Source organism: Lepidochelys kempii, chromosome 2 (genome assembly GCF_965140285.1).
Source record: "Lepidochelys kempii isolate rLepKem1 chromosome 2, rLepKem1.hap1, whole genome shotgun sequence".
In the NCBI taxonomy this organism is placed as follows: domain Eukaryota; kingdom Metazoa; phylum Chordata; order Testudines; family Cheloniidae; genus Lepidochelys; species Lepidochelys kempii.
This window is the reverse complement of record NC_136381.1, coordinates 175,675,566-175,963,923: the sequence shown is the minus strand read 5'-3', so window position 1 is coordinate 175,963,923 and position 288,358 is coordinate 175,675,566. Positions and strand designations below refer to the sequence as shown.

Sequence of the window (288,358 nt, the reverse complement as noted above, 5' to 3'; positions counted from 1 at the left end):
AGGTTTGAGCCTAAAGGCCCTGGTATACTTAAGCATGTGACTAAATCAGTATCTATTCAGGCAAGCACTTAAGTACATGCTTAAAATTAAGAGGTGTAAATGAATAAACAATAAAAAAAATTGAGTGTATCACAAAATGTACTCTATATTTATTTTGACATTGTTGATTTTATAACACTTCATAATATACAAATATTATTTATGTTGTGATAGTCCCAAGGGATCCCAGTCATGGATCAGGGGCCCCATTCTGGTTGGCACTGAACAAACACATTACAGAAAGACAGTCTTTGCCCTACGGCGCTTACGCTCTATGTAAAGGTACTGTAGAATATCTTGTAAAAATCTGGACATCTAGATCTCATTACAGCAGTCTCCTGTTAAATATTTACTAATAAGTGGATAAACCAGCAGTTTTGGTAGTAAATATGAAGTATGCAGTTTATCAAGGTTCTAGTCCATGACCCCAGTCCTGTATAGATTTACTGCCTTCAGTGGGAATATTCAGAGTGCATAAAATTAAGAATGAATGTAAGTCTATGCAGGCTAGGGGTGCTAGTTTGTATGTATTTGTACACATGCATGTGTAACACCAATAGACCCTGTTCATCTGCGGGCAGGACTGCATCTAGACCTCTGAAGCTTAGTGTATGCGCCTCTACTGCATGAGCTAAAAAACTAGCTGGCTCTTAGGGTAAGCATAGATGCTGGAACTAGGGGTGATGTCGCACCCCCTGGGCTTGAAGTGGTTTTCATCATATACAGGCTCTCAGTGCCCCCACTATACAAATTGTTCCAGCACCCCTGTAGCTAAGGGTGTAGCAGATTCATTGATCTCTAGCTAAGCTAGGTGCCACTAGAGGGGAACAGAGCACCGCACCAAGAAGGCAGAGGTTACACATGCACATACCTATGTATATATAGGTATGTTTGTGCACATAGCCATTATCTTGTGGTATAATAATAGATTTTAGAAAACATTTTTCCCTTTATTTTTTAAAAGTTGAATTTATGACAAAGTGGAATTCCAAACGTATTGTGTGTGTCATAAGAAAATATCATCTGTTACCGCATATGATCTCTGGAAAATAAATTAGCCATCAAAATCTGTAAGTTATATAATTGAATATGGTTATCTATATTCAGAGAACAAAATCTGGACCAAAGAACTAGTCTTGTTTACAGAAAGGCCTGTTTTCTCATTTATTTTAGAAGTGTTATATAACAAAGGTCTAAAACTATTTCAAATCTTATCATAATATCTTCAGTAAGTTAAAACATCTTTGCACATGCACAGTGCCCTTGGAAATTTATTCAACACCCGCTAGTGTGGAAAACCATTTTTTAAAATACAAATCTTCTTTTCATAGAAAAAGTGATTTTTCTCACACACCTTCTCTTGCCGTTGCTGTTGTACCTATGCATTCTGGGACTTCTGAAGAACTTTTCCCATAATCCTCACCACTCTTGTTGGAAATAGGATTGGGGGTAATTCTTAAATCTGAGGCAGTACATTTGTACAGCTTTCATGCTTGCTACTTCCTGTCCACACTGGGGAGAAATCATTCTACAGTGCACCAGATCAGCCTCAGCTGAGCTAAAGATTTATTTTCTGCTATCAGCTGATATAACCAATGTTTGTAAAACACTTGGGACAACTGTTGAAAAGGTATTATGGACTCAAAAATGTTTCAAGCAGAAGGTTTTCTTTGCATTCCAGTGGTTTCTTGCAGCATTTTTCATGTAATGTTGACAGGGTCTGTGAGGAAATAGCAACTCTCTCCTTCCTCCTTTCTTTTGTACCCAAACAGCTGGATATACTTTGAAGGCTTTTAAAACATTCTTCAGTTGACAATTTTTCTTTTTACACTAACAGGAAAAGTGGACACAACACATACTTGAATATTCTCCCTTTGATGCCAGTGCACACAATTTCTGAAGCATTAATGGAAGTTACGGATAAAGGGGGCAGGGACAATATGTATCCCATTTTTTCCCTCATTGGACAGGGGAAGGGAGTTGTTCCCAAAACAAGCACCCAACTTAAATCACACTCCTGGGCTTTCCATGCATCTTGTCTCTTCTGTGTCTGTCTTTTAGATTGTAAGCTCTTCAGGGCAGGGATGTCTTTATGTTTTATATAATTCAGAACAAATAATAAATAGGGATAATGGGTCGTTTCATGTCATTTAAAAAAAACCAGAACTCCCCACTGTATTTTGCTTAGAAATTAGTTACCTAACATAACTCAATGAATGCATTTCCACTGAATGCATCCGATGAAGTGAGATGTAGCTCACAAAAGATAATGCTCAAATAAATTTGTTCATCTCTAAGGTGCCACAAGTACTCCTTTTCTTTTTGCAAATACAGACTGACACGGCTGCCACTCTGAAATAACTCAATGAGGAGTTCGGCTTAAGAAAAGAAAAATTGATGGGATGATATGGGCTGATCATCTTCTGATAATTTTTGCCAAATGATTAATACATAAAGTCTTCACATTTCCTTCCTCTAGCCTTGCACCTACTACTTTTGTTTTTGTCTTCCTTGCTGCATTGTCTGATCTAGCTTTTTAGGGAAAGTGCCATGTCCTTTCAAAATGTATAATAAAGTGTCTCATTTGTTTTGGATAATGTATAAATAAGAATAGTAAATTAATAAATCAGTAATGACACTACAGTTTCCCATATATTTTGCTTGTTGATCCCATTGTGTTTAACACATGATCATAACTGACAGGGATGGAAAGGGCCTTTTGCATCATACAGTTCACCCCCACGGGCTAGTACACAATTGTGGTCAGTACTAAACCCACGAGTGTTTCATTGTACTGAAATCCGATGTGATTTTTGTTATCAATATGAACAACCATCAAGAGCCTCCCAAAGAACTGGCAGCAATGTTTCTGTTTTTAATGATTCCTTCACTAGTAGTTTTCATTCTTGCTGCTCCATATTTTCTCCCAGTCTTTGTGTGACACCTTCTCACATATACAAGCAACAAACCTCTCTGTGTTTTCTTCAGCAGGGACAGGATGATGAGTATGTGGGCTTCAGCATCTAAAGTAAATTACTTTGCAAATTCTCGGAAACTAAAGATGAGATTAATGTCCGCTCCTGCATAACTCTAAATATAGCTTTGATGAGCTTCATCTGACAGCCGTTGGCAGTGGTCAGTAGGGTGGGGAGGAGTTAGACCCCATCAAACACCCTCCCCCTCAGTTTCAGAGTCACTGACTTTAATTATGTTGACCATCCCCTTCCCGACTCGTGAAGAGAAGTTTGCATTTTTATGATCTTTACCAGCTCAATGCAGTACTTCAAAGCAACGTGGTTGCAGGGACAAATAGCACTGCATGATTCAGGGATTATTCCTTCATGGATTGTATTCATTGAAGGACATGTGATTCATCTGTAGCTGGAATGGATGGGCAGCGGGTATAATAGGCCAGGGGAGGCTAAGCCTCCCCTAACCCAGGCCCTGACCCATCCTCTCCCCCAGGCTGGCAGGAGCTCAGCTCTAGCTGGAGACCAGCAGGCAACCTGGCACTGGGGGTGGCCAGCAATCCAGGGCGGTTTGGCTGGGGCTTCTCCAGCCGCAAGCTGGGGGGGAAGGTTCTAGGGGCTCTGGCGGATGGGAGCAGAGAGGAATTAGTGGGGCATGAGGTGGGGAGGGGGCAGGGAGGAGTGAGCAGCAGACAGGGCCTCAGGGGGAAGAGGCCAAGCAGGTAGAGGGGCCTCAGGGCAGAGTGCAGGTGGAAGGGCGGCGGAGGGGAGGGGCAGGGCCTCAGTCCAGGCACCAGGTCCCCTTCTGAGTGTGGGCTCAGTGTCATTGGTGCCATTGTGAACCTGATACTGTTGAAAAGTTAGAGTGAAATAATACAGGTTCCTTGACCAGCCATTTTTTTAGTACCTGGAAGGCCTTGCTGCAGGCCTCAGTCCACTGGATCTTCCTTAATGAGGCATCCTTTCCTAGATCTGTTAACAGTACAGCTATTGTGGCAAAGTCGGGTATGAACTGCCTGGAGAAACTTGCTAGCCCCAGGAAGCAGCATACTTGTTTCTTCAAAGAGGGGATTGGGCATGCTGACAAGGCCTTTACTTTTCCTACTAATAGGCGTAACTGTCCCCCACCCACAGTGTATCCCAGGTAAGTGAAATCGCGAAGGAACCGCTGAGGCAAATCACTTCCCAGTTGGCTAATTGACATTTAGCCAGGTTAGCTGTCAGCCAGCCTTTTGGACCGCCATTAGGACCACTGCGAGGTGTTTGATGTGTTTGTCCTAGATTCCACTGTAGATGATGATATTGTCAATATAAGTGGCCACATACTGACTTTGTGTGTGGAATACCTTATCCGTTAATCTCTGGAATGTAGCTGCAACCCCATGCAGACCAAATGACATGGTTCTAAACAGGAATAAGCCTAGGTGTATATAGAAGGCTGTCTTCCCCCTGGATTTGAGGGCAAGAGGGATCTGTCAGGACCCCCTAGTTAGGATGAGGGTTGATATATACCTGGCAGCCTCCCAGACTTCCAAGCAATTTGTTGACCTAAGGCTTGGGATAGGTGTCGAATTTGGATACCGTATTCACTTTGTGAAAGTCTGTGCAGAACTGTGTTGAGCTGTCCTGTTTGAACACGGGCATTATTGGACTTTGCCATTCACTGCATGACTCGTTGTCAACCCCCATGGTCAACATGTTCTGTAGTTCTTGTTGCACAGTTGCCCACATTTTTCTGGGTAATGGTTGAACACTTTCTTGCAGTTTCTGGCTATACAATGGAATACTAGGTGTCGCTAGGTACGATGGAACCCGATGGTGCCAAAAACAGGGAGGAAAATGTACTGATGAGCTTGTGTATCTACTGACAGGTTTCAGAGTAGCAGCCATGTTGGTCTGTATTTGCAAAAAGAAAAGGAGTACTTGTGGCACCTTTGAGACTAACCAATTTATTTGAGCATAAGCTTTCATGAGCTACAGCTCACTTCATTGGATACATATCTACTGTTCCTGTTTGGGTTTTAAGTCTTCCCTAACTGATAGGGACCCCAGCTGGGAAATGTCATGGCATGGGGGCTGAGTTTGGGCTCCAGAGGGAACAGAGTGATGAAGAGTCCCTCTTATTCTTTCCACATCTTCAGTAAGTTGACATGATATATTTGGGTGGCCTTCTTCTTTCTAGGCTGGCAAACTTCATAATCTACAGTCCTGACCCATCTCATTATATCAAAGACCACTTGTCACAAGGCCAACAGCTTGGATTCTGACACAAGTAGCACGTCCCCAGTTGGAATTCTTGGATATGAGTTCCCTTGTTAGAGTTCTTCTGGTCATATTGTGTCTTCAACAAGTTCTGCTTTGTGAACTCATCCAGGGATTTTAGCTTCTTTTTTAATTGTAATACATATTGTACTGAGTTGGTTGACCTTGACTTCTGTCCCTCCCTTGCTTCACAAATCAGATATAATAGTCCCCAGAGTTGTCTCCCATACGGTAACTGAAATGCGGAAAATCCTGCAGAATCTTGGGGAATTTCCCATATGGAGAACAGAAGGGAGGGTAGGAGCTGATCCAAGCAATGAAAATTGGAGGCCACAAACTTCTTTAGTATCCCTTTCAAAGTTTTATTAAACTCATCAGTTTGTGGTTGATAAATTGAAGTTCTTGGGACTTTCACTTTGCATAGTTCCTTCGTTAGCTGTGACATAAAATTAGTTCTCTGGCCAGTGATGATCTCTTAAGGAATCCCTACCTGGGCTAATAGTTTCATCAGATCAGTGGCAATGACTGCTGCCTTTGTGGAGAGGAGTAATGCCTCAGGGAGGTTAGCCTGCAGTGATCACAAAAATATTGCTGCCCTGTCATGCTTTCTTCAGCAGGCCTATTAAATCCATCCCCACTCTTTCAAATAGGGTCCCTACCATGGACAGGGGTACTAGAATGGCCTTAGGGGGCCTTCCTCAGGCTTGTCCACTGATATTTGGGCATGAAGCCCAATAGTCCCACACTTCCTTGTGGACATCAGGCCAACAGAATCTCTGGGTCACCCTTTCCAGTGTTTTTTCCCCGCCTGATATGTCCTCCAGAGGGTACTGCATGGGCCAGCTTTAACACTTCCTTTCAAAACTTTTTGAGAACAAGGAGTTGCATCCTGACTTCCCCAGTCTGTGGGTCTTTCACTGCCCAGTATATTTTTTCCCTTTGCAATCTGAAGTGTGGCCACTGTTTCAGTAGTCATGGTTCTTGTACTTCATCGTCGACCTGGGCCGAGCTGTTCATAGGGCCAGCTCAATGTCAAATCAATCCACTGCTCAGAGATGAAGTCTTCTTGGCAGGTCTGCATCAGGAGATGGAGTATGCTGGTCCTTAGCTCAAGCCCCCGTGGGACCTGGATTGGGCCATTAACTGTGGATGTGGAGGTCCCTTCCTGTGGTGGTTCCTTCCTGTGGTTGTTGGGTGGTCCCTTCCTGTGGTCCTGTGATGGGGTTGGGACCATTATCTGGGTATGTTGATGTTCCTTCCCCTGGGTCATTGTCTCCACCAAACCTGACCAACTCATGGGTGTCTTTTTTGTTGTGTTTTCCTCTTTTCCCACTAGGGACCCCCCTCATCCTAATCCTATTAGTTCCTGGAAGAACTTCCATCTCACCCAGTTATCATGAGGTAGGCTAAATTTGGGGCCACCCCATGTGGGAGGAGGTATTGTTTCATGGTCTCTGTGTATATAATGTCTTCTGCAGTTTCCACAGTATGCATCCGATGAAGTGAGCTGTAGCTCATGAAAGCTTATGCTCAAATAAATTGGTTAGTCTCTAATGTGCCACAAGTACTCCTTTTCTTTTTGCGAATACAGACAAACACGGCTGTTACTCTGAAACCTGTCATTATGCAAGGTGCTGCATTTAGCCGTATGGAGTGGAAATCTATCAACTGCATGAAAAAACTTGTACAGATACAGACAGACATCATCTTCCTTTCCAAATGCAAACAGATGGACATCGTACCAAAAGGACTGAAGGTAAAAAATCCATTACAATCTACATATCACACAGACTATGCTGACAGCTTGTGCCACACGCTCTCAAAGAAACTGCGGAATCACCTGATCAACATCCTCTACAGCAAACAGGGAAAGATTAAGAATGAGCTCTCAAAAATGGATACTCTCATAAAAAAACAACCTTCCACACAAACTTCCTCGTGGCTGGAATTTACTAAAACTAGACAAGCCATTTATAACGCACACTTTGCTTCTCTACAAAAGAAAAAGGACACTAAACTTTCTAAACTACTACATGCTACAAGGGGCCACAGCAATGGTTCCCTCAACCCACCCAGCAATATTGTTAACCTATCCAACTATACTCTCAGCCCAGCAGAAGCAGCTGTCCTATCTCGGGGCCTCTCCTTCTGCCCCTCCACCCCCACGAACATGATACAGTTCTGTGATGACCTAGAATCCTATTTTCGACGTCTCCGACTCAAGGAATATTTCCAAAATACCTCTGAACAACATACTAATCCACAGAGGCCTCCCTACCAACATTACAAAAAGAAGGATTCTAGGTGGACTCCTCCTGAAGGTAGAAACAGCAGATTGGACTTCTACATAGAGTGCTTCCGCCGACGTGCACGGGCTGAAATTGTGGAAAAGCAGCATCACTTGCCCCATAACCTCAGCCGTGCAGAACACAATGCCATCCACAGCCTCAGAAACAACTCTGACATCATAATCAAAAAGGCTGACAAAGGAGGTGCTGTTGTCATCATGAATAGGTCGGAATATGAACAAGAGGCTGCTCGGCAGCTCTCCAACACCACTTTCTACAAGCCATTACCCTATGATCCCACTGAGAGTTACCAAAAGCAACTACAGCATTTGCTCAAGAAACTTCCTGAAAAAGCACAAGATCAAATCCGCACAGACACACCCCTGGAATCCCGACCTGGGATATTCTATCTACTACACAAGATCCATAAACCTGGAAATCCTGGGCGCCCCATCATCTCAGGCATTGGCACCCTGACAGCAGGATTGTCTGGCTATGTAGACTCCCTCCTCAGGCCCTACGCTACCAGCACTCCCAGCTACCTTCGAGACACCACTGACTTCCTGAGGAAACTACAATCCATCGGTGATCTTCCTGATAACACCATCCTGACCACTATGGATGTAGAAGCCCTCTACACCAACATTCCATACAAAGATGGACTACAAGCCGTCAAGAACACTATCCCCGATAATGTCACGGCTAACCTGGTGGCTGAACTTTGTGACTTTGTCCTTACCCATAACTATTTTACATTTGGGGACAATGTAGACCTTCAGATCAGCGGCACTGCTATGGGTACCCGCATGGCCCCACAGTATGCCAACATTTTTATGACTGATTTAGAACAACGCTTCCTCAGCTCTCATCCCCTAACGCCCCTACTCTACTTGCGCTATATTGATGACATCTTCATCATCTGGACCCATGGAAAAGAAGCCCTTGAGGAATTCCACCATGATTTCAACAATTTCCATCCCACCATCAACCTCAGCCTGGTCCAGTCCACACAAGGGATCCACTTCCTGGACACTACAGTGCTAATAAACAATGGTCACATAAACACCACCCTAAACCGGAAACCTACTGACCGCTATTCCTACCTACATGCCTCCAGCTTTCACCCTGACCACACCACACGATCCATCATCTACAGCCAAGCTCTGAGATACAACCGCATTTGCTCCAACCCCTCAGACAGAGACAAACACCTACAAGATCTCTATCAAGCATTCTTACAACTACAATACCCACCTGCGGAAGTGAAGAAACAGATTGATAGAGCCAGAAGAGTTCCCAGAAGTCACCTACTACAGGACAGGCCTAACAAAGAAAATAACAGAACGCCACTAGCCGTCACCTTCAGCCCCCAACTAAAACCCCTCCAACGCATTATTAAGGATCTACAACCTATCCTGAAGGATGACCCAACACTCTCACAAATCTTGGGAGACAGGTCAGTCCTTGCCTACAGATAGCTCCCCAACCTGAAGCAAATACTCACCAACAACCACATACCACACAACAGAACCACTAACCCAGGAACCTATCCTTGCAACAAAGCCCGTTGCCAACATATCTATTCAGGGGACACCATCACAGGGCCTAATAACATCAGCCACACTATCAGAGGCTCGTTCACCTGCACATCCACCAATGTGATATATGCCATCATGTGCCAGCAATGCCCCTCTGCCATGTACATTGGTCAAACTGGACAGTCTCTACGTAAAAGAATAAATGGACACAAATCAGATGTCAAGAATTATAACATTCATAAACCAGTTGGAGAACACTTCAATCTCTCTGGTCACACAATTACAGACATGAAGGTCGCTATCTTAAAACAAAAAAACTTCAAATCCAGACTCCAGCGAGAAACTGCTGAATTGGAATTCATTTGCAAATTGGATACTATTAATTTAGGCTTAAATAGAGACTGGGAGTGGCTAAGTCATTATGCAAGGTAGCCTATTTCCCCTTGTTTTTTCCTACCCCCCCCAGACGTTCTGGTTAAACTTGAATTTATGCTGGAAATGGCCCACCTTGATTATCATACACATTGTAAGGAGAGTGGTCAGTTTGGATGAGCTATCACCAGCAGGAGAGTGAGTTTGTGTGTGTGTAGGGGGGGTGTGTGTGAGAAAACCTGGATTTGTGCTGGAAATGGCCCACCTTGATTATCATACACATTGTAAAGAGAGTGGTCACTTTGGATGGGCTATTACCAGCAGAAGAGTGAGTTTGTGTTGGGGGGCGGAGCGTGAGAAAACCTGGATTTGTGCTGGAAATGGCCCAACTTGATAATCATACACATTGTAAGGAGAGTGATCACTTTAGATAAGCTATTACCAGCAGGAGAGTGGGGTGGGAGGAGGTATTGTTTCATGGTCTCTGTGTATATAATGTCTTCTGCAGTTTCCACAGTATGCATCCGATGAAGTGAGCTGTAGCTCACGAAAGCTTATGCTCAAATAAATTGGTTAGTCTCTAAGGTGCCACAAGTACTCCTTTTCTTTTTGCGAATACAGACTAACACGGCTATTACTCTGAAACCCCATGTGACTAGTATCTGTGCAGTTCTGGAGTGTTAATCGGACTTGCTTCATGGGACTTGCATCTCTATCGATATGTAAACAGACCTCTCAGAGTAGGGTTATTGTGTTATAATTTGAAATGAATCTGAGGGTCACCCCATGCCAAAACCACTGACCAAGATTTAGCAATGTCCATCACAGTGGTGGTATAATTTACCTGGCAGGTGAGAGCTGGGAGAGTGGGGGTGTTACACCATGATAAAAGATTATCTAATGGTAGCCAAGATAATACAACTGGTTTTAAATATATATAAGATGGGGATTTTATTTAAACTGGAACAAACTGAACTGGATTCCACCTACCTACAATAACATCAAATAGATGAAGGATGTACATAATAAAACAATTTATAACGACTCATATATGTCTATACACACACACATATATATAATACACACACACTAACTTATTACTTACTTATTAAATACACTTAGTAACAAAATATAATGCTCTAAAGAAATATCTATCTCTGTATGCACAGGCTATTACCTTATAAGTTATTTATTAATTATTATTATTATTTTATTACAAAGTTCAAGTTTCCCCATTCCCCAAATATCTCACTGGGTACTGTCTAATGCCCAAGTCCATCTTTGAGCCTTAAGCACCTCTTTACCTTCTTTGAGCGATGCCTCAGTATGTAAAAACTCATACTGGCCATTGGCATTGTAAGATTCAGGAGGTTCCTGATCCTGGCATACACTCACTTGCTTAGCCAACTCTCCAGAAGAACACCACACATATACAAATTTAGGACCTACTTCACAGGCTTTTACAACTCCTTCCCATCATTCACAATTTGGATCCCCCAAAGATTTAGTGGGTGCCATATAGTACCTTGAATAAAAATTGACCGATTGAGATCATTTCTGACCTCCATCACACACTAGTTTGATCTCTAGTTCTGTACAAAAAGCAAACAGACAAAAAAAACAACCTAGGAACTTTTTGAAAGACAGTATTTTCAGTTAGTATTTTAACATTCCGCTACTAGACAAATCAGAGCTGCTGCTGCCTAAATAAGGCATGGAAAAACAACACGGACCAGATCTTCAGTTGGTGCAAGTCAGCACAGTTCTTTAATAGAGAGTTAGGACAATTTACAGCTGGGAATATGAGACCATATATTTTTTCATTATGCAGAAAACATGGTCTGCGAGACAGATCTTCTCTCTCTCAAATGCATTCCTGCTCGGCTAGCACTAATCTCGTCTCCATCCCTTCACACAATCTTGCCATCCTTTGTACAAAAGCCTACTCATCTGACACTACTTCTAGCTAGAATACCGATCTCATATTTCTCCCCCTCAGTGACTCTCCACCTGTACTGATACTTCAATTCATGTGAAAACATCTCTCTTTTCCCTTGTCTGATTTCATCTAATATTGGAAAGAAATGTAGGGATACAGTTTGTCTGAAAGCCATCATGCCAAAAAAGGGCCTGAAGACAATGGGACTACTCATGGTAGTAAGCATCTGTGCTCAATAGTAAGTATTTGCAGAATCAGGTCCTACATTTTCATTATATTGTACTTACAGACTTTGGACCAAATCCAGCCCTTTGTAAGTGGATTCAGCTTCAGCTGGTGTTGAGCCTACTTATGCAAGAGTTAATCTGGCCCATATAATATACTGTGTTGCGTTTTCATAAACAGCACATTCTTTGGCTTCTATGAGTAATTGGTTTTTATTATGGTTCGATCTTGCTACTTGAGAGCGTGTATGTCTCATTGTATGGCTTGTAAATCACTGTGATATTCAATCACTGTATAGATGCTTTTAATAACAATTCCATTTAGCGTGCTGTTGCTTGGGAACCCAGATATATTTTTTTTTGCACATCTTTGAACTTCTAAGACAGAGCAGTGTCATCAAATGCTGGTACTGTATTGCTTTGTTTTGATGAGTGTACACTAATATGAAATGATAAGACTGAGCAGCAGTTGTTGAACTTCAGTCTATTTTTAAAGAATAAATTTGTTATAGTCACCCATTTCATCTCCTTGTCATCTCACCCTTAATATGTCTTGATTTCACATTCAGAGGAATACAATTAATAATGTAGTCACCTGAAGATACCCTTACATATTCTCCTGGTGTCTTGTTAATTATAGCTATGTTGAAAATGAAACAATTATTCAATGGTTTCAGAGTAACAGCCGTGTTAGTCTGTATTCGCAAAAAGAAAAGGAGTACTTGTGACACCTTAGAGACTAACCAATTTATTTGAGCATGAGCCTTCATGAGCTACAGCTCACTTGTCCAATGAAGTGAGCTGTAGCTCATGAAAGCTTATGCTCAAATAAATTGGTTAGTCTCTAAGGTACCACAAGTACTCCTTTTCTTTTTGCAATTATTCAATGTTATTAAAAATGACCACTTGAATATCATTAGTTTAGCAATATATTTTTCAGGAGGGTTATTTCCAGCCACATCAAGTTTTGTAACGAGGTTGAAAGTACAAATCAACTATTAGAAAATAAATATCACATGCTCAATGCCATGTAGCTGGTGGAAAGGGCAGTCTTCTATATATTTATGCACATCTACTTACTGCACAATATCTAAAATAGGGGTTCTCAAACTTCATTGCCCCGTGATCCCTTTCTGACAACAAAAATTACTACCATGACCCCAAGAGGGGGGGACTGAAACCCTAGGCCGCCCGAGCCCCATAGCCCCAGGTGTGGTGGCCAAAGCCCGAGTGCGGGGGGGGCCAAAGCCAAAACCCAAGGCTTCAGGGCTTTCATTTCGTCCCTGGGCAGTGGGGCTTGGGCTTCAGCCCCAGACTCCAGTAAATCATCAGCCCCGGCGACCCCATTAAAATGGCCCACTTTGGGGTCCCGACCCATAGTTTGAGAACCGCTGATCTAAAACAAGCTCAGGATTACAGAGGCTTTACAGAAGTTCTCTTTGCGTCAAGAATCTACCTGTGAGTAGGGCTTTCAAACTTCTGGTGTTACCTCATGGGTTTCATTTTTTTGTTTTCTCTTCCATCTCTTGAATCTTCTTAGCATATGCATAATGCTCCTCAGGTGCCATGTGACCAGGATTCATCACCAAATTTGGTCTGCTGGTTGGATCATCAGCTTCCCCGGGCTGGGTACTGATGGGGAGTGCGACATGAATGCTGACCCACGCCTCCTATCCCGTGAGTGAAATAATATTAATGTGGCTTAAGAACCAACCTCAACCACTGCCTTGAGTTAGGGATAGAAATAAGACCTGGGCCTGACAGTCATCAGAAATAATGGTCTTGATCCTGGGAGGCACAGAACATTCTTAACTCCCATATACTCTGATGGGAGTTGAGTGTCCTCTGCATTTTGGAAGAGGTGCTTACCACTTTACAGAATTGTGCCCAATGTTCAGTCACTTTTTCTCACACAGGAACAGAGTGTGGGATGAGACAGAAGAGTTTTTAATATGATAAACAATCCAAATGTAAGCAGTCTTAAGCAAAGAAATTTAACATGATTTGCAAGTGAAGGAAGCAGTAGGGTGAGAGAGAGAGAGAGAGAGAGAGAACACATTGTGAAGGAAAATGGGGAGAATCTGTACTGGGAACAGTTGAGGTAGGATTAAAAGAGTGGCAGGGGGGGGCAGTACCAGTGGATATCAAAGGACCATCCTGTTCCTATTCAAGATGGTGAGAAAACTCTCACTGATTTCATTGATGCAAGATCAAGAAAGTTATGAAAGAAATGCTTACCTCTCTTGGTGAAGGTGAAAGTGCATAGCAGGGCTCTGCAGATAACAGGTTTGGCACTGAGGATGAAATAGACTGATAGGTCACATATTTAATTAGAAATCTGTATCAGGAAAGGGACAACTTATAGTCTGCAAGTGGCTAAGGTAAACCAAAAGCTAAACCTCCTTGTACATCTGAATTGATTACTGCTAATTGCATTGGGAGCCATGGGAATTGCATGTATTGTGACTGAAAACAATAAATAAATTTTCTAACATATGTTATGGATTTGTCTCTGCAACATGCTGAGTGTCTCTTTCCATGGGAATTGCAGTTTCATGAATCTTGATGAGAAATGAGGTTGCTGCAGACCTTGCTGAGACACTTGGCAGGATTACACACATAATGTTTACGCTGCTTTCCCCATTTTACCTGATATTTGTAAGTCACAATAGAACCTCATTCATTCCCATGAATAGAAATGCATTACACAGTAGCTTATTCTGAGAATTAACACAAGCACATTTCATTCCTCACTAGTGGTCTGATGCTGCAGTCTTTATTCACATGAAAAGAGGCTGCATGATCAGGCATTTAAAGCCAAATCTTCACAGAACCCAGCATGAGAAACTGATCTGCGCCCTGCAGAGAGGCACAGGGGGAAAGTGGTGAGAGGAAAGACATCTTCCCTCCCAATCCTGCCGGGAGCCACTCCACAGAATATTCTTCAGCCTTATGGATAAAGTATTCTTGCTTGTCCCTAACACAGCCCTGGTATAGGAGGACCACAGGATCCATAGACAAGACACCAGTCTCCTGGCCTAATTATGCAAAGCCCCCACCTGCCCTTGCTCTGTGGGAGCCATGCAGTGGGTGCATGCTCTACATCATCACCCCAAATCAGCCCTCTCCCTTCTTCATGGGTTCTGCTGCCTTAGGATGGGAGGATATTTATGACAGCAGAAGTTGGGGCGGGATTTTTCTCTTAATGATTGCAATTTATAGTGACATTCTTAACAGCGTGAAGGATTTTTCTGGATCTTCCCGAATCTTGTTTTTTTGATTGCTTCTTATAATCCTTCTTGTAATTACAAGTATATGTGCCAAGCTATCATTGGTGATAGCTAATGCAGTGTGAAGTAGAAAAAAGATGTATATAAAAACCTTTCATTTCATTTTATAACTTGGAGGGAGATTTTGGTTTGAAGTGAATTCCCTGTTCAGATAGTTTCCCGATTGGTGTTTTATTCCTCTACCTTTTTTCCTGGTATTTGACTTGTACAAATGCTTCAATCATTCTGAATTGAGCTTCCAGGTCTGAACAATGAAGGAGAAAACATACAACAGAAATTTAAAAGCAGTGCTCTGCTGGAAGCCATTTAAATTCTGTCAGTTTGACATAAAATAAAATATTAATAACAGATTTGAAACAGTTTTCCTAAACCATGTATGGTTAGACAATATCATTATGAACAGGGTAGCTATGCATTATACACCTGGTGCTGCTGAAGGCTTAATGCAGGCTCTGAGAACACATAATACAGTTCAAAAGTTTATACACTGGGACACTAACAACAAATATTCCTCATATGTTGAAGAATTTGGGCCAAATCACTGCTGAGGTAACTCCACTGATTTGGATTCCTTTATCTATGAAGTCAAGTTAATAACTCCCACAGTAAAAGGTTATTCATATTTGTGTCATAGTTTCCACTAGGGGAAACCAGGTTCACCCTCTACTATACATTAAAAACTTAAATATACTAATATAAAACTTCTGTCTTTAGCAAATCAAATTGTGTTTTACTTGTACCTGCAGCAGGCAAATAGATCAGAATAACTTCGCTGTGTGAACTGCAATTGAATCTCCTTGTTATATTAGTGCTAGCATCATGTCTGCAAATGTCAGAAATAATGTAAACCTTTATTAATGATAAGGGCCTACTCAATTTCTATGAAATTCTCCCATTGATTTCAATGGAAGTTGGATCAGGCCCTGAACTTGCAACTGAGCACTTCAGCTGTGTTGAAAAGTAAATAAAACTGTATCCAGTGTGACTCAGGTGTTCAACATTCATTCTTAATTTATTAACCAGGATACAGATTATAAAGTTTTCCAAAGCTGCAGTGTACTTAGGGTTGCCAACTTTCTATTTGCAGAAAACCGAATACCCTTTCCCCGCCCCGCCCCTTTCCCTAGGCCATGTCCCTGCTCACTGCATCCCTCTCCCTATGTCGCTCACTCTCCCGCACCCTCACTCACTTGTTCATTTTCACCAGGCTGGGGAAGGGGGTTGGGGTGTGGGGGAAGTGGCAGTGAGGGCTCCAGCTGTGCGTACAGGCTCTGGGGTAGGTCCATAGATGAGGGGCTTGGGGTGCAGGAGAGGACTCCAGGCTGGGGCAGGGCTGCGGGAGGGGTGAGGGACACCTGGCAACCCTAAGTGTACTCAATATTCTAGAATCATGGGGCCTAGAGAGACAGTTCTGGCACTGGATCACTAGTACACTGCTCCACTGACAAAAATAAGATCAGAGTATATTGAATGTACCTTCATTCTAATTCCTTGCACCATTTGTGAATGCTAATATATGAGAATACTCTAGCTCCTCCAGATGAAGGATCCATGTAAAAGCAGCTGTTCCTGTGTTTTAGTCTGTATGTATGCAAATTCCAGTAGGGGCTCCAGAAGAGCAGAGAAGGATTTTGTTGACTAGCCTGGCATCCACAGCAGAGTGTTGAGGGTTGCTCAATGAGCATACATGCAGCTACAGCAAATTTCAGCACCCCACCTGAAAGCTGCCAAGGATGGAGTCCAGTGCTGCCCTCTGCTGCACTGTGCATGGGGAAGCAATAAAGCAGAAATCCTTGCAGAAAGGAAGACTACATCATGAAAGAGGAAAGGAGTTGTATTGTGCTCTCTTTTTTCTGGGAGCCCAAAGATTCCCTTCTGTGTAAACACTATGCACCCGGGGTTCTGCAGATTTTAAGGGAGAGATGTAGGTGCCCAATAGGTGGACGGAGACTAGTGGTAGCTAATCACATGCACCTCTGTGCAATGTTCTGTCCTTAAGAACTAGTGGATTTCCCAGAAGACAGAAGTAATTCCGAGAAGGATTGATTTGACAGAAGGATGTGCTCCTCCAGGCAAGGAAATCTTTCCCCACAGTTCCTCCCATCTTCACCTTAATATTAACATTTGGGGGTATTTGTGAAAACTTGCAAATTTTTTTGTTAATTATAGTGATAATTTTACATATGCCATCACACTTTCCTTCTAGATAAGAACTATAATTGCAATGCAGTTTGTATTATGGGAGGTTACTGGGTAGCACATGCCAAAGAGGGCTAGGTCTTTGAAAAGATTATGGTAATGATATAGTCGTACCGAAGGTAGAAGCTATGGAAAAGGGGACTTCCAGAATGGTGTTCCTTTCACAGCAGCAAATGGCTGTGTTTGTGCACATGTGAATTTGGAAAGCAGCTATGGAGAATTATTTCACCAGGAAGAAATAGCTTTTGTAATGCATTTAATGGAAAGTCCTGTTTTGTTATGTAAGGAAACACAAGATTTAATGATATAGTTCTTCCTTTACATACATACTATGTCCATATTCATTATTTCAGTGGTTCTCATGCTTATAAATTGTAGTTACTATAAAGGTTGATTAATCATTATCATTAGAAGCCCTTGATTATAACTAGTCTTTAAAAAAGTACACTCCTAGCTACAATTTGGCACCATGTAGTCTCACACTACTGGGGAAAATAGCTAGAATTATCTTTTTAAAAATATAAAAATTACAGTCAAGGATAATTTTGGTTTTATTGTGCTCTCATGTACCTCTTAAATGATTTTATTAAAAAGAAACAATTCTGGATGAGAGATTACTGTCGAAAATGCTTTTAGTATTCTGAAAATAAGAAAAAACTGGTGTCTCAGCATGTATTATAAAATTTTCATTAGGATTTTGAATACCTTTAGCACATATCATTAATCCTGTACAAAGGCACATGACAGGCCAGCACAGCTGCAGGTCAAAGCTGTTCCAACTTCTCGCATAGTTCTTCAGATTGTTTTTAACATATTGCCACTGTTTTCAGTCAGTCAGAACATTCTGAAACTTTAGACTGCTAGGCTGAAATTTCCAAGTCTTCATCTTTGACCATTGGCACTTTTCTTTTTTAAAGGAAAGTATGCACAGAAACAGTTCAGCATTTTCTGAGTATGAGAAAGGTGGCAGAGAAAAATGTTTCCTATTTCCTATAAAAATTGTTTTTGCAACTTTTTTTTCCCAACAGCTCCATAGCCAGACTGGCAGTGGAAGCTATTTTAAAATGTTTAGTTGGAAATAGCCCTCAATAGCCTTGTTTACAATAGGATTTCCTAAAGCTTTGGGATCAGTCAGACTCATCACTGCTAGCAATGGTGGGAGTGCTTGCACAGATTGGCCATGGGCATTTTTATCTTCATGTTCTTCAAAGCTTAACTCTTCCCAAATGCTTGCCCAAAGACATAGGTTTCACAGTGTGCCTGAAAGATCAACAAATTTGGGTTATTTCAGCCTTTCTGTGGAAGTGAATCCTACAGTTAACAGGCCCTCATGTGGTTTGCCCTACCAATAATCACCTCTCTTTCAAACTAAGGGACTTCTACCTTGAGGGTCTCTGCTAACCACAGCTGCATCACATCGGAAGAAAAGCCAGCCGTTCAAGTTGTGAGGTCCCAAATCATTTCAGGCTTTATAGGTCAGAATCAACACATTAAACCACACCTTCAAATCAACAGGTGTTGGTGTTGTGTACTCACACTGAGATACATTGCTTAACAAACAGGCTTCTGAATTCTGCACAAACTTCAGTTTGTGAGTTGATTTAAGATGTGCAGCCTTAACAGTGTTACAGAGAATTAATCTTAGCAAGGAGAGGAATCAGAAAAGCCTGTAGAAGGGAGAGATTGCTAAGACTGGTGTTAGGGTGCAGAGTGGATCAGAAGCTGAGGTGACCATGTTTATTACTATGGGCATAGGCATATAGAATTCTGAGGGCAATAGCCAGTCAGAGCAGAACTTATACAAATTGGGCCAGATTCTTGGTCCTTTGTGTCCTATATGTCATGTGTATACCACTCCCAGCCCTTAGCACAGTTGGAAGACTTGCGTGGCCTCTACACTGGCACACTCTGGTTATCTCCAACTACTAAACTGTCCCTTGGGCCCATGGGACAATGAGGCTACCCTAAATTGCGTCAAGGGTCAAACCACTGTTTGTTCCTATCTCTGGTCCATTGCTGATAGGGTTGCCAACTTTCTAATCTCACAAAAACAAACACCCTAGCCCCGCCCCTTCCCCGAGGCCCTGACTCCCACTCACCACATTCCCCCCTCCCTCAGTGGCTTGCTCTCCCCCACCCTCGCTCCACTTTCACTGGACTGGGGCAGGGCCACTTCCAGTGTGGGAGGGCATAAGGGCTCTAACTGAGGGTGCAGGCTTTGGGGTGGAGCCAGGGATGAGGGGTTTGGGGTGAAGAAGGGGGCTCTAGGCTGGCAGGTGGGGCCGAGGGATTCGAAGTGCGGGAGGGAGCTGCGGGTTGAGGCAGGCAGTTGGGATGGAGGAAGGGGCTCTGGGTTGGGGTGCAGGCTTTCTTCAGGCAGCTCCCCGTCAGTGGCGCAGTGGGGCTAAGGCAGGCTCTCTCCCTGTCCTGGTGCTGGGCTGCACCCTGGAAGCGGCCAGCAGGTCCGGCTCCAAGATGTGGGGGCCAGGAGGCTCCGTGCACTGCTCCTATCCACAGGCACTGCCCCCCAACTCCCATTGGCCATGGTTCCCAGCCAGTGGGCGTGCAGAGCCGGTGCTTGGGGCAGGGGCAGCACGCGGAGCCCCGTGGCCCTCCCCCCCAGGAGCCAGACCTTCTGGCCACTTCCGGGGCACAGTCTGGGGCCAGGACAGGTAGGGACTAGCCTGCCTTCGACCCACAGCACCGCTGACCGACCAGGCTTTTAACGGCCAGGCATTCCAGTCGAAAATCGGAAGTCTGGCAACTCTAATTGCTGAGCACAGCTCAACCAGAACCATGAACTGGACCCTCAGTGCAGAACTGGATCCTGAGTGAGAGGGCTGAGAAAACAAATACATCTGAGTATAACAACAGCTGCAACTTGTTTCCTGTTAATTCAGTAGTAGCCATTTCCTGGGCTAACAAACTTTTTAACCTTCAGTCTCAGAGTTTACTTGCTATAAATACCTTGCCCTTTTACTTCAGTGTTTATTCAGAACAGGATATAGTTATAACTTCTTTGGATTTGTTGGATAAATATGACTCAGCACGCTCATTTTTCTGAGGAACACTAAAACTTTCAGCTTCCTGTAGGGACTTGTTATTAGTTCCATGCAGAATCTTGATGGTTGATGGCAAAGCCTTATAATGATAAGGTCTCTTGGCTTCAGCAAAACTCTTTCTGTTACTGAATAAAGCTGGGGTTTAACACTTGACAGGGGGAATCTACTCAAACATCTTGAAATTATGTTTTCCATCCAGACACGGTTATTTTAATGACTGTATTTCCTCTTGGATAACTTCAGATAACTACAATAAATTGTAGGAGTTTCTGATCAAATATATTGCATTAAGCTTAGAGGGATTATTATTTCTCAACAGTAGCCAAGAGATACCCATACCAACTAACCAGAGGTGGCTGATTGCTGCAGGTAGTTACAGTAAATGGCACAGTACCTCTCTTTCCTTCAAGCTCAGAGTCCTCTTCATCCTATTTTGATTTTACTAGCAAAAAGGAGCCTGTCAAAGAGGCAACGTTTCTGCATGTGATCTCCCAGTTTGTCAGTGTTGGTTTTTACTCGAGAGAGCATTAAGTTAGCATTGCTAAAATGACTTCGCTTTGTCCTTTGTTCTAGTTGAAAAATAAATGTTTCTCCCTTTTCTGGCAGATCAAGCCTTGGAAATCCATTGCCTCAGGTATTTTGAATCTTTTTTTTAATTCAACCTTGTTTGTCAGGATTTTTGCCAAGAGCCTAAGGGTGCAAAAGGATCTCAAGCACGTCAGCTGGGAATAGATTTTAAGTTCAAAACCAGACTGAACTGATTACGTAGGTATGAGGGAGTTACACAAATTAGTACATTTCACTTCCAGACAGGAGTTGACATCATTATAGGAGCAACCCTGACAGCTTACACTTAACACAATTGCTAGATATATGCTGTTTGCCAGTTTTATACATACAGAATTTGTGTGGATTCTGCCTAATGTTTTCTAATGCCAGCAAATGAATGCCAGTATAGGTTACTCAAGCTAATAGCAGGTACCTGATCAGAAAAACTAGCTTTTAGCGTAGCAGTGTGTCAGATACACACTGATCATTTCTTCTCAGAGAGATGATCATATTTTAGATCGAGTCCCTATTCATGCAGGGCTCAATTGTGTCATTCGGGCACAGCCCATAGTAAGGGGGGGCAAGGAGCCACATTATTCCCAGGGAGCACTGGGAAGCATTCTGCCTCCGGGAGGTTAAATGTCTTCTGTAGTTAATGGACATGCAGATGATGCACACCTGCTACCCTGGCCTTTTGTGAGGTGAAGCTGTACAGTTTTCCTTAACTCCCTTCGACACCCATTTTTCACATGCTCGAAGCTTGCCTGTCTATCTCACCTGTCATTGTGGTATTTGAGCTCGCTAGCCATAGTACCAGAATACCTGATTTTCTTATCATAAATACCACTATGTCACCACCCCTTGCACAACTTAAAAAGGTAAACTGCGTGTGTGTGTGTGGGGGGGAGCATTGAGAGGGGTGGAGGGTGGGAGAAACCAGGGAATTGGAATCTTGGGACAATTGTTAGGGAGAGCTTGTGCCTGAGGCACCAATGGTTTGGGCCATGGGTGAAACATCCTCTGGGGATGTCAGGACTGAAGTGTTGGTAGAGCAGGGGTTAAGGCATATGGTAGGAAAGTTTACAGAGTCAGAGCCACAGGTGGGTGGTATGGGGAGCTGGGGCCTGTCAGAGCATCAGGAAGTAGTTTTTGGGGGACCTGCACAACACATTTGGGATAACCTGATAATGCACTGACAGGCCAATAAAACCTTTATACTGTGGCAACCCACCATGGCTCCTCCCCATGTACCTGGTCTTTCAGAGGGGGGCACAGGGTCTGGGGAGATGAAATGCTCCTGTCACCCTTCCTCCCCTCCCTGGGGCACTCATGCAAGGGTGGTACAATCTAGTCTATAGAAATCCACTAAATAAGGACCCTTACATTCTCCCAGAAGACCATCCTGAATCTACCTTAGGAAGCTTTCCCAATTTAAAATGTTCAATAGCTTCTAATACTACTTTACCAGAAACATGCTGACCCACACTGTCACTTTGTATTTCAGGCAATTCTGAAAGCTGCCATCTGCTCTTGCATCACCTCAGACTTATACCACTTTATGAGTATGTAACTCATTAGGGTTAGGGTACCCAGGCTGCAAAGCACTTAAGCATGCAGTTAAGTGCTTAGCTGAATTGGGGCCTGCCATTCCTATTTCTGCTCTTAGTTACACCAGGGCCACCCCACTTGAAATTCATTCAATGCCTCTAGACTGCAACAAACAAAGTCATTTGTTCTGAGGGAGAAATTCGTCCCTGTGCAGAGAACTCACCTACAGCATCACTGAAGCTTTATTTTGGACTTTGCATTTGCAATGTACACTGGGGCCTTCCCTAAACCCCTGCACACCTTATGAAACACCAGGAGCCCTTCCTCAACTTTTAAGGCGTGGAGTTCTTTCCCCCGCCTGAGTGTCTCTACTGTAAAATATTCAACTAGACTTTGTGCCCCATACTGGTGCAGTGGATTCTTCCTTAGGTGCACAGTTTATTAGCTCAGTAAAAGTATCTACCATAATTGCTCAGTATGCTATTTCCAAAGGCTTAAAATTAAACTCAAAACCAATGTCCTTTGGAACAAAGGAAGACACTGCTCCTCAGAGAGGCCTATGTCCATGCTGAATTACCAACCTTAGTTTCAGGGCTGTTCACAAAAAGGGATGAGATTTTTTTATAACCAGAAGAGCACCATTGCAGCCCCATTTCTCACCAGGAAATCTTTGTGCTCCAAACAGACGAACCATTTTGGCTCAGACTTTCCAACATAATGCATTTTTGGCAGAGACCAAGAATGGAAAATTTAATCCAGAAAGGGGACGGTTCAGAAATGTACGAACAACAACTGGATGCAGAAGGTAATTATCAAGTAACCTTAACTATAAGTGTCACTGCGGCTCTTGCTCTAATTAGTGTTACTCATCGAGAGTTCAATATTTCAGACAAGAGTAACCAGTGCAGAATTAAACTATTCAGGAAGTAGAATAAATCACAGTCTTCAGGCTGCAGATTACCTCATTAAGGAAATAGACTAGCCGATTTCAATAAATGAAGTACAAAACCCTGTAGTGAGAACATAATTGTCAGAGTTACCAACAATTGCTGGAAGCAGGCCTAGGGTTTAGTTATATTACCCTCCCTGTTCACCAAGCCTCACAAGCACAGTGACTGCCTCTTTCCTTGTGAGATACTGCCACAACAGAGATCAGTGGAAATGTTTGAGCTAGAGCCCTGCTGGTATAAAAGGGCCTTCTCCCTTAAGGCTTCTTGCCTTTGAAATTGACTCCCCCTGGGCCTCCACACCATTGGTCTGACATAGACTGTTTGCTGACTTTCAGGGTTCACTGCAAGTCCCATCTTTTCTCCCTGGCCTTTAGGGAAGGGGAGCTTTGTCAGGGTCAGGATTGGGGGAAGATTGAATTTGGTGCTCATGGAAAGGTGTTGGATTGGCAGCTCCGAAGACTGAAATCCTTCATCTATAGTTACAGCTCACGCAGCAGCAGTAAAAGTTTCCCTGTGGTACACCGCCATGGAAAATCTCCTCAACCCTGGTGTAAAGGAACCACTTCCAAAGATGAAAGGATAGATCAGTCTCCATACCCATTAAATCCTTGGTCTCTCTGTTGAAACTTTCTGGGTCATCTCTGTCCATTGGGAACTGGAATGAAATGACTGACTAGTTTCACACAGGTCAAACATCAGTCTTCAGCCTTCAGCAACTACTGATTCAAGGAACACTTATACCAGTGATCTCGAGGTGAAATACTAATACAACATACAATGGAATACATGTAGCCTGTAGTTGCATCTAGAAATACATTTCAAAGATAGCTTGCTTATGAATCAAAGAATATTAGAAAAAAACAAGTCGTGCTAATTCTGAAAAATAAAGATTCACTTGTGGGAGACAAAGGTAGATAAGCCTCTTAAAAGCTTAGTTTTGTAATCCATTAAGGTCAGTTTACCATGGTAACACAGTTACCAACAGCATACAATCACATGGTATTCCTTTTAATTCCCAGCTGTTTACATTCACAAATCAAAATAAGAGAAATATATTGAGAGAGGGACTTTAAAATGCAACTGAAGGAATCTGGGTGACTCATAGGATTGGTAGCAGGATATGAAGCCTTCTGAGAACTAAAACTCATTTTCACAAAAATAAAACACTAAAAGAGGAAAGATTCAAAAATCAAGGAGTGATTTAAAAAAGGGATAAAGCTCAGTCCTGATTGTATGCATGACACAGGCAATGCAGGAAATGTATAATTCTTGTGCCCACATATGGCTGACTTTATAAAATGCTTGGCAATAAAAATCATCTTTTTAGGAAGCTGGACCTGAACTTTGCATAATTGAAATGTGGATCCAAATTTGGCAGTTCGAGTCCATCTCTATGGATGTGTAATGGAAATTAGTAGGCCATAACTTTTACTTACGAACAAGGGGAACATACAGGCAAGAGCTTGTCAAAAAATTTCTATTGAAACTGTTTATTGACAGAAAAGTAAGTTTTCAGGGTATACCACATGATGCTCCCCAGCGGCTCCATCAGTGGGGAGATAGTGGTGCATTATGAGAGATGTAGTCTACTCAGGAAGCTTAACCAATAGAGGCACCTGAACTGCAACTCCCATAAGGTGTATCACAAGAGAAAATTTGGGGTTCGGGTGAACATTTTCAGGTTTGATTTTTTGCTGAAAAATGGAAATTTTCCATGGAAATTTTTCTCCTGACTTGCTCTAATACAAACCTGTCAAGTCAGAAATATCTGTAATAAAAATTGAGGCTCATGTATGTGTCAACTCATACTGTGGAAATGAAAATTAACTTGACAACAATGGGTTGTCTTTCTTTCTTTTATTGTTGTTGCAATCATGCATTCATTATGGCCACTTAATGCAAGTTGGCTATAGACATTCTCCTCATGTTTTAACTTGGCTGGCAAAATGTGAAACCACAAGCAGCGTAAATTTTCAATTCCACCTAATATATCACAGACATATTATAGCAAGTGAAGGGAGGGGGAGTAAACAGGGCAAAGAGAAAGATTTTGGGAATATCATAATTCTAGGCAACATTTGTTGCAGGCACTTTCTGTTTGAGATGGGACAAATGAGATGATCTTAGTACCATACTCTGGGAGCTGTGTTAAATTAGAGTCATGTGTGACGCTGGACTTAAAAAAACATTTCTTTTTATACTTCAGCTGAGAATGTTGGATTTTTAATTGTATATCTTTTGTAGTTTTCTACTCTATTGTATGTAGAAATCTATGTAATCAACTGTGTTATATACACCGACTTTCTGTAATAATAGCCCTACAATTTTGAAAGGTCAATAAAAAAAATAATCTGTTGATCTACCAGTATATGGACTCAATCTTTCAAGACTATTGTGTGAAGTACATTTAGTATAGGAGTTAATATTTAGATAGTCACAGAACCCCATATGTAAACTGGTGATGCTCCATTGAGGATCTGTCTCACTCTATCTAATTATTAGCTCCTACACTGAACCTTCACATCGTACAAAAGAAAAGGAGGACTTGTGGCACCTTAGAGACTAACCAATTTATTTGAGCATAAGCTTTCGTGAGCTACAGCTCACTTCATCGGATGCATACTGTGGAAACTGCAGAAGACATTATATACACAGAGACCATGAAACACCCCACCCCACTCTCCTGCTGGTAATAGCTTATCTAAAGTGATCACTCTCCTTACAATGGAAAAGAAGCCCTTGAGGAATTCCACCATGATTTCAACAATTTCCATCCCACCATCAACCTCAGCCTGGTCCAGTACACACAAGAGATCCACTTCCTGGACACTACAGTGCTAATAAACAATGGTCACATAAACACCACCCTATACCGGAAACCTACTGACCGCTATTCCTACCTACATGCCTCCAGCTTTCACCCTGACCACACCCTACGATCCATCGTCTACAGCCAAGCTCTGAGATACAACCGCATTTGCTCCAACCCCTCAGACAGAGACAAACACCTACAAGATCTCTATCAAGCATTCTTACAACTACAATACCCACCTGCGGAAGTGAAGAAACAGATTGATAGAGCCAGAAGAGTTCCCAGAAGTCACCTACTACAGGACAGGCCTAACAAAGAAAATAACAGAACGCCACTAGCCGTCACCTTCAGCCCCCAACTAAAACCCCTCCAGTGCATTATTAAGGATCTACAACCTATCCTGAAGGATGACCCAACACTCTCACAAATCTTTGGAGACAGGCCAGTCCTTGCCTACAGACAGCCCCCCAACCTGAAGCAAATACTCACCAACAACCACATACCACACAACAGAACCACTAACCCAGGAACCTATCCTTGCAACAAAGCCCGTTGCCAACATATCTATTCAGGGGACACCATCACAGGGCCTAATAACATCAGCCACACTATCAGAGGCTCGTTCACCTGCACATCCACCAATGTGATATATGCCATCATGTGCCAGCAATGCCCCTCTGCCATGTACATTGGTCAAACTGGACAGTCTCTACGTAAAAGAATAAATGGACACAAATCAGATGTCAAGAATTATAACATTCATAAACCAGTTGGAGAACACTTCAATCTCTCTGGTCACACAATTACAGACATGAAGGTCGCTATCTTACAACAAAAAAACTTCAAATCCAGACTTCAGCGAGAAACTGCTGAATTGGAATTCATTTGCAAATTGGATACTATTAATTTAGGCTTAAATAGAGACTGGGAGTGGCTAAGTCATTATGCAAGGTAGCCTATTTCCCCTTGTTTTTTCCTACCCCCCCTCCCCCTGACGTTCTGGTTAAACTTGGATTTATGCTGGAAATGGCCCACCTTGATTATCATACACATTGTAAGGAGAGTGGTCAGTTTGGATGAGCTATTACCAGCAGGAGAGTGAGTTTGTGTGTGTATGGGGGTGGGGGGGGGTGAGAAAACCTGGATTTGTGCTGGAAATGGCCCACCTTGATTATCTTGCACATTGTAGGGAGAGTGGTCACCTTGGATAAGCTATTACCAGCAGGAGAGTGAGTGTGTGTGTTTGTTTTTTTTGGGGGGATTGGGGGGTGAGACGACCTGGATTTGTGCTGGAAATGGCCCACCTTGATTATCATACACATTGTAAAGAGAGTGGTCACTTTGGATGGGCTATTACCAGCAGGAGAGTGGGATGGGAGGAAGTATTGTTTCATGGTCTCTGTGTATATAATGTCTTCTGCAGTTTCCACAGTATGCATCTGATGAAGTGAGCTGTAGCTCACGAAAGCTTATGCTCAAATAAATTGGTTAGTCTCTAAGGTGCCACAAGTACTCCTTTTCTTTTTGTGAATACAGACTAACACGGCTGTTACTCTGAAATCGTACAAAAGGTTTCCTCATTGTTATGGAAAATCTCTAACACAAGAAGGTTGACACAGAGCATTTTGGATGGTCTAATGGAACTGTGCTGATTTACACCATCTGAGGATCTGGCCCCAAATGGCGGTTCTTGAACCTGGAAGAAACTGCCACAGTAAGAACGTCAGAAGGTGAGTGGGTGCTCTCATGCTCTGTTTAAATTTTCCCATGTTAAAAGTTTCCCTTAAAGATGAGGAAACCTTTTGTATGATTCAAAAAAGTGATAGTTACACTCACAGAGACAAACCATATGAATGCAGCACTGCTTGAATTTGAGATGGAAGGCTCAGTGGATTCTGCTTGGAGGTCAACGATAATGAGGACTGAGGTCCCTCCACAGGAACTTTCTCCTGTGCCAACACTTTCTTTCTTCTTGCAAGGGAAGGTGAGAGGTGAAAATTCCATTCATGATAACTGTCCTAGCACTTTATTTTCTTATCTTGTCTTGCAACAGGCCTCATCTCGGTTTCTTTTTTGCAGCAAATAAGAAAAGAAACATCATGGTGCATACTGATAACACTGCTTTGGTTCCAGCAACATCAGCAACCCATTATATTTGAACAGAAGTTGCTACCTATTTAAGGCTGTGTCTATACTACAGACCTTACCGCAGCACAGCTGAACCGCTGCAGCTGTGCCCATGTAAGGTCTCCCATACAGCTGCTCTATGCCGATTGGAGAGAGCTCTCCGGCAGCATAATTAAACCACCTCCAACAAGTGGCAGTAGCTATGTCGGCGGGAGAGCGTCTCCCACACCGGCACTTCTGTCGGTGAAACTTATGTCACTCAGGGGTGTGTTTTTTTCACATTCCTGGCCAACAAAAGTTTTACCTACAAAAGTGCTAGTGTATATATAGCCTAAGTCATCAAACAGGAAAGAAGCATTGATATATATAAAAAGCTGGCTTCCTAACGGAGGTGTTTGATCTGGTCCACGAAGAAGGCCCATTGAAACCAAATGAGCCATTGTGGAACATCAACGAACAAAGGCTTTGTTAATTGCATTCCTCCCCCCTGCAGTGGAGAGGAGATGTGGGCTCATCCCATCAGCTTGAACTCTGATGAGAAGGGAATAAAAATCCCAAACAGGAAGAAACTGTATCTCTGTGCTGCTTGGACTTTGGGAGAACAAGATTTCTGTGCAGAAGCAAGGGATCGCCAGCTGCCTAACCTGGGTTAGCCCTAAAGGACTTGAGAGTTTTTCTTATTGTAGACACTTCTATTACCTTTTGGAACCTAAGACTGTAACTCATTTGTCTGTGTATGTTTATCTGCTTTAACCTTGTATATAATTCTATTATTTCCTTATCCCAGTTAATAAATCTTTAGGTAGTTTATTATAGGACTGGCCACAAGCCTTGTCTTTGGTGTGAAATCTAAGGTGCAATTGACCTGGGGTAAGTGACCAGTTCTTTGGGATTGGGAATAACCTGAATATTGTTGTGATTCTTGTTGTAAATTATTATTGTTGTGATTCTGTTACAAAAGCAAGCTTGCCTAGGTGACAAGATACATCGGTGTACCCAAGGGGACTGCCTGTGCCTCCATGGTTTGGGTGTTATACTGCCTGAGGAGTTTACACTTGATACTTGGTTGATGAAGTCTAAGTATGGAGCTCACAGCCACTTTGGGGTTTGTGTCCTGATTTTAACAGTCTGCCCCAAGGTTGGTACTCATGCTCTTGAGCCACTACAGGGCAGCATGACACCAGGATTACTGAGAACATCCACAATTACATTAAATGAGATAATATGTTTATTTTAAAAAGTCACAAACCAACCATAACTAACATGGGCTAGGAAGAAACTTTCCCTATGGGCAGATTATTCCATGGGGACCACCATGGGGTTCCTTGCATGTCATTTTTGCCAGAGATAGGAAACTAGACTAAATGACCACTGGTCTGATCCAGTTTGACAGGTCCTATAAGATGATGGGTAGGCACTTTCAAAAGTGCCTAAGGGACAGATTTTTAAAGGGATTTAGGAACCTAAAGATGCAGATAGGCGCCTTGTGGGAAAACATTGAGACTAGACTTGGGGTGTGGGGAGAGAACTGGTATTTGGATGGGGAGTCCCAACAGTGAGGCTAGGACTGGCTAGGTAGCAAGACCGGGATGAGGAGCCAGGGTTGGTGAAGAGATGGAACTGGGCCCAGGATAGGTTTGAGGGGATGGGGCAGAAGGGATCATCCTTGAGGGGAACAGACAGAAAGACTTGTGCCCACTAAAGAACACTCCCCTCAAGAGCTGGGAATAGAACCCAAAGTTCTTCAGTTTCGACATTCCTCTGCTATCAGCAAATATCTGAGAAACCCACTGCCAAAGTGTGTGCCTCATCTCCCTCCAGTACTGGTTGTTGGGATTCCCTCTGAGACCTTTTCCAGTTGGCCTATCTGGAACACCTCGTCCAGTTCTGGGAGAACACTTCATCCAGTTCTCTGGGATCCAAAACACTCAGTTTGACTCCAGATTTCATCACTCAGGTTCCTTTATTTGGCATACAGCAAAGCTATTCTGAGTTGTTCAGACTCAAGCATGGGGGTGGGTACAGGGGGTGTGAACTGAAGTTCAATTAATGGAATTGTTTTACTATAAGTCTGTAATACTAAATTGTTCTTTGGATTTGTTTTGTTAGAATGTTATGGAAGCTAGATTAGTAATAGTAGGATTATTTTATTTAGCCTCATTTTGCTATAGTAGAGGCCTGCTTTTAATAGTGTTTTGCTGTTCTTTGTGTGAATGAGATATGTGTGGTATGTGAGCAAATAAGAGAAAAGACACCAGCAACAGATGGGCCTAACTGCAAAAAAGGGAGTAAAGAGATGGAGACGCCAGTTTCACCTTGTCCTGATGGCCGAAGAAGTGTAGATTAACAACCGTAATGTGCAAAGTCATCCGCTTTAAATCAAGAACAAAGGAGATGGAGAATGAACTGAAAACAACGAGTTTTGATCATAAATGATTACAGCATAATACAGCAGGATCCATAGACTAACATGAGAATCAACTCCTATAAAAGATGGGCAAGAGCCAGAAGGCTTTGGGTTTGTTCTGCAAAAACAATGGAGCATTGATACGCGTGTCCGACAGAGGCCCAACTCCCATTCATGTTCAGTCTAGCTGGCCACTAGACTGACTCAAGCAATGATTAGGACTGGTAACTATAACACCAGCTGCAGAACCTTTTGTGTGTGTGTGTGTATGCATATCCTTACTGATTTTAATACTTGTTCAGCATTTTAAATAAAGGCGGTGTATTGCCTTGTCCCCTGAAAAAGATTCCATGAGTTTTCATAAGCATAACAGGTGTACCACACTTCCAAAGCTATACAGAAAACCTCTTCCTTTAGGTACATTTACACACTACATTGCATCACGTGTTTTTGGCTTGGCTTGGTTACTTTGTACAAACCAATTCCTGTGTAGCATGCTCTGTCCATGCGTGACCTACTCTGTACCTCACCTCTACAGTTCTAACTTATATTGTTCGTAGTCAATGGTTCCCTGAGTGTTCTCTCTCTTATTTTAGCTGGCTCAGACATTCTGTCTGTTTAGCCTACTGACCTATTTACTTATTTAGCACAAACATTCTGTTTTCAGCCTAGTGGTCTGTTTACTTCCTTAATTCTACCCTCCACGAAATGAGGCATCCCTCCCATGTGTTAATTATGTCATGTCAGGCCAGGCCTCAGCTACACTGAGCCATGTAGTAGATGACAACCTACTACCGATATCAATTAGTCTCTTCGCTCCAGTGACAGAGGTCTGGGCACTAGATATGAAGGTTCCAACTCTGATGATGAAGCATGTGGGTGTCGGAATGAGACAATAGCCTTTTTCTCTAAACAGCCCTGATTCAACCCCAGAGCAGGTACATCTTGCACGCTGGCGTTCTGTGAGCAAAATAAGGTAATCAAGTAATTAAGGACTGTTTCATAAGACATACGCACAAGGGGGCTGAATTAAAGTTGCTCAGGCAGCCTTAATTCTGGCATTTCCTAACATAGGAGTGCTTGACTTTGAAGCCTTCATATTCTTTTAGCGTAGCTGTTCTGTGAGTAATATCTATAAAAGATAGAAGGAAGCTCTTTCAATGGCAAAGCTTGAACTGACCCCCTTGTCCTATCTGGTAAATATCGGATATATTATTCTGATCAGATTCTTAACTGTAAATCAGAAGTTCAGTATGGCCTTGATCCTGCATCATTGAAGTCAATGGGAGTTTTGCCATTGAATACAATGAGTATAAAATCAAGCCCTTTAACAGTGGGCTAGGGCTTAATGGCATATTGAAACACGCTAATAGTTTCTGTGTCAATAGGCCACATTGTGAGCTAGCTCCTTACTCAACTGGTGAGCACTTACTCATATGAGACACCCCCTTTAAATCAAGGGACAATTCATGTAATTGGACTACTTATGTGAGTAAGAGCTCACTAATGTGAGTGAGTGGTTCACAATCTTGCTCAGTGTGTTTTTTGGTGGTGATGTTTGGTTTGGTGGTGCAGTGGACCCAGACTCCTCCTGTACTGCCGTGTACTTGTGTCTGTGCAATTCCACTAGAGGGCACTTAGCCCACAAAACCACTTCACTGCACCACTGCACTGCACAGTGCAAAGAAACTGCCAAAAATTCGACCTTCCTATTACTAAAAATAATAATAATGATACGGGATGGAGCTTTCACCCTCAAAATCCTTTACAGACATTAACTAATTAACCTCTCATGTTTGAACATTCCTGCTATAGTTGGAAGATCCTGGGGGAATTCTGCAGTAAAGATTCTAACTCATCCCATTAAAATGTAGGGCAAACCATAGAATGCAGTCACCTTTATTCACCACTGAGTGTTAAAACATTGCTTTAAATACTTTAGATAGCACTTATTAACAAACAGGAGTGAAATTTACCTCTGTGCAGATGGCCAGCACAAGTCCTTTATATTATTTATGTCCTACTTAAGCCCCCAAAATAGGACTTAAGTGGTACATAGGCCTTTTACATAGGAGAGAATTTCATCATAAGGTCCTGATCCTGCAAAGACTTTTACATATGCTTAACTTTATGCAGTGTGAGTCCAATAGGAGCACTCACTGTGTGTAAAGTTAAGTCCATGCATAAATCTTTGCAGGATCAGCTTCTAAATAGATACATATTAACAAATGCTCAACTTCTATTCACTTCAATGGGAGCAGCGGGAGACCATTGCTGAGCACTTTTCAAAATCTCATCCCTAATTTTTTTTTTTAAATTTCTTCTTTGGTTATATTTTGATTAGATGTGATTTTTATTTGATTGAATATACCAGCTGTAACTAGCACAGCCATTCCTCTGAAGGATGGGTATAGTGAGTATGAAACAAACATTTTCGTAGTTGAGTTCTACTGATTAAGTTTATCCTCCTCAATTAGCAAAACTGTAACAAATCTATTTTTGTATTTTTTGTATTTTGTATTTTTGTATTTTTGTTATTGTATGTGTGCAATACTGGAAAATCCTAAGTCTCATAGAAAAAAGATTATATCAATACAAATACATTTTGTGTGTATGTATATCTGCATGTGTGTGTATATTTGTATATTTTAGGGGAGCTGCCTCAAGAAGGAAGACATGTCAATCACTGGTCCTGAGTTCTATTCTCATTCTGTCACTGATCTACTGTGCTCCCTGGAGCAAGTCACTTCATTTCTCTGCCTCAGTTTCCCCATCTGTAAAATGTGGATAATGATACTTCCTTGTAAAGCACTTTGAGATCTTAGACTGAAAATTGCTATAAGCAGTAGTATTATTGAAACACTTTGTATTGAGATGAGGCAATTCATCCTGTGCCAGAATAGAGTATTAACAAGCAGGCATTTATGTGATTTCTGAAGTATAGTGAAGTAAGATGACCTTTGCTCCATCTTAGTTATTGTTCTATTAATGTGCTCATTGATCTCGAGACTTTTTTTCCAGAGATTATATTTTAAAAATAATATTGTTTTGCTACAGGTACTGCTTTCCAGTATAGAAATGCTGCCCTAGGTATCCTTGTGTTTTTGCTATACTAGTATCCTGTTTCACAGCATTCACTCCTCCGTGAAAACAGAAAGTACGTGAGTTTGGGCTTTATTTATTCAACTGTTCGCTAGACCCAGGTCCATTTTATGTTGTGCTGCAGTGTTTCATACGCTTGCCTTTGGGGCAAGGTACAAACATCCTTCACAGCAAAGCAAGTTCACAGCTGAGACTCCTTTTTAAATCCAACCAGTGTTTAAATATTCATTGTAGAGTAATATAGGTTTGGAGGAAAAGTGTTTGTACCACATAAATAATTCTCACTGCTTCTTCTGAAGTATATTACAATATAGTACTGTATGTTGATTTCACGCTAGCTTCTCGCAGTCTGCGGGGCTCAACGTTTTTACATATTATTTATTCTTTCAATAGATAGTGTCCCTATCACATATCTCTACGTGAAGTTACACTAACCATTTAAAAACACGCTGTAACCTAGCCCAATTGACACAATGAGCCAGTTTTTCTGCTGCTGTATAAGTCAATGTGGCTCCAAAAGAACTACCCTGACTTATGCCAGCTGAGGATGTGATACACGATCAATACTAATAACTCTCCTGCTTGGTGCAAGGGGGTGAACTATCCTGAGGGTTTAAATGGAGGCCTAGCCCTAGTGCTAGCCCTCTGTACAGGGATGAATTTCATACAGTAAGATTAGTGTTTACAGTTTGCAATAAACCAATCTATTTATCTCCTGATGTCCTGATTTTTGTGGGGGGAAGAAAGTACTAATTTAATCCTGCAATTTAAAATTTGACACTTAGGTCTTAAGTACTGTAAAATACTCTAAATTGATATTAGCTGAACAACCTCCTTTCCAAAACCTCTTTTTGGAACAGGGCATTTTAAATTGTTATAACTCAACCCACACTAATGATAAACTCACCCTATGCAGGAATCCACTATAAAGGGTTGTACAGCAGTTAAGTCTCATTTAAGCATTAAATTAAGGTTTCAAATTGTACTCCTAAATTTCAGTGCAACTATTTAAAAAAGGAAAACAATGCAATCATTTCTAAATATACCTTAAAGTGGAATTAATTTACAACTTACCCTTTAAAGCAGAGACTGAAGTCTGATGTGAGTTACTTCAGAAGGCGACTAGCTGATGCTGGAGCGTATTCATGGAGGGGCCACATCGTGCTTCCCACAAACAGAAGGGCCCTTATATACACAGATCAGGGGTTCATCTGTCTCCATATTACCATCCCCCTTCCAAACGATTCTCCATATTTTAGTGGGAGGTTCATATTGGGGAAGTGGGTGGAGACTGGCCAGTGCGCGGTATAGAAGAGTGAGCTGGATCGGGGGCAGAAGGATGCACATCGTCCTCCTTCTAGCACCACAGAAAGTGAGTATAACATATAATACAGCTCCATCCTTTATTAGCTTTTCTGCTAGCCATCCCACTACCATTGCTGTCCTACCATTGCCCTGACTTCCCATGGATCTGAAGAGATCCACACCAATCCTGCGGGACCTACCCGGTTTAGAGATAGGCCTTTTCTGAGATGGAGCTTCCCTCTCTCACAGCTCCCACAGGTTTTTTTGATGGGTGGGGAAGCTCTGGGCTTACTTTACTGCAACTACTGATATTGTCTGGCTCCATAGCTAGAGTTTTCTAGAATATAAAACACTTGAAGAGTGAGGTAATGCTGTTGCATTGTCTAGTTTACAGTGTTTGCACAACAGGGGTTTTTGGTAGGGGAGATCTAACAATTCCCCTGTGACCATTGGAGATCTCCTGTTTTGGAAGAGGGGAGGTACGCTGTGGGAAAGCCACACTTTGCCATGAGGATAGCAAATTGTTATTATAGGTCCAAACATTCCCTGCTACTGCAAAATCCCACGGTGGTAGTGGGGGAAATAATCCAAAAACTGCATGAAGAGACACTTTCAGAGGCTCTGCCTGATGGTTTTCTTAAAGAGGAAGAGTTCATGGAACCCTATGGTGAGTGCATGTTACAGGTGCAGTTCTGTCCTGATCTACAGAGGATATGAATTGTTACAGCCTCCATCCAGAGAGGCTTCGCTCATAAACTCAAACTGTAGCAGCTCTAGAGTTCCTGGTCCAATTCCTATGTGTTGGCCAAGATCGTGGCTATCACATGGGAGGGGTACAATAAATCCCATGGATCCCAGTAAATCCTAGGTGATGGCCTCCCTCACTTTCTGGAAACTGTTCTTGGTTGCCCTTAGGAGCTATGCTGACACTGGCTACTTCCCTTGTGGTTATTCATTAGGTAGACCTACATTTAGCATCACAAACCATCATATGGGTTTCTGCTTGAAAATTTCCCCACAAGGGGCAACTGATTTCTGGCTTTGCCCCATCAGACTATTCCCAATGTTGCAGAGCCCTGATTGCATAAAGTAATTTAGAGGGGCTTTGGTATACTCCTGGGAAGGGTGGGGGCAGTATGCAGCAAATCTGCTGATCTGCTGCAGTGCTGTGACCCAATCTTCATCACATGTGTGTCTTTTCCTGTTTTCCGCCTTGTTAGAAGAGAGAGTATCCATCCCCCATTTTAACATCCACTGCAGTAATTGTCACAAATAATACTTTGGTAACAATCTCTAGTTCCTTAGGGTGTTTTGTTCCTCCGTGAGAAATTGTGGGTTGGAGTTGCATGTTGTTTTCTTATTGATCGATGTACCTCTAAAGTTCTGGTGTTTTAGTTCAGCTCAAGTTCCAGGTTTTTGGGCTTTTTTTTAAACTAATTGGTGCAGGTCAGAGAACTTTCACTTCCTTTCATCAATCACCAGAGGTCAGAAGTTCATTTTTCTGCCTTCAGGAACCAACTGTAATATATTATCCCCCAAATCAAAGACCCTCACACTTCTTTCTTCATACAGTTCCTAAGACCCAAGCTTTTCTTTCTGTCCCTAAAGATCTTGTTCACATGATATCCTGTTTTGGAAGAGGGGAGATATGCTTTAGGGAATTATGATACAAGATGAATGGATGACCTTGTAAATAGAAATGGGATGAAATTTAATAGTACAGAGTTCAAGGTCATGCATTTAGGGACTAATAACACATTTTTTTGCTATAAGATGGGATGTATCAGCTAGAAGTGACAGAGGAGGAGAAAGACCTGGGTGTATTGTTGATCATAGGATGACTATGAGTCAATGTGGACAATATTGTCCCACCTCACAGAGCTGTGGTTGGGATAAATCCATTCAAGATTATAGGGTGTTCAGATACATTAGTAATGGGGTCCATAGAAGTACCTAAGATATTGAATGTCTCCCCTCCACTTTTGAGTACTTCCCCGTGGTCCTTGTTTCCCCCACTGTAACAAATTGAATTGAAATTCAAGGTGAAAGCCTAGGGCTGAGCACAATCAATTAGCACACTTTAAAGGTCTAATACCCTCTACATTGGGTGCTACAAGGTGTTTTAAAACACATTTGCTAAAACTTTTAAACTCCCATCACCACATTTTTCCTAGTAGATAGGAATTAGGGTTATTGGTCTAATCTAGCCTCCACTGAAGTGAATGGGAATCTTCCCATTGATTCCAGTGGGCAGTAGATCAAACCCTAATATACCAGGAACAGTGGATTCTAATGCAGTTAGCATTCTGACAAAGATGTTATAAAGATGTGATTGGGATAATTGTTGCCTACAATGCCTATTTTATATTCAAGTTTTATTCAATTATGTGTGGATCCTGGTTTCTCTGAGCAAACTGGCTGGTTTCTTCTCCCTTCTCATGCTAATTTCTAATGCTCCTTTGAACTTAACTGGCAAATAACTGTCAAGATGTAAGTTCTCTTTGCTTACATCTTGAAGAAAATAATGTTCCTTTGCACAGTAAAGACCCTCTTCTGTTAGGGGTTTCTCAGCTGTCTTTCCCCTTGCAGTGTTAGAACAAAAATCTCTCTCCTCTTTTCAGTCAGTCTCAAATAAATGATGACCACATTTTCACCATAATTCCAGTATAGCAATATGTCAGTGAAAACACAATCCCAACTATACATATAAAATGATGGAGTCTAAATTAGCTGTTACCACTCAAGAAAGAGATCTTGGAGTCATTGTGGATAGTTCTCGGAAAATATCCACTCAATGTGCAGCAGCAGTCAAAAAAAGCGAACATGATGTTGAGAATCATTAAGAAAAAGACAGAAAATAAGACAGAAAATGTCATATTGCCTCTATATAAATCCATGGTATGCCCACATCTTCACTACTGTGTGCCAGTGTGGTCGCCCCACCTCAAAAAAGATATATTGGAATTGGAAAAGGTTCAGAAAAGGGCAACAAAAATTATTAGGGGTATGGAGCGGCTTCCATATGAGGGGAGATTAATAAGACTGGGATTTTTCATCTTGGAAAAGAGACGATTAAGGGGGGATATGATCAGAGGTCTATAAAATAATGTTGTGTTGAGAAAATAAATAAGGAAGTGTCATTTACTCCTTCTCATAACACAAGAACTAGGGATCACCAAATGAAATTAATAGGCAGCAGGTTTAAAACAAACAAAAGGAAGTATTCTTTCACACAATGCACAGCGGAACTCCTTGCCAGAGGATATTGTGAAGGCCAAGACTTAACAGGATTCAAAAAAAGAACTAGATATCCTCCATGAACCTAAGGCCATCGATGGCTATTAGCCAGGATGGGGAGGGATGGTTTCCCTAGCCTCTGTTTGCCAGAAGCTGGGAATGGGTGACAGGGGATGGGTCACTTGATGATTACCTGTTCTGCTCATTCCCTTTGGGGCACCTGGCATTGGCCACTGTCGGAAGACAGGATACTGGGCTAGATGGACCTTTGGTCTGACCCAGTATGGACGCTCTTATATTCCTATATATAATTTGATTTCTGGAGCGATGGTATTCCTTTATCACCGTGTGTGTGTGTGTTTCCGGGGGGGGTGTGAGAAAGCCTGGATTTGTGCTGGAAATGGCCCACCTTGATTACCATGCACATTTTAGGGAGAGTGGTCACTTTGGATGAGCTATTACCAGCAGGAGAGTGAGTTTGTGTGTGTGGTTTTTGGAGGGGGGAGTGAGAGAACCTGGATTTGTGCAGGAAATGGCCCACCTTGATTATCATACACATTGTGAAGAGAGTGGTCACTTTGGATGGGCTCTTACCAGCAGGAGAGTGAGTTTGTGTGGGGGGGGGCGGAGGGTGAGAAAACCTGGATTTGTGCTGGAAATGGCCCAACTTGATGATCAGTTTAGATAAGTTATTACCAGCAGGACAGTGGGGTGGGAGGAGGTATTGTTTCATGGTCTCTGTGTGTATATAATGTCTTCTGCAGTTTCCACGGTATGCATCCGATGAAGTGAGCTGTAGCTCACAAAAGCTCATGCTCAAATAAATTGGTTAGTCTCTAAGGTGCCACAAGTACTCCTTTTTTTTTTTGCGAAGACAGACTAACACGGCTGTTACTCTGAAACCATTTCAGTGTGTGCACAAATCATGAGTTAGGATTAAATCTATGTTCTAGCTCATACTGCAAAGACCTTGAACCACATTTCAAAAGATATTTCATGCTGTAACCAGGCGTAGTGCAGAGGGCCAGCACAAGACCTGTGTACTGCTTACATTTTCACCTGGTGGAGTGGCAGTCAACGGGCAACTAATCTGTCATCATTTTATGCTGCTATCTGATATTGGAGTACTACAACAGTCCTTCCATATGTCTGAATAAAAAGATGTGTCTTTCTCAAAGAATCTCTGTACATAAAGAGGTAGATGAATAAAAATTTTCAGGCCCCAATTCAACTGAGCATGTGTCTAATTTTAAGCCTGTGTGAGTAGTCCCACTGAAGTCAATAGGAAAAATGTCCAAGGTGCTTAAGTGACTTTCAGTTGAACTTAGGCTCCTCAATCACTTTTTATAGTATTATTATTTATATTATGGTAGTGTCCAGGAGCCCCAACCATGGACCGAGACCCTATTGTGCTAGGTGCTGTACAAACGCAGAACAAAAAGACAGTGTCTACCCCAAAGAATTTACAATCTAAGTACTTAAACATTTTGCAAAATGTGCCCAATGGAACTACTCACATGTGCTTAAAGTTAGGCATGTGCTTAAGTATGTTGCTGCAAAAATGCACCCACCACAAACACCCATCGACTTTTTTGTTGGTAACAAAACATGAAACACTCAAAATCTTAGCATATCTGTATCATAATAATTGCCAAACAGTTTTGAGGGGAAAAAATAATGTTTCATAGGCAAACCGTGGGGGAAACAAACTAACACACATTGTTTGCAATAGGAGACAACATGGGTCTTTTATACAAGCTGTCATTAATGAAAAATAACTTCTGTTTTTAGTGATACCATGATCCTGAGATGGATCTTTCTTCTATGAAAAAAGAAAAGACAGACCTGGTTATTTGCTAAAAAAAACCCCAAAAACCTAGAACATCCAGCAGGTTATGAATATAAAACAAAAATATATGTGTAGGTCAATGCAAACACTTTGAGGCTATTGAACTTTCATGAGATTTGATTGTGTTTGGGAGACAAAGTGGAAATCTACTGAAATTGTTTGGTTAGCTTTAACATTTTGCAACATAATCAGACATAGTACATATTGCTATATTTTAACATTTTTGCTACAACACTCAACTATATTTTAATATTTAATAAAGACACTAATAAGTTTATCCAATCCCCAAAAATTAATTTTATGACATTTTGTGAATATTACCTTTGCATTAATGTTGAGGTTTTCCCCCTCGAGTTTTTTTTCTTTGAACAAAAAGCCTTTTAAAAGAAAACCCCTTTTTTTGCAAGTGCATTATTTGTTGAGGCAGAAATATATGTTCAAATATTTATAACTGAGGCCTTTTTGAGCTTTGCAACATATTAATTGGCATTATGAGGCTATAACCCAACTACTGTAGAACATTAAAATAGTGTGATAGCCTTTATATCAGAAAAGTATTATATAGTTATGAATATCAAATTGGCTTTTGTGACAACAAAATAAAAAATTAGTCACGTGGCACACAACATAGGACAACATACATGACAAACTTACAAGTAAAGACAAATGGTACCAGAATTTGTACCAATAAGGCCATGCATTTTGGAAAATGAAAAGGTCAAGCACAGGGTTAAACATTTAGTTAAGCAAGATATTACTTTTTTGTTTAAAACTTTTAATAAGGCTTGATTAAAAATTCCTGTTAGGTTATTTGCCCACTTTGTTGTATTAATTTAGTTAAGTTAATGTAGTTTCCATTACTTTATGTTACCTTTACATTTAAGGATATTACTATAAGGGAACAAGGAAAACCCAAGTTTCACATATCAGTGGCTAGGATTAGAAGCAGAGTTAACATTTCCGTTGCTTGGCAACCATATCGTCAAGAAAGTTAAAAGTACCATTAGCTATTGCATCCCTGAAGGGTTAAAATAATTAATCAGATTTATTTAAAGTTACCACCTCAAGCATTTTGATGATTTCTATGTTTTTTTCCTGTTTCTCCATTTCTTCCTGTGACTGGGGTTTCTGGAACAACTGTAACGTCCAAGTTTTAAAACAAAGAGGGCGGAAGTGGGGAGAAAGCAAGGTAGGATGGGAGAGAGATCTGAGCCAAAGGAGATTCATTAACTCTAGGAGTGTTCATTCTAAAGTCCGAGCAGCAGCAGCAGCACGTTTAGCAAGCCGGCAGAGGACGTAAAGGGAAAACTTGGCCTGTGTGGAAAATATTTGTGAAAGAAGATTGTATTATTAGCTCTGAGAAGGAAGTGGGGTTCTGCGGGTTAGAGCAGGGGGTCTGGAAACTCACTCCTCTGGTTTCTATCCTAGATTCGGGAGGAGAGTGAGAGTTACTACCGCTCCCGCAAAACCTGACTTTGTTCCCCCAGTGTCTGCGCGCCCAATGGATTACAGGTGTACCCTTCCCTTCTGCAGTTAACTATTTATGGGCAACTCCACGTATTAATGGATCAAGTCTAGGTGTCAACCTGCTCACTCTCGGTTTAGTATTTCCATACCATCTTTCTTCCAACCCCCACGAACAAATCACAGCCTCTCTCAAGATGCTCTGTTAACCGTACCATTTCCTCATCCATCTTATCTACCAATCTAGTCAAATCATTGGATAATTCTTCTCCCTCTGTGCTTACTTCTCCCATTCTTACAGGCCTCACTCTAAGTTTCTGCTTACAGTTTGCCAGAACCTGGTTCTCATCTCATACGGCGGTGGTTGCCTCGCCCATGGACTGTCTGGTGACTGTTGCTTTGGGTCATTCCATTTTGCCAGAGCCACCTGTTTCCATTTCTGTCCCCATCCTTCAGGCACTATATAAGTATCCAAAGCCTGTTGTTGCCCATCAAGATTTATAGTGGGGACAACACTTCTCTTTTTTTGCAGATTCTCTACAGCTGTTTCCAATTTATATCCTGTTCCTGCTGTCACATATCATGCATCTGGCCTGCTTGCTGTCCTGCTAGCAGAACTTGCATTTTCCAGTGCTCTGTTGCTTCTTCTGATTCTTGTTTTGTTTCTGTTACTTGCCCCACCAATTTTGTGGTGTGTTGTCTTAGCTATACAACAACCATGGCTGTAGTTTGCAATAGTCTACATTTCTGACCCTTATTCTTCTTCAAGACTGCCTCTTCCATGCCCTCACAGATTCCAGTCCATGTTTTCCCACTTTCTTTTTTGACCTCATATGGACCGCGCATGCATCTATACCCTCTCAAATTCTGCAGGGATTTGTAGGGTGGAGGGATTTCCTAGCTCCACGTTTTCTGCCATCTACAGTTGTGACTGAAGAGCGGGCAGCTCGCCACTTACCAAATCAGCAGTCAGGGTCACCAGTGTTGCTAGTGCTGTCAGGGGTGTCTGTTCTTTGGTCCTCTGCTGTTCGTGGAGCTCTGGCGTTAGCTGCACCAGAATAGCTTGCAGCTCATTGATTCAGCAGGCCTCAATGTTAATCATGAAGGAAGACCACAGGTTTGGTTGCGAAGGCGCTTGTCCAGGTTTGTTGTTGACAAGGTACAATATCGGTGCCCCAGCTCAATGGTACACGCACACTATGTCCATGACAAGGTACCAGCTCAGTCAGCATGATGCTGTCCCCTAGGCCAATACAAAGATGCCCCTCTTCTACTCTTCTTTTATACATTGATACAAACAAGTACATTGATACAAACATTATACATTGATACATATAACATTTCAGATGCTTTTCTTTACCATCCTGTACCTTGCACCTTCTAGCTCGAACAAAACATCCTCATCCATTATCCTGTCATTCCATCCTTATTTTACAAAGGGTCGGGGTGTTGTTGTCCCCCCATCTCGGGAATGTGTTTACACAGTTTCTTAAGAGAGCTGTGTGCTTTTGTACCATCCCCTCTGGTCAGGAATGTGCTTACTTGGTTAGCCCACTTGGCTCACAGCCTACTTTGGTTCATACTGTTAGCCATGCCTAGGGCTCCAGCAAGGCCTACACTATGTAAAACCAGCTATCCTGACATTGGAAATGATAGTTGCATTTTTTAAATTTTAAATGCCTCACCACATTATATATAATTTTTTATGCTTTTCTTGAAAGGAATGAAGAAAACTAACAATGTTATTTTACAGTGAAGTATTTTAAAGCAATTTACAATATTTCTTACCAATGCAATCTAAATAGTTCTGAGTAGGCTGGAAATATAATCACCTCTACACACCATCCTTTTCTCCTGTGTACTCTGGGTGAAATCCTGGCCCCATTTAAGTCAATGCAAGTTTTTCCATGGCCTTCAATGGGAGCAGGATTTCCTCCTTTGTATCTATATTAATGTAGTCAAAGGTTCTATTTTGAACATACTAATTATATATGTATTCCTCCAAGAGAGGGCACTATTAGCCTTTCTATTAACGTTCTCCAAAAACTCTCCTACAAAAAATTATCTAAAATTTTTAAAGCTATGTTATCAATAAGTACTGTAATATATGTATTACACACATATTAGACCATATATAGAACTCTATAGGTTGCCCAGCTCTTTGTGATGAATCACTTGGCTGGACCTTACTAATTGCTACTCCCCTTCCATTCAGGTGCTGCCTGCAGGAGATCTGTTTGTCTGAAAGATGTTGTCAATCACACTGGTAAGAACTGTTTCCTAGTTACATCCTCTAGATTCAACTTGCTTGATTCCACTGGGTATTTTTGGTCTCCAAGATCAATGTGGGATGTCACATACCACAGTACTTGCTGTGCTATCGTCCACAGGGACATGAGAGAACTCGGAATTCCACGGCATTTGACAGTTAAATTATTAAGACACATAGGCCTAGATCACCACCTTTGGTGTAGCTCCAAAGAAGTCAATGGGACCAGGCCAGTTTGCAGCTTATTCAGTACGTTAAGTGTAGTTTATGCATTTACATGGTGGTATTTTACTTCGAGCATCATTATTTTTTAAATGTTAGCTGTGAAACAAGAATGAAAGTCACCCATATAATCATCAGCACTCATCTAAGTGTGCCAGAGACAAAGAAGTCCATTCTTACTGTTGTGGAACTTTAATGCACATATCACTGTCAAAATTACTCCAAAATTACAGTATAAAAATAATGTTATATGGTCTACTTACTATATTAAGCAAACGTAGGAGAACTGCAACTTATGAGACTGATTCATCACTGCATTGATCCAGCTTTACATTGATGTAACTCCATTGAAGTCAATGGCATTACACTTATTATTAGTGTTACCACAGCACCTGGGAGCGCTAGTCATAGACACTTGACTTATATAAGTACACCAGCATTAAACTAGAGTAACACAGTAGGGAATCAGGGCCTAAAGGCTAACAGGAATTACATGTTACTGTGTATATAGAAACAGTTTTTAAAGCCTTTATTTCACCTTTTGTGCAGAACATGAGCAAAGACCCTGCTCTGCATTATGGGCCATCAGTATGCAACGTTTTATATATTTTTTAAAATCATACCATGTTAAGATGTGCTAAAACCCTACAAGTTGCTTTCATTTTTTAAACTAGCTAAACTGCTTTGAGCAATCGATAATACTTTACGCTCCCATTTAAAAATTAGTTTTAAAGCACAGGGCTTTCTGCTTTGAGAGCATGTGTGCTAAGCGTCATGTAAGATGAATCTTTAAAGCTGGATTCTAGCCTCCTGAAGACTGGTCTAAACCAAAACCCAAGAGCCAATCTTCTCCCCTGCCCCAACATTGGGAAAGTTCAGATCCACAACTGGGGTGCAGTCGGTGGAAGGCGGGGTACCTCACTGCCTGGGTCCAGGGAGGGCCAGTCCACCTCATTCAGTCTCTGGACCTCGCTTGCTGTGGAAATCATTGATGAGATGTCAAAGTATGGCTCAAGCCTGCACTCAGGTGGAGCTGTAAATAGCCATTCAGCCTACACTCTGGTACAGAGCGGGGCAGTAAACAAAGTTTCTCAGCTCCAACCTGTATTCAGGTGGGGCTGCAAATAGTTAAGGAGCCCAGGCTCTGGTTCAGAGCTGGACTGGAAACAAAGTCATTCAGCCTGGACCTGCAACCAAAGTCTATTAACTCAGGCTTTCCTGAGGGAGCAGGAGACTTGGGTGGCAGGGGGGACACAGGCCCTCCCACTCCACTGCATCCAGCCCAGGGCCCTAAGGGTGGCGGAGGGATCTGCCACTGCGTCAGCAGGGATCCAAGCTGCAACACGCTGACTCACCCTCTGCCAGCATTGCAGCCAAACAGGGGTCTACTACCCCTGGGCCACTTCCACCCACCACCCTCCCTGGTCCGGTGAGGTAAGGTGATCGTCTGGAGCCGCAGTTGCCAGCAGAAGCTCTGCCGGGATTGGGCCAGCCAATGGTCCGGGCCAGCCATCTGTCTCCTGCAGGGCTGGATCATCCCCGAGTCCGGGTCAGTCATCTGCTTCCTGCGGGGCTGGGTCTTCCGGGAGTCCGGGTGGTCCAGGCCAGTTGTCTGCTTCCCCTGGGGTCTGGTCAGTCCAGGGTCCAGGCGGTCCAGGCCAGTTGTCTGCACGCTGCGGGCCTGCTGCCACCTCCCAGCGAGAAAGCTCAGGGGAAGCACCTGTCCTCTCTAGTGGCTAGGCCTCCACTGAGCTGCCGGGTCCTGTCTTTATACTTCTGGCCCTGCCCCTTGGCTTCTGGGGGCAGAGCTAGAGGGTAGGGCTCCACCCATGAGGGGGTGGAGCCACCCTCTTCCTCTGGGTTGGGGGTGGGGGGATGCGGGGAAGAGACAGTCCCCCTCACTACATGGGTTCTGTGGCATCAGTCCCAAAATTGCATGGAGGGCCGGTTAGGGGAGGCTGTGTCTCCCCAAACAGCCAGGTGTGGCCCGGCCCCTGCCTCCTATCCAACCTCCCGCCACCCACTTCTTGCCCCCTGATGGCTCCCCCGGGACCCCTGCCGCATCCAACCCCCCTGTTCCCTGCCTTCTGACTCCCCCCGACCCCTATCCACACCCCTGACCCATGACCACACCCCTGAACTCCCCTGCCCTCTATCCAACCCCCCCACCCCCTTACCATGCTGCCTGGAGCACCAGGTCAGGCCGCGGCTCTGCAACTGCGCTGCCCGGCTGCCCAGAGCATGGCATGGCACAATGAGGCTGCGGGGGAGGGGGAACAGCAGGGGAGAGGCTGAGGGTTAGCCTTCTGGGCCAGGAGCTCAGGGGCCGGGCAGGAGGGTCCTGTGGGCTGGATGTGGCCTGCGGGACATAGTTTGCCCACCTCTGCCCTAAATGGTATGTACTTTTGTATATTTTGTGGGAAAGATTTAAGGCCTTAGCACAAGCATGTACCTAACTGGCCACCATTACGTTAATGCGGTTGCTAACAGGGCTAATGTAATTGTACAGTTGGCTAAAAGGAGAGATGGTTCAGACCCAAATGCCTGACGTGAACACCCCCAAATTTTGGTACCATCAAGATCAGAAGAGCCAAATTTGATAGTGTAGTCAGTCAATAACAAAACTATACACGTGTACGATGTTTATAAATAATCATACATATGCTATTTATCAACTCATTGCAGGTTCTTGCCCAAAGTGGGCTACACAGAAGTTTCCCTGATGAATACTTCTCTTTCATTAGGGGGTTGGTGTGATTTGTGAGTGAGACAGATATATTCAATTATCCCCTTACATTAAAATAACCCCAATATAATGCTACGTCCAATAACAGAGCACCAAGATATAAATTCAGCTAGAGCTTTAAGCCAAGAAGGTCTCATCGCATACGTTCAACACTTAGAAGACAAAGCGAGGAATGCAATGTTAGGGGAGTGCCTCAGAAAGCCACAGACCCAGCTGAGACCTGAGAGCACACAAAAACTAGGAAACAGTGATGAGGATTTTATACCCCACTTTTATGTAACTTTTTGGATACCTAGCCATATTTGACCAGGTTCCATGACCAAAACAAGATTGCTACTTGTCTATCATCCATATGTGGCATTCCAGGTCTCCATAATCACACCTATACTTATTCATATTATTAACCTACATCACTTATGTCTTAATGCCTATATTTTATTGCAGTCTAACCGCCTAGTTACCAGCTTGCTAAAGCCATCCCCAGAGAATCCTGCAGTGCACTGTATCCTTTGTGATCCCTCGTTTGTGTCTCAGACTGAAAGTGCAGAATTTATGATCTTGAGTTAGCTTTTGGGGCCTGCAATCCTTTTAGCTAAAACCAGCCTTTAGCAGGACTATCTCCACAAGGCCTCACGCTAATACAATAGGCCTTTAATCATAGCAGAGCCTAATAACCCAATCATAGGAATTGCCTACTTGCCCTTTTGTGTTTCAGCTTAAGCAGCACTACACACCAATCAGTATTATATGCCAGTGGTGTCATTCGACTTATGGCAAGCTTAAAATAATACATAAGGCAAAGTCACAGCTCTACAATAGGTTGGGCCTAAAGTTGGAACAGGCTATTTCGATCATGTAGGGTGACCAAGTGCTGGATCAGCCTCTATACTATCGGCCAGTGTTTTATCAGGTCTGCTTTGAACTTTGTAGTGTGTTCTCTCAGTGGCCTCCCTTGGCAAATTCATATTTTCTAACAGAATAATTAACTTTCAGAAATATTTTCCTATAAGCTAACTTCAATTTTCCCTTGTTTCATTTCAGTCATTACTCTGGGATGCTGGGCACATACTCGGGGCAGCTAGTCCCACCCTCCGCTCACCCTCTTCCCTCCCCCCCCATGGTTATGCTCTATTTTTAGCACGCTAGCTTGATTAGAGCTAGCACAGGTATGACTTCTTGAGCTGGGGATTACACACCCCACTCAAAGTGTAGACATATCCTTCTGTGGCCATAAACAAACCCTCTCCTTTTATATTTTTATTCTCAAGTATTTGTAACTCAGTCACATACCCCTTTGCAACCTTTACATATTAACTTCCTTTGCCCTCTCTTCATAAATCAGACCCTCTGATCCCCTTACAATAAAGGGAGTGCTCATATCACTCTTTAGACTGTCATTGATGTTGCTATCACTGAGGTCAGTAGAAACCTATGGATGCTCAGAACATTTGAGTATCAGGCCTTTTACTTAGTTGCACTATTATGGATTGGAGCCTAACTTTAGGCTTCTGTGTTTGAAGATCTTGGCTGTGGGTTGTATTCCCAGCTTTCCTATAGTCTTTCTGTTGGATTTCGGGCAAATTATGAAACTTCTCTGTGCCTGGGTTTTCCCTCTTGGATAATAATGCTATTTTCTGCCTTATAGGGAAGTTGTGAGCCTAAATTAGTGTTTAGAGAGACAAGGTGGGTGAGGTAATATCTTTTGTTGGACCAACTTCTGTTGGTGAAAGAGAGAAGTTTTTGAGCTTACACAGAACACTTTATTGAAGTGAACTGAAGAAGAGCTCTGTGTCTTTCACCAAGAGAAGTTGGTCCAATAAAAGACATGTCCTCACCCACTTTGTCTCTCTGATACCCTAGGACAAACATGGCTATTACAGTACTGCAGATTAATGTTTGTAAATTGTGTGGTGATCCTTGTATGAAAGGTGCTATAGAAGTGCAAAGCATTATTATAACCTGGGAGGGAAACCTCCCCCAGGCTCGACTTACAAATTTTGTATCCATGCAGGGCTCTAGAGATGAGCATCTGCAGCCAATCCACAAACATGGTTTGCAGATATCTGCAGATTTGCAGGGCTCTACTAATCTCTAGAAAGAACAAAATACTACAAAATAGCAAAGTCATATTTCATTACTTTTATTAAAATAAAAAGATCATGCATTAATATACACTAGACATTTCTGAGAACCAGTTATATGAATTTTAAGACTACATAATTTTCTGCATAAAATAAGTCAAGGTGGTTCAGCATACAGCTTATGTAATGGAAGGGGCTGGGCGAAAGGTGCTGGAATGGCTTTTTCTCTGTGTACAAAGTTCATCTTTAAAGAAAAAATTACTAATTTACAAATAAGTATAATGGGGACTTATCCAGGCTGATCTTGTGCTTCATGTATCCAGTTCCAACTCCTCTGACCTTTTACCATCTCAGCTACACAATGTATTTTTCTCCTAGAGGAAGCCTAGGCTAACTTTTCTCTCCCTTCTACATACCCCATAGAAATCTCCATTACATTTAGGACTATGTGCTTCCCTTGACCCTTGTATGCAACTCCCTTTTAATTCAACGGGGAGTTCCACCATTTGGGTTAATACCCTACATCGGTATGACCCTCACTGATATGGTTTTCCCTTCTCTGCAACCCTACTCATTCATGCTCCCATGTTGTTCGTCTGAGAAACTCCTTCCTATAATGTATTAAAACTAGATTTCATTGTTTGCTTTTTTCATAGGATTATTTACTCTGTTGCCTTGAGTCGGGGGGTTATAAGTCTGATTTATTTATTTTTCCAGGCATTTTTGTGGTGTTATTTCCCCCCCTTACATACTGAAGTCTTTCGTGGGTTTTAGTTTAGTTTTATGTTATGTATCTATACCTACTTACCATGGATTCTTGCTCTGTTAATGCTGGTGGAGTGAGAAGCTTAAGAAGGGACTTTTTTTTTTTTAAATAGCATACAGTTTATAAATGGGCAATAGCATGGGCCTCAAAAGCAAAATATCCTGTGGATTTGAGCTTGAGGGTTTGCTTTGATTTTGCTTTAATTGCTATATTTGTGGTAAAAATTAAGGAGAGACATTGCTGTGCATTTCAAAGAGTGCATTCTCCTAGCACCTTGGTAAACAACAGCTGCAATGGCCAAAACTGTTTGTTGTATCATACTGCACTATGAAACTCAAAGAGTGAACACTGGGCATGAGGGTATCATAAATGTGCTAGAGAGAGGAAAGGTGCCTCATTATTAAGATCAGTAAGCTCTGGTTAAATCCCCATAGTGACACCTTTTCAAAATCTCTCAATAAAAGACTTTTAACATTAGCTCTTCCATGACTATTAACCCTACAAACCAGCCAACCTGACTTATTCCCCCCCAAACACGATACAGTATATTACAATAAATGTTCTCCAAAAATTAAAAACAAGAATAATATACACCTTATTTTTATCACTCAATATACAAACAATCTTTGATCAATAGTATAAATCATTAAACTGTATAAAAGACAGCATTTCTTATTTGTACAAATAGTGCTTTCATAGTTGATTAACTTTACAATGCTAAAAGGTACTTTTTATATGGATATATTGCTTGATAGTTTACTATAACCAAGACATTACTCCCAGTTGATTGCATCATTACAAAGCAGCCTAAAATGGGCACCAGATCCGTTGGATCCCTATGCATAATGAGAGGGATTTTCAAAAGCACTCAATATTAGCCTCACTCTGCTCCCACTGAAATCAATGATGAAACTCCCAGTGACCAGAGTAGGAGCAGAATTTGGCCAACAATGGCTTTTCAAAACCCCCAGCCTTCACGTAGATTCTAAGATATTAGAAGGATGTTTTGGAAAAAAGCTCCAGGACCACTGGGACGGCTAAGAACATGTACCGTATCACCTACGTATGGACAAATCCCTCATAAAGCTATTGGTTAGGTTCAGGGCTGGGGTTTTTGATTTTTCAGCTTGTTCGTAAGGAGGATGAATTACTCTGAGGTAACAATGAGGTGTGGGCCACATACATATATTTGTATATATACAGCAGAACATAAAGGACCAAAATCCTGGCTTCAGGCATTTTGCCACTGACTTTGTTGGGATCAGGGTTTGGCTCAATGCTTCATGTGGTTTCTGACAGCAATGTTCCAGATTGTTTCATTCACTCTCAAAGAATCCCTTTCTTTGACTTTGACACTACTGAATGTTTGCTATGCATTCACTCTTACCTGAATACCCTAAGAATATTACATCCTTCTCTCAAAGTCACCTTAATTCCCATTAACATTAATTGGAAATTAGAACCGTAATTCCCAGTCCATACGTTTAAGGACATACCGGTGCCCTGGAAATCTGTGCAAGTGTCCAAAGCAGGCAGAATGTATGGCAGGGAGACAAAAGTGTGTCATGAAAATTTCACGCTCTCAGTTCACACCCCATGTTGAAAGAAATAATGTAATCAGAAACGTGCTTGCTACAACCTTCCCCAGATGAAAAGCAGGGATCCAATCACTTCAGTATTTGCCACTCAATTTTTTTTTCCTGACACTGATCCAAAACTTGAAGTCCTTGTTCAGTTTTCAGTCAGTCCCTATTTGGCCCAAAGTCCCCTTAATTTAACAAGTGTTTTGACTGAGCAGACCATGAGTCATAATTGAATAAAGACATCAGATTTGGCCCACATGCTATGCATGGCTCCAGTTGAATCACTGTGCACAGCAGATGCTTGTTCTCAGGAAAAGCCCCATTGACGTCAGTGGGGCTCAGTGCAGATCCTTTTGCAGGATTGGGGGCGGCGATTCCCTCCCCAATAAAAAGCTATGGAAGTGATGATCAATTGGCATTTTGATTAATTACTTTAAAGCAAGAAAATAAGACACATTCTCTTTGGTCCTAATGCAACCCATTTAAAAAGCTACGTAAAGGGGTCTTGTTTTTCTTTTATATAAATACTTTTTTTCCTTTTTCCTTTTTTTTTAAAAAGACTTTTAAAAGGCATATGTTAGAGCAGAGAAGAAACAAAACTCACTGGGAAAGCAAAGCTAAAAAAATGGGATTTCAATATAAAAATCCGGTTTAGTGGTGGTTTAACAACAACATTATCAAAGCACTCTGGTGAAGGGTCCCGCTTGGCAGTATAACTATACAGAGTTTAAAATTTCATTACTATACATTTTCTTCAGGAAGGGGGATACAAACAGATACATTTTCTCACTTTGTCCTGACGAAAGTGTTTTCTCACAGAGAAATGTGTTTAAAAAAAAAAAAAAAAAGAGACTAGGGCAATTTTACCAGCGGACAGTGAAGAGGTAGTGGCTTGTGTGCTATAGGTGATGTTAAACTTCTAACCTGAAAAATGAATGCTTGTCAGGAAATGCAAAGTGTCTTATTGACATTCAGTTATTCATTACCAAACAGAGGGAGGACACCTCCCGCACTTCTATGTGAAGTGCTTGAATCATTTGGAGTCTTGTGGTCCTGTTAAATTGGATCCGGAATACACATACTTGATCTTCTATGCATAGGATAAAATTCACATTTGTAGCACAAAGCCTGAGTAAATGGGTTTTGCACCAACACAAAAAACCACAACCCGCTCCCCCTCCCCCGACTTACTTAAGTTGAGGGGATTTTCCTCCCAATCAGCAGGTAGGGCATTGGGCACCTGCTTAGCCACTCAATTGCTGCTATCATCCTGAGCTGAAGTAGTAAGCAATGACTGCTATGGCTTCCCCTGTAAGAAAATTTTGGGCCAGCGGATCTGTATTGTGTGTAGATTCCCTGGCTATGGTCCCTCTATATAATTCTGCCTATAGCCACCCCATCCCATGCAGGCCTGTTTCCTTTTCAGAGGAAATGCAACGCTATCTATCACTTCAGGGCCCTAAAGATCGGCTGAATGGAACAGGAAGGAGCAGCAAATCAACCTTAAAGATTGAAAAAACGTGAGGAGCGCCATGTAGTCCAAAGTACTCTGACCAAAGAAATTCATCAGGTTATTTCACTTCACTTGGAAGTGAGACAAGGGCATGGGACCCTGTAGAAAGTTTACTTCTTACGATATATTGAAACATTTTCAGACTTTCCCAAGCCAACTCCTTCCCAGTACAAAACAATTTACAGCCAAGTTTGCTATAGTACACTGCACTGTACACAGAACACTGAAAAACAGCAAATGAACTTGAAAATTCTGACTTAAACCTTGAATTTCCTGGTATTTTGCAGTTTACCTTTATGATGTTGAAATGTGGTGTTTAAAAATAGCAGTTTAACATTAGTTTCATATTAGTTGCCAAGCTAGTGATTGTGGTATGGTAAGTACACACGATGCTGTTCAGTGTCATTCCTCTTTATGCGAGAAATTAGAGGCAGTATTTTAAAACTCCCTCCCATGTGAGAGTCTATGAGCCTTTAAAAGCTGGTGTGGTCTGGTAGGTCTCTCTCTATCCAGGCATATTTTTTTAAAGAGACATTTTATGCCCACAACTCCTGATAGAGCACCCTTTAAAATGGTTCTGGTCTATCATGTATTAGTATTTAGGGAAACTCTTTTATAATGGACCTGACGACAGACTCTTAATCATAATGGCATAATTGATGCTGCCTTCTTATTAATCAGCTTGCAATTTTAATTTCCTTACAAACTGCTCAAAATTAGAATCTGTGTTTTGCTCAGATATTGCAAGAACATTCTCCTTCAGCTACTCTCCTAGTTTTAAACTGGAGGAGCTCTGATCACTTTATAATGGAGACCACTCTGAATGCCCAGGAAAAATGCAAAAAAAAAAAAAAAAAAGATACAGTCTACGTTATAATTAGGTTCTACTCTAATGTTGCAATAATTTATATAACAATACATCTGCAATCACACTTTAAATATAATTAAAAACCTTTTCTTGTTCTACAGACCTTCTCTATAATACAATAATCATGAAATCCCATTCCAACACAGCAACTAATACCCTCATTTGACAAAAACAAGTGAGCAACTTGGGTACCAGGGAAAGATTGCTCAATTATACCTACAGTCTATTTCATATCAGTTGGACTAGATTCATAAGTCTTCTAGCAAACTGGTTATGGACAAATAAAGCTATGTGGGCTTTGTGATACTTCACTGGCCACTTAGGTTTGTTTGATTGTTTTATTGTAGATCACTGAGTGGTGACACACTGCTGTTTGATAATCATATGAAACTGTACAATTTACTCTGAAATCTAGCACACTAGGGGAGCTGATCTGCAGGAGATCTTGAAGTATAGTTTATCATTGCCTTTATGACTGTGTACAAGCGCATATGCTCACTGTTGCCCTCTAGTGACTTTCCCACAGAAAGGATAAGGGACTTTAGACTGCTACCAGCTGAGATGGTTCACCTTCATCTCAGCTATAGAGAGGCCTGACTAAATGGCCTGAGATGCAGAAGAAGGGTTTTAGTCCTGAACTCAGTATAACAGCAGTTTATCGGGATTCCACAAGGTGAACGTGCCGCATAACTCCCATTGATTTGTTTAGATCTCTACAATACAAAGTGGAATCTTTGCTGCTGCACAATTCATGTGCCCCAGAAAAAAAAAAATCAGATAATTTAAACCACATATTTACTTATTTTAAATAGCACTGAAATGGTTTGCTACAATGAAGCTGAGCTGATATGCTAATATGCTCATTGCTCTTTATTTCTGCTGGTCTTTGAATAACTTAGGGCTGCATATTAGGAAATCATGACACATTTATCAGATTTAAAAATATTGTTAGTTCATAAACCTAGAGTCTGTACCACATAAATTAGGATAGGTCATAAATTACAGACAATCTTGCATCAGAAGCTGGCTCCTATATTCTCTCTGCTATGTTTTCCATTAAACAATAAATAAATTAAAAAAAAAGAGAACTCAACCTTAGATTTCTTAAACACTCTTAAAGTATATAGCTGCATGACTCTCATTGGCTTTCATGGTGGTCATGTTACAAAGTCCTCCAGGAACCATTTAAAAAATGTAGAGAGGTTAATCTGTATTAAATAGTTTCCATGCTACATAATGCTGGTAACTTAGCGCTACTGTTTTTTTTTTTTTTTAAAAACCATTTTTAAAGCTAAAAATGTTACTGAATCATTTTGGGAATGGCGTTGGAAAGGCTGTAGGAAAAGATGTAGTATTGTACCGTACTGTATTGCTTTGAGTAGTAAACTATCCATGATTTCTGTTAAAAAGTCGTTTGACAAACATACAATCCCCTTGTGAGTTTGTTAATGGGGGAAAAAAATAAAAAAAAGATTGTTAAAACGACAGTGTGTGTCAATGTGAGCGTGTGTGTGTCTGGCGCATTCTGAACATGGCATTGGGACAACATTTTGCTCTCAGGTACACCAGTGTAGATCTGGGGTAAACTGTACTTGAGAGCAGAATTTTTTTCAATGTTTTAACTACAAGGAAATAATACAAGTTGTTACCTATTCTCTGTAAGGCTGCGGCTGGGCTCCAATCATTGTGAGTGAGATGTGCCCAAAGAGGATGACAATAAATGTGTTTTGATCAAATTTGGTCTCCGGCTCTAGACTCTGTACTGTTCGCGACACATTATTATACGTGTCCTGGTTTTCAATGGCAGCCTGCATTGCATTGATCTAACATGAGATATTTTACACTGCCAGTCTTCATTTCCCCTCCTCAAACAAACCTGCCATGACAACATTTTAAGGGCTTTGGTCCTGATCCTGGATACAAATGCAATATTTCAGCTGGAATTTACATTGAGGTATTCCAAACATAGTGGAGGAGAAGTGAAATTTGACCATTCCCTGATGCTATAGGTTGCACTGATGTCTCAAGTATAAATGTTACATATTTTCTGTTACAGTTTTTATGTCATCTCAAGTAATTTTCCAATGATTAACTATTAATTATGGATCTTAGCATGCAAATTGCTTGATTCAAATCTGGCTTCAGATCCAACTATTTGGCTAAAATATTCTTTCCATCAAGGTAGTGGAGGGATGGCTCCATATTACTATTACTCTTTGAATCAATGCTTTAACTATTTTTTTCCTACTCCTTTCAAAGAAGACAGCAAAAATGTTATCAAAAGGTATTAAAAGAACTTCAGGAGTTTTAAAAACTACACACAACTTAAAGAGAACCAATCTCTAACTTTTTGTGCTACAATGGTTTTATATACAATAGATATATTGTATATTTATTATTAAACCAAATATTGATTTGGATTATTCCACAGTGACAATTAGACAACCAGGCTTGGACTTCAAAGAGGCCTGTGGCATTCCCAGCCCCCAATTTCAGAATAGCAAACTAAGCAATTGCATTCAAACACTTCAGACTATTCTTTTTCCTCTTTGATGCATTATTACTGTATTTTCTTTGTACCTAGCATAAAAGAAGACCACCCTAACACAGCAGCTGTAGTCATGTAAGAGACAACAGATTCCTGCACAGTGATACAGCAATTGGCAATATTCTGCCACAAGTTTAACAGAGTATAGTGGTGTATTTCCCCCCCTTTTCTTTGCAATTTTTATACAGGGAAAAATTTTTTTTTACTGAGCCACTTAAACAAAACAAAAACAAACAATCTCATTTCCTTTGGTTGCATTTTTTGCATTTTTGTCTGAGCCAAGTTTAATTTTGTGCAGTTGCATTCGGATCACCAGCTCTCACAAATAACCCAATTAACACCTTTTGCATTTCCTTGCCCTTTAGGGAAAGTTTGTCCCAATGCGATTGAGACAAAGGGAATTGACACTTCATTTTTCAGTCATAGCAACATCTTTAAAAATTTTGTTAAAAATGTAATTTGACAAATCTACAGCTAACCAATGGAATGGAAAAAAGAAAGGCTTGCATTCAACATACAGAAAACAGACTTGTGAGTACTTTATAAACATTTACAAACAACTCTTCTGTATGCTGTGTTCTTCCTGTTGGACTCCAAGAGTAGTGGTCAGTAAAGTAATGTGTGCTGCCATCCAGTCCTTGTGCTAAATACACTGTGGGTTATAAAATTTCACCAATTCACCAATAAAAACCACTTCATCAGCAGAATCTCCACACTTCTCTCTGACTCATTTTTTTCCTGTTTGTACCAGTACAGTAAATGAAGTCAATATTTAAGATCCAATCATTTGGAACAGCTATCCATCTTTCAAGAGTTTGAAAAGGATTTAATAATGTATTGCTTTTTTTTTCCCCTTGTGATCCGAGAGTCACACAACAGTACAACAAGCAAGTGTCTCATCTTGTAAAAGATCCAAAAATTCCATTAGAAATGTTTATAAAAATAGGCATTGTAGAAAGGAATTCTTACAGTTAATTCCAAATTGGTTTTTATAATGCTACCATTTGAAAACAGAAGGAATGCATCTGCAATTTCTTATCTGCAGGAAGTTCTTGCTCTAGTCCAACATGCGTGCATGTGTATGGTATGTGCCTAAGTTATGTATGTGAATGGCCAAGGAAAAGCCCAAAATATATAGTAAAATCAGCTTGGTGAATTCAGTCCACCAGCTTGAAAGGAAAAGCGTGTCTGTCAGTGAATTGTGATTACTCGTCTGTCAGTTCATAGCTTGATCCTGCAGCAGCCAGGTTGTTCATCTGGATTTTAGTTTGTATTACTGCAAGAAGAGAGAATTTTTCTGTGGTCATGCTGAGGCTTCAATGTATTCAGTTTTTGGTGCTGCTACCCTTAAGTATTCAGGATTTTCTGCTGCAGGAACTTTAAAGATGCCATTAGGCTTAGTTTCCTTAGGAAAGTAGTCCTGTTGGTAGTCAGGATTGTCCAGATTTATTTGGTGATTGGCTGTTTGGTCCCAGTAGGGGGAGCTTTCAAAAACCGTTTTGACAAAAGGAGACTGGTTTGTGTTGAGATACTCTGGGTTGTCCACTGCTGTGCTGTGGGAATTCTGATAGCTTGAAGCTGGAGCGGGATTTGGGTTTACTGGGAGGGAGACGTTGTTGTAGATTGGATTCTGTACTACAAATGCTGATGGTTTTTTGGGGATTGACTGATTGACATATTCTGAGATAAAAAAAAAAGAAAGAAAGAAATTAAGATATGTAACTAATGCAGTCCTTTAAATGATCTGATGTGTATTTTTAATATATGTGGAAACAATCTTTTCCCACATCAGCCCACAAGTCATTTGGATCTTTCTCAGGATTCCAAGACTTAACCAAAGGCAGGAAGTTCCATTGAACAAAGGTTCCAGGAGTCAGATTTTCAAAGCAGCCAAGGGAATTAAGCCACACATTTTCCATTGCTTTTAGTGAAGTGTGTTTCCCTAACTCCCCATGGAGTGTTTTGAAATCTTATCCAGGGAGTTTAGCTGAGGGCAACCATATATCTGGAGAAGTACTTAAAGATAATGGAAATGCCTTAAAAAAAAAAAAGACCAACAGTAACTGAGACCCCATGTCCCAATACAATGCTCAATGCTGGCTCTTTCCCTTACTCAGCTGCAGTACTAGTTGAGGACAAAGCATTGCGAGTGTATCATTTTATTAAAACATCCTTGTAACAGTCTTACTGATCTTTTAAGTCAATGAATTCTGGTTCTAGTGAACTACTATACAAGTACATGTCAGACTGTGGTTAGCAACACTGCATATTTCATTGTGCCATCCATTCTGCTTGAGTATATTTCTGTTTGGAAAGCAGTAAAAGACCAACAACAAGAAACAGAGTTTCTACAATAAAAACAATGAAGAGGTCTAAAGAGTTCTTAGAAGAGACTGTCTGATTAGTAGAAAAAAGAAAAAATCCTTGATAAGGCACCTACAACAAAAAGTAGAAATCGGACTGGTGGTGATGGTGGATGACATGTGGTCAAGAAGCTGTCAGAAAAGATCTAGGAAAAAAATGAAAAGAAAAATTCTGCACAATTTCTCCGCCCCCATTTATTGACCAGTGAAGAAAAATTGTGGGGATCTTAAGGGATGTGAAGGACTCCTCCTTTGCTGAGGGAGGGGAAGGAAAATGATTACCCAGAGATCACCAAGAAACCTCAAAGATCTAAGAGAGAAGCAAATGGCATTCCAAGTTGCTGATCAATGAATGAACTTGAGGATCAGATGATACCTAGCAGATGTACTCACCTGGAGCAGGCAGGAAGCCATCATCTATGCTGTCTTCCAAGAAGATGCCAGTTGGATCTGAACTGTAGCGCTGGACAAAGCTGTCGTCCCTCACGGGGTATCCCTGCTAGGTTAAAGGTACAGGTTAAGAAACAGAGTATAGAACAGACTATTTCATAGAAGCTGGTGTGTACAGGTAAATGTGTGTGCAGAAAAAAAGGGGTGGGGAGGAAGAGAAAGCCAACATCTGGTGATGAAATTGAGACACCATCTCTGCTAAATCAAGACTTGATTCTTTAATTCAGTTCACAACATTAACACAGTGATAAGATACTTTTAACGCTAGCTGATCACACTTACTTACCCCATTTCTATCAATGCAGGTTGTGGTTGAATTGTTGCTAGTAGCACTCTTCAAAAGAGAGAAAGAGAGAAAAAAGATATTTTAAAAAGAGAAAAATATTGTCTGACCTGGGAAATGACTAATTCCAAACTGTTAGGTCTGTGAACATGGATGAAATATCATACCAATGAACTCAAGAGGGGAGTCCGGGATGTGGAGGGGCTGTTGAAAAATCCCTGGTGTGGAATGAGGTACTCGTCTGCATCAACAATGTCTTCCATGTCCTCCTCTTCCATCAAGGTCCGATAAAACTTGGAGTCTGTAGGGCTTGGCAAATGCATTCTTTCATCTCCCTGTCAACCAAACCACAGTAAGAGCGGATTGCTGGACACCGTCCTGCCTGCACTACAGCAAAGCAGCTTTCTCTCTCGAGAAAAACAAATGTTCTGGAGATAGGCATACACTGCAAAATTTAGACTTGGATGTAAATTCAGGGGGGAACTGGACCTGGCGTTTGGTTAGGCCTATGTCTAGAGTATCTGCTTTTTAAAGTATTCAGAATCTAACCTCCTTTCTGGATTGAAACAGGAATGATGATAATCCTGAACCAGGACACATGCATGGAAAAATTTACTGGTCCTGAAAGTGTTTGTATGGGCCCAACTATGTGTTTCTAGCCCTGGCAGGTTGCAGTATATCAGACTTTAAATGGGAGCATGATCTAAATTCAATAAAATACATTTTTCAGTCTTGTTATGATGTTATTGAATGTTCCCTTTGTGAAATCTCTCAATAATTCCACAACGCACACTAACAGCTTTCCTGTGCTTTCTTTTTCCACCATAAACTGAGAGGCTATTTGAGATTTCTGCTGTTACTGCTGTTGTACTCCTAAGTAGCTCTTCTTTCCACATTAAATGTTAGCAAATGTTCTGAAGGGCACAATCCTGCCTTGGCAGAGAAATGGACTCAATGGTCTAACAGGTCTTTCCCATGAATTTCTTTGCTTCTATGAAAGACGAAGTAACCTGGCATTCTTAGTTACATTTCTGTTCCTCATATCCACATTTATTATTTGTTCTATTCTTTATTTTAAAGCAAATGGTAATATGCTAAAGTATTTACTGCAACAACGTGGAAATGGACTAGAACAATCAGCATTACAGTTTTCTTTAACTGAAAGTAGCAGCATGAGACTATATTGTCGATGTTCAAGTGGTCCGGTTTCTTTCGACATTTGGTCATGGAATCATTGAACTCCTTAGCTTGCTCATCTGTGAGCATACCGTGTGTATTATTTCGTATTTGCTGTAATTTCCCCCTTTCTAAGTGACCGTTTGAGATCTTGGTTTCCTGGTAAAACAAGCTCTGATCAATACCTGTATAACAAGATAGCGCTGAGGGTCTCGAGCCATTTTGGAGAATTCTGATATCAGCTCACGAAACTTGGGGCGACTGTCTGCATCTATCATCCAGCCTGAAGGGACAGTATGGAAAACAAAAGCACAAATCAAATGATCTTAGCCATTAAACCTGAAGAGAATTTTAAAATAAGATGTAAAGGATAGGAACTTGGTACATGTGAAGCTGTTGCATCAAACCATAACAATGAGAAATCCAGTCACATCAGCTTTTCGTCAGACTTTATTCTTTGTTTCTTTTTGACATTTAAGAACACCACTCTCTGCTCTTCTTGGAAGACCAAAAAAAAAAAAAATAAATAAAAAGATATAGTAGAAAGATTCTTGCTTAGCATCAACATGCAGGGAGTACCCTCCTTTAACTCCTTCTGGCATAGTCCTCCTAAAAGGTCGGGATCCCTGCTCCACACAAGCTCACTACATAGCAGCCCACAGGATGGGGAAGGGAGTGCTGGACCAGGAGATGGGCAGCGGATCCAATGCTATGCAAGCACTGACATACCCCCACTCCACCTGGCAGATCTGTGAAGGCTACTTCAGCTTCAGAGCCACTCCACAACGGTGTAGGGAGGATTTCTCTCCCCCATTTTCTTTATATCTGACCAGTACCTGGCCTGGTGATGGTATCTGGATTTGCCTCTAGTGCGCCAATTTTGTTCTCATTTACATGGGTGCACCTCTCATGGAAATCACCTGGGTAACCGAGACCAGAACAGGGCCCCACGAGTAATTGTTGATTTTTAATCATCTCCTATGCACAGCACCTTACAGATAGGCTAACAGAACTGGGCAGACTTTCTGGGTCAAAAAGTTGATTTGTTGAAAAATGAAGTTTCGGCTGACCTGACACTATCTGTGAATTTGACAAGATTCATTTTGGCCAGGAACCAGCTTTGGAGGTGGGGGGGGGGGGGGGAAGAGTGAGTGAGAGAGAGAGAAAGAGGGAGGGGGAGAAATATGCAAGTCGCCTTATAACCTTTAGCCTATGGGGTGGGTAGGGTACCTGCTTGAAAGGCGAGACACCCAGCTTTGAATCCCCACTCTGGAGTAGTGACAAACTCAGATCTTCCTCTCCCGGTGAGCATCCTAACCACTAGACGATTGACTATTCTAGGGTGGGTTGCGCTCAGTCTCTCCTGTTGAAGCTATTCCACTTTGTATAAATCCTTAAATATTCACTGAAGCAGAGAGTTACATGTACATCTCCCTGTAGTTTATTTAATTCCTTTTGCTGCAATAATGGCTTCCACTTTGTTCAGATACTCCAGCCTATGCAGGAAATTCATGTCACTGTTGGAGCAAATGGGGAATCTGAGATATGGTTGCTGTTGTAAAGTAACGTCAATTCATTTTTAAAACAGGTTGGTTAATTGAGCTGCGGGTTGAATATTGTCACGTACCTTTAAAACCAATAAACTTTGCATTATAACAACTTTGAAAGAAAACCCAATTTACAGTTGGCTCTAGTGGTGAGATGAGTTTCCTGTGCCCTAACTTCTGTACAGAGAGGCAGCATCGTTCTTCATTGCTAATTATTCTAAATGAAGTCAGCAGATCTATAGTGATTTACACTAGGGCAGAAACTGGCCCATTTAGATTGAAAACAGGTTTTAAAAAATAATATTAAGTTAATTTTATACATATTTTAATATTTAATTTTTATTGGTTTAGATTTTTATTTATAATTTGATGTAGTGATTATTTTGCACATTTTATTAGTTTTTTCTTTCTAAGTTGACGTGATGATTTTTTTATATATATATATATTTCAGTTAGGGTTTACTTTAAATGTTTCCATAGTCTTCATTTACTAAATACAATATTGGGCCTGATCCCATTAGAGTTGGTAAAACTCCCACTGGCTTCAATGAGAACAGAATCGGGCCCTTTGGTAGAAACTCAGGTTTAGATTTCTTTCCAGATTAGAAGTGTATGGCTTTATTTGGCTGATCGTTTACCAGTAAAATTGTATTTCAGTTCTCATAGAATCATCGGACTGGAAGGGACCTCGAGAGGTCATCTAGTCCAGTCCCCTCTAGTCCAGTCCCCTGCACTGATGGCATGACTAGGTATTATCTGGACCATCCCTGACAGGTGTTTGTCTAACCTGCTCTTTAAAATCTCCAATGATGGAGATTCCACAACCTCCCTAGGCAATTTATTCCAGTGCTTAACTACCCTGACAGTTAGGAAGTTTTTCCTAATGTCCAACATAAACCGCCCTTGCTGCAATTTAAGTCCATTGCTTCTTGTCTTATCCTCAGAGGTTAAGAAGAATAATTTTTCTCTATCCTCCTTGTAACAATCTTTTATGTACTTGAAAACTGTTATTTCCCCTCTCAATCTTCTCTTTTCCAGATTAAACAAACCTAATGTTTTTAATCTTCCCTCATTGGTCATGTTTCTAGACCTTTAATAATTTTTGTTGCTCTTCTCTAGAATTTCTCCAATTTGTCCACACAGAACTGGACACAATATTCCAGTTGAGGCCTAATCACCGAGGAGTAGAGCGAAGAATTACTTCTCATCTCTTGCTTACAATACTCCTGCTAGTACATCCCAGAATGTTGTTCACTTTTTTTGCAACAGCATTACACTGTTGACTCATATTTAGCTTATGGTCTACTATGTCCCCCAGATCCATTTCCACAGTACTCCTTCTTAGGCAGTTATTTCCCATTTTGTATGCGTGCACCTGATTGTTCCTTCCTAAATGGAGTACTTTGCATTTATTCTTATTGAATTTACTTACTTATTGAATCCTATTTACTTTAGTCCATTTCTCCAGTTTGTCCAGATCATTTTGAACTTTAATCCTATCCTCCACAGCATTTGCAACCCCTTCCAGTTTGGTATCATGCACAAACTTTATAGATGTACTCTCTATGCCATTATCTAAATCACTCATGAACATATCTAACTATCTTCTTACTAATCATTATTTGCAGTGTTGTTGTAGCCATGCTGGTCCCAGGTTTTGAAAGAGAGAAGCAGGGTGAGGTAATATCTTTTATTGAACCAACTTCTGTTGGAAGGGACAAGTTTTCAAGTTTACACAGTGCTCTTCTTTTAAATCATTGATGAAGATATTGAACAGAACCGGACCCAGAACTGATTCCTGTGGGACCCCACTTGTTATACCCTTCCAGTATGACTGTGAACCACTGATAACTACTCTCTGGGAATGGTTTTCTAACCAGTTTTGTACCCACCTTATGGTAACTCCATCCCTAGTTTGTTTATGAGAAGCTCATGCAAGATAGTATCAAAAGCTTTATTAAAGTCAAGATATACCACCTCTACCGCTTCCCCCCATCCACAAGGCTTGTTATCCTGTCAAAGAAAGATATCAGGTTGGTTTGACATGATTTGTTCTTGACAAATCCATGCTGACTGTTACTTATCACCTTATTATCTTCTAGATGTTTGCAAATTGATTGCTTAATTATTTGCTCCATTATCTTTCTGGGTACAGAAGTTAAGCAGGCTGATCTGTAATTCCCCAGGTTGTCCTTATTTCCCTTTTTATAGATGGGCAATATATTTGCCCTTTTCCAGTGGTCTGGAATCTCTCCTGTCTTCCATGACTTTTCAAAGATAATCGCTAATGGCTCAGATAGCTCCTTGAGTATTCTAGGATGCATTTCATCAGGTGCTGGTGACTTGAAGACATCTAACTTGTCAAAGTAATTTTTAAACTTATTCTTTTCCTTTTTTAGCCTCTGATCCTACCTCATTTTCACTGACATTCACTATGTTAGACGTTCAATCGCCGTCAACCTTCTTGGTGGAAACCGAAACAAAGAAGTCATTAAGCACTTCTGCTCTTTCCACATTTTCTGTTATTATTGCCTTCCTCTCTCCCCCCCCCATACTGAGTAGAATCTCTGTCAGTATTCAACCACAGACCTGTCTTAACTTGCTGCTTATTATTTCTAGAACTACACTAAATCAGGAAATATTGTGAATTCCAGTGAAGTATCATGGTCAGTGCTTTGTCTGCATGGCAGGTGTATAAATGCTTCATTGCCATACACGAAGGGAGGTTGTGAAATCAGCTAGCTATTTGTGAAATCAGCTGGTTTGTCCATTAGATCTGTCGATATCTCATTTTAGCAGGCGGACCCTTTTTGGATGAGTGATTTATTGTTATTATTAGTAGTACGAAGTATGTATTCAGAGACTCCTAAAACCATAGCATTAGTAGAAGTAAATTCTTTGAGTCAAAGAAAAGTTTAACCTCTTTGAGGACTTAGTACATTTTATCAAAGAAAGTGTTTAAATGCCACCTAGTGGGCTGCTTGTGAATGTCCTCTAATGTACTTACAGTAATAAGGACATGGAACCAATGCCACAGAAACTTGCTTTACCAAATCTGCTAGCTCCTGTTCATTTATTATAATGACTGTGTCTAAGTCAAAAAATTGGGGGTCAGACCAGTTATGAAGCTCAGGATCCTGGCTCAAAGTCTTCATGTGCAGCCACTAATACTGTGATTGCATTCTCAGACATTTTTTCCTATTGTGTATGTTTGTTATTTAATTAAAATGAAATGAAAACACAAGAAGAGAAGTCAGGACTGATGATTCAGTGTGCAAAATTGGAAACCTGGGGCTATATTCTGACCTCAGCAACACTGGAGTAATTCTGGAGTAACTCCATTGTTAGTCTGGATTTACATTGGTGTAATTTAGGTTTTTATACCATACTCACCGCCACAATGATGAGAAATGAGAATTTGGACTCTGAACTGTAGTTAAAGAAAAACCTGCTGTCTTGTCTGAAGCATGAGATGTCTGAACCATACCATAGTGATGTTACTCTTCTCATATAGCACATAGGCATGTTTTCCTGTGAATCTCAGGAATACAGCATAGCATACAAATGTTCCATAACTAGAACCATTTTCCTTCTTACTAATATGAACTACATGGACATGTACAAGAACTGAACTCACATTTGACCATGATCATATAGACATCAATAGTACAGATAGGAGGCTGAGGCAAACGCTCGCCCTTCTCCAAGACAGATGAAATCTCACTGGCTGGGATCCCATCATACGGTTTTGATCCAAATGTCATTAATTCCCAAACTGTGACACCTGAAGAGTAGGACAAAGGGACAATGTTAGAGTCTCATCAGGTCAGCAAGGATTCATGATGTTCCCAAAGCACAGCAAACCTGGTCTGTTTCGCTTAGGAACAGCATGTATAAGAGATAGAGTGGAGGCATTAACCTTTGTTTTAGAGCTGCTAAGGCTCACTAAAGGGGTCATCATTGTTTATTCACTTGCCAACTGTTCACGGAGGAAGAAAATGTTCCATCTTACAGATGTAGCTATTTTAATGAGGTCCGAGTTAACAAAACAAATTGAAATAATCAGGCCTCTTCCTAGGGTTTTACAGAAGGTAAAACCTCAATGTTCAACTCTACTTCATGACTTCACCTCCTCACAACAGAAAGGCATTAGGTTGCTAATTACGGATTCCAACCCACAAAGTGGGTTGTTGTTGTTTTTAATTAAAGTTTTGTTATCGTTTTAAATAATCTCTCTGGAGGTAAAATATTATCTCCTCTCTTTGAAGGCTTTCTAAATTAACTTCAGCACATCACCTATTCCAGGCTGTAGCTGTTAAATCATGCTGTCCATTTGCATGGGCCCTAAAATAGGATTTTGGAGGTGAAGAAAATGTATTTAAGTGGATTAATAGGAACATAGGAATTTTCCATACGTGATCAGACCCACGGTCTTTTTAGTCTATTTCCAGTAACTTCACAGAAAGGTGAAAGAAACAGTGCAAAAGCAATTATGAAATTACCTGCTCCCAAGGAAAATTTCTTCCTAACTCTCCTAAATTAGAGGTTGTCCTACTCTAGGAAGCGTGTATACAATGAATTCTCTGGTATGATCTCAGTAAAACAACAAATTAGTGTATATTCCTACATAAAGGAGATTGGTGTCCTAACAACTTGACTTTATGGAGTTTTAAATGACCATATTACACAATTTCCTTTTGAATCAAATGTTGATTCAAACACCTATGGGCCAATGTAATGGGCATTCAAGCCCAACCTTCAGCCTACCTTAAACTTGCTATTTTCCGGGAAATGAATCTTTTACCTATTCAATTGCAATTGTATATGTTTTAGTTCAAAGGCTATGAGTCTTTCTACCTTTTAAATGTATTCCCTATGGAATACTGTGAACTCTACTTAGGGCTTGTCTGCACTTACATTTTATAGCGCTCTAACTGGCTGGCTAAGGAGGTGAAAAATCACACCCCCTGAGCGCAGCAAGTCTGAGCGCTTTAAAGCGCTAGTGTGGACAGGCTCCCAGCGCTCGGAACTAATCCCCTGGTGGAGGTGGATTACCAGGAGCGCTGGGAGAGCTCTCTCCCAGCGCTTGCGCGCGACCACACTCCCATTCACCACTCAAGTCTATGGGAATTTTGCTTCATTAAGAAGCTCAAGATTTGGCCCATCATAAATATTTATTCTCCCCATCAGTTTGGTATTAAGAACCTGTTATAAGTATCACAAAAGGATGACTGAATTTCTGGAGAATAATTGGCTGTGTAGTGTCCGTAACAAATCTTACACTTGTTCTCACCCATCTAAAATCATTACGATCATATTTTTAGACTCACCATAACTCCAGACATCACTTTGATGGGTGTAGATTCGGTGTAAAATGGACTCCAAAGCCATCCATTTGATAGGAACCTGGGAAGATTCAGTTAAGCCATAAGACACCTACCTCAAATCTAGAAGCAATACTGTTAGAACAACAGTGTTGTTTATACCAATACTTTGACTGTAGGCAGAAAATCTGAGATGTACAGCAAGCAACTTGAGATTTGCTGGGATCAATTATCATTGTTTTGATTTGTCACTGAGTCTGGGAACTTGGATAATATTTTGTTTTTTAGTACAAATATCTCTGATAATTTGGTTTTACAAAATTCTTAAGAGTTGAACTTTTGAGATTTTTTGTTTAAACATCTCATATCAGACTGATTGGAAATCAGATGGTTTCCATTTATGCTCTCTGCAATATTCACAAGCAGCTTCTCTTGAATTTCTCATTAGAGCATAGTCCCTCAAACAGGAGGAGTGTTGAATGAGATCTGTAAATACATAATATTCCATTTCTTCATATGTAAATATATAGTATTCCCTTTCTGTTCATAAACTGTACATTATTTGGTGTTGTCTACATGACAATTCAGACTTGCCTTTTTTTTTTTTTTTTAAAGTTCATCTTGGCTTTTTCCAGACATTATGGGTGGAGATTTTCAAAAGGGCTCATCATCGGCCTACCTCTGTTCTCACTGAAGTTACACAGGGCTAACTCTGCTTGCATTAGAGTCAGTGGACTCCCACTGGCTACAATGGGAACAGAATTAAGCCAATGCCGAGTACTTTTGAAAATTCCACCCTATTTGTCTCATTTTTAAAATGAAGATTCATACGCAAGTGCAAATATCTACATCCAGTGAAACACATAAAGATGGTTCTCTGACACTTCTTACTTTGCCTCCTTCTGCATGGTACTCTTTTTCCTCAGCACCAAGCAGTTTTGCCAGTCCAAAGTCAGTGATCTTCACATGTTGAGGAGTCTTCACAAGGACATTCCGGGCAGCCAGATCACGGTGCACCAAGCGACGTTCTTCTAAGTAGCTCATTCCCTACAATAGATGTATGACATGCAATTGGCATACCTCTCTCTCTACCACCCACACTCACTCTATAAAGGAGAGGGGAAAATAAAGGGTCAGCTCTGCAGCTTGGGTAAATAGGCACAGCTTGACTGGGATCAAGCCCAAGAAATCTACATACAGGATGTTACTTTCTAACAGTGGGGCAAATGCTGCTCTGTGCAACCCGACTGACTTCAGTGTGACTTGGCGTAGAATTTGGCCACCATGTTAATACACATATGTCGATATACCTACAGGTTAACTTCACATACACTATAAATACATCATTAGACTCTTCTTACAATTCAATCAAAAACAAGTTATACCACTAAGCAGTTGATTCTCTGCCTCATTGTGGCAGACACTGTTTTGTAACTGGTAATACTCAGGCATACAGAGATGATGGAAAACAAACTAAACAAAAAAACCCCTATATTTTCATGGCTGAGTTCAATGACAGCTTTTTTTCAGGTTCCCCTTGAAACAGTTTCAGTAACCCCTGTGCTTAGATAACTCTTGACATACTATGTATGCTCTTTTTATATAATTTTGGGAAGAATAGGACATCTTTCTCCATGTTGATTGTACAGCTCTTTCAGGCAGATAAAAGGGTTAATTGGGCTGGTTTACTTTTGTTATGCCATGAACCTAACATCTATTTCTGACCATGGAGTTTCCCACCCCCCCACCCCTTTGTGTGTGAACTGCATTAAAAGAGAGAAACATTCAGGTTGTTAGGCTTCTTTCAAGATCCTTTTTAGGAACTACAATCATTCCCTGTTGTTCTGGTTTTTGTTTGAACAGCTAATACAGACAGCACTTTCAGGCTACACACACAGCATGAAAAGGATCATACTAATATGATGACAAAGCACCTGGGGAGTCATTCACTCCCCAGCTCCCACTCCCATTCTTGCTCTACCATTAAGCTGGACCACCCTCAAATCTTACGTGAAGCTTCTAAGCAAAACTTCCTCAATGTACTAAGGGCGGTTAATGTTGCCAAAATAAACCACCCCAGCAAACTGGCATAATGCCACTATGTAAGTTAATGTAATTGAATAAATTTCAATTTTAATGAACTGAGCATTTGAAACAAAAAGTCTTGAGCTATCAATAAAAAAAAAGCCTACATTGGAAAAATCATTTGATCTAGTCAGGAAGAAGAGAATTATCCTGCTAAATCAGTTTTGGTAAAGAGGTTCAAAACAGCTGAGAGGCAAGGAATCAGTCTTAAATTAATTTACTTAAGACCCTGATCCTTCAAATACTTATGCACAGAAGGCAATGGGCTGCTCATACAAACACATTCTTAACTTTGTGCCGGATCAGGATTTACAGAGTTTATTATAAACCAGGGGACTATAATACACTCTCAGGGCCACTCAACAACTTTTCTTCATACAGAATCATAAAAATGTGGGGCAGGAAGGGACCTTGAGAGGTCATCTAGTCCAGCCCCCTACACTGAGGCAGGGCCAAGTAAACCTAGACCATCCTTGAGAAGCTGTTTGTCTAACCCTGTTCTTAAAAACATCCAATGATGGGGATTCCACAACCTAGTTAGTGCAGTGCTTAACTATTCTTATAGTTAGAAGGTTTTCCTTAATATCTAACCTACATCTCCCTTGCTTCAGATTAAACCCATTACTTCTTGTCCTGCCTTCAGTGCACATGAAGAACAACTGATGATCGAACTCTTTATAACAGTCCTTAATATATCTGAAGACTATCATCAGGTCCCCCCCATCAGTCTTTCTCCTCAAGACTAAACATGCCCAGATTTTTTTTTTTTTAACCTTTTCTCATAGGTCATGTTTTCCAAACCTTTTATAATTTTTGTTGTTCTCCTCTGGACTCTTTCCAATTTATCCACATCTTTCCTAAAGTGCGGCATCCAGAACTGGACACAGTATTCAAGCTGAGGCCTCACCATGCCAAGTAGAGTCGGACAATTACCTCCTATATGACACTCCTATTAACACATCCCAGGAATGGTATTCATCTTTTTCACAGCTGCATCACATTGCTAACTAATATTCAATTTGTGAACCGCTGTAACCCCCTGATCCTTTTTCAGCATACCACCACCTACCCAGTTATTCCCCATTTTGTGTTTATTGAGTTTAAAAGGTGTCTTCAAAACCCTTTTATCTGAAAGCTAGTCATTCTGTACACTAATGAAATATATTAGCAGTAATGTATATTAAAAAATGATTTTAAAAGCACAGGAAGAGAAACAAAAATAAACCGTGAAAGGGTCCATAAGGGAGCTTGTTTCCTGCTTGTTAGTTAAGAGAGATGAATAGATTTGCTATGATTTACAGAAAAAACAACAGTGTGGGTTTTTAAAGAAGCAGATCATGTCCAAAAATTGGACAAGATTTGTGGATGTAGTAACGAAGAAAATGTTAATAGGAGAAATTAGCAGCATTATTTATGCGGATTTTAAGAAGAGCATTTAGTAAAGAACCACTCAAAAGACAATGGTAGATAGTCAGTTAGTAGCTGTGAAGATGGGAGTTGTTCTGAGTTGGAGGGTGAACTGGCATGAAAATCAAACAGAAGCTAACAATTATGAATGGTAACAGTTCAGATGCGCAGAAGAGTGTAACTAATGAGATGTCACAATTTTAGGACCAATTTTGTCCCCTGAGAAATTAATGATGGGGAAGATGGGAAATGTAGTCAGGAGATAAAATCTCCAAAAATAGCAAAATCAGGAAGGTGCTGTAATCAGTTTAAAATTAGACAGACTAGAAACAGGGGCGCTTTGCATGATACACTGAATAAAGTTTATTTACTGTATTGTGTGCAGTACACTACAAAACTCAGAAAGAAAAGGAGCTACGTAGTTTGTGGATTCATCTCTGAAGTCTTCAGTATGTTTATCAAAAGCAAACCATAGCAGGCGTACAAGGTCTCCAGGGATTAATAATAAGTGTGCCATGTGTGTTCAGGTTAATTTAAAAATAGGTATTACAGAAATGAATATAATGCAACCAGGGGGGTTACAGGGACCTGAGCATCTTAGAGATTGTTAGTCTCATTAAGAAAGATAATAAAAACTACATCTATCGTTCCCTCCCCTTAGCTCCCCCCCACCAACCTCTTCCTAATGACCCCTGTTGCAATGAGGTTTTTCATCCTCTTGCACCTTAAAATGGCGAAAGGGATTTTGCTCCAGCTTTCCAAAAAAGTCACCTTGGAACTGGCCCGAACATAGAAATAGTCAGTCCACAAGGGGGATGCTTCACATAGTGACTGAAAATGGGATGTTATAATAGGAACTATTCACCACCTTAACAATGGGCATATGTAGTAACTGCTGTAACACAAGGATTTAGAAAAAGAAGATGGAAAGGTTATGTGCTTCCCAAGCTTCCTATCTTTCTGCTCCCCTCTACCCCACTCTAGACATTCAACCACTATTTTCCTCCCAGGACAAATCCTTCTATAAAAAAAGGAAATGCTAACTTAGATTCCAACAAAATTACTCACAGCTAACTCAAGACAAGACCTGTTTTACCCCTCATTTTCTTCTTTTGCGTGAGCTACAGTAGCTTAGTTTTATTTACTTAGTTATTTAATCAGGTCTGTAAATCTGCATTACAAGAGACAGAATAATTTATGAAGATAACTCTACTTAAAGAACATCCCAGCACTGACTGTAAGATCATGACTTAGCATATGCCATCAATAAATGATAACATTGAGCCAATCACTGTTGTTGGCTAATGATTTTCCTTGTAAACAACATTACTTTAATTGCTAGTGATCCATTGCGTGCTCTGTGCAGTCCCAATTCATGCTTATACCACCCTGAAATATTTGAAACTCAAATATGAGTTGCTCTACTACGTACCGATTTTATATTAACTGTAACTGCAGCTATTTTCTCAACATTCTTTGGAATAACTGGGTTAACAATATACAAATGCACGATAAATGGGTATGTGAATATACAGTCGGTGCTGTAAATGACCCACTATGAAATATTAACACAGCAGATGCAAGCTTCTACTGGCTAGAGAGATATTACTCGTGCTGCTGGTATTCTCCTTTGTAAGCACAGGGAATCTCCAAGTAATTGTTTTTCCTTCTGCTAATTTGGGCAGCCCTTCCTGCTTTTATCCATAGACATCTCTCTTGTCCCTCCCGTGCTAATTACACTTTTCAAGGAGTACACCAAAGCTAGAGAGGCAGCATATTGACATCGTACACTTTAAATGAAAATGTCAGAGCACCAGGCTTTCAATCAAATTACAGAAATGTCAATAAAAGGAGTACTAGTGGCACCTTAGAGACTAACCAATTTATGTGAGCATAAGCTTTCGTGAGCTACAGCTCACTTCATCGGATGCATTCAGTGGAAAATAAATCCCCTCACTGTATTTTCCACTGAATGCATCCGATGAAGCTAGCTGTAGCTCATGAAAGCTTATGCTCAAATAAATTGGTTAGTCTCTAAGGTGCCACAAGTACTCCTTTTCTTTTTGCGAATACAGACTAACACGGCTGCTACTCGGAGAAATGTCAATGTAAACAAAGTTGAACAGGTTGTTCAAATGCGACACCTTGCAAATGGCTATGATCACTGAACATCAAAAAATTTTAAGCAACCTCATGCTTGTGAGAGGTGTAGGAAAGACCACGGACTGTGCAGGAAAAGGACCTCTGTTTATACAAAGAAAAGGGAGAGCATAGGTACGAGCCATGCAATATCTCCTACACTGCTCTGCCATGGTGGCACAGCCCTAATATGGAGGATTACTTCTAAGGACTAGAGAGTATCATTTAGTCTCCATTCTGCCTTTCCTCCTTTGTCTCTGTGCTGAATCTGACAACGTGTCAATTTGTGCCAGATGTGATAGTGATTTTGTTATATGGATATACATCCACTGAAACTGGGCTAAGTAGACCAACTTATTGCACACAAGCTACAGAAGAACCACCTAGTGGCACTGTCTTTCGGTCATAAACAACCAGCATCAGAATGCGCTGTTGTTTTAATAGCAAAAGGCTCTGCATTTGATCACTATTCCTGTGCCGTCAGCAAAATCAGGGCATTAATCCCCAACACAGAAGAGATTTTACCATCACATTTGCCCTTGTGACATAGCATGACAGAAATAGCGTTTTGGAATGGACCGTTTATGGATTATTGGCAGAGTAGCAGGGTATTGCATAGGACTGACAGTCAAAAACTGCCACGTTCTAATCCCTCCTGCTGCCACTGATTCACTGTATACCTTTGGGCAAGTCATTCAATCGCAATCTGTGCAAGTTTCATCTCTTGTCCAGTGGTGATAACCCTGCATTGTGCAGGAATGTTCTGAGGATCAGTTAATATTTGCACAGTGGTTTGAAAATCTAAAGCACTACACAAACAAAAAGTGTGGTTACCTTTAGTATCAAGTATAACAAGTCTTTCTATCCTTGGGTAAAATACAAAGACCTACCAGACAGCTAGATTACATACTTTCAGATCTCTTGGTTCTGGATATAATCAGAGTTTTGGATGGACTGTGCTGCCATTCATTTACCTTTGCAATCTGCACACACCAGTTGAGAAGGTACTGGGAGCCAATGTTGTCCTTGTGCTCTCGGATGTAGTCAAGGAGGCAGCCAAAAGGCATAAGCTGTGTGATAAGCTGGACAGTAGAAGTAAGGCAGATTCCCAGCAAGCGGCACACATGGGGATTGTCAACGCTAGCCATCACGTAAGCTTCCTGATCACAAAAAGAAAAGACATCCTGAAACAGTCCCTCATGTATGACAGAACTATTAGGATGCAAGAGGCAGTAGTAAAAAACAAAACAAAGAAACATCTGGCATTTTTCTGATTACTGAACCTTTTTGTAAAACGTTGGGTCTCTAATGCATATTTCCCATTGCACTGAGAGGTCCTGAATCTGAATGCTGAGACATCATTTAAAATGGCACCAGGGAACTCATTTTCCTGGTTCTTGTATACCAAGCAGTGAGTTCAGTGCAAACTTCCAGAGACAAAAACAGTACTTGATCATTTCAAATTTAATGCGAGCGGCTAGGTGCCTGGCATTTTTGAAGATCAGGAAACATATTTAGCAGCCTAAATGAGGATTTAGGAGCCTAATTTTAAGGCAACCATTTTTGAAAGTCTTGGCCCTGATTGGTAAAGCTTGTGTGTGTGTTATGGCAACATGAGCAATATATGAAGGTGTTTATAATGTATTTTTATACAGTTGGGAACCAGGATGAAATCAGCCTTCCATCAGCACAGCCTTGTAATGAGATTGAACTTTAGGGCCTGATTTTCGAAAATGTGTGAGCGATTGCTCACCTACCAGGTGCATTCATTAACACGACCATGCCAAAAATAAATATCTATCAAGGTTTTATGCATGCAGTAGCCAATTATAGCGTTCAATTATTAACTTCCAGTATAGGTTTCTCCCCCCTCTTCACTCCTGACTTTAGAGCATCTGTGGGCCTGTTTTTTAAACAGTGATTTCCATTTTTTGCAGGCTAGTTTTCACACCCAGTATGAACTGCGAGCATAAAGTTGTGCCCTCAAAAATGGAGGCCCTATGGAAAAATCAGGTTTAATGGTTCCCGATCATCTTTTTTCTTGTTTTCATTCCTGATCGACAGGATATTGCTTTTGGTTATTCTTTTTCTGACGCAAAGTTAATACAGAACTAAGTGGAAAATTTTCCACGCTAGTGAACTTTTAGGTCAGCATTTAAATCAGCATCTGGAATGACAGACACCAGCTAATCATCCCTTGACAGATAGCAGCCCAAAATAAGCAAGCAAGCAAAGTCAAGACACTTCTGTGGTGGAGGTAGAAAGAGTTCTGCTCTTTAGAAAGGTTTAAGAAATGCAGTATGATAGCAGTTTAATCATCATCTAACAGGCTTTTAACAGATGTCACCTAGTTGTGAGGCTGGCAGGGGGCTATTGTTAAAAGCACATTTAAGCAAAGACGTTAAAAAAATCTGAAATCCATGAGCAATATTTTCCTCTGCCACCGCACTGTTATTTCACATTGCCAGCCTAAGGATGATAAGTGTTACTGACACATGATATTTATTACATGATACTGAGGTGACAATGTTGAGAGGTCTGCTTTGAGGGATTTTGTTTGACATATAACCCACCCTCATGCTGCCCTTTACAAAGGGTTCCTGGACAGAAGGATCACAGAAGATTACTACAGAACTGGATAAAGAATGACCACCTTACTACAAAATGCTGAAACTAACCTATAGACTTCTAGATGGCTGCCAATTAAATTCTACCTGGTTTAAAAATTCTAGGAAAAGCATGTCATTCTCTACTAAATTATACAGGTTTTCAGATTAATTTATATAATACCTCTTGGTTCAATGCCTCACGCATTCTATAAGATGTTTCCACATGAATAGAGGCTCAATTATGTTCATCCCAATGGGCTTAAAAACCATGTAAACCCAGCAATAAAGAAAGTCTGTTTCTTGTACTGTTTCCTGTTTAGTCTCAGATCCATACTGAATTCATTTTAACTGAATGAAAAATCTGCAAACTCAGAGCTGTTCTCACTCCCCAGCTGCTTCACAGCCTACAAGGAGCAGACCAAGACTGGGAAATTGGGAATTGAATGTGTGGAGTGGGTGTATGGGCCACACGGAGTATGGCATTCTTCCAGGATTTGACACTGCCTATTAAATCTGATACTGCAAAGTAAAATAGGCCATAGCCTCTTTGAAGAACCATTGAACTTATAATGGAACCATTGTGCAGTTACAGGTCTCTTTAAATATTTTACTAAATTAAAGCAAGTCTTTGTTTCAATTATTTATCTTGGAAATCTCTGAGGTACGCTCTGACCCGCTCCAACTATGCTTGGTATTTCGTAACAAATCTCCTGAACTAGCCCTGCACTAATAAAGCCAATGGGAGTTGTGGCTGGAGAATAAACTGGATCATATGAACAAATGCTTTTTTACATGCTGAATACCTAGCCATTCTTCTTACGGAAAGTGGCTAATTAATTAGCCACCATCTCCAAGGGATCAGTGACCTTGGAGAGCTGTTCAGTAAAATCTTTTTGAAGTTCTGTTTATTTCTCTCTCTCTCTGCTTCCATCGCTTTGTATCTTTTCTTTTCTTGTGAAATGTGGAATGAATTCCATCAACTAAGTCATCTAAGAAGTAAACAGTGCTAAAAATGGCAAGAGCTGCTTGCTAAGAGGTCCTACTTCAATGGGAAAAAGAAAAAAAGATCATGTGGAGATATCTGAACTTTGTTTAAAAAACAGTACTTTGATATTTCAGAAGAGCACACATGCCACAATCTGTTACTGTCCTGTCATGGGAATAGCTTGATCTGCTGAATGCAGAAACTGTAATTTTGGCTTATTAATTAACCCTTCCTTCACTCTACATGAATTTAGTACAATTAGGTCCAAGTCAACTTTTGTCAAGTTTGTGTTATTTTCTCCATAATAGTTTCAATCAGCTTTTTAATGTCCTTTTAATTTCTGTTATTAAATAAGGCTAAAAATATTCCATGAGGGGGAATATCAGTGAGTTTTCCTTTTGCCATAGGTTTTCCTACAGCAGGGGGTGATAGTATGGTTGCATCCTTTGTTTGTGTCTGCCTGTCAGAGTGCAAATACATGGACGGTATTTGTGAATACATAGCCAGCTTTTAGTAAAGCAACTTAAATCAGCGGGCATTTTGTTGGACACATTGGTCCTGAAAGTAACCACCTTTTCTTTTGTATTTCAAAAGTAGATGTATAAAATGATGTGCCATATCTATACACTAAAATATATGTGAAATAGAAAGTTTTTCTAGGATGAAATGAGGATTCAAAAGTGCTTTATTGTAGGCCCATAGCTAAGGTTGCCCAATACCTCCCCATTGTGAGACCATGTTTTCAGTTGCTTATCATTTTGCCAAACTTTAACCATTTAGGCTGAAATTTTCCTGGCCGGGAGTCAGTCTCAGGCTGATTTTTTTTTGTTCTTGTTGTTGAAAGTTTCAGCTAAAATAGTTCAGTCACTTCTGAGACTAAGGGCTTTTACTATGTTATTAATCAATTAAGTTATCAACTTGCACTGAACTTATTTGCTGTGAGATATATAAACTAAATACTTCCCCGGTCTTTTGGGTAAAGTTGATTGCTAATTTGGCTCCTGAACCACTGAGGTTTGAGTATCACTGATGTAATTAAAGACGGTACCATAAACCAAGATCCAGGGATCCTCGAGCTGTTTGAGCCTAACTTGTGTTTATATATAAACACGTAACTTTTCTTGGATGAAATAAAGTGTGTGTGTATATATAGTTAGGCTCTAACAGCAAAGTTCAGATTTGCCTCCATACCAGATTGTTCCCTAAGCTAGAGGATCCCTGGATCTGGGTTTATGGTTCATCCGTTGTAAATATATGTATATTTTATCACTCACGGATTTTTACAGCATATATATACATATTTTTTTCTAAAATATATATGCCATGATCTCCAAGCAAGGGGCAGTACAGTGTTGTGCGGCCCTCGGAGCAGCCCTGGGAGGCAGACTGTGACTCAGAATCACACTCCATCCCCTGCTCAGTGCGGGAGGTACCCTGTACCAGATCTAAACCTTGTACAATGTACCTTCCCTTCCAGGCTGGCGTAGATAGCTCCTGGGGCTTTGGAGGGGGTCCAGACATAGACCAGCTCTACCTGTGAGTCACTGAGTGTGTCTGACCTGTCCAAGCACATTAGAAGTAGAATTCATATGAGTTTCCCCCCCCCACCCCCTTTCTAATTATGAGCTAGATCCAAGAAAGAAAATAAAATCCAACTGGTTTCTGTGGTACTTGGATTTGTCAAGAGGCCAGAGGATTTTTTACAGTTTCCGTGGCACATGAGCCAGCCAGACAGATTTTTTTAACATTTCATTTAGTCCCATGTAACTATGCATTTAACCCTATGATACTCTGAAATATCAGAGTTCAAAGAGTATTAGTGATAATTATTATTTTTATAGGTTTCAGAGTAACAGCCGTGTTAGTCTGTATTCGCAAAAAGAAAAGGAGTACTTGTGGCACCTTAGAGACTAACCAATTTATTTGAGCATGAGCTTTCGTGAGCTACAGCTCACTTCATCGGATGCATACTGTGGAAACTGCAGCAGACTTTATATATACACAGAGAATATGAAACAATACCTCCTCCCACCCCACTGTCCTGCTGGTAATAGCTTATCTAAAGTGATCATCAGGTGGGCCATTTCCAGCACAAATCCAGGTTTTCCCCCCACACAAATTCACTCTCCTGCTGGTGATAGCCCATCCAAAGTGACAACTCTTTACACAATGTGCATGATAATCAAGTTGGGCTATTTCCTGCACAAATCCTGTCACTTTGGATGGGCTATCACCAGCAGGAGAGTGAATTTGTGTGGGGGGAAAACCTGGATTTGTGCTGGAAATGGCCCACCTGATGATCACTTTAGATAAGCTATTACCAGCAGGACAGTGGGGTGGGAGGAGGTATTGTTTCATATTCTCTGTGTATATATAAAGTCTGCTGCAGTTTCCACAGTATGCATCCGATGAAGTGAGCTGTAGCTCACGAAAGCTCATGCTCAAATAAATTGGTTAGTCTCTAAGGTGCCACAAGTACTCCTTTTCTTATTATTTTTATAATTTGTATTACCATAGCACATAGGAGCCCCCGTCACATACCAGGACCCCATTGTGCTAGGTGCTGTACAAATACAGAACAAAGAGATGGTCTCTGCCTTAAGCTCACTGTTTAACATGCCCCTTAGCACCAAATCAAGGTACCTGTACACAGTGCTAGTGAATGACCTATGCACAAAGGGGTCCATGGGAGATAAAGGGAATGCAATGGTACCCACAGACCAACCCCACAGAGTGGCTGCAGGATAGAGGGTTTGGCTGGCCTGTTTAAGCATGCACCAGTTGTCAACAGATGTTGATCTTTTAATGATGACTGCAGTAACTCAAAACCACACTTTTCAGGGGATGCACAGAAGGCACAGAGTGGAATTATTAGCCTAAAATACGATCATCTTCATTCCATTTTAAAATATCATCAACTATTCTGCTGCTAGTAAAATAGCTTAACATTGCTTAGAGCTAGATCCTGTAATTTCTGTAAAGCCTTGAGGTGCTGGGAGAGCAATCGTAGAGATTGTGTCACACTATTATCTTTATCCAGTCTTACTTGAAACATCTCAAGTGATTGGGCTTCTACACTTTCTCTTGGCAGATTGTTCCATTGTCTAATAGATATCACTGTTAGAATGTTTTAATGGATAATCAATCAGTCTTAATTTGACGTTTTAAAATTTCATGCCTTTATTGCTTGTAAGGTAGGATTTTCAAAAAGCGCTCTGCTGTTGGTGTAACTCTGCCCCCATTAAAGTCAACGGTAAACACCCCACTGACTACAATGAGCGTTGATGGGTCTCCTATTGAGTTCAGTGGGAGCAGGGCCAGAGGGCTCTGCAACTTCTCACCATTTACCTACATGTATACACCCTTCAAGTATTTATATATAATTATCTTGGTCTTTTCTCCACCCCAGCTCACTATATCTGTCAATAGGAAACCCTGAATACGAAAAACCAGTCCTTCAAAGGCTAAAGATGCCTTGTGCACTTGATATAAATGCAAAGCAAACGTCATCAATGCTACAGGTATTTACGGGACACTCTCCCCCTCTCATTTTTCCTCCCATTAAGACTACCACCAGCAAAGATTTAATAGTACCAGACAAAGATGAAAACTCACATCAAGTATTTCCTTGTTGGCTTTTGGGGAGGTAGCCTCTCTCAATTCCTTAATAGCAACAGGAATTTTAACCTTCTCTCCTTCTGGAATCCAGAGACCCTATAAAATAAGAAGAAAGGTTACCTAGGTCCTTCGCCAATGATTCACTATCACTGAGGTAATTGCAAATGCATGTTTTTACATTTATGTATATGGTGTTTTCAGACCAGACTGAAACATTCTAAGCAATAATTAGTGGAGGCTAAGCAGGCCGCGAAGGAGGTATATAGCAGTCACTCTCTGGATAGTCTCTTGTTAATGGAGTGGCATCCATCTCAATCTCTTGGGCCTGATTTTCAAAAACATGCATGTGCAATTACCTTGAGTCATATGTGCAAAGAGCCCAGAAGATGCATAAATGGCAATATGTGTGCACCAATATCTAATTAGTACTAACAATCACGGCAGTTGTACATGCAAGTTGGACACAACTGGACATTACTAGTCTCTGCTGAACTCGTTTTTCACTATGTTGATTACTATGTCACTTCTAATTTATAGGCTGCTGAATGATGGGAATCAGGATTTTCTCACATGAAACTAAATTTCAGCCAGCCTGTTCCAAGGGTTATACAATAATCCAATCCTTAATATAATATTATAAGAAGTAAATTCATGTCAGAATGGTTTCTTGTTCACCGCCTATTGCATTAGTTAGTCATGTAGGCAGAGGAGTATATGAGGTCAAAAGGGGAAATCTTCAAAAGCACACAAGGGACTTAGGAGTACAAGTGCTATTGAAAAACAATGGGACTTGCACTCCTAAATTTTTTAGGCACATTTGAAAATCTGCCCCCAAGTATCTAAACTTAATTTGATAAGTAAATCTATATTTTACATTTCAGTATCAAATGGTATAAAACAACCCTGAAGCTTCCTCACTGAGAAATCTTTTAGAAAGAGATACTCTCTAGAGAAGGAAAAATAATGGGTGTGTGGAGGGAAATCATTCTGCACAATGATAGAACAGAAAGGGTCCAGTTGCTTTTCTGTAACCCTGTGTGGTTCTTTTGACCCAATGAAAGTGATCCACAAATAAAAAGAGACGATCAAAAAACAAACGAACGAACAAACAAAAAACCGAACAAAATTCTGCTTAGCACAGTAGACTGAGTTGGCCATACTTTGATTTCTCTTCTTAACATTTTAACATCCTTAAGAAAGTATTTCTGGCAGTGGTACTTTTTAAATAGACACATTGGTTCCATTTTCAGCTGCATGGCTCTCATAAGATCTTATGAAAAACTTCTTGTGTGTTCTCTCTCTCTCTCACACACACGCACAGACTTTACGTGGCCCAAGCTAAAGATGATTTGAATATAACTCAATTAAAAAAGAAAAAAAAAAGACTGTTTTCAGCTTCCAATGCACACACTGTTTAGATGGCTTTGTGTGCATGTGTGTGGTGAGAAAAACATGGTGGTCTTACCTTATAAACCGTACCAAAAGCTCCAGAGCCTAGAACTTTGACCTTTTTAAATTCTGTTTCCTTTAGAATCCTCAGAAGAGCTTGGTTTGGCGCCTCGCCACTGGGTGTTAGAGGTTCAACAAGCTATTGTGTGCAAAGGAATTGGACTTTAGAAAGATATACTGTAGAGGAGGAAATCAAGCAGCACACACTATTGAAACTGAGCAAAAACTGTTGGTAATAATGAAAATTTTGTCCCACATGAAGTATACATGGTGCAAATTCTGTTCTGACTTACAAGCTATGAAAATCTAGAGTATCTCCGGAGTTCATGACTTCAGTGGAGTTACTCCAGATTTACACCTGTGTAAATAAGACAAGAATGAACTCCATGGAATTATTACACCAGCTTTATGTAGCATAAGTGAGAGCAGAATGTGATCTTGGCATGGCAACTAGAATTTTAGAAGAAAGTGGAGAGATGTTATTGTTCATTTTAGGATGTAAAATGTATACCCTTAAAACATGCACATAATGCTGACCAGTTTAATTAAAGATTCATTTCTAAAACTAAGTCAGAAGTTAACGATCTACATTTTAAAAGGTTACACTGTGGTCACCCTGAAACTTTGCAGCTTTGCCTTGCTTAACTAGATGCATTTCTTTTGGTATTAGAGGTAGCTTCTATTCTTAGTATAGGGAATATGCACATGCTAAAGTAAGATTATCTAGTTATCCAGGCAAAAAAGGGGGTTTTAAGTTGACTAATAGATTTTATTTATTTGATCCAAATTTTGTTGCAGTATTTTTTCTAAGGAAACAAATTAGTTCCTTCAAATGACAGAAACTAGGCGTTTTCCTAATATTTAAAGTCCCCTTTTACTACCGTCTTGTGTCCTCCTGAATAGCTTTCCTAACTGGAAGTCCACATTTAGTCTGATACAGATCTGTTTTCTGCATGCCAGCCATTTTCCTGTTTCAGTTAATGATTCTCGTATTAAGGAGTACAAAATATATAATGTGAACCAAACACAATATGTGCTATTACATTACAACTGTCAAATATGAAGGCTCTTAAAAGGTTGCTAGGTAATGTAGCAAAAAGTAGGGCAGCTTCAGGACTTTTATCACTTGACTTTGCAAAGCTAGCGAGGGAAGCAGGGTCCTTCAGCAGAACTGTGAATACAATTTGCTAGCAGCCTATTAAAACTGAATGGGAAGGAGAAAGGGAAGAGTCGGACCTGATTTGTTTTGATCCTGGATATGCATTTTGGTGTTTCACATGTAAAATACCCAGAGGATAATACTATAACCCTTATGAAGTCTATACCATGCAGTGTATAAAGTTTAGTACAAGAAACATGAAAGCCCAGTTCTCATCCAGCATGGTGAACACATTGTCTTGCAACAGCTTTAAGGGAGATTTCTGTGTTCAGGATTCAGAGTAACAGCCGTGTTAGTCTGTATTCGCAAAAAGAAAAGGAGTACTTGTGGCACCTTAGAGACTAACCAATTATTTGAGCATGAGCTTTCGTGAGCTACAGCTCACTTCATCGGATGCATACTGTGGAAAGTACAGAAGATGTTTTTATACACAGACCATGAAAAAATGGGTATTTATCACTACAAAAGGTTTTCTCTCCCCCCACCCCACTCTCCTGCTTGTAATAGCTTATCTAAAGTGATCACTCTCCTTACAATGTGTATGATAATCAAGGTGGGCCATTTCCAGCAGAAATCCAGGGTTTAACAAGAACGTCTGAGGAACAGTTTGGGGGGGCGGGGGAGAGGAGGATAAACAATGGGAAATAGGTTACTTTTTATAATGAATCAACCATTCCCAGTCTCTATTCAAGCCTAAGTTAATTGTATCCAATTTGCAAATTAATTCAATTCAGCAATCTCTCTTTGGAGTCTGTTTCTCAAATTTTTCTGTTGTAATATCGCAACTTTCATGTCTGTAATCGCATGACCAGGGAGATTGAAGTGTTCTCCGACTGGTTTATGAATGTTATAATTCTTGATATTTGATTTGTGTCCATTTATTCTTTTACATAGAGACTGTCCAGTTTGATCAATATACAAGGCAAAGGGGCATTGCTGGCACATGATAGCATATATCACATTGGCAGATGTGCAGGTGAAAGAGCCTCTGATAGTGTGGCTGATGTTATTAGGCCCTGCGATGGTGTCTCCGAATAGATATGTGGACACAGTTGGCAACGGGCTTTGTTGCAAGGATAGGTTCCTGAGTTAGTGGTTCTATTGTGTGGTATGTGGCTGCTGGTGAGTATTCGCTTCAGGTTGGGGGACTGTCTGTAGACAAGGACTGGTCTGTCTCCCAAAATTTGTGAGAGTGTTGGGTCATCCTTCAGGATAGGTTGTAGATCTTTGATAATGCGTTGGAGGGGTTTTAGTTGGGGGCTGAAGGTGACGGCTAGTGGCGTTCTGTTATTTTCTTTGTTAGGCCTGTCCTGTAGTAGGTTGACATTGTTGTCCATATGGAGTGGTTGGTACGAGTAACCTCTCAGGTTATCACTCCCTGCTCTGAACATAGTGTAGCCAATAGTACAATAAAAAAGATATCTGTTTTCACTATTGTTAAACTCAAGTTCAGTGAGCAATAGTATTCCAAAAAAAAAAAGACATGAGTGGAACAGGGGCAACTGAAGGCAATGTTGGCTTTGCAACTGAAACTCGGTCCATAAAGTTCTGTAATGATGTGTGCCCCAGAACAGAATCCAGCTTAGTGTCCCAGAGCTGTGTTGGCTCAGCACCACTAACAGGAGTAACGAGTAGTAAAAACAGCCAAAAAAAAAAATCCCTTATTTTTGTCATTAGAATAAACAGATCAGACATAACAGGTGCTTTTGAAAATACTACTGTAAGTGACTCAGCAGCCTAATTCCCAATGACTTTCAGTGAAAATTAGGCACCTAACTAACCTATGAGCTATTGCAATTTTTACCCACAGAGATAAGATCTGAGATTAAGTAATATGGTGTCATATTTACATAGTCCCTTTTACACATAGAACTGCAGATAACATGCTATCCAAACACCTGATAACATTGTACTTTATGTTTGTGCTAGGGTGAAGTCAGGGCCACTGTATTTTGACCTAATAAAACAGCTTTCTCTGAGATGCTCTGGCACACCAATAAAGTTGGTCAATATATTTAGAAATTGTTTACAATACATACCTCCCTTTCCTGAAGCAGCCTGCGCAATGTACGCTTTCTAACAATGTGACGTCTGCGCATATAAAGCCCTATGACCAAGGCTATCACAACCAAACAAAGGATACTTCCAACAACACCAGCTGCAATGGATGGGATTTTGGAGCTAGAAGACAAAAAGGGGAAAGAGGTCTGTTTTGATATAAGAAATAACAAATGGTGTACTTTTAATACAGCATTCCATGTTAGAAATATGACCAATTGAAGGCTTCAGATCAGTTTAATCATTCAAGCAACATGGGTGTCAATATTCTGAAGCTTTTCATTCAGTGTTTGTGGGGTTTTATTCATTCAGGGTTTGTGGTTGGTTGTTTTTTTAGACTTCAAAATGGCTTCAGTTGCAGGTTTGAAATAGAACAGGTTATATTTTCTCCAAACGCTTCCACTAAACCATTATGGAAACCATTTTTGAACATTTTCATTGACTGAAAACAGGGGTTCAAGAACATTTTTAATACAAATTTAGAGTAAATGTGGTGAAAAATGAGAAATTTTGAAAAAAAAAAAAGCCAAACAATTTTGCATTAAATTTTTTATTAAAAAGAAAGGCCATTCTTCAATGAAAAAACTTCATTAGACATTTTTTGACCTTGTCTCCTGGAGGTATATATGTATTTAATCTCTTGATTCCTTTCTTCCAGCCTTTTATTGTTCAGGATTTTATAAGTAATTGAGACCCTAAAGTATGCTTTGATCTTAATCAGCCAAATTCATGTATTTCTCATGTTAATCTCGGATTTGTGAACCATTGTCTCAGTCTCTGTACCTGCTCAAATAGTTTTAAAAGCATTTTGAAGAGACACTGTATGTAAGCACCACATTGGATGGTGATTTACTTACTCTTTCTATTTGTCTTGATGATTTTAAAGCAGTTATTTCAATACAGAATAAGAACAGAATTTTGCTTTCAGATCCTCACAAAGGATCTTACCTCAGAAACTATGCAGTTGAAGTACACAGATCTCTCACTGACAGCAACAAGAGTCCCATACATCTAGGCCCTGAGCTAGCGAAGCAGTAAAGCACTCGAGTAGTGTCATTGGCTTCAACAGGACTATTCACATGCTTAAAGTTAAGGACATGCTTCACTGAATCAGGGCACTACTGTGCAGTGTCCAGCACAGAAATGTAAACATGGATATGTTCTTCCCAACTATATCATTAATTGTGATGAATGCAATAATTACCCCAATGGACAGCCTTCAAGACCTGGTCCTTTGCACCTGTAAAAAATGATAATTACAAATATATATTAGCACTCGCACCTACTCTGGAATAACTGTATTGTCATTCACAATTTACTGTTTTTAAAAGCTGTCTGAATATTAACTTTCTGATTTATAATTATTAAGCTTTTTGGAAGTATTATTTTGAAAGCTTTACTGCAGAATCAGGGTCCACAGGCTAAGGAGTGCTGTATATTCACTTGAAAGGACAATTTATGAATGTCTGCCTATGAACGTGGAAGAATACAGTCAAGGCATATATGCACATTATTTGAATGCACCATGGATCCCCAGCTTCTTTCCCCTCCCCACCCCCCAATACCTCTGCAGTCTCTACAAGTGCTGCCTTATTCAACAGCTTCAAAAGAGCTGACTTGTTCATCCCTACCCTGGGGGTGCACAAAACAACTGATCACAAAGAGTTGTTTGGTGGCCTGTGTGAAAGGAACTAGTGATCTTGCTCTGAGTGGGCAAATGTTCACTGCAACAGGCTGGCCCTTTTAAGGGGGCAGCAAGGACTGAATACGTCTGGAGACAGAACTAACCTCTCACTAGGGGCGGTCCTTCATACAAGGCATGGGGCTATGAGGAAAAGCTTGCATTGCTGCTTACCACACTGTACGGTAGCTGTTTTATGGATCAGTAAAGGATGTCAGTGTCCAGGTCTTCTAGTCGAATGAAAAATATCACTAGCAGACATATACCCTATCATTCACTGACTAGGAGATTTGGTTGCACTATTCTACCACTGTGTGCACTATTCGTATAAGAATCTATGATATTTTTCATTGAGGGTCTAACATCTGGCTTTACTGACACCGAGTAGATTTGTGCTAGAATGTATATGCCAAGGTACCATATTATGTAGAATCCTCTCAGGAATCAGTTATTTCACCCTCTGTATTAGTTTAAATGCACACCACCTTCCAGATGCCTTAAATTCATTTTGAAAGACAGCATATAATGCACACCCCAGCTACAATTTGAAGATGAAAATACAGTGACTGCATATTCCAACTGCAAGTGCCAAAGTATGAGATAAACAGAACATTCCCAAGTACTGCTGAGCGGTAAGATGTGTGCGCCTCCTGGGAATTGTGGTCTTTGTGGTATCTACCAAGGAGAGGACAGCACTGCTGAAACAATTACCTCATTTCTGAAAAATGGAGCTGAGCAAGGAGAAGAGTCCAGTCTGGGGCTTCTGCCTCCTTTTCTTACCGAAAATACATCACCTCAAAGCAGACACAGAGTAGGTCAAGCAGGGGATAAGGAGTAAGCCAGGGCCAGGAATGCAGTTCTGAATTCCATTAGTAGGAAAAAGGAGTCAGAGCTGTTTTAAAATGGTAGGTGGAGATGGAGAATTTATTCCATAAATTATTCTAGGTCCTTGGGGGGCCTACTGCTCATTTTCTTGGGTCTTTTTTGTTATTCTAATCTTTCCTTATGTTTTCAGTGCCAACACAGTGCAACAGGGCCAAGAGTATGAAAGGTTCAGTGAGTGCATTGAGCTTCCATAGAAGAATTTGCATCTTGGTGTCTGGAACACACTTCAGGTATTTTGCACGTTGGTTCCTGAAGCCTGAGTGTGCAACTCTGCCCCTGTCCTTCATCTGGTTATGGTTTTCTTTGTTTGTTCAGAACATTTGCCTAGGATGCAAGCTCTAGTCCCACCACCCTCTAACACTGCTAAATGAAAGTTTAAGGGAAAAGGTGTACAACACCCTCTTCTAGCATAGCTGTGCAAATAAAACATTTCAGGCCACCAGTATAACCTCTTCAAGGGCATTTCTTTTACAAAATTCCAATTTCCATGCTCCCTTCATTCTGAGCAATTCTCCAAATGGTTTCCATCTCAAATGAAGCTGCATGGTGCAGATATATTATTCTCAACAAAGGAAATGCTCCCTTAATGCCCATAGTCTGAATGATTAGATTAGAAACTGGAGGCTCAAAGAGGGGCGTAGATTTTCTTCTGTGTCCTTTAGTATGAATCTCCATACAAATCCATCAATGTGAAGGGTTCCAAGATAAAGTTAAGATGTTTGGGGAGAAAAATGATGGATCAGATTGTGCTTTTCAAATCCCATGTGATATTCTGATTCATTTCACAAGTCAAAGGAGAAGCAAAGTACATATCCACCCAAGGCTAAATATAACCATCTTTCTTAATGTGGAATTTTACGAGGACACCTAACATAAGTAAGCTATGTTTTATGGAATCTAAAATATCACTTTTTCATTCTTGAATTATTTTTCCTCTACTTCTTCCAGAAACTAACATGAGAAATGTGACCTTGTATTATAAACTGTCTGGGGATCTTAAGTATACATTAGCCTGAACCTAATGGTGAGTGTAGCCCGAAATCTCTCTCTGCTATTCACTTATTGTAAAATTAGTGCAGCATACAGTCCCTGAAACGATTCTATCCTGGTGCTATCTGGAACTTTTTCATCTGTCTACATAAATATTAATTATCTCGGTGCAGATACAACTAATTATTTCCCAGTTCCATCAAGATTTTAAACACCTTTCTCCTCAACCCACTGTTTCTAATTTGATGTAATATAGCCAGGTTGTTGTGATTTATGGCCTTTCAGAGGAGACTCAGACTGTAACAACACAGGTTACCTCACAGTCATAAATGAAATGGGAAACCATCGGGCTTTTTTTAAAGCCTTAAAAGCCCTTTCCTCTGTCCTTTCTTTTTCATCAACCTTCTAAAAGACAGGCAAATATGTCTCACACATCCAATGGCTGCAAAAATTCTTCCTGGGCATTTAACAATATATAAATCAGTGGTAACTAAGTTTGTAGGAGGCTCTCTCAGTGATAAGGCCCAGCACTATTAATCACACTTCTGCCTCTCTGTAGTTCTTGCTGCACTACCACACCAGTTGGACTGAAATTTACTTGTAGCACCCTGGGAAAATAACGAGGGAAATTCAGATCACTCATGTTTGAGAGATTAATCATGGTAATGTGTTTCATTAGTTGCTGGAAGTATGACCTGGGTAATTCCAGGGCTTTGGAGTAGTTACTCTCTCTTTAAATGGACTATACTTTCTCAGCTGTTCTTGGAGGGAGAGAGAGAGAGAGTTAGTGCAGAAAAATTCAAGCTATTAGAGAGGAAGGGGGAAGAGAAAGAGCCATTTGGACTGAATAAATGATGGATGCATTTTTCTGTTTGCCTTATGAAACGTTGAACAAAGAGGTGAAATCCTCAACAGCAAGTATAAAGAAAGAGAACCTGTAAATACACAAATCCAGAGCAAAATGGGGAACTTATGCCAAAGCCTGGACGAATGGACTGCCTCTTGCTACGTATCTGGGCAGCTATTGCATCCTGATCTCAATTGGGACCTCTAGAGGCTACTGTAATACAAAACAAACAACTGAAAATTTACCCCACCTCACTCAAATCAGAGATTAATTTGAATATTAGTCTTCATTCACTGCCTTAATATGTCATATGGTGGAAAACATTGAATTTTTTTGATATTAGAATAATCTTTCTTTTCTATCTTTCTAGCAGAACCACATAGTTAAAAGCTTTGTTTAGACATGGTTAGCCATTGTTCTGCTAAAGCTATCAGCTAAAGTGGGCTGTAATACTTTTGTCTAACTTTGGTTGTTGGGTTTAGTGTGCGCGTCTGAGTGGTGTTGGTGGCCTGTGACATACAGGAGGTCAGCCTAGCTGATAGAATGGCTCTCTGACTCTATGCTTTCACATGGCCAATCATGTGACAATGACATTGGTTTACTATGGCCAAGTTTCTATCAATGGCAACGAATGGAAATGTTTACCTGGAGTGTCATTTTTCAATGAAGATTATTCATTGTATGATTGAAAAGCACAAACAACCTTTGTCTGCAATCATGATAAAACACAGGGAAATCATCAATCCATATTACTGTCATTGACGTAAGCTGAAAAACACTGCACTGAATTTCATGAAGACTTGAAACACACCAGGTGATTTAGGGCAGTGTTTCTCAGTGACCAATCCATGGACTGGCGGCAGTTCCTGAGATCTCCCGGCCACAGTTTAAGAAGGCAATAAACTGATCCCCGATATCAAAAAGGTTGAGAAACACTGGCTTCAGGCGTGTCTATATGGGGGAAAGCCCACAGTACCTGGCGCACAGTAACTCCCCATGTGGACACTCGTACTGTGCATTAAGAGTGCTTTGTGTGCCTGAACTTATAGCATTTTGAAAGTATATGAAGCTACATGGAGAGCTGGTATGGAATAGCTAGTGCACTTTACTTGCACACCCTAGCTCACTGTGCACTAACTTCTCCTTGTAGACAAGCCCTTAGCTTCCAGTCATCTACGAAGTGATACTGTAGCCTATTTAACCCCTTCCTTTCTTTCTCTCTGTAAATGTATGGGTTCGTGCTTGTCAAAAGCAGGCTCTGTTTTTCAAGGGCTTGGCAGGGAGGTAGTTGAATACATGAGGAGGACATGAGACTTGGGCCAAATGGCAATCTGAGCCTGTGAAGTGCAGTGTATAAATCTTCTCTTAGCTAATTAAGATGAGCATTTGAGGTAAGATTTCCACTACTATTGAGGAGAAGCCCCTTGGGGAAAAACCACCAATGAGAGAGCATTCTTTGAAACCAATGCAGGACAAAAATCAATTTTCAAACCCTGTCCCCTTTCTGTGCCTCTAATGTAGGCACACAAATGCAAATGTATGCGGGGACCCCATTAGAGTTGAGTACTTAACTGTGTCTCTGAACTATGCTAAAGCCTTGGACAGTCCATGACTGTACCACAAAATGGAACTGTGTTTGCAGCCAGGCCCTGTCACATAGTTGTACTGATGGGGCAAACAGGCCCTAAATTCCAACCCAGGTAGAACTGCCCTGTTCTGTACACTCTCCCTGAAGCTCAGGTATGGGCCACTGATGGAGACAGGATACTGGGCCTGATGGACCACACTCTGACTCAGTATAGATAGCAGCTCTGATGTTCTTAGCATATGAAAAGAGAGGAAACCTCTGGGAAGCATTACAATGCAGTGTATGCTTGAGACAATCTGTTGGTGTTTTGCTCCAAAAAAATCAAAGTCACAATGAGATACATGAGCAGCCACTCATACTATTACATTCATCTTAAAGGCATGGGACATACTTACTACTCTTGTGAGAAACACATGTTTATAAATGATCTCACGGTCCACCAGATGTCACTATTGCTCCAGACAAATACAGCTGACAAAGCATTCAACTGGTGGTGAAAAAAGTGAATCATAACATAGGAAACTTGTAAAATTCCAGAAAGTCTAATTTTAAAAATAATCTTGTTTTAAGTCTGCTAAAACCATTTTCTCCACTTTTTTGCCTTTTCTGCTGACTAGAAGCACTACAGAACTTTACCTATTTCAAACTCAGCAGCACTTTGCTTACATTACCTGGAAATTCATAACCTCTTTAGTTTTCTATTTTTTTTCAAATAGATGACTTTACAGTGAGAAAAATCACAAGGAAGATATACTTTACTCCTTCCACTTCTGTGTAAGCAAGTATTTTACCTACCCACGGGTACAATTCGGATGACAGAGCTGACACACTGAGTTTTCATCTGCGTATTTCCAGACTAAGGTATCATTTTCACCCAAAACTCCAGCAGGGCAGGATTTAACACAGTGAGGGCCATCTATATAATGGGCACACTTTATGCAGTTGTCCGGACCCTGGATAAAGAGCAAGAAATTGTCTGTAATAGATTTGCCCAAGTCATATGTTGGCATATGCAAGAAGAGACTCTCCGAAGATAAATAAATGCATGTTTGATCATTTGAAATTCTAAACATGATTCAATGTTTTATCCTAGTTTATCTTATTATTGTACTACATAAAATGCTTGCAAAGTTTTAATCCTCTTGTATAATATGCTGTGTGAGATACAGCACCTGATGTTCAATTAAATAACTCTCTCTCTGGGTATCAATGCTGACGTATGATTCCTATTATTCTGTAATTTTCCTATTTTATGTCCTAATAAAAACTTACATTTTTGGTTTAATACTGTGAATAAAGATGCTTTGATAGCAAATAAGTTTAAAATCAAAGGGCCTGATTCTCATTTAATGTAAACCACCATTGCTCTATTGAAATCAGTGGAGCTCTACCAATTTATACCAGATGAGGATCTAGGTCATAAAGCTTTTTCATTCTTTGTATAATCTAAAGCAGTGGTTCTTAAAGCCAGTCCGCCGCTTGTTCAGGGAAAGCCCCTGGTGGGCTGGACCGGTTTGTTTACCTGCCGCGTCCGCAGGTTCGGCCTATCGTGGCTCCTACTGGCTGCGGTTCGCCGCTCCAGGCCAATGGGGGGTATGGGAAGGGCAGCCAGCATGTCCCTTGGCCCGCACCGCTTCCTGCAGCCCCCATTGGCCTGGAGCGGCGAAACACGGCCAATGGAAGCCCCGATCGGCCGGACCCGCGGATGCGGAAGGTAAACAAACCAGTCCGGCCCGCCAAGGGCTTTCCCTGAACAAGCGGTGGACTGGCTTTGAGAACCACTGATCTAAGGGTATGTCTACACTATGAAATTAGGTCGATTTTATAGAAGTCGATTTTTAGAATTGGATTTTATACAGTCGATTGCGTATGTCCACACTAAGCGCATTAAGTCGGCGGAGTACGTCCTCACTACCATGGCTAGCATTGACTTATGGAGCGGTGCACTGTGGGTAGCTATCCCACAGTTCCCACAGTCTCTGCCACCCATTGGAATTCTGGGTTAAGCTCCCAATGCCTGATGGGGCAAAAATATTGTTGCGGGTGGTTTTGGGTACGTCGTCAGTCGCCCCTCCCTCTGTGAAAGCAACGGCAGACAATCATTTCGCGCCTTTTTTCCTGGGTTACCCATGCAGATGCCATGGCTAGCATGGAGCCCGCTCAGCTCACCATCACCACTGCTGTTGTGGGCAAGTCTACTGTGGGTCCTGCTGTGATCCAGGTAGCCAATGCAATCATTGACGTTCCGTTATCAAGGGTAGTGACTCTGGGAAATGTGTGGGCCTTTTTAGATTTTAGGTGCATCATATTCCTGTCCTTTGTCACTGGTGAAGAAGTCTTGCGGCCTTACATTCAAGTCCGGTTGGCGCTGTAACACCCCATAGCACTTCTGTGGTTGACACATGTAACAGCTCCAGGACTCTTGCTCTTTTGCCTTGGCTGAGGTACCTTGCCCTACCAGGACCTCCAAGCACTCGACACGGAAACACCTGCAGCAGCTCCTGGGTGCCTTCACAGCAGATGGTGCAGTAGGACTGCTAGCCGTCCTCGTACATGGTGTACGGCTCCACCGCTTACGCTGAAACTCTGCTCTCCTGCAACTCTGCAGCAGGCAGTGCAGTAGGACTGGTAGCCATCCTTGTCGGACATGTAGCTTGGCCAGGGGTTCTGGGAATGTCTTTCCTGCCCGGCTCCTACAACCTCCAGGACATGGTGTATGGCTCCACTACTTCTGCTGCAACTCTGCTCTCCTGCGAGCTGGAGGATTCTGCCTCAGGCTGCTCTCCCAGCCGGCAGCACCACGCAGTCGCACCTACCCCAGCCTACCCCTGGCTCCCATGGCTCATGAAGCCTGGACAGTAGTAAGGAGCAGTTCAACTATAGGCTGAGCAAGTGCAGAATGGTGGTAGAATGTGCCTTTGGAGGTTTAAAAGCGTACTGGCGCTGTTGGTCAGACCTCCGTGCAACCAACATTCCCATTGTTATTGCTGCTTGCTGTGTGCTCCATAATATCTGTGAGAGTAGGGGGGAGACGTTTATGGTGCGGTGGGAGATTGAGGCAAATCGCCTGGCATCCGATTTTGAGCAGCCAGACACCAGAGCGATTAGAAGAGCACAGCAAGGCGCGCTGCGCATCAGAGAGGCTTTGAAAACCAGTTTCATGACGGGCCAGGCTATGGTGTGACAGTTGTGTGTGTTTCTCCTTGATGCATACCTGCCTCCTTTATTGATTTTAATTCCCTGTAAGCAAACCACCCTCCCCGCTTCGAAATAAAGCCTTCTGTTGCTGGGGCCATCCTCTGGAGTGGAATGGCTGGGTGCTCGGAGCCTCCCCTTGCTTTCTTGGGCATCTGGGTGAGGAGGCTATGGAACATGGGGAGGAAGGTAGGCGGTTATACAGTGGATGCAGCGGGGGTCTGTGCTCTTGTTGGCTTTCCTGCAGCTCCAACAGACGCTTCATCATGTCTTTTTGCTTCCCCATTAGCCTCAGCATCACGTCCTGCCTCCGCTCTTCACGCTCACTTAATTCTTTCCTGGCCTCTGCCACTGAATGCCTCCATGCATTAAGCTGTGCCCTTTCAGTGCGGGAGGACTGCATGAGCTCAGAAAACATGTCATTGCAAGTGTGGTTTTTTTACCTTCTAATCTGCAATAACCTCAGGGATGGAGATGATAGGGGGAGCATAGAAACATTCTATGCTCTACGATTCGGGGGGGACTGCATGGTCACCTGTGCTGCGGAGTTCACTACGCTGACCAAACAGGAAATGAAATTCAAAAGTTCCCAGGGCTTTTCCTGTGTACCTGGCTAGTGCATCGGCGTTCAAAGTGCTGTCCAGAGCGGTCACAATGGAGCACTCTGGGATAGCTCCCGGAGGCCAATACTGCCAATTTGCGTCCGCACTACCCCAAATTTGACCCAGCAAAGTCGATTTTAGTGCTACTCCCCTCGAGGGGGAGGAGTACAGAAGTCACTGTTAAGAGCCCTTTCGGTCGACAGAACGGGGTTGGTTGTGTGGACGCAGTCATTTTTAAATTGACCAAATGTGGCTAAATTCGATCTACCCCCGTAGTGTAGACCAAGGCTAAGAAAACATTTCTTTCTTCCACTCTGAAGCAGAAAGGGAAACTGGGTTAAAATAGAAAAGCCCATCAAATTTCTTATCTGAAGTGCTTTTAGCTAAAGTTTACATGAATTTTCTGAAATGTTGTTGTTTTTACTGAGATTGTGGCAGGATCCAAAATGATCTGGGTACTCTCTAAACAGAGTAACAAGTAGTCCCAGGTAAAATTGCCTTTTCAGAAAGAAAAGCTGCAAGTGTTGCGTTCATGACAATCAGAAGGAAGGCTGTTGTATGTCAGCAGAATATAGCTTTTTAGTTTTATGATGCCAGTAAGCAATTAATCGCAAACATGAAGAGACTATTCTAACTTTAAAAGAGAAGCTTCCTTGATGGCCTAGTTCATTGCTAGACAGGAGCCCCAGGTATGCTCCAGAAAGTAGTAGACTAGATCCCTAGCACCGACTGCAGTGGAGCAACGTGGATGTATTTATGTATTATTTGTAGTGTCTAGCAGCCCCACTCATTGACCGGGGCTCTACTGTACGACCTGCTGTATGAACAAGCAACAGGATGATGGCCCCTACCCAGCAGCTGTGCATCTGGCCCAAGGTTCTAAGTCAGGGGTTCGGAACCTTTTTCTTTCTGAGGTGCCCCCAACAGGCTACAAAAACTCCATGGCCCAGCTGTGCCACAACAACTGGTTTTCTGCATATAAAAGCCAGGGCTGGCGTTAGGGGGTAGCCAGCTAGCCAATGGCCCCATGCCACAGCTTCGGATTTCTGCCATCAGTTCCAGCAAGTTTAATACTGGCCTTGCTTGGCAGACCGCCTGAAACCTGCTCATGAACCTGGGAGCTGAGGGCACCCGGTTGAGAGCTACAGTTCTAAGCCATAACGGAATGAAGCAAGTGCCCTGCATTATTGAACAGTGACTTTCTGCCAGATGAAGGATGGACAGTCATCCTGTGTCAGGATAGTGGCTGCAACAGAGGGTTCAGGGGGTTTCCAAGAGTGGGGCTGTAAGGTGCAGGGTAGGAAGCCAACTGGATCCTTGACACTTTGTCAGGGAATAGAAAATTCCCGCCCACCCCTTCACTAAAAAAAGATATTATTGAGCTAATGGCTTCACTGGAACTGAAATATCCTGCAAAGTAAAACTAAGGGACTAAATTGAACCGTGAATGTAAAGAAGTACAACTCTCCATTGACTCTTACCCTCAAGGCTGAATTTGGTACAACGTGTAAAAAGAAAGATGGGAGTCTATTTTCCATTCGGGCCAAGCTATAGATTTCATAAAATAACAGAGTATTTTAAAAATCTGAGAAGGATAAAACTGAGGAGGATTTTGCCATTGGATATTGGGAAAGACCAAGGTATTTTAACTTTTATAAAAGGGGCCTTTATATAAACTCAGAAAGTTCCAGTAACTTTGGAAAAGTTGACTATCGTTTTTACAAACATCTAATACTTTGCACTTACATTAACAGAGATGCATTACTTTTAATTGTTTTGGGCTATAGAGTTTGGTTTTAAATAAAAACTGCTTTCTTAATATTTTACAACAAACATCTGCTGTTGATTAAAATCTGATCTTTGGTGTTCAGAGGCAAAAAGTTACTGAATTAATTCACTATTAGCTATAGTTGCCTCAGATCAGCAAAAATTAGCCTCCATTTTGGGAAGTGTCATAATTTATGATGATTTGGTTGTTCAATATCTAAGTATTTTGATATGTTCACCATGTTACAGGGTCTCTACATGTACAAGTTTGTTAGGTCAAATCTGCTCTTACAGGTCCTCTGCAGGTTGCATTGTACGCAGTTGAATTTTGCACCAGGCATTCTGGGTGACACTGAAGACATTCAGATTTTCTTTCAAATTCTCTTGGCTCCCTGAAAAATAAAAAAAGGAATAGAAAGAATACTTGACAAGATGTCAACTTCAAATTTACATTTCAGAGCTTCCACTACTTTTCCAGTTTGCCTATATTAGGATGAGTATAATGAGATGGGAGGAGATGTAGGAAGAAATTCTTGACTAGTCCTAGCATATCAATATAACTTGCTGAGCATAAAACAGGAAAAAGGTAAGAGTGAGGAAAATTTGGCTGACAGTGCCACACAGGGCAATCCAGATTGTAAACTACAAATTAGTCTTTCTATTTTAATGAAGATGAATATTCTCAAAAATCTCCAAAACATTTTTTCTATCACTACTGATCAGCAAAAATATTTCTAGTGATTCTGAGCCACTAAACAACAACTTGGGAAATTAAACAAATTAGCTGATAATTAGATTCTTGCCCTCCCTATAACACACAATGAATCATTAAAATATGAACGCTGAGAACAGATGGTTTTGATAGCAATAAAGCTGTTCCACTTCAAGTAATTGTGTTATTAATTAAACCAAATCTACCCATCATTTGACACAAAATGCCCAGATCTGCCCTGTAGGTCATAATATCTGCTGGAGGGAATTCTCTTGAAAAGACAACAGCTGCTGAATTGGAAATTGCTAGACAAATATAAACATTATGGACTCCAGCATTCTGTAAAATTTGTGTCATAATATTAATTATTTTTTAAAAGTTAAACAGACTTTAAAGAATTAGTAAAAAGGAAATAGGAAAAATATGTCCATTGGTAGTTCTATGGATAAGTAAACATTTTGTGCTCTGTAAACACAGTGTATTCAAAATCCTTCAGTTTTGGGATCAACGTAACTCATGTTAGCTGTTTAACATATATATTACAGGTTTAAACAACTCTGAGAATGCTCCTTTTCAAGACCCAGGGAATCTTATAAATGTTGCTAAACATAAGCCAACCTGATGGGATTATTTTGCCTGAAATTATTGGTCCTGGTGTGCTGTGGCCAGTGTATTTAGGTTCATCATGCCTTCACTGCAGCTCAGCAATAAAAGGGAGTAAAAATTGTAAGGACAAACTATTGAATTGGACCAGGCTCCCAATAATTTAGATGGGAGCCTGGGAATCTGAGGGCAGAGTTTGACCTTAAGATGTTTAGGCCACAAGCCAGCAAAATAACTGCAGCATGTGCATAAATTTAACCCCATTGAGTTGCCCCATTGAAGTAAATTAGGCTAATCAATGGGTGAAATCCTGGTCCCAGTGAAGTCAGTATCAAAATCCCGTTGGTTACAATAGGGTGAAGATTTCACCTAATATGCTTAAAGGCTGAGATTTTCAAAAGAGCCCAAGGGAGGTAGGCCGCTTGATTTTCAATGGTAGTTGGGTGCTTAGTTCCCTTAAGCCCCTTTGAAATTTCAGTCTTCTCCCAGTAGGTCTTAGGGGAGTTATCCATGTACACCCCCCAACTGATGTTGGAGGAACAGACTGCTAAGTATTCCTAGACAGAGAAGGGTATTTCTTCCCCCTTTTCTGTATTTAGGTACCACACAAACCAACATTTTTGCAAAAGTATAAATTTTTGTTACAATTAGAATTCCTGGTTTTTATTTTCCCCTAGTAATGTTAATATTTTTCTTCCTATGCTAATCCTCCCCCAGCTCCAGCCCCCCCCCCCAAAAAAAACCCTTCTTACCCTTGCATAACATTGCATTTTTTCACACATTCCCTTTGGCGACTGAAATGATGACAGGAAAAGCAATGGAATGGCCCTGGACCCCAGCAGCCTACTTCTGAGCACAAGGGGTCACAAACGTGTTCCTCAGCGGCTGAGAGAAACAGAGACAAAGACAAACAATAGCCGGGAATTTCAGAGAGAGTAATTAGAGCACCAAAAATGACTCATTTTTGAGAGCCAGTTTTTCCAAATTAACCCAGAGTAGATCTGAAGGATCCTGACAGCATTACAGAGCAGGAGGAGAAACATACATGCTTTTCTCTAGTTTCCAAAGCTTGAAATTAAATGGGACTTTTAGTTTTGCCATATAAAAACACATGCTCCTCTGTAGCGATTTATTAATCAGATACAGATTATTCTGTTGTAAAGAAATCTACTCCTAATATGGACATTAACATAAAACAAATCAATATGCTGCAGACAGACACAATAAGGGCCTGATACGTCGTCCACGGAAATCAATGGGAAGCTCAAATTGGGCCCTGACTGAATGGGTCAAACGTCTGAATGGAGTTGGAACTTTCACCCTTGTCCTTCAGCTCCAAAACCGGAAGCCTCTACTAGCTGCGCCATAGCAAAGCAGATCTTGCCTAGCTGTCAGTCATTGTTAATCCTTTATCCTCTGTGTAGGCCAGCTGCTAGAGCACATCATCATGCAAATGCAAACACACACACACACCTACAGTGCAAGTGAATGTGTTCAGAGGAGAACACCTGACTCCAGAGTTTTATCTTTTTATATTGCTCCCCATTTGGCATGTATAAATTGAGCCTCTGCCTATGTGTGAGTGGGAAGGGTAGTTTGGACCAAAACTAGGTTCTGCATGGCTAATGCTTCAAAATTTTGGGCTCATGAATCTCAGTGAGGCTTTGAGGGTGCTGAGTTGGGACAGCCTAAGGAAGCAATTTAGTCTACAGTCTCAAGGGTAAACCCCCTCCCTCCCCCCAGGTTGACGTTAGTACAGCATCATCCACAGCCTTTGACAGGCAACAAGTTAAATTTTGGGTCTGACCTTCCTTGCCTCTGCCATGCAAGTGGACAGAAATTGCAACCAACACTCCAGGAGGTCACCATTGAAGCAGACATTCACATCAGCTGCAACACACATGCCTTACTATATTCACAGCATCATACCCATATGCATTCTCAATCACCTCAGGTGAAATCCTGGTCCCATTAGAGTCAGTGGCAAAGCTCTCATTCACTTCAGTGGAGCCAGGATTTCCCCCCTGCCTTCCACAACAAACTCTCTTTCAGTTTCACTATATAACCAAACACAATGAAGACATCCACTTCCTCAGAATCACATTCAAATGCACCACCTCAACTCTTACCTCCCACTTTCTCCTTGAGAAACACCACATTACTGGGGGAGGGATAGCTCAGTGGTTTGAGCATTGGTCTGCTAAACCCATGGTTGTGAGTTCAATCCTTGAGGGGGCCATTTGGAATCTGGGGCAAAAATTGGGGATTGGTCCTGCTTTGAGCAGGGGGTTGGACTAGATGACCTCCTGAGGTCCTTTCCAACCCTGGGATTTTATGATGATTCATTATGAGCTTTGCCACTACACGCAGGTCACTTATCTCAATCTGAGGGTGGAGTTAAGACTGAGTGTTTGAGGAGGATTGTGAGGGACTGGGAGTTGTACTTGGTTATATGTTGGCATTGATGGGAGCTGGCTATGGAGCAGAGGAGTGCTTGGTTATTGTTGTGTTTGGTTGGCAAGACATGTGAATTGAGGTTGAGGGGGATGTGACTATCAGTTTAACTGATGCCTGGAATTTTAGTAATTGTGTTGATAGAAAAGGAGGGTTGAACATCATCAATTGCAGCTTAATAAAGATTTTTGTTTGTGGTAATATACAAGGAGGAAGAAAGGTTTGCTTAAATTACTGGTCACAATCTCTTTTTCTGCACCCCGCAATGGCATTCCAAGAGGGACAAACGGACGGTATTAACTTACTGCATTCATCTTTATTTCTGTTGGATACGATTTTTGTTTTCTGAGTTTCTGTCACAAAGAGTTTATTCCAGTTCATTGTCTCAGCATAGCAGAGGTTCTGGTTTTTCATAATGGCGACATCACCATCACTTATTTCCTTGAGGGAGCGCAATCCCAGAGAGTGTATCTTTAGGTTAACAATGGCAAGAGAATACTGACCACTAAAATGGTGTGGGGCAAAAAGAACAGATGGAAACGGATTACTGAGTACATTTTCTTTTTGAATTTCAAAGGCCCATCTGGGTTACTGTACACTGAATGTTTTACAAGGAAATATACTGCTTGGTCCACCAAACTTAATTTGTGTGACATTACAGATGTTTTTATGACATATCTATTGTTAAGGTACTATATTCACATCTGATTTTCTGTAGGGACTGAAAGTTAAGTCCTCTGACACACTGCATCGTGTATGCACTAATACGATATAGAGGTAAAGCTAAAGTTATTATTTTTCACTTGAGTCTGCCATACTACTCAGCATGTTAGTTTAGCACCAAGTACAATGGGGCTTTGATTCATATTAGGACTTTTGGGCACTGCTGTAATTCATTAGTTATATCACAGTTGTGCCTAAAGGTACCAATTGAGATCAGGGCCCTATTGTGTTAGGCACTGTACATGCATTGAATAAGAGAAAAATCACTGTACCAAAGAGCTAACAATCTACATAAAAGATGGACAAGGAGTGGAAGCAATGAAATATTGGGATTGTCTACATGGTGGGGCAATGTGCTCTCTGGGGCTGTGATTTCTAAAGCCCACTAACGTGTTGAGCATTAATTGGTCCATATAGACCCTGCTGATGCGCACTACTGTTTCAGATAGTACTATGTTAAAGCGTACTAGGAAACCTTTAGCCTGTATCAGCAGGGTCTACCCAGACCAATTAATGTGCAGTTCATTAGTGAGCTTTTGACATCACAGTCCTGTAGAGTGTATTGCCCCAGCGTATAGACAAGCTCTTATCACCATTTTACAGCTATGGAACTGAAGCCCAAAGGCCCAGATTTTTGGAGTATTTAGGCATTGCTCTGCTCAGTGTTACAGGCCTTACTGACAGGAGCCTAAATCTAGTTTTCAAAAAGTGACTTAGGCTCCTAAGTCAGGTAGGTGTTGCAATGTTGAGCAGAGCAACACCCAGATATCTTTAAAAATCTTAGCCAGAGAGATTTTGTGACTTGAGCAAGATCACAGAGGAAGACTGCCTCAGAACCAATAATTGAAGCCATATCTCCCAGGGTCCATTCCGGCACTCTAATCCCAAATCCATCTTTCCTTTCAGATATAAATAGGGACAATGTCTTGACAGTCACTTGGACACATAGGACCAAACTGGTATAAAACGGATATAAAATGGTGCAGTTCCATTGACTTCAATAGGACTACACAAATTTATACCATCAGAGAATTTGGCCCAAGTTTTGCAAAACCTTTTATTATTTAGAGAAACCTGGCTGTAAACACAGTTTCTCACCCCCTCATTCTGGCACATGGGTTACTTACTGTTGCTTTGTTCTGCCTCGTATAATCTCCAGATTTTCAAAAGCATAGAGATCTGTGGCATTTTCAGGCCAGGCTTGAATCAACAAAAATCCTGAAACAGGAAAAAAAACAAAACCCCCAAAACCTCAGCAGCTTGAAAATAGGATTTTTATTGTGAATTCCTGTTGAGCTGGGGAAGGCACTTTTATCTTCTTCACATCTTTATGGGACTTGCAAAATGAAAGAATTACATTTTAGGGAGTCTGCAGATATTTTTAATGCTGCTTTGTAAACAGTTTACTTTCAGGTCACCAAGAGGGCTTAACATTGTACAAGTCTAGTGTGTTATTGAGCTGTACATCCTGCAGCACTTAAGAGCAGAAACTCCTGTGGTCTCTCATCAGGAAATGCTGCAGTAAGTGTCCCTGGATTTCACTGAAACATGAGGACATCACTGGAGCTTTCTAGTAGTGGAAGCATTTAGGAAATGGGAAAAAAAATGAGTGGGGAAAAGCACAGCAGAGTTTAACTGCTAAAGACATCGATTTTCCTGCTTGGACATTCAATGGGGAAAGAATTTGGGGAACAGTATTATATATAAGTTTTCTAAATGTAGTGACAATTACACTAAAGTAACTGGACATGTTTAAAATGAGAGAAAAAAGGGGAGACCATGGGTCTAATTCAGATTTTACACTGCTTTTACAATGGTGTGAAGTCCTTTGACTTCACCAGAAGTACTCTGTTTTTGTTGGTGTGAGATCAAAATCAGGCCCAGGCGACTCAGTGCATGCATGGATCCAAGGAAAAGGCATTCAGATTCGTGACTCTCATTGGTGCGATGGAAGCAATGGAGTACAATTTCCCAAAGAACCTTTGAAAAGTTTTCCACCAATAGAAATACAGCCATTATTTCAGGGTGGGTTAGCAGTGAGCGCCATTTCCTGTGCATCTGCTTCATCATACTTCTTGGGTATCTGAAAGTGTTCTGGTTTTGCTCTTTAATATGTCTGACAATTCAGCAGAAGGAATGGGTTGGTAAAACCATACACCTTACACCAGATTCTGATCTGAGTTACATGGGTGTAAATCCAGAGTGACTCCACTGACTGCAGGTGAAAGGTGTTACTCTGGATTTATAGTGGCACTAACTCAGATGATTTAGTTTGTTGTGTCTTTCTTAACAAAAACTGTTTTTATTCCTTTTCCCATCTTTGTTTGTGTTTTCTGGGACTACAAGATCAGACAAAATTTTAAGCCAAACATATCGCTACCTGATATTTCTTTTACGGTTTTGAAGATATCCAGTTTCTTTGGGTCCAGTGGTTGTGTTTTGGTGAAGAGATCACTAAAAATCAAAACAGATCATGCAATTTGAAAAAGAACACATTAACTTTAATGGCTGCTTCTGGTAAAAGACCAACTGTGACCCCTTCTCCTCAACCACATACGAATCAGCTGATGACTTACCCTAGAAATGCTACTGGCAGAATGCTGACATCCCCGTTGATCTTGGTACAATTTTTGAAAGAGTCAATGTTTGTAGCATTTATGGAGAGAATCCCTTTCAGTTCACCTATTCCAATCCCATTGCAGACTGTTAAAATGAAAGCACAAAAGCTGCAGGTTTCTTAGGTATTTTAGGAATTAATGCATTTAAGGAAATAAATATCAATGTAACATTATTCTGGATAGAGTCTATTGTAGCAGTTTTATCTCTAGATCTGTAGCTATAAAATTAATTACAGAAATACCCAAGGTGTGAAAGCTGGCAAGACCTGGTAATAATTTGAGAAAACAGGAGTACACAGGCATTATGGAACTTACACAACAAGGCCCCTTTACACTGCTCTGGTCTTGTAGGTTTAATAATTCAAAAAATAAAATAAATAAATAAATCAGTATTAAGGCCAAAACCAGAGGGGAGAGAAATTAACAGTTATAAGAAAGGGTGATTGTTTGTTTTCAGGTGAGTTTTTTTAAAACGGGTCAGAAGGCCAGATTCTCATCTCACTTATACTACTTTCCCATCAGGATATTTCCTGTGGTTTTAATGGAGTTTCTCCTCATTTACACTGGTGAGAGAGGAGAATCAGGTCCACAGAGTGAATGAAGGGGAGAGATACACGGCAGTAGCTGCAGATGTAAAAGCCTTTTGCACCAAGTGGCAGGATTGGGGAAGAGACAGAGAAGATGAGCTGGGAGGAGAGAGACACATAAGATCTACGAGATAGATAGTAGCAAGTGTACTAAGAGGAGCGGGAACTGGATGGGGAACCAATAGGGTTGTGTAAAGATGGGGAGAATGTAGATGTGCTGTTTGGTAGGAGAGGGCAGGCAGCGACATTCTGTACATGATGGGCCTCGACAACTAGGATTTGTGGAGGCTATAGAGCTTGGACTCTTAATAGTCAAGGTGAGAAGAGATGCAAGCACACATGCATATCTTCAGCAGAGGGAAAGTCAAGGCTGTGATGTGAATTACTAATATTGCCTTAAAAGCACATAGAAGATCTGGACGTCATCCTAATAAACGCTGCACAAACCACAAAGCAGTCTGAACTAAGGAGTGATGGTGGTGGTGGTGAACAGACATTTATAATGATAAATATGATGTTGCAGTTGCTGGACATGCTCCTTGCAACACTAGGATATGAGTAGGGCTCCAAGTTCTACTCAAGTGCAAGAGGTTTAGGCAATAGACACTGCCATACTGGATCAGACCCACAGTTCATCTAGTCTACCATCCTCTCTCTGACGGAGGCAAGTGCCAGATGCTTCAGAAGAAGGTACAAGAACCTTGCAATAGGCAGATGTGGGATAATCTGCTCCCAAGATAGGTCTCATCTTTGTTTATATATTCAATGTCCTTTCTGTGAAAATAATAATAATAAAAAATTATTGTATGGGGCCTCTTACACTTGACATAGCTTAGGGCTTCCAGAACGTCAGAATCCAGCCCTGCAAGTTTGTTCAGCCCAGGATCTAGTGTAAGCCCATAAAGGTGCACGCACACTTCTCCAAACACACCTGTTTTTGTGTTACTCCCAGGGCCAGATTCTGACATTCTGGAGGCCCTAAGCTATGTCAAGTGTAAGAGGCCCCATATAATAATTTTTTTTTATTATTATTTTCACAGAAAGGACATTGAATATATAAACATGAAAGCTTTATATTTGCATATATACAAAGGCGAAGCTGTAAAAATAGAATAATCTAACTGAATCACATCTTGCATTATGCCCGTTTGCATTACAAAATAGTTTCAAATTAATATATTTTGTCTATGATTTCTTAATTAGTAGATATGAAAACTTTATATCTACAGCAACATAAAAGCAGTTACACTTACACAGACCAGCTTACTTAATCGAAGCAGTATAACCTGCAGTATGTCTGTTTGCACATCACATTAATTTTAACACTGAAATTTAAAACATTTTCTTTCGTGATTTTTGGAGAGCAAACTCATTGATGATGTTCTCAAATGATAAGCTACGGAGTTTGTCACTTCCTATGCACAGACTGCTTAGGGCAGATAGCTTTTCTTGAAACATTTACTAGGCAGACATCTCTCTTTGTGTTAGCTTCTCTATCCTCTGTCTCTCCCAGGACCATTAATTAATCTTGAGTAAACACCTCGGCCACACTGCTATATGTGAGAAAGAGAAAAAGAATTTACCAGAAAAAAGACTGGTAATCTCTAGACAGGCATTGAGAAAGTGAGAAAAGCTAGTCTATATTCAAACAAATATAATGAATATTATAGGCTTTAATAGCCTATAAATCATATGCATATAGTTTGAAATAACTTGCTCACCAAGTACTCAGAATATTTTGATATATATGTATATCTTCCTTCCTTCCTCTCAAAACCCTCTATTTATCCTTTTGTCTGCACGCTGATATTTACTGTGAAGGTTCCTGAAACTGACGGAGGGAAGCCAACACAAATTTATCCTCCTCAAGATCCACTCAACCCAGGTCCACAAGACAATCACTGCAAACTCAATCATGTGAAACATGGATAGCGCATGAAGCAGAAAGCGGCGTGCGCACTAAAATACACAATTGTACGTATGTACAGATCAAAAGAAGAACGAACCCACTAACACTTAAGAAAAACAAGAGCGAAGGCACTATACGACTGAGCGTGCTGGACCGTAAACAAAAGATGGTGGCCTTCCGGCTATTACCAGCCAAGTTGGACGCTGTACATGACGTCACTCCTAGGATGAGACCCATACAAGTATGAGCTTGGTAGGATTGCTTCGTGACACTGCTGTCTCAGACCTCAAATTTTTCCTGATTTTATTACAGTGAGATTTATTTAAATATGAAGGCATGGTCAGAATTTTACCAGTAGCAGCTTGCCAACAAAGCGTTGCCTTAGGACAGGGGTTCTCCACCTTTTTGTCTCTGAGGCACCTCTCAACATGCTCTAAAAACTCCAGGGCCCAGCGGGGGTGGAGAGCCTCAGGGAAGGGGCCTTGGGCATAGGCATAGTTTGACTTCTATTTCGGGGGAGCAGGGGTCAGTGGGGCTCAAACCAGCTCTGCATGGCAGGGTCCAGGGAGGTATCACAACCTCCACTCCGACTCACCTCAGCTGGCCACCTAGCCTGTCTGGTTTGGGGAAGGGAGATGCAACCAAATTTATAACTCAAAGTTAGGGCTTAGCTCATAAAGTTTGAAAACAGCTTAGGGTGCAGGGAGGGGGATAGCTGGGGCTGTGTACACACAGGGGGTGGCTGTGGGTGCAGGAGGGGGTGGCTAGGGGCTGTGTGCGGACAGGGGGTAGCTCAGGGTGCAGGGAGAGAGGTAGTTGGGGCTGTGTGCAGGCAGATGGGTAGCTTGGGGTGCGGGGACAGGGGTGGCTAGGAGCTGAGTGCAGGCAGGGGGGTAGCTCGGGGTGCAGGGAGGGTGTAGCTCAGGATGTAGGGAGAGGGGTATTAGGGACTGTGTGCCGGGAGGACGACCCTGCGGTCCCTGTTCCCGGAAGGGTCTGACAGCGACAGAGCCGGGTCTCCCCACCCCGGGGGCTCTTACGGCTGCCTCTGCGGGAGCAAAGGGGACCAGGAGCTGAGGAGCAGGTTGAAGCTGCTAAACTACTTGCTTAGGCCTCCATATTATTAGATATTTATATTGCAGTAGCACCCTGAGGCTCTAATTAGGATCAGGGTCCCATTTGGTTGGATGCTTTGTCGTCAAGTAAATTCTCCTCACACTAAAAATATTAATATCTTGCCGCACTTTCCGTACCTTTGCTACACACCCCGTCACATTTTTTACATTTCCGAACACCGTTTTCTTCCACTTCATAGGTATCGACATTACACGAGCGAACACAGGAGCCATGGTCTGTCACCACGTAGTTATCTGCAAAGACAGGAAGGGAAATGCAATATGGGCAATGAAACAAAGGAGAGATGCTTTGGGATTTGTATTTATGCTGTAAACAGGCATTTAATTGATCAAAAGTTAAAAGGTATTTCAGCATTTTGTAATAGAGAAGGGGTGAATTAAAACACACATTAGCGTACTTAGAAGTTGCTACGCTCAAAGCACTAACCAACCAAATTACAGACATTAACAAATTATCCCGGAGGAGTGGGGTGGATGACTATTATTATCATCATCATATTATTATTTGAGACAGTAAGTTGGCCTTTCTTAAAGCCAACTAGCGAATCAGTAGCATAATCAGGAATAGAGCTCAACACCTCCTGATTCCCAACCCCATCCTCAGTCTTTATAATATAACACCATCTTTATAATAGGCTATGGTGACCTTCAGATACAGGTCCTAATTCTGTGACTTGGGTCCTTCTCTACCTTTAAATAAATGTTTTTAAAAGACCATGGACAGAGAATAGAGAGAAAAAACAAAACACAACACACATGGCAATGAATACAGGAGCGAAGAAGAACTCGTATGCTTTGTGATGTGATACCCTAGGTGTTAAAAACAGATTTCTGTAAGCCCCACTAAGAACCAGCCCCACTTTATTTATGGGCTTGCCCCCGTGCCATTGAAGTCATTGGGAGTTTTGCCACTGACTTCAGTGGGAACGTGATCAGGTCTTATGAGAGAGTTTGATGGATTTTATAAAGTGTTTCTTTTTGGCATTCACCAGTAAAGACTAAGCTAAAATCTTCAAAATTAAAACAAAAACAGCCCTGAAAAACCAATAAAAATAACTGATAAAATACAAATGGCTTAAAATTTTTGTATCAGCTACATCTCATTTCTGATATTCTGCTGCTGGTTTCCATAGCAAAAGCAGCTGAGGAGAGTGAGGAAATTCCTTGGTCTAAAAGGGGGCCACTAAGTTGAGGGGGCCTGAATTGGGTGGGAGAGAACCAATATCAACCTCTGCCCACCGCGTCCTTCACCCTCTATCTTCCCTGGTCTGACCAGATTGCAAGCTTAAGTGAGCTTACGTGGACATTCTTTCACGCAAGTGGCTCCAAAGCTATATTTTCCATCTGGATTGACATCCATCTGATAGGTGGTCGGGTTGTACAGCACTAATGGTGGACAAGTATCCTTGCACGTTGCTTCATCCCGAAACTTGCGGCATGCCTGCCATTGAAGAATGTGACAAAGTAAACTACAGTCTATTTTTATAGCAAAAGGGAAGATACAATAAACGTATAATTCCTGTTTTATAAGGCTGCGACTGCCAGATCTACCAGGTTCTTAGCACTAACTGAGGCACGGAGCACTTTCCAGGATTGGACTCTTGTGCCATTGAGGTGAGAGAGTCCAAGGGCGAAGGGCAATTGTGTCTGACATTTACAAAAATAGCGTATGAGGGTTCTTAATCTTAACGGACTCATGCAAATAACTTCTACATTACCAAGTCCTTATGAACCCAGGCTCCAACACTAGACCAGACCCCTGAGAGGTAGACCCTTCTACTTTTATGGCGTGCCCATGAGTTCCACCTAGAAACAGGGCTCTGCCTGCATGTATTGGATAGTAAGAACAAAGCTAAGAAATCAGAAACCAGATCAAGATAAATGGCTGTTTTCTTTATTGGCAACTTTTTAATAACATTAATGAAATAAGTCCCTGCAGTCAATTACTGACCTGGACAGTTAAATATTAAAGTAATGCCATTAGGCTTGGCTACAGGTGATGAGCAATTTAATGGGCATTTATGAAGTGCAAGTCATTTCTACAAGGCTAACTCTACATTCAAGTTGACAATCTTTCTTCCTCCCTTGGTTCTTCCCTAGGATTTCTGAGGAGAGAGAACTAATGTTTCCTTCCATGAATCAATAAGAACATAATTAATGTGATTTGTTTACATCTTTAATGGACACACAAATATATCCGAAGAAACAAAGATAAACTGGACCGTTTCCATAGAAGTTGCTTGAATTCCACTTAATTTAGAGTTAAGCCCAAACTAAATGGAATCCCTTGTTTTAAAAGGGGGACAGGTTCACAAAACAGATCAACGGAAACACTGCAACAGTTTAAAAAAAAACCAACCAAACAACTAATGTAAACAGGTTTTTCTGGATTCCATCCCCTTGAGTCCTGTGAACCCTAGCAGAGTTGTTCTAGTAAATGAAAGACAGAAAAAGGAAATTGCATAATCTATTCTCATGGTCTAAACTAAATGAAATGCACAAAGGGTATTAAAAATGATGAAAAGTAAGTTTCATTTTAAAATTCTTTGTTTTAAAATTCTAAGCTGTTGCTAAGTATAAGAAATACATGGGCCAGATCACCAGCTGGTATAGACTGGCTATACTGATTTACATGGGTGGAGAATCTGTCCCATACATATTTTAATAAGACAGCTGGTGCTCAGCGTCACTTTCAAGGCTCCTAAGATAAAAAAGTTACAGTGCATTCAGCCCAAAGCTTGGCTGCTGCTGCTGAACTTTAACCATGTTGCTGTAGTATTACCAGGCAGTCACTCTCACGAGGCCCTGTACACCCAGCAGCACACTGGTTATGACAACAGTCACTGGGCACCCTTCCTCTGCATCGGCCTGAACATTGCTGGGCACAGATGACTTTTGTTACTGAAAGAAAGGGAAAAAAAAATTAAAATGCATATTTGCTAAACCAAGATTGACAAGTAAGGAGAAAACTCCAGATAAAGAACATCTGGGTAAAGCCTGTCATGAGACACCGGTTTCCACTCTCATCATCAAGTGAAATTTGTGGGATGGAGAGGCCAGAAGGGAGTTTGAGCTTTTCCTCACCAGCATATTAGAGCCAAATTCAAATCTCAATCACGCTGCAGTAAGGCATCAATTCTGCAAGGCACTGAGCATTCTGGCCCTGATCCAGAAAAGCACAGTTAAGGATAGGCTTACATGCTTTGTGGGAAAGGGGCCATTGCTCAGCACCTTGCTAAATCAGGAATAACTTCACTGGCATCAGTGGAGTCACTCCCAATTTACAATGGCATAAGACAGCAGAATTTGACCTTTGTATCTAATAGTTTTACTGAGATAAAAAATATCAGTTGGTGCAACCTTTGAGATATCAGCTTGCTGGGAAGACCAGCTTTATATTAACAGGTTAAAGTACATACTCTGTGTGTCATTAAGGTTCCTGTTAAGTCAGGGGTGGGCAATAATTTTCACAGGGGGGGCACCCCATGAATTTTGGTAAGTCGTCATGGGCCACACGTTTCTACTATATTAATGGAGGGATGTGGGATCTGGGAGGGAGTGTGGGTGCAGGAGGGAGCTCTTGGCTGGTCCACAATGTTGGGGTGCAGGACAGGGTGAGGAGTGTGGACTCTGGGAGGGAGTTTGGGTGCAGCAGTTTGGGTTCTGACCAGGGGAAGGCGCTTACCACAGGCGACTCCTGGCCAGTGATGCAGCAGGGCTCAGGCAGGCTGCCTGCATGCTGTGGTCCCACACCGCTCCCGGAAGCAGCTGCGGCTGGCTGCTGCTGGCACATCTCTGTGTGCCCCTTGGTGGGGAGGGGGACAGCAGGTCTCTGTGCACTGCCTGCGCCCACAAGCACTGCCCCCGCAGCTCCCATTGGCCGGTTTCCGTGAGGATGGTGCTTGGGCTGGGGGCAGCAAGTGGAGCACAGAGATTTGCCAGCAGCAGCTAGCCACTTCCAGGAGCAGTGTGGGGCCATGGTAGGCAGGCAGCTTGTCTGAGACCTGCTGTGCCATGGGACTTTTAGTGGCCTGGACTCGGAGAGCGTGAGGGGGCCAGACAGAAATGTTAGACAGGCTGAATCCAGCCTGCGAGCCGTATTTTGCCAACCTCTGTGTTAAGTATACTAAACACATTCCTGACGTTGGCAGAGGAACCCTTCTCCCGCAAATTATTTCATATGCCTTCTACACTATTTTTTTAAACTTCAATACTTGGACTAAGTTTTCCTCTCTGTTGTTATGCAACTCTCACCGGGTTTGAGCCAATATAAGCGAGAGGAAAATTTTGGACAAGAAGCTGTTTCTAATACCAAAGTAAATCACCTGCAACAATTTTTTAGTATCAAAATCATCCTGACTAGAATAATGGGGAAAAAAATATATCAATCATTGACTAATGTGGGTTTGCACCACTGCCCTGGGCAGGACAGAACCAGGAGAGAACCAGAACTGGGCAGGACAGAACCAGAACCACTCAACTATGTATCCTTCATGGCTAATTGATTTTCCTTAGATTCAACAGGGAGGTGCTTTTTAAGCAGGAGGATTTGATTCCTAACCCACTGAGTGGTGGTTACGGTGTACAGCAGGGGTTCTCAATTTTTTTCTTTCTGAGGCCCATCCCAACATGCTTTAAAAACGCCACAGCCCACCTGTGTCATGACAACTGGTATTCTGCATGTAAAAGCCAGGGCTGGAGTTAGGGGATAGCAAGCAGGGCAATCGCCTGGGGCCTCATGCTGCAGGGGCCTCCGCAGAGCTACATTGCTCAGGCTTCAGCTTCGGCCTTGGGTGGCGGGGCTCAGGGTCCAGGCTTCAGCCCCAGGTGGCAGGGCTTTGGCTTTCTGCCATGGGCCCCAGTGAGTCTAATGCTGGCCCTGCTTGGCGGCCCCCCTGAAACCTGCTCGTGCCCCCTGAGGAGGCCTTGGACCCCTGTGGAGAACGACTGGTGTACAGCATGGTGTCAGCCATGAAGTTCCCTAATGGGCACAGAGAAGTTAAAATATTTTAAAAATTCTTGTAACTCAGAAATAGTCACACTGCAGTTCAATCACAGTTAACATTTAAATCATCCGAGAATGGTACTCTGCTACAGGGTAATCAACCAGTATAGGCTTGTTTCTTTCTTCTTCTATTTTTTTGTTTTATTATTATTTACTTTTTCTTTCTGTTAAACTTTTGCACCTAAGCTTTATTATTTTGTGATCTCATATTTGTAACCAAATACTACATTTTCAAGGAAACATTATCTCCAAAATACACATAATTGGTCTAGCAGCAACTCCTCCACACAACCAGAACAGTGAGATAAAAGACACATTGTTTTACAACAGAGTTTTCATATCATTTTCGTAAGCATCAGCAGGGGTGTAAAACGGCTCATCATTCTGAGAACAATTGACAAAAACGTCCCACTGGAAGTATAGCATAGCAAATGTTTATATTTTGTGCAGTACATTCCACATATGTTCAAGGATGGAAAGAAATATAACATAAAGATGTCCCACCTATGGGATGAATTTCTGATAGGCCAGATTCATAAACAGCTTAACAAAATGAGTGTTAATTGCTAACTAAACCCCATCCTGGAAACACATGTGTACATGCTTAACTTTATGCCCATACATAAATGTTTGCAGGATTAGGATCTCAATTTCTTAAGCCTAAAGCTTAGTATTGCCTCTGGACACCATGTTAACAGTGGACACGATCCTGCAAGTACTTTGCACGTAGAACCACTATTTACATCAATGTGTATAGAGTAACTGCAGAATTAGTCCCACAATATCCAGTATAGGGTGTTTTATGAGCAGCTGTGAAGGACTGACTATGGCTGAAAAGTTTTGAAACTGATGAAAAATAGAGGGTGGGGGAGAAAGAGAGGAATATTGGAGTGATTTTTTTCAACCTGCTCTTGAAGCTACGTAGATCTGGCCTGATACCTGAATTGTGAGCAAGATGCTCAGATTTAAATACATTTGTAGGGCTGGATTCTGTCGTCACTTTTAAATCAGAAGTACTGAACTCAGTGGAATTATGCTAGTGTAAAGCTGGTACGAGAAAAGAACAAGAACCCATAGCATTTCCCTGCATGCAGACTACACATTATAAAGCAGTGAAATAATAAACTATCAAAAGAAACAAAAAGTATTCAAAGTACATTCCCCATCAGTCATTATATACTGAAAAGTAAAATCCTCACAAGACCTTTAAGTGTCTCTAAACATCTTGTGTTTCTTGTTCTCTTGATGCCCAGGGTAAGCATCCAAAATGCAAAATTACAGGGTAAAGCGTGTTCAGCCTATGAGTGACTGGAGCGCCTAAGGATTCCAAAGTGCTCTATAAATAATTAGGACACCTCTCCTGTGCTGTGAATCCCCTGGGCCCTGCACCCTTTAAAGGCCATCACTTCATTTTCTGAGTGGTCAGGACTTGCTTTATATGCCTGCAGCATATATCTGGTATTCAGGTTGGAAGGAATTCTACAAAGGGGATTTAAAAAAAACAAAAACAAAAAAACCCCACCACCAGTAGTGGTGAGTTATTCCCATTCTCAGCCTAAAAAATTCTGTAAGAGTTTGTATGTTAATACACAGTCATTCTACTTGAAACAAAAGATGTGGAGAAAATTCACATTACAGCTTCTAAAACTGAAAGTGTCACACAAAGGCTGAGCATTCATGGAGAAATCTTGGTCCATTCCAAATTATTCTGGGGTTTCTGTGCTGTTCACCAGGCCTCCTTTCTCTCCACAAATGTGTCCACTCAGTGAGGAGCTGCAATGGCTTTTGTTTGCTATACAAGAAGAGGGGGGGGGGGCGTTCATATGCAAAAACACAGTGCAAGTTACCACCGCAAGGATCATCATTAACTATCACTCAGAGACCTGACTGATTGCTAGGGGAGCAAGCACCCAGGTCCACAGTGTGCTTATGGGTCCTCAGGGCAGTGGAGGGGAGCACAGTGTTCTCTGTAAAACACTTGTCATCACATCAGGATGTGACAGGGACAGTATTCAGTGAATAATAAACAAACAAATACCTAAGGGCATACAGTCAAGGATATTTTAAATTAATCTGTGGACTTACATGTCTGGCAGTTCTCTATGCCGGCACCCCAACAGTGGTCTTCTGTACAATTTGCATGACACTTAGAACCTAAAATGTAAATGTTAAATTGATAGGAAAACCTTTATGATGTAACAGACAATTGTTAGATAACACACCAAGGCTGTTAGGAGCTGAATCTTAGTCTTTAAGTCACAACTTATCCCCCACGTGCCTGTTACTAGAGCTACAGGAGAGCTTCTGTGCCACACACTGAATGATGAGGATAAAAATAAACATGAAATAGATAGCCATTCAGTAAGCACTGTCCATCCTGTGTACTGAATGAGGCAGGGGTCCTGTGGAAAAAACAGTATATGATCCTGTAATTAATTGCATCTTAATGCATATGCATATATGGGTAGAGGGGCAGCAGGAAGGGTGGAGCACGAGGGAGATGGAGCAACATCTTAAGTCTAGCATTTCCTAATGTTTGATTGCTTGACTTTACCACCGTAACTTTCTTCTAGCGTACTCTTCTTGTATGTGATACCCTACGTTTTTAAAGAAGCAAATTGAAAAACCAGAAATTCTATCATATGGAACCAGATTGACCCCAGCATAGGACATTGGCAGGGCTGGGATATTCAATCCAGAGCAGATACCTCTCTATTGCTTGAGCTAATGGTGTAATGGTACTAGTAGGCAGTTATCCAATTGGATCAGCCACTAGAGAAAGAGGAGACACATACTTTGCCAGTGGATTTCATAACTATTTTGCTGACAGCAGAGAAATGTTGAGACTGGATTCTATTCCAGGCTTTGGAGGGGAGTGTAATTTACTGGTTACAAACCCTTCTTTCCCTGTCCCCAACTGCCTGTCTGTCCTTCTCTGCTCCTCTCCATCCCCAGCTCCTAACTTTGTCCCTTTCTGTTCATATCCACTCTCTCCAACTTCTGTCCCTCTCCACACCACCAGCTCCTGTATCAGTCTCCCTCTATTCTTATTCTCCCTGGTCCTCTGTGCCTGTTCTGCCTGCTTTTGGTTTCAGTGCTAGGCACCATAGTGGCTCACAGCACCGGAGAGAAGCACTTGAAAGGAAACTTCTGCTTAGCCCCTGAAGCTCTAGGATGGAGAATACTCAGGGCTCATCTACACTTACAGTGCTGTAGTACTTAGCGAAGACACTACCTATGCCGACAGGAGAGCTTCTCCCTAGAATACTGACAGACCAGCTCAGGTCAGAGACATAGGCCAATTCACTTGTGTGTGAATATCAAAGGAGTTAAATGTATTAGTATATATTCAGGCCAATTCACTTGTGCTTTAATGGAGATCAAAGGAGATGTTAACTGCATTGCTTTTGCCTATCTATATCCTGTTTACTATTACATTAAGCATGCCCTATAATTAAATAGATCAAAGTGTGTGTTAATGTAAGAGCGTAGTCAGGTGTTAGAACTTCATGAAAACTAATGGAATGTTACTTGTACTGTTTTCACTTATCTATTCCTATTATAATGTAATGGCAGGCATTTACATTGTGTATATCCCTGTAACTAAATAACTCATCAAATGCAAATGAAGAGGAGTGCTAAATTCAAAGCAACCGACCATTGTGTGGGTTCAGATACTTGTCAGATGGTTGTCTGTGAAAAGACGCTATCAGTACTGATTCAAAGGATCTTTCTAGACTGTTTGGATTCTAACAGGGCAGAATAACTGAATGAGTAGACGGAGACCTCCAGAATTATTCTGGGTAGCCCTGGAAAAGGCTTTTGGGAAACTGGCAGATTACTACATCTCTGCTATCATTTTGGACTTACAAACTTGGACTCACCTGTTATTATATTTTACCTGCTTTAACCTCCCAATAACTCTTTTTTCTTAGCTAATAAACCTATAGTTAGTTTACTATAGAATTGGCTGCCAGCAATGTCTTTGGTGTAAGATCCAGCGTACCAACTGATCTGGGAGTAAGTGGCCATTTGGGACTGGGAGAAACCTGATGGGGTGTGATTTTTGGTTTATGTGACCATCATCACTAAGTTCAGTTTGTCTGGGTGACAAGACAGGCTGGAGAGGCTAAGCGGACTGCCTGTGACTCCATGGTAAGACTGGTATAGTGATCCAAGAGTTCACACTTGTTATAACAGAATATACCATCAGTCTGGGGTGTCTGCCCTTGTTTTCTGACAGTCTGCCCTGAGACAGGCACTCACACTTGTGAACCACTCCAGACAGTGTGACACTCCTATCACTGTAGGTACTCCACCTCTCCGAGAGGCGGTAGCTGTGTTGACAGGAGAAGCTCTCCCAGAGCTGTCTACATCTGGAGTTTGGTCGATATAAATGCGTCACTCAGGGGTGTGGATTTTCTGCACCCTGGAGAAACAGTTTTACTCACATAAGTTTGTACTGTAGACCAGGGCTCAGTTATTTTATGGGGATGGCACATGCACAGCCTAGTTGGCACATAGGAGTTGTAAGGAGAGCATGTCCAATACAGAGAATATGGCTGTCATACTATATCAAGCCTCTTCTGAGCATGTGTGAACTGTGATTTTTCAGAGGCTTATAAATAACTTGGCTAAATGTGGACGAAAGTTCAGAGGGATGGCAAAAGGCACATTCCTGACACCAGGGCAACGCCCCACCCCCTGACAAATTTCAAATGCCTGCTCCAAAGCATGGAGTTTCTCAACAAAATGGTTGAAAGAATTATTTTAATACAAGCAAAATTACTTATTTTCTCCTAATCATATTCTCAGAAGTAGCTCAACCTTTTAATCTGAAATTTTTCAGCCACATGTATATGTTATTGGACTATTACTTCAGTTAAGAATGCTGTATATAATTTCTTAATTACTTAATTTCTTTTGTCTCCACAGCTCTGACAAAACTAGTTCTCAGCACTGAACTATGCAGCACACATACAATTAATGAAAATAAATAAGGGTGAACAAAACTAACTAATCTGTAGAGTTAGTACAGGCCTGCCAGTCCTTTCCCCTCCCCCCTTACTTTTTTATTATTGTTTTTGTTGCTTTGTTTTGCTTTTTATTTTTGTTTGTTTTCTAATGTTTTGTAATGTTTTCTAAAATCCCAGGGACACAATTATCTTGCATGCTCATTATTTAAAAAGAAAAATGGCTGCCTGAACAGATTATCTGAAACTTACTACTATATTTAAGGAGTATTTCTTTCTAGGACAGTTTTGTCCAGCTAATAACACATGGCTCTTTCCAACGCCCTCACTGCCAAAATAGCTGAACAAGTGCCAATATTTGTCTAATAACTGACTGATTTACTGTTGAACCAAAGGGATTCAAGTTTAAAAGTTAAAGGTTAAAATTTCCATAGTACTCACGGCCAAACTCTGCGCCGATTTACACCTCCTGCAATCCCATTGACTGCAATGGGGTTCCAGGGTGTATGTCAACAGAGTGTGTCTGTTAGTACTTAGTCAATTTCTCACGGAAGTAGATCAGAAAATAAACATTGTGCCAATCTGTAGTGCCAAAAATGCTCAAGAATTTAAAAAAAAAAACCAAAAAAAACAAAAACAAAAAACCCCACATCTCTTTTCTCCCCTCTTAAAATTTTCTGAGCTGAATTTAGATCTTACAAAGGATTAACAGTACTGGCTTGGGTCAGATATAAGCATGGATACATGTCATGTAAGCTTTCAAATCTACATGCTACATACTCTATACTGATCTGAAGTATCGCTATTTATCCATTTCTGGTCTTCATTTTTGCAAAGATTTCCTAATACTGTCAAACCATGTGTAGAGTTCATGATATTCACAAATAGGAATTAGGGCCTCAACCCAGCAATGCATTTAAGCACCTTGGGAGTACCCACATGCTTAAAGTTAAGCATATGCTTAAGAGCTTTGCTGAATCAGGGTCTCACGCTGTAAATTTAAAATCATTGGAAAGAAAATATGTATGCATTACATTGGTGTATCATTTTCACTGAAGAAGCACATATTTAAGACCCAACCCAAAGCCCACTGATATCAATGGGAGCCAATCCATTGACTTCAGTGTGCTTTGTATCAGTCTCTTAGGTCCAAATCTTGGTCCTCGTAAATTTGATTACAAAATATAATTGGTTTCTACGTGAACAGGATTTGAAGTCAATGCATTTACATAAAAGTGTTTGCAGAAATGGAGCTCTATAATGCAATAAGTAGGTTGATGGTACTGCTGTCTTTAATGGAGTGACTACTGTTTTGTTAAATATATACTTACAATCAGTCAGATTATTTTGATAATCCAACAGCATTGCAGGTGTTTTGTTCAAATCAATAATGTCGTCCCACAGAACTGTTTGCATGTTGCACAGTTGTGGATTGTTGCTGATTTTAACTCCTCCATTAAGAATTTCTGTAAAAGAAAAACAGGACAAAAATGAAGCAATTGCATGATTGCTCTCTTCCTTCCTTCTTGAAAAGGAGATAAACACGATCAGATGTCATGTTAATGGAAAAGGACAATCTACAATATATTATTACACTTGAAAGAAAGCATAACTAGCTGTCGAATAAGGGTCCAGTGCTGCAGCCTTTCCATATACAACCCTCTGCCCCTTCCCCCCGCAACCCAGTGAAGCCAATAGAAATTATGGATGTGCACAAAATGCAAAACTCGGTGTCAAAACTGAGTGGCTGAAATTTTCAAGAGTGAGTTGTGATTCTGGGTGTCTCCATTTTTGGATGCTCAGATTGAAGCACTTTGAGGTTCTCAACACTTTCTGAAAATCGTGCCCCCTCTAAGGCATCTCAAATTGGCACCAAAAACCTCTCTCAGTTTTGGGCCAACACTCATTACTCTGCAATTCTATAGCGCCTAAGTTGATTAACCCCCGGATGTCCTGGGCTGATGCATTGTAAAACAAGGAACTTTCCATCACTACCAGTAAACTGGATAGTTATAAAGTGGGCAGGTATTTGGATAAACTACATTTAACTTCATTCAGAGTATCTCCTTCGGAATAGGACTCTGCAGGTCAATGCTTCTTAAATGAAGCTTTTCATAAAGATCTGGGAGTTTGCTTCAAATAAAGTAACAGTTCAGAATCACATTGTCTGCCCCACTACTTACCTGATAACCGTTTCATTGGTAGCTCCCTGAGTCCACTGGTTTTATTTATATTTGTCTGATAATTGGATAAAATTGCTAGTGCGTAAAAGTTGTCATAAAGCACGTTTCCTCGGATGATCTGGAGATTGTCCAGTGGAATGCTATCCACATTGTTGAGTGCTATTAACACGTAGCCTGCAACTTCCTGTATGGTCTGAGGAAAATTAGAAGGAACAAAAACATTTAGTGTCATTGTGTCAAGCTGTTTGCTGAGAGGAAAACAAGATTCATTTGAAAAAATCACCACCTCAGAACTCAGATCAGTGACCCACCCATAAATCTCTGGTAACCCACAGCTCTATTTTTTTACACACAGGTGAGCTATATTTGATATAATTAATCCCATAATCTCTCTGCATTCAAAAATATTGTAACCTGATAACCAAGCACGAAATAAACTGAGTATTGAAAACACTATTTCAAAAACACAAATCTGAGGAAGCATGATCTATTGCAGTGTTTCTCAAACTTCATTGCACCGCGACCCCCTTCTAACAACAGAAGTTACTACACGACCCCAGGAGAAGGGACTGAAGTCTTAACCCATCTGAGCCCCGATGCTCTAGGCTGAGGGGCCAAAGCCCGAGCCCCATCATCCTCGGCAGCCCCAAAGCAAAGTCCAAGGGCTTCATCCCCAGGTAGGGGGTCTGTAACCTGAGCCCTGCAGCCCAGGGCTGAAGCTGAAGCCTGAGCCCCGAGCAGTGGGGCTCAGGCTTCGGCCACAGCCAGTCTAACACCAGCCCTGGCAGCCCCATTAAAATGGGGTCCCGACCCACTTTGGGGTCCCGACTTACAGTTTGAGAACTGCTGATCTAATGCGTAAGGTATCAAACTGGCAGTCAGAAGAGCTGAGTTCTACTCCCAGCTGTTCCACAACCTTCCTGTGCTATCTGGTTGTGCCGTGCCAGAAAGCACTTTTTTCAATACATGCAGTAAAATATTTATGTCCCTTTCTTTTCGAATTCCCTCCCAACAATAGTTCATTCACTTGTGCGTGGACATGACCATGAGACAAATGTAGAAATGGAAAGTAGTTCATGAATTACTGTCTATGATTATCCTTGAAGGTCACTCAAAATTATTGTCTGGACAGAACGCAGCTGGTTTACTTGGTGCAGGAACATATTACACAAGTAATGATGGATGCTGATGTTACACGTCTTGATTTCTAGTTATTAGGGAGATTACATCTTTTGCCAGGTATCATCAAGGCAATAGAATGATCAAGCTAATGATCATTTTCAGTGAAAAGCCATCAACACTGCAGTTTGCTTCACTGGTCTCACAACTCCTCAAATCTGGTTATCTTTAGGGCACAGTGCAGAGCTTTTCCATTTCCCCTGGGAGCATGGGGGGAGGGGGGAGAGAAGGGGAATAGGAGTGCAATACTTCTCATTTAAAATAATTACTTTTGAGCAGTGGGTGATGAGCATGAGAAAAACTGCTTGTTAGGTGCTGTGAAATCATTGATACAAGTACAGTGTATCCTAGATAGACAGGTATTTTAGAATTCCATTCTGTGATGCCTCTAACTGACAATCAGCAACTATGTGTTTGAACAGGGTTTACATTTGCCACTGCATTTTATATATATTTGACCCTTCCCCTTCAAAAAACAATTCAATTCCTTAAACAGGTAACTCAGACTAGAAAAATATCTCGATTAGGAGTTAAACTCTCTTGAGGTTGTGTGGATCTCACCAATGTACATTGAATGCTGGATCAGAGCAATGTGATTAGCTACACTAACCTTCAGGAACGAAAGATCATGATTGCGTGTCACATACGTGATCTCCAGATTGCCAAGCACCACCTCACAATTGTTATACATCCTTTGCAGGCTAGTGAAATGGTCTTCCACGTTCCCCAGCTGGGTCAGCTTGTTACTTGTTCCTTGGCAAACTGTGGGGAGAAAGAAAGCAGCATGAAGCAAGGATGAACACGTACAGAATGGGCAGCTACTGTCCAGCCACCTTTATAAGCATTAAATCAATATAAATGAAGTGTAAGCACAGATTGTCATGAAAAGCGATACCACTTCTATATTGTGTTTCCCGCTATCTAATAACTGTAATTAGTTAGGAATGTGCAACATTCCTCAGGATTAGAGGTAGGTCAGAACGAATATCCCTCCATCATCTACTTTTTGTCATGGAGAGAGCCCAGTGGGTGGCTTCTGATTTTGGGACCCAAAATCTAAGCAGCCCCAGGAGTTTCGTACCTGGAACAAAATTAAAATCCATGGTGAATGGCCATGGATTTAATGTCACACTCTATTAAAATGGAACCTTGCTCCGAAGGTGACTAAAAAGGATGGTGTAGATTTTTATGGCATATTAATTGTCTCAAAATGACGACCGTATTGGAATTTGCTCCAATTGCTAGGGGTGGGGAGTGCCTTTTCCTCTAAACTCCCAATGCTACAAACTTATCAGACTGTGTCCTTCTCATGCATCATCTTCAGAAAAAAAATACTGCAGTTCAAATTAGGCCCTCGTTTATACCTGTGCAACCTCACAAGGCAATCTAATAATGCTTCACAAATGTAATTCGGGGCATAATTTGGCCTAGGCAATGTATTACTGCTGATGAAGAGGCAATATACTGATGATGATGCAAAATAAAGACCCAGCATTACTTTCAGATCCCAGCTTTATGACTGGAAGTTTAAAAACTAAATTTTTTTTCTCTTGTGAATTAAACACATTTGTATTGAATTTACTGAGCCATGGAACCCCCAAATGCTATGCCTATGGTCACTCTTCATATTAGAGCACATGAAGTCACGAATTTAGAGCCATCAAGCTCTTCCATTCCACTGAACAGAAGGGAGTGCTGACTATTAGCTGTTTAGGCTTACTACTGCCAGCCTCACATTCTGCTCAGCTGAGGCTGACAGAAACCCCATAATGCCTAGTGCATTAGATTGGGAGCCCTAGGCATTTCCAAACAACTGTGCCCTGTAAGACCATTAAAGGAAATATAGGGCTTCCTTCAGTTCCAGCTCAATACGGCGGGCATCTGTAGTAGAAGCTGCAGGCTTAGGACTCCATGCCACACCATGGGGGTCAAAGAAGGTCCTGTCCCTCAGAAGAGCCTTTATGGATTGGGGAAAAGGCATATTCTGAATGGCCTGAAGCTCCTTTCTGGGCTGCTTAGGCAAAGCAAGTGACCACCTGACACATGCTCAAAAAGCCAGAGGTGAGAGACGCAAGGGTACACAGTGAGGGCAGTGGAACATATTGAGTTTATTGAACCCAATTCTCCATGCAAGCCGACAGGGGTTGTTTTGCTGCCTGCCCCTGCCAATCAAAGCTGCAGGATTCAGCTTGAGAACCTCAAACAAACTGAGTCCTGCAGGGTTCACACAGCTCTAGCCATGATAAACATTTGGATGCCTGATTGAGGTGAGCGCTGTACTGACATACTTTTGCCTTGGAGCACAAATGTACTTAATGATGCTTAAGTCTACAGTTTCAGTGGGGAGGCAAGTGGCTCCACACAGAGCACTGCTGAGATTATGTAAGTTTAGGATGGGGGGACAGAAAAATTAGTACTCGCTTGGCATTCTATTATCCCCTCTTTAGCAAACTAGCGGAACTGTCAAAAATTTGCCCCAGTGCATTTAACCATAACAAAAGAATGGCACTTCAAGTACTTTTGTGTGAAATGCTTGTTATAACACAGCTCATCAAACTGTTCAATTCAGTATTACATAACAGAAACCTCTCTGATCACCCCCTTCCTCCACCCCCCATTCATCCCATCATTCCCCAGGTTATTTTTCCATAGCTAAAATTAACACCTCTCTCCGTGTCACACCAACAAAAGTGAGAGAAGTGGAACGGTGCATGAAACAATACACATTCAAACACTGAACACTTCGGTGGCAGCCACCTTACAAATGCAGATCCAGGGCCAATTCTGAGCTCACCAATACTGGTGCGAAGCAGGAGCGACTTCATGTACTTCAGCAGGAGCAGAACTGGGCCCTTGTTTTGCAGTCACCATGACTGCAATCAAAAGCGGACGCCAAATCTTTCAGTGCTACACTGGAAGGATGAGCTTTTTTGTGCTTAGGGAAGACACAACACAAGCTAAGGAAACAACCAGGATGTTAGAGCCAGGGATGCAGAAATTACGCCTGTACAAGATTCACTATACAATGGATGTTTTTGTAGTAGAAAGAATAGCCTAATAAAGCAGAGCTAACAATGAACATTTTTATTTCTCAGTACAGTGATCACCATTAAGGAGTTATCCTTCTCCCACAGTCACCACAAAATGGTATCAGATACCACACTACTTTGCCTATACTTAAAATAGGTGATTGGCTCAAGTATCACAGTGATAAGTATAAGATAATATGGTGGTATGTGATATTGTTGTGTGGCAACTGTTAGCAAAGGGGATCTTTTTAATATGGTCCACTGTAATTACATAATGTAAGCCTTGTGTCACTGAACTGCGTTATATGTTTAAGGTTACTTACTGTCTTTGAGCCACACACACAATTCTCTGATGTCTGCACAGCGTGTGAGAGGATCAAGAGTACTATGCAGCCCTTCATATTTGCTTCAGAACTAGATTGTTTCATTGATTGAAACATCCCTTAATCAGACAAGATATTTGAACTCTGATTTCAAACTTCAGCAGCCCCAACTTTTACATATTTAAGAAGTTGCCTTGAGTCCTTTTGACTCAAGCCTGAGAACTGTGAATCATCACAGGAGTCTTATTAGAAAGGCAGAAAGATGGAAACACTATTTAGTACTGAAATACATTGCAGAATGTGTCATTAATAGGAATTCTGCATATGTCAGGGAGAGGAGTGCCGGAGTTGAGATTTGCTATGGAGATGTACAAGCAGAATTTTGTCCTTTTGTTTTCCTCGGCCAACTGAAATGTTATCTCTTCAAACTTCATAATAAAGACCCTGATTCTCAGCTGGCATAAGTGGGTGTAGGTGGAAGATCTGACCCTAAAATGGTGTGCATTTAAAATGATCTCTTTGTACCCAATCCAATACAAATGATCAGTAGCAAACAAAACTTAGGTTAGTCTTGGAGCCAAAGTAGCCTATCAACCTACACTGATCTTCAGAACTGGACACACAATAAGCAGGACTCTCTCCCAGAGGAGCACTCATTCATGGCACCCGGCCTCTGTGCACTGACCAACAAAGTATTAAAGAATTTTAAATCAGCCACTGAAATCACAAGTATTACTGAGTTAGTAGATCACCTTTCAGAGATTTACATTAACAATCTGTGAATAAGTAAATGTATGTCTTTTTCTACCTTAAAGGTAGTTTGGAGCGATATTAGACCTGACAAAATTGGCTCCAAATCCCATTGTACAATTTTACCAAGATACCTGCTGCGTGTCTGCCAACGCATTATTGTCAGGGCTTGACAAATCCTACCTGTGGCAAATAAGGAGACCTAACCCATCAATTTCTGCAGAATCAACTCTTTAATTTAAAAAAGTACATTTCTAGTTCTTATGGTTGCAACGAAAGCCTTGCAAGAGGGAACCAATGGAGTGCGGTTTTCCTGAATCTGCAGCAAAACAGCTCTGTGCATCTGCTGCTGCTGAGTGGGGGTGCAGAATTTAACAAAAACCCGGTTGGTTTCATTGGTGCTGCATAGGCCCCTATGGAGAGGAGTAATGCTGACAAGAACCTTCTGATTTCCCTCTTTTGATGCCTCTTGTGAAAGCTACAGGGAACCTCAGACACTGGAGCTGGTCAATGGGAAGACCCAAAACACAGAGGCTGGAGAGTGGCAGATATCCCTCTAATAGTCTCAGGGGATGGAAAAAGAGGGCGAGAGCGCTCCTTTTTCCCTTCCAGCAGCAGTCCCTGGGCAGTATGGACGTGTATGAGCACAGGTGTGATGCAAACGATGAAGCTTCAAAACAGGGTCCAGAGACAGCATTCCGATAGGCAACCCAGCACCCACTTCCTTCCCAGCATTTTGGAGGTAGGGAGGGGTTTGACAACTTTCAACTCAGATGGTCATAAGCCATGGATCAAAACAAGAACACAGTCAGCCTCGGAGGAGCACAGAACGACACAATACTGCAATAAAGATTTTCCCCCAAGCAAGGGTATGTGACTAGTCACCTGCTGTTTGGCAGCACATATACTAAAAATTGGAATGATACAGAGAAGATTAGAATGGCCCTGCGCAAGGATGACATGCAAATTTGTAAGGTAGGGAACTGTTTGACACTCTTTGGGAGGCCTCAGCCACCAGTGTTCCTAGTGATAGTAAGAAGTTTAGGGCCATCTTATAGCAACTCTTCCTTGACTTCTGTTTGCACAGAAGATACAGGGCAAGATCCTCAGTTGATGTAAGTAGATCTAGTTCTACTGAGTCGTTGAACCTCTTTATGCCAATTTACACCAGCTGAGGATCTGGCTCATCATTTTTGTGCTGAATAAATTAGGTAAGAATAATTTAAAACAAAACAACCCCAACAAAACAACCGCCAAACCCACTAAATTACTAATTTATAAAGAAGCACTTGAAAAATTTCCCAAATACAATGTTTTGAAAGAGAAGGAAATGGTGTAACTTTTTATGAATAGTGCCATTGATCTCCAATACTTTTCTTACAAAAGCTATACTCTCAGAAGACAAACCCTATCATTTTCTGAATGTGATGCTGTCATTTTAACTCTGTTCTAAAACATCAGTTTTGGCCAGAGAGGGGGGGTGGGGTGGGAAAGAGTTTTTATTATAATAAATTTGGGAAGACTAAATACATCTTGATACTCTACATCTGTTGAATTATAATGGAGTCTAGTCCACAAAAGCCTGGATTGGCAAAGGACATATACACAGACAATGCAGGATTCATGTCTCTAAACAGAGATTTCAGCAGGATGCATGTGTGTGTGTGAGAGAGAAATAACCTCTTGAAAGCTGGATGTATTCACTCTCTCTTGCACTCAGAGGGACAAATTTTGATCCCACATACACCCTTTTAAAGAATTAAGGGAACAACACTGATGCTAACATATTTCAAACATCAGTGACAGTACTGATCTCTCTTGGGATACCTTATGTACTGTGCTAGATACACTTCCATACACAGCCCGCATGTGTAAACTTTCACTTATCCTAAATAGTTGCAGCATTCTGTATTTATAAAGGGCTGCAAAGAAAAAAAAAAGCCAAAACAACAACAACAACAGATATTTCCACATCAGACCCCTGAGTCAGAGTGTTCCTCCAAACATTAAGAAAGCTGAGATCCAGATCTGAACTTTGAGGCATGGGTTAATCTTTAAAAGAAAGAGACTTTGCTTTTTTCTGAATGTGAATACAACACAAATATGGCCAGCCTGAATATTTTAGATACACCCGTGTGCAGCTGTGATCTGCTGGACTGAGAACAGGGTTGCAAGTCAGGAGGTCTGGGTTCTGTTCCTAACTGCCACAGACTAGCTGCGTGACTCTGGGCAAGTCACTTAACTTGGCTGAGCCCAGTCACCCCATCTGTAAAACAACGATGAGGCTATCAGTCTTTGTAAGGTGTCTTGAGACCTCCTCAAGGATGAACAATGCCACATAAAATTAAAGTATGAAATTCTTTTATGATTTTTTTTCTCAGAACACTCTGTACTTTATAAGTGCCAAGATTTTGTGGGTATCTTATAAGGCAATTACAAAATTATACACTAAAGTATACAAAAAATATGAATTGTCAATAAAACTTAGTAAGTGGAGGCCAATGTAAACACTGAACAACCCCAGCTCTCGTACGCAGCAGCATAGACATGTACAAATAGGGTTGAAATGATCAGGTAAACAGCTTTTCAAAATGCCAGGTGCAGAATAATGTTTAACCCTTGTGCAGGAGACCCAAGCATGGTGAGCCAAATTAGCATTGCATAGGCTGAAATTAACACTGCCCCAAGCAAGCAAAGATGAAACAGTCACAAGACACCATACAAAGGTGTCTATTTTCTTTAAAATATAAAGCAATTGAATTTTAGTCCTTGTGACAGGTACGGGGCTGACAGTCCTGGAGACTAAATTCCTCTGTTTATCCACAGAAATAAATGTCAGTTTCTCCTCATTTTCCCACCAAGGTGTCGCAACCTTGACCTTAAGAAAAGAGCTCAGTCTTCATGGCCCTCTTAATCCTCTGTAAGACTGTCAGCAAGGGTGCCAATTACTGACACCTGTGGTGATGTTCAAAGAAGTGGAGTGAGACCAAATAATTTCATGAATACATTTTCTGAAGCCTCCATATACAGGGGGCTTTAGTGATGCAAAATCCAACCACTCAATTAAGAGGCTGTCATCTGTAAATTGCTATTTGACTCAAGAGTAATATCCCCATGTGCATTAAAACTCAGAGTTAAAAACTGGTCCCTAGTCCTAATACAAATGGAAACATTTTTTAAAATTTCTCAGAAAGCCTCCAATTACCGCAGTACAAATCCTATTGTACATGCTTTCCTAAGACCTCAAATGACCCTTGGGAATGCTATGAAACCAAATTACCATCATTCTCCATCATCTGTTTCAGTCTACACACTTCCCCCCCCCCATCTTTGACACATGCCAAAATAAATAATCTAACAAGATGATTTCAGAGACACTTGGGTCAATTTCCTCACTTCATGTGTTACTTATAATACTACATTACTAGTCCTCTTTAATTCATTTATTTTCTCTACAGCGTTTTCAGCCTTTATTGAAAGTAACTCAAAACTTGGAGGACAACAGAAGCACATTTCTGTATTCTGCCATCTACACCTGCCAATCTATTTACACATTTTCCTCTCTCTACTCCACCTTGCAGAATTTTGCTTCTCACAGATTTTAGGATTCCATGGAAGAATAGTATCTTCCAAGGCTACTGTTCCAGACATAGCTGCCTGTGAAGGACAGTAGAGATAATAGTACTTTATGTCTTAATATCTGTGTTGTTTGCAACGGATTCTACTTCTTTAAGAGGGGTGTGGGGGAAAAAAATTCAATGAAAATAAATAGTTTTTCATTAAATGCTGCTCAATGTGTGTGCACAGTCTCAGACATGTATATAATACTGTGACAGTATTTATGTGCGTGTGTGTGTCTGTATCACCACATGATTACACACAAGCACAAAAACACACTTTCTGCTTTCTCAGCTCCTCACTAGGGTTGCCAACTTTCTAATCGCACAAACCCGAACACCCTAGCCCCACCCCTTCTCCGAGGCCACGCCCCTTCCCTGAAGCCCCTCCCCCTGCTCACTGCATTCCCTTTCCCTTGGTGGCTCACTCTCCCCCACCCTCACTCACTTTCACTGAGCTGAGGCAGAGGTGCAGGAAGGGGTGAAGGCTCTAACTGAGGATGCGGTCACTAGGGTGGGACCAGAAATGAGGGGTTCAGGGTGAAGGAGGGGGCTCCGGGCTGGGGCAAGGAGATAGGGTGCAGGAGGGGGTAAAGACTCTGGGGTGGGGCTGGGGATGAGGGTTTTGGGGTGAAGGATGGGGCTCCAGGCTGGGGCCAAGGGATTCGGAGTGCAGGAGGGGGCTGCAATTCAGGAGGGCGTAGGGGCTTTGGGCTGGGGGTGCAGGCTCTGGGGTGGGGCTGTGGATGAGGGGCTTGGGGTGCAGGAGGCAGCTCAGGTCTGGGGCAGGGGTTGGGGCACGGGTTTATCTCGGGCGGCTCCCAGTCAGTGGCGCAGTGGAGCTAAGGCAGGCTCCCTACCTGTCCTGGCTCTGTACTACATCCCGGAAGTGGCCATCAGGTCTGGCTCCTAGGCGGGGGCAGAAGGCTCTGTGCGCTGCTCTCTCCTGCAGGCACCGCTCCCCCCCCCCACAGCTCCCACTGGCCGCAGTTCCTAGCCAATGGGAGTGCGGAGCCAGTGCTCCGCGCAGGGGCAGCATGCAGAGCCCTATGGCCCTCCTGCTCAGGAGCCAGACCTGCTGGCTGCTTCCATAGCACAGCATGGTGCCAGGACAGGTAGGGACTAGTGTGCCTTAGCCCCACAGGACTGCTGACCAGACTTTTAACAGCTCGCTTGGCGGTGCTGACCAGAGCTGCCAGCCAGGGTCCCCTTTCCACCAAGGCGTTCCAGTCAAAAACCGGACGCCTAGTAACCCTACTCCTCAAAAATGCACAGGAGTAAAGGTGAGTCCAGAAATGGCAAGAAAATCATTTTTTCAAGGATCTGTTAGTATACAACTTGTAGATATTGAATGTAGGGCCCACATCGCATGTAGCTAGCCATGCAAATCACATAATTTGTGGTCACAAATATCTGTGGCTCCAAAACTGTGGGTGTTAAATGGGAAGCCAAACTGAGAGACCCCTTTCAAAATCAGGTCCATAATTAAAAAAATATATATACTGGATGTGTTCTTTTGTTTAAGTCTGAACACATATTGGTCCAAAACCTGGTTCTTATTGGAAATTAAATATTTTGCATACTTTAAATACCATATGTGTAAAACTCCAAACTGGATGTAAGAACCTGGCCCCATTAAAAACAATGACAATATTCCCACTGGTTTTCATGGGACTATGATTTCACCCCAAGGACCTGACCCAAAGCCCACTGGGTCAATGGCATAACTTCAATAGGTTTTTGATCAGGCCCATAAATCAAGTTACAGCAGTGTCTTTAAAACTGTATGGAAAGAATAGTCTTTACCCTTGTATAACTCAAACAGCTGAACAGATTAAATTATAACTGCAAAAAATATCTTTAGTCTAAGACCAAACCTGGAGAATCTCAATAGCAAAAGAGAATTTCTTAAAGTTATGAGCAACTGAAAACAGGGAGTCAAATGGAAACACACTCTCTTGCTTTATCTGAGCAAGTGGACAAAACAAAAACATTTTTGAAGTTCTGTTTCTGATTAAAGCTATACAAGGCCACACAGATGCTTTCAGCCTGCAACCTGACCTCTGCACACAGTGCTTTACTTTTATGATGCAGAAGTTCCCGTAACAGAAATGAGTGTTTTCATTGTTTGCTCTTGGCTGTAAAGAAGTTATGTGAAAGCAGCCACTTCAGCAGGCATTGTGGGGCCTGAGGAGGTTCCCAGGGAAGTAGCCCAGTTGGAGACAGGTATATGTGACAGCTTTCCAAGTTTTCTTTTTTTTTAAAGGCACTGTACTGAAGCTAGGATACAAGCTGTTTATTTTAACAGATCAATGGAGATGTAGTAAAGCAAGATATCCAGGGAGGAGGATACATCCCCAAAAGCAGTAAATGGGTTTAAAAGGAGGGTCCCCTAAATTGTTTTTTTACCTTCATGGCAAAGGCCCTCAACTGTTGTTTAGGAGTTTGTAAGAGAAGGTTATATATCACATTACCTGGATAAAGAATAGCAAAGGCCAATGAATAGTGTCCAGTCATGCTGTTTATCTGGTTAGTAAGCTATAATGTCACAATGTATTTCCATATACTGCATGCTTGTGAAATGCCATTTCAGACAGAAGGTCCACAAGACCATCCCTTCACCCTGTTCATCACATGGACTGGACAGAAGCATTGAAATTTGAAATGAAAAAGATCTTAGGTGATTTGATCTATTTACTGTTATTTGATCAAGCCTCAATTTAAAAATGTCCCACATAACGAGACTTCATCCATTTTCCATTTAACAAAAAATCTTAGTCTAAAAGCAACAGCAACAACAAAAACCCTCCTTTAACATCTGTGGGGTTGTTTTTTCTTATGTAAAAAAAAGGACCATTTTCACTGAAACATACGTCATTCATCCAGTCGGATAAAGGGAAGGTATGTGCTTTCTGGAGCCTTTTAAAGAAGCAAAGCTTCAGTTTTTGTAAGTGGAGGATCTGTTGTCCTTGGGTTACCTAGGGAGGTGGTAGAATCTCCTTCCTTAGGAGTTTTTAAGGTCAGGCTTGACAAAGCCCTGGCTAGGATGATTTAGTTGGGGATGGTCCTGCTTTGACAGGGGGTTGGACTAGATGACCTCCTGAGGTCCCTTCCAACCTTGATACTCTATGATTCTATGTCACAGTGTTTACTTGTGCTGTAGTAACATTTGCATTGCTACACTGCTTGGACAGGCCAGTTCATTGACCAATTCCAAGGTCTAGGCTGGGTTATTTAGGCATGCACTAAGTAGGGCAGGAGTCTGCAACCACACTGCCTCAGGAAGAGTTTGGAGAGGAAATCTGGGATCGCTGGTGTGCACACATGAAAAGCCAGCTCATATTAGCGTGTACCCTCCTGGACTGCCCTGTGTGCACCAGTGCAGAAGAAAGGATGGAGTCCTGACCATGCCTCTGCTCCATACCTTGCAGCCCCACTCACCCCGGCTACCTAGATGACGTATGTGCCCACACTAGTGCTTGGATGTAGCTGTTCCGGTGCTCCTCCAAAAACAGGGACTGCAACTGACTACAACCCACCTGGGCACTCAAAGGCTGAGTGAAGATTCCTTGCAGCCTCATGCCCCAGCCCTGTGCACCTGCATGTGAGCCATGGACAATGAGTCTCTAATATGGGCTTGTAAAGATTCGGACTCACCCAGCGGCATCAGGAATTAGCTCATCCAGACACCGGAGTGCCCTCTGCAGGCCGGTGATCCGCCTTACTGCTGGCCCCCATATCCCTCCCAGGACCTGGTACCCCTTTCTCTGGGATGCTGCCCTCTGGCAACACCCCCACAGTCTCAGGTTCTGGGTCTCCCCACCCAGGGGAACCCCCACCCTCTAACCCCACTTTGCCTTAGTCTGGGCTACTGCCAGGCCCCACTTAGCCCCTTGTATAGGGGGCAGACTGCAGTGTATACGTCACTCATCACCAGCAAGGCGGTTTTGGACCTGCTGCCTCCTCCTACCTTTGGGCTGCCCCTCTGCAACCCTGCACCTATTCAGCCTGCGGCTTTCCAGGCCGGAGCTCCCAGCTCCTCCGGCCCTTCCCCAGCCCTGCTCCAATCTAGCCGTCCTGCTTGGCACCTTGCAGCCAGGCCCTTCTCCCTTTACAAACAGAGAGAGACTAACCAGGCTTCTGGCTCACAGCCTCTTATAGGGGCCAGCTGTGCCTGATTGGGCTGGCCACAGTTGCGGCTGCTCCCTTAATCCGGCTGGGCTTTTCCCCACAGCCCTAGCCCTCTCCCTGGGCTGGCTTCAGCCCTGTTAGGGCTGATGCGGGTAACCACCCCGCTACAGGGCTATTTTTAAAACATCCTGAAAGCTGGTCTTATGTAATATGGGACAGATCCATGTAAAATACAATCCCTCCAGGATTGGCAGTACTTTCTTGTGGATACCGGGAAAGCACAATTTCAAGCTCTTTTCAGTACACTGATCAAAGTAATAGTGTTAATGTTACAAAGAAAGACCCACGGCAGATATGTGGTTTGTCAACATGAATAACATTCTGCCTGACCAGAAAAAGAGCTACCCATGATGCTACAAAGAAGATGGGCATAGAATTTCAGAGGCTTGCAGTAAAAGCGGACTGGGAACACTGAAGTTTTGTTATATATAATTAACCATGTAAGTAAACCTTTGTTAAGTATCTTGTTTTATTTGTACACTGGAGGGAAGGGGGAATGTTGTTTCTGTTTTTTCTGACTTAAATTACAGACTGTATCTCAGTGTAAGATTTCCAAGGAAAAAATAAATAAAAGGCTGCACAATATCAAAAAACAAAAGAAAAAACACATGCAAACCCTAAACCAAAAAATCTGCTATAATTTGTTCTCAAAAGTTTCAGAAAGGAAAAAAGAAGTAGGAAAAAGCCCCCAAAATACATATAATGATCAGAGAATGGGGGATGTTCTCCTCTGAAAAAAAGTGGTTGCAAATACAAACCCCACCTAAAAAACATCAGTTTTCATTTAATAGAACTATAAAGACAACAGCATTTTGGCACTGAAAACACAGCCAGAGCAGCACTTCTAACAATTATCTTTGCATGTATTCAAATCCTATAATTTAGAACATCGCTGTAAACACACACACACAAAGCAAAAAAATACTACATCAAAGCCAAAAAAACCCCTCTGAACATCCTAATATGATTTTTGTGTCTGTATCCAAGGGGTGTGGTTTGGAACACTAAAACTACGCACGTTGATTCACACTCCCAGACACACTAGTAAAAACAATGACATAGCTCTTCATTCCATTCTAGATAGATATTATGTTGCAAAAGAAACCAGCCCCAAAACCAAATGGACCATGTTGGAGACAAAGAACATGCTTTGGGGACAACCCAGCCATTTGTTTTGATGGAAGTAGTTTTTTTTTCCAGATATAGCTAATTTTGTTTCCCTTTGTGGTTTCAAACAAAATCTCTGGGATACAGTTGTGTAGAACCAGGAGGAAATTAATAGGGTTTATTCTATTTTAAAAAATGTCTCTCTCCTAAATGAAGGACTTGCCAAAGCAAGAAAGAACAGTTCTTGTAGTAATGAAGTAAGCCTTACTCTTCTTGTAGTACTGAAGTCAGCCTCTGCCTCAGTGATTCCCCATTTCTTTTCAAATACCATCTAATAAGATTTTTTCTCTTGCTTATACCTCATGTTTTATGTAGTGCTGCTGTTGCTTAACTCTGTGGACTAAGAGCCGGATCTAAAGTTCACTGAAGTCAGTGGCAGCCTGTCCATTGACTTCAGTGCAAATTTGATCAGGGCTTGAATTCTGCTCTTTTACACTTGGGTAAATTTGGAGTAATTCCACTGAAGTCCATAAATTTGGAATTTGGTCATGTAAATGTTGTGGGATAGCTTTGTTATAAACTATACAAATTAGAGTTGTGCTGTTATTTTTAAATACAAGCAGAGTTTCAAACGAATGATGATAATCCACACTCAAGAGTTTTCTACAGTTAACAGATCCCCAAAAGCAATCATATGTGGGGAATCCCGATCCTTTGGGTGGGGTTTCTAGTGGGGTCTCACAGGGATCTGCTCTTGACCCAATGATATTCAATATCTCTATCAGTGATCTGGAAGCAAACATAATCGCTGGTAAAATATGAAGATGACACAAAAATTGATCGAGTGGTAAGTAATGATGGGGGCAGGTCATATACTGACCAATCACTTGGTGAGGTGAGTTCATTCGTTTAAAAATAGCAAAATGCAAGGTAATACCTCTAAGAACATGGAACAGAGGTCACACTTAGAAGATCCTGGAATGAGGGGATACTGTAAAGGACTTAGAGAGATCATAGTAGATAACCAACTATGTGTATATTGAAGAGATAAATTAACTAAATATGACAGGTTTCAGAGTAACAGCCGTGTTAGTCTGCATTTGCAAAAAGAAAAGGAGTACTTGTGGCACCTTAGAGACTAACCAATTTATCTGAGCATAAGCTTTCGTGAGCTACAGCTCACTAACCAATTTATTTGAGCATAAGCTTTCGTGAGCTACAGCTCACTTCATCCGATGAAGTGAGCTGTAGCTCACGAAAGCTTATGCTCAAATAAATTGGTTAGTCTCTAAGGTGCCACAAGTATTCCTTTTCTTTTAACTAAATATGAGCTCCCAGTGCAATCCTATAGCTAAGAGGATGAATAAGATCCTTGGATGTATAAGCAGAGGATTATCAAGTAGGACTTAGGGAGGTAGTATTACCTCTGTATCCAGCATTAGTGAGACCATTACAGAAGTACTGTATCCAGTTCTTGTGTCCACGTTTTTAAAAGGATGTTGAACAACTGGAAAAGCTTCAGAAAAGTTCTAAAAGAATGACTGAAAGTTTTGAAAACATGCCTTATGGTGAGAAAGTAAAGAAGCACAGTCTATTTCGTTTACCCAAGAGACGCTTAGGATGTAACTCGATCATTGACAAAAATACCTATATGGGGAAGAGATTTCTGATAGTAGACAGCTCTTAAATCTAGCACCAAAAGTCATATTGAAATCCAGTGGTTGGAAGCTGAAAATAGACCAATACAGACTAGAAATAAGGTGCATATTTGTAACAATTAAGATAGCGAACCATTGGAATAACTTACCTAGGGATGTGGCACATTCTTAATCAAGACTGGATGTCTTTCTAAAAGATATACCAAAGTTCAAACAGAAGTTATGGACTTGATGCAGAAATTACTGGGTGAGTTTATATGAACTATGCTATGCAGGAGCGCAGACCAGATGATTATAATAGTCCATTTTGGCCCTAAAAACCCAGGAATTTTTGCAATTTTGGAAATGTGTTGCATTTGAGTTTGTGCTCGTGTAACATAAAGGAGAACTTTCATATTTTTAAAATGAATTTTGCAGGCTATTTATCTGTAATATTGACTAGAATATTGACCTTCTCTGAGTCATTATAATCAACACCATGAATTAGGCTCAAGCCCAATGTCCACAATAAAGGAGTAGCTTTCAGAACTGCCATATCCCCATGGCTGTGTTTCATCTGTTGCTATAAATTTAATGGCAATGCTATTTGAATAATCCAGGCTGCCCAAAGTGCGGTCTGAGAGTCAAATGTAACCAACTGGGCTTTACTCTACAGCCCACAATTTCCTTTACTGTGTAACTGTAGGGAGCAGACAACCCTAATCTACTGCAAATTTTATTGCCAGTGAATTCAAACAAGCCATTTCCATTATGGATTCATAGACTTAGAAGGGACCATCATGATCATGTCACCTGACCTCCTGCACATTGCAGGCCACAGTACCTCACCCACCCACTCCTGTAATAAACCCCTAACCTCTGTCTGAGTTACCAAAGTCCTCACATCAGGATTTAGAGACATTACTTATTAGTGAAGATACATATAACCATAATGTTTACCTATGCCTCTATTTGTTTTTAATTTGAAGCATTTATATACACACTAAGACCCCTTGCAGGACAGCACTCTACAAATTCAATGTCCACCGAAGTCCATTGAATGAAGTCACATTAGTGTAAATCTGGTGCAACAATGCGGAGTGTGGCTTTATGAGTGTATTGGGACCCTGATGTGCAAATGATGAGTCAGTAAAAAATTTTAGGTCATGGGTCCAATATGCCCAGAAGAGCAATAACAGGTGTATACGCTAAGGCTCAGCCAGGGGCAGCTCATCTACCCAGGCAAGTGAGAATTCCCTAAAGCTACCCAAGAATTCCCAAACGCTACAAAATACATTATGCAAATTATTTTTTACTGAATTGATGAATACATGCGGGTTTATGGATAAATTGTGATTTTATTTAAAATGAAGGATGGCCACTCCATGCATTCCCAGAATACTGGACATTCCAGTACTTCCAGGAATGGCGTGGCCCTCCCCCACCTGCATGACTTTGCCACAGTGTTGCATGGAAGTTCATGCCGGCTGGGGTGGAGCAGTACACTCTTTCAAATGGCTTCTCCTGTCCAATACTGGACAAAACAATATCAAGTTTTATCTATGTTAGAAAAGTAGATCCATCTGGTTTAAAACCAGATGAATGACCTGCCTATTGAAATGTCACAACTCACTCTCCCCAGGAGTGAAACGCAATACCAGGAAGTTCAAAGAACATAGTGCTGTGCGAGGCCCAAATCCTGATATAGCTCATAGAGCCTCAAGAAGCTGCCTTGTGACCCCGGCAATTTACCATGCCCAGGAGAAGCCACGTTGCTGTGGTAACCACAGCTTGATAAGGCCACGGCAGGATTGTATCTGTTAAGCCTGGACTGCTGGGAGCTTGCAGGGAGCAGGACCTGCACCTCCCCAGCCTTCTCCCACATGGGGCAGGGCCCCCCCCGTGTGTGTGCAAGGTGCCACCACTGATCTCCTGGCTCATCTCGTGCTCCACGCCCCACCCCCAATCCCCTCCAGCAGCAGCAGTGGTGGCTCTAGGTCCGCCTGCTGCTGCTTCGCTCTAAACAAGATGAGCTTTTAATAACAATTAAATTATATATATTAATCGTATGCTTTGAATGTTGTTTGATTTTAGCCAAAATGTTTTACTTAAATTGTCTCAACTAGTATGATTCACCAACTTTTCTTTTATTTAAATGTGATAATGGGGAGTTATTTATTTTGCTATTCTCAGTTTTGTATTTTTCTTGTAATTTTTTTAAAATTAAATTATATATTGGGTGGGAATGGAAATAATTATTTTGTGATTTGTGCCTCACCTGTCAAAAGAGTCACAAGCTACCACTGCGCTCAGTGCACACTTACTCAAGTTAAAAAACTTCGAGGCAGTACTTTACGCACCTATCAGCATGCTGTTCTAATAAATAATAGCGGTGGAAAGGAGACATAAAAAACCTGCTGTACAGAAAATCAACTAAGCACTGTAGTGGCAGGGGTACCCGGTACTAATGCACCTAGAGAGACAGCTCACTTCCCCTCCCTTCTTATTTAACTGGCACCTCAGAGGAAACTGTACAGTTAGTCTCTGCTACGATCCTGGTCCAACCTTGTCTGTCTATGTGCCCCACTCACCCTTGCAACACTAACAGAGATAGAGCTGTTATTGGCAACAAGCATTTTGTGCACTCCTGCAAGGCCAGTGTTGTGTAAAGTCTTTTCTATGGACCCAAGTGATTGAGAGGTCAAGTACAACTGTCATATGTCAACAAGTCTGTATTTATCGGAGAGATGTATGACTGGGGTTTGATGTTTTAAGATCACCACCTTGTTATTTGGGAAAATAACTGGATAGTAACAGATGCAAGCTTATGCCCTGTGAGCTAAAAAAGTTCATCCTTTATACTGTTTGTTCTGGCACCCAGTCAGCATCAGTAAGATATTACAGCTTAATACAGGGGTGGGCAAACTTTTTTGGCCCGAGGGCCACATTGGGGTTGCAAAACTATATGGAGGACTGGGTAGGGAAGGCTGTGCCTCCCCAAACAGCCTGGTCCCCACCCTCTATCCGCACCCTCCCACTTCCCACCCCCTGACTGCCCCCCTCAGAACTCCCGACCCATCTAACCCCCTTTGCTCCTTGTCCCCTGACTGGCCCTAACCACCCGCCATCCAACCACCCCTTCTCCCTGTCCCCTGACTGTCCCGACCCCTATCCACACCTCCGCCCCGACAGGCCCCCTGGGACTCCCACACCTATCCAACACCCCCGTTCCCTGTCCCCTGACTGTCCTGCCCCCTGTCCACACCCCCACCCCCTAACAGGCCCCCGAAGGACTCCCACTCCTATCCAGCCCCCCCGTTCCCTGACCGACCACCCCCCCAGAACCTCTGCCCCACCCAACTGCCCCCTGCTCCCTGTCCCCTGACTGACCCCCGGGACTCCCACTCCCCGCCCCTTTGCCATGCCGGAGCCAGCCACGCCGCCACGCTGTCCGGCAGGAACACCGGGCCAGAGTGCTGGCAGTGCAGCGCGCTGAGGCTGCGGGGCAAGGGGGACAGCAGGGGAGGGGCAGTGGACTAGCCTCCCCAGCCAGGAGCTCAAGGGCCAGGCAGGATGGTCCCGTGGGCTGGATGTGGCCCATGGGTCTCAGTTTGCCCACCTCTGGCTTAAAAGAAAGAAACTAAAGACATGTACCTAGGAATATATGGGATTATGTTCCAGTAACATCAGCTATGGATTGCTTAGGACAGATTCATAATAGTTTAAAATTTGCTAAATGAAATTTTGAAACATGAGATTGTATCATACATATATTGTAATCTATGGAATTTTATTAATACACTGCAGCTGTATATATCTGTTTGCTCTTTGCCATGAAGACAGACTGCATGTTTTTCTCTCCTACACTGATTTCTATTATCCAGCACCTACCACTGATCAGATCATTTACATCTGTGAAATTAATATTGAAACAGTGAGCTATTGTGATCTCACATGCTTTTCTAAAAGTTTCGCAAATCCCTGAAAGTGTAAATTCTACTTAAACACTCACATGCAGACCCAGAAAGGGTGAAAGATACAGTCTGTAATTGATTCCGAGTACCAGTCTATATTAGCACACTCTTACAAATGCAATACGTTCTCCTTTTTAATTAAAAAAGAGAGTTAATTTTTAGTGATCAAAGCTACCAGACGGACAACGCTGAAGATTGAAATTTGCCATATATTTGGAAAACACTGCAACAGCACAAGCTCTGACAGTGTCTTGGAATTAGACAGACCACCTCATGATTGTTCATCTCTATGCCTAATCTATTGTTCACAGAAGTCAAAGTAAATACTCCCACTGATTTCAGTGGGTGTTGGATACAATCCTTCACCTCTCTGCAGACACTGCCAGCAATGGCAAGAATACAATTAGCTCATTTCATGAAGATCACCTAACAGCCATTTTATAGTTACTAATGTTATTAATTTAAACAGCATATGGATTCAAACCAGAGATCTGGAGATGAAAGGATCCATTTCACTTGGGAGTCCCCTGAAGCCATATTGTCTCTCAGGAATGGATTAGGACTTTCTGAACTAGGCTGGGCTCAAATGAGCCCTGTGAAAAAAATGTGTAAGTTACACAGTGTTTGCTGCTTGACATAATAAAGATCAGGTTAACCCAACAATATTTTTAATAACCAAAGAGAACAAATAAAAGCTGTTTCTTTTGAAAGATTCTATCTAGCAAATGCACTTTAATGAGAATGAGTGTTGCCATTAACAGTACACAGTTATTAGGGCTTCCAGCAGAAATCTGAATTTATATTTAGATAGTTGCAGATTTTGAAAAGATAACAAGTAAATACATGCCTGCATGGGTTTGACATGCTCGCAAGAGGTTTTTCAAAACTTCAGTAATGTGCAGCTTTAAAAGAAATAGCTGAAAAGTACAGTAAATGTATATGGAAATACTCCCACTGACTTCAATGGGATTTGAATCAAGCATATATTATACTTAAATTAATAGCGTGAAATTCAATGAATGAGACAAAGTGACCGATTCACAATGTTTCATTATTTGTTTTTGGTAGGACAGCTGAAAAGCCACTCGGTGGTTTCACAGTATCTGGATAGCTTTTGAAAATGACACACCAATTTATCTCCAAAAGGCTAGGGAAAAAATATTAGGTTTGACACTTGGTGCTATCAAGTATGTATGTTAAAACAAGTCTCCTGCTCTTATCAATATTCCTGTTCAGCAATATGGAATCTCAGCTATACTTTGAGTTAGATTTCAGGCCTGTGGAGAAACTTGAACAAGTTTGAACATTTTAAAATTTACTGACGCTTAACATATGGTGAGTTATAAAAAGTTCAAAATTTGGAGAAAATTCTCTCCTGCAGCCCACTATCACTGATTCACACTACCAAACTCTGTTGTGTATTCTGCACTTGAATGGTATTTGACTTCAATAGGCTCTCTCAATATCGTACAAACCATTTAATTAAAGGTAATGCCTTGTTACTCATCGTAAGGAATACACAGCCTGAACTTCAGAAATAAATTGTTGCACCAGATAAATATTTGCTCAAATTCACAGAGTTATACTTTCCTAGTGTATATTTATATCGGCAAATGGTATGATGGGTATTAAAAAATATTTTGAATCAGAGGACAGGGCATTGGACTAAGTCTCATCTTAGTTCTCTGTGACCTTGTAGACATAATTTCAGCCCTCTGTGCTTTATTTTTTCCCATCTCTAAACTGGGGACAATTATTGATCTTTATAAGTCACTTAGAGGTCTATGCATGAAAAGGGATACATAAAAGTACGGTAAGTATTATTAATACTGAAGACTCCTTAATGGACTTGTTATTTTGTATATTATCCCTGGGAACACTAATAAAAGAGAGAGGTTAAAGTATTTATTTTCTTTTCTAAGAAGAATAAAAAATACACACATCAAAAGCAGAGATAAATCCTGGGCCGTGGTTTTTAGACCTGTATACAAAATCAAACTTACTCAAATTTGTATCTGTTTAAATTTGGTATGATATAGACTCAAGTTGTCAAATTCGGGTTCTGGAACTTGAATCTCCCGATAGTTTGGGGGATTCTATATTTTGGTGTTACAATTTAGATGAATTCTAATCAAAAGAGATAGTTGAGGGAAGGACAGAGGGAGTTAAAGAAGGGAAATCTCCACTTCCTTTACTCAGAGACAAAAGCTGAAATGTCAAAGATGAAAATTCAAAAGATCAACTGCAAATTAGAAAAATAAAAATAAAATAATAAATCGCATATTCCTCAAACCCACGTAAATATTCCCCATTCCATGGAGAAAAAGTTGCTGGAAATTAACTGTGTCACATCCATTCAATGCATTTTGTACAAAAAGTTGACAAACTATGCAGAAAATAAAGTTAGTGTTGAATGTAAAATGTTATCTGTAAAAGTCAGTCGGTTGCACTGTGCTTGTCTTTGCCAAAAATGTCTTGGAAAAAATGCACTTTTTGCTTGTAACAGCAAAGTTCATGTAGAGACATGAAAGTTTTATTGTTAAACTGATCTAATTCATTTCTGTTCCCATCTGCTATTCTATCCCCCAACGTTTGTTAAAAAATAGACTGTTTTAAAGTATTTGACAGCTACAGTTTTGTGAAATCCATTGGGGTGTTTTTTTCCACTGTCTGGTTGTAATAAATAAGGATATACAAAAATAAATCTTGTACTGGAAGCATAGGGAACTAAAAATCATCTTAAATTTAAGGTTATGTCTACACTACCAAAATAAATCGACCTACGCTACGTAGCTGGTGTCGAAGTACCTTAGGTTGAGTTACCTAAGGGTCTACTGTTGACTTACCTTACTCTTCTTGTCGAGGGTAGAGTACAGGGGTCGACTGGAGAGCAATCTGCAGTCAATTTGGCAGGTCTTTACTGGACCCACTAAACCGACCGCCGGTGGATCGATCTCAGAGCGTCGATCCGGGCTGTAGTGTAGACCTGCCCTAAGTCTGGTAATTCTTCAGTGCCTACGTAGTCATTTGTATGTGTGCAGAATGAATGTAAAGTGGATGTGAAATACTACCATTCTGATCAGGCCGATTTTATTCTCACTCTGCTCAGGTGTTAATGAGTCTACAGGATGTATGGCAATGGAGAATTAGGCCAATGGGCGTGAAATTCACTCCATCCCTCCATAAAGCCAAAATAAATATGCTTTACACCAGGAGCCAAACAGTGATTAAGGGGGAGAGACTGAATCCAGTGTATAGGCCAACCATGAGGCCATTGTGCAGCATCTCCAAAACCATTATTTCCTCTGCTTGGCTTGAATGGCACCTGCTTCCTCTTCCAGACCCCTGTGGTAGGATTCTCTGCCACTGTGAACACATACATGCATATTCTATCGGGCCCCCTTCCCTTACCTGCCTACAGAATTTAACTGAAAGACAGACTTACTTGTGTGAGCTGTAAAACATGAAAGCTTCTGGCATATTTATTAATTATTGTAAGAGCATGTAAATGGAAGCAAAGCAGCTATTACCCAGTGAAAAACTGCTAGGTATATAATATTTCAAATATACAGCCAAATCTGTCTTAAGTAACCATCCAATGGTCCAGAGAAAATTGGTCACCTGCGTATTCTGTATAGACTTGAACCAAAGATTGAGACAAAACCATACTGGTAACTGCAGAAGGATGATTCTCCAACTGTGGTTTGCAGACCACTGATGATCCAGAGATTACTCCTATCAGTGAAGCTCCTGTCACTCTTAAAATATTGATGCTTCTTGCTAGTAATAGCCCAATCCAGGACTCTTATGTGCCCAATATTCTTTTGATTTCAAAGGAGTTTTGCCTGATTTACACTGCTGCAAGATCAGAATCAGACCCTTTGTATTCTGAGAGGCCTTTTTTTAAATCAGCAAAAAATACACACATACACTTTTTATACTATGTGCAGCTGCTTCTTTTTTGGGGTGGAAGGGAGATGTGAGTTCAAACCCTGATCCAAAATGTACATGACACCAAAACGAGTAGAGTAGCAAGCTGCACGGTGACCTAGATTAGAGTACCTGATCTCCTATTTGAACACTTCCTGTAACTTTGTATGCTGACAAATGTCGAATCGTAAAAGGGCTTAACGATTTGTGTCTTCCAATGTCCTTTCAATAACGTCAGAAAATAAAGCATACAATTAAATGTTTACTCACACGAGTGGAGGGTATAATTATGAACTGCAGTTTGGAAGTTATATATACTTTCCCTCATGGTGTAATATTAGTGTTTGAAATACTTGGCTTTGTCCACTATATTTTCAGGAAATTTCCAAAATTGCAACACAGTCATTCGTTAACTAGAAGTGTATAATCTACTCTCTGATCCCTCCCATTCCACTGCAATCAGTTCATTTCAACAGAGCCATCTTATCTTGCAGAAATGACATCTAGCAAGTTTTTAAAGACACAGGGCAGTTTGGCTGTCATTGATTCATTTGCCACTCTTCCCTCAACATCTCTTCTTGGAAGCACTGTAGCTGCTATTGTAATTGCCAGTAGAGAATCTTATCACCTGAAATAATGATCTATACAGCCTTGATGAACAAAACAGTTTGTGTTTAAGAGAGGTAACAGGGTTCCCAGTATATTATGTGAGCTGAACAAAGTATTCTTTCTTAATCAATTAACTGATTTAAGAGTGATTGAGTAGGAGAGGGGTAGCATGTTAAGGCCAGTTTCTCCTCCCTGGATCTCTATGGCATGGCGACCACGCCAATTTCATTTGCAGAATTTCTACTGATGGACCAAATGCAATGGGTAATAGATCTGCAGTGGGGACTGAATAGGAGAATTTTAACCTCAACACTCTACTCTTCATCTGTGTAACTATTGGCTTCCATGGAGTTATTTTTGATCTAAATCAGTGTAAGAAAGAAAGAGGAGAATCAACCCTTTTTAGTTCTATTAGCCAAAATTATTAGCATCCCGTGGGATTACTGCCCTGTAATATTTGGCTCTCATTTCTTTCCTCATTGGCTTGTTACAACAGCAAAAGCTAGGGTGAAATCAATGGGAGTTTTGCCACTGACTTAAGTAGGGCCAGGATGTCAACCCTAATCTTTTCAATTTAACTTTCCCTCAATAAATTCATTGTAGAGAAAAATAGAGTTTATCTTCCCTTCCTCGCTCCCTCCCTCCCCACACAAGCACATTGAAACAAATAAAAACCTTGAACTAGTCGAGCCATTTCTTGTATAGGCTGGGAAAGTAGTAAGAGATACAGATTGTTATTCTGGAATGTTAGACCATGATGCTTACAAATGCTGCTCTGCACAGTACTTCGCACACATTCCTGCAAATAACCACTATGTTGCCCAGTAGTAAGGGTTTGTATGATCAAGCATTTAGGGAGAGTTTTTCAAAGGCAAAAATGGGAATTGTGCACCCCAACTTAAACTGAAAGTCAATAGGAGTTGAACATCTTATTGTCCTCTGTGCCTTCAAAATTCTCCCTCTTTTATTTAAGATCAGACACTACTATTGCTATTCAAGCAGAGGTGAGGAGGATGGCAACACCAACAAATAAGATTTCATATCTGCTATGCCACCTAGAAAGGAACATTGTGTATTGAAGTAATAAGAGTGTGAAGTCTCCCTACAGCACGAATGACGCTGGGGCTTTGATTTGATTGCTGTATCTAGGCATTACAAGTTTCTGTATCACATGGGGATTTTGAAATGCTCTCAATCCCATTTGCAAGTAAAATGCAATGGAACCTTAACAAATACAACAGTGCAAAAAGGTAAGAAGACTTGGAGTCAATAGAAAATAATTGCTGGGAGATACTTTACGTTTTTATTCAGCTTACAATGACCCCAAAGGTTCCAGTACAAGAGTTAAGAATACCCAGGGGAAAGTCTAGCTTGTGTTCTGAATATTTTATATAGTGATATGATGTTTCTACTGTCACAAGGGCTTGTTTTCAGAAGGCTGCCTCTGATAAAAGGATTTTGTACTCTGGCTCCTAACTCCTTGTTAAACAGAGTATAGGAAACTTGAGCACTTGAAAGCTTTACCAAATATATTTCTGCAGTAAATCTTAAAATGGTCTAGGGACAGTTTCTGTATAGTCTACTTACCGTACTCCACTGAACTCTTCCAATAAATGGCAATACAGTTTATCCTTGGGTGGTGATGGGGGTTGGAGTGGGGGTATCTGGCATTTTGAGGATACAGCAGATAATTTGCTACCAATACCACACTAAAAATAAAATGCATCTCCAATATGATATATTCAAGTGTTATTTGAGAGATCTCCTTTCTTCCAAACTTCGTAAGCTGATGATCACATATAATAATGGAGCTTTTCAATTTTGTTACACCATTTTACATGATGTGACTTGAGCACCACAATTAGGTGTAATGAGACAGAACAACAGACTTCTAAAAGCTAACGTTTGAAAAGCTATGGTTCCATGGGGAAGTGTCTTTACCCAAAACTATGTGGATAACCAGTGGATTTAATTGCTTACAAACAACAAATATAAAATATTCTTTACTCCTGGGGGAATTCTGCGCTACTGTGTACGTGCATAATTAATGAGCTGCCCATATTTTTAATTTTTTTGCACAGAAAAAAGCTTCTGCTGAAATGTTGCTGCAGTTCCAGAGGGCGGTGTGGCACAAGAACAGCAGCAGCAGCTCCCAGCAGAAAACAACTTCTGCAGTTCTGCCTTTTGCCCACCAGAGTGCACTGTGGCAATAGAACACAGCAGCAGCTCCCGGCCAGCTAGGGAAGAGAAAGAGCTTGCCTTCTTCGCAGTGCCTGTCAGGCCAGGTCAGGAGACAGAGGCTATGGGGAGACAGACAGCATGGGGTGCAGGGGATCATAAGGGCTAGTGCGGGAGGGCAGACTGGGGCAGGGGTTGAATGGGAGTGGAGGCACAGGGCCACAGGAGGGAGGGAGGTGCAGGGCCAAATGGTGATGGGGTGGGGGTGCAGGGCTACATAGGGACAGAGGGTGGCTGAGTGGGGGCACAGAGACACATGGGGACAGGGGGAGGGAGTACAGAGCCACATGGGGATGGGGGGGGAGCTGCAGGGCCACATTGGGGTGGGGGGAGTGGGTGTCGGGAGGGTGGAAGGACATGTGGACAAGGGGTGCAAGCACACATGGGAGTGCCACACATGGGGACAGGGGCAGATGTGCCTGTCTGAATGGGAGAGGCTAAGGGTCCGCCAGGGTCTGCATGGGGGAAGCCCCCTAACAATCCCTTCCCACCTGCCCAAAAAAACCTGTTCCATATTTTTCCCACCCATACCCAACAACCCTCCAAGTTCACACCCAGGCTCCTTCCCAGCAATTTACTTCCATTTCCCTGAGCTCCTCTGTTGCCCCTGACTCTCCCAAGCCTTTGCACTGTTTCTGAGGGGTGTGGGAAATACGGTTCTGTATTGTAGTTTAAATGAATTATTACTCAAGAGTTCTGTATTAATACACCTAGTAAGGAATCTATGTGTCAAAAAACATTTCCTGAATCTTTTCTGTTGTCTGTATTGTTACAGACATTTTCAGACAGGTATTTTGAAATAAATGACCAAAATAATTGAAACTGGTGTGATTATATTGTGTTATTTTGACAAATAAAATATGCAGAATTTTGCAGAATTTTAAAATATTGTGCGCAGAATTTTTTATTTTTTGGTGCAGAATTCCCACAGGAGTAATTCTTGTCCACGATTACTAATATGTACACCTCATTCAAACAGAATTGCTTTCATCTCATTTTCAGTTTATTCACATTTAACTAAGATGTTTTAAATTTCTGGTGGAAATGAAGCATGTTTTATTCTTCTCAAACTCTTAAGGTGAGATTTCAAACTAACTGTGCTCTCAGTAAAGTCAATGGTAAAGATTTTATTGACTTCAGTGGGAGCAGTTAGTTCAATGCAGAGTATTTTTGAAAATCCCATCCTAAATATCCCAGGTCCTGCTTTTTGTGAGCTCCTTTTCAGAACAAAACTTAGCCCTGTTCTACACTGGAAAATTAGCAGAAAAATCCTCACCCCTGAGCGGCATAGTTAAGTCTTACCTAAGTCCCTGTGTAGACAACAACACTAGGGTCAACAGAAGAATTCTTCTGTAGACCTAGCTACTGCCTCTAGAGGAGGTGGATTATCTACGCCAACAGGAGAATCCCTCCCATTGGCATAGGTAGCGTCTACACTAAAGCGCTATAGTAGTGCAGCTCAACAGTGCCACCGTAATATTTTAAGTGCAGACCAGCCCTAAGACCCCTTCACCACACAGATGAAGGACCAGCAGCTTTAGTGATCATAGTATTTAGCCCTATGCTTCCAGAGGAATTCTAAAGGAGTAAGTCAGTTAAACACACCCCACAGTCTTACATCTCCTCACGTCTTTAATGGAGCTTTGGCACTTTAACTGCTGTTTTTTCTATTTTGCCTGCACTTTAATAATGGAGTGGTTATAACTCCTGTGGTCAATCAAGGGACATGCATTATCCTGTGCACTTTAAAGGCTGTGGGCCATTTAAAGCACTTTTTCACCACTTATCATACACATAATCACACCCTAAATGCACTGTGAGCTTAATTTAAAAACAGCATAGTGTTAATTTTCATGGCAACACCTTTTCCCCACTGCACTAAGTACTGCACTGACAGGTAAACACAGGAGGCTCTGTGAAAACAAGTAGGTTTTCTCATTGGCTGTTCTGCATTAATTTTTTTTTTTTTTAAAGAAATCATTTTGGAGAAAGGTGCCAGACTGACAACCCTAGAGAATGGAATCTATCAAGAAAGCATGGGCTGTGATGGTGCAAGATCCCTGCCTGTGAAGTTTACTTCTGTCCTAGAGGGACCTCTTCTAGGGAATGGGAGGATAGTTCAGTTCCTAAAAACATTTTGTCCCCTTTGCCTGTGTATTGAGACTTGTGCAAGGCTGTCTCTGTGCTATACAATGCAAATGGGTGGTGATCTTGTACTATAGACACCTGTCCACCAACCCCTCGGCTTACTAATTTCATATCCCAGATATGAAGAAGACCTCTGTGTAGCTCGAAAGCATCTCTCTTTCACCAACAGAAGTTGGTCCAATAAAAGATATTATCACACCCACCTTGTCTCTCTTATTTCACACAGGCAAACCGAAGCACTGACAGCAGGTAATCGCTTTCAGTCACTACTGATCTAGGCTAGATTTCAACTGGTAAAATTCAGGTGTTAGGCTCTGCATTCCATTACCAATCCTCTGGACTATCCAGTCGGTTAGCTGGATATATTTTAAAATACATTTTGGTGAATCCTGACTGGTGCATAATTAATTTGAAAATTACACGCACATGTGGCATAGATAGATGCTTTTCCTGAAACTTGGCAAAAATGTGAATTACACAGGTGCTTAAGGCTGGATCAAAGATCAGTGATCATATATACCATAAGCATATGAACATATGGCTAGAGGTCTATAATGTGCCCGGAGAAAAATCATCATCTGTTCACAGCAAAATTCACAGAGGAAGAAATAATTTCTAGATGGAACACTCTTATAGGAATGTCCCAAAGACAGCACTGTCTCACTGATCTTCTTGCCATCCATAAGCCCTCATCTCCTTCACACTTGGAGCCCAGAATGGCAAGAAACCATCCACACATGGAACTCTCTTTGGAATCAGTGGACGTTTAGTGAATGGAGGGCTTGTAGGGATCAGACCCATCATTTGACAGCCTATCACTTATTTGCCAAACGTGCATTGATTGCAGAAAAGTGTTTAGCAAACTTTTTTTTTTACATCATCATAAACAGAATGGTAAAAAATGTTTGCTAAAATCTCTCTGTTCTTGAAACAACTAAACATTACACAGAAAACTATACATTCTCTGAACATAAAGGTTCGTATTTCAAAAGGAGCCACACACAAACATATCTGAGAGGGTGTAGAGGTTGCTCCAGTATAGAAGATATTTTTTTCTTTCATGGAATAAGCAAATAATTCACCATTTCCAATGGCTTGAACATTGTGATTGGCAGTCACTACTCACTGAGTAATTAAAAAAAAAAACAGGAGAAGGAAAACTCAGAGAACAGCGCAATTCATGAAGAGTATGTCAGAACAGTGATTAAATAAGAGTACAGTCCAGAGGTGAAGATCAAGTTAGGAAGAGGGAACAAGAGGAAGAGAGAGAGAGAAAGACAGATGTCAAACTGAGAGAGGAAGGAAGGTGAGGGGCAAGGAGGTGATAAATGACAACTATGTGTATTCCCACACTGCCTTATTCTTCACCTGAAAGTACTACCTCTAGGAGAGAGAAGGTAACGACAACCTAGTGTACAATTAAAAGTTTTGCTGGTGTAGCTATACTGGTAAAACCCTCCCAGGACAGGTGCACTTACAGTGGCAAAAAAGTACTTTTGCTGGTACAATGTGTTCAGCGAGCGAAATGCCCTATACCAGCAAAAGCATTTTTATGCTGGTATAACTGCATCTACATTAGGGCTTTTAATGGAAAAGTTGCAGAAAAATCACATCCCTAACAGACCTATGCTGGCAAAATTCTCTAGTGTAGACCTACTCTAATTCCCCTGCACATTCAGCTGCTGGCACCTATGCTGGGATTGCCAATAAACATACTATTGAAGGTGTTCTAGTGATGTGGATACTGGTCTAATCAGGACTAGAGTGGACACTACCGGCTTATTTTGCAGAATCAACCAAATAGCCAGCAGAGGTTATTGATACTTAGCTCTTTTTAGGAGCTTACTATTGTAGCCTGGCCATTATATTACATACACAGTATATAAATACACACACACACGTCTACGTTATACACAAAAAGCCAATGTTGAACAAACATTACTAAGATTGCAAAGTCAAGCACTAGGAAATGCCAGAATTAAAATTATCCATGCAAACTTATGATACTGTCTTTAATTCCATATTCTTTTCACGTGTAATTTCCTAGGTTTTTAAAAGAGTAAACAGAAAACACAGAAAATTCCATCATATGGCATCATATTGACATCCACTTGGCTCATCAGCAGGCCTGGAACCTTTAGATTCACTTCACAGATCTCTGTCACTTGAGCTAATGGAATTACTAATAGCAGTAGTAGGCTCTCATTCACTGTGTGGACTAGTATTATTGGGGAATGTGACACACACACTTTATCAGTGGGTTTTACAGATATTTGCTGACAGCAGAGGAATGGTGAGATTCAGGAATCTTTGGTTCCATTCAAGGCTCTGAAGGGGAGTGTGCTTTAACAGGCATAGGCATCTCTACCCATTTCCCCATATATTTAACCCCTTCTGCCCTCTCCCCTCCAACCTGAGCTAAAATTAACAGGCGAGTCCCTCTCACCCCCAAGATGGAGTATGCCCAGGGGAGATGGATTCTGGGAATTTAATTGCTAAAATCTAACAAGTCTATATTGAGCATATGCACACTATTCTCAGCCTTTTGGGAAAAAAATCACTTAGCCAAATTTGAGCAGAGTTTCAGGGATAGTAAAAAAGCATATCCCTGACACCACGGCCACCAATCTGCCATGTTTCAATTTCAAGTCCCTGCTCCAAAAGCATGGGGATGACAGAGCTTTTCAAAAGGTTGTCAGAATATTTTAACATGGGCAAGACAATATATTTTCCCTCTAGCCTCATTCTCAGAAACGGTTAAACCATTTTGGTCGAAATTTTCCAGGCAGAAATTTTGGCAGAAATTTTGAGGCAGACACCCAGCACAGAAAATATCAGCCTAAATGGTTACATTTTGACAAAGTTATAAGCAACTGAAAACAGGCTCTTATAATGGGAAGGGTCAAGCAATCTTAATAATAAGCAGTGATAACAGCCCTGCGTGTAATATATGCGTGCGCACGCACGCACACGCACACACAAACACACACGGGGGTAAACGGTTTAAATACTTACAGGAGCACAAATGTGCTTCTCAGACTGACAAGAAAATAACTGTAAATTCTCATTTTACAGATAAAGAGAATGCTTGTTCCCAATTAAAAATGAAAGTAGAATACCGCACTTGAGATTTTCTTAAGCAGTAAGCCACACAGTTATTAGAAAGTAGATTCTACTCCATTTAACTGTCAAAAACCTCTGGAACCCCTGGTGACTGATCCCATTAATACTTCACTGAATATGTGCAGGTGGCTACAATTGTCACTGTGACAGACCCACTACAACCCTTGCTGAGTGCTGTTGGGCCCAGAAAATTAATGCTTTATTGTCACCAAGACAGAGTGAGACACTTTCTCTGTGTCAGACTGCTGTGAATGCTCTTTAGAACTTTTTAATACATCACTCATTTGGGCAATACAGATGTGTTGTGGAGACAAGGTGACTCTACAATTTGCTGTTATGAAAATCAGCAATTGGTGAAGAGGCTATTTATACCGTTTTGAGTTAATCTGTCTCAAATACTCTGTGGAAATATGTCTGACAGCTCCCCAATAATGGAGCTTAATTTGTTTTGCAGTGTGTTGCTGAGAATGTGAGAATGCACCACTTTTTTTTCTTGGCTTATCGTTATATATTTTATGTGGTAGCATATTCCATAGGAATGTAACATAAACCAGCACTTTCATGGAAAAGTCATTTTTTACTGCTCATCAAAAGAGTTTGAAACAATTGCCAGTCTGTCATATGTCATACATCTTTTGACTTTCACAAAGCAGAAAGTTGCTTTAGAGTTGAGAGATGCTCAAAGCATAAAAAGCATAAAATAATACGGTAGAGATGGGTGTAGATATCAGTCAAAACCCCCACTGACATTATACAGAGGCAAAGTACGGCCACAGTTATATCGGGGAAACCTCACTGACTTTGTGGGGTTTTGTTTTCTTTAGATTCACCTTTAGGCCCTTAGGCAGAGGGGGGTGGATTCTATGGTATTGATTACCATTTTTACAGGGTCTCAAAAATCTCTTCCTGAAATAAACTGCTCAGAATCAGATTATTATAATGTTCCCTCTTTGATGCGAGATGACTAACAGATGATAAAAAGGGGACTGGTGTTTGCACTTTTTGTATTTATGTCTTTTTATTTTCAAGAGCTGGTAGAAAAGCAGGATTTTTATTGGTGAAAAATGTGTTCATTTTCTTCACTGAAAAACGTTGAAATTTGAAAATGTTCTATCTGCTGTAATCTTTTTTTGAAATCTTCTTACTGTGTTTTTTTAACATTTTGAGTTTCTTTTTTTCTGTGAGGGGGACAAAGCATTCAGAAAGTCCCTATAATTCTGCTTCTTAAAGAAAGAGACTGCTTTTGATGCTAGCACATTCCAATTTAATTATCCAAGTTTTCTGTCACGGCTTCTCCTAAGGGTGACTGCACTACCCAAAGGGTGGGGGGTGTTCAGATCAATAAAATAACCCAGTGCTGCGCATAGCAGGGTCAGGGCTGGCCCACAACATTTTGGCACCTGAAGCAGGGAGCTCAAATGACGCCCTCATGCCCCCTCACCTGGGCCAAAACTTTGAAAGGTCTCAATTCTGCCTTCTTCCTGTTCTACTCCTCTCATGGTACTGCTCTGCTACCTACCCCAATAAAGAACTAACAACTTAAAATGCCTTGTTCAAAAATTTTAAACACTTAACTTTCAAACGCCTGAACAGCAAATGTAACTTTCCTTGTCTGCATAGTAAACACTGGCATTTTTATCTGTTTGAATAATCAAAGTGATGCTTTCCATGCCTTCTTGGTTGCAAAGATTTGAACTGCTTCCTGAAGGTCCACAGTCTGGGCCAGCTCATGCTCTATTGAGATGGTTGCAAGGCCGACCAGCCTCTCCTGTGTCATTGTGGAGCGTAGATGTGTTTTTATTAACTTCAGCTTGGAGAAGCTGTGTTCTCCACTGGCAACTGTTATAGGAATTGTTAGAAGTATGCACAGAGCAACAAAAGCATTTGGAAAGAGGGTGGTCATCTTATTTGTGCACATATATTCCAGAACAGCTTTTGGAGTTGATCCTGATGAAATGTATCTTGAAAGGGCTTTCAATTCATCACCTAAATCACTTGCATCAATATCGCGCATGTCATCATGTGTCAACACTGTCTCTAGTGCCCTGCATTGCTGGTGTAGGTCTTCTTCGGGTATAGTGAGGAGTTTTGGAATATCATACAACGTCCTAAATATACTGCTGTGTTCCTTGAGCTGCATGAAACGTTCTTCAGCTGACTGTATTGCACAATCTAGCACCTGGTTAAAGAATTCAATTTTGAATTGTTGTTTGGGGTCTCTCATGGGATTATCCTGTGCCTTGTAATCAAAATGTCTTCTTTTTCGGTGACTCTTGTATTCTTGAATGGGTGGGAAAATAGCTTCAGTGTGAAGTTCCTCTGCCAACTTCTGTGCACTCTTCAGAACGTTTTGAAACCCCTCATCTGACCGGTAAGACTGTAGGTATAACTTTGCTTTGTCCAGTTGTTCCATTGCTCCAGATATATCAAAGTCAACACCTTGGAGTCTCTTGCTTACAACATTTATTTCAAACAGTATGTCATGCCACAACACTAAGCCACACAGAAATTTGAAGTTATGTAAGTTTCTGGTGATTCCATTTCCCTCTGCCACTGTTCTTCCATGAACAGTTCCTGTCATAGCATTATCCTCCATAATGGCAACTATGGCATCATCTATCTTCCCAATCTGGTGTTTGATAGGCTTTATCGCCTCCACGCAACTTTCCCATTGTGTGGCACTCAGTGGTTTCAGTGTCAGAGAGGATGTTCCAAGATGTTGCTTCAAAATTTGCCATTGATGAGTTGATGCAGAAAAAAAATACATAGATGCTTTGAATTACATTAAAAAATTCAACAGCCTCACTAGAAGCTGATGCTGCATCACTGATCACCAAGTTCAATGAATGAGAACTGCATGGGACAAAAAAAGCTCGAGGGTTTAACTCTTGGATCCGTGTCTGCACTCCTCTATTCTGTCCTCTCATGTTGGCACCATTATTGTAGCCCTGACCTCTCATGTCAGCTATCGCAATTCCCGTATCTTCCAGCTTTTTAAGAAGCACATTTGTCATACCAGCTCCTGAAGTATCATCAATGTCAATAAATTCTAGAAAATGCTCTCTGACAGTCACCATTGTAGGGACATTTTCACTAGGTTCTGTTATTGTTACAAAATGCACCATTAAAGTCATTTGTTCCGTATGGCTGATGTCAGGTGTGCAGTCCAGAATAACAGAGTAATATCTTGCTGACTTCAGATCTGCCACAATCTTCTGTTTGACTTTTGTTGCCCGTAACTGTATGATCTCATTTTGAATTGTTTTTCCAAGGTAGTGGTGTGTGTACATTTCTTTGGTGGTGACTTTTCTTAGATGTTCCTGTAGCACAGCACCAAACTTAGCCATCAGCTCCACAATTTTAAGGAAGTTTCCATTGTTTGGCACATACAGCTCATCTGAAGTGCCACGCGGTGCTAGGTTTTGGGTAGCAAGCATTTTCACAATGGCAATGAGCTTTTCAGAACATTTTGCCAGTAAAGAGACTCTGATGCAATCTTATCTTGATGCTGATCATCTATGGTGGCCTTTAACCTTAGTCTCATCTCAATCTCTTTCCACCTATGGGAATGCTCTCTGGTGATTTGCTGCCTTCTCGTGGCATGGCAGATTTCTAGCCAGATTTTTCCAGTCCTTTGTTCCTGTAGAACCCAATGTGGCTGGAACATTAGAATGGAAGAGTCTGCAACAAAAATAGTATGCAGTGTTCTGGGATTTTGAGTACATAAGCCATGGCCTCTCCACTTTGTCACCATTGGGGATTTCACACCAGTAATGTGCTGGACGGAAACTTCTATTTTCATTGTCTTTGGAGAACATGAAGTTTTTCACTTGCTGTGGCCTGTGCAGTCCCTCAGGCTACTGCTCAAGTGGGTCCACAGTCCTGGATCATCTAGACCAGTGGTTCTTAACCTGGAGTGCACTTTCTGGGGGTGCGAGACATGCCAGATTTTTTTAGAAGGTAAATCATCGAAAACACAAATTAAGCACAGGCACGTAAGTACAACTACTTTGTTTAATCAAACCTATGTATTTATTAACATTATACACTTTTTAATGATTACTGTAATATACAAACAAAAAATATATCTCGGTTTAAAGAACTGACCTACTTCAATTATTTTTGATAAGGGGTGCAAGAACATATTTTGAGAACCAAAGGGGTGCAGGCTGCAGTAAAGGTTAAGAACCACTGATCTAGACTTAAGGAACTAAACTCAGCAGCAGCTGTTTCTTGCGCCTCTACCACACTCTTCTCTGATCTACACTTTTCTTCAGGAATGTGCATGGTTACATCCATTTGAGATGGAGATATGGATGCTGCAGTAGCTGCCAGGTCACCTGCACTCTGACTAACTGGAAGATCAGGCATCTCCTCACCACTCACATCCTCACTGGGGCTGGAAGGCTCACCATGAACATTAGTGTTTATAAAAAAACGAGAAGTACTTGTGGCACCTTAGAGACTAACAAATTTATTTGGGCATAAGCTTTCGTGGGCTAAAACCCTGATGAAGTGGGTTTTAGCCCACGAAAGCTTATGCCAAAATAAATTTGTTAGTCTCTAAGGTGCCACAAGTACTCCTCAGTTTTTTTGCTGATACAGACTAACACGGCTACCACTCTGAAATTTGTTTCTATGTATCTCAGGAGAGCTCCTTCCTGCTTAGATAGAAAAGCTTCCTTTGCTTTCTTTCTTCTTCTGAATGCTGCCCCAGAGGGGCATTTTCTTCTTTCACTCATGACTGCTGTTCTGCACCAGCTATAGTGGGTCTCAACACTCAGTTGAAAGGGACAAATAAGCAGGCTGGTAGCAGGGCCTGAGTGAGGGAAGATATCAGTGTCTTAAAGGCCTAACTGGCTCCTACTACTTCAGTCAACTGCCTGGTTTCCTCAAGTGGGTTCAGGGAAGCAGCAGGAAACAGGAAGCTCCCTGAGAAGCTGCTGTTAATCAGTCCAGGCTCTTGGGGGTGCCAGAGAGGGATATAAGAGGCTTCTCCTCCTCTCTCTCCCTGCAGCTTCTGCTGCTTTCTGTTATTCCCTCTCACCTTTTCTCCTGCCTGTCTGTTATGTCTCTTGTGCCCTCCTTCCTCCGGCACAGCACTCCACCATCTCTGTGCATCTAGAGCAGAGAGAATACATATGCACCAGCAGCAGACACAATTTTCTACACTCTGAGTCCTAGTGGTACCCCCCCCGAGTCTGGCACCTGAGGCGGCCGCCTCAGTTAGCCTCATGGTAAGGCCAGCCCTGGCAAGGGCCATAAACTAATCCTGATTCTTCATCTCTTGCTGTGAAGACTCATTTTGATACTTCACAAAGCAACATCACCACAGAACAGGGAGCCCAATTCAAAACTCACTGAAGTCAGTGGGAGCCTTGCCCTTGGGTACATCCAAAGATCTTTGGATCAGTCCACAGGTTTGTCTGTAAATAGGCTGCATGTTCCCTTTGCACTGTTTTTTGGGCTGCAAGTCACCCATACAGGGGTACTGACTACTTGCTTTCATCTGGAGTCCTTAAGTCTTAATACACAAATCCCTATAACAAGTAATACTCCTTACCACACATGGGTTTGCAAGAGTCTCCCATACTGTCAGTGTCATTTATCCCTCCCTTATTTTCAATTAAAACATTTAATCAACTATAATTTATATAAACAACTTCATTAAAGTTACAGATCAACTGCATGACATTATTCTAATTGCATTAAGAAAATCCTGACTCTGAAAATACAATGTACCAATAATTGGTTTGGAACTATTTCAGAACTGAGAATCCACTAGATATGTCTACAAACAAACACCAACACTGTATCATCATTCACATCAGTATACTATCCCCTAAATCCAACCATGGTAAATGTTTACTTTGTTTGACAGCAAACACTTCTTTCACTGAGTAACGATTAAAAAAAAGAGTTGTATTTTTATATTCCTCTAGCACAGCTGTCTGAATTAGAATTTGCAATAATTATTTATTAGTATTTAAATATAACAGCATATTCATAAATAATTTTCAACACATGGCCTCGTATTCTAAGTAATTTGTAATATGTACTTCATCCATTGCAACACTATAAATCATGATGCTATTTAGATTGTAAATTTTTTCAGAACATGGACTGCATCTTCCCATATGTTTAATGGAGCTTATCACAATGAATCCACCACCGTGATTGGCAGAAATAAAGAGAAATTTTGAGAAAAGCATGAAGTATTTTAAGTCGGGAATTAATGGAGTTATTTACTGTTAAATTGTGCCATATATGTGTACAGCACTTTACAGACTGATAAAAGACAATATCATTGCCCTCAAAGATCTTTCAGTCTCATTTAAGAGATATCTAAAGATTATTACAGACATTAGGTGGGTAGGAAGATAGGGAGACAAGAGTTACAGTAAGAAACTGAAATTGATTTAACTAGTAACATGGGCATCTTAAGCGTCTCAGTATATTTTATTATGAAGAAATATGGTGATTTTTTGTTGCTGCAAACTCTGAACTCTTCTTCTAAATGATTAACGCTCACAGGTTTTTTAAAAATGTGTCCATCAAAATTGAAACATCAACCGACCACATCACATCAGCAGAGGTCTCCTTAATGAGTAGCTCCTTAATCGAAAAATATGAAATCTTAAACTTAATTTTTCATTCGGTATCACATTATTTACATGAATAACTAATAAACAGGACATTCTCTTTTACAAACTATAAATATCAGTATTGGGTGAAGTGTTCAAAGACTGAGGAAGAGATAAACTGCTATTATATAGATCTAATGACAAAAACGTGTTAGGCCAAATTACGTCCTTGTGTACATGCATGTGATTCCACCATCTTGGTCCATTTTATGCAGTAGGGTCTGAGCCAAAGCATACTGACGTCAATATAAAAACTGGCATTGACTTCAACACACTTTGGATAAAATGTGTTGAATGGGGCATAAAATAAATAAAAGGAGAATAAAACCTAAAGGACAGTCGTTTATCTAGAGTTGTATGAATTATTTGAATATTAATTTGACATGCTCCATGTACCTTATTCTCCAAGCATTCAGGTTAGGAAAATGTCTTCCCCATCAGACAATGTTGCTTACATTTTGCACATAGCAAAGAAGTTCAGTATCGGAGACAAAATATCAATAATATTTCATTACAAAAATCGGGGTCACACTTTATCTTAAGGTTGTACTTGTAAATTGTTTAGACAGGGTTAACAAATGAATAATAGGTGTTATAAGCAAGATACAGAGGGGTATAATGTGTTATTGATACTTACAAGCTCATCATGATAGAGGTCTATAAAATTATGAATGGCGTGCAGAAAGTAAATATTATTTACCCCTTCACATAACATAAGAACCAGGGTCACGTAAAGAAATTAATAGGCAGTAACATAAGGAAGTACTTCTTCACACAATGCACAGTCCACCTGTAGAACTCATTGCCAGAGGATGTTGTGAAGGTCACAAATATAACTGGATTAAAAAAAGAATTAGATAAATTAATGGAGGATTAGCCAAGATGGTTAGGGATGCAACCCCATGCTCCAGGTGTTCATAAACCTCTGACTGTCAGAAGCTGGAACTGGACAACAGAGGATGGATCCCTCAAAAAACTGTCCAGTTCTGTTCATTCCCTGTGAAGTATCTGGCACCGACGATTGTCAGAAGACAGAATACTGGGTTAGATGGACCATTGGTCTGACGCGTATGGTCACTGCCCTGTTCTTATCAATAGACAATGTTATAGATGGCTATAAGTCATGGTTATAAGCAACATATTGTACTCTCACAATCTACGACAATTGATTAACCATTTAATAAAACCTATATTAATAATTTATTAATCTTTTATAAACTATTTATAAATGAAGTCTCAATATAAAAGTGTGATCCAAAAATTCTGACACTGTAAATCAAAAAATTGTGGTATGTTTTAGTGAGGGATACCCATCAGAAAACCCAGAAATTGTATATGCAGTGGTAAATTTCCAATATAAGCAATTAAACACATGAAATTCCATTAATAATTAGGAATTGTACCCCTACTTCCCTTTAGTTGCTAGCCTGTTTACCAGTAAAATCAAAATTGCTCTGAAATACAAACAGTTCTGACACAACACAGGAAGTTAAATGCAGGGCCAATACAAGAAGGTATAATTGTGTGTTCTTGGGTAACACAATGATGCATGTCTCCAGTGTCACACATGTTCTACATGATTAAAAGTGGTGAAATTAAGACTGACAGACTACAGGGTCCATCTGTGATTCATTTCCTACTTGCTCAGAAATAGGGATCCTTAAACAATCCAATTTCCTGTTGAACCATCACCTGATCACACCCCTTTAGAGAAGAATGGGAGATTAGTCTCTTAAAACTGAGTTAATTTTCAAGTGCAAACATGATAAAAAGCCTAACTGTCATATCTGTATCAGTGAGACATTGTGAGCAATTACCTGTGCTGTTCTTTATGATAGTATTCAACAGTGCCTTCTGCACACCTTGTCTGTAAAGCTCTGCTTACTTACCTGTCACTACTTGGCTGTTAACCACAAATTAACCTGATGGGCTTTTTCGAAACAAACCAAATATTTATCAGAAAAACATAACTTATTTAGTAGGCCAATGCAAATATTGACTCAGGCAAGTAGGTCGGGGGAGCCGGGGAAAGAAGCATGCACTACTGTTTGTACATACAATAATATATAATATACTACTGGAAGAGTTCTTATCTGTTGCCTGCCTTCTCAGAATATCACAATCACTGTAATTTGCCATTCATTCATTATGTACATTCACCTCTGTACAGCACTGAGAAGAGTTTTAAAGGCTCAGACTGTTGACAAACATAGTTAAATTCATGGCACAGCTGCCAAGCCATTTCTGATTTTTTGTTGTACTTTCTGCTCCTTTGTCAGAGTCTATGGGAGTTTTCAGCATGCAAGGAAAGTAGGATCCTGCTCATAAATTTTAGCCTGTCATTGACATTTGTCTAGGCTTGTTTTCATGCTGAACATTATGGTTTCAGTCTTGTATTCCTGGGAGGTACTGAGCACCCCCAACTCTGCGACAGTGGGAGGTTGAGAGCACCTTGTATAACCGAGCTTATGTAAGTCACTGTGTTTCCACACTATATGGTAATAATGTTATTGTGTACAATAAACACCACCACCCTCCTCTACAAAGTCTGCTTTCCAAAGTGGTTGAAACAATGAGGAAGTAAAACTGTCTTTCATACTCAAAGCTTCAGAGTTGGGTCAGCCCGGACTCAGGATAGAACTTTAAAGAGGGACTTTAAAATAAAGTCAGAATTAAATGTAAATCAATTTTACTCTCGTCTTTGCTAGTTTATCAGAGATCCTTGTGCCTGGATTGCAGCTGAGGAATTTGTAATGAAATCATGATTTTTTTTTTTCTCTCCAAGCCCATATTTTCCTACTTAAAGATGTTTGGACAAGTGTGTGACATCACAGATTTGCAAAGGGAACAAAATAATCCCATCTGCTAAATTTAGTAATCATGCAGAGAAACATGGAAAAATGCAAGCAAAGTGCATTTGGAGTGATTTCTTCCTGTAGATTTTGCAAGGACTTGTGTATGCTAATAAAGTTAAGCACATGCAGGTTAAGCGAGTTTTTGCAGGACTGGGGCCTGCATTTTGTCCTTTCTGAGAGTGCCTCTAAAATTCAGTGCTTGAAAAAAATTCATCAATTTATGAAAGTCCATTTTTCTCAAACTAATTGAATTAGCCCCACCTTATCACTTGGTCAAATATAATTTTAAGGTCTGCATAACAAAGTGGAATGCCTCTAACAAAAGAACCATTATGATAATATTCTCTGCAATGTAGCTATAGCTGTCAATAGCAGGGCCAGATGCTGCTCTCAATTACATCTATGTCAAATCACGAACAACTCCATTGATTTTGGCGGCATTGCTCCAAATTTACATCTGCAAAAATGAGGTTAGCATATGGCCCTGAGAGGATATAACCCATTTAATTAAACCCATCTTGGTTGTATTTTGTCAATTACAACCAAAAAGAGGGGGGAAATTAATCCTTTTCCCACCTAGCAGTATAAAAAAAGCTAGACTCAACATGTGAATATACTTTATACTTGTGAAATTATGATGAAAAGGAGAATAAACCTCCCTCTTCCAAGTTAAATAATAAAGGTCTGTCTGGAATTTTGACTAAGCTATCCTTCAAGTGAAAAAAAAGTTACTCTGTAAGAGGATACTATTTCTGAATTTTCCGTTCTGCTTCCTTAATGACTTTCACATTAGCTTTGTTCTGCTTTAGTCAAAACAAGTTCTTTGGCAGTTATGTTTCTGTTCTTTCTGTATCTGTCACTGCCATTATCACTACTCGTAGGATTTAGGACCAAATTCTGCTCTGAAATACATGTGCACAACTATCTTTGCTGTCAAAGTGAGCTGCATGTTCTTATCATAGCATGGATTTACAGCATCAACAGCTGTTAAAAGGATAGCACAGTCAGAACTTGCTTTCTAGTCCTTTTTATCCCTCACTGGAGAGGGTGAGAGCAGCAAAAAAGAAAAAAAGCCATATATAGGGAGCCATGGTGGCTCCCCTCCAAACCAGAGGGTAAAGAGCCACCCTTTGAGCCTGAGTGGGAGGGGCCAGGCCAAGCTTCCGCCAATCCCCGGAAGGGGAAGGGTGGGACAGGAAGTACAAAGGGTGGGGCCCTCTGCCCAGTGAAGGGAGCACCAGGGAGGGAGACAGGCACAGGCTGCTCCCTCGTGATCCTGCTGCTGACCCAGGCGAAGCCCTGGGCAAGGAGGAGCCTGACTGGGGGGAAGGCCTGTGGCAACCAGGGCTGCTGGCCGCTGAATACCCAGAGGACCTGGAGGGGCCTGACTGCAGCCCGGGTCAGTGTGAGTCCGATACCGAGGGGGAGCGGGAGTGGCCCGCCGCTGAATACCCGGAGGAGATGGAGGAACCGGAGCGACCCGCCTGAGAGAGACCGAGTAGGAAGTAGCCCAGGGGCCCAACTACACCGTGGGTGGGTGTGTTTGGTCAGCGGGCGCGGACTGCCCCGCTGACCCAGCGGTGGGACCTTCGCCTCCCGCCACTGTCAGGGCCCTGGGCTGGAACGCAGTGGAGTTGGGTGGGCCTGCGTTCCCCTACCCCGGCGCTCCCCTGCCCGAGGGGTGCGCCACTTACTCTGGCCGGCGCTCCCCTGCCCGAGGGGTGCGCCACTTACTCTGGCCGGCGCTCCCCTGCCCGAGGGGTGCGCCACTTACTCTGGCCGGCGCTCCCCTGCCCGAGGGGCGCGCCACTGACTCTGGCCAGCACACCTTCCCGCTAATTCCCCAATGCCCGGGAGGTGGGGCCAAGGCCTGCCACGGAGACCATTGCTCTCCATCGCCCCTAGGGGCTCGGAGGACCGACCGACGCCTGTCACACCATATAAATAAAAAGTATAAAAAAGTGTATAAAATAATTAAATATTATTAGTAAATATTTATATTGTGGTAGTGTCAAAATGCCACAACCATGCAGGGCCCTGTTGTGCTAGGCTATAGAGATAAAGACAATGAAGCCAAATGGTGGGAGAGAAAGAGACTTGCTCCAGATCAGACAGCGAGTCAGTCAGTGGCAGTCTGCGGAATGGAACTAATGTCTCCTCCCCTCTGGTTTGCAGGGATAGGCTGCTTTGTACTATACTGTATGCTCATTCTCTCTTTACTCCTCAATATCTCCAGATAGATGTATATTTTCAAAAGAGAGAGTTTCCTAATCTCTTTTTACGATATGAGCTATTCAGAGGAGTCAAGGAAAATGAACATACAATATGTTGCTTGCTGACTACTCATTCCAAATGCAGTCAAAAATAAATAAATAAAAAGATGAACCACAGTCTGATGAACAAATTAAATAAGGACGCTCCTATTGAGAAGACACAAAGGGAAATTCTTGGAAATGTTGGAATCAGCTACCAAGAGGTTTACCACTGAGAAATTGACACTTGATGACAATAACAGTGTATTTGTCTATGCAAACTTGTGGCTCTTCATCTAATGTCAAAATGTGTCCTAGTTTGAGTTTTTTGCATTTGAAACAACACAAGGAAAAGTAAGATTCACAACCCCCGCCCCTGTGCTGTTTGTTCCTTACATACTTTTGAGATCACAGTTGTTCTTCCTAGGAAGAGTTATTGACTGTAGGTTTAAATGACAACTGATTTAGGCCTTGTGCAAATATTCTGTTTCTACACGTTTTCCAATACAGGATACTTCTGTCCACACCCTCTCACTGAGGCGCAGTTTGTAACTGCAGTATATGTAGCATTGCAACATCATCTAGAAGTATGAGAGAGCACATACAGAGACAGCATGGGCTAGCAGCTGGCGACTGAGGAGACCTGGATTCTATTCCCAGGTCTACCATGGACCTGCTATACCACCTTGGAGACTTTGTCTCTCCCTGCCTCTGTTTTCTCTTGCAGCATTTGATATCATTATCTAGAAAACTGAAAAAAATAAGGCTCTTTTTTACACTTCTATTGCCCATTGACTATGAGCCATTTGTGATCTAGAAATTCGGTGTTTAGTATACCAAAGATTTATGGTTGCAAATTAGGCAACTAATGGCAGAGAGAACCTTTCAGTGCACTTTATTACTATGTAGTGCCTTGTGTCCCATTGCTTTTTTACTTTTTCTTCAATTAACTGCTCATTGGAGATACCAAACCTCAGACATGAAACATGGAGCGGTCACATGGGGTCATGTGCCCCCCCCCCATTTTTTCGTTATACCCCCACCCCCAACCCAGACAGGCTGGGTGGCCTGCTAGGGTGAGTCAGGGGGTGGAGGTGGCGTGCCCTCTCCAGCCCTGTTGCACAGGGCCAGCCCAAACTGCCTAGCATCGCCAGCCCAAAACACCTGGTGTTGCCGCACCCTCCCTCCCCCCAAAAAACATTCATCCATGCCCCCCTTAGGGTGGCATCCCACAGATTGAAAACCTCTCTGGAGTCGTCACTGCTCCCCCAGAACCTTTAAATTATGCCCCCTCTCTCTCAAGTGTTATGTGTTGCCTCTGCCTAACCTCCTCAGCAACCAGCATCAGCTCCACAGCCAGCCCCTGCCTAGATTCCATGCTACAAAATATAGGCTAGGTGCTAGTGTTGTGCTAAACAAAAAATTAGTGCATGAACACCAAACAGTTAAACTCAAAATAAACAAAAGTAAAAGCGACTGTTCTATTTCATTTCCCGAGCTGAGTGACAATCAAAAAGTAAAGTATATGGACCGCAAGTATAGGAAAAGGTGAACTTCTGTGTTAATATTTGATGGTTTTATTAGGAACAGCGATAAGGAAACAATGAGCCAGACTCAGTCTTGCGGGAAAAGAGGTGAAAATACTGCCTCTCTGCACCAGTTCCACTGCAGTCCATCAGGAATCCTTCGGGAGAGCAAATAGCAATACTGGTGGAAGAGAGCAGTTTAAGACTCTGACCCTGTAAATGACTCTGTGCAGATGAACCTCTTTGTGCAGACAGAGTCACTTCATTTTCCATGATGGGTTCCATTAGCTAGCAGAGGCCCCCACGCAAAGCAGCACATCTTCCAGACCCCTTAGCAACACCACTATCTCTAAACAAGGCCACACACTTTTCAGGTTGTGCTGTCTGTCAGCAGGGCACTGGACACTAGTAATTGCCCTGGAATGAGTCAGAGTCATTATTGTAGTGCCAACAGTTTACTTATAGTAGGTTTATTTTTAAAAAATAAAGATTAATTATTGCAATTATACACCAATAGATAGGGGGAAACCCTAGAGTTTATACAATTACTATCTGTTGTTCAGTTTGTCTTCATCAGTACAGTCCTCAGCTTGTTAAATTGCTCTCATTTACTTGCAATTGAATCAAATCAAAATTTATAAATGCAGATCAACTCAAGGGACTCTGTTTGAATGAATTTCATTCAGTCTTTACTGAACGAACTACCAGCTTTATGGACATTTTCCCCCAATCACTCCTGTGGTTTTGAGAGATACATTCCTTCTTGTACATTAGTTTGGCAGTCCCCCAATGCATCACATTGGTTAAATTAGATTGCATGACAACCACATGATAGGATGCTTGAAGCCTTACCCTAACTGAAAAGGTGTGAGGTAAGCCAAGACAAGATGAAGCCTGCCTGGGTTTGACAGCTGTCTGAAACCAGAGTTACCATGGATTATAACAAACCATATCCTCCCAGTCTGAGTCCAAAACCACAGAATTACTGAGCAGTGAAGGCAAAATGTTCCATTCCAATATGAATTGCCCTGAGAAGTTAGAAAATTGAAGTTGATAAACTGATATAAAATGGAGTGGTAAGGGGTGCGGGGGAAGCAGTAGTTGGCATGAGTTTCCGTGTGGAGGCCAGTCAGCTGTCCACTAGTGTTCAATAGCTCAAAATCAAATTTGTATGGCTATTGAATCAGTTTCTTGGGTGTAAACAGAAAAATTAAAACTACCAGCAGCAAAACTATTATACGTTTGGAGGACTCCAGCCACCCACTCATTGGATGGACTCTTCATTGTACATTGCATCCCCTCTATAACTCTGATTTTTACATTTTGGTAAATGAGAAAGGTACGATCACATAACTGGCTTAAAATTATAGCAGAGCTCATTTTTCCACCTGTATTTACCATTGCACTCTGGGATCACTGGCCAGTGTCCAAGGCAGTGGTGAGGATTTGGTAGCTGAGGTCCAAAAAGGGGCAAAGGAATAAAGGGAACGAATTGTGCTGAATGAATAAATTATATCTATTTGAATAAATTATATCTATTCGTTAATCAAATGTTAAGAATTAACTGAGCAAGGGACGGGTGATTTACATTCCAGGTATTGCCCAAGATCTCATTGATATTGCTAGAATTAATGTACATATTACAGGAAATCTATGTAAGGTTGAATTGGCATTAGGTACATGGCATTAGGTACAGATTTTCCTTCACTATCAAGCGGCATGTGTGACTTTTTAGTTTACTTGGAGCCAAATTCAGAGCTGAGTCTAAAGGGAGTACAAGTTGGGTATAATTTATACCTTCTTCTGGCCTCTCCAATGCATATGTAATATCAATTTAGATTTCCTCTAGGCTTACATGCATTTCAGTGTGTAACTTACATCTCCATCCTCTTTACATCTCCTTCCACTATACTGCCATCCCTTGATTTACACATCACCTCTGAATCTTAGTGTAAAGGAATCATTCAGTCTAAATGTACAATTGTAGCAACTCACACGCTGAGAGCTCAGAAGAGAGGACTATACAAAGAAAATAATCTAACAGCAGGGTGTAAGAAATTGAATGTTACAGTAGTCCCCATCCAGCTTTAACTTACATCTTCGTCCTTATCTCTCTGTAAATGATAGCAAACTGGACTGCCTTATTCATCAGTTAATGGGTATAAGTCAGCTAAGAAAGTCCTCATGTAAGGAAGCATAGCTTACACTATCCCTTATAAAGGAATTGCTTGTGTAGAACAGAATATAATCTGTAGTATATAGTGGCAAGAACAATGAAGTCATTTCTCTAAGCCCTGAGGCCTCCATTTTAACAGCCTATTGGCATAGTATTTATTCTATGGTTTAATGTAGCATTCTTCTCTGTGGTAAGTTACTAAGACTTACTGTATGATGTTCCCTCAAAATGTCCTCCTGTACATGGAAAGTTGACCCAACTGGCAGGTATTATCTTATGACTTCCAGCCCTGGCTTGTAAACAATCCAGTTGACCCTGGTGAGTAAAAAAAAAAAAAAACTTGCCCAGGTGTGCATGTTTGGGCCGTAAAAAACATCAATTTCTTCAACATTTTAGCTTTCATTGAAACGAAAAGATGAATCGGATGCCTCGGAATCAAAGGATGGAATGAAAGAACCCCTAAGCAAGTACAGAGTCAACATACCACTCTACAGTCCAGAACACGTGTATTTCCCAGTGGGATGCTGCTTGAGTGCTCACGAGGTATTGTCAATGAACATGGTTAGGGGGCCTGAATCCCTTCCTTGGCTGCTGGGAGGTACATTTAATCCTCCGCCTAGCACATGCCAAACATGTTTTTTTAAGTCCCCGTTCCAGGAAGGCATTTTTTTAACTAATTAATTTAAAAAAAAAAGCTGAGTTAGCTTTCACGTTGTAAGCAAACCAGTGTCAGGGAAGATAAGAAAGGCAATATGAAGCAACATTCAAGGTAATAATAGTAGATAATGTGTAGACCTAACAAATAATAATAATAATTAATAGTAGATTAATGTGTAGACCTAACAAATCTGACTGTATCCCTTTAAGTTTTACAGTGGATTTCTGGTTATTTGAATATATGGCAAGAGTATCACTCTAAGACTGAGTCACCTGGGAAAAAGAAACAGCCTTAAATTTGTCTTCTAGTACCTGTCCCTTCTTGCTTTACAGATCATTACTTGCAATGGGGAGAATCATTATTAACCAATAACTAATATGCATGTATTACCCAACCTTTCATTTGAAAGCAATTTGAGATCCCCTGCTTTTTTTTCTTTCTTTTTTCCTTCCTGAAAAGGACTACACCCTTCTCTGCACAAAGAGGGGGCCATTTTATGTAGTTCTGTGTGAACTAGGGCAAAATTAATCTTCATTCACTGTTAGTATGGGTCTGAACATTGCATACTTTTTGATTTGGTAAAGAGTTCTTTAAGGTTTCCAGGATGGATGGAAAGTTGATGTAAGCCTAAATTCTGAAATTTGTTCTTTTCACGGGAGAAAAAACAAACAAGCAAGCAAAAACCTAAATATTCAATAGTTTCCTTCTACCCATGAAGTGGGCACAAATGTATGAGAGTGTGCATGAGGGTGTATTAAGGAACATAAAAAGGCAAATTGTTCAGGAACTGACCATTTATGTGGTCAGACTCTTTAGGAAATCATGTGAAGAGATTGGTTCAGCTCTTGCTTCACAGCATAAAGGTCTGAACTATATGTCTGTAATGTGAACTACCGCTGCACTGAAGAACACCTTTCAGAAGCTCTGCCATCTCTTACAGAACATAGACTTTTGGTTTAATTCAAATGCGTAGGGCTAAATCCTGCCATCACGTATACAGGTGTGACTTCAATGGCAGTCAAAATCCTAACATAAATGGGAGCTGAACCCATTCTAGCTAAGAGCAGGATTTGGACCTTAGAGACTGCAATTCAACAGAAGACTAGATGGGCAAGCTATTACCAGTGTCTGTTCTTTATACAGCACAGACAGATGCCTCATGTAGCTTGCTATGGAGTCAGCTGAGAGTTAGCATCTATTTACCGTGGGTCTTCTGCATTTATGTTCTGTTTATTTACATAGTCTTTAAATATTTTTTTTAGCTCGCAAACAGTTCATCCTGTAAGCCTGTCACAATAAGGTTCTATTGGTGGCTTGTTTCAGATCATCTGAGGAGATTTAGTATATTTTTTTTCTTTTTTAAGAAGGTGCGTTTCTCTAGGAAGGTTTTGCTACTACAACTAACAAAAATGCCTATGCTAGATATATGCAAACAAAAATATGAACTCATCGGGAAAGGACAGCATAAAACTAGTATATACCTCTTTTCTCTTCTCCTTTCCTTTGCTTTTTCTACGAGTTGCGGAATTGTACATAAACTAAGCATTACGCAACCACCTGAAATAACAGGATTTTTAGATTGCACAAATCTATCTTAGATCGATATATTTCCAGATTGATATAGTTTCATACTTTAAAAAGTAAAACACGTTTGAATGAAAGACACTCTTCTAACTTGGCTATCAATGCTTGCTGTATATGAAGTGTATATATATTACTGGTGAATGAAGGTGCCAAATCCCACATGAAGAATTAGTATGTCTTCTTCACTTTTTTAATCTTAGATGAGGTCCAATTTGGGGACCAGAAACATTAAACATGCTAACAGGACTGAACTGTGCCAAATGGGAAGGCAACATCATTTGAACTATGAAGAGAATGTGGCTCAAAAGACACACATATTAAACCTGATAAAGCTTTCTATTCCTCAGGAATCAAGTTCAAAGTACAACTGTGGACAAAAGATAGCTCTCTTGAGTAAAATGACAATTACTTTTTTTTTCAGTGGGCTAACAAGGAGGCAAGCCTCCCTGATGGTGGTTTGAGGAAATATTGATTTTTCCAATAGCAAAATACTGGAGATTCATTTATGGTTTGACTGGCAGGTTCTCTTTATTAAAGGAGAAAGGGAGAAATCTGGCTTCAAAGCATTGTAAGGAGCTTGCACCGGTCAGCCAAAGAGACGTATAACTCTGGAAGAAGTAAACAACTACGCACTATTTTTTTTTTTTAACCTCTGCTCTTGCATAAGTCAACCTTTCAGTTTTTCCACTAACTGGCTAATACATTTCAGTTTACAAACAGAGTCTCTCCAAATTTTGGCTGATTTGCATCCTCTTGCCTCAACTTTTAGTGAAAGAAAATCTCTAAAATATAACGAACAAAAAGTAACCCCTCTCCCCCTGCCTTTTTTTTTTTTTTAAGCAAAAGAGAGTATTTAGTAACCCAAGAAAATCTAGGTATGTAAACAGCCAAATTCTTCCTCATTATCATGCTCAGCATATTTTTCACCTGATATATGTGAATTCAGAAGTTGGGCTTAAATCCTACAGTCAAATATCTGAGTTTACTATTTTTCAGTAAAAATGAGACCTTCTTTGTTACTATCCTTCTCTCCTGCATACCCCCTGCAACATGAGAATCTAAGACAGTGACCGAACGAATCTCTCATGATCAGATGCAAGAAAAAACACATGGTGTCACACTACAAACTCAGAACCATCTTTGAAGCAATCGGTCCATGCAGTTTTTCTATCCTGTTCCAGTAGGATGGCTTGAGGTTTTCAAGCCATCCCATGCCAGATATATTTATGCTTCAAGACTTTCACATTGGTGCCCTCCGACTAACATAAATAACAAAGTCAGAACCCTAAGACCTATCTATAAACAGAAGAGGTACACTCAGTGGCATACTGTTATGTATGATAAAGGGATAGGCTCTATAACAGCTTATTTTTCTTTAAAATGCAATTGTGTGATAGCACTGGCAACGCTATTGTAAGCTCAGTCACTCCAACCCTGCTAAAAGGTACAGAATCCTATGCCCTGTTTATAATCCGCAACTCATACAGTTATAGTTAGCACCATAAGCCCACTTTTAGGGACAAATTCATACAGCGGGTGCACCAAGACATATTTCTGAATTTGGCCTTGAAGGTGGAGCTGTGCATGAGGCTACACTGCCTCACATCAAAGCCTTGGAAGGGGAAGATGTATACTTATATTACATGTCTATCCATTGAAAAATCCTGGAAATGTGGCTGTTATATCTATTTTCTCATGTGCATTTTTCTTTATGGTCACCAGTTGGTGAATGTCAGCAGTTATAAAATGAACATTATTAGCTGACACGCAGCCAAAACCTCTAAATCTCAATAAGAAAATCAAACTCAGTATCCCCTCTCAGCATCCCAGCCAGCAAAATCCTTTGTGAATAGACAGATTTTTACCCTGAAGGTCAACAAACTCTGGCTCCTGCTAGAGCAGACAGAGAAGCAAATTCCAGAGCTGAGGACCCTCCACTGAACATCCCACTTTTGGCCTCCAAGTGTTTGACTCTTGAGACTATCAGTGAGAGTGTCATAGCTCCCAGCAGATCTCTGCTTTTGGAATGAAGCATATCATCAGAATGAGCAGGCTTGCCTAGTGCACGAACCAAGTGGTCACCATTTCAGCTCAAGCTGTAACTAATCAGAATATCTGTTTGAAGTTTCCGTACTTCAGGCAGAGGAGCAACTTTCCAGAAATAGATCCTCTCAGACACAGTACTTCGAACCGGGTCACAGTGGCACCATACTTTCTTGTGAACCAGAGACATAAACTCTTCTTCCACTAGTCATCTTACTATGCACAGACTGTTTTTTAAACACTATTAAAAATATATACTTGGAAAGAAAATTAAATCCCATCACAACAAAGAAGTTGGCTACCATTAAACTGCAGATTCCCAGATGTTGACAAAATTGAAAGCTTCCACATATCCCAGTGGACCTAGGACTGAGAAGCAGGCAATTATTTATTTTTCCAAAGAATTTCAAAACTGATGTAGGGGCTAGTTCCTCTGAAAGGAAAAACAGAAGTTTGCCTACACTATTATTTTGCTTTCCAATTGATTCTATGGCACCCAGAGGAAGCTCATGGTGTTCTCTTTCTCCTTATATATCAAACATTCAGTTGCAGTCTTTTCCACCTAATCTTAATGAAAAATACAGGAATAGAAGATAAAATCCTCTCTCTCAAGAATAACTTTATGGCAGTCACAAGAATCAACAAGGAACAAACCAGGTTTTCCAGGGATATTCAGCTTCTTAAATTTGATTGGGGGGTTTTATGATTACAGCTTTTCCATTAAACCCTTCTGGATAAAAACTATGGATTAGGGTAGCCAGCACTTATGCTGATAGTGTGAAGGCTCAGTCCCTGTGCTGGCAGAGGGCAGCAAGAGTCAATGGAACTGGGTAGGAGGCACAAAGTGTGTTGGGGCGGGGGGCACAGAAGGCTCCCATGTCAGCTGCTCTGTAAGCATACTGTGGGATTGGGGCTACAAAAGTTGAGAGGGAACAACTGGACCTTATGTTTAATTATTACATACAGCAGATATTCAGCTGGGGTAAGTTCAGGTAGTTCCATTGAAGTCAGCTAAGGATTTGTCCCATAGTGACAAATTAAAACTTGTGTAACACTATTGCCAACAGCAGACCTACATGAGGGATGAATTTGGCCTATATAGCCTAACTTTGTCCTCCAAAATTCTGGTACAAACTCCCAGTTGCTTCAGTGGGAGATGTTCCGCTGTGTCTGAGAACAGAATTGGGCCTTAAAATGTCATTATAATCAGGAAATGTTACAGCCAACAGACTTGATTAAATTAACAACTATTGCTCTTTCAGGATTGATCCAACAGTTTGGATTAAATAAAAAACTACAGAGACACAAACTTTTGCCAGGTTCCAGTCAAAAACAGAGTAAGAAGTGCTACAAGCCCTGCTATCTAACCCAGCTGAGAATTTGGCCTTGCATGTATTGGGAGTTCCTTCTTCACTCAGCACATCTTGTTTCTTGGTCTTTTCTAATTTGATAGCATTACTGAAAAGCAAATCTAATCCACAGGAAAAATATAGTTCTCTTACACACACACTAGCCTTTCTATAGCCTTTTTTCCTTTAATCAGAAGTTCCCCTGAAAAAAACAAATTTCACCATTACTAGACCTTTTGAATTTCATGATTGGAATTTTTAAAAGGCACTGTTCATAAATACTGTAATTTCAGCAAGAACTAATCTTTAAATATTTTAATTTTAAGAAGTTAATAAAAACCCCTCCAAATAATTCCTTTTATTGTTTTTAATGTCCTTTCCTGACATCTGAGTTACACAAGTGAAAATGAAAAGCTATAAAAGCCATTGTGACAATTTGAAACCTACAGTAACGTATATGATAAAGGAAATCAATCTTCTTCTGCCCTGTTAACATTAATTGCAGACCAGATTGATTTGCTATTATATTCTGTATGCTTCTTTGAGTTAATTGTAATCTGGAACCCAGCAAGCAACTGCAAATGGAAGAGTTTCCGAAACATCTCAGGTTTTATGGACAGCAACATTACTTGGAATTCTGCCTTGTGAAGTGGTCTCATGCTAAAATCACAAATGCTAGAACCAACTTCCAGGACTCCTACCACAGGAATATTTAAACATATGCACTAACAGCAAAATTCTGAACTAGGGCTTGATTCTGTACCTATTAAAGTTGATGGTAAAGTTCCCATTCACTTCAGCGGTGCCGGATCAGGCACCTAGTGTAAGCCTGAAGATAAGGGAGTGATGCCAATTTATACTAGCTGAGCATCTAATATTATTAAGCCAGGTTGTCACAATAAATGAATTTTTGTAGTAACTTATAAATTGGCTGTTTGCAACGAGTGTAGTAAATGGTCACTACTGTATTATGAGATAAGGCCTTCAAAAATAGTTATCCTAAACTTCTTTCCCTATAATTGCTTAGCACAGGGCTGTGGATGTAAATAGTTGTTCCTGGGCTGGTTACTCTAAAGTTGAATTAAAAACAGAAAGTAAAAGGTAAGTAATTTTAGGGAGAGGAATATTCATGAAATGTTGTATAAACACATTTGGTAGCATTTTCTGTTTTAAATAATGCTGCTGGTAAGGGATCAGAAACAAATATATTCTACTATTCAGAGAAACTTCATACCTTCAGACGAAAGATCTTTGCACTTTCAGAACACTTTTCATCCAGAGATCTTTTTCAAACATTAATGAACTGAGCCTCACTCCTATCCTGGGAGACAAGTATTCTCATTTAACAGATAAAGACTCTGAAAGAGAGAGGTCCACTGATTTTTCCAAGGTTATACAGTCAAGTAGCAGAGAACCCAAATCTTCTGACTTGTGATTGCATTTTTTAACCCATTATGCTTCTTCTCTGAGACTGGAATAGGGTATGTCTATCCTGCAAGCACAGGGTGTAACTACAGCTCATGTAGACATACCCCACCTAGCTTTAATTCAGTTGGCTTGGGTACTGGTGCAATGAAGCTGTGGCAGACGACAATATGGGCTTCAGTGCAGGCTAGACACCTGAGTAATTACCCAAGGTTCCAGGCAAGCTTGTACAGACTTCACTGCTCCAGGGCCCAAGCTATTTAGGTTAAAGCTAGCTTGCGTATGTCTACCCTTAGCGATTTCATTAAACAACTGAGAACTTAAGATATTTGCAGGCATCTCTGTCTTTTACGTACATGCAGAATTACACATGGTTCTTTGCTGGACCAAAAATAATAGTAATAATTAATAATAATAATAATAAACCTAACCAAAAACTACAACTCTGCTTAGAAGATGTGACTGAGACAACAGTTTGCTGAAAACATCTGTACAATCATACACAGTCACTGTGTGCAAGAAACAGCTGTGATTGGACAGTCTCACGACTATGATCTCATGATTTACAAACAGAAGTTGCCATCTATACAAACTTCTTGAAATGATCAAAATTTGATTTATAGCTGAGGAACTTCTGGCTAGATTGATCTTAGGATTTATTATGCAAGAAGGCTGCTATACTGTCTGGGGTTTGCTGCTTGGGAAAACTTTTATTTAATTGCCTGCACCAAAGATTCAGCAAGCAGGGAATTTACACAATAACCATTTTTAAACTAGTGAGTTTTCTGGTATAAAATTGCCTTGCAAGGGAATTTATGTTTGAAAGGTGGTGGCAGTGACAGCAAAACCAGAAAGTAGTGTCTCATTCAACTCTTCTCTACCATCTAGCAGACAACCCCAATAGGCATCCAAGCAACTGCCCCCTACCCTGCAGGCCTTTTCTCAGTAAAGTGGCCCAACCATAGTTAACTATGTGGTGGTTTGGCATTGGTAGAAATAAGGTAGGCCCACCATGTTCAATCTTTAACAAGTCCCATTTGAAACAGTTAACTAATATTGATGGATAGGATGACGGTGTAGTGAGTTAATGTAAGGTGCCTATCACCTCGGCACCTGATCTAGAAAAGGGCTTAAGCACATGTATAACTTTAGGCACAAAGCCCAGATCTTTACAGGTATTTAGGCGTTAAATTATTGCACTCAGCATTGCAATGCATAACTGATTTAGACGTCTAAAACTAATTTTCAAAAGGAACATAGGCACTTAGGAGTCAAAATTCCATTGAAGTCATCAGGATTTAGGCTTCTTAAATCCATTTTGAAAATGTGATCTGGGCTCCTAAATCACATAGGCATTGCAGTGCTGAGCACAGCAATGCCTCAAATGCCTTTAAAAATGTTGGCCAAAACGAATATTATGTGACATGACTCCTTACCTTCACTGGAAAGACCTACACGCTTAAAGTTACACAAGTGCTTAAGTTCTTTGCTGCACTAGGGTCTGAGCTCCAATGCCAACCCCTTCTTATTCAAACATTACACCAAAGCCTAAAAAATATTTCTACCATATATTGGCTTTTCAAATAAGCCTTACCTTCCAAAAACAAATGGATGGTATTATTTACTAGATCAGCACTAACAATGCGCTCAGTGCCATACAAAGCATGAAAGAGAAGGCCTCATATAGACAATTAAAGGACATCTTCAACATTGGTATAGGAAAGCCCTCTCCCTTCTCCTTGGATATCAAAGAATAGCACAAGTACACTAGAGGCGCTCTGAACTCAGAAGAAAAGCCCAGTTTTATTTTTTTTCTGACAGTTACTATGGGTAACTGTGGAATTTATATTTCAGTTTCTTACGCATTTAACACCTTGACAATGTGCCATAGAGCTGTGGAGAAGCCTGGTGAACATAAGTCTTTCTTCACCAGCCGTTTGATTGTTGACCGACATCAAGCCATATGACTCAATCACATCAGGATGGTTCTAAACCTTTCAAAGTTTCCATTAAATTCCTTCTTCTCTATTACTGTAGTTAAGTAACTCAGTTTGGTGGATATTTGGCACAAAATTTGACATACATCAGCAAACACAGTGATTTTCTTACAGCTGCTCCTAGGTTCCCCCACAAAAATTCAGAGTAAAATGTTGCAGGCTTTCCCTCTGCTGTGGTGCCCATACTCTGGATAGCTTTGAAATAACTGTCACACAGCTGCTGTTCGACCACAACATTAACAGTGTACATACCAACCAAAAGAGGACTGATGAATTCAGTTGGCAGGGGTGAGGTTTTTAAAATTGCAGGGGGGGGGGGAGGCGCGAGGGAAAGAAACCAAAGGAAAAAGTTACACACACAAAACCTTTTCCTCACCCTCTCAGTCCTCCTCTTCCAAATAATGCTGTAGTAAACCAGCTGTTGGTTATTGTCTCTTCGTGGGGGAAATTGCGATCACATTACAGGATTCCACTTCTCACAAAACAAACCCAGAGGAAGTGGAGATTTCACATAAGCGTTTCTCTCAACAGTGGAAGAAAGAGATGCTTGAAAACATAAAAGCCAGTTTGTGATGGGCACAAAGAATGTGTCTGATGCCAGGAAAAAGTACATGTATATTTCAAGGAAGGTTATCTTAGGACTGCTTTTATTTCACTCTGTTGCCCCCTAATAGATGGGAGGGATTCACTTTCTTGAAATTACTCTTCCAAGACAAAAAGAGAACAGACTAATGTATGTTATTAAAATAAAACAACTGAGACAATGTAACTGACCAAATATATTCACAGAAAAGCAGTGGAAACAGGGAAGTTGTCTTGCGTGATGGAGTTGCACAGATAATGGAGAGGCTGCACAGGAAGATCCAGAGTAGCTCTCTCCACAAAATGGAAGCAGGGGAGGAGTTCAAGGGCAGGCCAGGGCCCACCTGTACAAAAAGTAACTGGTTCCACTCACCATACTCTGCTTGTAGGGTAAAATTAATTTCAATGCAGCACAAGATCTATGCATCATTTAAGTCCCAATTAAACCCTATTTTGAGGATTTAAGTAGGACTTTAGTGATACATAGACTTTGTTCAGAATCTCTGCACAGCTCAGAATTTTATCCTTAGAGAACTGCAGTGGTGATTGTGAAGTGGCTGCTCAGTTCCTATTCACTGAGGCTTAGAGTTGCGATTCAAATCACCTGGTGATTACCAAGGTTTGTGGGTGGCATAAGAACCTGGCTCTTTGCCTGAAATCAGACCAATAGCACTGCTCCAAGACTTGAAAAGGAAAAGAAAAGAACTTTCCAAAAAAAAAAAAAAAAGTCAGAATGTACTCTAAAACATGTTCATAATGCTGCTATTGTACCCAATGTGTAATCATCTCAGGAGCTTGGGCAATAACCAGATCTAAAAGTTCATTCAAAAAGTTAATCAATGATCCTGAATTTGCTGGATTGAACAATTGCAGCAGCATGTACCCACACTCACCAATGGTTATACTGCTCTGTAAAGTGTTCTTTCTTCTCATCCTTTCTGTCTTTTTGAAGCCACTGCCAAACAAAGACCTAGGGTATCCATTAACCTTTCTGAAAAAGCTTTTACCAAGCGATTAAGTCAGGTGACATTTTACTAGCAATGAGTTTTCAGTAATGTTTCCATACTCATTAGTAACATACTCGGATAAAAGTTCAGTGTTGTTTCTAGGATTTAACACTTGAAGTACAAAAGAACACACTGTAGTTATGAGGGCAGGGAAATGAACAAGTCAGTCCAGAGAACAGCACTAATTCATCCACTACTCCCTATAGACATTTTTAATAAAAAGGACTTAAAATGAGGCAGCTTTGTGTATTTGTAGATTTTTTTAAAATGCTCCTTATTTATTGCTCCCTCTAAATTTTGGGCCAAATCCTCCAAATCATGACAACTTTAATCAGTGTTTACTCAGAACTAGTCTACCCCGGCAACGCTAAAGCGCTGCTGCACCAGCACCGTAAGGTGCCTGGTGTGGTTGTGGCGCAGCGTGTCTACACTAAACAACCCACCTCCACGAGGGGCGCGGCTCCCAGCGCTGGGGCACTGTCAGGGGGGTGTTTTTTCATGCCCCTGAGCCAGAAAGTTGCAGCGCTGTAAAGTGCCAGCGTAGACAAGCCCTGAGTGTTCAAGCATAAAGAGAGAAAGCGAGCCAAGACAGTGCAATATTCAGGCTTTATTCCTTGCGCCACATAGCCTGTCCTCTCACATCAAGCTTTCCCTAAAATCAGAGTTCTCTAAGTTCCTAGACATCAGTGTAGTATCATACTACAACGCCCCCTCTTGGGAAGCTGTCTACCATACCGCTGAGGCAAAAATCCCACGACACCCTTGTGGGAACACCTCTGTAAGAGTGGGATATCAAACCTGTCTTCAGCTGGATAAAAAATCTCATAATAGATCTCAGCAGTCTTGTAGAATTTTCATCAACATTTTCCCGCTCACAAATTTTGAGGTTTGTATTTACCCAGAACATGCAATGATGATACATGGGACAGGGAGACGAAGAGATGGGTAATCTAAATAATCTTTTGGTCCTAGTGAACCATCCATAATTTTTCACACTGCAATTTTCTTCTTTACCAGAGGTAAAGACACAGGGGAAGTTTATATTATGCATGCTTCAATGAGATATTTACAAACGCTCTAATGCAGATTGTCCAAATTGTCTGTCATGCTGAACACAGCAAAACTACACTCCAACTACAAGACCATCCTTCTTCACAAAACAAAGATGTATTTAGAAATAGGCTAATAGGGCTAATACACAGAGTGCTTCAGACTAAAGAGTGAGGATTTAGTTTTTCTAAACATGTCCCATAAATATTGTTAGAGAGGAGCAACACCAAACACACACCATCCAGTACACACATTTGGCATATATTTTGTGTATTCTCTCTCTCTCTCTCACATACACACACACACTACCCCATGAGCAGTCTGATTTCAAAACATGGCTCCTTGGAAAGTTACCCTACTTACATTTTCTATAATGAGGCCATTCTAATTTGTATCATCATATTATTCTCTTAATTCACACAACGGAGGAGCTTTATTATAATTAAGCTTTCTGCCTTTTCAGAGCCCTCTTTGGTTAACTATTCTTTCTTTCTTGTAAACAACAGCTCCTCCGCTGGTGTAAATCAGTGCAGCGTCATTGAAAGAAAATTTGTAGTGTAGTGGCAGAGTTTTTAGCAAAAATTGTATGACTTGCCAGCTATAAATAGGGGTTGATGGGAGAAGAAACAGTAAAACTTTACAGAAGGTTTGATTGTGAATCTGTGCCATTTCACACTAGCTGAGGGTCTGGTCAATACCTCCCAAACGTTTATGTTCTTCCTTAGCTCCTGCGTGCATTAAATACGAGATAGATTACAGCAGGATGCTAGCCTCACTAAGTATCTGTATGACTGCATGAGGAATAAGCCCAAACATTAGGATACAGCCTTAAAGTGGGGTTTTCAAAAGTACCTAAGTAATTTTGGAGCACATGTCCCATTGAATAGGTAAGTTTATAAATATAGAATTATTTCTGGTGAATTTTCCCTCTCTATTTTTGTAATTTAAAAGTCATTCCATAATTATTAAAAACTCAGCCACTATGCTTAGAACCCTCAGCGTGTTTGTTTAGGGTTCCTGTGCTGATTCCTGTGAAAGTGTAAGAGACAGTGAACTTGTCTCTGTCTTAGACGTCAGCAATGGCCATGACAAGGATGCTCTGACTAAGAATCCCTGAGTCACCCAGTTATTTATCAGTCACACTAGAATAAATATTGACTGTTCTTTGCACTGTCCTCTCCTAATGCAAACACATTAAAAAAGCTAAAGAAAATCAAAGTTCCTGGATAAATATGAAAAAGAGCTGGCTATTTGCTAATGGATTTTCTTGCTACATTTCAGATTTCCAGTATATATCTCAAACCCATGGTATTTGGAGAATAACCTTAAATAAAGAATACTCTGTATTAGCAACTGGTGTATTTATTAGCAAAAGTTTTGTGATCGTTATTGTTATTTTTTAAAAGTTTCTGAATTAAAGAACAAAACCCAAAGGAGGTTTTTGGGTTTTTTAAGCCATCATGAAGTTTACTTTTAGGGAAGACATTAAATACCGACATTCTTTCTGATCCTAATTATTCCACAGCACTTCCCTTAAGATTAGAACAGTGCCCTGGAATTCTTGACCAAAACTTTCCCCATCCCTCTCTCCTCTCTGTTGGACAATGTGATATGCACCACAGCCCAAATTTTCAAAAGCAAATCATTCTTTGGAATATCTTAGTATTTGGATGTCCAAGCTGAGGCACCTTGAGCCTGATTTTCCAAGGATCTGAGCACCCACAATAGAAGTAACTAGGTGGATACTGTGCATATCTGAAAACAGGGTCCTCAGTGTGACTGGTTGGATACTCAAGCACTGAGGCATCCAAAACTAGAGAACATTTGAAAACATGGAGCCATTGTCTATCTGGCTACCTTCCTACAAGTGGCTGCATTGCAATGGAGGGTGAAACAATTCCTGTATATATGTAGACATGCATGCATGTAGGCTCTGATTCTGCAAAGGTAACCACTCACACAGACCTTTACGCTTGTGCAACAGTGACTTGAATGAGATCTCACATAAATGTAAGGACACACTGTAGGTTCAGGGCCATAACCTGAAAACACAATCTTTCAGCATGATGTTGCTACATAAAATAAAGGTAGAGACACTGGGGAAGTTTATAACATGCATGCTTCAATGAGATATTTACAAACTCTCTAACGCAAGTCATCCCAATTGCCTGTCATGCTGAACAGAGCAGAACTACTACTGACTTTTGGTGTATGTATGGGGGCACAATTCTCCTCTCAGTTACACAAGTTCAACTCCTTGGCCCATGGAATTAAAAAAAAAATGTATCTGGAAAGTGTAATAAGATTCAACTCACTAGAAATGCTCCTGTGCTAGCAAACGCCATTAAGAAATGTTTTTATTTATTCTTTTTATTAAGCAAACATAAAAAAGTCAACTTGGGTTTAAATCTGATAACTTATTTTTTTACATTCCAATGTTTTATTTAAAAAAGTAAATAGATTAAAAAAAACTGAACAGATGGGCAATAAGTAAACATTTGTCAATTCTTTTCCTACTTAATCAGCTATGAAGTAAACCCATAGAGCAAATTCTCTGTTAAAGAGCAGGAACATGCAATTTACACATCTACCTTGTAAATGTTATATCTTTGTCAGCTCACCCTAGCACAGGGAACTAAGCTGGTTATATACCAGGCTTTTTACCACACACAAATGATTATGTGTTGTTTGGCCCTGGCTAAATTAAAAACTTTAGCTGATATATATATTCTTTAAACAGTGAGTTCATAATTAATACTCTGAAGACAGCCCCGGTTAGTATCAGTTTAAGTGAAGCAAAATATTACATGAATTTTATATTAGTTTATCACTACATCTGTTTCAGTGAAAATAATCAGAGCCTGCTCTGAATTCTGAAGCCTGTCTTTTACAGAAGGCACCTCAGATACGATACGATACTCTTGTACAGTAGGATGAATGAGTTATGGCCTAAGTAGGTGTTTACTTCGATATTGTACCAATATGTGTTTTTCACTCAGTCAACAGAAATTGTATTTTGTACAGAAACAAGTTCCAAATAAATAAATATTATTACCAGATGTCATCCTGTGGGATATACCCTCAGGAGTTATATTTTCCCCTTGTAATGTGGAAAGTTGTTCAAAGCATGGTGGCTCTGTAAGTATTGTGGGAAGTATGTTCTTTCTTTTTAATGTGAAAGACAAAAAAATTCAATACATGATAGTATTTAGGTGCTTGACTGATAAAATCTCCCTCTCGTGTCCTTCTTACACACACACATGGGGGTTTACCATATGCCTGAGTAAGAAATTTGTTTACGAAAACAAAAGGATACAGTGTAAAGGTCTCATGAAATGCATTTTAAAAAACAGATCAGTTCTAAGAAAAATATGTTGCATTTTTAAAGGTTTTAAATGTATTCATGATTGTATGAACTATATTCTAACTGGTTCAAAAGCACTTTCACACTAAAGAGTTTCAGAAATATTAGTCAACCCTCATAATAACTCTTTACGGGAAAGAGTGAAGCTGAGAAATTAAGTGGTTTGCCCAAAGCACAGCCAGGATTAGACTCAGGCTTTCAGGGCTTGGGACCATGCTGCCTTTTATAGGTGTATGATTTATAAATTTGGTCTGCTTGATGCAAATTCAGGATCATACCGCTTTTGTCATTGTTGCCATGGAAAACCATTTTGAAGGCTAGTCCACCCAGGAAGAGCATGGTGAGTTTAACTGAACATCAAACTGCATGAAAAATGTGGGCCTTGAGTTGAATGTTCCAAGCAATTACTCATGTTCTCACAGTGAATGAGACGATGTCAATCTAGAAATAAATACTGCTTATACAGAAGGCCAATCTCAGCAAATATTTACCAAATGAATGGAACGGTGATGCCAATTCCAAGCTTTCCTTCCCAAAAAACTGTTAAAAGATGTTATCTTCAACTTCTCTAGGCACAATTACACTCTTATTATATGGTAAACGATGCTTTCCACTAAAGGTGTTAGGACTGGTCTACACTACAGACCCTATATTGGTATAACTACATCACTCAAGGCTGTGAAAAATCCATATCTCTGAGTGATGTAGTTATACAGACCTAACCCCCCATGTAGACAGTGCTATGTCGGCAAGAGAGCTTTTCCCATTGACATAGCTACTGCCTGTTGGGGAGGTGGATTGACTACGCCGATGGGAGAGCTGTCTCCCGTCGACTCAGAGCATCTTCATTAAAGTGCTACAGTAGCACAGCTGCACCGATGTAGACTTGCCCTTAATTTCCAGGACCATAAAGTACAAAAGAATTGTTGAATAACCTGGTTACTTGCAGCTGGCAAATAGAAGAGGGCTGTTCCTCAAACCCCCAACCTCACTTAGACTCATCCAACCTTCACAAAACCCAAACAGATTTTCAGCATGAACTGGGCTAATTAACAGCAGGTTTAACAGATTTCTTAATTATGTCTGCAGACCATTTGTCAGAAAAAAGCCCTCACTTGGTAAAATATCTTCAAGAAGGCAGTCTTAACAGTGAACTTCTGTATGAAAGAGCCGGGAACTGAGTAAAGGGGAATTACTCCCAACACCCAGTGATATACTCTGAATGCATATGAATGAAGCATTCATTATTCTTGATCAAAAAATACCAAACTAAAAAGTGTGTAAAATCATAATTCACTTCTTGAGAACTGGTATTATACAACCTTGAGAGCCACAAAGCTTTTCTACGATATTGCAAATTTTGACGAAAGATGAATTAACATCCGTTAGGCATTGGGGCCTTTCAGACATACAAAAGGTGTTAAAAGCCAAGGAAGATGCTCTCTGAATGCTCATTCCAAATGCTCATTCATGAGCTCAGGACACATGAACCAGACTTATGACTGCTGGAGACCCTAGTCTTCCAACTCACAAAATTCCTCTCTTTTACCCACTTGTCTGTTTGGTGTCATAAAATGGAGAACTCCACCCACCCTCTTTTCTAAAAATGCTGCATAGCTTTGCTAGTAAATAATGGTTGCTGTGATTCACCCCAGATGTAGCTATATTTCAGTATGCTAGTGGTGGGTGAGTAATGCATACTTAAATACAGCCAGAGAATACATGACTGCGTGGTAGAAACATTTTATGGGATGAGTTCCAGATCACATGCATTACCTGAGTGGCAAAGTCACAAATGCAGGTCACCCCAAACAAGTCCTGATAAAATCTTCATACCATACCCTATGTCATGTATTTTCAAGAAATACCATTTTAAATATGTTATGGGGACTAGTTTTCATATCCTTCCACATCTAAAGCCTTAGTACAAAATCCAACTGAATCCTTGAAGGGAGAAAATTATTGTAATTTACCAGTATGAGACATCTCTGAAGCAGTTTTTCAGTGAACAATAATATTGCTATTTTAGGTTCTGCTATTTATGCCTTAACTATGGAAAATGGAGAAGGGAGAGGAAAAAGTCTTAATTTTAAAGATTTGGTCCCCATAGTTCAGAAATTGAACATCAAGCCCCTCCACTCCTCTGTTTGCTGTAGATTGTAATGTCTTTATGTTTACTGCTGTACAAATATATAGGAAAAGACAATCACTGCCCCATTGGGAAACAATGGGTCCTGACTGGGGCCCTGGAGTGATACTACAGTACAAATAATACATCATAATAAGTAACAAACAAAAACAGCTGTATGAAAACTGCTCAGAGGTTTGGAATGTTAGACATAGTCCGAGTGAGTGGGATTAGTGGGCAGAGTGCAGGTGTGGCAGTCACATGACAAGTTCAGTTTCTCATGGGGCTCTGCAATTTATAAACATAACTATCTCCACTACGTGCACACAGAGTCTATAAAGAGCTCTAAGTTCCATCAGGAGTTGCCAGTACATAACTGCACATTATTATGCCACTGTATACATTATTGAAACCTTCCTTTTAAACCTTGCTGCTTATTTAGGAAACACATCCGCATACTTTGCTACACATTGGCAATGACTTTGTATTAAAACATATGTAACAGAGGTAGATTCCCCCCCAAAGGCACAAAAACTTCCTTCGTAATCTCCACACATACATAGGTAGAAATCTGGGGGGGGCTGAAAATGAACTCTGGACAGGTGAGGCAACTTCCACTGGGAGGTGGCATTAAAGAATCTAAACTGTCTGCACACTTAGATATTGTGCTTTCCAACTCTGTCCCCACCAAATATGCACGCTTGACACCCAGGGCCAGATTCTCAGTTGGTGTAAATTGTCAATCAAGTTATAACAATTTACATCGTCTGAGGATCTGGCTACCTATTGTCCTCAGTGGGAATTACATAGGTATATTTGAAGGCACACTTGCATTTTTTTATACACTTACCACTCTATAACTTGATCAGTACCACAGACTGGATATTGCCTTTCAGGAAACTATAAAAAAATATAATTCCATGCATTTTTTTAAAATAGCCTTAGAGGCAGAGTTTCAAATCCAAAATAACCCACCACCTTCCAGAGAGAAAAAGGAAGTTAAAACTTGATAATGTTTGAACTGTCAAGGAGTCCTTTTATGTGACAAAACCAAACAGAACAACATGCCAGTATTTAAGAAGATGAGCTGAAATTTAGCATCACAAAGACCTTCATTTAGAATAAAGGAGTAGACTGGATTCTATCTTTCACATGTGCAGATGTTGTGGAAGATTTATTTTAAGTGCCAATTCATTTGATAATCACAGGGATAACCTTGAGCATAATGTACTCACTTGTTATTACTATAAATGTCACATGCCCATAGGTGTTCCACTGTACTGTAATTTGTACTGAAATGTACCATTACCGTAACAAAATAATACACATAGTTTTTCATTTCAATGTGCAAATGCTTGGCAATTGACTTTGAAATGACATGGAAAGTATCTGCATGTAATGTGAGTGTCCACAAGTTAGTCTGTTCCAGGAACTGTCCGAATGTTGGGCGGGCTACAATTTATTTATTTATTTGTTCATATTTAGCACAGCAAACTGAGAATTAGGCACACAAATCCTGTTACTGGAAATAAGAGATGCACAGTTACTTTCTTGGGCATTATCCTGGAAATGTAGTAGCCCAGTAAGGGAAGCCACAGCAATCTGTGTATCATATCCTGGCAAAGACCCTTCTCTATGCTGGTTGAAGATACACTAGCAGTGACAGATGAAATTTTCAAAGGCACCGAAGTGACGTAGGATCGTAAGTCTCATTGACTTTTAATGAGACTCGAGCTCCAAAGTGCATAAGTCCCTCTTACAAATGGGACTTAGGTGCTTTTGAAAATTCGACCTGATATATCTTCAAGTTGTGGGGCCTGAGCCTACTACTGTGTGGTCTGTGGTTACAGTAGAGTGTGGGAGTCAGGACCACTGCGTTCCATTCTAATAACTACTACTGACTTCCCCTGTGATAAGCTATTTAAATGCACGGCGCTTCAGTTTATCCATCTATTAAATGGGCTTAACCCATACCCAGTGGGGGAGCTGTGAACTCTATTTAAATGTCTATGAAGATGCTTTAAATTTTCAGATGAAAGAAGCTATGTCAGTTCAAAGTGTCAGTGTAGGTGGCATGCATCACTGTGCAGCATGTTCAAAATTCACTATTGTGTGTAAGTGTGTAACGCCAACAGACCCTGGTTAGTGGCGGGCAGGATCGAACCTGGGACCTTTGAAGCTTAGACTCATTAATCTCTAAGTGGTCTTGGTGCCACTAGATGGAACAGAACACCACACCCAGGAAGCATGTGGCTTACAAATGCAGTGGCAGATTTTTTTCTAGTACGCTATTAATTATATAACACCATAAATACTTGCATGATACTTCATAAATATAGACACAAAGTCCACGGCATTAGCATCTTAGACTCTTCAGTGTTATTTCAATATATCATGCTGTAGCCAATACATATCAAAGCATAAGGACGAGAAAGAGATGAGACTTTCCTCAAAGATTAATGAAGTGCTCTTTTCTAGCTTTCTTCTTTGTAAAACTTTATCCTAATAAAATATTCATTTAATATTAGCTGCTTTAAAATAACCCTTCTGATTAGCTCTTTCTGAATCTGCATCATAGAGAATCACCACCATATTCAAACATCTGAATTAACCCATCAGCAAATCTGAATGGATGAGCCCTGGTGGCAGGCACACTTGCGTTTGTAAGAAGGCAGGCAGAAAGGGTCATTATGATGTCTGTGCTTGACTTCCAGATGGGAAAAAATGTGCTACTGCAGTGGAAATCACTTTCAGGGGGACACAACCTTCTTTTTCACTTGGCCGTCAACTCTGAATTGGACTACAGCAGCAACACAGGGAACTATTCTTTCTTTCTTTTTCTTTCTGGGTGTTTCAAGTGGGCAGCAGAAACAGTGAAAGCCTAAGTAAACTCTGACCATTAGATAACAGGGTCATTACTACACTGTAGGACTTCCTGAATGGCCTAGAAAAACAGACACCGCTCTTGTTCTCATCTGAAGGAAAGGAAACACAGAATGAGGGCTAACTAGTATGTAGGCAGCTAGCTCTTTGGCCGTGTGGTGGGTGAGGGTTTGTTGGTTTGTTTGTGGGCGGGCGTAGGAACTCTCTATGCAGCCAAAGCCAGGGAAAAAAAAGTAAGTTTCTATTGTGGGGCATGAAACCCACACATTTCACACATCATTCCTGCTCAGCACACCAGCTGCTTCAACATTCCCCAGCTGCACTGGAATGCATTCCAGCCAGAGTGTTGCCAGCAGAGTGCTCCTAGTGCTGTGAAAGCAAAGAAAGGAAACCAACCACAACTGAGAGGCAGCTTTCATGCATTTGTGTGGAGGGAAGAACATAGTAATAACAACAGCAGCAAGAACAGACAACATTAGCACAGGAACATCTCTGGTTATAAAATTAACTGGGACAGAGGAACAGAGGGGGGAAGGAAAATGGCTCTTGCTTAAGTGAACCTAAGATATTTCACATCAGATATTTAAACAACAAAACAAACAAACAACAACAAAAACTCTTTGATGCAATTTCTTTTGTCCCAAAAGTTTTACAAGGAAACAACTAACTGATCAATACAAATGCTTTTTACATATTTCTGTCTTCCAATTTTTCAGTGGCAAATAGGCTGTCTGCACAATGACATCACATTCATCTGGAACTTATAAAATGAGCCATCCCTGAGAAGTATATACTGTGTTAACAATTTGTGGGCACTTTTGATTGTATATACAAGTTTCTTTATTAGATCTGTTAGGCTCATTGGGGGAAAGCCGAGAGCAGTGGTGCACAATTACAATTGCCAGGGCTTCCGTAGTATGATTCCTGTCATGCTCTCTGAAAGGCTCTCATGAAAACACCAGCTATTCTTTTTTTAAAGGAAAAAGCATTCCTTTCCTCCCAGGGTTAACTCAACTCCACATAAGTGTCTGTGTGTGTGTGTATTTTAGGGTCTGAACCTATCCACGTTTCTCTCCCAAACCTTTCAAACCTGTCCTTTCCTCTCAATTTCCTCCTGGTCCATTTCTCACCCTGTCTGCTGTAATCTCCACCTCTTTGGTCTCTCAGCATCTCATCTCAAGTCCCTCAAGTCGACACAAAAAGCTACTGATGCTGCTAAAATTATCTTATTCTTTACTCTTACATCTTACTCAGACTAAATTATTTGCCTTTCCAAATACCTCCAATGGCTTCCTTGTCAAATTTGAACTTTACTCCCCTCCCCCGCACCACACCTGATTTCTCTCTTATTTTCTCCTACTCACTGTCTTCTTTTCTAAGCCACTCACCTAAGAAACTTTTGATATCCTTCTCCCACTCTTGTATCCTTTGAGCCCTCTTCCTTGATACCTCTTGCATTTGAGCTCCCTCTTCTCTTGCCTACTATGCCAAACAACAACCCCTTCATCACTCATATCCTCTCTTAAACACACCCTTCTCTCCATGGGAGTGTCGTCAATAATCCACCAGTGCAAGAAACATCTTCTCCTCTGTGACATTAGTTTGTTAGTAAGGGGTTATTTGGTGAATTATGCACATGAACTGTATTATTGGTCTAATCATGACTCCTTGAGGCAGGGACCTTGCCACTTCCTCTTTAGTTGTGTCCAGTGCTGAGAGTGACCACCACCATTTTGGCTGTCACCAAGAATTGAACCATGAACCCCCAGAGCTGAAGAGGCTGGCTGTCTAGAGAGAGGCTGTAACAAACTCACATGCTCTGTGGATCACGCTCGAGGGACATACTGGCCACTGCTTCCTGCAGCCCCCATTGGCCTGGAGCGGTGAACCGCGGCCAGTGGGAGCCACGACTGGCCAAACCTGAAGACGCGGCAGGTAAACAAACCAGCCTGGCCCCCCAGGGGCTTTCCCTGAACAAGCGGCGTTCCAAGTTTGGGAAACACTGCCCTAGAAGATTCAAAGGAAGTGAATACAAAAGGATATCAAATACAAGTGAAAGCAAATTCAGTGCTTTTGTTTCAGGAAACATTCAACACAGAATATTCACCTAGTTCTAATTCATCAATAAACTTATATTTCAATGGCAAAACAATCACTGCTAAATAAAACAAAACATTTCTAAACTTGAAAATGTACACTACAGGGTCAGCTGTATATATGGGCTATGTATATATGTACCCTGTACATATTCAATGCTCACTACCTCTTCCTTTGAAAAGAATTCTGCAGCATTTATCACCATCTTAAAATCTACTTAAAGTAAATTAGCATAATTTCTTCCAGAGTCTAAGCTGTTTCCCCAAATTCCAGAATTCCCCCAAGGATTAAAAAGAAGTAAATTCAGGAGCCCTTGTGACCACAGAATTAGTCCCATTAATGACTGTTTAATCTTTTAGAAAGACTGTCATTAAATAAACACGAAAAGTTCATGTATAAAAAGTCAGACACAGTTCATGCTTATGTAAGCAGAGTCAGGATGAGCTCTACCCTGACATCTGGTGGCGAGTCATGGTGGGTTGTGGAAAAGAACTTCAGGGGCTGATCTCATTTGCATAGGCACACCCACCCTGCCTAGACAGTCACTTTGGCTGCTGTGGAGCCCCAGTTTTTCTGTTACTGGGGCAGAAATAAACTGTTATTATCCTGATTATGTGAATCAAGGACAGTGGAACTGTTCTTGGCCTTTTGTTATGATGGAGGGACTCACCATCAACTAAGCAGCACTCGCTAGGCAAGAGTCATGGGTTCCAAAACCCAGTGAATAGAGAGAGGCTGGGGACAGGTATTAATACTTGGTGGCATTGGCCCCCTGGTGAGGGCCTTACATGCTAATTTCATTTCCTCCTCTCTTTACTGTGGAATATCAGAGCTAATTTTGATTCCATTAGGAGTCTAGTTACAGGCTGCTGAGCTGAATTCACTTTTGGCTAATGGTGCACCAGCACTGAAGCTCCCCTACTACAAGCTGAAATCACAAAAGAGCCAAACTTACTAAGAGCTGAAATCACTGAGTGTTGTGTTAAGTAGTGGGGGAGCCTGAAGATATACTGCGGAGCAGTTTGCGGGACGGCTGGTGGAGCACAGCAGTTTGTCGGATGCCTGTAGCAGCTCATGGGGGCGGCTGGCAGAGCAGAGCCCCATTGAGAGGTGGGGCAATCGGCTTTGGACCATGTAAGGTGCCCCTTAACCCCCCCATCTCCACCCAGGTTGGGAGGTAAAACTCTGCAGATAAACTTTTGAACTCTGGGGCTGCCCTGACCAGGAACAGAGACTTTTGGGTTGTTGGACTTTTGGGACTTTGGGTGATTTTGGGTTGCTGGACTCAAGAACCAAAGGGAAAGGGCACACTCCAATTTGCTTGGGGTGGGTTTTTTGCTCATGGGTTGTGTTATGAATCCTGTTGGTGGTGTTTCCCCAACATAATGCCACATTGTTTCTCTCTGTTATTAAAAGGAAAAACAATTCTGAAAGCCTCTATAATGACAGACTGTAAGAAACATCAGGATGGCAATAGAAGTGACTTAAGGCCTGCCGCAATCCTTCCGGGCTTTCTTAGACAATTAAATAAATCATTCCTGCTAGTCAAAACGTTGGGGGCTGGGGACGAATAGAACCTTATCAATGGGAAGCCCTAAGGGACTTTCAATCTCAGTAAATTTTGGATCAGGCCCTTGATATGGATGGATTAAGAATCTGCAGTTTAAGGCTTTGTACAATATCTTCAATGAAACAAACGATAGGGCATGGAATTGGGGAGGAAGAAAACAACAACCCTAGGGTACCGGTGAAAATGCAATCTGAAGAATGCCACACCCCACTGTGCTAAATTACAGAGGGACATTCTTCCCCCAGGCAGTTTAGTACTTGTACCCTGGTCATATGTACCATCTGTTAAACTGCTTCTTTAAAGATACTGCTGTCACAGAGGCAAATCCAAGGCTTATGCAGCACTTCAATCCCTGCTTTGAGTGCACTGTGCTTGCCCTCTGGACAGGAATTTCACCCTAGGAGCTTATTTATCAAGTAAACTTTTCAAAAAGATAATTTTAATTAGCTGGATGTCCTCATTGAACTTATTGCTCTCCTAACTCTAGTGCACGCCTAATGTCCACTGAGCCTAAAGCAATGGTTCTGGCAGGATATTATAAAGGAACATAAGAATGGCCATACTGAGTCAGACCAATGGTCCATCTAGCCCAGTTTCCTGTCTCCATCAGTACCAGAGATTCAGGAGGAGTATACAGAACAGAGCAATTCTGGAGAGATCCACTCTTCCTCTCTTGGCTTTTGGCATTCAGAGAGTTATGTCCCTGACCATCTTGGCCAACAGCCAGAGATGAACCTATCCTCAATGAATGTATCTAGCTCTTTTTTGAACCTAGGATGTTGTGATGGCCAAAAGTATAACTATGGCAATGAGTTCCATCGGTTAACTGTGTGTGTGTGTGTGTGTGTGTGTGTGTGAAAAGTAATTCTTCCTGTTTGTAGCAAACAAGCTGCCTATTAATTTCATTGGGTGATTCCTGGTATTTGTATTGTGGAAAATGGTAAATAACACCTCTGTATTCACTTTTTCCACACCATTCATTATTTTATAGACTTCTATAATATGCCCCCTTAATTGTCCCTTTTCTAAGTTTAACAGCTCTTACCTTTTTAGGTTATGTTTGCATTACCACTTAATGTCGGCAAAACTTATGTTGTTCAGGGGTGTAACTATTCCACCTTCCAAGTGACATAAGTTACACCAGCATAAGCGCTAGTGAGTGTGCACAGCGCTATGTTGATGGGAAAGCTTCTCTCACCGACATAGCTACTGTCACTCATTGGGGGTGGATTATGTCAACGGGAGAGCTCTCTCTTGTTGGCACAGAGTGGCTACATGAGAGATCGTACAGCGGCGCAGCTGCATTGGTACAGCTGTGCTGCCGTATGCTCTCTAGTGTAGACATAGCCCTAGTCTCTCTTCATATGGAAGTTGTTCCATTATACCTTTGATCATCTTTGTTGCCCTTCTCTGAATCTTTTCTGGTTTAGGGGCACCCAGAAATGAATACAGTATTCAAGGTGGTATTATGAAATTATGTCTTATTTTCTTTTGTCTAATAGTTCCTAACATTCTGTTAGCCTTTTAGACGACTGCTGTATGTTGAGTGGATATTTTCAGAGAACTATCCATGATAACTTTCTTGAATGGTAATAGCTGGTGTAGAAGCCATCACTATATGCACTTGGGATTATGTTTTCTAGTGTGCACTACTTTGCATGGACTGACTAAAGCCTTAGGTGTTCTGAATTAATATATGGTGTTATCACGGAAAGAAGGCATAACCAAGTACAGAGTAACTTCAGAAAGAGGCCTTGGATCTGATGGATAAAGTTGCCTGTTTAGGACGGTGAGAGGATGAGAGAGAGGATGTCAACAAGTTGGGTGAGACTCTGATTATACCAACCCAATCCAGGTATGCTACCCCCTGATTTCGAAAAACGACTCATAGTCAATGTGGGAGTCTCTTTGATACAATTTTTTTTTTTAAATTAGCTGCTAGTAGGAGTGCAGATAACACTAAACAGTTGGGGTGAAGTAACTTTAGGAAGGAAGCTGTTAAAGGGGAAGCAGATGGAAATTTGCCAGTAATGCAGTTTTCCTGACTATCAAATGAATCTATCTGTACACTTATTTAAATGAACACATTGTGACCCATGGTGACCTGTAATCTGTCTAACTCACTCCAGAGTTTGGAGAAAAAAAACAACATACCCACAACCACACATTCCTGATGTCTTACTGCATCTTCTAGTTGTTTTCAAGCTCAATTTCTGTTAGACACCCTGCCCTCTCCAATGCTCCCTCCTCCCTGTAAGACATCAGCCAGATGTTCTATTTCACAAGATAAACAACACTCCACCTGGAGAATTCTAGAATATGAAGTTGGAACCTTTTTCCCCCCAGCAAGTGGTATTACTTCTCCACTGTGGGTTAGTAACGAAATGTATGAAACATGAGTGGTAGTTATGTAAAACCTGGGGTCCATCAATATACATCTTGTTGCCAAATCTTAAATTACAATTGGAAGGGCTGTGGTTGGTTGCGATGGTTCTTGTCTAATAACCTACACTGGGTTTCTCATCATCATACACTATGAATAGAGGAAAATGCTGATGAACTAGTAAAAGTATGGATTGTAATGTAGCAACAAAGTGCTTCACTCTGTTGTATTCAATTTAAAAGGCAATTATTAATTATCTCTATTAGTGCAGGTCGGAGCTAAAAAGGAGCTTGAAAGCCTGCCTTGTTCATTTATTTAATCAAAATTGCATAACCCATTCTAAAGACGAAAAAAGGCATTTACGGTAAGGGATTATTTATTAAATAATACAGAGCCAAATCCTGAGAAGTACTGAGCACCTGCATACCCTACTGATTTCACTGAGAGCTGTAAGGGCTCAGCATCCCTTAGGATTTGGCTCATACCTTGTAAAGCTGGGTAAAATACACACATATTTGTCTTGAGTTACCAAGGGTAACTAATAAAAATCTATCTGTCTGTGCCAGCCCAAGGCTCTTGTTTAACTTTGCAAGAAAATGAGGAATGAGTGCTATGGGGTCAGGTTATTTCTTTCTGAGTGACAATTCATATTGCAAAATTGCTGCACATTTAATCATATTAGAAATCTCTGATCATAAGCCTCTCAGAAACATAGAAGTTGCAATACTTTCTTCAACCCAACGTCACCGCTCTTGCAGGTGAGTGAAGAAGATGCTGTAGTTTAGCATCATAGTAAGACCTCTAGCCATCTATGTAGAAGTGCAGCAGGTCCAGTATACCATAAAGGCAGCCTGATGGGATTTATGTGCATAAGATGAAACCTAATTCCCTTTTTTGGGGGATAGGGGAGGTAGGGAGAGAAAAATCACCCTTCACACAAACTTCCATGATACGAAATTGTTCACCTTTCCTTTGCAAAGGGAGAGTTCTGTTTTACAGGTCCCATAAAGGAGTATCTCAAACTATGTAACACTACCCAGAATATAATGGCTTGTTGACAATGGACTTTTGTGAAAAGATTGTTTTTATGACTGCTAGTATGCTAGTTTGACAGTATGATATGTTATATACTTGTCCTCGCTCTGATTGTTTTGAATCAAGAGACCAAGTCTGGGCTGGCTTCCCCCCTTTTCCCCCAAGAGAGTCAGAACTCACGGGATGAGATTTGATTGTTTCGAACAGGTAAGTTGGTCTCAGGGACTCAACTCTCAGTCTAACTACAGCCTGTCAGCTTCTCCATCTCTCTTACTTACAAACCCAAGTAAGGACATGGACGTTGAGGGTCAAGACTATATATTATTTATTTTTGAGAGCACATCACAGAGGAGCTGAGATAAGATTCATTAATATTTGTAAAGCACTTCTAGATCTGGTAGGAAGCATTATTAGTATTGGCCTCCAGTACAGCTGCACAAAAACTTTACCATTCCTCCACAGTTACAAAAATCATCTCAGGCCAGGTCTATAGTACAGAGTTAGGTCAGCTTATGTTGACCCAACTCTGAAAGTGTCTACACGACAGGGTTGCTCTCCTCCAGTGTAAGCCGCCCACTATGCTGACCTAATAACTCCACTTCCACAAGAGGCATAGTGCTTAGGTCAATGTAGTTAAGGTGACGCAGTATCTGTGTAGACACTGCATTACTTACATTGCCTATGAGCTCCGCTGCTGTGTGCTCACAGCCTGGGCTCTTGGCTCCATGAGGAGCCGACAGCTCAGGCTGGGGGTGCTGAATGGAGCCAACAGCCAGAGCTGTGGGCACCAGGGAGCGGGGCTCCAGCTGTGAGCCCTGTGCAGGGCTGACAGCTCAGGCTGTCAATGCCCCTTCCATCACCACTGCCCCACTTAAGTCAGTGCAAGCGCTCCTGGTGAGGACGCGCAGTGCCGGCAGAAGGAGGGTAGTGTGGACATGAAATACCACAGTAATTACTGCGGTGGCTCTATGTTGACCTAACATAGGTTGACTTAATTGTGTAGTGTAGAGAAGGCCTCAGTGATGTGCCCAAGTTACTGGCCTGGAAACCATCAACCTGCTGCTGGTGCTTTGACAAAATGGAACTACGACAAAAGCCTAATTCCGTCTTGTTTTTAAGCACACTCAGCCAAAAAAGTTATACGTTGAAGGTGCACCACACAAAAAGCGTAAGCATAGTTTACCAATGAATTATAGCAATAGAAAAATGTAAACTGCAAACAAACTAAAAGACCTGAAAGGGATGGGAACAAATCAAACCATGGATCCTACTTAACAAAGCAGAACTTGTGTGGGTGAGTTTGCATCATTACCCCAGCTTTTCTTAGTTTAAAAAAAAAAAAAAAAAAAAAGAACGCTGCAATAAGGTGGCTGGATCAAATCAAACACATTTGAATTATGTGTTCCAGTTATCAACTGTATTACGACAAAAGCATTATTTGTTTAAAAAATGGTTGTATTTAACTATAGCTCTGCAGTGTTTGAAGTATTAATAGCTATCTGGGTTGCTTGTTCCTACATGCTTACATGCTTTTCAAAATGCATTTGGTAAAGCCATGTTCCATCTGTTTTCCCACACTCCATCAACACATGCAACAAAATTAGCAGGCACTACCTACCATATGGTTGTATTTTGTTCAGAACTTTCTGTTTGCATACCAGGAATTCAATGCTAATTCAACATGGTTGATGGGCATTAAAGCTACACCGGACAGATCACAGAAGGAAGAAAGGGCATCTACACCAACTGTTACCATGCAGCAGTGGAGGAACAAGTGTACACACACACACACACACACACACAAAAGGATTTCTTTGAAACTTTTCTGACAGAAAACAATTTTAAAAACACATTGGGGCAAAATACATAGTTATCTCACAACTGTGTTTGCTAATGTATTTAACCTAAAATATTTATTACCTTTCCTACATATTAATATAGATGAGCTTCTGAACATGTAACTTTAGAGACAAGCATGTATATTCAAAAGATACTTCAAAATACACCCACATACATAGATATGTTTCTGTCGATCCAACTCAGGCTGATATATACATTCATTATTAAACACATATTCAGTAGGCACCTGTATGATAAGTTCTGTCCCCCATCAAATTATCACCAGCAAACTCTTTAAACTTCTTTGAGGGCAACCAATTCCTCCATTCAATACACAGGAGGAGTTCAAAACTTTAATTCATGAGTAGAAGCTAGATCTAAATAAAACATTTTCCAATCTAAATTTGCACCACAATTAGGGGGAACATCTTTTCAAAATGCAAAAATGGAACACATGCAGGAGCCCTACCCCACTTCCGTGGCCCTGCCCCCTGGCCAAGCCAGAAGCAGAAGCCAGGCAGTGGTAAGAGCCGCCCAACGAGCCTGGGCCGCTGTGGGGAACTCCAGTCTCTCCACCTGCTCTCGGCAGAGGTGCCCAAGAGCAGCCCCAGACCCATGTTCCCACCGCCTGGGCTGCGCCACCTGGGACAGATCGAGGGTCTGGGACTCCGCACAGTGGCCCGGGCTCCCTGGGCAGTTCTTAATACTGCACAGCTCTCGCTTGTGGACTGGCCAGGTGCAGGGCCTCAGTGGGAAGAGGAGAAGCAGAGGGCTGGGCCTCGTGGTGAGGAGGAGCTAAGGCCCACCTGAGCCCCTCTCACCAGGAAGAGTCTGGCGCCACCTCTGAGCCTCGAGCAGGTGCAGAGCAGCACCACAGGGAATCCGGGACAAATGCCGTCCTGGAGTCATTCAGGACCAGAACTTGAAATGCACTTTTCAGGACTGTTCTGCCCATTAGGGACAGGTGGTCACCATAACCACAATATCTGGAAGCTTCTGGGCCATAACATACTAAATTCTAACTTGAACAACTTTTTGTACTTAAGGAGTGGAGGTTATTTTTTAAAACATTGGTCCCAATTCTCTATTATTCTAGTTTTATGCTCATGTTACTACATTGACTTCAAGGGAGCTACACTGATGCAATACTGGAACAGCAGCAACAATCTTGAGATCCTTACTCAGTTTTTATTTGGGCCTTACTAAGGGAAATTTCCATTGATTATTAAAACAGAAAATATGTGCTAAGATTTCAATATCTGGCTCCAAGGGTGAAACCCTGGCCCCACTGAAGTCCATGACAAGTCCCATGGACTTCAGTATTTCACCCAAAGACTTTATGAAGATTAACAACAAACAGAGCTAGCTAGCCATTAGCCAACCAAATGCATCAAACTAAAAATGGTGTTCATTCAATATTTTTATGTATAAATGGCATCTACTCAAGGGGTTTTGTAAGTTATTGTCTCGTAAGTGCAACATTTCCTTAAAACTATTTTTAGAAACAAGCAATACTGCATGCAGTTGAAGGTTCAATGTTATGGGGATTTTTGGTTGATCTTGTTCTGGGTTTTGTTTTTTTTTATTTTGTTTTGTTTTTTAGGAGAGCTCTTCCTTACATGACAACGTTTATGGAGCTCTTAATAGCTTCAAATACCACAGGAAGAGCTCTAGAGAGGGGAAGCTGCATGAAAATAAAACTCAGAATTCAAGTAAACACGGACTACTGCAAAAAGTGAAAGCAACCACCAGACCCACTGTAGTGTATGTGCTTAGCAGCACAGAAGTGCCTACTCAACCATCAGCGTTTATATGGTGTCGCTATGATTTTTTAATTAATTTTTATGCATTCTAAGTCATTACCATAAAAAAGTTCTCTGTGTACACTCATAAAAAGTGAGAGTGTGGGAAAGCTACATAAACATGGAAGACTGTTAGAGCTCTTTGTGCAGCTAGTCTACTGCTCCCCATCAGCTCATGGGCTGGAGTGAAGCAAGTACCTTTCAGTACTGTGGTTCACGTTCACAAAGGAAGTTTTAACCATCTCTAAATTTCTGGAATAGAGTAACTTACTGACTAAAATCTGGTCTGTCACCCATCTATGACCACCTTGACAAATAACATTGAACACTAGCCTGGTGTAGCTTGCTTCTTGCTTGCACAGTGTTGCAGTTTCATTTTGCTTTTCAAATTACTGGGGAGTTTAGTTCTCATTTAGAAAAAGCCATGACTTATCCGCAATGTGGAATAGATTTGTGCTCAAGCCCTTTCTCCTTTCAATATATTTTCAGTTGTGAATTAATTTTATTTCAAACACCTCAGCAGAGTGAAACAGATCCTGAAGAAATAGCTTTCTGGACTAGATCCTCAGCTGGTGTAAATTAGCAAAACTCCACTGAACTCAATAGAACTATGCTGATTTACCACAGCTAAGGATCTAGCCACCAATCCTTTAAAGGATTTGGAAGGTGACCTTATACAATTGTATGTTCAAAGATTTTAATCTGAGTTTTGGGGAAACATTTTGCTGTCTGACATTTGCCTCTTCAAGAAAAGAAAGAAAGAAAAAGCCCAGTAGTACTGAAAGGACACTGCACATAAGCAGGTATCAGTAACACACACAATATGGTAAAAGTGCAAGGCAATTGGAAAGAATAAAACTATTGCTCGGCCTAAACAACATTCCTTCATACCAGAGGCATGAATAATGTGAAATAATACAAGCAAGAAAAATATGCACATCATCCTCGTCATTTGTTCATTTTCCTCCTCTAGCCTCTTCCGAGCCACCATGGAAGTCAAACATGAAGCTATTTTGGTGTTTTAAGAAAGAATTTTGGGTCTAAAATGAGGAGCATCCCGCGTAAAAATGACACTTGAGCCATATGAATAAAATATGCCAAAGTGGTCCCATGGAGTCTGGGCTATAGAACAATCTGCCATAAACATGCCATCCTATATATAGCAGACACCTTTTTAAAGTGTGTAATTTGCCTTTAACTAACTTAACGGCTGTGTTCCCTAGCTAGTGTCTATGCTAAATACAGGGATTACTGAAGATACCACAGTAATCATGTTATCAAATGCAAATGAAGTGTTTTCAGGCAACCATGACAAATAGGACTAACAAAAATATCCCAATTATAAAGGATGTTCCTAATAAGAAGACTTTTCCCCAGGCCAGCCATTTAACATCGAAAGCTGCTGCAATGCATGTTTTTTAAAATGTTTTTAATTTGCACAGATGTAGGTGTATCTATCTTTCAGTTTACACTCCCTGATTAAGCTTTTAAAGGGCATCCACAGTCTAATTCCTAGGACATATCTTATGTTTATGCAGGACCATCATGGTGCAGATGCATTTGGTGTACTGTAAATGTAAGCAACTGCTAGTATGCAATTACATTGCAGTGGTCATAATTTCTTATAGCATGCTCTTCTGGGTATAAAAAAAATCTCTTTGTAATTAATTGGAACTTTAAGCTACTCTTTTTCTGTAAGTAGGTCATAGAATACCAGGAAACTCAAATCCCTCCATCCAGCAATAGTGTAAATGTAGCACTTCTGCCAAAGACAGCACTGAGAAAAAAATATAATTTCTCATATCCTGCTCCGCTTGTTTTGTTGGTTTGCTCCACTTTGTAATCTGATGCTCCATGCATGTACAGAGAGAGAAGGAAAAAAAGAGAAAGACAAAGACAAAGAGAAAAAGAAAAAAATGTGTGCATGCATACACACACATGCATGGGGGGAAAGGCAGTGTTTACAAATTGAATTAACAAGTCCAGCTACTTCTAGCAATCCTTTACTGCATACTAGTTTTGCACCCTATCATTAATGGCCTGATCCTGAAAGGTGCCAAATGCTATCAACGCCTGCTGATTTCAGGTGGAATTGACTGTTTTTAACTCCCCACAGAAGTCACTCAGCACACAGAAGGACTGGGCACTCACTCTTTAAAACAGTTATTTTTCTAAATAATGGTTTACAATAAAATATATAGGCTTCTCATTTACTGTTTCTATTTCCTCTTCTATTCACTCTCAGTGTGTCATACACTGTAGTCTGTAAATATTTAAAATAAAGGGCAAGGTACTTCAACTCACTAAACCACCATCCCTTCTCACAGATACTACAAGAAATATTCTCCTCTGAATGAGCATGCAAAGCTCCCACTAAAGCTAATGGACTTATACATAGCTCAGAGGACAGCAGACTCCCTGAATATGCTTTTATAAATTTTTCACTCGGGATATATACGTCCGTCTCCCTGTTTAGGATAGGGAAACTCACTGGCTTAAAGGAGGAAAAACCCCAATACTTAACTTTTGCAATTCATCAGATCTCTGTAATTAAACCAAATGGGAAATCTTCCAACTCCCTAGCAGCTTTTTGTTAGTCCATGAAAGAACAGTTTTCTTGAATGTGCCTTTAGCTTTTCCTAAGAAGATCTCAGTTTTTTAGTATGAACAGCTGCTGCAAGGTTACCTCAGGTCAGCTTGGGTAGGAAGCAAACATTTCCCCCATCATTTAATTAGAAACCGCATAGCCACACTCAGCAAAATGTGAAAGAGAAAAAAGCTGCTATGCTAATCAATATGTTTTCACTTATAAAAGTTACAATTCTACGTCTCAGGTATGTCTTCTCCTTGTGAATGACACGGCAAAGAACATTGAAGAGAGGAGAAAAATCTCCCTGAGAACAGTGTACAAAACTCTTGGTTGCATACCTTTTAAAATATTAGGCAACATCAAGACGATCAAATACATTGCTTTTATGATCCTTATTTACAGTCTGTAAGCAGTTAGCACTGGCACATCCAAAATATTATCTAGTTTAAGAACACTGCATTTCTTTTTAAACCATCCCCTTGATCATAAAAACCTGCCTTTCCCCACGTCTGCCCAACCCATACAGACCCCTCAATCCAAAATGAAGTATGAATTACAGACACAGACTATTCTACTGAGTCATTAACAATTCAAAGCACTGGGTTGCTCTGAGATCCTAGGTACATGTTTACACCTGATAATGTACAGCACTCATGCCCTATATTTCCCTTTTATTCTCTTCCTTGTAAGGAGGCAGTGGAAAAAAATATATAGTGAAACCTGTCCTAAGTGACTCTCCAAGGGAATACCAAACACTAGTCACGTAGTACAGGTGCTCTTTAGAGGTTAAAGTAAATAGTATTATAGCACTGGCAAGTGGTTGACTTAGAAAGGAGTGTCTTTATTAAGTTTCACTCTGTGCAAGAATCCAGCTCTCCAAAGTTTAAAAAAACAATAACACAAGGTTGTTAATGTTTCAACTTCCTTCCTGCTTACAAGAACAAAACAGACAGAGTGGAGGTACTGTGTCAAGTGCACACACACGCCCACAAATGAAAGTAAGGCTGGTAGGTCTAATTTTAGAGCTGTTGATCTGTACAGCATCCATTTCTGTGCCTCAAAACCTTGACTCTAACCGCATAAGAGCTTATTTTCTTGGGTAAAGTTTGCAACACCAATTAATATCACTGGGATAGCTGTACATATAGTATGAAGGTGGGAACAGACTCTGCAAGCAAACAACTTAAAACAATACTTATTCTGACTATTCACCATACTCAGCATGCCAGTTGTGATGGTGGCAATGTCCACTAGAAGTTAGGCTGAAGCCACCAAGCAGCCATCAAATGGTAATAATTTTTGATCACTGTTGAACTGGGCCTGGTTTGAATCAATGGCTAAGAAGTGAAAGGCTTTGGTCTAAATTCTGTCTCAACTCAGTATGAACAGACAAATTCTATTGAAGTCAATAGGATTTGGGCTTGGTATTTGGGGGCAGAATCTGATCCTTTATATCCTATGAGTTCCCACCACTTCTTTTCTCTCAAAGAACCAGTCTATTGCATACATACAAGCAAATCACACACGCCGAAGTAAATATTGTTTTTGCAGACTATTTGAACAAGTCATAGATCTTACTCGCTATATTTTTGTCACATTAATTATGTTTGTTTTCTTTGCATTACCACACTGGGAAAACACACACTGTAAAATTTCATTATTTGCTTCATCCTGACATTAATGGCTTGAAATGATTTTTGAAATCTCTTGCTTCAGACAACACAGATAATGTACAGGAATAGTAGATCCCTGTTGTCAAACCAAAGCAATACTATCTCAATGTGCTTTTCATGCATAATCCAATAGGGACAAGAGAATTATTCAGTTACAGTTCCATTAAGGATGAAAAGGACAACGTAACAAAGGTAACACACGTGGACATTTTGAGTTTCATTGGGATTAGCATGTACTGTGTTGACCAGTCTTTTGAAGAGGATTGTGCAGAGGCATGTTAGAGTATAGCCATTCGAAAGTGACAGTGCCTAATTTAGTGGTCTTTTCAGATCAGCAAGCACTGCTTTAGAAAGTTGCTTTGCATGGATTTTAGCACAATTCTATTTCCTCATGCTCAACCATCTGGAAAAAAATAAGTTTTCCATTCCAAAGTACGTTTGTACCATTCAGAGTTCCAGGGGGGATACAGCTGTAGTGTTTCACATCAACTCCACAAGCACAGCATGTAGTGTTCTCCTTAATACAGTTTTAATTTGGATGGCAGGCATGGTACTTTGTATATAACGGAAAACTAGCCTTTGAGAGGACCACAAAAAGGAAACAAAGATGAATTATCTATCCTAGGTAACATGCTGTATGTAACTGACAAATTCAGATGGAAGGCATCTGTCAGAATGCTAACTGGATAGGAGGTGTAATCTAATCAAACACAATGCAAGTTTGGATCAGTGTTACTGTATTTTAAAAGGAGAGCTCAATTAACATTTTCATTTGCAGAACCAAACGAAAATGTTAATTGATCACTCCTTTAATGCTTATTTAATACTGTGACAACAGCTTTGCAATATAAAATCTCTGACATAGTGTTTACATTACTAAATAGATTTTGTGAAGCAGAAATTCATTACACAACGTTTGCCAAAGGACCCAATAAAAGATAATGGTCATTTTGCATGATTTCTTTTGTTAGTGCAGGGGGCACAAAGGCTGAAAAGGCTGTTAACTAATGGGGATAGAGACTGAAAGCTGTAGGATCAAAGATTAAATTATTCACATTTAATATGACTACAGCTACCTGTGGTGGTATCTTAAACAGCTAGGTCAGAGGTGAGCAAACTATGGCCCACAGGCCACATCTGGGCGATGGTCCTGTCCTGCCCTGCCCCTGAGCTCCTGGCTGGGGAGGTTAGCCCCTGGCCCCTCCCCCACAGCCACACCGCCCCACAGGCAGCGGGGCTGCAAGCTCCTGCCGCTCTGAGCGGCATGGGAAGGAGGCAGCGCGCGCGGAGTGATGGAGGGGGTTGGGTAGCAGGCCCCGGGGGGCAGTCAGGGGACAGAGGGCGGTTAGGGGCGGGGGCTCCCAGGGGGCAGACAGGGGACAGGGAGCGGTTGGAAGGGGGGGAGGTTCTGGGGTGGTCAGGGGTCGGGAAACAGGGGAGGTTGGATAGGGTGTGGGAGTCCCGAGGGGCCTGTCAACGGGCGGGGATGTGGATAGGTCAGGGCAGTCAGGGTACAGGGAGCAGGGGGGGTTGGATAGGGGGTGGGATTCGGGGGGGGGGGCAAAGTTTGGGGTGGGAGGTCCCAGTAGAGGGCAGCCAGGGGATGGGAAGTGGGAGGAGGCGAATAGGGGGCGGGAGCCAGGCTTTGCGGGGGGACGACACCGCCTTCCCTACCTGGCCCTCCATACAGTTTGGCACCCCAATGTGGCCCTCGGGCCAAAAAGTTTGTCCACCCCTGAGCTAGGTGCAAATTTTCAAACTATATTGATTGACATTTGATACAAAAAAACCCATATTTAGGCCTATCTGGCTGAGTTGGAAGTGTTTTTCCCTGTGCTCCTGCTATAACTTGCCATATTACCTAGTTCGCTGTGAATTCAATCATAGATCATAGTAAAAAGGCTGACACAGATGAGTAAGAGCATGGCTAATATATTTCAGAGGTCCTTTGTTCTACTCCATTACATGACTAGTGAGCGGTGCAAAGAAGCAGGAATTATGACACAAAGGACTCTAATCCTTTTAGAAGAGGTCTGGAGGGAAAGAACCAAAGCAACATACTTTTCTGATTACTCCCAAGCCACCGGAATCCTTCTGTGACGATTTCAGATTTTGAGGGCTGCATGGGTTTTCAAGAGGTGCCAGCAGGAATAAGGTTTGAAGCTGGGCAGGCTGCTTGCCCAGGGCAGCCCATTGCATGCTCACCTCAGAACCCCACAGAATTTCAGGAGGGAGTTAATGCTACTAAAAGCTATGGCTTTTCCTGCAGTCTCTCTCAGGAGGAGGGCATCCAGTGGCAGCATGCCTTCCTGAGATAGCTGTGCACCATGGGAGAGTGGGAGTCTTTTATGCAGAAAAAAAGAGTTCTTTGTGGGGTTAGCCCAGGGCATGGTTGCCAATCCTCCAGGATTGTCCTGGAGTCTCCAGGAATTAAAAATTAACCTTTAATCAAAGATTATGTCATGTGAAGAAATCTCCGGGAATTCATCCAACCAAAGTTGGCAACCGTAGCCCAGAATCCACTCTCCACCATTAATGTTACACAGATAAAAATACACAGGATCGTTTCAGGGGACAAGACAAGATGTCGTGTTTATTATAATAACACAATTTGATTTAAGACCAATAACTAATATCTAATACCTATGTACACACACACACACATATCAAATGTTCTGCAGCTGCTAGATAGTTACCAGTCCTGAATGCAGCTTGAGTTTGTGGCTTGGTTTCACAGCTTGGGATCGTAGCTCGTGGTGGCTAACTGGCCAGGAAAGCCAGGCACGAGGGAGGGCTGGGTCTCTGTCGGGCGCGCATCGATGCCCCTTGATGCTGGAAGCAGAATGTTACCCAAAGTCTTCACTCTCACCCATCTTTTTTATAGGTTTTTAGTTTGAATCCAAAGTCTATAGGTTTTGCTGTGTCACACTGCCTCTGGGTTCGGTGTGATTGATCATCAATTGCAGACATGACTTTCAGCCTGGAACCTGACTTTGATCTTCCTTCCATTGTACTTTTGTTATTCTTCTCTTTTTAGGGTGGACACTTCTTACTTGGTTAGGGCTGTTGTCTGCATCTTCAGCCATTGGTGTTTTGAACTTTATTTCATCAGGACAGGCTGGGGCTAGAGGTTGATTCCATCATCCATACATACCTCATTCACATGTTTAAACTAAACTAATAAGATTACAGCAGGGTTTTGCAAAAAAGAAGGTTGCAGGAAGCTTTTACAAAATGGAGTGAACATTTCAAAATGGAGTTTGGGACAAGTTAAAATGGAGTTTGGGTTACAATATGGACAAGTGTAAGGAATGGCAAACAGAGAACAGAAGTTACAGGTTCAGCGATTTAAGCAGGAATTGTATTGAAAGTGAAACTCAATTAGCCGGTTATTGGGGTACCTGGTTTTATGAATGAATATAGTTTCATTCATTTTACTTATGAAGTTATATTAATAAAGTGAACAATTAAAAACAATTTCATTGATCAGTTCTACATACATCAGCGTTCTCTGAGCTCCAAGATGTTCAGGATTCATCAAGTTCAACAGCTGCATCCTTGTCCCTGTCCCACATTGCTAAGGGGAGGAGCAGAAGTGAACTTAGTGGATTTCAAAGGACAGTTTCCTGAGCAAGTTCCCCTATTGGGTCAGTTAATCTATAGGAGGATAGCATATAACCCTAAACACACACAGGGTAGGTAAAGGAAGGAGGGTTGGTTGGCTTGTTTTACTGCTATTTTTTTGTTCTTCAATCACTTATATTTGAATAGCTTATAAGAAGCCTAACACTTTGGCATCTAATTTGAATCCAACTTCAAAGAGGAATATGTGATTGTTTTTCCGTACTCTTAATCGATTTTCTTCCTTTGTACTTTTTGTTTCCATTGTGCCCCTGATCACTTAGCAGTGATAGTGGGAATAGGTTGTATGTGTTAATTCTTCAAGTGCAGAGCTTTGTTTGTATGGGGGTGGGCATGGAGGGGAATGCTGTTTTATTACAAATCCACTTTATTTTAAAGATAGCCGCTACTTGTATTTGTGTGAAGAAAGACTCATGAGGTCATCCTTTTAAGTACTAGCTTCTGATTTTATTACACCTCTACCCCGATATAATTCTGTCCTCGGGAGCCAAAAAATCTTAACGTGTTTTAGGTGAAACCGCGTTATATCAAACATGCTTTGATCCACCGGAGCACGCAGCCCCGCCTCCCCGGAGTGCTGCTTTACCATGTTATATCCGAATTCGTGTTATATCGGGTCACGTTATATCGGGGTAGAGGTGTATTTGTCTTTCAGTAGATCTGAGAAACCCCAATTAGGGGCCCATTGTGTTAGGTGCCATACAGTCATGTAATAAAGACAGTCCCTGCTCCAAAGACTTACAATAATTCTCCTTCTGCCAACTAGCTTACTAAATAGATACCCACGAGCCACATTATGTGCTGACCTACAGCTGGTTCAACCTCGCTGATATCAAAGGGATTACAATAGATGTAAATCAGGAGAGAATGTGACCCCTTACCTTTATTTGAAGAAGGTTACAGAAAAGGCTGACAACAGAGTCTGTACAGCAAAAGATAAACAAGATAAAGACAACTTCAAGAGAAGAAGCTTCTGCTTAGATTGAGCACCAGAGGGATTCAGGATGAAACCCCAGAAACCAGACAGTACTTTGCTAACCTGGAAAGTGTTTAGTGGGTTTCCATGCTGAGTGGAATCACATGATGTCTTACCGACTAATGTCACATAAAGGAATTGAGCTGTAAAACAGTGTAATTCACCAATGTCACTGCAGTGGTAAATACAGAGTGGAAAGCAAGAAAAACAACATCAAAGGGGTTTTAGGCTTACTATGTAATTGGCAACACAGTCAGGACCAAAATGTGGCTCACTGGCTAAACACAGCCTTCCAGCACTCCTGAGGTGGTCTGGACACAGAATTCAACACTGTAGCATAATTCTGCACGTGTCCTACATTCCTCCAGAATCCAGGAGTGTTAGCATGCTCTTAGAAAAGGAGTACTTGTAGCACTTTAGAGACTAACCAATTTAGTCTCTAAGGTGCCACAAGTACTCCTTTTCTTTTTGCGAATACAGACTAACACGGCTGCTACTCTGAAACCTGTCAGCAAGCGCTAAGATTCTTCTACCTGTTGTCACAAGATTAACAGTGACAGAAAGAGCAGATGAGCCTAGCACAAAGAGACATAATTGAGAGTTTTTGTTTACGCCAAAATAGAATATAAGATAAGAATAACCATGGGCAAGAGAAAGTCTCATTCTGCAGCCCTTACACTAGATAGCTCTTACTTCACTCCCAAGATGCTCTAAGTCAGTGTTTCTCAACCTTTTAAATACCGACTTGCTGCCTTCATAAACTGTGTCAGGGAGATCGCCAGGACCGCCATCAGTCCATGGACCCGTCATTGAGAAACACTGCTCTAAACCATCCCATGGTTAGAACTGGAAAAATAAATAAATAAATAAATAAATAAATAAATAAATAATCATGCTAATGTTCTCCTTCCTCTCGTATGTTCAGTTTCTTTTGGGAGTAAAAGAGAACCTGGGCCTATATCTTACATTAATACATTATGCTTTAGTTTTAGAAGGAACAGTCAAAAGGACTCCAGAAGACATCAAGAGAATCTGAATACAGGTGATATTTAAATGAATTATTAGCAATACCACTAATTATTAGTTACACTGAGGCTATCTTTCAGGATCTCCAGTGAGACAATAGAGGAATGCACTAAGCCTATAACAATTCAGCGAACAGATTTAGAGCCTGAATTTGGGGTTCGCCACTTGTCTGCTTGGTACTACCAGCAGGAATGACAAAAATTTTGCCTCCAATGGTGCTCCACAGCACACCCGTCTATTCCTAATCCAGCTATAATTAAATATATTTAACATGGGAAAATTTCAACTCAAGCTAGCTTATTAAAAGAAACTTTCACCTACTGTATGAATTAGAGAAATGTTCTGAAAGCATACATAGACATTATTAACACAGAGCTGGGTGAAAGCTATAGAAAAGTATTGCATTTTTGTTTAAATAAAAACTGCAGGACTGCCAACCCCATATGTTTAAAAACCGGAGGGGGGAGCACCCAGAAATGATGACGTGTATGTATACCAAATATCATGAGCTACCAACACTGAAATTGGCAATGAACTTAAACAGTATTCACAGCCTCTTTTATTCAGCTTTTACAAATATTTGTATGAGAAAATTTTAGCTCACAGGAAAGACGCTGTGGGAAAAATTGTCATGAATACTTGTGCAAATATATATATTTACATGAGTACTTATGCTAAAAGTGTTTGTGCTACCATCTTATGAAAATTCCTGTGGACTGGGAGCCATCCAATTAGGGAACAGAGACATAGCATGTGATTAGCATGGAACTAATCACATTGCATGAAGATAATATACTCCGTGAGAAAAGCATGGAGAATAGCTCTTAATCAATCCATATTACTTTCAATTGTGAAACAACCAGTAAAATTCACTCCAAAAGCACAAACAAAAGAAAAAAATGAGAATAGTGAAAAATCAATCACATTGTTTCTTAAATGTGCTCTAATGATTCCCCCTTTCATGTCACTCATATAGTGAGGTAACATTCCTAGGCCTGAATAATACACCAGCACTGGTGCAAATTCACCTGCTGTTATCTGGCATGGATATGCTCTTTATGATTCCACTAATTGGAAGAACTACTGACAGGACAGGGTTGATAGTATTCTCTGTACATTGCACTAATGTTAGCAATAATCCTTCATTGCCGATTCAGTGGCTAAGTCAGCACCACTGCTCTCACTTTCTTCCCTAATGCTGAGTCACTGTTGAATTCTTGCCTCTCTCCTTTTGATTCCTATGGGTGAAAGATTGGTTTGGCTGGAATTTGATGTGCACAGATGGAACCAGCAGCTGCAAGTGACAGCTTTCTTTTCATGAAGACTAGCTCATGCCTTTTTTTTTTTTTAATTCATTGTTAAGACTAAGAGGAAGAAGAAGTAACCATTCCATTTTCTCATGGTAAATAGTATTGCTAATTTTCTCAGTTTGAAATTCAGCTCTGATACCTGCCTGTTACTCAGGAGATGCTGGACAGCTCCCCAGTCACACAGAACATTTCAGAACAACAGTAGCAGAGATGGTAGCACACCTTTCAGGTTTGCTGGATATTACAAAAACCTGTGAAATATTAAATGTAGTGGTTGAGGTCAATACTATCTTTTGAGATTATTCTGGGTATCTATAATGGAAGTCGGCAGAACGTCCAGAGTAACTGGCCTGAACTCAAAAGGATATAGAGACAAAGGGGTTGCTCTAGATTTGCACATGTATAATCAAGAGCAGAACATGGTTATTGGCATAGGTCTTCCAAAACGGTGCACAACATTTTAGATTGGCTACATAGTAATCCTACTGAAAATCTGCAGTACAGTGGGATGATTGTCTCCCAACAACTCTTATTCCAACTGTAAACTTACCTTACTCTCTCCCAGATGGAAATTAGTCTGATGACAAAATAAAACACATCTTTAAAAAGAGGATGCACCTCAGCCATGAAGAATGAGCCCTCACAGGAAAATAGCAGAAAGGGCCTTGCTGAGCCTGAATTGCCCACCGAAGCTGACCCCAAAATATACAAACAGAACATGAAACTTGTGTTAACAAGACAGCCCTTTCACTGACCTTAGAAAAACATCACATTTGACGAGCACGGTTAACGTGGCTTCATTAAGGAGATGAGCAACTGGCCTGTCACAAGAATAAAGAGATAACACCAAAAGTCCAAGTATACTTGACCAAATATCGATTAGACACTCACTCACTTCTGGAACCTGGGGAGGGTGTCCTGACCTAGTCCATTCCCCCCTCTGACCACAGTCTCCATTGCTCTGTTTACTTACATGTGTAAAGCATTCCTTAATAGCTAACCGCTGCCTTGATCTTTCTGTTGTCACAGGTACTAAATGTTATAAGAGTCGCATCTCTCATAGGCTGACCATCTTCAGTACGTTTCTGTGATTGAAGGGCCATACCCTGATCGGGTTAAATTATATTGTACTGAAATAAAAAACAAAGGAACTTGGGCAAATAAAACTACTTTCCACTTTGATTCTGTCGGTTTGCTCTGCAAAATTTATATTCCTCAATTAATTTGCACCATCCAGAAGAAGGGATGGGGCAGGATCGGAAAGCAGAAGTAATTCACAGTGCCAGAATAGCTCCTCTGCTTTCTTTTGGGGCAAACAATTCATTAATTTACTGAGGTTTGTCAAGTTCTTATACTAATTTTAATATTATTCCTGTGGGGACTTTGCAAGAGACAGTTATGCTGGTGACCTGATGAAAGACTTCTGAGTGCAGCTCATGACCATCTGTCTTTCTATTTCCAGGTCTGTCATGGTAAATGATAGAACTACAAATAGAAGTGCAAAAAGGGAAGAGAGTGGAAAAATATCAGGCAGCCCAAAAATACTGTTTTTTTCCTAAGAAGCGTAAACAGAGGTTAAAGTAGGGGAACACAGTTCGCTTCCTATTCTAATAAGAGACCTTTTCCTCGCCTCCCAGTTTGGGTAAGCAGTGCTTCCCTGCCCCCCCATCTGGGCCCACTCTCTGCTTCTTGGCTAGTGTGGGGAGAGCTCCCTCTCCTGGTTTCTAATCTACCATCATCACTGAGCACAAGTACTTTGATGCAGATCCAGGGGGTCATCTCCCTGTTCAAAAACTAAACCCCCACATAGATCACACAGAAGGGCTCCAACTGGTATTTCAGCCATTTAAGACCAAGCCATTGGAATGGAGGGTTTATTTATTTTCCCAAAAACTTTTTAAAGATGCTGAGCAGTGAGTCTGACACAGCATCTGGCCATAAAAGAGGAGCATGCTTCCCTCACCCATCCCAACTGCATGTTAAATCTGAAACATAATGTTGACTATCTGAATGTCCACATTGCTAACATACACTCATTTTTTGTGTCTTGTCATAAAATAGAATGCAAGCTCTTTGGGGTAGAATGTATGTCTGCCTATCTACTTGTAAAGCATCCTTGCATAATGAGTCCCCAATCCTGACTGAGATTTAGGACGCTACTGTAATCCAACCAATAAATAAACAAACACTAGATAGCCACAGTTTCAAATGGCAGATGCCCTCACTTTATTTAAACTGAATTTCACAGGCCAGGTTCTCCTCTCAGTTTTACTAATCTAATATTGGCTTCATGGAAAGGAGAATTTTCCCACTTTTGAGTTCATATGCATTCTTTAGCACCAGGGAGCACAACTGATGTTTTATATTAAGCACTGAAGGAAACTATTTTGAGAAGAGATGTCAGTTCATTTTTTGATTCCCACACTCGACTACAAAACTGAACAAAAAGACAATTTGTCATTAATCTGCCAAGTCAGACAGACCCACTGGGCTAAGATAATAGAACTTACTGAGTATATATGCTGGAGAATTACGCTGAGATGAGAATGAACTGAACTGCCATGAGAAAGTAGTGGTCTCTCAGCATGATCTCGTGCTGTAACTTATATTCAGGGGACAGCCTGTCAATCACAAAGCATTAAAGTTGTTCAAAGACTTCTGGAGCTGCTTGAAATGTCTCTTAGGCTCTGGACCTATGGGAATTCTTCAGTTTGATTACTGGCACAATGGGCATCACCAGTTACTGACTGCAGTTCTAAGCACTATCATAATATAAACAAACAACTTGGAAGAACAGACTACATGTAGGACAAGTCCAGCAACAAAAGCCCAAATTGCATGAGAAATCTGCTGCACATCTCCTCAACAGCTAGCCAACATACAGTCACCATCTAATAACACACCCATTGAGTACATATGGCAGGTCAAGGGAAGCAACCGAAGCACAGGTGCAATTACTAAGATTTCTAGCACCGGGTTATCACTGAGATGTCGAGAAATATAAGTCTCCATTTCCAAAAAGCATTATATCTTTAATACATTGTTATAAAGCCTTTTAAAGTAAGTGCCAATGGCTGTGCAAATAGCTATATATTAGAGCTCAATATTGCTTTAAAAAAATTAAATGGATTCTCCAAAGCACGATTAATGGAAACCTGTGACCCAGGCCAAAACCCGTTTGTTCCACAGTTACGCCTGCTGCTAACATACAGCAAACAGAGTCACACATATCCGCCGGTTTCATCAAGCTTCCCCATCTCTCTCATTTTTGGCACGGGGATTACCTGCCCAATGTTATTCAAATGGCATGTTTAATCTGTGTACCCAGGTTGCCATGGAATAGAGCAAAACTTTGTAAATCTCCACATTAAAACACATTCTCTCAAGATGTGTCATTTCGGTGCATTTTCTCATTCTCCCTTTATATTCCTTCCCCCTCCTCCCTTCCTCAAGAGCAGTGCAAGGAGCGTGAAGTGGAAATGCAGCAGCTGCTCACTTGTTAAAATATTTACATTTGTCATTTATGCATTACAGATTGAGCCAATTATGCACTCTGAATCAATGTGAAAAAGTAGCTATATGTTTTATTTAATCTTAATAAACCTGCACACAGTGACTGGCATTTGAAAGACAAAAACAGGAGAGGTTGGAAAGAAAAGAGTGTGCTTTTTTTTTTTTTTTAAATAAAATATAATCATGCCTTCCTCTCCTTTCTTGGAAATGTTTATTTTTACATTAGCAACTAAACTTATTTCCATCAAATTGTCCAATATTGCTATGGTTGTAATTTCCCAGCTTAGTTTAAATTTCAGTATTCTAAATATGGAAAAAATATTTTTTTAATCATCACTGAGGTACAAATAATTTTGCTGGGAAGCTGAAATGCTCATAGTTGGCTCTAACCCCTACTTCACTTAGAATTTCAATAGCTCTCAGCTGCAGTTACAGTAATCCCTTTCAAAATAGCACAGACATACTGCACTAACATGTCATTAATGTGTATACATATGGAGGTGCATTTTCTATAGTGGACAGAAAGGGAATTTATGTCTGCTTAGGCTTCAGTCAATTTAATGTTATGTGAGCAAAAAAATTCAATCCAGAAGGAAAATATTAGGTAACACAGGGCCTACTTCTGCAATCTCTGACCAGGCAAAACTCTCACTAACGACCACGAGAGCTTTGCTTTCATTAAGACTGCGGAATCAGGCCTAAAGTTTGCAATACTGTACTGTCATATAAAGATATAGGAGTCCTGACAAATAGCTATTGGGTGTATGCAGTCTGGAGAAAGCTATAAACTAGAGACAATGGCCACGTCCTGCTCATCTTTACTCATGAAAATAGTCTCTTTGGCTATACAAAGACTCCTTATGTGAGTAAAAGCAAGGAGGACTGGGCCCAGTGAATGTAACTGCTAAAGCCAAAAGCAGTTTTATCGCATTTAACCTACAAACAGTGTTACCTTGTGAAAGCTTACTATGGAATACCCTTTTTTTTTTTTTTTTTGCTGATTACTGAGAGCTCTTACAACTTCTGAGGAGATTTAAATAAAATACTTAACAGGATTTCAATGTTTTTAAAAAGTCTCTTTGAGTGAACTTACTTTTTGTCCTCTCAGATAGAAAATGTATACAGTCTATTAATCCACTTGGAAAAGAGGGAAGAGTATATTACCCCCATCAGAAATTATTATTTATTGTTTGTATTACAGTGCGTAGAAGCTTGGGACACTCTAGTTACTTTCTTTGACAGAATCCCTGGTATTTCCAGCGGCTTGGCCTTATAGGAATGAGGTAAGTATCAGTTCCTCTGCTGTCCTACAGTCATGTGCGTGTACAGCAACAAATCAATGCTATAAGTCTCCTCCTCATCTCAATCTTTACTTTTTTTTTCCTTTCTTTTAACACATTTATATTTGTCTTTCATGACACCAGACTTACCTGAAAATGGAATATGGTTGGCTACATGTGACTTTGACCTGCATCTACCCTATCATCTTCTTCTCTTTCAGGATTTCCTGTCTCTTCCAAGACATCATTTCTGGTGGCAGATGTGAAAGGAGCACTTCTTTCTCCCTGATCTTTGCCAGATCATGGTAAAACAGGTTTCTCTTTTCTCCATCTTCAGCCTTTTTAAGAGCTTGTCACAATAATTCTCCGACAGAAAACATGGCTGATGCTAATTGCTTACCATGGTCGTCTACCTTCTAGGGGTTACCCAAAGCTGTGTTCCTGCTATAACATCAGTAGACAGAGCCCTGTCAGAAAACTCCAAAAAGATTCATTGACTTCGCTGAACAACAGAAGGGAAAAAAGATGCTCCTAGAGACAGTTTATTTAGAACTGAGCTAAATTAAATACATTTTGATTAATCAATCTTCCAAGACATTTCACCAAGCTTTGGAAAACCATGTGGAAGAGACAGAGGTTTGCAGAGCTACTGCTGACATCAGAATTATTTCTCAAGTAACCCTCTATCTATCCAGCTAGTCCCAAGGGAGAAAGATTCCCTTCTTGGTACAATGGCTATATCTTTGATTAAAGATTCAACAGCAGAATCCACTGGAGGTATCTGAATGTAATAAAATTATCTTTCTGGCATTCATAACATTTAATTACCTGTCTATTCCGGCACCGATCTTTGGAAAACAGTTGGATAATCGTCCCTATTACAGGGATTTATTTGTCATTATAAATAACTCCATAAAATCCTGAAGGAAAATAATTTTCAGATTTTTTGTCTTTTATTGCTCCCATTAGCTTGTCCTCTAATCTCAATGTTGTAACAACATTTTCTCATTGCTTTGAAGTATTCTGATGAGGGAGGGAGGGAGAAGTCTTTCTAAATAGTCATCATACTTGTATTAAAGCTATTGTTTCAAGCTTTCTGCAGACTCAGGCAGACATCAGTTTACACTTCCTTCATACTTGGAAAGTTAGCTTTACAGCACCACAGGAGATTGAGACAATTTTTCCCCATGAAAGCTTAGATTCTGAAGACCAATTATGTAGTAACTCTTTCAAAAGCCAAAATGACATGATCATTTATGTTGCCATATAATCGTAATAAAAACAGGGATCTAACTACAGGTATAAGGACGTATAAGGAAGTATGCTTTTTCTATGTGGTTTTCCATCTGTCTGACTTTTTTTTCTCACTACTGGTGATAGATTTTCAGGTATAATACTTGTTTATCCTCCTTTGATACAGAGCTGAAAGCATAGTTCAGCACCCAGATTTTGAAAGTACTTTCTCTGAAAGCCCATACTGATTCAGATAAAATGCTACAGACAGGAGTGCAGAGGCCAAACATGTTACAGGCAGAGAAATGGATGTGTCTTTTACCAAGGGCTTGCCTGAAAAGGTAGTTTTACAATCATCCACATCTATACAGAAGATCAGTGGACATGCCTTTAAAAAAAAGAATAGCCATTAAGAGATTTGTAATCTTGGAGTCAGAACAGAGGATCTTTATTTTTGACTAAAGCCAAGTAATGTACACCATAATCAGTATGCTATGTCATGTCCTGACTTGGTATGACTTATTTTTTTAAAAACTTCACCGCCATGATGTCCATACCAATTGTACGTACTATTTTTCACATAACGCCCAAGACACTGTAAAGAACTTCTGAATCTCTTTTATTGTTTGAGGGCTTCACAACCCCCACAAGTATCTGCAAAGTAGTTAGAGCTTCACAAACCACTAGTATTAAAATTATAAGTCAAAGAGAAAAGAATAACCAGACCCAAGTTATTATGTAGTATTAGTGCAAGGTCTTTCACCAAGTTATTCTAGATTACAGTTACTGAAATATTGTCTGGGTTCCCAAATTTTTTTCCCCTCAAAATGCCACTACATATCTATCTTCAATATATGCTTTATTTTATTTATATTTTTAAATAAAGAAAGGAAAATTGCTAAAGACAGCCTCAAAGCAGAGGTCAGTCAAGGTGCTGATGCCATTGAAAAGATGCATTGTTATCCGTTACAACAAACGCACTGTAGCCACACACTATATGATCTGTATTACAGTAGCCCCTAGAAGCCCAGGCCTGGTTAGGGCCCCATTGTGCTAGGCAGTATAAAAACACAAGGTAAAGTACAGTCCCTGTCCAAAGAACTTACTTTTGAGGATTTTGCTGTTGAACTACATTTAATTATTTCCTGTTTGAATTCAGTTCCAAGGCATCAGTCATTTATTGTGTTAGATTTATGTGCCTTATTTTGCTGTTGCTTTTAATTAAGAATAATAAATATGGTAATAATTAAAAGACACAGAGTACAAAATACATACTGAATTTGCCTACCATTAATAACCCCACATCTGACCACCTGTATGCTTCAAAACACATCTCCTCCACAAAAGCCTGAAAGGAAAATTTAGCTTTGCAGCATGCCTGAAATAGTAAGAAATCCAGGCTGGGGGCAGCAGGAAAGTTCCAAGTTGAGCACCCATTATAGAAGTTTCCCTGGTCAGCAGCCCCTATCCTTTTAGTGGAAGGGCCTGCCAACTCAGTGGTTCTCAGACTAGGGCCGCCGCATGTTCAGGGAAAGCCCCTGGCGGGCCGGGCTGGTTTGTTTACCAGCCGCATCCGCAGGTTCGGCTGATCGCAGCTCCCACTGGCTGTGGTTCGCTGCTCCAGGCCAATGGGGGCTGCAGGAAGGGCGGCCAGCACATCCCTCAGCCCACGCCGCTTCCCACAGCCCCCGTTGGCCTGGAGCAGTGAACCGTGGCCAGGGGGAGCCGTGATCAGCCGAACCTGCAGACTCGGCAGGTAAACAAACCGGCCCGGCCCACCAGGGGCTTTCTCTGAACAAGAGGCAGCCCTAGTTTGAGAACCACTGTGCTAACTCAAGCACTTAGTCCAGTGATTGCAACTATGCTAGTACCACACAAGAAGAAAGGCATTCTCTCAGGTGGTATGCACTTCCCGCATTAGAGTTGTATCATAACAGAGCATGTTCCTGCTTTGAGGAATAGGGCTGTGCAGAACCACCATTGCTCCACCAAAATTTTCCATGCTGCTCCTGCATGGACATATTTAGAAGCTTGGCTTCAATAATCCATAACAATTTCAAGGTATTCAGGAAAATAAACCAATATGCCAAAACATCTTGCTAAAAAGGTGTAACTGTCTTGACCACCTGGCCCAAAAGCTCTTGGGAACTTTCTAAACTAGGTGGTATGATAAAAGCATTCACATTCCCTAAAGCTGTTAAAAGGGTAATCCTCAATTAATATACCAGTCCCCAGTAATTCCGATACTGATATGCCACAAACCCAAGGAACAATATTTAAATAGATCACCTTCATTCTTCCTTTCCACAGTCACCATGACTTTGTCTGGGCTACCTAAAATAAAGGCATCTAACCTTAAGAAAAAATGGAGGTGGACATTTTATATGGGTAGGTGTTTGGAGTTTACTGGGGGTGGGGGGTGGAAGTCTCTTAAATTGTCCTCACTGTACAATAATGCCTGAAGCTGCAAGAGGACAGAATTACAGCCAAAGATTTCAACTCATAGGAAGGTTTGTTTGTATTAGTGATGGACATGAGCTGTAAAGTTTGTATCCTGATCCAGGATTTTGGTCCCAGTCCACCTTTATACTACAAATTGAAATACACAAACAAATATACACCACATTTATAAGCCAATAATATCTGCAAAATATCTTGTCTTCTATGAAAGCATCTTCTGTCTTTACAACAAATGTCCTCCAACTAAGTTATGTAACCTATAAATAAAACATCAGCTGGGACTTGATTCCCCCTTTTCCCTTCTTGAAATTCTGATTCAGATTGTAAAGAGATCTAATGTTTTATCTTCAAGAACTAAACTTTGGGCTAAATTGTATAGACTGTTTAAGAAAGCTGGCTGCTCCTCTCATCTGTAAAGTAGTGTTGAAAAAAATATTTTTAAAAAGTATCACTAAAATGATTTTTGGGTTAAAATTCATCCCAGTGCAGATGGCCTGCACAGAAGATCCTGTGCAACACTAAAGGCCCACTTAAAAATCCTGCAGTAAGTGCTTAAATGGTTAATTGGGTTTTGTGCAGATCATCTTCAATGGGATAAGTTGATCCAGTGCTTCTGGATACTCAGCATTCCTCAAGCCCAATCAAAGAATATGTAGGCTGCAGGAGCTCAGCACCCTCAGAAGAAAAAATTAATCAGATTAGATCTTTGCGGAGTAAGTGCTCTAGGAGGGAATACGGTTAAAATAAGGTTAAAAGAGAGCAAGTAATAGTACAGATAACCCAAAGCTGGATTCTCTGGAATAGCTGCATGGTTAGTAGTATATTGGCAGATGTTAACTAGAAGAGAATGCTAGAATAGAGCTTAAAACCATTTCAAGATGTGAACTCTACATGTAGAAAAATCAGGACTTACGAATAAAGAACTTTTTTGAACTTGTTATTTCTTTCCCACTGTTTAAACGGGATATGCTATTTTTTGCTTCCTTTCCACCAATGTGTTATGCAGTGTTGCTGGCTACCATGTCATGCTCCCCAGAGGTGGCAGCATTTCAGCGGTGGATGAATGATCCACATATGAACTGACCAGAAAGTCCTTTGGGATAAGTAAATTTCAAGGGCTATTTTTAAAATAATCTTCCTTCCCTCCCTGCTCCCATCATATTTCCCTCCCTCTTCTTGTATAGCTTGGCCATAACACCTTGCCTACCGTTTTGCTAAGGAAGTTAGCTCTGTTTACACATGGTTCTGTCTATAGCTACTCATATAAAGTTAACGACTTCAACAGAATGAAGACTTTAAAGACAGATCCAGGACTGTGGGGGAGGGGAGTAAAGGCAGGGGAAAACGGAAATGAGAATAGCAAGAGCCACTATGAGTTCAGTGGTTATTTCCTGTTGATTTTTTTGTTAATTTTTTATTCATGTGTAAATTGACCCATCTGTTTTTTTTTCATTCAGTCCCTGGATGGAGTATATGTTTATATGGAGCACAGTTTAGCAGCTAAATTCCCATAAGATTTGAGTACTGAAAGAAGTTATAATACTTTGTGCAATGTTAGAGGCAGAAGGCACAGCACGAAATTAAAGTACCATTACAACAGTATCACAAGACAAGTTACAGCTGTTTCTGAAGGAACATGGAAGAAAGTTAATTGATGGCAAAAGTGAAGACAGACCAAAAGAGATAAAAACAAACACTGAAGTAAAAACTTAGTCTGAAGGCTAGTTCTGGCAAACTTTGGAACAGAAAGGCGGCTTTTTCCATTACTATTGTTATCATAAGTTTGATATACATGACAAAGTATAATAGGACAAGCACGGATCATTTACAAGTTTATTAGCCATGCATTAAAAATAATATATTTTTTGAACAAAAGTTTCTGATATAAATCCGGGGGTGGGAGGCGGGGAAGACAAGAAGAAATCCAAGCTAAAAGGTTGTAAAAGATAATCCGAAGGTGTTCATTTTATTAATATGTTAAGCAAGGATGTTACACTTCAGTTGCCAATGAGCAAAAATAACAAAATCTCCCAAAACTTGAGCTTAGAGATACTCTAATAGACTTTGGGGTGGTTGCATTCTTTATTTGACTGCCAAAGAGCTGATGAGTATTCAGTTCTTCACAGCCAATCGAGGGAATCCATTTGAAAGTCTCTTTTCACCTTGATAAACTTCAGGCACAAACTATTATGATTACACATATCAGGGGGTAGCCGTGTTAGTCTGTATCCACAAAAACAACAAGGAGTCTGGTGGCACCTTACAGACTAACAGATTTATTTGAGCATAAGGTTTTGTGGGTAAAAATCCCACTTCGAAAGCTTATGCTCAAATAAATCTGTTAGTCTTTAAGGTGCCACCGGACTTCTTATTGGTCTTATGATTACAGGCAGTCTATGGGTCAGAGCTAACAAAGGTTATATATATATATAGAGAGAGAGAGACCAAGACCTTCCATATGGTGTATAACCACTTAGCTCCACTGACTCCTTTGGAATGTGTTTTTCAAATATGGACTTGAAAAATTCTGACTCATTTTGACCATGAGAGGGAATGAATGCTAGTTACTGTGCAGAAGGTGGACTTTTCACTGCTTTCAGCCATAAAATAGCATCTACCAGGAACAGCTAATGCACAGAAACTTCCTCACCAGTCTACCTATGTTCAGTCCAAAAGTTGACATTTCTCATGTCTAGAACGGCATCATTTCTCTTTTTCCTGTATACTCTTTGCAGTTGAGAAAATAAGCTCTGCAAGTTGCTCCCATACCATATTCTGGAACTAGACCCGTAAGATGATGAAGCAATCTATTGACCTGGGATACTATCAGAAGTGTATAGAGAACTGAAAACACAACTGGCAAGTGAGGGTTTCCTCATCTTGTCCATAATAAAAATGTTTGAGGAGTTGGTCAAGAGCACTAAGTGAAAGTAAGATCCTAGTAAACATTAAAGAAGTCACTGAGATTTAGATGACATACAGCATTAGTGCTGCTTATAGAAGTGAAAGCTTGCTGTTGGCTCTTCTAACTTAGACACACACACACACACACATTATTTCTCCAAGCTCCCTAAAAGTTTGAGAAGAGACTATATCCTGCTTGCTACTTAAAGACCTGATTCTGACTGCGATGGAAATAAGGGTTCAAGACCTCACAGCATCAGGCTTTTAGGAAAGCTGATCTAATATTTTACTTTATCCACCTCCTTGTGAGATATGACCACCTCTCCTGCCCCCTTCTCGATACATGCAGACACAAATACTATTTTCTCCTGACAAGTTTTACAAGAAGAAGTCTAATATTTAGGAAGGAAAATACTGAATTTGTAACAAACAAGTCAGACTGTAAGCTATAATTTTATTAAATTACAAACCCAAAATTCTAGTGTCAGCAAATTGAAAGCAAGTCAATCAGTATCTACTATGCAGACAAGTATCTTCAGAGGACTCTTTTCAATCCTGAGGTTAATGGCAGTGATTCATGAACCTCTTCCCAATATTACCAGGCATTGCTTCCCTGGCCATCTTAACGACCTACATGACATAATTTTTAAGCAAAACTCCCCATTGATTTCAATGTGGAGTTGAAGGCCATGGCAAGTTCTCCTTAAAAACCAAGAGCAGAATATAGCCCTTTTGTTTTTCAAAAAAGAAAATAAAATCCTCAAAAGTCGCAATAATTGCAGAAAATGAAAAAATATGAAACGCCAGTATTTTCTTAGTCTGTGATAGGAATATTCGTGGCATGTAATGGAGACACTAAGAAAACACCAAACACAATGGAAGTTTGAAAGAAATTTCTTGATGCATTGGATTTGTATTGGAAACACGTAGAATAGAATGGCTTACTAAAGTGGGGCAGAGGGGACAATTAGACAATCAAGGAGATAAAAAAATACAGAACTATAAGGAAAGATATGAAGGTATCCAAATGAGTCACCTAAATTCCTTCCATTCAAAAAAACTTACTATGGATCAAATCCTGCTTTGCCTACTCCCATGAACCATTCCCACTAATGTCTATCAGAACAGTCAAATACAGGAGACAAGAAAGAAGAAAATTTTGTCATTCTATTCACTGACACAGCTAACATTTAAAAATATGTGAAAGTAAGGATATTACTTAAATAAAAAAAACACAACACTTTCCCAATGCCTGTGTTTTCTCATCATAAATTTATTATTCCAGTAATTAACAAGTTATTTTTAACCTATAGATTCTGCAGGGGCACATACACATTTTCTGTAGCATATGACAGCTAAAAAGATACAACGGGTCTGTAAGCTTCATTTCAAATTCTACAGTAACTGAACTTTTGAACAAAATCACCTTGTATACGTTGGTAACTTGTTTTCCACTTGCAAGTGTTTAAAAAACAAAACAAAACAGAGTAAGATCATTGTCTTAAAAGTGCACAAGAATGTTACATTACACAACTCACCTGAAACAAAAGAGAGGTTGTTTTATATAAAAGGAAGTTTATATGAGGATTAATTTCAAGCCACTATGAGAATAATTTCTTTTGTCACAGTTGGTTGTCATTTTCTTTGCATCCTCACCAGGGTCTCACTGTGGCCCTGAATTGTAACATCTATTACAAGCAACATATGCTGAATGACATGCACAATAATCATCCATGCCAAAGCTTTATATATAGATTTAAGGAAACTGTCAGTGAATGGACTATTAAAAGCGGATATACCTAAATGATTCTCCCTTGAGCAGTTTAGGCAGCATTGTTTGTTCAATATTTTTAAAACAAAAATTGCTGGTATTTATCTTGTTGGCAAGGACAAAACACATCAGTGCATTAGGACTGGGATTTTTGCTTTGTTTAAATAGCACTAACAACTTCTCCATTGTATATATAGCTGAACTTGTTCATGTACTGGTGTACTGATACTTTAAAAGACTAAGATATGGAAATGAAGACAAACACTTTAAAGGAAAACTGAATACAAAATACTGGAGCTTTCTAAAGGGAATAATACACAACACAAGTGCATTTCCATAACCTGCTGTTCTTCAGTATTTTGTATAATTATCCCATATGAATCCCTCCCTCACAATGATAGATCTTTCCTAATAAGCCTCAGTAGCTCACTTCCACAGAAACAGAAAGACAATTAATGGTAAACAATGCATTAATTGTATATGCAAAAGATCTAATTTATTTACTCCTAGAGGTTTAATAGATTTCATCAAGACAAATCTCTTCATCTAAGGCACTTTATTTCTTGTTTCCACATATTATTAATTCATTGTATATCATATTAATCACAAATTAGTTACTGAACTCGTAGCAAAGAGTATGACACACAGGCTGGAAGGAAACACAGTCCAGCCAGTGAGTATGGGGAGCATCCTATCAATATGGTCATGACCCTGGCTTGACTGACTAAAGGTTAGGCTTTTCAGGAGTGTTACTCAATTCCTAGAGCCCACTAGAGCTCCCCCTGCTCAGGTGTAGCCTCCCACATTGACTGCCTTAGTCCCCTTAGACAAGGCTTATCTTTCCCCAGGCCAGGCACATCCTGGCTGCAGCCTTGAAGGGACAAGTTTAGTATGATGCAAGAAATACAGAATACCCAGAAAGAAGCAGAGGGTCCACTGAGAATTTCCAAAACTGGCACCAAGAGTTTAAGTTGCAAGCTGAAGGGTGCAGATAGTGTATTTGTAGTTATTATATAATAAAAATTAAGGTTGACCATAGCATATACCACTGGGTCTTCCGTACACACTTTGGACCAAAACCTTTCATGATTTCAGTATAGTTCCACATACACAGAATATTGGGCCTCTTGATTTCCTAATGCCATTTTGTAATAATCTAGAAGTCACCTTCTGCCTACATAATCAGACACAGATACAAATATCAGCTACTTTCAGTCACACAATAAGATACAAGACACTATAAATTATTTATATTATTTTTGTGTAACGATAGCACTGAATAGAGCATGCTGATCACTGTATCAACATCCCCAGATGACTGCTAATACAGGTCAGTCCAACTACAGGTTTGGCCATCATGACATTGTGTCACCATGTAATGCCACAGCATCACATCCTGATCCTGACCTGCCTTTCCCCTGCTGATCCAGTTCTAAGCCTAAATCTCTCACTCTCTCAGGTATTTCTATAGCACTCATCACCATAATTATCTAAGCCTCCCTGGAATTTAGGCAGCCAATTGTGTTGCACTATTATAAATTATAAGGTGGCTTTATGAGATGGATACCCTGTCAGTGACTAGGCTGGGAAAATTTTTGAACTTGGGGAACCAAATGCAATAGTGTCCTCTATTAACTCACTGGACTGCCTAGCCATCAATTACTTTGTTCTCATTGTGAAGAACAAATAGCAGCTAAAATGGTCAAATGTCATTAGTAAGTTAAAATTGTTGTCTGTGGAGTTCTCTGGTCAGATATAATATGATTTAACAGCATCTCCTCAACCTGAAACTATTGTACTCCCTTTGATAGTTTATGGGAAGATATTTCTGGAAAGCATACAGCTATGGATGATCATATGAGACTAGGAAAAAATGATGACAACAAGTATTACAGAAACCATGAATTCCAATAATATAATAGCAAACTTCTCTTTCAATATTATTTTGCTGACACTTGCCAGTCTGGGTGAAAGGGCCACGTTGTGGGCAGCCTGTGGGCATGGGGTGAGCTGTTCAATATCTGGGCCAAAGATAGGCCCAGGTCATAACCACAGAGTCCATTACTAAATTGAGAGCATGAGACAAGAATCAGGTTCAGGCTAGGCTGGGTCTTTCACCAGGGTCAGCAATGGTCCTAAGCCAAAAACAGTAAACCAAGATCAGGGTCAAGAGCCAGGAATCCAGGCAAGTCACAGCAAAGAGTGGCATGCAGGGTCTGGGGCAGAAGCATACCGGAGATCTGCATTGCTCAGACAACTCCCAGAAATGGCTGGTTTATATGGAGACTGCCAGCTAATCAGGGAATCACAGAGGGCTGTTGCTCATACCCCTTAGGGTATTCTGCAGGGCTTAGATTCTCAGCACTTCTCAATGACAACCCTACCTAGGCCCTTGGTGCAGATGGAGAAGTGGCACCTGTCTTAGACCCTGTAGTTGCTGGTTCTAGTCCTGGGGCGGGGGAGGGGGGTTCCTACATTGAGGCTCAATGAGACCTGCATAATTGTCTTCTGCCCATGTACTGGAAAAAGCGAGTTGATCTTTTTGGGGCATTTTTGTCACACTGAAAGATCACATATATCATCCCATATAGTTTGAGGAATGCCGACAAAGTGTAATTGGCATGTACTTGTGTTTGGAATCTGGACATAGTTTAGAACAAGAAAATTCCCGCAGCTGTCTTTTATGCAATAAGTTCAGACTGCTAATTGCTTGAGCAATACCTGTCAGCAATGAAACTTTCCCACTGCAATAATAAAACAGCTATTTTCATTACCAATCACATGCATATATGACTATACCAATCTCTTGAAGACAGGGACTATAGCTTCAGACATGTTTGTACAGCACTTAGCACTCGAGAGACTCCTTACTGTGGCCTCTAGATACTACTGTAATATTAATTAAATAATAATACATCAGCTAATGCACCCAGGAAAGTAAAAGAAAAATGGGACTATCTGCCACTTATATGCTATATTAGGCAAGTCACATTTTTCAGTTACGTTCATTAAGCATGTCTGCAGAAACATACTTTCTTGCTATTACTGTCATCTATTAGTCACGCATATTGCCAAGCCCTGATCCTGCAAACCTCATGCATATGCATAGTCGTGTTGTCTTCAAGGATAAGCTCTATGCAGCAGATGTATTGTCTAATCTTCAATAGGCTTTAAGTACACACAGGATAGGCAAAAGCTGGTCCAGGATTATATTATTTGTAAATAAACAGATAATACTTCCATGATGCATTCTAATTTCTACACTGTCTATAGAATTAAATTTTCCCGTTACAGTTTTGTTTAAATGGATCCATCTCTTACATGATTGCTTAGTTCCCAATGAAGTCAATAGAAATTGCAACAACAGGTGAACACAAGGACATAATTTGGCCCTTATTACTACTATAGTAGAATTTTAACTAATCTTTGCTTCACTATCCCCATATATCTTATAATTCCCAAAACACTGATATCTCCCCATTTCTCAGGTCTGGTCTCTGATTTAAAGCCCAGAGAAGGTCCGATTGACCTCAGGGGGTTTGGACTCAGAACCTAAGTGAAGAGTCACCATAATGAACTTTCATATTAGATTAAGATTCATTATTTTTATAAAATATTCTAAACTACATACATCTGACAAAGTGGGTAGTCACCCACAAAAGCTTATGCTCCAATACATCTGTTAGTCTATAAGGTGCCACCGGACTCTTTGCCGCTCTTACACTACATTTGTGCATTATAAAGTATTATCATAAAAACCCTACAACTGTCATAAGTGAACAGGGTACATTTTTGATGCAGTAATGTTGGTTCTCTGTTGAGTTTACTGAATTTTGCAAATTAGAAAGAGGGCAGTTTGCCACGCTTCTTCCACTGATTGCACAGAGATACAAAGTCAATGGTAAGCAATATGACAGATATTGTAACTGCATGCAGCATCTTTGGGGGAAATTATTGCATTAAGCTTAGGTATCACTGTTGGCCATGGATTGCGTTCTACTCCACAGCTCTTTCAGGTTCTAAAACAGTGGGGTGTGAGAAAGGTGATGGTGAATCACTCACATTGTAAATACTTCCAGAGAGGTACCACCACCTGAGGAGGTTAACATATACTGGTTCAAATTGGTTTTCCAGAGACTAGGAAAATAAAGAAAGGGCATGTGGCTTAAAAAGGCTGCATTTAAACCAGATCAGGGCCTTTGTTCTGATCCAGCAAATGGACAGGATCTATCGTACAGTGGCCTTCAACCCTTCCAGATGGGTTGGAAGGACTTTGGCCTACTAGGACCCATAAGACCGATGGGTTACCTCTGGTAAGCTTTTAATATGCATATAGGAACTTACATTGTTTTGTATGTGTTTTCTCTGTAATGCTTTTATCATAAGAATAAATGCAGACTGCTGTACAAAGGTGGCTGTTAACTCATGTACACTGTTGTAGCCCCTGGAGAGAGGTTAACCACAGATGACGGACCCTGGGCAGACTTGCTAGGGAAACTACAGTGAGGCAAAGAGGGACTGCAAGTCTAAAGCCCCAATCTGGAAGGAGAGAGTGATAGAGGTCTCTGCCTAAGAGAGGTGACAGCTGGGACTCAGAAACCTTAAGAAGGTGCCCTCGAGGAAGATGAAGAGGGGAGAATAAAAGGTGCAATTAACCCTGAATGCGACAAGCAAATGAACACTTGAAGGGCAGAGGATCGATATTTTCTTTAAGGAAGAGAAGCTACACTGGCTGAACGTACAGAATGATTACCTTACGGGGGATCAGTTTGGTCATCCCAAGTGAAGGATAAATACAGGTGTATGTCCTCCTTTTAGATACTCAAGATTATTGAAACAGAAGAACTCAAGCCAGAAGGGAAAAAGCACAAACAATGACAAGAACAAGTTGTTCTTCTGCCTTTCTGAATACGCCTGTCAAGATGAGACAACAACTTGTATAGGCATATTTTTCCCTAAGGAAAGATGGTAACTTAAGTCGAATTGCTCCACAAATCTATTTATGGCAGCTATGAGAACTATCTAAGGGCTAGAACATTGCATTAGGCCATTCCATCAGATCAACATGAATCACATCAATCTAATTGAATGACTGTCAGTTAATAGCCTGTAGCCCAATTCAGCTATGCCCTTGTTAACCATAAAACATCTAAAAACCTGCTAATTGTTTGAAAGGTTTCACCAAGTGGGGGTGGGGGTGGGGTTGGGTGGGAGACAGGGCAGGACAATATTGTGTGTTGATATTTACCAGTCCAGTAAGAGGAAACAGACAGAGATTGAGGTTCTTTTTAAAAAAGAAAACATCCTTGGAATTAAAGAAGTGAGAGTACTACACAGGGCTTTACAGTAGGGAGAACACAGACCAGTTTTTGTCAGGATTGGCTGAATGACCAAACAATAATATCTGCAATTTCTCCAGGAGCGATTACATTTTGGTGTTACATCACCCTCCTTTTGTCAGTCCCCAAAGTTAATGTTCTGATCACCAACTTCCTGCTCTGAGATTTCCCTGTTATAAACTGACCCCATGTCAGTAACATCAGTGTGTTTTCCACTGAATGCATCCGATGAAGTGAGCTGCAGCTCACGAAAGCTTATGTTCAAATACATTTGTTAGTCTCTAAGGTGCCACAAGTCCTCCTTTTCTTTTTGTGAATACAGACTAACATTGCTGCTACTCTGAAATCTATCACTTATCAGTGCAACACATGTTTGTACTGCACAAAGGGGCATCATTATCGGTTGACTCCCTAGACACAACTGTAATAAAAATGTATAATAAATGTGGTGGGAAATGCAAGCCTGATTTTATTCAATGCTAAGCTCACCTGGCAGGGTACTTCTATTATTCGTTATTGCCAGTGAAACATAAAATATTGAAGCGGCACAGCATTGAAGAGAATCAAAATTTAGCATTTTTCCCCTCCACAAGCAGAACTTATGCCCCAGCTCTGATCCGTAACAAAAGTTGTCACCGGCCCAGCATATGCAGCAATGGACTGATGGGGAAGTTGGTGATTATGAAACTGCAAATTTGGGACCTTCAAAAGGAAGAAACTAAACATACCTTGTAAAATAGATGAAGTAGATTTCGTTCTCAAACCCCTCAGACCTCAGGGAATAGTCTGGAGGCTGGGACCATGCCTAAAGAGGTGATTAAAGCCCCAGTCCTACCAACATTTACACAGGTGCTTAACTTCAATGGGATTCCTCAAATGCTTAAAGCAAAGTATGTGTGTAAATGTTTGCAGGATTGGGGCCTAAGTGTTTAACTTTATACTACTCAGAAAATGTAAAACGCTACATGAGTACAAAGGATTATTATTGCTTTGGCATGACTCTGACAGCTCTGTTAAATTCTGCTTTACTGTGAGACACTTTTTAGTGTCATCTGGATCACACAGCAAAGTAAATGGCATCAAAGAAAAGGTCAAAAAGAACAACTCTGTGAATGAAATACTCCTTGAAGGCTAGAATTCAAACCATTTACTGCCCTGGCTCAGGGCATTGTCACCTGAGCCTAACTGCCTTTGCATAGGACAATAGCTTCCTTTGATAGGCTTGTGTTTTTTGGAGGCACAACTCAGCACATTGAGTAACCACTAGGATTTCTGAGGGGTTTTTTAAGCCTTCTAAAATATGTTGCTTCCAGAACCCTGTATCTGTAACAATTAAAAATAATGTGACTTTAACAGCTCTGAGATCAAAGTATTTCAAAAATCCCTTGAAGACTTGAAAGCAGAAACCTACATCTTCTCAGCCTCATTTACATATCTGGATTTTAGTCCCAGGGTTACATATTTAGTGCACCTCACCGGGATATTTGTGAAGACAGCAGTTAGCAACATCGGTAGTTGTGTGTATGTGGGAACTGTTTAGCTACCTGCAGCACAGTTCTGGGGGGAGGGGTTGGAAACAGTCTCCCAAGTTTCAGAGTAGCAGCCGGGTTAGTCTGTATCTGCAAAAAGGAGGACTTGTGGCACCTTAGAGACTAACAAATTTATTTGAGCATAAGCTTTCATGAACTACAGCTCACTTCATCGAATGCATTAAGTGGAAAATACGGTAGGAAGATTTTATATACACAGAGAACATGAAACAATGGGTGTTACCATACACACTGTAACGAGAGTGATCAGATAAGGTGAGCTATTACCAGCAGGATAGAGAGAGAGAGAGAACCACACCTTTTGTAGTGATAATGAAGGTGGGCCATTTCCAGCAGTTGACAAGAACTTCTGAGGAACAGTGGCGGGGGGGGAATAAACATGGGGAAATAGTTGTACTTTGTGTAATGACCCATCCACTCCCAGTCTATTCAAGCCTAATTTAATGGTGTCCAGTTTGCAAATTAATTCCAATTCAGCAGTCTCTCGTTGGAGTCTGTTTTTGAAGTTTTTTTGTTGTAATATTGCGACTTTTAGGTCTGTAATCGAGTGACCAAAGAGACTGAAGTGTCCTCTGACTGGTTTTTGAATGTTATAATCCTTGACGTCTGATTTGTGTCCATTTATTCTTTTACGTAGAGACTGTCCAGTTTGGCCAATGTACATGGCAGAGGGGCATTGCTGGCACATGATGGCATATATCACATTGGCAGACGAGGTGAATGAGCCTCTGATAGTGTGGCTGACATGATTAGGCCCTATGATGGTGTGCCCTGAATAGATATGTGGGCACAGCTGGCAGCGGGCTTTGTTGCAAGGGGAGGTTCCTGGGTGAGTGTCCATGCTGAACAGTACTACAGACACAAAGGCATAAATTACTCCTAGAAGGCTCCTAGAGAGTCGGGTGCTGTGGAACAAGTCAAATGAATTATGCAACATGAAAAACAATCTCAATATAAGAGTGTTACTGAGAGAACAATACGGTGTCTAATTTCACTCCATTGCAACTGAGCATGCCGTTGCTTGACATAGTTAAAATCTTCCCTGTCCACAGATTTTTGGAATATTAAGACTTAGGTCTTGTCTTCACAGCAAAGTTAACTCAAGTTATAACTCAAATGTTGTCCTTAACTGGCTAACTCAAGTCTCACCCACACATACATCCCTTAACTCAAATGTGGTGGTGCTTTTAACTTGATATGACTGGCGTGTTGGGGGGACAGGCTAAAGCTTGAATTCGTGTAACCTATCAGCAGCTAAAAAGACCACTCTGCAGTGTGGACACAGGCTAACCCACTCAAATGCCACTCTGATAGCATCACAAACACTCTTGTGTGCCCAGAAAGGACAGACAAGTTCTTCCACTATTCACTGAGAAAGAATTCATAGAACAGCTCAGCTTCTTGTAGTGCAAAGGACCCTGGGACGTGTCCCTAGAAGTCTCAGCACCACTTGATGAGTGTAGCACCAGTATGGATAACAGCAGCTGCAGTGTTACCTCACACTGTGGCTGCTCTCAGTTGAGATACGCTAACTGAAGAGGAGTAACTAGAGTGTAGATAACTTGTGTTAACTCTACAGTGAAGACAACCCATAGTGTTCCAGGTAGAGGGTGGAGCATCACCTTAGCTATGAAGTACTTTATTTTGAGTCACAATTTTAATTTTTAGTAAAACCTACAGCAGTTTTTCATGAGCGTTTATGGAGAGTATGTGTGTCCTGTTTCTTTAAATCTGTAACACAAAGCCAGGCAGGAGGTGAGCTGAAGAATGTTCTAAGCAGTTGTTCTTTGGTGAAACAGAAAGAGAAGCAAGCTTTAGGATAATACTGTTTCCCTTAGCTTAATAAGTTTCCTTATGTGGCGTTAGAAGATAATGACTCTTTACTATTGTTACATGACAATTGTTAAGAACAATTTTTATTTATATAGCACTTCTTACCCTGAGAAATCCAAAAGGGCTTTACAAAGTATGGGCCAGATTTTCAAATTTAGGGATATGCATGTACACATCTGACATTTGCAAGTGCACATAGCCATTTAGGTGTCCAAAGAAGTAATATGCTTTGGTGCTTACATTGTGCAATGTTTAGAAAAATCTTAGGGCTTGATAAGAAAGATATACTACAAAGGCTTGGCCTAGGCTTGAAAGTTACATCAATTGGGTGACTGAAAAATCCACCCTTTGAATGACATAACTAAGCTGACATAACCCCCAGTGTAGACACAGCAATGTCACTGGAAGAGTCAATATAACTAATGTCATTTGGGAGGTGGTGTTACTACACCTCTTCTGTTGGCTTAGGCTGCATCTACAGTACAGGGTGATGCCCTCATAGCTATGCTGGTATAGTCTTCATAGTGTAGACAAATCCTAAAATTGAAGATTCCAAGTTTTGTTCTATAGCAGATTCCACATGTTGTTTTGTGTCAGAGAGCCTAATACAATGTGGTCCTGGTCCACAACTAGGGGTCCTACAAATTGGTAATACAAATAATAATAATAAATTAATTACACACATTCATATGTATACACTTCACTTAAATGGGACATGCTTAATTATCACTTTTACAAGGACATCTCTCCAGGAACTCACTTCATCCAGTGAGTGGGAATGACTGCTGACTCATCAGGACAATAATTAGCTTAAATTTTGCTTAATGTCAAAGTGCTTCACCCAGTGGCAAGGAGTAAAGTGGGGTTTCACCAGACAGTAAACAGGTGTGAAATTCCAAATCCTGGTCTTTTAATATTCATTTGGTGAATTCTTCCAAATTTAAAGGAAGAAATAAATATCAGATAAAGATAAAATGTAGTGTGGCTCATTCCTAAAACGCTTTCTAAATGAAAATGGTCCTCTTGGCCAATACAGTTCCCCAGTGCCAGCCCAAGGAGTGAACATTCATAAGGGTGGTTGGGAGAGGCAATAGGAAGGAATCCTCCACTCAGACTGCTGAGAAGCTATGGAACTCCTTTAAGTGTAATGGCTGAAGCAGCCTTCTTTGGCCTTAAAGCACCCGATATACAGGAGACTTGGGGAAACTTGTTGCCTCTCGCATACTCTCTGTCACATCATCGTAAGTAAACTGGAAGAAAACTTAGCTTCCAGCAAATCTGACTGACAGCTAGTACAAAGAGAGACAAGGTGGGTGAGGTAATATCTTTTATTGCAGTGGTTCTCAACCAGGGGTATGCATCAAGTCATCTAGATCAGTGCTACTCAAAGTGGTGGTCTGCGGACCGCTGCCAGTCCACGAGCCATCGGCTGCCGGTCTGCGCGCACATCGGGAAAAAAAATTGCCGGTCCCCCACATCAGATAGCTTGAGAAGCACTGATCTAGATATTTGCCCATTTTTACAACAGCCACATAAAATGCAGTAGCGAAGTCAGTACAAACTAATATTTCACACAATGACTTATTTATACTGCTCTATATACTATGCATTGAAATATAAGTACAATATTTATATTCCAATTAATTTATTTCATAATTATATGGTAACCATGAGAAAGTAAGCAATTGTTCAGTAACTGTGTACTGCATTTTGTACTTTTGTATTTTTATGTGGAATTTTATAAGCAAGTAGTTTTTAAGTGAGGTGTAACTTGGGGGTACACAAGACAAATCAGACTCCTGAAAGGGGGACAGTAGTCTGGAAAGGTTGAGAGCCACTGTTTTATTAGAACAGCTTTTGTTGGTGAGAAAGACAAGTTTTCGAGCGACTAATACACAGCATACAGCTAGTACAAACACATCCTGCAATCTCTACTCAGCTGAAATTCCCCGTGAAGTCAATAGGAGCAGGTAAGAATGGCAGGATCTGGCCCTATTAAATCAGGTTTTGGACCCACCTAGGCTACTCTCTCTTGCAGTCTGTGCATAATAGAAAATTTAGAGTGAAATAATTAATAATAAGCCTGCAAGGCCACTACTACTTCATTTATACTACTCTAACCAGTGGTGCTGGAGCAATTTTTAGAGTGGGGGTGCTGAAGGTGGAAACCATATAGTTGGGTTATTATTACTACTTAAAGCCAGCGGTGCAGCAGCAACCCAGAAACCCTAGTTCCAGTACCAATAACTAAACAGGCATATAAACTCAGATACCATACTCAGTAAAATAAAGCCTGAAGGCGCATGCAGAGCTATTTCACATTCTGTATGACACCCTGTTTTTAGTTTAAAAATGAGATCTTTGGATGCATCTTCAATAATTAAGGGAAACCAAAATCAGAACATTTGAACTTGACCAGAATCCAAACAACCCTGCCTCATTCTTTGTGAGCTCTTTTGATCGGTTCCAATTGCCATCTTAGAACCAGCAAGTCAATCAAACTATTGTTTTCAGTGTAGGTTATACTGCTATTGTAAAAGACATGAAAAATAATCAGATAAAGGTGGTAATTCATTCTGACAAATCTAAACCTCCCAGAGTTCACAGTCGTGATTTATTATTGGAGCAGAAACCTTAAGTGAATTGCTCCTATATGTTCTGTTCGACTTGCATTTATCTGATATGCTAAGTATGAGTTACCGTAACAAAGAAGTGGTAAACCTCTGCAAGTGCAGAAGTGTCCAGAAGCCAGGAACAGAAGAATGCAATCTACTCTCATCTAAAATAAATTAGCTAATTTCTACAACTAACTTACATTTTCAAAGTCTCAATATCAGACATTTTCCTCCAGTATCATTCTAGAATTTATTGAGGACATATTGAATCACTGCAACAAAACGATTAACTTTGCCATTTTTTGTTAAAAATTTTAAATATATGGATTTCTTAAGCCCTCCAGGAAAATGAGAAGTTGAGGTCATACAATTACACTGAAATTTATTTTTTACCTATTAACTTTCAAAACCACAAGTTTCCAGCAGACATGCCACCACATACCACATTTAACAGTCATGCAGGACACATGTGTGTATACATTGCTGGTGTATTAGTAATGTGTCTGTGCAATGGTTTCCATTTTGTGTTCCAGAAAAACATTTTGAGGGACAGGTGTGTTCCTAAAGGAGAACAAAGCAATTATATGTTTTAATTTCTGGATATCACTTGTATCTAAACGCCTTGCCCACAGTGAGGACAGAACTAAAAAAAAAAGACATTCTTTTATGCCAGAATAAGTGACCACATGGGGTTGGGTTAAATTCAGTATATTTAGTTTATACCAGTAGAACTTTCCTGTGTAGACAAGTGCTTAATAGCAAGATTCAGCTGTAATTACTGAAGCTCTGTGGGTAGGTAGGTCTACAGCGACTGCATGAACTTGAAGCTCATGACATAGAGCAGTGAGTAGTTTCACAAACCAACAAATTCACAATAAAGGAAAAATAAGCAAAAAATGTGTTTGTTTTAGATCGGGGTTCCCAAACTTGGTTCACAGCTTGTTCAGGCTAAGCCACTGGCGGGCCGCGAGACACTTTGTTTACCTGAGCATCAGCAGGTACAGCCCCTTGCAGCTCCCAATGGCCACGGTTCGTCATTCCTGACCAATGGGAGCTGTGGGAAGCAGTGGCCTGCCCCGCGCCGCTTCCCGTAGCTCCCATTGGCTGGGAAAGATGAACCGCAGCCACTGGGAGCTGGGAGCGGCTGTACCTGCGGACGCTCAGGTAAACAAAGTGTCTTGTGGCCCGCCAGGGACTTACCCTGAACTAGCTGTGAACCAAGTTTGGGAACCCCTGTTATAGATTTTCATGTAAGCATTAGTGGTTCTATTTAGTTAACTTGCATTTTTTGTTTCCTTTGTAAACCTTACAGAGGTGTTCCACACGGCAGAACAGAACAACACTGTTTAGTACTCAAGGCAAACAACAAATGTTTATTAACAAAAAGAAAACAATTCTTGCTCAGATATGGTCTTGCCTGCACAAATATGATGAAAGTCACCACTCTAAACTTCTATATTAATCAGATTGAATTCTTCATTAGAAAGAAAGAGCCCTCTCTCACCAACTCCATCACAGCTTTTTCTTTAATCAATCTGTCATTTATACCTTTAGCCATTTATTAGTTATGCCACAGCCTTCATGAAAAAGGGCCTGTTTTCATTATTAAACATATGGCTTCCTAATCACGTTGTGCACTCAATTTGCATTCCTTCTTCTAGCTGTTTAAACGCCTGAAAATACAATATCCTCCTATCTTAAGGGTATCCTTAAAAGGTGAATTTAAAATGTTTTTCAAAAAACAAATATATTAAACAAAACTGAGAACTATTTAAGATCCCAAAGCTTTAACAAAGCACAGGTGTAAAATTAGCATGTGATTTGGATTTACTCCATATGTGAAACCAGCCTAAATTTCAGGATACAGCACAGCTGCAGAAACAAGTCTTTGAAACTGCAAATAGTATCATTTTTAAAATGAGCTGAAAGACTGTCTGCCAAAGCCCAAGTTTCAGGTTCTAAGTTACCACGCTCCCTGTTTAACAAATTGTAATATAACACGCAGTCTTTTATCTGGGACAAGCAGTTACACATTCCAGAGGGAGATAAATATCTAGGGCCCCAATTCAGCAAGGTACATGAGCACGAACATAACATATTGAACACACACATAATGTACTAAGTATGAGAAGTCATGCTAAAGTCAATGAGACTATGTACGTACTTCAGTACTTGCTGAACTAGGCCCTAACTGCATTACCATACATCACACTCTCGGATGCAAGCAGGTGTTTCTATGAAACTCTCTCTCTGCCCTGTGTGCAAAATAAAAGGGATCTATAATGAGAGAAAAGTAGAGGGAGAAGGCAGTGTCAACTTCTATATTTTAGTTTAAAATTATTAAGACTTCTCCAAAATGCACCTGCTGCCATAGCTCTACCACAACTCTGGATGCTTTAACCACTGGCTAAAGCAGGGGCTATTGTATCATCATCATCCATTAACTGGCAACAAAACAGTCTCTAAAGCAGGGGTTCTCAACCTTTTCCTTTCTGAGCCCCCCGCCCCATGCTATAAAAACTCCACGGCCCAGCTGTGCCACAACTGTTTTTCTGCATATCAAAGCCAGGGCCATTATTAGGGGCTAGCAAGGAGGGCAACTGCCTAGGGACCCAAGCCATAGGAGGCACCACAAAGCTAAGTTGCTCAGGCTTCAGCTTCAGCCTCAGGTGGCAGGACTTGGGTCCCTGGGCTGCAGTCCCACATGGTGGCCCTTTGGCTTTATGCCCTGGTCCCTAGCGAGTCTAATGCCAGCCATACTTGGCAGACCCCCTAAAACCTGCTCGTGGCCCCCCCAAGGATCCACATCTCCATCCAACAAAACCACTGCTTAAGAGGCTCTAAAGTTCAGTTTCCCTCCTACCGTGGATCATGCAGGAGCTCCCTGGGGGTTGCTGTGCTGCTGATCTCAGCTATTGCTGCACCACATCTGCACTCTTCATGGACAGTTGCCTCTTCCCCCAACCATAACAAACCCCCTTCATTTCCAATATATGGTTTTACTAGTATCTCTTTCTGTTGGCTTTAAACTTTTTTTAACAAAACAAGTTTGGGAAAATTATTGTTCCAGTGGGGGCACAGAGCCAAGCTTACTTAAGTGTTCAGATCAGTCCCATACACTCTGAGAGAGAGAGAGAGTTTCTGGGGAGGATAAAAAATAATTAAGTCCTTTTTTGTAGCAGTATCTCTAATTCATATTTTCTCTTGTCCACTCCACCCCACTTTTGTGGCAGAGAAGCAGCAGCCTCAGTTTTAAATGGTGCAAGTACAGATGTGCAATGTCTCTCATAGATAAAGCACAACCAGAGCATTAGGGTGGAGCACAAGTGGCTGTACTGTGCTGGCTGCATCCAGATGTTCACCCTGAGACCTACTACCTGCAGAAACAGCTTAAGCTGCTTCTGGCCCTGACCATAAGCCTGACACAGTTGGACTAGAAGGCCATGAAGACAAAGCCTTGAGTAAGCCAACACATGTGTCTGTGATTTTCCACAACCAGAGTCTATGCCTGTTTGGTAGTACTGACACGGAACTCTGTCAGAGCTTAAATGGATGGGGAGCAGGAGGACGGGCAGGACACTTAATAAAAGATTCAGTGCAGATATAAAGCATTTCACAATTAAACAGAACAAAATTATAGAGAACCCACACCCTCACCAGTTATGCTGACAATCTTTATTACAGGATATTTATTTACCTATCAGAAGTGCAATCCTTGGCACAAAAAGCCAGATCACTCTTTTAATTAACTATATTTGTTCAGGGACAAGAGAGAAAAGCCAGTAACTCTCCCAGAGAAAAGGGATTCCTCCTGACTTCCCCCTCTCCCCTGTTAATTAAGAAAATGATTACAGTATTTCCTTGCACAGTGGACTTTAGAAGGAGTCCATTACTCCAGGGCAGGTATTTTGAAAAACCTAAAGATGACGCTTTCTGCTGATAGAGTAGCTGTGTTATCGTGAGGGATGTTTGGCAGATTCACACATCACAGCAGCAGTCCATAAAGGAACATAAAGAATACTTTTTGGTTTTTACAGATGCTGCTGGCAAGACTGGCAGAACACATGGTTTGGCTCTCACATCCACCATCTTCCAAAAATAGGATTTTTTACCAGTCCACAATGCTGATTATTGGCTGCCAGTCCTACATAGGTAAGTACCAATCTGCAATGTGGAAGAAGGCCCATAAATCTGTCAATTCTCTGTCCAAAGATATATGGATATAAATCAAACATGTTCTCTACAAGAGCTCGGAGACATACCAACAACACGTTAGGACAGCCTTTGATGTATCTGATGTTTGAGCAAGAGCAGCTGCCTCTGGGAAAGACGCATGCCAACTTGCTCAGCTGCAAGCATCCAGACTTCATTATGGAAGTGCAGCAGTATGGAAGTGCAGCAGAAGCTCAAGGACTTGCCAAGACAGTGAGAAACCATTATGGGAAAGGTTAATTTCACCAAAGCCAAGATAATGGTAGACACCTTTCATTTCCCAAGGTCGGTCTGGCAGCCCTCTCTCTTATCCAACAGTGGGAGACGGGAAAGGCACTAGTCAAGAAGACTGTATATGTTTTTAGGTCAGACTACAAGGTTGCTCAGTATCGCTAGAGAGTCAGGGTGCTCAACTTCCCTTCTAAAAGAACTGAAGGGAACTACTTCCTTCCAAGCCCCTTCATGTTTTTAAAGGGCTCTGACAGAAACAGCTACTTGGCCAGCAATTGCTTTTAAGAGGACTTTTCTGTGAAAGGGAGACTAGAGACCCTTTACTGGCAGACCCATCTTGGACATATGAGTCCTCAGCATTGTCAAGTGAAGCTACAGGATTTTACAGATTTTTCCAAAGTGCTCCCCATGGAGGATCACATGAGACAACTTCAGTGGACCCTCCGTAATGTCAGTGGTCACATGCATAACCACCTCTCACAGATGACAAATGATGTCTGACACTGCAGTGGTGGCTGTTCAGAAGCAATCTGAACTTCAGAAGGGACACCCAAATTCCTCCTATCCAAAATACAGGAATCACAGATATATTCTGCCTGAAAAATTGAGCCCACATTAAAGGGACCACACCCAAGATACTGATTTGCTCTGTTTAGGAACAGCACACGTGCATGTACATTTTCTGGAGATGAGAGAGGTCCTAGATGCTCTAAGAGGAGTCAAACGTGGTATTACAAACCGAGGCCCTGATTCAAATGACAGACAATTATGTTTTACATCAGCAAGCAGGAAGGTAACAAGATCATTCATCCTGTGTGGGAAAGCCTGCAGGTGTGGAACTGGGCAGTGCCCCACTAGATGACATCTTTGTTGCCACATAGCTGTCAGGAAAGGATAACACTCTCACAGACAGGCCAAGCCAATTAATAGCATTCCTTGAATCAAGTTATGTTGGCCCTGATCTCTCCAAAGAGTTCCCTCTTTCTGGAGGCAAACATAATTCTCACTGCTGTCCCAGTGCAATCCCATCAGACGAAGCACTTGACTCATGATCCTTGCCAATATGGCTTCTATCTAGAATAGAAGAACAGCCATTCTGGGTCAAACCAACAATCCCTCTACCCCAGTGTCCTGTTTAGGACACTGTCCAGAGTCACTTCAGGGGGAGTGTACAGAACAGGGCAGTTGGAGTGAGCCACCTCTGTCTTCCACACCTGGCTTCTGGCAGTCAGAGGTTTAGAGCTGCCCTAAGCATGGGGCTGCATCCCTGAACATTTGGCTAATAGCCAGTGATTAACTTATCCTCCATGAACTCATCTAGTTCTTTTTGAACCCAGTTATACTTTTGGCCTTCACAACATCCCCTAGCAATGAGTTCCACAGATTAATTATGCATTGCATTAAATCGTACTATTTCTTGTTTGTATTAAACCTACTGCCTATTAATTTCATCGGGTGACCCCTAGATTTTGTATTGTGGAAAAAGGTAAATAACACTCCTCTATTCATTTTTCCCCACACCATTCATGATTTTATGTACCTCTATCACAGCTCCCCTTTGTTGTCTCTTTTCTAAGATGAACAGCCCTATTCTTTTTAATCTCTCCTCATAAGGAAGCCATTCCATACCCTGGATCATCTTTGTTGCCCTTCTCTGAACCTTCTGAAAATCCAAATCCACTATATTCACTTGATCACCCTTATTTATATGCTTGTTGACACACCCAGAATTCTAATAGATTGAGGCATGACTTACCTTTACCAAAGCCTTGTTGACTCTTCCTCAACACATGGGGGTTATCTATGTGTTTGATAATTCTGTTCTTTACTATAATTTTTACAAATTTGCCTGGTGCTGAAGTTAGGCTTACTGGCCTTTAATTGCCAGGATTGCCTCTGGAGCTCTTTTTAAAAAATCAGCATTACATTAGCTACCTTCAAGTCATCTGGCATAGAGGCTTGTTTCAGCAATAGGTACATACCACAATTAATAGTTCTGCAATTTCATATTGGAGCTCCTTCAGAACTCTTGGGTGAATACCATGTGGTCCTGGTGTCTTATTGATGTTTAATCCATCAATTTGTTCTAAAACCTCTCCTCTTCTACTGATGTCTCAGAAGACTGAGGTTGAAAGATTTGGTGTCTTCAGGCAACTACCTGAGGTCCTCACAAATGCTAGGAAGGAGTATACCAGACAGGCACACCAAAAGAAAAAACTTGGATGCCTGGTGTGAAAAGTCCATCATTGACCATTTCAAATGTGCCCCACAAAAATCACTTCAAGGCCTGCTTCAGCTGTCAGAGTCTTGCTTACATATGGCAGATATTTTTCATGAGTTTATCTGCAGCTCCTAGTCAATGGTACAGGAGGTACTTATTGTATTATAATCTCTATTTAAGAAACCCCCTTTGTCAAGGTCTAGTGTGGCCTTCATTGCCTGCAAGTTGAAGTTCTCCCATGGAAGGTAATTTACTAGTAGCAGTGACTTCATCCCAGAGAGTGAGAAAGCTTCAGTCCTTAGTAACTGATCCATCTTACTCTAAATAAAGTTGTGCAATAGATACATCTGCAATTCCTCTGAAAGGTGGTGTCAGAATTCCATTTTAATTCATCAATCATCCTTCCAATATTTTCCTGATACTCATATGTCTACTCTAGTCAGGCTCCTCTCCACTAACCAGTGTGAAAAAGTCCCTAGAATTTTATCCAAGACGGACTAAAGCTTTGTTTCTTTTCACACCTGTACAGTAAAAGAGAACTATGTCTAAATGACTGCTTGTCACATTTGTTACATTTTGGCAGCTTTGTAACTTCAAGGTCATATCAAGGCATAATTGGTCTGAGTGATGTTTCTGTAGCAAACCTCTGTACAATTTCTATCCTGAATATTTATAGGGAAGCCACATGGTCTTTTCTGCACAACTTTCAAGAGCATTACCACGTGCTCTCAGTCTCACAAGAAGAAATACGTTTTGGCTCTCTGGTGTTACAGAATCCATTTTTAGGTTTACAAGGGCCATCTCTTCCAATACTAGAACTCTGAGGACATCTCTAGAATTGTACCATTTATTTACTTGTGTGAGAGAAGGTCTCTCAAGAAAAACACATTATTTCTGCCTATCCCACAAAAACATATTGAAAGCTCATAAGAAAGTTGCATTAAACTCACAAATTCTTCCTGCTTGACCAAATTTTTCGTACTTGGATGCCAAAAGTTAGGCTTCTAAGGCCATATCTAGGATTTTCAGCAGTGCAGAACACCCACAAGTCCCAACGATTTCTATGAAAATCAGGACATATACTCCAGGGCCTAACTTTAAAATCCAAGTTCAGAGAGAAACAGACAAACGAACTATTTCTTTCAGGCCAATCCAAAATGACACCCACTCATGGAACTCCCACTGATTTCAAATAACCTTCCCTGTGTGTAGAGGCTTACAGGGCTGGATCCTTTCCAGTGTATACTTCTTTGTTCTCTTCATTATACTATCAGTCTATGCAGTAACTATCAACACAGTTAAGTCAGCTCGCCCAACAATACCAACTGCTTCAAATTCACTTGGCATACTTACAGTAATTTTAAAGAGTTGTATTCAACATAAATATTAAAAAGCTTTCTGGGATAAAAATGTTTTCCTAGACTTGCTGGGCTTTCTTATTTGATCTCAATTATTCTTGATTTGGAGTCACTTCTGATGCTTGTTTCTTTGTTACATTATTTGGTTTATGAAGCTTAAAAGAAATTCATGTAAAACAAAAAGTGAATGGGAAACACAGGATCTCTAGAACTTTCCCAAAACTCTTCCTCCTTTTCAGCCTATGACTGTGCACATGCAGGTAGATCTCTGTTACCCCCATAAATTCAAGGGGTCTCTACACAGGTGCAGGTTAGCTTGTGTGGAGCCAATTGCAGGATCAGGGCCTAAAGCAGCTATTCTCTAGCACCTGAAAAGTTCAGGTTCCATAAAGCACTTCCACAGGCAGAGAAAAATACATGGATTCATCACCAGAAAAAAGAAGAGAGCATTTTTATGAGCAAGTTGTTACTTTTTCCATAGAACCTTTTAAACATTATTCAGAAGACTTGATGGGTCTTCTCACTGGTATCACCACTACCTCTGGGAGCTGCTTAACTAACCTCCTTACAACAGTTTAAAGTGGCTGGAAGAAATGTTTGCTCTGTCATTGCCTAGATTTTCATTAGTTCACAGGAGACGTTCAGGAGTCAGCTAGGTTGTTTAAAAAACTGGAAGGGGGCAGAGAGTGAGGAAAATTGTTGCTACTTTCCTGGTATTCCACCTGAGAAATGTCTCTCCCTCCTGAACAGTGATCGTCCTGCCTCAGACCCACCTCAGTTTCTGATCATCTTTATTTGCACCCCGGGTAACCAGCCCACTGTAAGCGTTTGTGATATCCTAAATTATGTAGCTCTAGCTACTAGTTTTCTCTTCATCTTGAGATCCTCTGTCCTTTGGGAGGTATGGGCAAGTGTAACTGACGTCAGCATATAAGTCATACGCAACACTGGGGTGATGCTCAGGTCACTTAATTTTCTCTCCTTAGAAGTAGTGAGACGTGCTCCCTCCAACGCAAGTGTATGTAGTTCAAGGTGTGTTTTACCCAGATATGGCATATGGAAAATACCATTTTTTCCCCTCAATGAACAGGTAACCCAACTGGTCACATGACTGTTCCAAAAGAAGTTTTTAAAACAATGAAAGCTCCAGATGTAATGATCATTCAGTTTTTTTAAATCTATGGTCTTGTTCTTTGCTTACGTATAAAGTCCTTGGATTTACTCATTGGACACTTTCTGTTCTTGTTTCTAAGGGCACATCTACCCTGTGCCTCAGTTTGGCTACAGGGATGTGTGAACAGTAGTGCACATCAGAGTACTTCACTGTAACTCTCCGGGATGGATACTGAGAGCAAAAACCATAAGACTTCTAGTTCAGGACTACATTAATGTGAACTAGAAACCTTTTAGTTCTTGCCCACAGAATCCATACAGGCGAGTTACAGCACAGCACTTCGGTGTGCACTGCTATTCACACCCCCTAAGTCCAAACTGCGGGGCACATAGACATAGCCTAAGACAGTAGTTCTCAACCTGTGGGTCGGGACCCCAAAGTGGGTCGCAACCCCGTTTTAATGGGATCACCAGGGCTGGTGTTAGGCTTGCTGGGGCCAAAGCCCAAGCCCCACCTAGGGTGACCAGATGTCCTGATTTTATAGCGACAGTCCTGATTTTGGGGTCTTTTTCTTAAATAGGCTCCTATTACCCTGTCCCAATTTTTCACACTTGCTGTCTGGTCACCCTAGCCCCACCGCCTGGGGCCAAAGCCAAAGCCTGAGGACTTTAGCCCTGGCTGGTGGGGCTCAGGTTACAGGTCCCCTGCCTGGAGCTGAAGCCCCAGGACTTCGGCTTTGCACCTCCTCCTCCCCACAACCAGGCCTGGGGCACAAGGCTCAGGCTTTGGCTTTGTTCCTCCTGCCTGGGCTTGGGCAGGCTCAGGCGTCAGCTCCCCTTCTGGGATTGTGTAATAATTTTTTTTGTCAGGAGGAGGTCGCGGTGCAATGAAGTTTGAGAATCCCAGGCCTAAGATATTGCTGAGGATTACACTTCAACTATTACACTCCTGAAAAGGTGTTTACTTTTTATTCCTCATTATACAATGAATATAAAATGAAAATCAGTTTTAGAAGTCCACCTATAAGGCCATCAGAAATTAGTCTCTTAATAGATGCTGTTATTTATAACACATTTGGAATGGAAACCCTAGACACCACAGATGTTTTTAATGTTTTAAAAAAAAAACCCTTCCTTATTCAGCTAGATCTTTTCCTTCTACCAGAGAAACCACAGAACAAAAATGAAATTAATATTATTTTCTAGTGACACTCAAAGATCGATAAATACAATTCTCTAAACTCCCTCCCCCACCTCATGCTCACCGTCACACACGCATGGATTTAACTTAATCAGATGAGGTACTTGTGCTCCTTTTAAACACACACGGCATAAGAGATCCCCATGAACATACACACAAATGTTTTGCATTTATTCAAAATTATCTATCTTGTGGTGGTTGGCTCTTAATCTTCTGTGCTGAAGAGAAGAAGCAAGGCAGATCCAATTAGCCTCTTTTATTCTCTCATGTAAACCCTTGGGGAAAATGAAGTCTCATCCCTATTCTTCAGATATGCACACACTAAAAGTCGCTAACACACTTCATTAGAATGGATGAAGTTTCTTATGCTGCTGATAGCATTGAAGAGGATTTTAATTGACAATATGGCAAAGTAAGAACTGGTGGGTGTAGACAAATAAAGCAAGCAATTAATAAAAACTGAATGCAATAAGTACATTCATTGTAATTCATAAGTAATTAATATATATTAATTAATATGTAACACACACACACACTTCCCCACCACCCTTGCCCAGTGGAAATCCAATTTTTTTTAAACCCGGGAGCTTTTCTAGTCCCCTGGAAATTTAGCAACTCATATGAGAAACAAGCCTAGGATGTAAGCCTCTAGAACTTATTTTCATTTCTCAGTGCAAACTGTTATGCAAGCAAGAGGGAGTAACTCCCTGCAAGTCTTTACTTATTGTTAACGTTTGATAAATTGCTAACATTTGATAAAGAACACTGTATGAAAAAAATGTTGCTTCCCCCTTACTAGACATGGCATAATATTCTATTCTTTTCACAAAGATTCAGGGAGCAGTATATTTAAAGCTTTCCAAGTTTCCTGGAACTGTTGCAGTGCCATGAAATTTAAAAAAAAAAAAAAACCACCCTAATGTTTGCCATATGCTAAATTTATGATGTTTCTACAGTGCAAAGGAGCCAGCTTTCTTAGTTAGTTGGACCCCTGAAATTCCTTTATAAACAAAGGTTTGATGGGAAGGTACAATTAAGAATTCATAAAATTTCCCTTGCTTTCACTTGGAAAGCTTTCAGGTTGAATGATCTACTGTAGGTGTGGCCCAAAATGCTGGCAGGTGAAAGAGAGCAAGAGAGAAGCAATCACCTACAGCATTTTTGTACAGAGAAATGTACTTTGCCATATAATACAACTATAAAAAGTTAAAATATGGTCCCAGAAATGACATGCATTATGCAATTATACAGTTGTGATTGACTCAATAGGCATAATATAATGCACACACATTGGCAAAACTTATCAAAACCACAGTGAAGTGCTAAGTATAATAGAAAAATCACGAGATTCTTTCTTTAGGCACACACAAAATAATTCTGTTTCTCACCCTGACACAAAGGGAACTCTTCATGCAGTCATGTTTCCATACTGTACTTTAGATTAAGGCCTGGTATAAATGAGAAATGCTGATTTGTGGATTGTTCAGTTTGTTATAATTTTCCAAGAGTAATAACCTGCAGGGAACAGCCATGTTAATACAACATTTCATCTCAGAAATTGGCCTGAATGCAGCCGATGGGGTATATTTAATGAGAGTCTGCCTGCTGATAAAATGGTTATTGCAGGACACAGAGGCTAAGGAGCCCCTCTTATTTTCCATCCTAAAATGTAACTTTAGACTAATGAAATTTGGGCTAATAGTTCTCTGGAATTGTAATACACTGTATGTTTTACTCTATTTTAAAAAATGTGCTCTATTTAAAAAAAACCTGTCATTCAGTCATTAGGCAACCATATGGATAGCATTTTGTCTAGTTTATTCTCAAAGGTAAAGGCCTGTGATCTGCCAGAAGATGCAAGTCCCTCCAGTTAAGCTTAAACTCACTGTGCAATAAAACTGTATACTGCTCATCTTTATGCAGAATGGAAGCATAATTTATGCCAGCTAATGATTTCAGACAAATGTATTTGTCTATCTTCTTTGCATACTCACAGAATATTCAGTGTAACTACACTTTTCTCCAAAGTTCCCTACTTCAGACCAAGCAAATAAATGATATTGAAATGTGAAAACAATGATAACGAATAAGACAAATATTTGTTGAGCAACTGAACTGAAAAATCTAAAGTGTTAAAGAAACTGCTGCTCTGTTCCAAGAACTACAAGAGAACAGCAGATGTGTGCTCCTGAAGCGATCCTCCCCTCCTCCCTTTCCCAAACCGTTCAGCAAACACCTTTAACACTCAGCAGTCCCTTCTCTTCTATCAGCTCACATAAGGCTGATGTTTATAGAAACTAAGGTGAAGTCTGAGATAAACAGGAATCCACGGTGAAAAATAATGGTCAAAGTCTTGATATCTTTATTCAGACAAAACTCCATCTGAAGTCAATGGCAGTTGTGGCCCATTGTGTTTTATGCTAAATTTAAAATATCCCAATCAAGCAAATACACTGCCAGTAATTTATTATTGCACGGAACTGGTGTTACTTGTGTGGCAACCACCATCTTGGTTGACATTAGGGATTAAACTGGGGACATCAAGAGGTCGAAGTATGAGTGTCCGCAGTTTGAGTTTAAGAACCAGGTTCTTAAACTGAGAGCTGTAAAAGACCCACATACTCTGTGGACTGGGCACAGAGAAGGGCATAATACACGCTAATGAGTAGATTATACTTGCACCTGTAGGCCCTCCGGAATTTACCAATATGCAGATACATGTTACAAGAGTTGTACCTTTACCTGGATATATAAATGTGATACTGCATTCACAACAGAACTATCTGACATCCAATATAACACAGGAGGTTTCAAAACTTATTCACAGTGATAAATCAACACGGACTTTGATTCTGGGATAGTTTTCTGGCTTATTACTAAACTGTGCATTGGAAGACATTTTAAAAAATTACACACATGCATACACACAGTACAGGCAATCCACTAATGCATATTTTGCTGCCTCTTCATAATTTTGCTCTATAAACAATCATTAAACAGCACTTAAAAAAAAAAAACCTAGAAGTTACTCTCTAATTTAGGATTTTTAACAAAACAGTCTAAGCAACCTATTATACAGGAATAGGATTGAGCATTTGATCACAAAGTCATACTGTATATTTCCAAAGAGGACATTTAACAAGGTGAGTGATTTCTTGACAAGAGTTCCACACAAATTGAAAATCAGAGGCTTTGGAAAAGTGAGAATATGATTTCAGAGGCCTAGGTGACAATAATCACAAATATGACTATCCTGTTTCCCCCCATCCTCTTTTTTCTGTAAATACTTGACAAAAAGGCTTTCCATTCCTGCTCCGTCAAATGAATAGATATGAAACTGGTAACTGAATATTAGCTAGGGTAATGGAAAAGAAAGATCTCTCAGGGCCATGTATTGCACTGCTCTTGATCCAAACACACAGCTTCCATCGACATCAATAGAAATGAACAAACAAGAAAAAGAGGGAGATTATGCAGGAGAGGTCCACTGTTTACAAAGGAGCCTGTTTGCCTCTTGATATGCATATGTAACTCCAATTGGTGCATACCAGTTGCTGAAGAAATATAACCACAAATCCGTGGAAAGTAAACTGACTTCTGTTTAAATAATGTCCCTTCAGTTTACTGTGCATATACTCATTTTAAGGGCCTTTTCTAAAATCCTGAATTGATCCCATGAATAAAATTTGGACTCGATTTCCCCATTAGGCAATTCGCTTTTGTTTGGGGGGTGTTTGGTTGGAGGACAGCTATCAAGGCCCTTTCTTTTTTTCCCTTTACTTGTCCCCCCACACTCAAAAAAGATTCTGTGTCGCAACAATCTCGCCTCTGGCAAAGGAGGCTTATTGTGGTTCCTGCAGCTGTTTTGAGCATTGGCCAGAGGAACTTGCTCAAGACCAACAGGAGGTGCTTCCTCCCATGTTCAAGTCTCTTTTGCATGGATCTTAAACTTTGATGAGAAGACTAGTGCCAAGTCTAGTACATTCTGTCTTTACCAGCTGTTCCATTTTATCATTATTAACTTTTCTGCTAGTGAAGTTAGTGCTGGGGAAAGTCACTGGGTTGGGAGCACAAGTAGCAATAGTGAAATCTTCCCCCACCTACCTTGTTGAAATGTCTCAACCATAAACTCAAGGGATCCACTCTAAGACCAGAACTGCTAACAAGGACACCAATTAGTGTTAGTTTGTGATGTGGACACTCGTTTACCAGGAGCAGGACTAATAGCACAACCACCCATCATAAGGAAATGACTTTTGGTAACAACTGACCTGGACTAGATTCACCTGCACTAGATTCAGACTGGTGACCTAGAAGTGAAAGGTTCCATTCCACTGCCAATCCCACAACAAAATTCCACTAACAATCTGTTCCACTACCAAACCTCAAGTCATTTACTATTGTTACTTCTGTTTTATAACTGTTATGTTGATTTTTGATTTTTAATTTTGCCATAGCTATAAAAACCTTGTAAGCTATGGAAACAGATTTCCCCTGGTTTCTGCCCTCTGTCCCCCCCCAGGAAAAAAAAATCCACTCAAATAAAATTTTAACCAGTGAATTCAACACACAGTCCATATTACCAATAATAATTATTATTATGCATTGAATTCCCTACACAGTGTACTAAAAGTGGACCTATTTATGACTTAGCTTACCAAAGAAATATTCAAAACTATGTTGAGAGATTTTCTTTTGCATCATATAAATTTCTGATTTAAGTGGCAGGTTTTCTTCTTGCCGCAATGATCAGGGAAGCAATTACTGAGCACATTAACCCAGCATATGTCACATTTCACTAAAATTGTAGTAAGACTGTATAAAGTTGTTACATTCTGAATGGAACATGACCATGTTTGTAGTCCATCCAAATATATCTAGCGACAATTTGGAAACTGGAGCAGTCTAACAATTACAACAATTTGAGGCATTGGGTTGTAGATCTGTATGGATGAGAGTAAGTTGCACTCCCAACACAATTTTGTCAATATATACTAAAAATAAAGCACTTAAATTTCAAAGGGGCCATTAAGCTGTTAACTGTCCACTTAACACTAAAGCAACTAGCAATGCTGGTCAAATAAATGTTTGTACATGACTACACTTCACATTTGGATGAGAAGCTATTGTCTGTTACATAATCTGTGCAGATGTGTTTTTTAATTAATTTAAATCTCTGATAAGAGAAAGGGTCACTCTCCAAGATTAGGAAGGCAACAAAAAAAGCATAAAGCACAAATAAGTTTCTTCCATCTACTTTCCAGCTGCCATGAACATTAAGCTCTTTTTATGTTTATTTGTGCACCAGAAAAATACAGTTAGAATAATAGAATGTCAATAAAAATCGAAATACTGTTCTTTTCAGGTTCTTACACCACATTTATCACCCTGGTTCTGAGCACCTTCCAGAGGTAAAAATAAACAGTGACTAATATTTGTCAAGGTATGTTCCTCTTCATTCCTCACCCCAAAGGGAAAGATTGCACATGTATAACGTATACCTGTGTGTGAGGGGGAGTTAATCTGATATGTTATGTGCAAGGAAGCAAGTTTGAAAAATAATGTGCTTTGCACTGGGACTGGAAAATTCTAAGATTTGTGGTTGTTCTTTGATTCTATGGATGTTAAGGATGGTCTACAAATTTATCTTAGCACAGCTATGTCTCTAACGGATGTGAAAAATCTTCGTCCCTGCGAGAGGTAACTAGGCAGACCTAACTCCCTGTGTAGACAATGCTAGGCTGACAGAAGACTTCTTTCATCAACCTCGCTACTGCCCCTGGGGGCACTGAATTAAATACAGTGATGGGAGAACCTCTCCCGTCGCTGTAGTGAGAGTCTAAACTGAAGCGAAGCAATGGAGTAGCTGTTCACCATCACTTCACAATGAAAATTCCTTGCAAAGACAAATCTGTGGGCAAGTACAAAGGTGCAGCAATGTGAAGGGTTAAATATAACTTAGCTGAAAAAAGACAAAATAATAATACAACCCATGACTGGCTAAGTTTTTCTTTGTTACTGAATAGTTTCCATCTCCCTTAGGGCTCAATCTTGCAAATTGCTAAGTGCCCTCATAACCCCTTGATTTCAACAGGAGTTTGCTCTGCCCCTTTCAGCTCTCAGAACCTTTCAGGTCAGGTTCCCAGTAAACAAAACTTCAGGTTTTTGCATCAGATCATCATCATTTTCTAAACGTTTACAAGAACCTTAAACAAAACATTACACTGTGATCTTTATATTTCTCAGCTAAAAAGGGGCCAGATCTTCTGCTGGAATAAATAAGCTTAGCTCCATTGCGCATATACAGATTAACCACTTTTTTTTAAAGACATGAAATAAATTTTAATACCTATCAGTTATCCTGATAGAGTGACAACTGAAATCAAAAATAACAATAAAATTAATTGCAGGTGCATCAGGAATACCACATTTGATTTTGGCCTACAGCAAAAAATCCAGTTTGTTTTCAGCAGCAAGGTCAATGTTATGATGCAATATTATGATGGATGTTCATTTTCAATATTAATTGAAACAGAAAAAATCCCGATGTGAACTATTAAAATACATTTTTGTTATTGGATTGGAGAGGGGCAGATTGTAGTTAATCCGTGTGTTGTTCAACAGTTCATTTTTGTACCTTTAATTACTCCATTGCATATACAGGTTGCCAGACTTTATTAAGCTATGGTGTAGGGAGATAAATTAGAATGAATTTAATAAACTACAGATTACATAACCACATACCCATATTTTAACACAGTGAACCATGTCTAATCCAAACAGAACCTTGAAGTTTATCAACAGAGGATTAACTTCACCAGACACAGAACAACTAAGCTTCAACTAGTAAGATTTCTGGGGCTATTAAAATGGAGGATAATTGTGAATCTATGAGATTTCTTATGTAGTGTTAGGGCCTGATTCTGAGAAGTGCTGTGCATCCTTAACTTCAGAGGGAGTGGAGGTTTCTCACAGCCTATCTCTTCGAATCAGGCCTTTAAAAAGAAAGGTAAAAAAAAATCCACATTTTCTGTGAAACAAACAAATGAGGTCTAGATCATGGAGTTAAGTGGATTTAAGCCAGCTGAGGGTCTGGCCCTGAAAAAAATAAAATTATAGACACTAGGAATGTAAATATTGGTTTAAAAAGTTAACCAAATGATTAAAATTATATTGTTTAACCAGTTAACGGTTAACTGAGGTTGCTCTGGCTGGCCCAGCATGGCCGGGGTCCCTCCGGCCTTCACGGGGTCGCCGAGGTTAACGATTAAGGTCGGTTAACAGTAAGCCTAATGCTTACTGGTTAACCAGTTAACCTTTTACATCCCTAATTGACACTGGACATGTAAGGCTAGATGATGGTATAAGAAGTGGCACTGCCCTCAGGAACAGACATGGGAATGAGTTGCAACTTCAAGAGCCACCATTTGCGTTGTTCTTCCCCCATTATGCCAGAATGGAAGTCATCTGGTACTGGTCTGTACCAGCAACACCACCAGAAATAAAATAATGGTCTAGACCAGCAGCAGGAACAAGAAGCAGAGAACAAATTACTTCCCCCTCCAGGATGGCTCAGCTCCATGGAACAGTGCATTAGAGGGCAAAGCCAGGCTTGGCTCATTTCTCACCTCTGTCCGCCCACACCTTGCCCATCTGAAAGGGAAATGGAGGAGTGGCCTTCCTACACTGGGATCTGCAACATAGATAGCCCACACTATGCTGTAAGGTCACACCTTATGCCCTCTTGCCCTTATGAGCCCACTTAGAAGAGTGAGAGACAATATTAGCTTTATTATTGTAAAATTGAAGTTCCCAGAAAAGAGGAATATTACAATAATATTTTCTTTTTACACCACTTAATTAAACCACTTAATTGTGTGTCTACGCACACATGCATGCACACATACAGACACACACCCTTTTTCAAGTCACACGCAAAAAAATAATAATAAAAACCAAAGGTGTTTTCCTTAGTCTTTTATCATACTTACATCTTACCATGAATTTTTTCCTCCTCCTTTCATACAGAAAAGTTAAAAAGAGATTAATCCCTTTAGTCCATGCATTTTGTACTCAGGAATATGATTTCTATTTTATTTACAATTTCTAATGTTTCTTTTAAGGCTTATCGAAAATATGTAATTGTGCAGGTAGTCACAGGAAATACACAGATACTGCCCTTATAATCCTCTTTTGGCAATCTCATGGGAAATCCATTATTCTGATCCCTATATGGTCAAAAATCAGAGCATGTAGTGGATTTCATGCTTGAATTCAAGCCGTCTTTCACAATAGACTCTTCTCAGACCAACTTTTCTTGCTGTATTTTTTTCCATATGCCCACAGCTAACTGGAATATTATTTGACACACTAAACCAAAATTCCCTGCAGTTAAACAAAACAAAAAAATCCAAACAATACATTTCTGATAAAACTAAAATTAATAAAAGTAGCACTTCATATAGTGCAGAAACATTTTCTCCTAATGTTATACTGAACTCAATTAATATGCAACTATTTGGGCTTTACACAGAGTTAAAGGTTATGCTAAAATACTTCACAGACAATCCTAAAGGCTTCACAGCACATCGGCATGACAATTTGAGTCAGAACACGTGTTTCGTTACTCCACTGTCACACTACATCTTTGCAAAAGAGCAAGGAAACAAGGAAGCTGTTAAGCTAACTGCTTTGAGATGAAAGGTGCTACAGAAATAAATTTATGTTACTCTGCACTTTACCAATGAGAATCTAGTTTTTCTTCAATGAGCACGAATGATTGCTGTCTATATAAATGTACTGTTTGAGACCAATGCATATTAATCTGTAAGCATCTCACATAACCAGTTTAGGGCCAGGACTGAAGAAAAGCAGAGCAATACAATTCCTGCTCACTTCAGTGCACAATGGGCATGCAGCATATATTGTTAGGAAACTACAACTGAAGTCTTCCATTTCATAGCAAAGAATATTATCATGTAGGTGAAAGTGCAGTCCTCCTAGCTCAAGTGAACTGATTCACCCCATTAAACAGCCCTAAAGCTTGTTAAATGCTTCTTCCCTGTTTTATTCCTTTCATTTATCCTCTCATCAACTCTATGCCAAAAACAGAAAAGGGACAGGTACTTCCTGGCTTTGAATGTTTCCTTATGGAAAAATATTTTAGAATGTAATAGGATTAAGCAAATAGGGTTCTACAGAAATTATTCAATATAATCTACAGAATTTAAAAGAGATCAAATAGCCTCTCGATAATTTTTGTGAATCATCATACAGAATTTTATAGCAGGATCATAATTCTCTATTCAATTCTACAGTAGTCCAAAAAACAAAAACAGAAGTTATTCTCTATTGAATTCTACAGGATTAATCCACAAGAGCTGGTAGGGTTGAATACAGTTCATAAAGGTAAAAACTGGGGCTTTGTCACAAATTCTATGTATAGGGCAGCACAGTATACAGGAAAGAAGGTAGATTTTTGCCTTTGTTTTTCTGGATATTTTGGCCAAAATTCTATCTTTAATTACACTTATGTAACCTCATTATTTCATTTGGGCTACATCGGTTTAACTGAGGGCAGTACTTGGCCCTTCATTTACATAACATCATGCTACCAATTACGTAAAATCTTGAGTTCCATACCTGTACACACTGTGGTACTGCTATCTAAATCTAACAGCTGCCCATACATCTGGTAACTGCACAAGTAAATGTTTGCTATTCCTCCCTATAAAAGAAACCTCCCTCTATCAAACCAAAATAATCTTTCATTTTTTATTTGTCTTGCAGCAGCCTTTAGTTCATATACATAACTAAGGGTACGTCTACACTGCAAAACAAAACAAAACACGAGGCAGCAAATTTCAGAGCCCAGGTCAACTGACTCAGGCTCACGGGGCTCAGGCTATATTTAGCAGTGTAGACATTCCCAGTTGGGTTGGAGCCATAGAATCATAGAATAGAATCATAGAATATCAGGGTTGGAAGGGACCTCAGGAGATCATCTAGTCCACCCCCCTGCTCAAAAGCAGGACCCATACCCAATTAAATCATCCCAGCCAGGGCTTTATCAAGCCTGACTTTAAAAACTTCTAAGGAAGGAGATTCCACCGCCTCCCTAGGCAACGCATTCCAGTGTTTCACCACCCTCCTAGTGAAAAAGTTTTTCCTAATATCCAACCTAAACCTCCCCCACTGCAACTTGAGACCATTACTCCTTGTCCTGTCCTCTTCCACCACTGAGAATAGTCTAGAACCATCCTCTCTGGAACTACCTCTCAGGTAGTTGAAAGCAGCTATCAAATCCCCCCTCATTCTTCTCTTCTGCAGACTAAACAATCCCAGTTCCCTCAGCCTCTCCTCATAACTCATGTGTTCCAGACCCCTAATCATTTTTGTTGCCCTTCGCTGGACTCTCTCCAATTTATCCACATCCTTCTTGTAGTGTGGGGCCCAAAACTGGACGCAGTACTCCAGATGAGGCCTCACCAATGTCGAATAGAGGGGGACGATCACGTCCCTCGATCTGCTTGCTATGCCCCTACTTATACATCCCAAAATGCCATTGGCCTTCTTGGCAACAAGGGCACACTGCTGGCTCATATCCAGCTTCTCGTCCACTGTCACCCCTAGGTCCTTTTCCACAGAACTGCTGCCTAGCCATTCGGTCCCTAGTCTGTAGCTATGCATTGGGTTCTTCCGTCCTAAGTGCAGGACCCTGCACTTATCCTTATTGAACCTCATCAGATTTCTTTTGGCCCAATCCTCCAATTTGTCTAGGTCCCTCTGTATCCTATCCCTGCCCTCCAGTGTATCTACCACTCCTCCCAGTTTAGTATCATCCGCAAATTTGCTGAGAGTGCAATCCACACCATCCTCCAGATCATTTATGAAGATATTGAACAAAACCGGCCCCAGGACCGACCCCTGGGGCACTCCACTTGACACCGGCTGCCAACTAGACATGGAGCCATTGATCACTACCCGTTGAGCCCGACAATCTAGCCAACTTTCTACCCACCTTATGGTGCATTCATCCAGCCCATACTTCCTTAACTTGCTGACAAGAATACTGTGGGAGACCGTGTCAAAAGCTTTGCTAAAGTCAAGATACAATACATCCACTGCTTTCCCTTCATCCACAGAACCAGTAATCTCATCATAGAAGGCGATTAGATTAGTCAGGCATGACCTTCCCTTGGTGAATCCATGCTGACTGTTCCTGATCACTTTCCTCTCATGTAAGGGCTTCAGGATTGATTCTTTGAAGACCTGCTCCATGATTTTTCCGGGGACTGAAGTGAGGCTTACTGGCCTGTAGTTCCCAGGATCCTCCTTCTTCCCTTTTTTAAAGATTGGCACTACATTAGCCTTTTTCCAGTCATCCGGGACTTCCCCCGTTCGCCACGAGTTTTCAAAGATAATGGCCAATGGCTCTGCAATCACAGCCGCCAGTTCCTTTAGCACTCTCGGATGCAACTCATCCGGCCCCATGGACTTGTGCACATCCAGTTTTTCTAAATAGTCCCTAACCACCTCTTTCTCCACAGAGGGCTGGCCATCTATTCCCCATGTTGTGAGGCCCAGCACAGCAGTCTGGGAGCTGACCTTGTTCGTGAAGACAGAGGCAAAAAAAGCATTGAGTACATTAGCTTTTTCCACATCCTCCGTCACTAGGTTGCCTCCCTCATTCATTAAGGGGCCCACACTTTCCTTGGCTTTCTTCTTGTTGCCAACATACCTGAAGAAACCCTTCTTGTTACTCTTAACATCTCTCGCATGACCCATCCCCCTTGCCAGGCTCCACAGCTGAGGCTCTAGCCCAAATGGGAACATTTATGCTGCTATTTTTAGCCATGTAGCATGAACCAGTTGATCTGTGCCCTGAGACTCACTGCCACAGGGCTCTGGGGCGTTATTTTGCAGTGTAGACATAGCCCTTAGTTATGGACATGAACTAAAGGCTAAGAGGCTAACCCCTAAACCAACAAGCTTAATCTGTTTTCGAATGCACCACATGGTATATAATCAGGAAATGCAGCTACAACATACATATGTTTTAACAGGGTGGGCCAGACACTATTGCTGAACTTGGAACAACAAAACACAAAGCCTATCAAACAATCATCTAATCCCTGAGAAATCTCTCTTTAATTCTAACTTCTAACACACTTTTAACTGCTACTTTTACAGCAAGTTCAAAAAACAACAAAAAACTTTCCCTCATTTTTAAAGCCTTGCTATTTATGGCCCCCACTCAGCATGGCAATTAAGCACATGCCTAACTTTAAGTATGACAATAGTCCCATTGTCTTTAATGGGACTACTCATAAATTTAAAGTTAAGCATGTTGCTTAGGTACCTTGCCAAAATGGGGTCCAAGATCATAGGGCACGATAGTGCAAATCTTTACTACTAAGAATAGCTTACTATCTTTGGTAACTGCTTGGAGGATCAGACCAATAGTTAGAACTGCAATGGACCTAGTAGATCATGGGGTTTAACCCCAGCAAATGCAGGACAGAATCCCTCAGATAGAAGATTATTTCATAACCTGGATGGTGTCCATTCCTCTCTTTTCCAGGAAAACATACTCAGGTTTGATGGATTCAAGTTTCATTACACCACATTTGTGTTATTAGAAACTTAAAGAAATCAAAGTGCAGACAACTAAACAGAAATGGACGTCACCTCATCCCTCAACCTATTTGTACACAGAATACCAAATAAATCCTCTCACTGTTTAAACCATGTGGGCCACTAGGAACATCTTTCAGACAAATTAGCATCAAACTTCTGAGCTTTTCTATTTTTGGTATTTCAAACTCCAAAAGCATTTTTTTAAATTTACATATAAAACAGCTTTTAGAGGAAAGTATACCTCATACAATGCCAGTTTCATCACCATGAGTACAGTAACTTAATTGGAAAGGTGGGGAGTTGTGCTTTCAAAAGTATGCGCATTTTCTCAAAATAAATTACAACTGTCAATGGGCTGTAATTTATTCAAATCATTATGTGCAAACACAGAAACATGACTTCTCATTTTCAAATCATGATGCTTGACTATCTCTTCACTTACTATCAAAAATTGCTAGGTTATGGGAAAGAAACAAACAATTCAGACTTCTGGGAGTGTTTTTTGTTTGTTTGTTTTTATAATTGTGTCTTAAGTATATGAACCGGATTTTTTTCACATTCAAGGCAAATTACCACACATGTTTAAATGCCTTCAATTAGATATATGCAACATTCACTGGCTTTTTTACAATTTTTTTTGCATAGACTATTGGGCTTTTTAGTCCCAGGCCCTGATAAGTTATTTAAATAGACTGTCTTAGTGAACTTCGCCCCACCCTACTGCTAGGTACTCTCTTGTCTTTGTAGTAGGTCCTAATTAATTCTGCCACGAACTGTACTGCCAACTGCCCAAGATTCAAGACTGGTACTGTCCTCAACCTCAATGAACTTTGTTAAAGTGCTTTGATATTTGTTCAAACAAACTTTATTGAGGTTCCAGGCAGGTTACCAATGCAAATATGCCACAGCACACCTAACTAACTAGCGACAATGAAGTGTTCTGGCCCTGTCAGTCCTGGGGTATGAAAGAGACAAGGTGGGTGAGGTAATATCTTTTATTGGACCAACTTCTGTTGATGAGAGAGACTTGCTTTTGAGCTTACCTGAAGGTGACCTGAAGAAGAGCTCTCTGTCAGCTCGAAAGCTTGTGTTTCTTACCAACAGAAGTTGGTCCAGTAGAAGATATTATTACCTCAACCACCTTCTCTCTCTAGTGACAATGAAGGCCCATATCAAGAGGGCAACTACTGAAGAGGTAAAATGAAGGACTTAACAGTTTGGGTGGTGTGGAAGAACATCAGCAGGTGCATTACAAGCTATCAGCTCCAGAGAAAAAAGTTTGAAAGGCAGAAAATTGGCTAGAAGTTACCCTGCAGAGCTGTTTGTCTCAGCTCAGCAGGGGAAGAGTAGAAAATGGGGGCTGCCTTTCAACATTGCACAATATCTATATAAAAATATGGTTTTTTACAGGATTCCCTATGATGTGTAATGTGCCCACAAAAAGGAACAAAGGCCTGATCCAAAAATCTAATGAAGTCAATACTTGCATTGACTTTATTGGGCTTTGGATAAAGCCCTAAGGGCCTTATGATAATCTCCCACTGAAAAAAATTGCAGCAGGACAACAGACGGCACAGGACACTCTGACATTCACTGCTCATCATTTCCAGATAATGCTCTTTTCAGAGAAGGAGAGATTTGAGCCCTGATTCTGCAAACACTGAGGCACGTGCTTAACTTTACTGCCAGGAGTAGTGCCTGGCTGCACCAGGGAGAAGACACCAACAGCAGGAAGAGGAGCACCTAGACTACTAGATATACTGTTCCTGCAAGGTGCTGCCCTCCAGTCCCTCACATCACATTTCCCTTAAGGTTTGCTGATTAATATTAGCAGAGGTGGACTGTAAGTTACTGCTGCAAAGAACAGCATTAACATCTGCCAGATATGCATAAGCATTTGCATAGAGCTTTTTTATCTGCTGATTTCAAAGTGTTTCAAAATGGTAGGTAAACATTAGCTCTTTTACAGATTACTATGGATGAAGATAGGGATGCCAAATGAAAATTGTTCCAAAGTCTAGCTTTTTTCCTCCTTTCATTGCAGGTGTCAAAGAAATGCATTTATGTTTTTATATTATATAGCCTGATAAAAACTAGTAGCTGGAAAAAGCAACTGCCCTCTGCACAACAGTAATAGCAGTGAACGTTTGTCTTCTTTTTGCATGAGTACTATTAACAGTGACAAATGATTCCTCCTAATCCCGACATGGTTTGTCTGGACATATGTATTCTATTAATGCAGATACCCTTGGCTTCAGTTCTTTCCTAATAGTCACTGACGATTAAACTAAACATTAAGGATATGAAGAAACCTCATAAATTAAACAATGCACAAGTCTTTGAGCTTTACCAAACTTCCTCTCCTTCTCCAGGGGTTTCACATAAACTTCAAGACAGCATATTAATCCTATAGCTGGGTTATAAGTGATAAAGTATTTTTCTAATTGAGTCTGTATTGGTTCTAAATCTTTACTACCTTATCTATGTTCTCCCTCCCCATCTCTCACCTCCCTCCACTGACAAGATTTTACTGTATTGGAAACCTTTATTGTATTAACTACAACTTTATATTTACTATAATGATGCTTTTCTGTATATACAGACATAGATATCCCTTTTGCTGTGTCAAATGAGAGAGATACAGAAACTTAAAATCTAGATAAGGTTTTATGTGACTTTTGGTGCCTCAATTTGTTTGGGTACTCAGTTTAAAATGCCTTAAAGGAGTCTGATTTTCAGAAAGTGCTAAGCACTTACCCATTGAAAATCAAGCCCCCTTTAAGTTGTCTGGAGTTGGACACCCAAAAACTGAGGCAGTCCAAGGTCACTAACCACTTCTGAAAATGTAGGCCTTTAAACCCCAGTGCAGCAAGATTCTTAAGGCTGTGTTGTAACTTTAAGCATGTGTGTAATCCCACTGAAAACAATGGGGCTACTTACGTGCTTAAAGTTCAAATACACCTTGCTGAATTGGGGCCACAGTGTGTTATTTCCACTAAGAACACTTTTTTACTTTAAATCAACTAACACATGCTACCCTTAAACAGCAGGATTTCCCCTTTGCTCCCATTGCACAAACTCAGTATGTATATTATTAAAGTTGTTGCTCTTACTTTAATTAGATATATTTTTAAAATCTGTCTGATTTTTTTAGGTGCTCTGAAAATGAGCAACAGATCATAATTGGTGGTACCGTCTGGTCTTAAACTTGACTGTGGCAGTTTAAGTACCATGTAGAGTGTTTGTTGTGTTAACACCATTTTCTTCTTAAGTGTTAAGCAGGAGTGCTAAAGGCCTGTATAAATTGACCAGCAAGTAGTTCGTAGGGGCTACACTAAATTACTCATTTCTGTAAAGGAAGTTCCCCTTTTTCATATGAACATATAAATGCCCAGTTACAGGCATTGCACCATATTCAAACCAGTGACACGCAAGTGCAACGCCACTGAATTCAATGGAGTCACACCCGCCATGTCTGAATTTCACCAGTATCTCTTTTTCATTGACATATAGAGTCAGATCTTCAGTTGGTATAAATTGGCAATGGAGCTATGCAATGTACACAAACTGAAGGTCTTACCCATATAAGGCAAAATATGAAGGATCAGTTTCTTAGGGGGAAAAAATGGAATGATGAGCACATCCAGTTATTAGACTGAAATTTTCTACCACATATCCAATCAAAAACATCATATAGGATATAAATTAGTTTCAATGTTGTAATATAGTGTAGTAGCAACATGACTGTAATCTAAGCCAGTGCTAGGCATAAGGAGACTCAGGGCTCCGAGTAGCACAAGGGGGCCCCCATTTGCTTTTTATTAGAAGAACTTGCCTGCTGCAGTATGGGGGGGAAATCCTGCTTAGGGCCCCTAATGGGCTAGGACCAGCTCTGATTATACTTCATGTTTTTACCTTTTGTTTCAGGAGAATTATATTATATTGTAGGCATCATAAAATATAATGTATGTTACATCAGTTCAATGACTAGGGCTTTGCCTTTAAACCCAGTGAGAAAAGTTGCCTGGACAAATAAACTACAACAAGCCCGATCCTGCAAGTTCGTGCATGCAAAAACAAAAACAAAAACAAACAAAAAACACACCCTCCACAGGCATCAAGGGGAGATTCATGCCAAAGGATAGCAAGATCTAACACCAATCACAGAATCATGTCCTGACTGCACAGTGCCACTGTAACTAAGAAATCAGAGTTCCAAGCTAATCTTTTTCCTCCAACTCTGCACAATTTTCTTTCCCATGAACTTCTATGGGTGTAGATGCATCACTGCAGGTTTTTCAGAAGAAGAAATGCATTGCAAAATTACAGGGCCAGATTATCCTCATCTGGAAAGATACTAGGGAGCACCAAAGAGATCCTTGAGTTCTCCATGATGACCCCAACGTCACTCCCCTGCTACCAGATATACCAGGGAGCTGGAGGCAGAGCACAAAGTTGTATTGTGACTAGTGCCTGTAATTTCATCTCTCTGTTAGTAGCACACTGGGGTTGGGGGCAAAGCATTCAGTGGGCTGGGCGGGTGGACAGGCTGTTCCCATCTCACTAAGACGACAGAACTGGAAAGTTCTGGAGTTCATTTTCAGCTCTCTGCTTTGCTTCTCATTATCAGTATTGTCCCTTTGTAGGTGTTAGTATCAGCTATCACCAATGCTCTCTGACTTTGGCTATTTCACTGCTTGTGTGAACTAATTTATACATATTGCCCTCATCACCATAGTATGCAAGTACCTTCCAGTAGTGCCTTAAGCAACCTGACAAAAATCTGTCACGTGTGGTTTGTTCTCACTCTTCCTCTCTCCAGAGGGAAGATTTCCCATTACCTATGAACAGATGTCACATGATTTTTACTTAACCAGTCATGAGGAGGGAGTAGGGGCAGCCAGGAATAGTAACCATGAGAAAAATCTAAAAGGACATTATCAACTTATGATTGACACAAAATATAAAGTTTTTTTTATATATATATACACACACACACACACACACTGTACACACAAGCTAAAATGTTTCTGTAAAATTTTAGAATGCCAATTAAAGCACATTTTAAACACACATTCCACTGCAGGGTCAGTTTCCAATATTGCATCATTAAAAGCCTGAAAATGAAACTGACAATTAAACCAAAGTAAAACTGACAATTGACTTTTTTTGTCCAAATAGAGAAAAATGTTTAAAACAAAAAATATAACTAATGACATAGCAAATTTTAAAATTCTTTCCTTCCTAATAACACAACACAGATAATGAATAGTGGCAACACAGATAATGAATAGTGTTGGTGTAAGCTAGTCAATGGAGCTTTGCCGATTTACACTAGTTGAGCATCTGGCCCATAAATTTTAAGCTGACAGTGTCATTTTTTTTTTCCAATAGAGGTATTACATCCATGGAATGAAAGTGTTATTTTGTGTAATTACAAGAACACAGCTGATGGTGTTAATTTATTAAGGGGACTGAAGAAGCTCATTGGAAACCTCCGAAAGGTGAGAATTCTTACTGACAATTTTACAAACGCCTTTATCAAAGTTTATGAGCCATAAAGTCTAACAATATGATTACCAGTGAGATAGCATCATTTTCAATAACACAATGTTGCTCCAGAACAATCTATTTTATAATCCCATCTATTCTGGCTAGTCTGTTTACTCAGATAGAAGTAACAGGCTTATTCCTTCTAAAATGACTGAGCATTTGAAACATTATTTGATAATAGTTTACAGGCAGGGTCCAATTTCCACTGTATGAAAAGAAGAAACAGTCTCAGAGTCTCTCTTGTAAATGCCAACGACTGTCTTATGTACTCTTTTCACGTAATTTAATAAATACAAAATATAGACAGTACATGAGCAGACAAGTATGGTATTTATGATCTAGAAATGCAGTTGGGGGAGAGAAGGAACAATTTATATCAGAGGGCAACAAATTTTCTCCGAGAACTTTGATAAATTTTTGATACCAGGAGCTTCTTGGATGCCCTGTGCTATCCTTAATTCATTATGTTCATAATTAGTACCAGCCAGACACAAAAGAAACAGACGCTTTGTTAATTAATAGTTAATTTTTACTCTTTTAATCCGGTTGGTAGCTTGCATTAATTGAAGCACAACGGGCTGCTGTTCAAGACTTAAAATACATTCACGTGAAGTACTAACCAACCCTTACTCTGGTGAGGGTCTATTCCCCCTTATTTGTTCACAAACAATATTCCTGGTAGTGTCAAGGGGAATCAGGTATGTGTATTGATAGAAGCAGCATATATATTGATGGAAAAAGAGACTCCAGAGAAGGTGTTGCTGGATTGCTTATTCTGGTACAGATATCTGTGACCAATGATGCTGCCTCAGAGACGGTCTCATTAAAAAGTAAAAAAGAAAGAAAAAGAGAAAGAACAAGTTTTGAAATAATAAAATCATTAAAAAGAGCAGCTTCCAGAGCTTATTAAGAAGGCAACAGACTGAAAATACACTTGTTCAAAAATAACTGAATCCCTTCTTGAAAATGGAAATGAGCATGTGGTAATCCTTTCAAAATCTGAGAAAGTGCTCAAATTGATCCAGTAATAAGATGCATATCTAAAACCTGCATATTAAAGTAACATTTAGGACGTATCAACTAGCTAAAGCAAAGAAACGAAGAGCTAAGAAGCTTTTTTCCAGCCTTAACTCTGCCCATTAGAACTAGTCAGGTTATTCGCTGCAAACAATGGGCTCTCAATTTTTAACTCAATTGATCCCACCGATTTACTCCTGATTTATACTGGTGCAATTCTGTTTTGTTTTTAATTTGCTCCCACTGACATCAACTTTTTGCCCCTGGCTTCACAGAAGCAATATTGTGAATGGTGTCTAGTTATTGCATTTACCTCAGTAAAGTGCATGATGTGATCTTTCATGTTATATATGCACATCACTCACTCTGTTGGACAAAGTGACCGCCTAAATCTAATCTAACTTTCTCCAGTCAGATCATTACATGAAATTTTAAATAAAGGTTATGTTCCTCTTTGGATTTACCCATGTCATAATGAAATTCAAAATATGTAAAGAAAACAGGCCAGAGAAAAGAAAAAAAAATTGGAAGTCCCAACAAAACCTGACCAGTCTGAATAGCCACGAAACAAAACTAACCCTTTTTTAAAAAGCAGGAGGATAAAGTTTCAGCCTTATGGGAAGCTGAGTTATAACACCAAACGAAGTTTAAAAATGGAACTAGCAACTGGCTCATGGCTAAAAGCACCAAATTCTTGTTCAGTCATTCCACGATAGTGCACTTTGCCAAAGGAACAGTCACGACTGCAACTTCATTTCATACACATTTGGGGGACTTTTCTGTTTGTTTGTTTAAAGTTCTGTGTTCACTTGCCATAATAGACCATATTAATCCAGGTGCCTCCAAAATGAAAAATGTATACTCAACTTTGCCAAGTTATATTGTATCTACTTTTTCTTTTTTTTTTACCATGGCCTCATTTTCCATATTACTGTATATGAAAATAATAAGGAGTTTAGCAGATTTATGCTTCAGGCATTCAAGTATGAGAAAGGAATCCAACTGAACTTCTATTTGTGACAGAAATATTAGCCACATATAGAAATAATATATTTTCATATGGCACTGAAAGCTTGTTTTCCTTATTTTCTTACAAGTCTACAATGTTAAACTGGAATCCTCAATGTCTTAACTGTAGATTAGCTGATATCATTTAAGTTATATTAAGGGGAAAGAAGCAGGAAGGGAGAATGAGGAAATAGAAGACATAAATCTCCAGGGATTAGGTACGCAGACAATGCTGACCCCCCACTCCCACCCCAGAGGGTCCCAAGTCCAACCTGTTACACCACAGCAAAACCACAGTATTTCTAGATGTACCCCTTAATCAACAGAACATACAATAGCCTAGTCAGCCATATATAGCATTGGATAACTAGTTACAACACTGTAGCTAGGTGACCCTAGACTGTACATGTGTAGTACTTATTTCACAGTACATCCTCTCTCAGTGCCTAGGAACTTTTACAGCACAATCCATTTACTATAAAAGACAATATTAACAATAACAACATTAGGAAACAAAAAGCAAGCTCGATCTTTATCTCAGAACATCTTGGGAAACTGCTGCTGTCACCAGAAGTCCAATCAGGACAACAGAAGTTGGAGATGAAAGAGACCTGATTGATCATGGAGCACATCCTCTTGGAAGCACTAGAGATAATACATACCTCACATACACACATTAGAGAAAGGATGAATCTGATAATAGATTGATATTGCACTGCTTCACTTAGAGCATCATAAACAACCAAGGCAACAGAGTAAGCAGGACACCTAATGGTACAGCACTTGCAGGAAAAAAGGAGAAACTTTCCTGAGAATTGTCAAAAATTATGAAAATGTAGGTAGGAGCGGGAAAGCATTTTCCCAGTCAAAATTTTGTTTACTGAAAAGTAAAAATACAAACATAGACTTAGGATATAATGTAAGTGGCTTTGCTAAGTGGCTTTGATTCAATACGTGACAGTATTCCAGCAGCAACCCACCTAACCACATCTATTCTAAAGGACACAGTAAATAATGTGAGATGTGTAACATGCCACGTTATTTTGTGGAGGTTGTCTCCTTTACTAGCAGCCATTTACTCATCCAAATGCATTGAAATATGTATTTCAATCTGAATCATGGAAAGTAGCCACTGATTTGTGTAAGTAAACTTCTTACTTCTTTGCTGAAGGCATTGTTGAAATAACTGACCCAACTGCTAAAACAAGCTTCTTCCCCCAGCCTTGCCTCATTCCCTTTCAGTTTTACATACCTCCACATAGTGGATCAGTCTCAGGAAACCCAAATGAATTTGCTAAACAAATTCATTTAAAAGATACACTTCTACTCTCAAACATGCAGTTTAAAAAACAGAGACTTACAACTTGTTAAAACTATGTGTGCAATCAAAAAAATGTAGCATTTTCAAGACCAAAGGATCATTTAGACTGGATTTAAACATAGAACCATCAGCAGCAATAAATGGAAATAAGTGCATAGAACTTGGAAAGAAATATTAACTATTCTGCATTCAGGGCAAATTCTACTCTGAAATGTGCACACAATTGAATCTAATCAGCAGTGTGCATGCATATCGAAACTCAGAAATTGACATATCTAGTTGCTATGGTAATACAAATACTAGAGTAATATTTTGTTTAAAGCACCAAATCACGGAAGTCAGAACTACCATTAAAACTATATTGCATTTACCGTGGAAGAGTGATTTAGGAGTAAATTCAAACCTGATGTGAGTAGGCAGCTGCTTACACCAGCCCAGAATTTGGCTCTACAATTACAATTCTCTATTATTTAAGTATCCACAGGGGACTCTCTTATTGGCTCTTAAAGTGTGTTATCATAATCCCCTATCAGCAGTTGCAATGGGGATATGGAGACAGAATTTTTGCATATAATAGGATTTAATGCATTTTGGTTGTGAAGTATCAAACTTGGCATATTCCATGAGAGCTCTCCTTATGAGGTTGATTATTAGTTATACCGCAGTAGTGCTCAAAGGATCCAGTCAGGCAATGGGAACGCCTTGTGATAGAAGCTGTACAAACACGTAGAAGCACACAGGCCTTGCAAGCCCAGCAAATGCTAAAACCGCCTTTACATGTGTACACCAGTGAAAATACAGTGCTGAACGAAATGTATACTATTTCAAAGCTTGACAATAAGCATAACTGGAGAAGTGGGAGGTGGGTTACATTAAAATGACAGGCAGTGTTGATTAGTAGTTAGAGCATAGTTCTGGAGGCCAAAATCCTAAATCTCAGCTGTCCCTCTATGTCGCATCAGGTAACTCCTTAACCTCTCTCTGCCTCAGATTCCAAATCTGCCAGTAGACAAAGTAATACTTAGCTACCTAAGAGAGGAATTGTGAAGATTACATTGCCCCTTTGCCAACCAGTAGCAGATTGCCAGGGCCTTACAGGTCAGTTACCCATTTGGAGCATAAACTGATGTGGAATCAAGTATTATTATCTTCCTGTAATATGTTTACTTGAATGGACTTTGTAATTAGTGTTTCACTGAACATAACACCAGTAATTCTCTTCTTGTAGTAACCTCAAGTAAATCACCATTGCCCTGTCCACTGAGCAGCTGATTTGTGCCCTTCTCTTCCCCTCCCCAGAGCATCACAGCTTCATAGTCTCTTGTTCCTTCCCCAGCGCCCAACATTGACACCTAAAACGTCTCTAGGGGCATGTCTAAACTACAAAATTAAGTCAACCTAAGGTATGTTGATGTACAGCCACCGCGGTAATTAAATCACTTTTGCATGTCCACACTATGCTCCTTGTGTTGGCGTTATGCATCCTCACCAGGAATATTTGCACCGATTTAACTATCAGTGTGGGGCATTGTGGGATGGCTTCTGAAAGGCAGCAACAGTTGACGTAAACAACGCAGTGTCTACTGTGTGTAGACACTGTGTCAAACTAATTACATCAACCTAAGCTCTCGCGGAGGTAGAGTTAAGTCAGTGTAGACAGCGAAATATATCGGTGGGAGCTACATTTTAGTGTAAACCAGTGGTTCTCAACCTACTTACCATTGTGGGCTGCATATGCAGCTCCCTATGCATTATGTGGCCAAATCCACACAATATATATACACTACCCATATGGCCTTGATGATTTCATATGGGATGCAGCTGTGTGCTGATTGGGCCGCAAGTGGGTCACGGGTTGAAAACCACAGGTGTAGACGCTTACAGAGTTAGGTTGACATAAGCTGCCTTATGTTGACCTAACGCTGTAGTGTAGACCAAGGCTAGGCAAAGCTATGTCGGTCAGGGGTGTGATTTGTGTCTGATATCACTGTGCGGGCCAAAGCTTCCAGTGGAGAGACAGCTGTACTGGCAAAACTGTGCTTTGTCCAGTACAGCTTGTTTTGCTTAGAGGTGGGGGGGGGGACGGACGGAATACACCATATCAGCAAAAGTGCGGTTTTACCAATATAAACTGTGTTCACACTAGGAGCACTTTGCCAATATAGTAGACCAGTATAGCTATAGCAGCTGAGTGCTCCTAGGGTAGACCTGGCCTAAAGCTGCTCAAGAGACCACATGGCCTGAAAGAAGTCTGGTGTCTACCCTCCTTGTGTAGCTGCTCTGCAACACAAAGGAACTGCAAAGCCTAAACTATCAGACAAAGATGTCTGCTACAGTTTCCACGGCATGCATCCGATGAAGTGAGCTGTAGCTCACGAAAGCTCATGCTCAAATAAATTGGTTAGTCTCTAAGGTGCCACAAGTACTCCTTTTCTTTAGACAAAGATGAGTGCTTTAACCCACCTTTCTATACCCTTAGAGAGCTTTAACATACCCTTATTGACTCTTGGGATGCAGTTAACGGGTGCTTATATATCAGTGATCGCTAATGTGCAAGCCATTAGCACTTTCCACAGCAATTAATTACTTAAATGTTTGCATTATACTGAGAAGAAAAGGAGTACTTGTGGCACCTTAGAGACTAACCAATTTATTTGAGCATGAGCTTTCCTGAGCTACAGCTCACTTGATGTCACTTAAATATAAAAGCCATCTAAATACCAAGTATTCTATTTTTTTGTTAATTAAAATGGAGAAACAAGCACTTCAGATTTTTTATGCATTTGCACTTATCTTATATATTGGTATATACATATGAACACACAGATTACACATATGAAAATGAGTGACATACATAGTAACACTCCAGAGGAGTTCAGAGTAGCAGTCGTGTTACTCTGTATCCGCAAAAAGAAAAGGAGTACTGGTGGCACCTTACAGACTAACAAATGTATTTGAGCATAAGCTTTTGTGAGCTACAGCTCACTAGAGGAGGCTAGTTAAAATACCAGCTTAATAGGTGGAGGAGCCCTGCATCTGTCAGATATGGAGCTGTCAGCAGGCAAGACACATGTAGTACTAAACCCCTGCTTTAAACACACACACACACCAGTTCAATTTACACAAGTTGAGCATTGTACTCTACTATCAATATTTTGTTCCTCAAATACCCTTAGGCTGTAGTGTAGACATAACCTATGTCAGCAAAATATAGTCACTCAGAGTGTAAATATTCCACACATACCCCGAGCAACATAAATTACACCGACAAAAGTGTTTGTGCGCACAGCTTCTCCCACTGACATAGCTTATTCCGCTTGTGACGGTGGTTTTTTTATCCACCTGAAGTGTCTTCATCAGACACACTGCAGCGGCACAGTTGTACTGATACTTGCAGAATGAGATTAGGCCCTAAATAAAGAAGTATTATAGTCTATTTTGACATAGTTGAAAGCCAAGAATTGCTATAACAGTTCTCTGATACTGTAAACCATTTAATATAGGCAGAAACAGTATCGGACTTCATACTGCACACAATAGCCAAATAGCACTATTGTCCTTCCTTGCAGTGAGGTGCGTGTGAAAAACAAACAAAATAAAAATGATATGAGTTAAAGAGTGAGATCATGTGTTCTAATAAGTCTAACAAAGATTGTCAACTCAACATGTCAGAGTCCAAATGAGGTATCAAAAAACAGACTCCCACAACGTGTACCATGGCCTCATGGCCATAAAGTGCAAAGTGAAACTCAACTGAATGTTTTGTGTCTGGACCAACATAAACCTGATAAAACTCTATCACCAGCCCTTAATGTCTTTATGCATTTCACTGAATCATTAAAAGGTGATAAGGATGAATGACAGCATTGCTTAAGAGGGGATGACTTTCCATGATTTGTATCTATCAAGGCTTTTATACCACCCTCATCATCAAGATGTCTAGACTGTGTTTAACCATTCTTACATGACAAGCAAGTTCTGGAGTTAAGGGCCCCCTCGCGTAATATCACATCACTGACCACAGATTATGCTAATTGCAACTATGGCACAACAGCCTGGGAAGAGAAGCAGACTTTCTGGCTGCCAGCTATAGCAGCTCACGCATCACCAGTACAACCGCTATGTGTGAAGCACTACTTAGGAGGCAGACACACTGGATTCCATGCGACCTTTAGTTTCCAAATGGTCTTTAGAAGAAACCTGAAATAGAAAACATTACTGTGGTCTAATTTTGAGGTGAGAAGGGCAGGAATAATTGTAGCAAAATCTTATTCATGGCAATAGCTACGATGTAAGTATCAAGAGGCAACTACAGATCTAACATGACTACCGTATTGCAAATCTGCGAAACAAAAAGCTGGCACACTCTTTCCAGCATGGGAGCAAATAAGATCTTTGCCATCTTTTTTAATAGCTTTCACATTATGCCAACATTCCCAGAGTCTTGGCAGGCTGAAACTCAAAAAGAAGCTGAGACTAAATTTTGATTGTTCTGGCTAGAAGGCCATTTCTACAGGGTAGAAACTTGCCTTCTAAAATGCAATTTGAGGCAAATTCCTGTAATTGTAAAACAGGAATATTCATTATGTGTATGATATAAAGGCAAACAAGATGACATACTGATTATTAATTTTGCATATTTGTGAACTTAGTACATTTCTTAAATTCAATATTCATAAATACAAGGTGATTGTACCTCTGATGCACACATGAATCACCAAGACTTGGAATAACCCAAGCACTACTGGGAATATCAGCAACTTCTATCCCAAATCATTTCATCAAGATACAAGCAATCTGATGAAAGTGAGTTAAGGCAGGCATGTACGTTCACTATGCTTGTTCTTGAAGAGTTACATAACAAAGTAAGGTTTGATCTAAAAGGGAACATGGAAGAACTGTAGCATTATGAACAAACTGGTTGGACCAGTCACTTATACTGCTGCCTAAAACTGATCTGTCACAAAGATTACAGCAAACGCAGATATCCAAATGCAAGAGCCAGCCCTCAGAAACATCATGAGATTGTCTGACACTCCATGAAGGAGTTTGTCTCCGTAAATTAATAGATGGATTACAATGGATTTAGTCTCCAGGGCAGGTACCTTTTTTCTTACATGTATGTAAAGCACTTAATATACTGTTGTTGCAATAAATAATATATTAGCATTTTTTACTCTCAGGTATGTATATACTTTATTCATTTCTATATATTTTCTACAGATAGTCTTAATTTAAGGCCCAATCTTGTTTGAGAGTAATTTTGCTCACATAAGGATTTTAATCTGACCATTTTTGCCAGAAGCATAGATTGAGGATGAAAACCAAGGGCCATATATGATTTGGCCGCACCTTTACTGCTATATGTTTCCCTCCTTACATATGAGAAATTCCCTTGAAGGTAATGAAATTTTTGCACTAAGTCTGGGGGTACAATATGGTCCTTAGTGGATGGATATACATTTTTGTTGTGTGTTTATTTTTAAACAACAGGTAAGATTAAGCCTTTCATACATAAGGCACCAGAATAAGGTCTGATCAACACACAGTTTTTGAACAATTTATATTGTTTTATGAAGATAAACTATACTAATATACACACTTGTATGCTGGCATAACCACATCTACAGCAGTGGTTGCACCAATTTAACAATATCAGTTTCTAAACCAATACAGTTAATTTGTTACAAAAAGTATGTTTGTGTAGACAAACCCATAGATGTTAAAAGTGCATGTTCCACCTTCTTTTCTTATGCAAAACTCCCATTGTAAGTCAACAGGAATTCTGTGCTAGAATGTAGTGTAATATATGGCTCTGATACAAATCTGGGACCATGTAATGTCCTTGACCCATGCATGCAATTCCCATTGGTATTTGGAAGACAGATGACAATATATGACCCAAAAAGTTGTAAAAGAAACTTTTGCCATTGGTTTAGCAGTATAAAGCAGTATTTGAACATGAGTAAAACATTTTGTTCTGTGCAGTCTACAGAATAATCTAAAAGACACCATAAACATGCATACTAATATACATTTAGTGATGTACAAATATTGCAGTGTATTGGACATGTGTTTTTTATTTCATATGAAAATGAATAAATGAAAAACCCTTAAGAAAATTAGAGATCCAAAACACCAGACACTATGGGAAACTGAAGAGAACCTCTGTAGTTAATGAGTTGCCCAATATTTTGCCTTGCACATTCCCAGTATATAACACTGTGCTCACATGAATGGTTGACCCCTGAAAATCAAAACTAAACCGATACAGAGTACGGTGGAAAGCAGGTTATCTGAATTGCAGTGCTGCCACTGGTTTGCCAGTTACGCTTCAGTTAGCTATTGATGAAGTGCACTAGTCAAAAACTTCCGGTAATAGGAGTACCAATTACTACTATTAAAACTATTACTGAGACTGGATTGATGAAAATGCATGTTCGCTTAACTGTTATGTTCATCTGGGTTTACACCAACTTGTGTGAGCCAGATTCTGATCTCAGTCAGTGTGTTTACATTTTCAATCATTCTGTTTTGTTTGGTTTTGGAATGTTCATGATTCCTTTTTTATTATTAAAACACCAACAACATTAACAATAAATTCAGTTGTCTCTAAGCTGTATTGAAATTTGTTTTTAATTCTCAAAGTTTGGAGAAAGATATAATTTTATAAAATATTGACATTAAAGTCATCTCCTTAACCAAAACCAAAACTTAAAAGCTGTACATTTTTGGCACTCTAACAAGCACTGTACGAGCATCTGATCTTTTTTTTTTAAACAAAAAAAGAAGAATCAGCTTTTTGTATGGTAAAGAAGTGACATTCAGTTGAAATTTTTAAAAAGTGAATGCTCAAAAGTACATACAATTTAAAATGTCTTAGATGCATCATTTTAGTTTACTGTAGCACTTCATCAGTTTGTATTGCTGCACAGCTTCATTACAATATGTTTGGATTTACAGTCAGGGGAGGGGTGCTGTATCAATTTTTATAGTGGGGAATCTGAAAGCAGAAACCGTGTATTTGGTTGTTATTACTACTTCAAGCCAGGGGGTGCTCCTGCACCCCCAGCATCCCTAGTTCCAGCACCCCTGAGTCAGGGCCCAGGATATGTGGTATCAAAAGGATGATCCCATGTACTTGAACCATGAGGCACCCCCAGCATCCCTAGTTCCAGCACCTCTGAGTCAGGGCCCAGGATATGTGGTATCAAAAGGATGATCCCATGTACTTGAACCATGAGGCAGGTTCTGGACTCATGAAGATGGTCTAATCTATCATCCACCTAGTACTTTGAAAGAAATGTTAAAATTTGGAACTGCTATTTTATGATTCTCAAATGAGGATTCATCCTGTATCATTCACTTCAATGGTAATTTTACCAGTTAAGTCAATGGAAGCAGTAACACGCCACCAAAAAGCACTCTTCTGCTGCTCACCTATAGTGATCATACATTACAGTGAACAACCAGGAAACTGGTATTTTGAAGATGGCATACTGCATTCTATCTTTGCAAACAGGTCTAACTCTCCTGGTGTTAAAAGCTACTGCCAAACAATTATACTGTGGAAAAAAACATATTGGTTATCACTTCTTTACTGCTGACTATTTAATAGATTGGGGTCCTGGTCCATACCTAGGGCTCCTAGACACGACAGTAATACCGGTAAAACAATAATAATTGCTAATCTTAATACTATAACCTTTAGTATTACCCTTGCACCTAAACATTCTGCAGGAACTTTAAAACTCAGTCTGTGTTTCAAAACAATTTTATCTGAGCTACACAATCACAGCAAAGGGAGTCAACTCCCCCCAAAACCCTGCCCTCGTTACATCAACAACAGGTACGAACTTGCTCCTTGGAACCAGAGTGTCTCTTGATTTCAAGATTGTGCAATTAGCTTTTCTAAAAGGCGTGTTTCTCCTTTTCAAAGATGGTTTTATTGTCCAGAGTCACGAAATGCAAACTCACTTATGCTCAGCTCTTCTAACAGACTTTCTAAAACTATCAGGTCTTTCTTTTCTCAAGCGATTTTTTTTAACAAAAATCTGCATTGTGTTGTTGTTGGAGGATTTCCAAGATAAAGACGATTTTGCCTGGAACTGAAGTTGGCTGCCTGCTCTTGAAACTTACAAAAGGAAGAAAAAAGAAAAGAAAAAACTGTTTGACCAGCCAGAAGCTGTTTTTCTCCCAACGCTGAAACCGGTTCCTTAACGTATTAAAAACCTTGCAACAAACTAGTCTACACAATTCTCAATATGCGCAGTTCAGCGCAGGGGATAGGAAGAGAAACAGCAAGCGCAGCAGACGGTAAGAGACATGCAATTCATTCATAAAGCTTGCCAATTTGTTTAGACTGGGCACCACACGTAGAAGTGCCTCCCGTTTTTAAGAAGAGTGGGGGGAATGGACACATAATGAGCTTTTTCCTTGGTGTATTTCTGCCGGACAGATAACCAATGCTCGGGAAAAGATCAGGCGCAGGTGAGAGTGACAAGCGAAGAGACCAACATCGCTGCAGTTGTTACAAAACTTCGGCTTGCGCGGAACACGAGTTATTTGGCTCAGGCATGCACGTGAATCATTCGTTGCTCTCCCCCCACCTCCACCCCAATGCTGTATGAGTTACAGGAAGACGAGAATAAGCCTTGGGTAGTAACCCCTTAGTAGGGCAACCTAAACTCTTGTGAAACACGACACAGCAGCCTGTCACTGCCTCTCCCCTCGTGGGTTATTACCCCACCGATGCTTCCGAAAGGCACTAAAACACTTCCAAACACGCTGACAAGATGGGCACGCCGGCAGCGATTGGGACTGCTCGACCCGGCTGCCTAGCAAACTCATCGCGGGGAAGGGGGGGGGGCAGGTGCTGCTGGGTCACACCCCGGCAGCCCCCCGGGCGGAACCAGCCCAGGGCAGAACGTGCCCCCCACCCCAGGTTAGTAAAGGGGAGAGTGGGAGCTAACAGAGGTGCCGATAAAATCCGGGACGTTTCGTCTTCAGCCAGCCTAGGAGATCGCGGCGCGGTGTGATTCCTGGGTGATGGGGAAAGGACGTGCCGAGGCTTGGCTTTCCTCCCCCCAGGGAAAGCAAGCCCCAGACTCAGGAAGTGGCACGCCGCGAAGCTGTCACTGGCGCGGCCAAGGAGTTGGGACATTGCCCCCCCCCCCAGCCCCGGCCTTGACACCGCAGCGCTGGGGGAGCGGCGGCCGGCGCCCGGAACTCCAGCTAGGGAGCCGGGGGGGAAAGTTTAAAGCTTCCCCGCCCCAGTCCCGGGGGCAGCGGGGCTCCTTCCCCCTCCCCGCCACGGGGCGCGATCGGTACCTTTCTTCTCCTCCACCGCGGCGCTGGGGCAGAAGCGGGCCAGGAGCAGCACCAGGACAGCGGCTCTCCCAGCCCGCAGACGCCCGCTGGCTGCTGCCGGGGGCCGGCGGCTCCAGTCCCCCATCCCGGGCTGGGAAATAATCCCCGGGGCTCGGCGCGGCTCTTTCCTCGTCCCTCCGGCGGCGCTCAGCTCCTCTCCCCGGGGCCGCACCCCGCGGCTCTGCCGACCATGCCGAGCTGCTGCCCGGGCACCGGGCGGAGGCGGCGCCGCTGGGGCCAAGGGGCTCCGGGCTCCCCGGCGGCTCCCAGCCCACGTGCGTGGCGGAGGAAGCGCCCGGGGTCTGGCTGGGAGCCGGCGGCGGGTCCCGGGTCTCCTCCTCCGGCGGTGGCTGCGCGCCCGGGGCTGAGGGAGCTGCCGGCTCAGGCAGGAGGCAGCTCCGCTATCTCCCCCTCCTGCCGGCTCCGCCGCTCGCAGCACAACCTTCCCCGCCCGCAGCCAGCGAGCCGCGCACAGGGGCTCCCTCTGGGGAATCCGCCCGCCCAGGAGAGGGCGGGCATGGGGGCGGGGATGAGCGGGGGGAGGAGGCGGCCTTGGTGGCGCCTCGCCCTGCTGGGCTCCAGGTGAGGGGCCGGCCGGGGCGCTCACCTGCCCCGGGGGGGGTGGGGGGCGGGGAGGAAGCTGGGGACATTCCCTGCCCCAGCCAATAGGCCCTGGCTCCAGCAGTCCCACCCCTGCCCAGCCAGGGCATCTCTCCCCTCAGCTGGAGCCTGCCGCCTGCATTAGCATTTGCTAAAGAGAAGATCGCACCTTAGCTCTGGCGGCAGCTTTGCAGCCCTGCCCGCCACCGGTCCCCCTACCTGGGGAGGGCAGGAATAAACCTCTGCCTCAAGTCTCCCTGGTTCATCAATAGGAGGCAGAGTAAGCTAGGCACGACTGGGAAACGCTTAGAAGGGAAGCCAGGAGAGGACTGTAGCCCTGCTCGCTTGCACATTCACTCCCTCTCTTTTTTCAGCGGTTACACGAGATGTGGCCTAACTCTAACTCCGTTGACTTTGTTGGACTCTCCTGCTTTACACCCCTGTAAGTAAACTCAGGATCAGCCCTCCTCTCTGGGTGAGAGAGCGGAGGATGGCTGGCAAATCTGGTCTCCTATGTTCTTGAGGAGGCTAGAATGGAAATCAGTAACTGAGCAACTCTATCAGAAAACAAAAGGCTGATAAGGAGCAATTGTGGGTGATTGAGGTGGGAGGCTAAAACCAGTCGGTCGCTCCTTTGCTTTCAAAAGAGAGATTTGCAGATGAACTTAAAAAATGCCAACAGAGCTTTATAAAGGACCTCATAGGGAAAAGTCAGTTAATCAATAATTACCTTGCAAAGTTAATGATTAAAAAGGTTATGACATAGCACTAGATCTTGGAGTTTTGCTACTGGCTTCTATGGGATTGAAACCTGTTCCCATTGTGTGCATTTTACCCCCAAACACTTTAAGGAGAGAGAGAGAAAACAAGCTACATTATTTCTATGCATCCTTTCTTCCCCCAGTAACTCAGTCCCATTGGTACTAATCCTATATGGGACTAATGGTTTATTTTTGCTATACTGTATTCTTCTGTTCCTATTTTGGCCTGGATCTTCCAAGCTTTATACAACTCAAAAATCAACAGAAATCATTAGAAGTGTTGCTTGACTAAGGAATACTGAATTAAGCAACAACAACAAAAATCTTTGTTTTGTATTACTGTGTTTTTCCTTGTACAAACCATTACACACACACACAGAGTAAATGATGTTTTTATATGGCTAACATTATATACTGAATTTGTGCATCTGGAAATCCTGTTACACTGTCAGATGCATTCTGTGTGGATCTGCTAGCTTTCATTAGCTGAGACCCATAGGATTTTTTAATCACACAAGGCCAATATAAATAATCTTTGCAGCACTATGGGATAACCTCAGCACATATTAAAGGTTGCAAACTGCACTGTAGGGATGGATGCTGGATTAAAGCCACTGGGAGAGAAGCTTGTCACAGGAGGCATAAAAATATATATAATTTAAAGGCTAATGTAGCTACCTCCTTAAAGACAGTGCAAGAATAATTTATTTAATGCATGCTGTTAGCACTCAGAAGGCTAACTTGGTTATATATGGCAATAGGACCAGATGTTAACAGGGTTCACCAAAAACCAAATAAACCACAAATCAATTCTGCAGGTAAATATATATATATTCAGACAATATAAAGATACCATTTACAAAAAATAATTAAGGGTTATTGGCTTTTTAAAAATAAAGAACAAGAAGGAAATTAAAAAAGTGATGACTGAAAAACAGACTGAACGAAAGAAAGAGAAACCATCTCCAAAACATGAACTCAATAAAAGAGCACACAGAAGTCCTACGTGTTTAAAGTGTTTTACATTCTGGTTGTGAAACAATCTGCAATTCTGAGCTGGAGCATTTCGCATCTAGTTTATCTGTGGTCAGTCATCTTTTCTATGTGAATGTGTATGAAACTGACTGATCATGAATGAACTTCCTCCTGACCGAAACTGAAGGCCAATGGAAGCCTAAAGGCATGCCTACACTCTTTATGGTGGCATGTAGAGTACATACACTACACACACCCTTAGCATGTGTATGAATAGCAGTGGAGACAGTGAGGCACTGCTTAGGCAAGTAGAATATAGACATGCCTGAACCCTGTGGGTACGTACCTGACACAGCTCTCTTCTCTACATGCTCAAGCAATGTCTCCCCCACCTATAGTGCTATTTTTAGCAGCGCAGGCTACATCCCCACTGTTGGAATCTTTCCCATCATATGAAAGGCTCTAGCAACAAGGAAAAGGCACGGAGGAGACAGTGAAGGAAGGCTTCAGAAGTTCATCATTGCCAGAGCCTTTCCCCACCACAGCTGCCTCCCCTCTGCTGCAGCCTTTCATTGACATGTATAGCTACACACCACAGAGTGTATGTATGCAGCTTGCTTTTCATTGTAGCATGTAGATACATATACCCTATATGCCACCTGCAGTGGTGTGCAGTGTAGATGTAGCCTCAGAAAATTCTCCCTTAAGTTATCCTTTCTCCTACTGCAAATGTTCAACTCCTTTTCCATGTGGGAAAGGCTCCTTCAGCACTAACACTATGGGAGTTGTGTAGCAAGCTGCTATCACTTTTTTTCTACCCTGTCTCACTGAGTTCAAATGTATTATGTTCATGACACCTGAGCTCTACGAGTCAGGGAAGTAAGATACATAAAGACATACCAAGACCTGAAGAACCTATGCTGCAGCACAACTGGGACACTACCAAACCTGGCAGGTCTGCAGATATCTCCTGTTCACATGACCAAACAATTGCTGAAATTGTTACAGTTTACATAATATATCTGCTTCAAACACAGGGGCCCACATCCTGCGCTGGTGTAAGCTGGTGTAGCTCTACTGAGGCCAATGTGGTTATCTCAATTTTCACCAGCTGATGATCTGGTCCAGGGAATGTAATATTGCAAAACATTTATTGTAGCTGCTGCATGTCACTGCGCGATCAAAGGTCATGGAACAAAGATCAATTCTTTGACCAACATCTTTTAAATTAACATTTCTTAGTGAGATCATACTGAATGTATCAGTTTTCATCTGTATTATTCATTTATTCCCATTAAAGCATGTACCCACAATTCTAGGTGTGAGCCATACACATATGGCCAAATCTGTTACATGGAGCAAAGCCCATTTAAACTGGTTTTGCTCTGGGTAAGGACACTACAGGACTGAGGAACATAATTCTAACTTCCCACTGCTCATGTTGCCTCGGCAGTTGGGCTGTTCTCCCCTACTACAGGGCATGGGGAGAAATCATAGAATATCAGGGTTGGAAGGGACCTCAGGAGGTCATCTAGTCCAACCCCCTGCTCAAAGCAGGACCAATCCCCAATTTCTGCCTCAGATCCCTAAATGGCCCCCCTCAAGGATTGAACTCACAACCTTGGATTTAGCAGGCCAATGCTCAAACCGGGGAGCTATCCCTGCCCTGCACTAAATAACTGACATGGCCACATTCCCATCATTCCCTCAATCCCCATCAGCAGCAGAGGTGGAGTTAACCTCACTCCCCCATGCAGACTGTGTTGCAAAACAAAATGCAACTTCAGAACTCCATTCTCTGGTGGGCAGGGGGGTTGTGGAATCTTGTTGCATGGAGTCCCTGCAGCTCGGTCCTCTACTCCAACAAAGCGTGGGTGTGCCTTGCCCTCCATTGCCTTCTTGCAAGGATGGTGATAGGATTTACCCCACAGTGAGAACTTGCAAGTAACTACTCATTTATCTTAGTGTGGCTCTTTTCTGTGAGTTGGACAAGAAAGTTTATCATGAGAGAGAAAAAAATGAAAGAGTGTTGATTAGAAAATTTAATCTTTGATTTTTCAGATTTCATCTGCATTTCACTGGAGTTTGTAGAGACTGTAATTTGTATGACGTATTCTGCACCTCCCTATTGAAGTTTTAATGCAAGAATTGAGGAAATGATTTGTAACACTTCTATGGCACTTGACATGTTCAAAACAATGCACAAACATTAACTAGTTAATCTTCACAACTCCCCTGTGAAACAGGTTAGTAAATATAATCTCCACTTGTTAGAGAAGTAATTTGGCAGGGCAGAGTGTCAATGACAGAACTGGGGTTAGATCTCAGGAGGTCCTAATCTTAAATTCTGTGTACAAACCCTCAGATCATGCTGCCTCCAGAGCAGATACTCACTAATTATATATAGATCACATATATTATATATATCTACATAGACACAAATATTAGTTTAGGTTTAGAGTAGCAGCCGTGTTAGTCTGTATCCGCAAAAAGAACAGGAGTACTTGTAAAAAGAAAAAGGAGTACTAAGGTGCCACTAGTACTCCTTGCCACTAGTACTCCTTTTCTTTTCGCGAATACAGACTAACACGGCTGCTACTCTGAAAGGAGGACTTGTGGCACCATAGAGACTAACAAATTTATTAGAGCATATAACGGAATGTAGGAAGAGCTGGGCAGGTATACAGATGGGCACTGGAGTTAAGCCTTAGTTACCATAAATCCCTTAGTCAATATTTCTTTACAGAACATGTGACTGTGTCCAAATCAAGAGGTTTTTAATTTCCAAGTTTGTACTGTCACTATCTATGCTGTCCTGTTCTGTGGATAAACAGAGGGCTTCAGTCAGCAGTGTGTCAATAAAGCACCTTCCATGAGTATTCAGTCAATTTTTTTTTTAATTCTGGTATTTGCAGCAGTGGATTATTCCCAGACTTCAGATGGGCACCCATTTAAAGTCTAATGCATGGGTGTGGCATTGAGATTTGGTTTGCCCCAAAATCCTACACCACAAGTGACACAGCTAGAGCTGGTATGAATTTCTTTTCCAAAATGGTTTGATAAAAATTATGATTCTGTTGAAATCAAAATATTGTCTTAAAAAAATGCTGATTTAAACAAAATTTTGTTTAGAATAAAACTCAATGACGCAGAACAGATTCGTTTAATTTTTCATTTCACAGTGACTTTTCAAAACAAAATTCATTTTTTATATTAAAATACTTTTTCAAAGTTAAAAAAAATCAGAACAAAATGTTTTGATTTTATTAAAACAAAACATTGATCCAAAGTGAAGTTTTTTCAGAATTTTCATTTTGTAGGAAAATTCTATTTTTTGTTTGTTTTCATTCTGTTTCAGAATGGAAATTTTTTTGATACCATAGATTCTCCTAGTTCTAACTGTCAGCTATCTATTTATTCTCTGCCAGCATAGCTCCTCCTTTGGGTGTGATGAAAACAAACCCCACTTTTGTCCAATATGTAGCAACAATCCGGGTGTATTTTGGATATCACTTAAGGTGAATACATTAAATGCCAAATGTGAGGATTAAAACTTGGTCAATGTCCAATTTAAAGATTGCTAATTATTGGACTGTAACACATGAACAGAATCACTATCAAAGGCAATACATGATTGTAGCTTCCATATGCTTACTACTTACCCTTCTTCTGAAATCTCTTTAAAGCTGCCAGAGGACTTGGCATTGACACTGCTATCCACTAAAGAGATTCAGAAGAAAAGAGTGAGTAAAAAGAAGTGTTATTCATATGCCTGTGCTACTCCACATCCTTTAACATTGGGACAAATCCTGAAGTCTTTCGCCAGTCCTTACTTGAGCAAAACTTTCAGTGAAGTCACTGGGAGTTTGACTGAAAGGACCTCAGTACTCTCTGTTGGAATGATGACGAACACCCTTTATAAAATCTTTGCTACTAAGTAGTCCAGTAGCTTCCTATATAGAGCATAAGCAGTTTGCTTTACTTCAATATTTTGTTATGTTTGATATCTATATTAGTATGCTACGTAACTTCTTTTCTTGGACAAATGTCATGTATATTTATACTATAGCAATGAGATTGTAATGTGTTGTCAAAGCACCTGACTTCAATATAAATTTTGCTTATGCTATCATTACAGACTGCATAATTATACAAGTCAGCTATTATTAAAATGTCCATATTAATAAATTGCTTATTATATTATTGTCACAATGCAGACTTCTTTGATAAAGGAAGACGCTTTGTTCAATCCCTTATTCTGCCCCCTCTTTACAACTCCTGTTTACTGAGTATGCTGCCGTTTTGAATGATTTCTTAGCAAAGTAGAAAATGACAGGGCCTTGATCTTACTCTCATTGCAGTTAATAGAAGTTTTGTCTTGCATAGTACCCCAGATCAGGGATTGAGCATGTGAATCAGTGGGAGCTGGATTGGAATCACATATTGTATCTAGTCCTTTCCATCTGAAGTCAGCTTCTTCCTCTCTGCGACCACTCCCTACATCCACCCTCAGTTAAATAGCAAACTGTTGCTCCAAGTAGTGTTCCCAGAAAATGAGGTGTATGGCTAGGACAGACATAGGTAAGCTGATGTAAAATATGCCATGTCTATGGTCCTGAAGGGCAAGGCAAGTGAATTATGACCTGTTTGAAGGGATGCGTGTCCTGATGAGTTTATAACACTGAATCAGTGGTCAAAGGAAGGAATAATATGAACAGAATAACTAATGGAATTCTTTTCTTATTCATCCATCTAAGTCTGATATAAGAAAGACATAGGCAGGTACATCAAGGGATTGTGGCATTGTAACACCCCAAAATATCTGCAGCCTCCAGTCCTTATCTGCTGCTAATTAGTAATTGAAAAATTCAGATTTCCATGCATCTGAACAACATCTCATTACTTTGGATGATGGAGACCAACATGTTTGTGGGTTTGAATTGCTCACATTTTAATCTTCTTTTTCAATTTTTCACTCAAACAAAATATATTTCCCAATGTTTTGAGGCAAACAGTTCTATCCTCTCCTTCATTCCAAGACCCAGTGATCCAATAACCAGCAGTAGATGAAAGGATGATACACACAACTTGGAGATGAATATCTCTTTGAAAGCTAACATGGGACTGACAGCCCTATAAACGTAATGCATGTGCTAATGATCATACACACATCATTGCCTTTTGCAGCATTCTCATCCTCATTGATTATATCCACGATTAACTTCTCTTTGGCTATGCTTCTACAGAAAAACATTCAGTGCTCATAAACCATCTTTTTGTTTAAGATTAATATTTATGACAAAATCCTCTAGTGTGAATGCAGTTTTATCTCTATAAATATTCTGATATCTTAAGCTCAGTCCTCTGACTGGCACAAGCTATTCTAGTATAAGTATAGTTATACTGGTATAACTGCATAGCTATGTTGGGGGAAGAAAAAACCCATGCACCCTCTACTGTCGAAGCTCTGTTGGTCAACCTTTTAAAGAGTAGACCAGGCCTCAGTTGCCAGGCAGAGAGGCAGAAGATAGAGACAAGTTTAGGAACATAAATCAATACAGTTCACTACTAGAAGAATTGTGGTTGTCTTTAAATTCTTCTCATCTTTACATATTATCCTTGTTCTCTCCCCCTTTCCATGTTATTCTTTTCTCCCATCTCAATTTATTTCCCACTGAAGTATTCTCTATTCTCTCTCTTTCTTGGACAAAATAACCTTTTTCCTCTTGGGCAATTTCTCCTTGATTCTTGTTCTTTCATCTCTTCTGCCTTTCCACTTGAATTCTCTTTTCTCTCCCCCTTGCTCCTCCTTCTCAGATCTCTCATCTCCTCACTGTTTTCCTTATACTCCACATTTTGTTTCTAGAACAAACCAAAATAAAAAATTTTAGGATATTTGAAATTCTGGTCCTGAATCTTAATTTAACAAGTTTTCCCTGTCTTTATAATGGGTTGAACCAAAACTCAAAATCCAAACAACCTCAATCCTTTACTTCTACCTGGACAGCCACCAGATATGGGAACTAGCAGAACATAAGAGTGGCCATACTGGGTCAGACCAAAGGTCCATTTAGCCCAGAATCCTGTCTTCCGACAGTGGCCAATGCCAGACGCTTCAGAGGGAATGAACAGAACAGGTAATCACCAAGCAATCCATACCCTGTTGCCCATTACAGCTTCAATAGGATGACTGTAGTGATGTTTTGGGGGTCCATCCACATAAGAAGTGTATGAAAGATGCAATCTGAATGCCATGCTCATTGCCCCTCCCTATTGATGAATCCCAATCTCAGAATATCCATCCTTTCTATCTCTCTCCTTCATACCAGCTCTCTCTCTCATGTCCTTCCTGAGCTGCTAGCTCTTCAGCCTTGCCAACAAGGCTTTCCTGTTCAGAGAGGTGGACAATCTGCTTTCTCCTGGTGACCACTAAGGTTTGACCATCTATAGCTTTCTCTCACTCAAACCAAAGTTCAACAAATCAGAAGACAATCCAAAATAAACGTTACTTATTGTCAACCTGAAATTAACATAATACCAACTTCAAATGTATGCTCTTGTCCCTGCTGGCAGGCCTCCCAAGCAGGGAACGTGCATTTTTCTGTATCATTGCTAATAACCTGGTATCCTGAAATGAGCTGAAAATATGCAACAAAATAGCTTGGGGCTGGTCAACATTGTCCTCCCCTTTTATCAGGTTCAGTGGGCTATTTCAGATCCTGTTGTTTCACTATCCCTTCATCATCAACAGACAAATTGCAAAATACTCTTTATTTAATTGTATGCATTAATTTTTTTTTTCTGCGAAACCAGGGTCCCAGGTAACTTTAACCATTGAATGCATCACCAGAGCTCTGAACCCATCCAGTCTTTCTGCAGGCCCCTCCTTTTACTACCCTCCTCCCTCCACTCACACTCAATTTATTTGGTTAGAATTAAAAGAACTAATCCTGATATTTTCAAAGGGGCTATTGGCATTAGGATCCCAACTTCCACTGAAATTCAGTGGGGATGACAACTAACTCCTTTAGTCACCTTTAAAAATCCAAGTTAAGATTTTACAGGAAAGTATTTCCTTTTTCCATGATGTTGATTCTATGAAGGCAAAAAAGACTCAAGCTGCCTTGAAATTGAAGTAATCTCATTTCTCCATTAGTCTGAGCCAGATTGTGCAGCCCTTACTCACCCTAATCATGCAAGTAGATCCGCTGACTTTAATGGTCTTGTTTGTATGAGCAAATTTCCCATTCACACAAGAGTTGCCCAATCTAGCCCTTTGGCAGTGAGGGTCTTGCAGGAATTGCAAATAATCCCACAGATGGATTTAGTTGATTAAGATTTTTCCTCTTTTCTGTAGGGCCACAATTGAAAATTGTAACAACCAGGATACTAGCATCAGACTTAGTGGTCAGAGCAGGAGCTAGGAGTCAGGCCAAGCAAGTACTGGGAGGTCAGAGTGCAGGATAGACCAGAGAGAAAACCAAGAGTCAGGCATCATGCAGGGTTGGAAACCAGAATCTAGGGTCCCCTACAAGCAGGGCCTGGAGTAGAGACAAGCAGTTTATACAGCTGCTGAGACAACTCCCCTTCATGGCTTCCTGGTTTATATACTGGTATCAGCCAATCAGGGAGCTGTCTGAGGCCGCCTCTTTGGTCCTGCTGAGTGGTACTTCTTGCTGAGCCCAGCCTCAAAGGGTCCTCCTGTGGGAGCCCAGTTTAAGCCTGATGTGGTGGTGCCAGAGAACCCAAAGCCTGATAGTCTCAAGTTCTAACCCTGCAGATTCTAACAAAAAGAAGAGCAAGTAGGAAAGATGTTACAATTGCCTGCTTTAAAACACCTAGGGTCATGGGGCAGCAAGTCAGGCATAATGACCTAAATTCAGACCTGGTATAAGAGAGTACAACTCTATTGACTTCAATTGAATTGGAGTTGCTTGCACTAGGTCTGAATTTTTCCTTTTTTCCCCACCTTTTTTTTAAAGTTTAGTTTAAAGAGAATATTTTCCCTCATCAGTGCACTATAAGATTAGCAAGAAGGTTAAGGTTAATGGGAACAGCAATACATCATGCATAGCATGATACTGATGTTTGTCACTCACAGATCCCTTACTGACCTCAATTTGTTATCTCTGAAATCTCACCATAAAATCTCACCACTTGAATGAGTGCGCACAGAGGATGAGAAGCTTTTTCTGAGTTGAACAACCCATGCTAACTTGTCTTGAAAGATAGTAAAATAAAATTTGGAAACCCTGGTTAACTTTTCCAAGATACAGAATATATTAAAAATGTTTTATGCCAAATGTGTTTTAATCTTGATACAGAGATAATAGAAACTAAAGGGATTAAAACAAGAGATTTTCAAAAAGCATCTAAAGGAATTACGAGCACAGGTCATATTGGCTTTCAATGGGCCTTCTGTTTCTTATTCCCTAAGTGCTTTTGAAAAATCTACCTCGAAATAAATAAATTCTCCTAAAAGAAACAAGCACTTACTTAAGAGTCAGGTCACCCTGAGCCCTGATACTGGCTCAGTCCTGACTCAGTGTGTTGCTTTAGGCAAGTGTCTGCCTTTTCTTCTTTCAGTTTCCCCATCTGTTAACTGGGAATAACACTTTCTTACCTATCACAGTGGGGTGTTCTGAGGAATAACTAGTTAGTTTCTATACACTATTTTGGACCTGTAAAACACTATAAAAATGCTATTATTAAAATTCTGTAATTTTATCTGCGTTTTGGTTTGAGGTACCTGAGATCGTGAAAGATACATGTTTGATGTTTTAACAATGAGTCTCACTCTCTTTTCTTAGGTTTCAGAGGAGCAGCCGTGTTAGCCTGTATTCGCAGAAAGAAAAGGAGGACTTGTGGCACCTTAGAGACTAACCAATGTATTTGAGCATCAGCTTTCGTGAGCTACCGTTCCCTTCATCGGATGCATGTCTTTTCTTAATAATTTCAGAAGTGACGGGTCTCCACCTTCAGGAGATTCTCCCTGAAGCTGAAAGTTGGTAAAGCCAATCTCATGTACTGATGCTACTGCTCTGTACTCCTAATTACACATAGAGTGATGAGCACCGTATAAACCCAGCTTGCCTGGTAAACAGCCATTGCCGTGTCGTGGTTAACCACAGCATTAATATTAACATCTGACACTTCAACATCTGACACTTCATCTCTATGAGGGATTATTTTTTTAATTTATTAAAGGCTTAGGGGGGAAAACCATAGGACTGGATTCTCAGCTGGTGTAACTGGATGAAACTCCACAGAAGTCCACGGAGTTGTAACCGTTTACACCTGACGAGGATCTGGACAGGAACACTGCAAATGATTTTGAGGCATTTTGGTGAAAAATGGTCACACATGGATACAAACTATATTCAGGTTGCAAACGGACTAGGTACTTCATTACCATTGGCTGTAACATGGGTTGAAATGTTAAGTTTTAAAAATGCAGGATGAGTATTTTTAATAGCAGCATCTCTCTAGGGATGGTATTTATTTACTTTAGTGCATGTAAAATATGCCAGAATGACAGCCTGGGAAAATGAAAGCCTCTCTTCATTCACAGAACAAGTACAGGAGGAGTGTCAGCCTTCTCTCAGTGCTCCACACATATGCCTCAACTCGCAGTGGAAGAGGACCATTTCTAGAGAATAAGAGGGCTGATCAGTCTTCATGCTCATTTGGCCTTTGTCCTGTTCCCCTCCACGCATCAAAAGTGCCAACAGCATTGCTAACAAATGCAAGTTTTGATGTGGGGTTTTTGTATTGTGGACACGTCCACCTGGAAGTCAACTGGGATCACCAAATTCATTTCACACATCTAAATAGCCAACAGGATGGTAACAATTATATTCTGAATTAGAACTGGAAAGCTAGAGGTGAATGTTTTTAGATCCTGGGGTCAATTTCTTGAGTCATTCACTGATCTCATGTGTATCTTCTCTTTCATTTGTCAGAGAGAATGTGCCCCATCCTCCACAATGAGCGTCATTTCTGTATAGGGAACAGTGAACACATCAAGTGTCAACTCAGAGTTCACCTGGCATTCTTCCATTTGTGGGAGGGGAGTGGACTCGTACGTTTTCCCACTTACAGAAAAGTTTTGACCCACAGACTTCCATGGTATTATCAAGGAGGAAGGCATTATTGAACAGGAGTGAAGGTATCAGAATTTGACATTTAATATGTGATATGAAACATATGTTAGTAATATTGAATATTTAAATCCAAATTTAATATACAATATGCATATTAGTAATCAAAATACTGCATCACAATAAGTGAAATGTGGAAAGATGCCTGTGTATCCTGTTGTATATTTTACTATAAAACAATTATAATAATGAATTTATGTGTTTATTTTCATGAGCAGCATGAAAATAGAGATATGTAAGATTATACAGTTGTTTTTGAAATTCAAAAGGTTTTATTTATCATGAAGCCAAAAATTAATACAAATGAAAGTTTGCATGCTAAAACAGAACTCTGAACTGTGAAACACCTTGCCCTGTTTATATACATTTGTAAATTGTATGCATATATATGAATAAACTAATATTATTAAAATTAATGTATACTGCATTAGTGTCCCTGGGTCAAATCCTCAGCTGGTCCAAGTCAATGGAACTATGTTGATTTACCCTAGTTGAGGATTTAGCCCTACATTTTTATTTCACAATAAATTACAGGAACATGATTTTGATGATAACTAAAAATCTGCTCCCTTTTTTCCAGTAGCTAACTTATCAAATCTGTCCATGTACTAACTGATATGCCCCATACACATGTACATGGCATGAAAATGAATATGAAAAGAGATGAACCTGCATCTACTTCTCTACAGAGAGAGGATCCACATGTAATAGAAATTTTCACAGACAGTGTCACTCAAAACCATAATGTTTGCTGTCTATCGGACATTCACTCCTAGATGTAGAATCCCTGAAATGGTTTGCACTGAAGGAGAAGAAGAAAAAAAGACATAGAACAGTATTTTATCCTTTAGAGACTTTTTTTTACAAATACCACTGTGCTACAGATCTACAAAAAATATAAGGGGGCAGAAACATGATCTCAGCATTGGCTCACACTGGTTTTCAATATACACGGGGAAGTCAATCTAGATTGTACTGTTAATGAAGGGGAAAAAACCTCATCAAATTGCAGCACGGCATAGGGACATTTTTAATTGAATAATTTTTGGATTTTTTAAATTGTTTCAGGGCTTGTTATTCCTCTTTCTTCATAGAAATCAGTTTTTTTTTAAAGTTGTATTCATTTTTCTGTAGAGCAAAATTGCATTTAGCAGCTATTTATCCAAAATAAATCAGAACTGGACACAGTATTCCAGTCGTAGTAGCATCAGTGCCAAATACAGAGGTAAAATAACCTCCACACTTCTACTCAAGATTCCCCTTTTTATGCATCCAAGTATCCCATTAACCTTTCGGACACAATGTTGCACTGACTAGAAACTCATATTCAGCTGATGATTCATGACCCCCAACTCTTTTTCAGAATCACTGTTTCCTCGGGAAGAATCCCTCCTCCTGTCCTAGATGTATACATTCAACCATATTACAATGCACATTGTTCCTTTGATAAACTGGGCACAAACAATCGAGATTGCTCTGTATCAGTAACCTGTCCACTTCATTACTTACTACTCCCCCAATTTTTATGTTATCTGCAAACGTTTTCAGTGATGATTTTATGT

At 40.8% G+C, this 288,358-nt stretch overlaps 1 protein-coding gene, 1 long non-coding RNA gene and 1 other non-coding gene across 5 annotated transcripts; 2 read left to right on the top strand and 1 right to left on the bottom strand.

The window, feature by feature from the left end:
- Positions 1 to 52,162: 52,162 nt before the first annotated feature.
- Positions 52,163 to 274,761, bottom strand: EGFR (epidermal growth factor receptor). 2 transcript variants are annotated; one of them, XM_073332807.2, is made up of 28 exons: positions 274,262 to 274,761; positions 121,028 to 121,179; positions 119,239 to 119,431; positions 118,387 to 118,521; positions 114,168 to 114,236; positions 109,860 to 109,978; positions 108,377 to 108,518; positions 107,195 to 107,311; positions 103,404 to 103,530; positions 103,208 to 103,281; positions 101,955 to 102,045; positions 100,410 to 100,609; positions 98,403 to 98,535; positions 96,628 to 96,727; positions 91,567 to 91,724; positions 85,985 to 86,020; positions 84,762 to 84,903; positions 81,580 to 81,702; positions 80,112 to 80,210; positions 73,877 to 74,062; positions 68,163 to 68,318; positions 67,278 to 67,353; positions 65,585 to 65,731; positions 60,586 to 60,683; positions 59,392 to 59,559; positions 59,228 to 59,275; positions 58,885 to 58,987; positions 52,163 to 57,808 (listed from the first exon to the last, which is right to left on the bottom strand). In XM_073332807.2, exons 1-28 carry the CDS (start codon positions 274,383 to 274,385, stop codon positions 57,432 to 57,434), a joined length of 3,693 nt encoding a protein of 1,230 aa, XP_073188908.1. In that variant the 5' UTR covers positions 274,386 to 274,761; the 3' UTR covers positions 52,163 to 57,431. The 2 variants fall into 2 exon arrangements, with proteins under 2 accessions (XP_073188908.1, XP_078707818.1); XM_078851692.1 differs by lacking the exons at positions 52,163 to 57,808; positions 58,885 to 58,987; positions 59,228 to 59,275; ... (2 more) ...; positions 65,585 to 65,731; positions 67,278 to 67,353 and adding an exon at positions 67,695 to 67,757.
- LOC140907983 (U6 spliceosomal RNA) lies at positions 125,406 to 125,509 on the top strand. The gene has a single exon (XR_012157694.1). It is a non-coding gene; the product is annotated as a U6 spliceosomal RNA (small nuclear RNA).
- LOC140907269 (uncharacterized) lies at positions 273,793 to 286,850 on the top strand. 2 transcript variants are annotated; one of them, XR_012157432.1, is made up of 5 exons: positions 273,793 to 273,875; positions 275,275 to 275,342; positions 278,698 to 278,882; positions 285,447 to 286,481; positions 286,599 to 286,850. It is a non-coding gene; the product is annotated as an uncharacterized LOC140907269 (long non-coding RNA). The 2 variants fall into 2 exon arrangements; XR_012157431.1 differs by having other exon boundaries at positions 285,447 to 286,850.
- Positions 286,851 to 288,358: the final 1,508 nt, after the last annotated feature.

What these genes read in the sequence shown, in the direction of transcription:
- EGFR (XM_073332807.2), bottom strand. Translation starts at nt 274,385, where the DNA reads ATGGGGGACTGGAGCCGCCGGCCCCCGGCAGCAGCCAGCGGGCGTCTG. An exon ending in AAATGCAATGTTATGCAAGG is followed by an intron (nt 96,728 to 98,402) that starts GTAAGAAGGGTT and finishes TTTATTTTTCAG; the next exon opens with GGAGCCAAGAGAATTTGAAA. An exon ending in ACCATGCAGAAGGAGGCAAA is followed by an intron (nt 67,354 to 68,162) that starts GTAAGAAGTGTC and finishes GAATCTTCCCAG; the next exon opens with GTTCCTATCAAATGGATGGC.